Source organism: Mesoplodon densirostris, chromosome 5, assembly GCF_025265405.1.
Source record: "Mesoplodon densirostris isolate mMesDen1 chromosome 5, mMesDen1 primary haplotype, whole genome shotgun sequence".
NCBI classification, from domain to species: domain Eukaryota; kingdom Metazoa; phylum Chordata; class Mammalia; order Artiodactyla; family Ziphiidae; genus Mesoplodon; species Mesoplodon densirostris.
This window is the reverse complement of record NC_082665.1, coordinates 101,921,021-102,151,791: the sequence shown is the minus strand read 5'-3', so window position 1 is coordinate 102,151,791 and position 230,771 is coordinate 101,921,021. Positions and strand designations below refer to the sequence as shown.

The following is a 230,771-nucleotide window of genomic DNA, read 5'->3' as shown; positions in this document are numbered from 1 at the left end:
CTTAAGAACAATTGAATAAAACCCCATCAGTCTCAGTGCCAGCAGCGCAGCAGAAAGTGATAGAAGGGTGGGGAACAAGGCTAGTGAGAAAACCCTTTCCTGTTCACTTAGCAGTATAATCTCAGTATCCCTGATCATTTAGAAATTCCGTTTACCCAATGAGATAATGCAGAAGTCAGCAAACTATGGCCCCAGAGCCAAATCCAGCCTGCTTTTGTGTGTGTGTGGTTTGTTGTTGTTTTTAATTTTAATTTTTTACAAAAAAATTTTATTGAAATATAGTTGATTTACAATGTTGTGTTAGTTTCAGGTGTACAGCAAAGTGATTAAGTTACACATGTATATACAAGTATATATATATTCTTTTTTTACATTCTCTTCCATTGTAAGTTATTACAAGATATTGACTATAGGTAGTTCCCTGCTTTGTTTTTGTATGGCCAGTGAGCTAAGAATGATTATTGCGTTAAAATATTTTTAAAAATATTTTTAAGAAAAACATTTTGTGATATATGAAATTCACATTTCTGTAATAAACTAAGTTTTACTGGAACACATTTATGGCTGCTTTTGCTCTGTAAGGGCAGAGTTGAGTTTTACTACAGAGGCCATGTGGCACACTAAGCTGGAGGATGTATTTACTATTGGATCCCTTATAGAAAGAGTTTACTGACCCCAGAGACAGTGCATGTAACACATCTACCACAGTGCACCACGTACTCTATGTTAACTGTGGGCCCCATGATTACAGCTCTCACTGTGGATACAGAGCAAATCCCCCAAATAATTCTATTTCCACTCTATGTTTTTATGTTGTGTTAGACTAATAAAGTTGATGAGTTGCAAAATGAATAAAATATAAAAACTATTACTTTGGTAATAGTTAAATATTGAAGAGGTACTATTTTTGTTTATAATACACAATAATCCATTTTTATCAATTTACCATTTAAACACATAGTAATGCATACATAGCAATTTAAATAGATTATATATATTGATATCTCTCATCATTACTATCTCTAGCATCTCCCATGGAAATAAGATACCATCTGGGTTGAAAAAGTGAAATATTTGTCCCACTAGTTCAGAGTGCATCAGAAAACAAAACAGTTCTGCAGGGTTAATAAGGACCACACCCCTAGCCTCCAGGGAGGCCTGAGATTCTGTGACTGTCCCCTCCCACAGAGAACACACTGGAGTGCTGGGGACTCTTCAGCCTGACAGCACAAAGAGACAGCTTGAGAAAATACTGAAAAGTCATGGTTAGATGTTTTTACTTAAAGTGTTTTGCTTCATTTGATAATTTGGAAAAATATTAGAAAACAGAGCAGCACAATAAATGTAGCCAACATTTTATAGTAACTTTAAATGGACTACAGTCTATAAAAAATTTTTGAATCACTATTTTGAACACCTGAAACTAATATATCGATAATACTGTAAATCAACTATACCTCACTTAAAAAAAAAAGAAAACAGATCATTCGTAATTTCAGGTCAGCTTTTTCTCTCGATGTATCAGTGGACACATTGCTTTATAAACCACTTGAAATATACTTCAAATGAAATGAACTTCAGAGTACATTTGATGTCAGGATTAATCGCGTTAGTGCAGATAAAAGGGCACACGTAAGCCTTTCATAAATTTTAATCAGCAAAAAATGTAATAGGGCAATAAAATTATTGGCCCTAATGCACTAAATTGCTGGAGGAAGGGACTTTTGAGAAAGGAAACCTATTCAGCATCCTAAGGGAACTGTGCTTCCTCAGATGTCAGTAATAATGACATTGTTTCCTCTGAGGCAAGACTTATACCATGGCAGCTTGTTTTCTTCCATAATTAGAAAACTGGTGGAATATACATTAAAAGAAAAATACTGACCCAGCAGAATCTATTTTACAAAGTATAAAATATCTGAGAGCTTTTTTTACATTAATATTTCTCCTCTATAGCCTATATTTTCTCTAAAGTCTTGACTCAGCCTACGTTATTGTTACTGATATCTAGTCAGATCAAACAACAACAACTCAAGGTTATTGTCTGTATGTCAGTTCTCAAGGGCGTAATATACCAAAACAATCAATGCTTGCAATTTTCCCGTCTGAGCCAGCATATCCTGTATGTAAACCTAAAAATAAAAGATATTGAAGTAACACATATGTAAACACCTACCCACAGTAGATGCTCAGTGGTTGACTCTGAATCCAGATCTATAGAAATAAGTGCCCTTTCAGAAATCCTTTGTAATCTCTGAGCATCATGGACATATATACACTACCAAACGTAAAATAGATAGCTAGTGGGAAGCAGCTGCATAGCACAGGGAGATCAGCTCGGTGCTTTGTGACCACTTAGAGGGGTGGGATAGGGAGGGTGGGAGGGAGGGAGACGCAAGAGGGAAGAGATATGGGAACATATGTATATGTATAACTGATTCACTTTGTTATAAAGCAGAAACTAACACACCATTGTAAAGCAATTATACGCTAATAAAGATGTAAAATAAATTAAAAAATAAATAAATTAAAAAAATAATTTCCTGTATACTCGGTGCAACCCTCGGTTTTGCCTCACTGGGTCGCTGGTCTTCTATTATTGTAACACTGCACCAGAAAGCTTCTGATGCTTCATCCTTGCTCCTTCTTTTTACCAGCTCTGTCAGAATTCAGATCAGAGCAGTCATTACAAAATGTTACTGCTCTTGTCCTCTGTCTTAGCCTTTAACAAGTTTAGAGTTGAAAAAGAGAATTGCAGCTGTTATTAATGCAAGTTAGGAAACACATTCAAGGGATTATCATCTGTTAAGAATAACACAAAAATTTATGTACATTTAGAATTATTTCATGCTGCAGAATACATGACATTAGCAATTATGAAAAAGAACTTTCAATGTAAACATTTTTGTGTAGATATGTGTATATTTAAAGAGTCATCGTAAGTACCCTCCTCTTTTTATAGAAAGTCCAAAAATAAAACACTCATGCAAGCACTACTGAGATAAAGAATGAATATCTGGAGTCCAGAATTTTTTACCAGTAGACATATGATCAGTCAGATTCATCTGTTTGCCATTAGAACAGTAAGAGGTCTGCTAACCATTTCAAATAATATGACCTAGATATACAAAGAAGCAAATGAAATTATATTTGATCATAGCTGGTACCTTTATAACACAACAACTGGTTTATTATAGTATTAACAATGTGATCCTGAAAAGACAAAGAAGTAAAGTAGATGAAGTGCTAGATGCTCTCTGGATTTTATGTCTTTACTATTTCATTATCACTTTAAAATCTCTTTGTTCATTTGATATAGCTCTTGTGAGATATCACAACGAGTAAACGATGTCAGCATTTAATCGATTGGTGCCATAAAGGGGTACTATGCTGCCTTGGGTTGCTTTGGGGCAACTCATGGGCATCCCGCTGATCTAGGACAGTGCCAACACCATGTTATGGGACTGCTACACAGCCCAAGGAGCAACGGTGAATGGAGTCCAAAGTTCATGCTCCTGTATTGCTTCATTAGAACAATTGAAACCATTTTGGAATCAGAAGAATTTCATCTGCCATATGATAATAATGACTATAAATTACTGACCTCCTAATACATGCTATCATAGGAAACGTGCTTTATATATAATATTTTCCATGTAATCCACACAACATCCTCATGAGGGTTTTGCATAAGAGGCCCAGAGTGTCAACAAGTTGCCCAATATCACACAGCTATTGAAAGAGTCAGGATTTGAAACTACCAAACATGCTGTTCCTACTTCCTAAGATACGTTTTTCTTTCTACTTCCTCTACACTTTCAGTAAAGTTTTATTACATATATATTTTTTTTAAATCAAAATGTACAAAAAGAGATATCTCTCTCCTACCTGTGTCCCTAGCTGCCAATTTTCCTCTTCAGAGATGTTCTATGCTTCTACAAGTAATTATGTAAATATATCCCCCCCATTTTTCTGATATAAATGGTAATTCACATTACGCTAGTGGGTTTTAATAAGCATTCTCCTCGGAAACTAATTTTAAGATGTTTACTTTTTAACATTTTTATTTTTAAAAATTTAGTGGATAGTCTATACACTTGGCTAGAAACTGAAACAATACCATTAAGTCCCCTACATACGAACCCTCAACTTGCGAACTTTAAAAGATTCAAACATGCATTCGCATGTCCAATCATGTCCAATAGTTAGTTCACGTGTCTGGCATACACTGTCATGTGCGTGCATCTTCTAAAAGTGGTTGTGTTATTGTGTACTTTACTATACAGTACTGTATAGAGTACAGTAGTGCAGTATATTTAGTTCAAGCCCAGGGTGTCCGGAAGCAAGGGTGAAAGCACCAGTGAAGTAGCTGGTACTGCTAAGAAGCGCCAGGAATTGGACACGCAGAGAAAGGACAAAGAGAGGCAATAGGAAAAAGAAATAACTGAAGAACTGAAGGATTCATGATGCAGGAAATGGCAAAGGGATTTTCTTTATTTGAGGAGGCACTGTTAGTTTTTTTGTTGTTGTTGTTGTTGTTGTTGTTTTTTTTTTTGCGGTATGTGGGCCTCTCACTGTTGTGGCCTCTCCCGTTGCGGAGCACAGGCTCCGGATGCGCAGGCCCAGCGGCCATGGCTCACGGGCCCAGCCGCTCCGCGGCATATGGGATCCTCCCAGACCGGGGCACGAACCCGTATCCCCTGCATCGGCAGGCGGACTCTTAACCACTGCGCCACCAGGGAGGCCCTGCACTGTTAGTTTTTGAGGCACGGGACCCGAACGTAGAATGGTACACGAAGGTTGCAGCAGCTGCTCAGAATGCGATCCAGTGATACCGTGTCATCTATGACGAGAAAAAAAGAGCTACTACCCAGACTTCACTGGATCGTTTTTTCAAGAGGGTAGATGGAATTGAATCCAGCAAGGAACCAGAACCTGTGTCATCAACGTCAGGCGTGAATGAAACTGCAGCTTGCCCTCCGTCTCCTATTGCTGACGATCCTTCAGCTCTACCATCTCCCACCTCCTCTCCCTCCTTCAGTCAGTAACTCTTCTTGCCTGTTCACTCGATGCCAGTCCCTGTATGCCAGCTGTTGTGCTGTACTACTGTACTTTTCAAAGTACTGTACTGTAAGATTAAAAATGCTTTCTTTATTTTTTGTGTTTGTTTTTTACATATTATTTGTGTGCAAAGTATTATAAACCTATTACAGTGCAGTGCTATATAGCTGACTGTGTTAGTTGGGTACCTAGGCTAACTTTGTTGGACTTAACGAACAAACTGGACTTATGAATGTGCTCTCAGAACAGAACTCATTCGTATGTAGGCGAGTTACTGTACAAAAGAGTGAAAAGCAAGTCTCTCTCCCTCCAGTCCTTGAAATTCTTCATTCTTCCCACCAGACTGAACCACTTTCACCAGTTTTTTTATTTGATTAATTTTGGCTGCGTTGGGTCTTCGATGCTGTGCGCGGGCTTCTCTAGTTGCGGTGAGCAGGGGCTACTCTTCCTTGTGCTGCGAGGGCTTCTCATTGCGGTGGCTTCTCGTTGCGGAGCATGGGCTCTAGGCGCGCAGGCTTCAGTAGTTATGGCACGAGGGCTCAGTAGTTGTGTCTTGCGGGCTCTAGAGCACAGGCATAGTAGTTGTGGCACACGGGCTCAGTTGCTCCGCGGCATGTGGGATCTTCCCGGACCAGGGCTCGAACCCGTGTCCCCTGCGTTGGCAGGCGGATTCTTAACCACTGCGCCACCAGGGAAGCCCACCAGTTCCTTTTGTAAGCTTCTAGAGATCATCTTTTCAAATAAAAGCATATATTTGTATCCTTCCCCCTACTATATTTTGTTTATTTAGATAAGCAGTAGCATATTAAACACATTGTCTTGCACCTGACTTCTTTCACTAAACCATAATATCTTGAAGATCATTCCGTGTTCGTTTGTATAATTCTATCTTTTAAATTTAAACATCAGACAGAATTCCATTACATGTATACACCATAATTTATTTCACCAGTTCTCTATTACATGGACATTTACATTATTTCTAATCTTTTGCTAGTGTGAAGAATACTGCAATGACTATCCTCTTCTGTGTGCATATGTGAGAGAGCTTTTATGCAGGATGAATTCTCAGAAGTGGAATTGTTGAGTCACAAGATATATGCATTTATTTCAATGGTCATTGCCAAATTACAGAGGTTGTACAATTTACATTCCCTCACTAACATGTTCGGAAGTACACTTTTTCATCCAAACCTCACCAACACAGAACTTTATCAAATTTCTGTCAAGATGGAGTTTTTATAAAAGATGTTTCATTCATTCACTAGCTGTTTAGGTAGAGCTCCTGATTTTACTTATTGAATCTACTGATTCATGGTATACCAGACCCAGGAGTAGATTCAGGGGACTCCAGACTGTGGATGACAAAAGAAAGGTGAACCTTTGATCAGCTAATTTACTGTACCTACTTTAAGCCAGGCACCGGGAATACAGGGAGAAGTGAGCCTGGGCTCTACTCAGGGACTATAACTGTTCCCACTTTTGGTGAAAATGGCTGCAAACACATTCCAGTTGCTACTTGGAGAATGGATCCCTGAAGTTCATTCAGGCTTAGGCCTCCAAATCTTGAGAAGTGGTGGGTGGTGGTTCTGCAATTTTTTCATTTGAAGTCTTTTGTCTTCCCTCTGGCATATGAATAAGACAGTTGCAAACAAAAGAGAAGGCATTTGGCACACCTAATCGGTGGTACTCATATTTTAATTGCAGGGTGCTCTGTATCTACAGCCAGGGAACAGTCTATAAGGTTTGTTTTATTTTGTTGGTAGGTGGGGAGAGGGTATTTCTTTTGTTCTATTTTTGGGTGGTAGAGGAAGGATATTAATGTTTTTTTTAAAAAATATGAGAAACAGAGGAATTATTAATTATAAAATCATCAGCATTTGCAGATGATTCTAATAAATGCCATCTTCCAGCTCTAAACTGACTACACAAAAGGCTTTATTTTGTGGAAAATTATTTTAATCATTAGATATGTAAAATAATAAGCAGAATGTTTAGTTTTTAACAGATATCTGGTCAAAATGGATATCCTTCCCTGTGAGGGTATACTTGAGAATGAAACAGTTATAAGTGCACCATATATTTATAATCTTTTTTTAAATTGAAGTATAGTTGATTTACAATGTTGTGTTAGTTTCAGGTGTACAGCAAAGTGATTCATATATACATCTATCCATTCTTTTTCAGATTCTTTTCCTATATAGGTTATTGCAAAATACTGGGTATAGTTCCCTGTGCCATACAGTAGCTCCTTGTTGGTTATCTGTTTTATATATAGTCGTGTGTATATATTAATCCCAACCTCCTAATTATTCCCCTCCCCGCCCGCCCTTTCCCCTTTGGTAAGCATAAGTTTGTTTTCTATGTCTACAGGTCTATTTCTGTTTTGTAAATAAGTTCATTTGTATCTTTTTTTTTTGATTTCACATATAAATGATATCATATGATATTTGTCTTTCTCTGACTGGCTTACTCACTTAGTATGATAATTTCTAGGTCCATCCATGTTGCTGCAAATGAGGAAAGCCTATATTTAAACTTACCATTATGTTTGTTGAGTTCTGATAAAAAAAAAATCAAAAAGCACCCATAATCCAGATGGAAACACCCAATCGTTGAAGAATTTGAACATAAAATTAGGTCATAATTAGCCTATTATGCATAATCAATACTATAAAAAATACTATGATTTTTGAGTCCAGCCTTTCTTTCCCACCCCTCCTGTTACCTCATATAGCTTCTACAGAATCACATTACACTACTCTTGAGAGTAGTGAGATTACTCACCTTGGTTACCAACTGTCAGACTTTGATAAACTTACACAGGGATTAAAAAGCTGCTGATTTTACTGTTTGTAGCATCAGTGCTGCACCAAATCCAGGAGTATTTTTATTTTGGGGGGACTCTAGACTCTGGGCAACAAAAGCAAGCAGAATAACTTACAAGCTGAACCTTTGATTATTTCATGTTGTTCTGTCAGCTGTTAGGAGGATCCATGTCATTCCCACTGTGCCAGCTGGGCTATAGTAAGAAACAGAGACAGCAGTGCTCCCAGAACGTTTTTGGTGTCTATCCCCCGGGACATGTGAACAAGGAGATTCTGAAGGATCCAACACGATATCCCTTCTGGAAGATTCTTGCGTAACACTTGACAGTAACAGTTCTAATTGTAATTGCTAGTTTGAAGCCTTATTTTAAAAACTTGACCTAAACTTGCTCTACTTCACCTAGCTATCACTATGATCATATTCACAACTATTAACTAATATTTATTGAGCTGTGTTTATTGCAAACTGCTGACCTTGAAGTTACAATAGGAATAAGGCAAAGAAAACCAGGAAAACAAACATATAGTGCAGATAAGTGCTGAAAGGGAACACAGAGAAACAAAAATAGCTGTACGTGACTAGCAGAGTTATGTGTACGTTTTTAAATGTTTTGTTTGGTGTCATAAATTTGTTTTAAACATTATTGGCTTTAACAACGCATTTAAAATTTTACACTAGGAAAGTAGTTTTACGATCCTAAATTGGGGTTTTAATTTCCAGGGTAACATTTTGGTACGTATTATTTCAGGGTTTTTTCCTTTGCTTATACTATCTCTTTATCTCTATAAAGATATAGATATAATTTATAAATAATTACAATATTTTAATATATAATTATATATAGTTACACATAATTTTATTTATATACTTTGACATATATAATATTTAATAAAGTAACGACATACTATGTAAGTTCATATTCTGTTCTGAAACATGCTTTTTTTAAAAAAATAATTAATTAACTTATTTTTGGCTGTGTTGGGTGTTCGTTTTTGCGCGAGGGCTTTCTCTAGTTGCGGCGAGCGGGGTCCACTCTTCATCGCAGTGTGCGGGCCTCTCACTATCGCGGCCTCTCTTATTGCAGAGTACAGGCTCCAGACGCGCAGGCTCAGCAGTTGTGGCCCATGGGCCCAGTTGCTCCGCGGCACGTGGGATCCTCCCAGACCAGGGCTCGAACCCGTGTCCCCTGCACTGGCAGGTGGACTCTCAACCACTGCGCCACCAGGGAAGCCCTGAAACATGCTTTTTTCACTTAATATATTTGGACAGGTTTCCACAATATTATATATAGATTTACATAATTTAAAAAAATGATTGTTTTGGACTTCCCTGGTGGCGCAGTGGTTAAGAAGCCGCCTGCCAATGCAGGGGACAGAAGTTCGAGCCCTGGTCTGGGAAGATCCTGCATGATCCTGCATGCCCCGGAGCAACTAAGCCCATGCACCACAACTACTGAGCCCACGTGTGCCTGGAGCCCGTGCTCGGCAACAAGAGAAGCCGCCGCAGTGAGAAGCCCGCGCACTGCTGGAGTAGCCCCCACTCGCCGCAACTAGACAGAGCCCGCGTGCAGCAACGAAGACCCAACGCAGCCAAAAATAAATTAATTACTTAATTTAAAAAAAATATTTCACTGTAGGGATAGTTCATTATTTATTTAAGCAACTGCCTAATGATCAACATTTCTATTATTTCTAATGTTCTGCTGTTATAAATATTCATATAGATTAAATGATAGTTTTATCTCCTGTTATAGATACCTTGGATGTCTGTGTCATTGCATATTTGTGAATACTGATTGATGTATACAAGTTTAAAATTTTTTACGTTGACATTCATATTAATACATCAATCATTTTCTTTATCATTTTTGTACTTAATATCATGCATAGAAGGGTGGATAAGGACTTCCCTGGCAGTCCAGTGGTTAAGAAGCTGCACTTCCAATGCAGGGGGCATGGGCTCAATCCCTGGTTGGGGATCTCAGATCCCGTATGCTGCATGGTGTGGCCAAAGATAAACAAATAAATTAATTAATTAAAAGATTTATTTAAAAAAAAAAGTGTATAGCTGCCAGGAACTGGGGTATTTTGTTGTCGTTTTATTTGCTTTTCAGAAAATCTAGCCCTCTGCTGAATTCTCCAATATGTACTTGGATGGCCCTGCTCATCATTTTTTCATTTATATCAGGAAAACTGCTCAAAATCAAAGCAGGAAGGGGTAGCTGCTGCCCAGGACTCAGCCACCCTGCCCTGACTGTGCTCCGGCTGCTGGCAGCTGAGTTGATCTTCCGAGGCTCTGGCTGAACTCTATCTCCCGGCTAAATCCAAAATCTGACTGGCACACTGAGGCACACTGCTTGGGGTCCTGCCTGGCCTGACTCTCCCCACTCCGGCTTCCCTTGATTCTGCCTGTGCCCCTGGCTAGCCAGGCACAGCTGAACTCCCAGGGTGCCAACCTCACTGGTCTTCCTGAACTCTATACTTACTTGCTCACGCCTTCCAAACTAGTCTCACACCCTTGGCTGCAACTTTTTAACTCTTGACCTGCCTTGTTTGTTGTGTGGTCCCCAGCTCTGAAAGGCTAACAGAACAAATGCCAAATGAAACGCCTCTTCAAATAGTTCACAGTGTATAGAGTTTGCAATGATGCATATTTGTTACTCAAGGAAAAAAAATCCATTAAGTAAGAAAAATCCAATTAACCCTCTGAAGACAATGCCTCACACACACTTTCAGATATCTAAATTAAATCACAGCATACTCCTAATACCATCCAGAAAGAGATCTGGGGTGGGAGGGGGGATGCCAAGGGAGAGAGGTGAGGAGGACATATTTATATGAAGGAAGTTAACTCTTACGATTAGCTATATTCTAATGAAAATAAAATGATTTGGAAGACCTACAAGATGACTCTACAGCATAATAATTTATAAAACAGTGTGGAATTTTCAGTAAACTTAAAAAAATACTCTTTCTTGAAGTTTATGAGAATTTATTGTCACAAGTTGTTTTCTTGCTCTAAGAATTCATTTTCTCATAAACTGTACAGAATATCTTGTAAAAAAAATAAACCCATGGAATAGTATTTCTAAAATGCAGTAATCCTTTTATCTTCTCTTTTGTCATTTATAACTCTTTCTTTGAATCTTTCAAAGAATTTCCAATTTTCTTTGTAGACTGACAAAAATAACTTCAAATCACCCTGGAATCTGTGTATAAGCATAGAATCATGGAATTTCTTTCTGAGAGAATTTGCCTATTACTTCTATTACATTTTAAAGATGAGGAATAGCAAATGATAATCCCTCATTTTTTTGCCACCTAACTCCAGCCCTTGTTTTCTTGCCTTTTCCTGACATTGGAATGTCATAGCCTGGATTTCCCTTAATCATGCCTTTAGATTAGTTTTCTATTACTGCTGTAACAAGGTATCACAAAATTAATGGTGTAAAACAACACAAACTTATTCTCCTACACTTTTAAAGGTCAGAAGTCCAAAACTGAATCTTAGGGAGAATTAATCAAGGTATTCACAGAGCTGTGTTTCTTCTGGAGGCTCAGGGGGAGAACACATGCCTTGTCCTTCTCTTTAGAGGTTTAGAGGTTTCCTGCAACCCTTGGCTCATGGTCACACATCACTCTGTCTTCTGCTTCTGTCAACACATCCCCTTCTCTGAGTCTGACCCTCCTACCTCTGTTTTATGAGGACTCTTGTGATTATGTTGTGCTCACCCAGATAACCCAGGATAATCTCCCAGTATTGAGGTCCTGACCTTAATCACATCTGCAAAGTCTCTTTTGCATGCACAGGGTCCAGGGATTAGAATGTGGAAATTTTTTTTTTTTTTTTTTTTTTTTTGCGGTATGCGGGCCTCTCACTGTTGTGGCCTCCCCCGTTGCGGAGCACAGGCTCCGGACGCGCAGGCTCAGCGGCCATGGCTCACGGGCCCAGCCGCTCCGCGGCATATGGGATCCTCCCAGACCGGGGCACGAACCCGTATCCCCTGCATCGGCAGGCGGACTCTCAACCACTTGCGCCACCAGGGAGGCCCCTAGAATGTGGACATTTTTGGGGAGACCATTATTCCATCCTAATCCAGTCACATACTTGAATCTACTTTATAATTTTGCCTGGATAACTCACTAATGGGAAAACACCATTAATATTTTTTGCTTTTAAAACTAAAGTATAAAGACAATAGCTATGTCCATGAAGAGAGCAGAAGAAGATATTAGGGCAAATGCAGTTCTATAATGATCTATTGATCATATAGATCTAATGATCTATCTATTTCTATAATTACACAACCACATGTTCTCTCTGCCAGTTCCCTCCTTTCATACCTTGGTTCCATCCATTCTCATATCTCCCATGCCTGGTCTTTAACTAGGATCTTCTTTTGCGCATTAGGAACTCCCCATTCCAAGATCAAGAAGCTCCCCTACATCCTTGAACACAGTTTCTCTTAAATTATAGTTCATGACTAACTATGGTTAAAGTTTGGCTTTCCACCAATACCACTGTCATCTCTAATGTAGGCCACTTCCCATTGTGTTTCCCCAGTGCTCACAAGGTAAGGAGGCATTGGTATATTTTATTTAATTGCTACTTCACTACTTTTTCTCCACCACTGCTCTCAATACCGTATGTGTTTTGGAAGGAAGCCCAAGCCATTCACTTACATGTCCCTTCCCCTACCTTCTCTAATTATCTATGGAAATTCAGGATACTCTTAACTTTCCTTGATCATTTCAGGATTTCAATCCTTCTCTCTACCCTATCTATTGCCATCTACCTCAACAGCTGCATACAAACTTTCCAACATTCTGACCTCACAATTCTTACTAGGATCAACATAATTCCATAGTCTTCACATGCCTCCTCTCCTTGCCAGCTGGGTCCAGTAACACTCACTCATTGATTCTGCCCTGACCTTCCATGGTCAAAGGCTTTGGGAAGCTCTGCATCGCCATTTGGAAAGCTCAAAAGCAAATAGACCTTCTTGCAGTTGAACTCTGACTTTATTTTTCATTTCTAGAAACTGGGCTTCGACTTGATGTCAAGAAGTTACCAAGGAATAAAATTGGTTTTCATCTTGCTCCCTTTTGTTTAAGGCCTGTGACAGTCTCTTCTCCCCATAGGCCTCCAGGGGTCCTGACCTCTCTCCTCCCCCCAGTTCAAGGCTGTGGCAAACTTTCCTGGCACTTGAAACCTGCGTCTCTTTGTCATCTCAACTCTGAACATTACCTGCATCTAGAATCCAGCAGCCACATCCATCCTGAGGCTGAGCATTCACTTGGACCCTGACTTTGATATATTCACATATTTCTTGACTACTGTGTTCTGCCTGCTTGGCTGGACATTCTTCCAGTACCAACAGCTGGGTCTTTATCCTCGGCACCTGTTCACCCAAGTAGACTGGTCCAGCTTCAATTCAGTCTACCCCACCAAGCTGCAATGAACTTTTCTGTGACCAGCTAATCAATGAGATATAATAGCCCCATGCTCTCTACCACTCTCTCACTGCTATCCAGTTGGGTTTTCCTTCTCCCTTTGTTCTCCAGTAGCTCACCCCACAGGCTCTCTACTTTTTTCTTGCATTATTTCCTTCCCTCACCGCTCCAGGACATTCCAAACATTTTATATCCTCTCACGTCTTGGTTTCTCTGCCACCTTCTCTCTGCCAATATTCCAAACTTGGTTAGTCCCTGGGGTCATCATTAGCACCATCTACAAAACTTCCAGTTCTCTTCCCTCTAGGTAACTGGTAGGGTCTTACTTCTCCAACCCCTCTGCTCTGGCCAATGAAATGTAATTGTGAAAAGTCTCGTTTCCAAGCAGAAGCTTTACGAGAGAACGCTTCCTTTACCACATTCTCTTTCCCTTCGCCTCCATGATCTACAGCACACTCTGAGTGAGGAGAGTGGCCCCAGTCGACTGACAGTAGCAACAGAAGAAATAGATCTTTGTCGTTTTAAGCATTTGAGATTAGGAGGTTGTTATCGTACATAACCTAACCTATCCTGACAGATACTGATCCTCCCATCTGTTTTCTCCTCTCATATTCCTGGTCTGTAGTGGACCTGGTTGTTTCACCTGACAGCATTCCTTTGAAAACTACCCCTTCCTCAATGTGGGTTTATGTAATTCATGACTTCAGGGGTAAGTGTATGACTCAGATCCAGGCAGTCAAACTATCCCATCCCCTAGGCCCCAGTGATTAGTCCAGTGGTGGTCACATTACCCAAGTTGGGCCAACTGTAGTCTGTATTAGGGTTTGGCTGGAAAATTGGGAGAGAAATGCTCTTTTTGTGGGGGCTTGTTAAAGCAGGTAGACTGCATTCTGGAGCTGGCAGTGGCTACTTAGGAAAGCAGGGCTAAACAATGGAGAAAAACATAGTTTTTGTTTGTTTGTTTGTTTTTGCCATACGCGGGCCTCTCACTGTTGTGGTCTCTCCCGTTGCGGACACAGGCTCCGGACGCGCAGGCTCAGCGGCCATGGCTCACGGGCCCAGCCGCTCCGCGGCATGTGGGATCTTCCCGGGCCAGGGCATGAACCCGTGTCCCCTGCATTGGCAGGCGGATGCTCAACTACTGCGCCACCAGGGAAGCCCAAAACATAGTCTTGATGACATTTTTTGAGGCTCTGGATTTAGCCATGTCATAAATCTTTATGCTCTTTAGACGTTCTTGTTATGTAAGCCAATAAATTTCCTTTTTTCCTTTAATCTATTTTGAATTGAGATTTTTGTCACTTGCAACTGAAAAAGTGCTGATTAAAACAGCTGCAAAGCATTAAGGGAAACATCAGGAAACCGTACAATTTTCCTTTATACTTTTATCCTATGGAATATCAACTGAATTCTCACTGGGATCAGCAATCCTTTTGCTCAGCTTTATTTACCTCCTAGTGTATTCCTCATGGTGCATATTCCAAACATTCTCTATTCTCCTTAATTCCTTTCCCACTCCCTAAGAGGAGCTAGCCTTTCACTTCTCTGAAATGAAATTCATCTCTCTTGAGTGTCCTCCACTTTAACCCTATTCCTATGTATTTTCATCTATCCATCTCTTTCCAAACTTAACCGTATCACTTGTTCCTCTGCTGGTGGATTTTGTGTCCTGGTTTTCCTCTTATATCTCTGATCACTCCTGTGTCTCCACTTCTTTCCACTGCAGCCTGGGAACAACTGTTCACAGCCTCTACCTGTCTTTTCTTCCACTGCAGATTCCTGGTATCTATTCCTTTGGCTTTATCTGTCACCCACAGGCAAATAGCTCTCAAGTCTATACATTCCAGGCTTGGCCTGCTAGACTTTTGCACTCACATGCCCCAGTTGGAAATGCACCTCAAACTCAACATGTCCAAAAGTGAAATTATTCTACTCAATTCAAACTCTGAGTTATTCTGGGCAATCTCAGCTTCTCTCCTCTGTATCTCAGATCCAATTAGTTACTATGTCTTATCAATACCACCCTATGATACCTCTCCAAACTATACCCTCCTTACTACAAACACAGCTACTAGTTCTGGCTTTTATTATCTGCTTTGCAGACTCATGCAATCATTGCCACAGTTTCCCTAGGATGATCAAACTCCAGCAGGCCAAAAACAAAATGAAGTAAAAAGATACAAAATGAAGTAAGTTTTCAGTTGCTACCTCTTGTCCAGGCACATACATCAGCTCAGGACTCTCTGTTGAATGTTTGCTAGAGACCTGTTATTTTCACAAGCCAGATCTCAATATTTCATATCCACAGTGACATCCTCAGCACACTTGGGAATAGTACATCTTATGCTCAGGGGTCATTGCTGCAAAATTCTTTTGTAGTCCTCATGGCCCCACTGAAAATTTCAAACATGCTATTGCAAAAGTTTCCAGAACCCATGCAATATCATTGTTTTGTTAGAGAGTGTTCACCCGGCCTTGTCCCAGACTCTTTGACCTTTTTGTTCCACTACTATCCTGAACAGCCTTTTATAACAGGGCCTTACAATACACTGTTTTATAAAAGTCTCAACTATACAGGTGTATAAACCTGTAAGAATCGCTCTAACAGCGATAACCTACCCAGCCTCCTGCCTCTCTCCTTTTTAGCTCATTCTCTTCAGAAAATGGTTCCAGTTCCTTTCTTGAAGCACAGCATGGATCACTCTTTAAAAAATTCAGTTGCTCACACTAACTACAGAATCCAACCCCAATTCCTTTGCCTGGTGTCTTAGTCCACTTGGGCTGTTATAACAAAATACCGTCAACTGAGTAGCTTATACAGTTGACCCTTGAGCAATGCAGGGATTAGGGGCACCCACCCTCTGTGCATTTGAAAATCCGAGTATAATTCATAGTTGGTCCTCCCTATACACAGTTCATCCATATATGTGGTTCTGCACCCGGGATTCAACCAACCGGGGATGGTGTAACACTGCAGTATTTACTATTGAAAAAAATACACATGTAGGTGGATCCATGCAGTTCAAACCCGTATTGTTCAAGGGTCAACTGTAAACAACAGAAATGTATTTCTCATAGTTTTGGAGGCAGATAAATCCAAGATCAAGGTGTCAGCCTCTCTCCTTGGTTTGTAGATGACTACCTTCTATCTCTGTCTTCACATGGTCCTTCCTCTGTGTGCACCCATGTCTGTGTCCAAATTTTCTCTTCTTATAAGGACATCAATCATATTGGATTATGACCAATGAGTCTTAAACACTTCGTTTTAACTTAATTACCCCCTTAATGAGCACTTGTCAATATTCTCATTTTTGAAAAGCAGATTTGACTTAGATATGCAGAGATAGGGGATGCTATAAGGACACAGTATTATGAACAAAGTCCAGAAACCTGGCAAGGAAACCTCAGGGAATGACAAGTGGACAGTTTGGCTGGCTAGAGAATCAGGTGTGGGAAATGAGGATGGATAGGTGGTGTCATGGGCTGAATTGGGTCCCCCAAAATTTGTATGTTGAAGTCCTAATCCCCAGGATCTCAGAATGTAACTGTATCTGGAGATATATTCTTTAAAGAGGTAATTAAGTTAAAATGAGGTCTTTAAGGGGCACCCTAATCCTAATTCTAACTATCTTTTATAAACTCTGTGCAAACACTGAATTAGCCAACATACTGAACCATTTCTTCTAAGGGAAGTACAGGATTAGGTTCCTGCGAGCTCTGATCACAACATTTTTGTCAATGAACCAGGGAACACATAACTTTGTTTTATGTGTGTTTCTGTTTAAAGACACCTTATTTAACATAAATTGTTGATTCATTAACATTAAACTAACAGCCAACTGCACCATAACTCATGCCTGAACAAAACCTATCTAATGTCTGTATTTTTTCTGTAAGGCACATCACAGCCTTCCTGTACTTAGGAACACTGGGACAGCACTTCAGCACTATGTTTGGGAGTCATTTTAAATAGCAAAACCACCAAGAAAAAGCACATAGATGCAAAAACATGGCACTAAATAGATCATAAAAAGGTTACTGGTTTACAGTATGAACTCAGCTGGGAACGCGCGTCTTGAGCAACTCAAATTTTTTGTTGCACTGCATGTGTTTGTGAATGACTGCACAAGTGCTGCAAGTATTGATTTTGGAGTTAGAGATAAATTCTAACAAGTAGATGAATTCGCAAACACAGAATCTGTAAGTAATGAGGATCAACTGTACTATTAATCCCATTTTACAGATAAGGAAACTAAGACTCAAAGCAGTTAAGATCTTTCACAAGGTTACTGCTTGTGAAGTTGGCACAGCCAGGATTCAAACTCCAGTTTGTAAAAAAGGGAGATTTTTTTTTCACCTGTACTGAGTCAGAGTTGAGGAAATCAGTCAAGAACTCTAATACAGAGGCTGCAAATAGCGAACAGCCTTTGCAAAAACTTGCCAATTACATGAAGCATGATTTCTGGGAATGGCATCAAGATATTAATGAATAGCAGTCTCACACTTTAAACAAAGAAAATTGTTCTTAGAAGTACAGTAGTAATATATTTATCTGAGGGCCCTAGAGCCCAAATGACCAAAACCCACAGCCTTTGTTTCTGCAGAGTTCATGTTGTCATCTTCTCAATACAATTCTGTTTAGGGAAAAAAAAGAAAAAAAAAAAGCGCATTCACACCCAGGCATTACATAGCATACAAAAGCATAATCAGGGACATATTATAACACGGCAATTCAAGGAATTAGTTGTCAAGTCTGTAAAGGGGCCTTCATGCACCAAAAGCATAGTATATCACAATAAGCCATGTTTTAAAAAAGCATTAATTCATCCAAAACAATGTACTGAGCTGCCACTGTGTACTGGGTGTTATGTTCAGTGCTCAACATCAGAGTGAACAACATCAGTTCCTGCCCTGGCCATAGTCACAGAATAGTGCCTGAGGCAGGTGTCACTGGGTGTGCCTGTGTGTGCATTCCTTGGCGGTTTCACTCTGTTTCCCCCCCTCCCTACTTAATGCAACTGTACATTTGCACAGCTGCTGAGAGCCTCCGAGGAGGACTCAAACCTTAGGATTGAGATACGTATAACATATCAGCTGACCTGGGAATGTTGGAAGCCAAATTACAAAGAAATTTCAAGACCCATGAGAGAGAATTCACCTGAGGCAAGGAGTCAGGAGTGATAGGAGGGCAGCAAGAGGCTCCGGGAGTCCCGGAGCAATGGTGGCCTGGGGCACTGTAGGAGAGCTTTTTCCTGCACCTGTCTTCACTGAGCCACCACCCGGACACCACCACGTGTTCCTGTTTTTCTTCCCATCCCTCTGACCTCTGCTTTGTGGAACCCACCTCCTCTTTCCAGCTTCTAAATAAGACTGTCCTAGGAGTCCATCCTCAAATCTCTTTTCTCTTGTATCTCTTCTCACTCCGTAAGTGATCTTATCCAATCTCAGGGTTTTTGTTGTTGTTGTTTTTTGTTTTTTTGTGGCACACGGGCCTCTCACTGTTGTGGTCTCTCCTGTTGCGGAGCACAGGTTCTGGACACGCAGGCTCAGCGGCCGTGGCTCACGGGCCCAGCCGCTCCGCGGCATGTGGGATCTTCCCGGACTGGGGCATGAACCCGTGTCCCCTGCATTGGCAGGCGGACTCCCAACAACTGCGCCACCAGGGAAGCCCCAATCTCAGGTTTTTAAATTCAGTCAAGGACCCAACAAGAAACAGATGGCACAGTCAAATGACAGTAATTCAAGCAGGGCTCACTAAAGGGACTATTTGTAAAAGTGTAAGGACAGCAGTACTCTCAGGCTAGTAAGGGGAGGAGCTGTTTCCACCCAAGGACCAGAAGGGGTGGTGGAGGGACAGAGCAGTTACTGCATCTGGAGAGACAGCTGTGTGGAAGCCTGCCTGACAGGGGCTGCAAATTTTCACAGAGAGGCTCAGGCAGCAGGGACGGAGTTGGAGGATAAGCCATCCCACCTTGCTCTCCTCTCTTCGGATCTGCTGCCAGCGGGCTGAATCTGCTGGAAACCAGAAGATTGGAGTCCACTGACTTAATCCCTATGGATTAGTCTATACGGAGGCAGGGAGCAGGGTGGAGAGAGAATCCGGAAGGCCTGCAGAGATATCCAGCATGCTTTCATAAGTGGAAGAGTCACATGTATAGCTCCAATGCTAACTTTTCAAGTTGAATCACAATGGCCTGCTCGAACATCTCTATCCGAATTGTCACTTGAGTGTCCCATGCCCAGGTCTGGTCCTTGCCTATCCTGTTCCTTCCCCACTCCCCCGCCAGTTTTACCACCATTCACTTGATGGCTTAGACCCAAACCTAGCTTTCATCCCTGAATCATTTACTTCTCTTACACCCAATCCATGAGCAAGTATGTCAATTCCACTTTTTTATTTTTTTCAACAGAGACATCAATGGTTTAATGGATAGGGTTCAGCTCCACTTTTAACTAGTGTCCAGGGAATTCCCTGGAAGTCCAGTGGTTAGGACTCAGAGCTCTCACTGCCAAGGGCCCAGGTTCAATCCCTGGTCGGGGAACTAAGATCCCATATCCCACAAGACATGTAGTGCAGCCAAAAAAAAAAAACTAGTGTCCAGAATCTGGATACTTCTCATCACCTCCACAACTTCCACCCTAATCCATACCCACATATCTCTTGCTTGTATGACTGCAATAGACTACCACCTGGTGTCCCCACCCCTGCTCTTTTTCCCACTATGGTTGATTCTACTTTGGGCCACGTTAGGTCTACACAGCAGCCAGAGTGATCTTTCTCTAGTCACTCTCTAACTCTTTCTCCCCAACCATGTCTACTTAAATGCCTGTCATATGTTTATTCATTTATTTGTTTATTGTCATTTTCTCCATTAAAGTGTAGGTGTTATGAAGGCAGGGATCTTCTTGTCTACTGAGTAGTCCCCTCAGTTGAATAGACTTTCTTGAATGAAAAAATAAATAATACCTCTGCAAAAGACACTGTTAAGAGACTGAGAAAACAAGCCACAGATGGGGAGACAATGTTTGCAAAAGACATCTCTGATAAAAGACTGTTATCCAAAATATACAAAGAACCTTTAGAATTCAACAATAAAAAAAAACTTGATTAAGGAACGGGCAAAAGTCCTGAACAGACACCTCACCAAAGAAGATACGCAGATACTCTTCCCATTCTCCACCAAGGCTCAGGATCAGAGTGAAAAGGAGAGCTTATGCGGGAACTTCGCATCTGTAAGCTCTGCCTCAACATCTGTGTGGGACAGAGTGGAGACTGACTGAGCAGGGCAGCCTCAGGGCTGGAGCAGCTCACCAGTCAGACCTCTGTGTTCTCCAAAGCTAGACACACCATCAGGTCCTTTGGCATCAGGAGAAATGAAAAGATTGCCATCCATTGTAAGGCCAAGGCAGAAGAAATCCTGGAGAGAAGTCTAAAGGCATGAAGTATGAGTTAAGAAAAAAATAATTGCTCAGATACTGGAAACTTTGGTTTTGGGATCCAGGAACACATCGATCTGGGGATCAAATGTGACCCAAGCACTGGTATCTATGGTCTGGACTTCTGTGTGGTGTTCGGTAGGCCAAGTTTCAGCATCACAGAAGTGAAGAACAGGTTGCATTGGGGCCAAACACAGAATCAGCAAATAGGAGGCCATGCGCTGGTTCCAGCAGAAGTATGATGGGATCATCCTTCCTGGCAAATAAATTCCCGTTTCTATCCAAAGGCCAATAAAGTACACCTGAAACTAATTTAATATAAAATGTCAAATATATATCAATGAAAACAATTTAATTAAAACAGAAGCCAATAAAAATTTTCAGTAAAAAAGAAGGGATATGCAGATGGCAAATAAGCATAGGAAAAGATGGATGTTCAACATCATAGATCGTTAGGGAACTGGGAATTAAAATGAGATATAACGGGCTTCCCTGGTGGCGCAGTGGTTGAGAGTCCGCCTGCCGATGCAGAGGACACGGGTTCGTGCCCCGGTCTGGGAGGATCCCACATGCCGCGGAGCGGCTGGGCCCGTGAGCCATGGCTGCTGAGCCTGCACGTCTGGAGCCTGTGCTCCGCAACGGGAGAGGCCACAACAGTGAGAGGACCGCGTACTGCAAAAAAAAAAAAAAAAAAGGAGATATCACTACACATCCATTAGAATGGACAAAATCCAAAACACTGACAATGCCAAGTACTAGCAGGGATGTGGAGTAACAGGCACTCTCATTCATTGCTGGTGGGAATGCAAAATCTACAGCCAACTTCCAGAGATGGTTTGGCAGTTTTTCGTAAAATTAAACATAGTCTTACCATATGATGCAGCAATTGTACTCCTTAGTATTTACCCAGATGAGTTGAAATTTATGTCCATGCAAAACTTGCACACAGGTGTTCATTGCAGCTTTATTCATAATTGCCAAAACTTGGACGCAACTAAGATGTCCTTCATAGGTAAATGGGTAAATACACTGTGGCTCATCTGGACAATGGAATATTCTTCAGCACTAAAAAAAAAAAAAGAGCTATAAGCCATGAAAAGATGTAGAAGAACCTTAAACGCATATCACTAAGTGAAAGAACCCCATCTGAAGTGACAATATCCTATATGATTGCAACTATATTACATTTTAGAAAAGGCTGAACTATGGAGATAATGAAAGGATCGGTGGTTGCCAGGGAAGAACGGAGAGGGAGAGATGAATAGGTAGAACATGGAGGATTTTTAGGGCAGTGAAACCGTTCTGTATTATACTATAATAGTGGACACATGCCATTACACATTTGTCATGGAATATAAAATACCAAGAGTGAACTCTAATACAAGCCATGGCCTTTGGTGACAAGTAGGTTCATTGATGATAACAAATTTACCACTCTTGTTCATGATGTTGATAATGGGGGAAACCATGCATGTTGGGAGGGGGGAAGGGGGTATATGGGAACTCTCTGTACTTTCTTCTCAATTTTGCTATGAAACTAAAACTGCTCTAAAAGTAAAGTCTATTAAAAATAATATGTGTGGAGACCCTGGAGAAAAATGGACCATAAATCTAGAAAACCTGTCCCACTAAACTCTGAAAGTAATCAGAACCCTGAAAAACCCTAGTTTGGTTCTCTTATAAAAAATGCAGTATGTGTATGGTGGAGGAGGCTGGAGGTGGGGAGGTACTGCCTCTGCAGCTCCAAATACAAAAACCATAGGGAAAATCTCCAGTTAGTCTACCTTGGGTTACAAGACTGTTTCATGAGTTAGGGACAGTGGGCTATTAAGAAAGAATGAACCAGATTCACTTGCCAGGGACTTCTTCAGCTGGAGGACATCAGAAGGGCCATCCCCAAGGCTGAAATCCTGATACATCCATATATATTGTTATATAACCACTGCTGGAATCCCCCAAGTACCTCTCTGCTGCCAACTACCTTGGCCCTTTGCCATGTCCCCTGGACCTCCCCTCACCATCCAGCTACTAAAAGAATAGCTCCACAACCCAACTCGGCTGCTATGGTTGAACTACAATTTGATCAGTTGGGCCACACCATAGTAGTTGTTCAATACTTTGACCGGGGCCAGCTTCATGAGTGTGTAACCTGTGTAGTTGGAAAGTCTCTGCATCTAGAAGGGCCCTGTATTTAGTTTATTCCTTGGCTGTCACCATCTTGAAATTCTTAATTAATTTTGAACAAGGGCCTTGTATTTTCATTTTGCACTGAGCCTCGAAAATTACACAGCCTGTTCTGATTTTCCCTTTCATCCCTGGAGGGTGGGTATTGTGATTACATGGTTGAAGTGGAGGAAAAGCTATAACAGAGGAAAAGTAAATGCTGACCACATTAATTTATATGTCACTGAACATGTACACTTGTAATCTGAAGGATGAATGCAATCTTTGGGGCCTTTCAGGGAGGAAGCTCTTAGATGTAATGAGCCCTAATACAAGGTTCTTAAAAATACTTTCAGAAATTAGAAGTGTGGTTGCCTATGGAGGGTGGGTGGGGGCAGGGATTGAATGGGAAGAGGCATGTGGGAACTGTCTGTGGTGATAGTAATGTTTTATAGCTTGATAGGACTTTGTATGCATTTTTCAAACCTCAGCAAAAGTACATCTAAGATTTGTGCATTTCATTGTTTGCAAATGTTATATCAAAAGAAAACCTATAAACAAATATTTAACTCTAGTCAATGATATGCATGCTGAAGTATTTAGGGGGAACTACACTAATGTCTACAATTTCAATGCTGGAAATGCATCAAAAATTAGATGGATTAAAGTATGAATATGGGGATGGATGTATGGACGGATGGCTAGATAGATAGATAGATAGATAGATAGATAGACAGATAGATGATAGATAGGCAGACAGGTATGTGATAAGGCCAGTAGAGTTAAATGGTAATGGAAGACTCTGGGTGATGAGTATATGGGGATTCACTGTAAAATTCTTTCAACTTCCTATGTCTGAACTCTTTTATAATGAAATTTGGGGAAAAATACTTTCAAAAGAAAAGGGCAACTTCCATTTGCTTTTAAGATTTACTAGTGACAAACACTTTAATGGACTTGGCAGTTATTGTGAGACAGAACACCTAAGCTAATAGTTGAAATGTATTTTGCTTAAATTAAAGACTCGAAGTTGCTCTTTTCAGATCTCCGAGTCCTTAAAAAGTTTATGAAGAGTGTTTGTAAAAGGGAAGATTGCTTGTGCTCATCTTAAAGCCATTTAGTGCCTGTATGAGCCTGAGAATTCTAAGTCCTCGGGATGATCTATAATGCATGGAGTGTATGCTCTCAGCAGTGTTTTTCCTCTTTTCTTGACGTCAGTTGCCATTTGTAAGGGTTGCCAGGGTAATGACATCTAAAGACAGGCCTACAAGAAAGGACAGCATACTTATTTTTTCTCTTTTAGCATCAAATATATTTAAAATTCATAACACATTCAGTTTGATGAAATTCTACTTCACAGAGAACCAAATTTCAAAGTACAGAAAAGAACTCTTCCACTCCCCCCACTACCGCCCACCAACCTACCCTTGTCTTTACAGCTCTGCTCTTAATGACTGGAGTTGTTCGAAACATACTTTTATATATGCCACAGGTTTTTTTCTGGGGAAAAAAATGTGAGGAGGTGCTGGCTGTATTTTATAAAATAATTTTTGGTAAGGTCAACAGAAAGACCTAGTTTACCTCAAAGGCAGGCATGGGAAAAATTGGAATCTGTTTAAAAAGGGAATATTTCAGGTTCCTTGGAAAGTATGTGGCTTTTGAAAATTAATTAAGAAATAATACTTGGGGTTATCAGTCAACATGGTTAATTGATATATTTCTAATGGGATAGGTTTGTCACATCACACTAACTCCAAGTTTTATATCAGCAAAAGGGTAAGTTTTACAATTTTACACATTGACAAATATATTTTTATTTTGGCAGCAATAAATAAAGCATCGCGTGTTGAGGAGGAACTCATCACAGTTAAGCTGAATTTCATTCTGTTTTGAAATGAAGTCAACCTAATATTAGAAAATTGCATTCTGGCATGAACCTCAATATTCTATTTCTGTTGGTGGCCCATTCATTTCAAAATAAGTACTTACTGTTGTAAACTCTTAAGTGTGTATTTTTGGCATTATTGAAATTCATTTATTTACCTTTCAAATGAAGTCCAAACCATTAAACAAAAGTCGTTTTCTAAGGAAATACTTTGCAAGATACAGAAATCTTTTTATGCTTGAACAGACATGTTTAAATGTTTTATATGAGATACAGGGACTTCTTGTTCTTGAGCACGCTCGCCCTCTAGGATGCCAACTGTAGAGAGTCAGAAACACATCTGCCCTCAAACACCCTTATATTCTCTTAATAACCCATTGTGAATTTGATGATCGAATATATTTACCTCTTTTTGAGACAATTTCTATTTTCAGCCTGAACCACTCCTTGGCAAAAGATTCCATAAACTTAGTACCAAGTGTGTAAGATTGTATTTAATAATATATCTCTCTTTATGCATCTTAGAATTGTAAGATTCAAGCTTCAAATCATGTGCCCTTTTGCTATGAAGTTTGATGGAAAATTCTGTGTCCACTCCTTTCCTCATTTCATGGGATGGGATCATACCACTTTCCTGAGTCTCCACTAGAGGCCCAGCACTCAAAGTCTAAAATCCTGGAGGTCATTCTCTCTCCTTGGGTTATTTTGGAACTTCCCCAGCTCCATGATGCCTTCCTTGAGAGTGATCAGCATTTCACGTGAATGTGCAAATGGATTTTAGTTTGATCCTTAAAACAAATGAACAGATTAATAGATGCTGAATGGTAACATCTTCATGGGGTGAAGAAATTGCTGGTGCAGGAAACGGGTGGGGAGGGGAAAATTACGATTCAAAATACCCACTGGGTTGTGTTGGCTTTCTCAAATTTTCTGAGCCTCTGTTTTGCTTGAATTTTAAGGGTAAGAGACATCTATTAGTGAATCTCTTATAAGCAACCTTATGACAGTTCATCAGTCATTGAGTCCCTGCTTTGGTGTCTGGCACTGCTCTGGAATGTTACAGAATTTGTGCCTTCCTGTGACCTTCCCAAGTATCAACCTTCAGAGACTATGTAAAGAAAACCAGTATGACCCTCTGATGCAGGCACAATCTGTTCTTCCCTAAGCTCCTATTCCTCACAGATTCTCTGGCTCTGGGTTCTTTTTTCTGGCTCTCCTTCTTGCAGTGACATTCTTAGGCCTCCTACCGGTCTTCACCAACACCAGCTCTGTACTGCCTGGTTTGCTTAATTCTGGCAGACTGCACCCACTGAGACAGCCTCGCCCCACTAGCTCCGCCTCAGGGACCCACCCTGGCTCACCTTCCTCCTCCACTCACAGACTTCCCACAAAAGGAAAGGGATTAGACATGTTAACTTTTTCCAGACAGATTTAAAATGCACAGGGGGAGTCACTGAGCAGAGCTCACAGAGCGTTCGTACTGGGAAGCAACAGAGTTGAGAGCTGTGTGACCCTGGGCAAATTACCTAATGATTCTGAATCTGTTTTCTCTTCAGTAAAATAGAGATGACAATGTTTACTTCACTGTGTTATTGGAGGGAATTAAATAAGATAATGTACAGAAAGAGCCTTATGCATAGCAGTCTTTTTAAAAGATGGTAGCAAAAAAAAATTAAAAAAATAAAAAGATGGTAGCCATTATTACTTTGAGATTATTTCTGAATTATTGTGTGTAATATTTGTGTGGAAGTCTGAACCTAGGCTTAAAAACAACAGCAACAACAACAACACAACAAGTTTGGCCATAGATTTTTAAAGTGAAAATGAAGAAATGGCCCATAACTGCTGTATTTATTTAAGCTTCTAATTTTTTTTTTTTTTTTTTTTTTTGCGGTACGTGGGCCTCTCACTGTTGTGGCCTCTCCCGTTGTGGAGCACAGGCTCTGGACGCGCAGGCTCAGCAGCCATGGCTCACGGGCCCAGCCGCTCCGCGGCATGTGGGATCTTCCCGGACCGGGGCACAAACCCGTGTCCCCTGCATCGGCAGGCGGACTCTCAACCACTGCGCCACCAGGGGAGCCCAAGCTTCTAATTTTTATGCATGCTTGTTCAACTAGCATGTATTAAATGCTTTCTATTTGCCAGGTGTTATGCGGGCAATAGTTAGCTGAGTAGATGTTCCTCTCCTCCAGGGACTTGCAATCTAGCTGAGAAGGCAAACATGTAAATAAACATCTAGTGACATGTGACAAATATTGAAAGGGTCATTGCTGTGAGAAGCCCTTGACTCTGCCTGGAAAGGACTGGGAAGACCAAATCCACGTTCTCAGTTCCCTGTAGAAGCAGCCGGGCAAAGAGGAAAGCTTTCCCACTGTTGTGCTAGCCAGGGTTGAAAACTGATGGCCTAAAATAAAATTAAAAAAAAAAAAAAAAAAAAAAAAGAACGAGAAAACTGATGGCCCGCGGACTGTATCAGGGCTGCAAATTTGTTTTGTTTGGTCCATACAGGGTCTTAAAACCAAGAATATATTACATAAGAGTCCAGAATTACAGATTTTCCTGAAAAAATTACAAGATGTGACCTGGCAATTCTGGACTGTAATCAACCAGATCCAGACTAGCTGCTTTATTTTATAACCAAAGCTCTTGACTCATCTGTCTGCCCTACCTGGCCTCTGTAGGCATTTGTGACTTCAACCTTCCAACAGACACACCTGGGTCCAAATTCCAGCTTTACCACTAATTGTATTGCCTTCAACAGCTGACCATCTGTTACCTGTCTGTTAAATGGGATGGATAATACCACCTTTGCTTTTTTTAGAAAGTGGATCCTAGAAGAGTATGGATTGGAGCAGAGGTTTTGAAAGCACAAAACAACAAACACTCTGCTGGACGCCTGAAACTAACAGAATACGGTAAATCAACTCTACTCCAATGAAAACATAGACAACTTTTGTCAGCATCACCCAAGAAAGTGCCTTTTAATATTTACTGTGCATCTGGAACCCTCTGCATATTCTGCAGACTGTGCTTTTTCAACTCAAAGAGCCATGTCATCTAACACAATCCAATCCAGCAATCACTAGTCAGGTGTGACTATTTAAATTTAAATCAAATCAAATCAAATTCAGTTCCTCAATCACAGTAATCACATTTCAAGTGCTCACTAGCCATAGGTGGCCTGTGGCTACCTTACTGGACAGTACAGTTGCAGAGCAGTTCCATCATCATGGAAAGTTTCATTGGGTAGTGCTGTAAACAACATTGCCCAATAAATCCACCTGAGGTTATCCAATTGTCTGGGGGATCAATTTTGTTTGACCTACTGTGTTTGACAGAATAGGGTTCCAAGTCTTTGGAAGTAGATGTTAACGTCTAGAAGATTGTTAAGTTGCAAATTATTTTTGTCCTACAGAGATAAACAAATAATTTATGTCCAGTGGAAAAGAACCCTAAATGTTTTGGTTTTATTGCTCTGTAAGACATTAGTCAGTCTTCTCTATCTTTCTTTGCAATCTTATCTAGGATTCTTGTCTTCCAATGGTGAGACACACACACACACACACACACACACACACACATACACACACACGCAAGCACGCGTCCACACACACAATCTCTTATCCTCCCCTCTGAACCATCTGTTTCCCTCATAAATGAGGTAAGCAAATCTTGGACATTATATATTTGTATGGAGATCATGTTTCTAACTTTTAAAAATTTGTACTATTTAAATTTACACTTTGGGCAAACTATGTAGCCTGCAAAGCCTCACTGAGGAATACTTTCTAAAACAGAGACTTTCCTCATAGTGTTCTTAAGAATTAAATGGGATAATGAATATAAAACATTTAATGCAGCTCTTGGCATGTAAAAATCGCTAAATAAATGTTAGGTGTTATGATTATTATTTAAGAACTCTTTATCTTAAAGCGTTCTTAAACAGTAATCAGTGTGTTTCTAGATGTCTAAGCATCTCAATTCCTACTTTCAGGTAGTTCCATTCAAATGCTGGAAGTCCCAAATACATTCTGGGCACAAGGCCTGTATCTCCCAACTTTGGCATCACTCTATCTGCACTCAGTACCTTTTAATCCTTTCTGCAGCAATGGGAGAAATTTCCCGGCCAACATCTGGCTTCAAATTGTGAGAGAAAGTCTTCCAGGCTGAGAACCACTAAAAACCCTCCCCTCCAGGCACCGTGCTCTCTTCTGCCTCCCCCCTCCTCTACCCTTTCCTGCCAGCCCAAGTCCTGGACTCCACCCTTCCTGCCTGGCACCATAAATGCTCCCTCCTGCTGCTGCCTGCCGCCACTCAGGCTTAACTCTTTAACTGCTAAAGACCCTTTTCCCAGAACGATGTACAAACTTACAACATTCTTATCTTCTGGGATGGAGAATTGTTCACAGAATTCCCCTTTCCTTTCCCCAAAGTCTTCTTACCCATTCTACAGTATCCATTTGTACCAATCGTATATAAAATTAAATTTTTTGGGGCTCCCTTGGTGGTGCAGTGGTTGAGAGTCCGCCTGCCGATGCACGGGATGCGGGTTCATGCCCCAGTCTGGGAGGATCCCACATGCCACGGAGCAGCTGGGCCCGTGAGCCATGGCCGCTGAGCCTGTGCGTCTGGAGCCTGTGCTCCGCGAAGGGAGGGGCCACAGTGGTGGGAGGCCCGCGTACCGCAAAATAAATAAATAAATAAATGAAATGAAATGAAATTTTTGTTGGCAATGGCACCAAAGATCTTTTTTTTTTTTATAGCTCAGAGTGTTTATTGAAGATCTTCTATATATGCAACACTGTAATGTCTCTATCATCTAAGGAACTACTCAACATAGAAAAGAGAGAGGAAGATTTTGTTCTCTGTTTTTCAAAATTTATATACCCAGGCTATGAAAACTCAGTCTAGAGCATAACTTGACAGGGTCTCAGCACAGAGGCACAGTTCGGATTTTTGCAACAAACATAGTAGAAACAGTGCTGAGTTAGAATGAAATCGAGATGTCTGGAGAGAGATCAGCAGGTCACTCAGAGGTTTAGAGAAAGGCCCTCCAGTCTCCAAAGGGTAGCCCTCAGTATTACGGGCCCAGTTTTGGTTTAGATATTAGAATCTTGTGAGGAACGTTTGGTTAGAAAGCTGCAAATTGGATTGTAATATGTTTTCTCTTCAGTGATACTTGGGTGGAGAGAGGCAAAGAAAGCTTGAATTCAGTTTGAGGCTAAATACTCATACCCTGCCTTTGACACACAACATCACACGCAGCAGTTAGTTTCATCGCAGAACTCATGTTCTATTTAATTAATTAATTAATTAATCAATTAATTATTTGGCTGTGTCGGGGCTTAGTTGCAGCATGCGGGCTCTTTGCTGTGGTGCCCGGGCTTCTCTCTAGTCGTGGTGCACGTGCTCTAGAGCACGCGGGCTTCGTTGCCCTGCTGCATCTGGGATCTTAGTTCCCTGACCAGGGATAGAACCTGTGTCACCTGCACTGGAAGGCAGATTCTTAACCACTGGACCACCAGGGAAGTCCCTATATTCTATTTAAATTTTCAGTTGCATCTGAAAATAAACAAATCATCCTCAACACATTGTCAAATGGTAATACTTCCTATTAGGATGCTAATTACATGGACAATTATCTAGGTAAATTAGGTCAGTTCCAGCTGTATCAATCTCAGTTTGCAATTCCTACCTGTAAAACCTGGGATGAGTTAGTTAACCTCCTGTGCCTGATTTCCTCATCTGGGAAATGGGGATAATATTAGTAAATGCCTGACAGGATTGTTGTGAGTATTAAATGAATCAATACACAAAGAGCACTTAGAAGGGTGTCTGCTACATTGTAAGCACTGTGTTAACCGCTATGTTAATTTTATTTTTTTTATTATTAAGCCATTTTACCTAAAATTACTCAGTGTGCTAAGATCATGACCTTTGAATATTTGTATAGAACTTAGCATCCTGTAAATAGGAATGGGTATTCAATATCTGGCTGTCATACTAAATAACAAACTGCAATGGTGTCAGTCTTAGTTGTTTAAATGGAGAAGCAAAGCACAAAGCAGTAAGAACAATTCCATCATTTTAAGATGTGACCATTCTAAAGTCAATTTTGTGTTTTTTTTGCGGTACGCAGCCTCTCACTGTTGTGGCCTCTCCCTTTGCGGAGCACAGGCTCTGGACGTGCAGGCTCAGAGGCCATGGCTCACAGGCCCAGCCGCTCCATGGCATGTGGGACCTTCCCGGACCGGGGCACGAACCCATGTCCCCTGCATCGGCAGGCGAACTCTCAACCACTGCGCCACCAGGGAAGCCCAAAAGTCAATTGTTTTTTTTTTTTGGCTGCTCTGAGCAGCATGTGGGATCTTAGTTCCCTGATCAGGGATCTTGCCCATCCTACTCCTGGACTGGGGCATGACTCCTGGATTGGGGCATTGTTAATGTTTTATCAGTCAGGTGTGTAAGGGAAAAACCAAGGTAGATAACCACTAATTTAACCAAGTAGCCTAATCATTGGTTCTCAAAAGGTGGGGACCCGTAGCATCAGCATCAATGAGGAACTTGTTAGAAATGCAAACTTTTAGGCCCTTTGCCAGGCCTAAAGAACCAGAGACTCTGAAGGTGAAGTCCAGCAATCTGTGTGGTTTTTTGGTTTTGTTTTTGTTTTTGGCCGTACTGTGCAGCATGTGGAATGTTAATTCACCAACCAGGGATCGGATCCTCGCCCCCTGCAGTGGAAGTGCAGAGTCCTAACCACTGGATTGCCAGGGAATTCCCTAAAGTCAGTTCTTTAGTAAGGACCAAGAAATGTTCTAAACCAAATGCTAAACTCTGTGTTTTAGTCTGTTAGGGCTTCCTCAACAGGATACCACAGAGTGGCTTAAACAACAGAAATTCTGTTTTTTTCACAGTTCTGGAGGCTGGAATTCCAAGCTCAAGGTGCCAGCAGGGGTGGTTTCTGGTGAGCCCTTCTTGGCTCGCAGACAGCCATCTCCTTGCTGTGTCTTCACCTGGCCTTTTTCCCTGTGCACGCACACTCCTAGTGTCTTTCTTATAAGGACACCAGTCTTACTGGATTACAGTTCATTCATGTGACCTCATTTAACCTTAATTAGTTTCTTAAAGGTCATATTGGGGATTGGAGCTTCCACATATGAATTTGATGGGGGGAGAGGGATGGGGACACAATTCAGTCCATAAAACTCTGCCTCATTCCCTTGCCTTAAAATTCTTATTCTCCTCCCTGGCTTGAGAGCAGGTCCAACCTAAGTCATGATGACTAAGAGGGTTACCTCTCACCACACTTCTAGGCTTTTTCTATGTCTTGAGCAAAATTCATTGTGTGTTGTTTTGCTTGAGGTATGTTCTTTTTTGTATTCATTCTGTTCCCTGCTCTTAGAATGCCTTTCCCAACCTCTACATGTCCACATCATATCTATATCTCAGAATCCAGCCTAGCTGCTGCTTCCTCCAGGAAGTGTGTCTCAATCCTCCCTGATGGAAATCCTCCCTTCTCGGCTGAACTCCCAAAGTATGGTGTCTCCCTTTCAGAACTTTTCATTTTCTCCATTTTTCTTCAGCTCCTCTCTGAGTTCTTTGGGTACCAACCAGTTCTGATTCATCCACCATAATCCTTCCCCAGCGTAGAGTCTTATTCTACACAGATGTTCCAAAAAATGAGTTGAATGAAATGTCAGTTGCATGCCAGTGACAACCAGGTAGGAGCAGACAGAGTAGGAGGGATCTGGAAGGACAAACACCAAAGCATAACTGTGGTTATCCTTAGAGGAGTGAGATTTCAGAGATCTTTCATTTTATATTTTGTATATTTTTGAATTCTTTGAATTTTTTGATCTATATGCCTTACTTTTTTTTAATAAGAAAAAGTATTGAAAGTTTCAAACATCTTTAAAAAGAGGTAGGTGGGAGGAAGAAGATTGATGTCAGGAAGCATGGTTATTAGACCTAAAATGCATTGTCTTTGTGGCCAAGATAGTGAAGGAGGAGGGCTTTGGAGGCACCTGGCCGAGGTGTGTGCACATGCAGAGGTGCTCATCCCCAAAAGTAATTTACAAGGTTTTTAGAATTACTTGATTATTTAAGATATGTGCATGAATTACTGACAAAAATGAAAATTTGAAAAAAAATGCTGTGCATGATAAATGCCTTATCCTTAATTTCTGTGGTATTGAAAAAACTTTAAGTATATGTAATGAAATCCATTTTGAAATATAATTTTTATCACATATCGAATCTGCAACTTATCATTTAATTTTTCTCTTCTGGTCTTCACCACTACAGGGAAAGCTATCCCAGAGTTCCAGAGACAAAACAGAGATTGTTTTTGAAATTAAAAAGCACAGGAACTTCCCTGGACATCCAGTGGTTAAGACTCTGTGCTTCCACTGCCGGGGGCGCAGGTTTGATCCCTGGTCAGGGAACTAAGATCCCACGTGAGGCACAGCCAAAAAAAAAAAAGCAGTCTTTCAGTGATAATTAGGAGAAGATAGATTTTAGTACAGTAAATGATAACATGGTTGGGGGAAAAAAAGGTAAAATCTATTTCAGAATGTTCCTTCAGTTTTTTATGTATACCTTTAGGATTATCGACACAAAGCTGAATTCACACACACACACACACACACACACACACACACACACAACTACTAAGAGAAGCTAGAGATATTTATGCTCATTACACTTAACAACACATAGTGTAGAACCTAAAACTATGGTGAGTTACTTTCACTCTGCTTTGAACACGAAGTAGAAATGAGTCCAGAGAAAACACGAAGTGTGCTTTTTCCAAAGTCCAATCCTGCCATAGAACACACTGAATGTTGTCCTCTGGGAGAGAGGCAAGCCATTTAAATTCAGAGAACACATTCTCAACACTGGCAAGCTATTTTTAGCTCAAGCCGTAGCTTAATTTGGAATCCAACCAGTTGAGGTCTTGCCTTTTCCTTGGATTGATTTTTTTTAAATGGCAGTAGATAGCTATACACTTGGAAAAGGAGCTTTAAGCATTTTAAATGTTCTTGAAGAATATATATCCTAAAACCCGTTGAAAAAAAGGTTCAAGTTAGAGCTTTGAAACTTTTTGTTTATCTGTAGACTGTTGTTTTAAAATTCACAATGTATGGCCCTTAAAAAAGGAAAGATGCTTTTAATTAGTTTATTCAACCACAGTTCTGCAGGGAAGCCAACCTGCACAGCTACCTGATAGAATAGCAACTCTGCCTTGATGCCAGGTGCCTGGCCTGGGAGGCCTGACCAAAATACAGATGTGGGGAATTTCTTGGTTTCCAGGAGACTGAGCTTCTCATGCTCAAAAGGATCTCCCAGGGTAGCCAGACACTTATTCCATCAGCCATGATGACTCGGCTGCTGCAAGGAACCTGCTCCTGACTGTCCCTCATTGAGTCTAAATTCAAATTCTAATGAATTAAAATAAAATTAAATATTGATTTTCTTTGTCACACTAGCCACATTTCAAGTACTTGGTAGACACATGTGGCTAGTGGCTACCATATTGGGCAATGTAGAGCATTTCCATCGTGACAGAAAACTCGATTGGACAGCACTGGTCTACACCAATGACAAAATAACATCAGGCCATTTTGTAAAAAGCACTAGATAGGGAGTTGAGAGACCCAGAATTTGGTCTTATTCCAGCTTTTTTTTTTTTTTTTTTTTTTTTGACAAGCCCTTATGTAGTGCTTACTATGTACCAAGTGTAATTCTGAGTACTCTATAAAATCATTTAATCCTCACAACTATCCCCATTTTCCAGATGAGGAGACTGAGGCACAAAGACATTAACTTAGTGAGCCAGTAAGTGGTAGAGCCTGGCTAGGAACCAGGAATTCTGCCTTAAGAGTCTGTGGTCTTAACCACTACTTAATGCTGCCTTTCTGAAAATCCATGTGACCTGGGGAAATTTCTTCACCTCACTCATCAAACGAGGAAAGCAGACCGAATGCCCCCTGAGGTCCTTTCCGCTGCCAATGGCCTAGGATTCATTCACTTACGCAGTGGTTGTTGAGTGTCTGCTCTGGATGGGGGTATATTAGATTCTGGGTATACATCGACAAACAAAGCCTACACGGTCCCTCATAGTGAGAGAAGCAGACATTATTCAAACGTAAATACATGGACAATTGCTGTGGGGAGCAGTGTGCCAAAGGATTGGCCTTCAGTACTGAGAATGTTTAATGAGATTTGACCCAGTCAGAGAGGCCAGGCGTGACTCCTGTGAGCAGGTGAAACTTGAACAGTGCAAGCAACACCCAGAGGAGGGACGATCAGGGGGCCTGCACTGTCCTGGCTGCTGCCACCCAGTGAGGGTCAGCTGTGCCCCCTGCAGTGATGTGTTTACCACCGGTCTCTGTGGGAGGGGGCGGTGGGGGGGAAAGGGTGAGGCTGAAGGCTTGGGTGAGCAGGACCACACAGAAACCAAATTTGCCCTCCCTTAGGGCACTCTTCTCCCTGGTTTGCCCAGATTCGTGTCTCCTGGGCAACCAGTGCACGTGCCTACGTCAGAGTTAAAAATGGAACGCAGGCTAACATCTGTAATGGGGACGGAAAATAATTTGGGTTTCAGCCTGTGCACAACTTAAACACAGGGGCTACCTGAACACATGCCTGTGTCAGTCATGTCCGTGGGTGACACAGCAAGCATGTGCAAAACTCAGCTAGGAAACTTTGAATTAGAGATTTGCGTCAGGGCTTCTGACTCCAGAGACTTTGCTCCAGAAAGAGCACTGATTCTTAACTCTGTAAGTGAGAAATTTTGTTAAAGAGAAAAAAAAAAATTAAAAAGCAGGAAAAGAGCAAACAGGAACCTTGTTCTGAAGAGGCTTCTTCTCCTCTCACTTTTCTGCTGTGGGTTTTCCCCAAGACTCAGACCTCAGTTTCTTCCTCTTCAGCAAAGTCACTCTATTTCATGACTTTAACCAGGATATAGATATCCTGCTCTAGCCTTGAACCTGGACACTAGGAAGAAAGCCTGCCTTCTTAGACTTAACTACTGAACAAGGGCAGTGGCTCAGAAGAGTGACTGATTCTACAGAGGCACCTTAAAATGACAGCTGCAAACTCAGTGCCTACAGTGGCAAGACAGGTGACAGAAACGAGTGATGTGGGCTGGGTGGAGTTCATGGTGATCTAGGGATTGTGTGCTGCTCCTATGACTCCAGCTAATTGTTGCCCAGTTCCTTTTTGCTTTTTTTTTAAAAAAAAGAGAAGTCAGAAATCTGTATTTTCATGTGCTATGTGGGCAATTAATGCTGTACTTTAAGTGACACAATCCACATCTGCAGGACAGATGTGGTCTTTTGCTCCTAAGACTTGATAATCTCACCATATCTAATGAAAAATGCTGCCTATGGGGAGAGGGGTGGTCAGAAAAAAAGAATAATGAAGGGAAGATGAGTAGAGAGTGAACAGAGACCAAGGCTCTGTAATACTGCAATACCAGGTAAGCAGAGCACAAGAATCCGCTCCACGTAACAGGTGTGTATTGAATCATCTGGGTGGAGATGACTGCCTCAGATGGTTATGGCTTGGTAACAACAGCTTCTAGAATTATGCAGCTAACTCTAGTCACTTGGGTTTGGTACTCCCCATGCTACTTCTGCTTATAATTTGGTTTCCCAAGATCTGTCTACAGACAGAGAATGCAAATATGAATATCCAGTTTATTTGGTAGTTTCACTTCACCTCTTAAAATAATAAATAGGCATTCTGATTTTATAAATTCATCTCTTTTGGTTAAACCCAGGACCTCATAATCTAAGACATGCTTGATAATTAAATTTCTTTGTGATGAGATATATATATGTATGTATGTATATATATATATATATATATATATATATATATATATATATGTATATAATGACATATATATACCAGGTCTTAGATTTGGAATCAGTCATTCCTTCAAGGAGCCTTGTCTTCATGAGTGGGAAATGGTATTTAAAGGCCACAATCTGTGCTGTCATTACATCTAGGCCTTTTCTGTGGTCAGAGTTAGGAAATACATATTTCTGTAAACTTTAAAAAAAAATCACAGGCACATACTGATATTTCCAATTCAAATTTAACATTACAGGGATATATATATAATATTACTGTGGAAAATCTTGATTCCTAACAACATTAACATAGTTATTTGCTTTATCCTGCAATATAAAAAATAGTTACAAAATAATATTACTGTTAACAATAAAACTAATGCACGAAGTTTATGATTTCTTTGCAGCTCTATTTGTCCCTAGAATATATCCCACTGATATATTAATCCAGTCAAAATGCTGGATTAATAACTTGAAGTAATTATTTTCTCTGTGTAGTTATATCACCAACTTGATACACAGTTTAAAACAAGGAAACGTTCTTTTTAATTCTTTTTCAATTTTTAGAGATTGCTTTTCTTTTTTGACTTATCTTGGAAATTTAAAATATTAACAAGATGCTAAAACTGTAAAATAAAGTATACTCTGGGAAGGATTACTTCCATCTACATTTTTATTAGTTTTGGTTTATGTTTGCAACATTTTGTTTTGCAAATATAAGCATATAGGTATCTATTTTAACCATATCCTCTTCATAATCAATACTGAGAGGAGTGACCAGGGGACACTCACACTGCCCTGGCTGCCACTCCAGTGAGGGGTCAGCCATGCCCACATGTCCCCCATGGTGGTATGTTTGCCATGGATCTGTGTGGGTAAGAGCATTGTGGTTACGTAAGAAAATGTCCATATTTGTCTTTCCCATTTGGATACTGTCAGTTAAAATTCATTATGTATAAAGCCAAAGCATCTCTCTTCTTCTCGAACTAACTCTGCCTCCAAACTTCCCTCTATGTGTTCTCAGCACCTCAATTCTCTTAATCACCCAGTATCAAAACTTTGGTCAACGTGGACTTCTCTGTTCTGTTTAGTCTCATACTCTATCAATCACTAAGACATCTGACATCAATATTTTTTGAGCATCAACTATATGCCAAGCACGTGATAAATAAGACATAATTGGTGACTCCAAGGGGGAGCTTACATTTCAGTGGAGAAGTCAAAGAAAAAATAAATGATCCCAGTATGGTGTAAGGTGCTGTAATCGAAGTAGGCAGGGGATGGTTTGGGAGAACAAAGGGAGTACAAAAAACTCTAATGAAGGAGAACTTCATAAAGGGAGTGATGCCTGAGTTGAGTTTTGTGGGGGAACTGGGAGTAGGATTTACTCATGAGAAGAAGAGGATGAAGATGAGAGAAAGAGCATTCCAGGGGGAGCTCAGAGGTAAAAGAGAGAAGGATGTGTTTCAAGAACTACATATTTTTCACTATTCTTGGAGTGTCACAGTTGGGCGGAAGAAGAAAGAGAATCAGAGATCTGATGGTGAAGAATTTTGTTCCCTTACCATGTTACAAATTTTGGTTTCTTACCTGAACTCTCGGGGAAGCCCTTGAAGGATTTTAAATTGTGTAGTGATATAATCAGAACTGCTCTTTAAAAAAAATCGCCCAAAGGTTGGTCAGAGAATAAGAATGAAATGAAAGAGGAAAAATCTGAAGGCAAGACTAATGCCATAATTCAGGGGAGAAATGCTGAGTGCCTGAACCAAGGGCAGTGGCAGAAAAGATGGTGGGAAGAAAACTGACTTGAGAGAATTGTAGGAGACAGAACCAATAGGACTGGTAAATGGATGGTGACTCTAGGACACTCCCAGACTTCTGGTTTTGACATCTAAGTGGGTGGTGGCACCATTCACTTAGAATATGAGCACAAAAGGATAAGCAACAGGCTGGAGGGTGGGGAAAAATGATGACGGTACCAATTGGAATAACAGTATGAACAAAGTATTCCTTCAACAAATATCTGTTGAACTTCTACTCTGTGAAAGGCACAATGTTTTCTTGGGAGTTTGCAACAGATTATGATATTCAGGAGTTTATTTACAATAGAGAGAGGATTAGAGAGGGTGACTTAGGAAAAATGAGAGGGAAAAGAGCAGAAGGATGAGTATTAATGGGGATGAGAGTATGGAACTTGCATTTGAGAATCATGAAGAAAGTAACTGATCTCAAGGATACGAACAATATGTTGACCTAAAATTGCTTCAGTATGAATGGATTCTGAAGCCACGGAGAATTTCAGAGGCTGGAGAACCTTCTTTTATCTTCTTGTAGTTTCCTTTTCATTGTCATTGTTATCACCAGAGCTCAGACACTTTCTTCCTGTTCCTTTAATCTGTGTATTTCTCCTTCTTTTTGTTTGTATTTTTTATTTTAAAATATTTTCCTTAAAAATATTTTCCTATAAGCAAAAAGAAGAAAATTTAAATACAGTTTATAATCCTGTCACTCAAAGATAAATACTGTTAATGTTTTAGGATAATTTTCCATTTTTTTCCTAATGAAGGGCGGAGAGGAGAGAAAACATATTTTTTTATTTACAAAAAGAGGATCATATTGTATATTTTGGTTTTTAACATGCTTTTTTCAAACCCAAACAGTATAACAAGGATCTCTTCCTCTGCCCTTATAGGTTCCTCTATAGCATAATGTTTAATGACCTAATAGCACTATGTTGTATTTTATTGTCATTTCCAATTTTCAGGATTAAGAACAACTCTGACCATTCCAACATTATGCCATCTTTCCCTTCTCCAAATTCAAAATGTTTATTGTCAGTGGCACTTATTTTACCTCTTATCACAATCTACTTTATGGTATTTTTATATTGTTTTTTAACTTTTTATAAGCTTGTGTTTTGGTTTTACCAAATATTGTGTGTATCAGCTTAGGTTGTTATGCTGCAGTAGCCAACAACCCCCAAATCTCAGTGGCTTACAACAACAAAAATATATATTTTTAAAATAAATTTATTTATTTTATTTTTGGCTGCATTGGGTCTTCGTTGCTGCACGCTGGCTTTCTCTAGTTGTGTTGAGCAGGGGCTACTCTTCGTTGTGGTGCACAGGCTTCTCATTGCGGTGGCTTCTCTTGTTGCAGAGCATGGGCTCTAGGCACGCGGGCTTCAGTAGTTGTGGTGCGTGGGCTTCAGTAGTTGTGGCTCGCAGGCTCTAGAGCGAAGGCTCCGTAGTTGAGGCTCACAGGCTTAGTTGCTCTGCGACATGTAGGATCTTCCTGGACCGGGGCTCGAACCCGTGTCCCCTGCATTGGCAGGCAGATTCTTAACCACTGCACCACCACGGAAGTCTCAACAACAAAAATATTTATTTCTCACTCATATTTCATGCTCTTCACCTTGGGATGTGGGCTGAAGCAACCTCTATCTGGGACATGCCATTCTGTGGCAGGGGGAAAAAAATGTTGGGGGAGTCATGAAATGACCCTTAAAGCTTTTGCTTGAAAGTTTTGTACATCACTCCCACTCATACTTTATTGGTCAAAGCAAGTAACATGGTGAAGCCTGATGTCAGTGGGTGGGGAAGTAGAATCCTCTCACATGGAGAGACAGTGAGTCATTGAAACAATAATAAAATCCATCTCAGTTCTAAATTCCTATGGATACATGTGTTTTGCTTATTCTTTGTGTATCATCTTTATGAACTAGGTGGATTTTGTGGGAAAATTATTAAATAGCTTTATTTTTCTTACTGTCTTTCAAATATGACTGAGTGGCATCCCCTTTCCCAACTATGGACGTTATCTTGGGCAGAACTGAAAGGTTTTCTTACAACTTTGAGGTTTTGATCACACAGTCTTGTCTTTATGACTTAAAAAGTTCAATTTGATCAAAATTAAAACTTTAATCCCTCATTCAGTTAACGCTTCTCTCTTCAACAGCTGCTCTTAATCAGACCTAGGTTTGGACACTTGCAGTGAGTCTGTTTTTCTCCACTTGTTCTACCTCTTCCCCTAATCATTTTGCTTCACTGGTGCCACATTGGTTTAGGCCCTCTGTCTAACAGATGCAGAGTTTCTGGCTCTTTCTCTTTGTGGGTTGTTTAAAGACTCTTTGCTAGAGGTCCCCACTGCACTGTTCCCTGATGTGGGCAAGCATCTTCCAGTTGACCCCACCACTATTCCCATAGCTCTTGCTTCTCGCTTTACACCCCAGGACCACTCTTCCTCTCAGGGCCATCTTGTCAGGTAGACAGACCTCTAGAATGAAGATGCTTTGAGACACTCATGCTGATCACCTACTGTGATGTCCAGTCTGGTTCACTGGAAATGCTCATATTTTTGCTCCACCAAATTCTGAAAGTCCTGGCTATTCCCACTACAGCCCTCACTCCTCACTCTGTCATCAGCAGCAGCTCTAGTGAGCCCTTGCCTTTAGACTTCCAGGTGTAAGTCAGTTTTGGGGTTCTCCAGACACCTGAAGACCCATGGCAAGTTCTCTGAGATGTTCTCTTATTGTTTTTTTTTTGTTTTTGTTTTTGTTTTTTTGCACCTTGCTGGATCTTAGTTTCCCAATCAGGGATGGAACCCAGGCCCTTGGCAGTGAAAGTGCCAAGTCCTAACCACTGGACCATCAGGGAATTCCCTCTTACAGCTCTTATCTCACTTAAGGTGGGGGTGGGATGGGAAGATTTCAAAGCATAGCTCCCCAATAACTGTTTCCAAAAGTGACTCTCACCTCCAACAGTCCTCATCTCATCTACAGGCTGGAGGCGGGAGTTGGTCTTAGAGTCACAAAGTAAGTTTTATAACCTCTTACCAGTTCCTTAAAGCTCCTTTTGTTTACTACTTTGGGGCAATAACCATTACAAAGACAAAAGAATATCATGCCATATATATTCAGAATTTATATTTTCTGTGACATGTTTTACACCTAAACTGGTTAACGTCAGGCATGAGAGAGATGGGAGAGGGTGACATCTAGTTACTTTTATAAAAAGTTACCTCTTTCTTATATCTAAGATAGCTGCATAGAAGACTTTCACCACTGGAGGGGTGGGATGGGGAGGGTGGGAGGGAGGGAGATGCATGAGGGAAGGGATGTGGGAACGGATGTACATGTATGACTGATTCACTTTGTTATAAAGCAGAAACTAATAAAAAAAATTAAAAAAAAAGACTTTCACCACTATTTTTTTTAAAAGCACAGACTTGTGAAATAGCAAACAAGATTAGAAAGTTCAGAATTCTGATTGATATAAATGAAAAGGATTATAATACCAAAGGAAAGCAGTTATGAAAACTTACATGTCCCATCCATCCCTGGAAACTCTGATCAACTGGTAAAAGGGTTAGAAAGATCTGGGAATTCAGAGCTCAGTCATACCCCAGTTTACTTCAACTTAGCTTTATCTGTTATTAATCTTATAAGCAAAAGAAAGCAATGCAGAGACCCGGGAGTAATATTTCATTTCTCGGCTGCTAGCAAATGAAAAACAGATTGAACAAGTTTGGCTTATGATTCATTCTACAGTTGAAAGCCATTGCCCTTTAAGTTAGCCTTTTGAATGCAACTATAGTAGGTTTGCAACCTCGTATCTGGATAATGAGCCAACACACCATGAAAGCTGATGGCTGTGTCTGGGCTGCTTGCTGGCACTACCTAGCACTGAGTGCAATGACATTATGCTCCCAACGGTGTTAATTATAAGGGTCTTAGAATAGAAACATGGAACAGAAAATCAAAGATGTTCTTAGTTCACCACTAGCAAGCAAATGGCAAGTCACAAATGGCAGAAATTCCCTCTGTTGGAGGTAAAACCACTGAGATATTGACCAGCTACTGAAGCCCAGGATACTTTAACAAACTATGTAGTTGATAAGAGGAATTTTTTTCTGAAATTTTATTATGAAAAATTTCAAACATACCAGAGTTGATAAAATTGTAGTAACCTCACACGTATTCACCACCTAGATTTTATAATTGACATTTTGCTATATTTGCCTTCTTATATAGATAGCTACCTATCTATTCATCTTTCTATCTATACACCAATCCATCTTATTTTTTTATACACTTCAAAGTAAACTGCAAACATCAGTACACTTCACCTGTAAACACTTAAGCCTGCCTATTAGCTAGAGTTCAACATTTGTTTAGGGATTTTGTGTGTGGGGGGCAAAATTTACACACAGTGAAATGCACAAATCTTAAATGTACCGCTTAACAAGTTTTAACAAATGCATACACCTGGAACATAGATTTTTTATCTAAATGACTATATTTTACTTTTAGGGTTGCGTATTCCATCTCATCAAGTTTTGCTGAAGTTCAGTTTATTTTTTTTTTTCAAAAGCTTGAACTTCAAAGTCCACCAAAAGGATAAACTACAGGCTACCACCACCTACTCAATTATTCCCTCCACTCATTAAACAACTATACCAGCAATAGCAGACTAGAAAATATTATAAGAATGGTGCTGTTCACAAATGCATCTAAAATATGAAATACCTCAGAACAAGTTTACAAGAGAAATGTGTGACATAAATAAAGGAAACCATGAATCAACTGAAAGATAAAAGAAGGCTTTAATAATATGAAAAAAAAGCCATATTCCTAAGTGGAGAAATTAAACAGTATAAAGATGTTGATTCTCCCCAACTTAATTTATAGGCTTAAGACCCTTGAAATGGAAATATCAGTGGGACTTTCCATCTATACTATAGCGAAATAATTATAAAATTTATGACAGAAAAGTCTAAAACAGAAGAATAAGAGGGCATATTACCCTATTAAATAAATGCATGTATAATACTCACAAGCAGGAGATGGTGGCACTTGGAATAAAGAGGTAATACTGGAAGTGGTGAGAGGTGGTCAGATTCTGGACATTTCAAAGGTAGAGAAAATAGACTGTGATGGTGAATCAGACATGCGGCATGAGAAAAAGAAAGAACTCAAGGGTGACCCCAGGTTTTTACCTGAGTTACTCACTGAGAATTGGAAGATGGGGATAAAATATTAGGAGGGAGAAGAAGGGGATCAGGAGTTCAGTTATAAGTTTCCCATGTTAAGTTTTAGATGGTCATTACACAGGCAGGAGGAAATATGAAGTAGGCAATTGTATATTTGGGTCTGGAGTTCAGGGGAGTGAAAAGTCCATGTCCAGGCTAGAGTTATAAACACCAGAAAAAATCTAGGGAGTAGCTATAAAGAAAGAGGAATCAAGGTCTGGAAACTGAGAGCTAGGTAGACAAAGAGAGGTGTTGCCCAGATTCCGCTTCAAGGAAAGACTTTCACCCTACCTGCCAGCAGAAGCTTCCGCAGTCAACATGGGCACCTTGCCCAAAGCCCCACCTTCTCCCAGGGCTGGAGTATAGAAGCTTGGCCATTTTTGTCCAATGACAGGACAGCGCTGACCAGTAACACATGTTCAGGCGCCCCACTGGGCTGACCACTGTTTTGCTGTGCCTCTATCGCAAGTGACTTCTCTCTCCATCCATTCTGGCTCTCTCCTCCTTCCTTTCATAGGTGTTGATTCCTAAGACACATCTCATACACCAAACTGTCTCATCATCTGCTCCCAGAGAACTAAACCTATAACCTAAAAACAAGGAGAAACCAGTTAGGAGAGAAAGAGAGGCCTTTGAAGCAGGAGAGTAACTAAGAAAAAGGGGAGACTTAGAAGCCCAGAGAAGTTCGAATGATTACTCCATGAAACCTGCTGTATCAAACATCCTGGGGTGCCCCCCGATATCTCCTCTTGTCTTCTTCCTGAGTTTTAGAACTCCCAGATTTCAGGTGGACACCTGGCCAATCAAAATAAAGACAAAGTTTCACAGTTTCCCTTAAAGTTTTTGTGGTGATGTGATAAATTCTGGCCAATAATACGTCAGTGGCTGCTTCAGGGAATCTTCCTTCAAAACAAAACAAAACAAAAACAGCAGGGCAAGATCTTTGCCCTTTCCTGTCCCTTCCTTCCTGCTGCTTAGAACGTGTCTGGGATGGCTAAAACTCCATCCTGGCCAGGGTTGACACCTTACCTTAGGGATTGTGGAGTAGAAAGAGGCAGTCAGTCTGGGATCCAGTCAGTCTGGAATGGTAGACTCTCTATATGAGCTCTGGAGTGCTTTCATCCAGACTTTTATAAGAGCAAAAAATAGTGATTTTTTGGGAGTTTCTGTCGCTCTTAGGCTAATCTAATCCTAAATAGTACATGTACCCTAATCTTTTTCTACCCCAGGGTTGACCACTCCCTCCATCTGGCCCTTCTGCTCTTTGTGCATGCCTCTGTCACAGCACTTTCCATAATGGATTGTCATGATTTACATGTCTTAGTAGGTGCTCTGAGTTTGTTGAAATCTGTGAATAGACATCAATCCATTAATTTGGATCTTTGTAACTTAAACATTTCTTATCCTTCCAGTTAGATCACAAGCGCTTTGAGCACAGGGACCTTTTCTTATTCTCTCTGTAAAATTTCCATTTGGTTCTTTATATTTTCTGTTTCTTTGCTGAGAATTTTTTTCATATGTCAGAGTATAATTTTCAAAAAGTTAAATATATAACTTTCATATGAACATAAAGTGAGCACATGTCAAATATTTAATTCACTAATGAATGATAGAACTTGCATGATGCTGAGGATGGTTCAAAAAGAATTAGAAAGAAGGAAGTATTCAGAGTTTTGCTGAGAATTTTTACCTTTCTATATGTTTCAAGATTGTTCACCCTTACTTCTTAGAGAGTTTTTATAATAGTTGCTTCAAATACTTTGTCATATAATTCTAACGTATGTGTCATTTTGGTGTTGGCATCTATTGATTGTCTTTTCCAATGTGAGTCAAGACTTTACTGGTTCTTTCGATGCTGAGTAATTTTGGATTGTACTCTGGATATTTTGAATATTATAGGGTTCTGGGTCTTATTGAAATCCTATGGAGAATGCTGATATTTTTGTTTTAGTGGGTAATTGACTTGGTTGGGTTCAGGCTACAAATTTTGATCACACTTCTGGGTTTGGGGCTGCCTTCAGTTCAGGTTAGGGAATATTAGAGGGATAAAAATTGGAAAGTTACCGCCAGTTCAGTGATACTTCAATTCTGATCTTCTTTTCCAATCTATCTGCTATGATTTACTTTTCAAGAGTCCTAAAATAGCTGTTCCATGCATTCCGTCTAGATTTCATAGTGGTATTCAGTGGATGAAAGAGAGTGAATTGTGCTATCTTACCCAGAACAGAACCTTACTAAGTCATTTTAAAAATGTATGTCCTGGGCTTCCCTGGTGGAGCAGTGGTTGAGAGTCTGCTTGCCGATGCAGGGGACACGGGTTCGTGTCCCGGTCCGGGAAGATCTCACATGCCGCGGAGCAGCTGGGTCCGTGAGCCATGGCCGCTAAGCCTGCACGTCTGGAGCCGCTGCTCCACGAGGGGAGAGGCCACAACAGTGAGAGGCCCGCGTACTGCAAAAAAAAAAAAAAAAAAAAAAAAAACCCAAAAAACTGTATGCCCTTCATTTCTATAGAGGTTAAATAAAAGAAATGACCATATGAAGAATGGTTCTGAGTTGCTAGGAAAGTCCTTAAGATGTATCCTGATCCACTGCAGGGTTTAAAGTGCTCTGTGCAAAGAATTTGGGAGATGTGCAAAAAAGCATAAAACTTGAAATTAAGCAGTCCTATATTTGAACCTACATTTCATAGAATGGAAAATAGATTATTGTGATGTTCACTGAGAGGATAAAAATCATATGATGTTTGTAAATTCCCCAGCATATATAAGATAGAAAATAAATGTTAATTCCACTTCCTTTTAGAATTTAGTATCAGGAAAAGATTGCCTGAAGAAATAGTATGCTTCTTTTGATCATATGGTAAGAATTATGTAACTTGTATTTTTCTTCATGCTTTGGCTGACAGGAGGCTCAGAGCTAAGTGTGATGAGCAATCAATATGTTCATTTGTGTAACTGGTATATTTGCCTCTGTAGAATAACATGCCATTTTATTTTCCATTTTTTAAATTGCAGTAGTCAAATAGTATAATGTGACCTTTATGGTAAAATATTTTAAGCTTTTTGGATGTAGATAGAACATAATATAAAAAAGCTACTATAGGGCCTCCCTGGTGGCGCAGTGGTTGAGAGTCCGGCTGCCGATGCAAGGGACACGGGTTCGTGCCCTGGTCCAGGAAGATCCCACATGCCGTGGAGAGGCTGGGCCCATGAGCCATGGCCGCTGAGCCTGCGCGTCCGGAGCCTGTGCTCCGCAATGGGAGAGGCCACTACAGTGAGAGGCCCGCATACCGCAAAAAAAAAACAAAAAAAAAAACTAAAAATAGAACTACCATATGACCCAGCAATCCCACTCCTGGGCATATACCCTGAGAAAACCATAATTCAAAAGGGCACATGTACCTCAATGTTCATTGCAGCACTATTTACAATAGCCAGGATGTGGAAACAACCTAAATGTCCAACGACAGATGAATGATAAGGAAGATGTGGTACATATTACAATCGAATACTACTCAGCCATAAAAAGGAATGAAATTGGGTCATTTGTAGAGATATGGGTGGACCTAGAGGCTGTCATACAGTGTGAAGTAAGCCAGAAAGAGAAAAACAAATACTGTATGCTAACACATATATGTGGAATCTAGAAAAATGGTACAGATGAACCTATTTTCAGGGCAGGAATAGAGATGTAGACGTTGAGAACAGACATGTAGACCCGGCGGGGAAGGGGAGGGTGGGATGAATTGAGAGATTAGGATTGACATATATACACTACCATGTGTAAAATAGATAGCTAGTTGGAGCATGCTATAAAGCACAGGAAGCTCAGCTCGGTGCTCTGTGATGACCTAGATGGGAGGGATGGGGGGCAGTGGGAGGGAGGTCCAATAGAGAGGGGATATAAGTATACATATAGCTGATTCACTTCATTGTACAGCAGAAACTAACACAACATTGTAAAGCAATTATACTCCAATAAATATATATATATATAAAATTAAAAAAAAAAACAAAACAAAAAGAGTAGGAATAGCAGAAAGGGATTTAAGAGTCAGTGAATAACAGCTTAAATATGAATTTAAAGTGATGATGTTTAAAGCACAGGAGACTGCATTTTATATGTTGGAAGACAATGCATTTCTGGAGTTAGAAGGGGGAAAAGGCACTCCACATGGTACTCATCAAAATGTTAGTGGAGAAGTATGTCCTGCTTTGTGTTTCACAGTTTCAGAAAAGAGCAGAGAACTCTAGTCGTGTCAAGGCATTTTACAAAGCTAATTAAATATTACTAGAAATATTATCTGAAATTTGGAAATAAGGGAAAGAGTTATCACATGTTCTTGCCATCCAGTGCTGGTTTGACTTTCTATTTCCAGGCCTATTTTATAATTCTGCAGAGATTTACTTATAGATACAGTTGAGTCTCAGTACTCCCGGTAGTGTTCTATAAAGTCGCCATGAACACTGAATTAGCAAATACTACTGCTTCTATGGGAAATACAACGTTAAGTTCCTGAGAGCTTCGGGTCACATTTTCATTAACTGAGCAATATAGAATCGTGTTTTACGTGTGTTTCTGTTTGAAATACCTTATTTAATATATACATATATAGTGTTTATTCATTAGCATTGAACTCATGGCCGATAGCACTATAACTCATGCCTGAACAAAGCTTATCTAATACACACCACACGCAAGGCACACCACTGCCTGCTTGCACTAGGAACACTAGACAGCACTTCAGCACTATGCCATTTTAAACAGTGAAATCACCAACAGAAAACCACAAAAATGTAAAAAACATGGCACTCAATAGACCACAAAAAAAGACACTTGTTTACAATGTGAGAGCTTCAAGAAGAAGGCAGAGTATCATTTTGTTTGACCTCAGCTGGGAACACGCACATCAGGCAACTCAAATTTTTCGCTGCTCTGTGCATGTTCTCGAATGACCACAAAAACGTAGTGAGTATTAATCTGGGGGTTACAAATAAGTTTTAATGAGCAGAATTTCACAGATAAGGACTCCGCAAATAATGAAGATTGAATTTCTTCATCCTGCAGAGATGCGAATAATTTCTAACCAGTGAAAAGAACCCTATAGTTCGTGATGTATGGCTCTGCTGGAGGGCTACCCAATTTTATACCTAAGACAGAAATCAATTAGTCTGCCTTTGTCAGTCCAGTTTCGCATTTGCTCTTTGAACTGATTTTAGTATCTTCTGGTTCCTTTTTTTTTTTTGGCCGCGCTGTGCTGCTTGTGGCATCTCAGTTGCCGGCCCATGGATTGAACCCAAGCAATGACAGCAAAAGCGCAAGTCCTAATGAGTCCTAACCACTGGACTGCCAGGGAATTCCCTGGTTCCTTTATTAATTAACAAGTTGAATAAAATCTTTGACACGTGTTCATTTTTTATTTACCCAAGAGTCACTTTTTTTTACAATTTGGAAATTGTACTTTATACATTTTCAGAGACTAAGACACTGAGAAAATATGCCCATAAGTGCTGAATGAGGAGACAGAACAAGAGAAGTTCTAACATCCTTTCTTTGGGGCCTGAATTCCGCAATTTTGAGAGACTGAAGAGGCTTAAGAAGGAACGGGTGAGGGATAATTCAAAATTACTTAAACTATATTGATTGTAATAAAACTCGTTAAATATTTTTTACTTTAGTTAACATTTTCTAACCCTAATCTTTATTAGGACACTCTCAGAAAAGAAAAGAATTCTCTTAAAGTGAAAATGGAAATAAGCTATCTAAATAATGTACAGAGAATATCAAAAGATTATTTAAACCATTATCTGGTAAAAGGTGACAATTTTTTTAGTCTTAATAATAGAGGTTATATTTAGTATCATGAGAAACCATGGTCTGTTTGTCACAGGTTTTCTGCCATTTGTGATGTCAATAATTGCTTTATCATATAAATCTACTATAGAGTCCCCCACTGAATTAACGAAGGAAAATGAAATTATGCTGATTATTTCTTTCTTTTAGCTTTAATTGCCAGGCAGCTTAGAGTGAAATTTGAAGCTCCACAATAACAACTATATAGTTTTTCAAGACTTGTGCCTTTATGAGCCTTTTCTTCTTCCTAATCCTATTTGTAACTTATACTACTTACTTATAAATTGACTAAAAATATGTTTATAATATAGTATATATATGTTAATTAATTACAAATGTATTACTTTTTATTTATAATTTTCTCAATCCTTGACTTTTTAACTCCTATTTCTATTTTACTCTTTCATTTTACGGGTCTTCTGTTGTCAGCCATACAACTCTGGCATTAGAAGGGAAAAAGTATTCTCTGTTGTGGAAAGAGACAGAGCATACACAGGACAACAGACAAATAAAGGAAATAAATAAATAAAAGAAAACATTAAATTGTCTTTGGGATAGAAAGAGGGTGAGCCCTTGTTTTCCAGCCGGCAGAACTATGTCTATGGCTTCTTATATATGTGGGCATCATGGTTTTATGATCATGAACCAGGGTTGGCCTTAACAGACCACTGGCCCATTAGCTGATTGTTGCTAGAAGAAGGGCTTCAGGGTAAGGACTTCCTACACTTGACATGATAAAGGGTAAAAATCATAAAAGGCTCATTATCTTTTAGGGGGAGGAAGATAAGATACTTTATTTCTCAGGACTAACTTTACATCCCAAAGCCAGAAAAGTCAGACAAAAAATGAAGAGATTTCCACCTGTCAGACGTTACCTATACCACCTCCCTTGCTTGAAAAAGGAGGGTCATGAAAAGCTTTAGAATAATTGCAAACTTACTCAGAAATATAGATTATTTTAAGTTTGAATGGCAAAACTGAAGATTAACTGCATCGATGACAGGCAGTAGAAGTGGTTCTACCCTTGAAAACAGCAGGAATAATTAGTGTCTTAGTAGAAAGAAGAACTGCAGCCTCAATGCTTCAGATTCTTGGTGGGAGTGGGGGCTTATGAGGAGATGGAGTGGAAAGAGAATTCAGTCTTTTTAAAAGTAAGTATTTTCATATTTCAAGAGCAGGGTGTGTTTATTTTTTAGAAAATTTTGAAAAATTTAGAAAAAGTCACAGAAGAACACAAAAAGCACTTGCCACACTACCACTCCAGAGATGACCTATTTTGTACTAAGATTTTACTCTGTCTTTCTAGTCTTCTAATCTTTGTTTATGTATGCATACATTCCCTCTCTGAGGAGCTATGGCGTTACAAAAAGATCACTTAAAGAAGGGGACCATACTTTTACAGCAGGTGATAAATAAATATTTGATTGAAACTTGATATTTAAAAGGAGCAAATTATGAAAATAAATTCAATTTATCTTATATTGAACAAAATTTAGGTTGGAGTTGAGACTATGCCCAAAGTCTTAGAATGAATCAAGTCTTAACTTTGTTTTGGAGCAATTGATTGAACAAAATATATTTGATACTTGTAGCATAATTTAAAAGATGGTTCATTGATTTTTAAATTAAATCATTCTTTTAAAAAATGCCTATTGTGGTATGATTCTTGTCTACTTCTTTTGTTTAATTAACAAGTTTAATCTTCTTAAACTGTGTCAGATCATCACTATCAATGACATTAGCTGTCTTTGAAAAATTAGAAGGAGAGAAGTAAGAAACTCTGTTTCTTAGGACTGATTTTACAGCTACACACCTCATGGAATTCTGGCAACTTTAACAAGATTTACAACTTCAGTTTTCAGTCAGTTTGCACTGTATTCCCATTCTTTTAGCAGATGTTGACCATATCTAAAAATCAGATAGAGATGACTGACTGACCAAGTTGTAGATGTCATGGACAAGAAGAGACCAGTGTTAAAGTTGTTGGAATTTGATCAGTGATTTCATTAGTGAGTATTTTCATGTAATAGTAAATTCTGCTTCTTTACACTATATCTCATCCGTATGGACTTGGATAATAAACACAAACCCCTCTGTACTTAATGACAGTATCAAGTAGTGGGTGGGATTGTGCATGGTATGAGAAAAGGGCTGTGAAGGAGACAAGCTGTTTACCAGGCTTCTCCTAGAGGATACCAGGACCTTGGGAATGACAGGCTGGCTTATGATGGAGAGAAGGAAAAATAAAGACAGTGAGAGTTAAAGAGACATAGCATAAGGAAAGGTGTTCAGAGCTGTGCACCAGAAAATTGTTACTGCTGTCATTACAGGGGGTCAGAATATTTGGGTTCAGCTACTAGTTGTATCCAATGCACTTAAGCAAGTCAATTCCACTGGGGCACTTGTTATCCTTTGTAAAATGAAGGGTTGGGCTGCACCATCCTTAGGATTTCTCATGTTTCTAAAATTCTGTTATTCTATGACCTGAGAACAATATTTCTAAGGGATGCTGGAGCACTTAAGAAGACTTGAAGACTGTAATAATCTGATACTTGCTACTTAAGAAGAGTTTGTAGCTATTTGAGTATTTTTTCTAACATGCGCTCTTATACATTGTGCACTTCAATGTTTCTTCTACTTTTTTTTTTTTTTGCGGTATGCGGGCCTCTCACTATTGTGGCCTCTCTCGTTGCGGAGCACAGGCTCCGGACGCGCAGGCTCAGTGGCCATGGCTCATGGGCCCAGCCTCTCCACGGCATGTGGGATCTTCCTGGACCAGGGCACGAACCCGTGTCCCCTGCATTGGCAGCCGGACTCTCAACCACTGTGCCACCAGGGAAGCCCTCTTCTACTTTTAATTGAACTAATTAATTAGCTCATAGGATGCCTTTATGTGGATTAGGGAAATACTCCTCCATTAGCTTCGCAAAATGACAGGGATTTTTTATTTGTTTTTCAATTTTGGTACTCCTTCACTGGATAGACAAAGCCAAATTATCCCTGTCCTGGTCTCTTGGCCTGAAAAGTGGTGGCTTTCTGGTTAATAATCTCATTTGATTTTCTCACAAATAATTTTTCAATTTCTACATAAAATGAACATAAAAATGTTAGGATGCCTGAATGTTTATGGGAGACAAACACAATTGTAGACAGGAAATTTGTTCAACTGGGCACCTGGAGATGTGTGTTGAGAGAAAAGAATTCCAGCCATTTAAAAACAAGTGGGTGGGGGGCTTCCCTGGTGGCACAGTGGTTAAGAATCTGCCTGCCAATGCAGGGGACACGGGTTTGAGCCCTGGTCCGGGAAGATCCCAAATGCCACGGAGCAACTAAGCCCACGTGCCACAGCGACTGAGCCTGCACTCTAGAGCCCGCAAGCCACAACTACTGAGCCCGCACTCCACAACTACTGAGCCTGCGCTCTAGAGTCCGTGCTCTGCAACAAGAGAAGCCACTGCAATGAGCCCGCGCACCACAACAAAGAGTAACCCCCACTCACCGCAACTAGAGAAAGCCCGTGCACAGCATCAAAGACCCAACACAGCCCCCCCCCCAAAAAAAACCAAACAAGTGGGGGAACTTCTATGGTGGCGCAGTGGTTAAGAATCCACAGGGGACATGGGTTTGATCCCTGTTCCGGGAAGATCCTACATCCCGCAGATCAACTAAGCCCGTGTGTCACAACTACAGAGCCTGCACCCTAGAGCCTGTGAGCAACAACTGTTGAGCCCGAGCACCACAACTACTGAAGCCTGCATGCCCTAGAGCCCGTGTGCCACATCTACTAAGATGAGTGTTGCAAGTACTGAAGCCTGCGTGGCCAGAGCCAGTGCTCTGCAACAAGAGAAGCCTCTGCAAATGAGAAGCCCTTGCACCACAACGAAGAGTAGCCCCTGCTCACCACAACTAGAGAGAAAGCCCATGCACAGCAAGGAAGACCCAGTGCAGCCAAAATAGCAATAATAAAATAAATAAATAAATAAATAAATAAATAAATAAATAAATAAATAAAACAAGTGGGGACTTCCCTGGCTGTCCAGTGGTTAAGACTCTGCGTTTCCAATGAGGGGGGCATGCAGGTTCGATCCCTGGTCGGGGAACCAGTATCCCACATGCCACACAGTGTGGCCAAAAAATTAAAAAATAAATTAAATTAAAAACAAGTAGACACGTGATATTATATAGAATCACTTGCTAAAGGCTAAAATTGAATTGTGTCTTAGTGTCCTGTAAATCAACATTATTGCAGTACATATGCAACTTTATACTGGTTTTAAAGATTTCTTGATTCCTAGAAACATACAACCTACTAAGACTGAATCATGAAGAAATAGAATATCTGAACAGACTGATTCTTAGTAAGGAGATTGAGTCAGTAATCAGAAACCTCCCAACAAATAAAAGTCCAGGACCAGATGGTTTCACTGGTGAAATTTATCAAACTTTTAAAGAAGAATTAATACCAATCCTACTCAAACTCTAAAAAAAAAAGAGAAAGATTTCTTGAATAATGTGAGTAAAGTGGGGTTGGTAATCCCAAAGAATGTGAATTCACTATTTATAATTTCTACAACAGGAATGATAGCTAATACTTCTTGAGTGCCTACTATGGGCCAGGAAGATAAAGAAATTGAGGAATAAGAAATTGCCCAGGGCCACGCAGCTCATAAGCGGCAGAGCCACAATTTAAATCTGGGCAAAGTGACTCCAGAGTGCCCACTTAACCATTGACTCCTGCCATCTCTGAGCCTCCGTGATTTTACCATTAACAATGGTTAAGAAAAGTAGTCAGGTTTTGTCACTTTGTTTGGTTTGGTTTGGTTTTAATCTCATCATCAAGCAGATGTCTTTTAATAGGGTACTATTTTTTTCAATCCTCAATTTTTAAAAATTTATTTAATTAATTTTTTGGCTGCGTTGCATCTTCATTGCTGCACGTGGGCTTTCTCTAGTTGCTGCAAGTGGGGGCTACTCTTCTTTGCGGTGTGACGGCTTCTCATTGCGATGGCTTCTTTTGTGGAGCACGGGCTCTAGGCACGTGGGTTTCAGTAGTTGTGGCATGCGGGCTTCAGTAGTTGTGCCTCATGGGCTTCAGTAGTTGTGACTCGCGGGTTTTAGAGCGCAGGCTCAGTAGTTGTGGCGCACAGGCTTAGTTGTTCTGTGGCATGTGGGATCTCACCAGACCAGGGCTCGAACCGGTGTCCCCTGTGTTAGCAGGCAGATTCTTAACCACTGCACCACCACCACCACCAGGGAAGCTCAATCCTCAATGTTTTAAGTTTCAGTTATGTTGAAGCCTCAACACATTAAAAACAATAGAGAAGTTTATATCAGTCAAGACTATTTTTTCCATTCTCTTTCTCTGCATCCATTACATCAATTTAGCCGAACAGAGTACCAGCAGTACCTGGTAATTCCCTATAAAGAGAGAAGCTCAGCGCAAATGCACTCTTGAACTGAAACTGCAACTAAGAGGTTACATTTACACATGGATTTGGCAGAAGAAATGATACAATATAACAGGCTGAGATTTCTTTGTAAACATCTATGACTCAGAGTCACCGTGGGAAGTTAAGAAAAAAGTTATTTCCCCGTTTTCAAAATAAAGAAACTGAAAGGACTGGACTTGCCTTTAGAACTGACGACACAGCTGCTCAGCACTAGTCTCCTGCTATAAGGATAAAGAAATGAAATCCAGCAAATAATTCATGTTTAAACGTTGCTTCAAGAGGGAATTGGGTGAAGGGCACAACACACCTCTCTGTATTATCCTTACTACTTCCTGTGCATCTATAGTTATTCCAAAGTAAAACTTTTTTTAAAGTTCCTTCACTATGAGTAATGGACTTTTAACCTTGGATAAAATTACTGCTATATTCTTGAATTTAGTAGAAGAATAAAGGAAGGGATGTCTGTAGTCAGACCTTTGTCATTTTCACAGGGTATATTTATTGTCTGTGGAGGGTCATTTTCCAAATATATGGGCAGTAAGTAGAAAAATGATAGAATATTCCTTCAAAAATACACTTTCTTTTCCAACTCAAGACTTGAAATCCGAAGCACTAATCAAGGAGTACCGACTATACATTTTGTTGTTATTTAATTTTTTTCCTAATGATAGAAATAACACACTGTAAAATTTTTGGTAAATATTACAAATAATAAATAAATAAATAAAATATTCCCACAATTTAAAACTGAGCAATAACTACTGTTGATATTTTGATATATTTCTTTTCTACGTGTAAGTACTTTGTATAAAATTTGGATCATACTCCATTTTTATTTGGTGAGCTTACCTTTACATTTAAAATATTGTGAGCTTTTCCCAAATCAAAAATAAAATTTTATTAGCTGCATATTAATTCATCATGTGGCTACATCATCATCTAATTAATCATTCCATTATTGGGTTGAATATCTTAGTGACATAACTTTCACTAACATAAATAATGGCACATACAAAATTTTCAATCATTAATCGTTGTGTGCATCTTTTTTTTTTTTTTTTTTTTCTTTTTGCGGTATGCGGGCCTCTCACTGTTGTGGCCTCTCCCGTTGCGGAGCACAGGCTCCGGATGCGCAGGCCCAGCGGCCATGGCTCACGGGCCCAGCCGCTCCGCGGCATATGGGATCCTCCCAGACCGGGGCACGAACCCGTATCCCCTGCATCGGCAGGCGGACTCTCAACCACTGCGCCACCAGGGAGGCCCCCGTTGTGTGCATCTTTGATTATGTATTTTAGCTAAATTCTTAGAAGTGGTATCACTGGGTCAAAGAGATTTAGTTTTCTTAATACCTATTGGCAAATTGTCCTACAGAAAGGGTATACTGACAATTATCCACCTGAATCTGAAATTCTGCTACAAGTGGTCTCTCCATTTGATTTCCTCAAAGTCTATTTTCACCTGTTCAACCCACAGCTCTTTTATGTGAGACTAATACTAACTCTCCTGAAAAGGTCAGGTATAGATGACTAGAAAAGAATTTCTGATTATTGACTGCATTTCCCTGGCCTCAGTATAGTCAAGGTGGAAAAGATGCCATCACTTTCAGAACCTTCTTGCAGCCATATTAACATTAGTATGTTTTTGCATTTTTCAAACCCATATTAGTCCAAATCATAGTGGACACTAAAGAACCTCAAGTGACTAAGACTGAGGTGGAAAGAGAGAGGAAAAAACTGTTTCGTAATGTTAAGGATCTTAGAATCCTCATGGAAAGGACTTTATCGGTGCTTCACAAACTGTAGTGTACTTATGAGTTACCTGGGGATATTTTAAGGTATAATTGACATTCAACATTACATTAGTTTCAGATGTACAACGTAATGATTCAATATTTGTATGTATTACAAAATGATCGCCACAATAAGTCTAGTTAATGACCATCACCATAAGTAGCTAGAGAATTTTTTCCTTGTGATGAGAGCTTTTAAGATCTACTCTCTTAGCAACTTTCAAATATGCAATACAGTATTAACTATAGTTGTCATGCTGTACATACATCCCAATGACTTATTTACCTTAGAACTAGGAGCTTGTTCCTTTTGACTCCCTTTACCCATTTCACCACCACCACCACACCTCTGGCAACCACTAATCTGTTCTCTGTATCTATGAGGTTGGTTTTTTGGTTTTTTTTTTTTTTTTTTTTTCCTTTGCGGTATGCGGACCTCTCACTGTTGTGGCCTCTCCTGTTGCGGAGCACAGGCTCCGGATGCGCAGGCTCAGCGGCCATGGCTCACGGGCCCAGCCGCTCCGCGGCATGTGGGATCTTTCCAGACCAGGGCACAAACCCCTGTCCCCTGCATCGGCAGGCAGACTCTCAACCACTGTGCCACCAGGGAATCCCTGGTTTTTGTTTTTTTTAAGATTCCACATATAAGTAAGATCATACAGTATTTGTCTTTCTCTGTATGACTTATTTCACTTTAGCATAATGCTCTCAAGTTCCATCTATGTTGTAGTAAATAGCAAGATTTCATTCTTTTTTATGGCTGAATAATATTTTATTATATATACATACCACAACTATATGTATATATATACCACAACTTCTTTATCTGTTCATCCACTAATGGACACTTAGGTTGTTTCCATATCTTGGCTAATGTAGATAGTGCTGCAATAAACATGGTGGTGCATATATCTTTTCCAGTTAGTGTTTTAATTTTCTTTGAATAAATATCCAGAAGTGGACTTGTTGGATCACGTTGTAGCTCTATTTTTAATTTTTTGAGGAACCTCCACACTGTGTTTCACAGTGGCTATACCAATTTACATTCCCAGTAACAGTGCACAAGTGTTCCTTTTCTCCACATCCTTGCCAACACTCGTTAATTCTTGTCTTTTTGATGACAGTCGTTCTGACAGACGTGAAGTAATATCTCATTATGATTCGTGATGTTTAGCATCTTTTTTTGTGCTTGTTGGCCATCTGCATATCTTCTTTGGAAAAATGCCCATTTTTAAACCACAATTTTTTTTTTTTGCTGTTGAGTTGTATGAGTTCTTTATGTATTTTGGTTATTACCCCTTATCAGTATATGATTTGCAAATATTTTCTCCCACTCAGTAGGTTGTCTTTTTATTCTGTTGGTGGTTTCTTGGGAATATTTTTAAAATGTAGATTCTATTCTATAGGTTGAATATGAGGAGCAGGACCTGTAATTTTGCATTTGTTACAAGCTCCATGGACCACTCTTTGAGTAGCAAAATTATTGGACTATTAAGCAAGACAACAGTTTTGGATACCAATTACTTAATGGGCTCATAATAAACACCTGACAAATGTTTAGGGTTATTATTTTTACTATTATTATTAATGTGTATATTAATTCTTTTCCTCTCCTGCAGAAACAATGGCAAATTTATTTCAGGAAATTGTCCTTTATAATATGATAAATTTCTTCTGTTTTGTGAGACAAAGTATCTGATCTCCCAATATATGCCAGATGGCACTGTTTCTTTTCAATGTCTTGTTTCTGAAAGACATAGTAGAGGAATGACAGATTCAGAGAGAAATGAGTTTGACTTCTTTTTGATTTCCAGGGGCTTCTTTGCTTTGAGTGACTGCAGGTATTGCTCCCTGACTCAGTGAATGTAAAGACCGCTAATAAAATTTCTCAAAGAAATTGAAAAATACAGTCTGTCCTTCTGTTCTTTCTTTTCTCAGCTAAACACCCTTAATTATTTTTTTCAAACCTCCTTAGACTTTCTGTACAAGCTTTCTGTCTCTTTTTATTCATTAGCCTGTTTACTCCCTTTTATCTTTATCACTTTTTATTTTGGTACTGACAAATGGGGTTGGGTAAGGTGGAAAGAATCTTCTTTTTACTCACAATAATTTTGTGATAACTCAGAGCATGAGAAGGCAAGTGATTCAATGACTTTTCTATAAGTGAAAAAAAAAAAAGCTCAGAAGTGATAGAGGCACTATATGAATTTAGATTTTTCCAACGTCATAGCTCATGTTCTCTGCAGCATGCCATGCCTAATCTCAAATCTGGGAGATAAAACAAGCACACAGATGATTATAATTTAAGCCAAAGTGGGCAGTAGTGACAGAAGTACACAAGAGTAGTACAAACCAAGTGCTGCCGAGATCAGAAACAAGGAGAGATGTGTTCAGTTGGGAGGATCGGATGTGGCTTTGTGGATAGGTTCCTATATGAAGCCCTCTAGTTAGTGAGAATAGCACAAGAAATGTGGGCAATCCCAGGACCTCTTCTCAGAAGTAGGAAGAGCCAAGTTTCAATGGAAAATACCATAGAGAAAAAGCTGGAAAGGACAGGTTAGGGCTAGGTAATGGCAGGCTATGAGTGCCAGGTGTGACAGGGGCATTTAATTCAGTAAACAACATGAAAATGTTGTAGATTCTTATCCAAAAAGTTACTTAAGCAAAGCTCAACTTCAGGAAAATGAATTTAACAGTAGTATATTGGATGGATTGGGGCCCAGAAAGTCAGAAAACTCTGTTTGGTGCCATAAGGGATACAAAGGTGGTTCAGACTTGATTTATATCTCTAAGACTCTTATTACACAATCACTTTTTACACAGTTATACAAATAACTTCAATAAAAGGCAGATTTTAATAAATGTTACTGGAATGTGTAAAATACCATCATAGTTGTAGGTTCAGGAAGAAAAAGATCTGGAAAGTTGTCATGTTTTAGTTGGCCTAGGTTAGACTTATTAGGCAATCATTGTCAATGTGGAAAAAAAAAAACTATGTCTGATTTCATGGAAAATAATTAAATTGGGGACATTTAAACTTTCTTGAAATTTGTATTTCAGCTCACATGTGGACCCAAGCAATTAGCACGCCATCTCCAAACCAAGAAATTACTTCCAACTACTAATTCTTGGAGTCATTTTGTTAAATTATATATTCGTTAGGTATGACAAAGGGCAAAGTTAAGAGTTTAGTTTTTAAAAGAGAGAAAAAAGAACAAATGTACAGAAAGTTTTATTTTTAGAGCTGCTGCTTTATCAACTAAACCAAGATGAAACAGTTACTCATTAGATGACAAAGTTTCTTTTTTTTTCTCCTTAAGTTCATTTTTGAGTTAATACAAATCTGACTCATTGTCACCAAAGAAGAGGAACCTTCTTGCAGAGACTTGTGCAGCTGCCCTAGGGTTGATCTCTACAGAAACTATACTTAAATTTGGACATTGCTAATAATGTAAACACTAGTTAATTAAATTCTGGGTTTGGGTGTAACTAAATCAGATTTTGAAAAAAATGATAAATTGGACTAGAATTTTCTTTAAAAAATGAGATTTAAAAAATGAGGCAGCCTACTTGTTACTTGGGAAGATGCAAATTCCAAATCACTGACTCATTTGCAATGAGAAAGTCCATGAAATTCTCAGAAAGTAAGAAGGAGCAGTACAAGTATCTGTAATGAACAAAAATGCCACATGGCAGGAAAAGTAGGATTAATGTCATTCTGATTCAGAGTTTTTAAGCAGGAAATCCAAACAGCAGAAGGGATAAGAGCTCAAATTCATTTCAGTTAAAGCAAAACGGGAAGAGCAGTAAGTAGCTATCCTGATAAAGGGGCAGGGGTGGGGGGCAAACAAGAGCAAAGAAGTTGATGTTCTCTGACTGAAAGAATTTGTGAAGTCTCTTAGATTTGGGTAAGTGTTGGGGCAAGTCAAACTGGATGAGGGTGGAGTGGTTAAATTCTCTACCTGCCTGATTTTTATTTATGTAATACAACTGAAGAGATAGAAAAACTTCTGAGGCATTCATTAACCAGAGGTTTTGACCTAATTTATTTAGAAGGAAATACAATATCCAAAATGAAACCTAAGTGAGGGCAGTTGTGTTACTGCTGGTGAGTAGACTTCAAAGAGCAGGGACGGGAACACACCCAAGCATTGGGTCAGAAAGTTCTGGCTCCATTTGAAAGCTCTATCATGTATTAGGTGTTTGATTCGGTACAGGAGAGGCTCAAGGGGTAGGGAACTGCTGAGGGAGGGGCAGGTTTTGCATAAAATTTGCATAACCCTTTCCTTAGGTAGTATAGTTATTGGGGTAGCCAGGAGGGCTGTTGGAGATGGAGGTTAGAGAGAGATAAGAAGGATGGGAGCCTGAACCCTTCCTACTCATCCCCTGGCACTACCTCAGGACATTGAGCAAGAGTTTACTGTCTCTGAGCCTAAATCTCCTCCTTTGCACAATAAGAATAATAATATCTCCTTTTAAGTCTGTTGTAGATAGTAAATGAGGTAAATAATGTGAAGTGCTGATTCCTAAATATTCAATAAATGTATATAAACCTAAAAGATACCAAAGGGGAAATACTAACTTAGGATATCTGTTCCAAAGAAGATTGTTTCTGTTTTGAAAAAACCTTAACTCTGCCGTGTTTCTAGAGCATTTTAAATATTTATTTTCAGACATTTAGTCCTATTTGTTGATTTTTTTCCTCTAAAGGTACTTTAAAGAAGAGAAAAGCAGTCCTGTTTAAATGATTATTACCCCCACTAATAGTCTGTCTCAAATGCAAAGGAGCTGGGCTTTCCCATAGAGCACTTAAAAACAGGTGATGATATCACACCCATTAGTGCACTCAGCACACCCTATGAGAACAGAAGCTGGCTTCTGCCCAGTAGTTTTCTCCCATCCTTGGTCCCTGAGGAGAGTGAATTGCTCCAGAAACCCTTATTAGCTGCTGTCCTTTGGATGACAAAAGTGTGAGAGCAGTCCCTGCCCCTCCCCACATCACATTAAGAACTTAAAATGACAATAAGAGGGCTGAGTGAAGGAAAAGTGTAAAACTGTCCCAAGCCTTAGACCTTGTGTTCTGCTTCCACCTCAGCTTGACCACCCATCTGCCAGGGGAAGACTCCACTCCTAGAAGCATTAATGTTGAATCAAGCATTTTGTTAGTCTGATTCTATTCGTTCCTAAATAGCTATGAAGATACATTTTTGTGTGAGAACTTATTAAATGCTTGCAAATGAATGAATAAATGAGTGGATGTATGTATGAATGAATGAATGAAACTCCCAGCAACCTCTCCTTAGAGCTCTGTATTGTTTCATTCATTGAGCAAACATGAGAGATCCCTGCTATATGCAGGTACTGTGCTAAGACTAAGGATACAGTGATAAGATGTGAGTCCCAGGAGTGAGATTGTGGCATGGAATAGTCATATAATTGTAAACCTCTAGCTCATGCAAAATAATATATTATGCTCTAGACACTATAATTATGGGCATAATTATAGAAGAGGGGAGTTATGTAGAATGTAACTTGAATACATCATACTCTTGACCTGAACTGAATTTGCTACCATTAACAATTTCACTTAACTTTCTTAGAATTTATATAGGCTTTTGAAAACATGATTTAGATGTCCTGGTCCACTTAGAAAATATGGCGAAGGGAGTCTCAACACATAACTCTTTTTCTCTTAAATAATCCTTGGAGCAAGCAAAGGCTTTCAAAATCATTCCTTTAATCTTAGAGGTTTGTTCGAAAGAGCAGGTTCATTAATATTTGTTGTTACTGAGAATGGTGTCTCTTCAACATTCAAATAAAAATGTTTAGCGCAATAGTTGATTTATATATCATCTTTTCACTTTTTTTTTTTAACTTCCTAGGTAGAGTTTGAAGTCCAGGCTAAGTGACTTGGTATCAGACCAAAGCAATTGTTTCTATCAGGAAACAATTAATGTTATTAAATTATTCTTTCTCAGCTTTCATTGCTGAAGGGAAGTGATATATTGTTGACAGCTATCAGAGCTCTTCATGCTTTATGGCAAAGTCAGTTGAAAAATTACCATATCATTAATCTCAAATCTCAAAAATGGTTCAAAAACCTCTCAGAGAACTGGTAAGATAGGCATGAGATAATATCATTATTTCCAAGTAGAATCACTTGGAAAATAGTTGGTCTGTATCAACAAAGGAGACTCATTCCCCAGCTGGTTACCTGCCCAGTCCTGGATTTTCTGACCTGCCCAGGAGGGTGCTTGAAGAGCCTGGGAAGAGTGTCTGGGTTAGATTGCATGGTATTACATGGTGGTATTCCAGGCACAGAGGGGCAAGGACAGTCTCAAGTTCTTGGTTCTTGAGAGATACAGAGAGAAGGACAGAGGAGACAGTTTGGGGAACAACACTGACAAAGATGAGAAGGCTACTCTCAGAAGAGCAAAAAGGCTAGGTGGAGAGAAAAATAAAGGAGTAAAAGATGAACCTGGAAATGTAGGTTGGAGTCAGATTATGTAAGGCCTTGAAAGCCAGTGCAAGACAGATATATTCAATTCAGTAAGTAATTGGAAATTGTTGCAGGTTCTCTGAGCCAAAAGTGAATCTAATCACTATTGTGTTTTAGGAAAATTAATTTGACAGAAATGCATAGACTGGATCAGGGTAGGGGAAGGCAGGAGATAACATGTATATGTGATGCTGAAGAAGATACAATAATAAACCACCATTGTGAGATACCACTACACATCTATCTGAAAGGCAAAAATTAACAAACAAACACTGACAATATCAAGTGCTGACAAGGACTCAGAGCAACTGGAACTCCCATACATTGCTGGTGAGAATGAAAAATGGAGTAGCCAGTCCAGAAAATGATTTGGCAGTTTCTCATAAGGTTAAACATACACTAACCATATAACACTACAATCCCACTCATGGTTACCTGCCCTAGAAAAATGAGAACATACATTAACATAAAAATCTGTACATGAGTGTTTATAGAAACTATGTTCATAATTGCTCCAAACTGGAAAACATCCCAAATGTCATTGAGTGGGAGAACGGGTAAACAAATTGTGGTACCTCCATACCATGGAATACTACTCGGTGATAAGAAGGAACAAGGTACAATGTTGACTGAAAGAAGCCAGTCTCAAAATGTTTCATATGATATGATTCCATTTATATAATATTCTCGAAAAGACAAAGCTGTAGGGATGGAGGACAGATCAATGATTGCTAGGGCATAGGGAGGGAGGTGAGATAATAATAATAATAATAATAATAATAATAGGATAGCATGAGAAATTTTGGGGGGATGATAGGACTGTTCTGTATCCTGATTGTAGTGATGGTTACATGGATCTGTACATGTGTTTAAAATCATAGAACCATACACCAAAAGAAAAATATCAATTTCACAGTATGACAATTTTAAAAATGAAAAAAAGCCAAAAAAAAACAAATTAGCAAGGAAAGCAAGATATTTTCCATTGTTTGAAATATCTGTTAGACAGAGCACATTAGCATAAACAAATAAAACAATGCTAAATGGGAAAAAGGAATGGAAAAACAGAATCTTAGATCATTAGACTCATAGATTAACCCAGGGTCAGCAAATATGCTTGTGGCAGCTTGTATTTCCAAAAATGGCTGCAGAAATAGGTGTCAGCCTACATGCTCTTCTAGAACGTTGCTACTCCTCCATCAAGAGTTTTATGTCCCTATGATTTGAATTTGTGACTGTCTAGACCAAGAGAGGATGCTGGAAGCTACAGTATGTGCTTCCCCAAGTTAAGTGATGAAAATGCTATGCACCTCCTCCCTGTTCTCTTCGAACACTTGCTCTTGGAACTCAGCCACCGTAGTGTGAGGAATTCCAAGTAGCCCATGGAAAGGCCAAGTGAAGAGGAACAGAGGTCTCTGTCCACAGCCCTGGCTGGTCTTCCAACAAATAGCCAGCACCACCTTGCCAGCCATATGACAGAGCCATCTTAAAAGTAGAATCAAACTAGCTGACACGGCCCAGAGCAGAGCAGAGCGTGTTAGCCAAGCCCTGCCTAAGTAGGTTATAATGAGCAACATAAACGATTGCTGTTGTGCTAATCCATTAAGTTTGGGGGAGGCTTGTCCCACAGCAACAGATAGCCAACAACAATGTTTTTACTCACTTATCAAACCAATAGATCAGAATGCCTTCCTGGAGTGTGGTATAGGTTTCCCCTGCTATCCAAAAGTAGAACCTTCCTAGGAAACAATTTGTAAGCTGAAATGGCCTAAAGTGAAGAAGTAATTACCTTAGGACCCATCTTCCTAATGGAAGCACAAAATAAATCGAGATAAAGCCCAGATGCTCACAGACATAGTTCAAAGATATGGCGTCTGGATGCTGAGATGCTGAGTGCATTTCCCAGGGAAGGAGCTGGGTAGTGCTGCTCTCCTTGCTGCTCTGGGTGTGCAATGCCTCTGTAAAGGCTGTTAAAAAACAAATGCTGAATGCTATTCTCGCTTTTGGTCTTTTTGCTTTTCCATAAAAGCAAAATCCTCTTTAGATTTCTTTCAGTTAGTAAAAACAGGTTCTAATGTAGGTCCTTCATAAATGTGAAGTGGTGTAAAGTGAACTGCTGAAGCGGGGGGAGGATACCTGTGTTCAGAAGAATTTGGGGGATGGTAATGAGGCTTAGAGGGGAAGAGTGCATTTCTGATTAGTGAAGTTATACATTGGGCATAGTACTGAGGGATGACATCAGTGCTATTTGCCAATCCTGTTACGATCCAGCACTCCAATTGTATATATTGAACAAGACAGAATGTAGGCAGGTTGTGATCTGCTCACACAGATATTTAGTACCAGAGCCAAAGCTCTAAATCACGTCTTCTGATGTGCAGTTTAGTATTCTTTCCACTTTGCCTGTCCCTTCCCAATAACAGATTCCAGAGAAATGAACCACAGGACCTAGAGAGGCAAATATATATTCCCCTCCTATGCCTGAGACAGACATCATTAGTCAAGTACAGTGCTCTCCTAAGGTCACTGATGTGCATGTAGGTGACGGACCCAAATTGCCATTAGAGAACCTGAGCAGAAAGGCGTAAGAGCTATAACTGATATGTATTAGGAGTGTCACAAGAACACAGCAAAGGCGGGCTCAAAATATAAGCTGTAGAAAAAGCTTGTATCTAAATGCAATGTGCATAAGCAAGAGGGAAGTGTTTGGACATGACTTCTTGGGATTAAGGATGTCTGAAACAACACATAAACTCAATTCTTAGAGTCTACTAAGGAATCGTTTCCCACATCCTTGAGGAACTCTGCTGCATATCCGATTAGAAAATTTCCGTTTAATATTTTTGAACTATTTTGTTGTAGTTGGAAGAAAACCTGTTACTTTAGTTCTATAAAGTATATTCCATGTATGTAATTTGGTCTCATCCTGAATACAATAGAATTGGAATGTATACAACTTATTCTATATGTATAGTTCTATAAAGTATATTCCATGTATGTTCTATAAAGTATATTCCATGTATGTAATTTGGTCTCATCCTGAATACAATAGAATTGGAATGTATACAACATATACAACAAGGTAGTACTGGAATACTGTACACTTTGACGGTTCTGTTCTTCATAACGCACTTGGTGTTGTCTGACAGCAAAGCAGGCTCAGAAAAAAAAGACTATTTCTAGGGTATGAGTTATTTATTTTATTTTATTTTTAATTTATTTTTGGCTGCTTTGGGTCTTTGTTGCTGCGCGTGGGCTTTCTCTAGTTGTGGCGAGTGGGGGCTTCTCTTCGTTGTGGTGCACGGGCTTCTCATTGCGGTGGCTTCTCTTGTTGTGAAGCATGGGCTCTAGGTGCACAGGGTTCAGTAGTTGTGGCTCCCGGGCTATAGAGCACAGGCTCCGTAGTTGTGGCGCACTGGCTTAGTTGCTCCACGGCATGTGGGATCTTCCCAGACCAGGGCTCGAACCTGTGCCCCCGCATTGGCAGGTGGATTCTTAATCACTGTGCCACCAGGGAAGCCCTGGGGTATGATTTAAAAGCAGAGGTTATGAACCTGTGGCACTGTGGATTTTAGGGTAGCTTGCTGAGAACAGGATTCAGATTCATCCAATAGAGGACCGAGAGCAGAGCTTCTCTGAACTTGGTCATAAGAGAGCAAAACACCTTGTAGAAGCAACTACAACTGAGTCCCAGAAAAATAATGATCACTCTTCTCCTTTCTATGATTCTGAGTAGGGCCTGAGGGTGGTTGGTATGAAGGTTATTTGAGTAAAACAAGTAGCCAGGTACCTTTATTCATTCATCTGCTCACTGAATAATTAGTAGGTGCAAGGTATTCTGTTAAACACCACAAAGAACACAAGGATGAAACAGACAGGGATTTTGTCTTCAAAGGTTCTCTAGCAGGGACCCCACCATCCTCTTTTTTTTTTTTTTTTTTTGCAGTACGCGGGCCTCTCACTGTTGTGGCCTCTCCCGTTGCGGAGCACAGGCTCCGGATGCGCAGGCTCAGCGGCCATGGCTCACGGGCCTAGCCACTCCGCGGCATGTGGGATCTTCCCGGACCAGGACACGAACCCATGTCCCCTGCATCGGCAGGCGGACTCTCAACCACTGTGCCACCAGGGAAGCCCCCCATCCTCTTTTAATAGAATAGGATTTGACAACATGGGTGTAATGAGTTAGAAATCTAAATATCAGCCAGTGGCATCCAAACACATGAACACTGGGTTTAAATATTAGAAGCAGGCAGGATACATCATTACAATTGTCTACACAAATCTATGGGCTTCGAGAATATTAATAACACTTTCTTTCTTTCTCTTTCTTTTCTTTTTCTTCCTTCCTTTCTTCCTTCCCTCCCTCCTTCCTTCCTTCCTTCCTCTCTTTCTTTTTCTTTCTTTCTTTCCTTCTCTCTTTTTCTTTCTCCATGGATTATGCTATCACTTGAAAAATTACTAATTGCTGGGTCACTTATATGCATCACTGTGCTTTTAGGAAATTATTCCTGCTAATGAAATTCTTTTCATCAGCTCTACTTTCAGATTTACAACACAGGCTTGTCCTTTAACAAGTAAGTGTTCCTTCCAGAAAAATGTGCAGCAGATGTGGCAAAACAGAAATATAATATTCTTGGAAGTGAACTAGTTTGGATAATAAACTTTCCTTTCTTGTACTTTGACTTTATTCTTCTAGTCCACATCAAATTTTCAGGAAGGTTGAAGTGATCATTTTGTGTAATTTATTCTCAAGTCTTCAAATAATGGTCAGTAAAATTCTTGTAAACTATTTTCAGGTTTTTGTGTTTAGAAGCTGTTGATTTATATTTCCCCGAATCCTCTGTGGAATAGAATAACACAGTACTTTCCACTGGGTTTTCCTAAATACCAGCAACTTGTTTTTCAGCTAATAATCTTAACCCAACCACCTCTCAAAGACCTGTACAAGTGCCAGTGCACAAGAACAAGACAGAAAAGAATCTAAAAGAAAGTGGGCTTTGGAGTCAATCCAATCTAGATTCCATGTAAGGCTGAGACACTTACTGTGTATTCTATGTAAATTACTTAATCTCACTGAGCCTCAGTTTCTTTATCTGTAAAATGGAGGTAGAATGCACACTGTAAAGTTAGGATGAGAATTAAGTACAATATAAGAAAGCAGGGAGCCTGGTACGTAATAGGAGTTCCTTAAATAATAATTTCCCTTTGCTTCCTCCTAAAAATGACAATGATAAAGTTCAGGCTTTAATCATTAAAACATATAAATAGTTACAGCTGCAAACTATTCAGGTCCCAATCAACTTTTCAGACACTGATATGTAGAAGATTTGGCATTTCTCCTCTTTCTTCTTAATGGAAACAAGCACCCCACATTAAGGAAAATGAAAATTTTGGGGAAAAAAACACCTATAATTTCATCACCCTAGCACCACAGCTGTTTCCATCTTTGTCATGGTCTGGCTTTTAAACAAAACGGTCACATTTTTCCACAGCTGCAGTCAGGGTGTGCTCATCATGAAGGTACTAAAAGATTTATTCCAGGTGATGGTGGGACGCTGCTGAAGAAGAAATGGAAGGCTGCGGAGGTGTTAAAGTTCTCTTAAGATATTGTTCAAACGTTTCTCCAGCACAAAAACTCCACAAAGAACTCCTCTGCAGTTGTCGTTACCCAGGGCTGTTTCTTTAAATTGTTTGACGTCAGAGCAGGAATGCTATAGCAACAGTCTGTCAAACTGGAATTAACTCAGAAGAAAGATGGGGGTGGGGAGAGGAAAATTGCTCCCGGGCGGTACTGACTTCAGAGGAAGCAAATTGGGTAGATGCATTCATTTTATGACATTTTAAACATAAAACACCCCTAGAAATCTAGAAAAATTCGGTTGCATGTGATGTTTAACTCATGCAGAGATGAGCAACTTGACAGGGTTATCTGGAAGGCCCGGTTTCATCAGTGACAACAGTAACGATAACTTCCAAGCATTGATCATTTATTTAGAGGCAGGCTCTGTGCAAATGTTACCGCAGCTAAAATTTTCGCACCTTTTTGAGGCAGGTACAGTATCCTTATTTTGCCCATGATGAAACTGAGGCCCTGAGATGGTACACGGTCATACAACTAGGGACGGTAGAGCTGGGATTGCAATGCAGTTTTGTAAGACTCTGGGCTTCAGATTACTCTCTTACATTTAGAATTCCAGAATGTTAAACCTAAATGGGACCTTGAGGTCTTCTAAATCAGCCCCTCTATCCTGCCCACGAGCAAGCTGAGGCCTGTGCGGTGGCAGGAAGGAAACCGGCCACACCACTTGGGCGCTACTCAGAAGTGTGCTCCGGCGTCCAGGCGCCGAACCAAGAAAACGAAACTGCCCGGGAATAAATGTTTTTCTTCTTCTAGCAGGAAACGAGAGAGAAAATAGGAAGCAGACGCTCCGCTCCGCGCCAGCTGCTTTCGCCCCCCGCCCGGGCCGCGCACGCTCCAGGGTCTGCGCGCGTCCACGGCGCGTCCCCGCGGGCTCGCGCGCCTCGTGCCTCGCGCCTCGCGCCTCGCGCCTCGAGCCACGTCCCCGCCCCGGCCCCGCGCCCGGCGGAGTTGGCTGCTGGGAGGCGCGGGCCTGGGTGTGGTCGGCGGATCTCGGCGGCGCTGGTCTCGGCGGTACTCTGCGCTCTGCAAGCCGGCTCCGTGCGCCAGGGGCTGCTGAGCGCCCAGCTGACCTCCGCACGCCAGTCCACGCGGGCCCAAGCTCCCTCCAGGTAGGCGGCGGCCGAGCTAGCTGCGGCTTGTCGGTGCGCCCCGCGGGGGCATCCCGGGCTTCCCGCAGGGGGCGTGAGGCGCGGCCGGCGGGGTCCTCCTGACTTGGGGACTGGGGACTCCGGGAGACGGACCCTGCCCGGGAGGGACGGGGCGGGCGCTCCTCGGTGGCGCTCCGCTCCGGTGCGGGGACCAGCCGCTCGGCCGCCGCTTCGGGCACTTCCTGGGCAGCGAGGGGGCGGTCTATGGTCCTTAGCCTCCAGACCCCCAGGTTCCTCTCCGCGCCCCGAGGCGCCTCCGGGGCACTGGAACGCGAGCTTGCGTTTGTCCCGAGAATAGCGGTTATTCAGGGCTTCCCAGAAGGGTTATTGGGTGGTGAGCGCTGGGAGAGATAAAAGTTCTCCATTGAGTGCTAAAAATGAGTCCAGTGGTTTCGTGTTAAATTTATTTTGTAAAGGATATGATGCCCAATATTTGGCGGGGGGAAGGAATTAAGGATTTTGAATACTTGTAAGTTCAGTACATGATAAAATGTTTTCCTTTTCTCTCCGCATTCTTTTTCTGCTTCAAAACACAAATGATTGCCTTGTATTGTATTTTGATATTTATTGCTCTTCGGCAGAGGAAGAATTTCCCAAAGTTTAAAAACAGACTTTCATTTGGTTATAGAAGCAGTGTTGTTATTTTGCATCTCTCTCTCTTCCCTTTTCTCCCACTCCTTCCTTTTCTCTTTTAGTAAAGGGTGTGGATGCATCTTTCCCCTTCCACAAGCAAAATAGCTCGGTCTGTGGATTAGCACCCTACTGGAAAGTTTTCTTAAGACGTTCGGCATTGAATTGTTGATGAATTCTAATCGTCTTGGTATTGCATACTGAGATTGTGACCTCTAAGTGCGTCTTCTAGAACAGAGGTAGAGCACACACTGCTTATTTAAGATGAAAGAGAAGTCATTTCTAGTCGGCGAGGAAAACGACGGGTAAAATTGTATGCTTTGTGTCTCATTGCCATTGCGCATTTTAAGGCTCTTCAGTGTGGGGCTTTGGCGTTATTACTGATTCTAGGCTCTGAAAGTTTATTGTATATTTCAGTATTTAGTTAAAGATCATTTTAAGACTTTCCATGTTGCATTTTGGTTTGTAGATTAATTTGAAAGTGAAATAGAAACTTTTAAAACATTGCTTTATTGAACGTCCTTAATTCTCTTGTGTATACACATTTATAAAATTATAAAGTTGGTTAATATGGCTTTTGATACATTTATGTTCATCTCTTTGTGAGCCATAGGCATTACTTAGGAGGTTATTCAGAGTCGTTGGTATTGCTTCTTTTATTATTTTCTCCAGTTTTATTGAGACATAATTGGCATATAACATTGTGTAAGTTTAAGGTGTACAACGTGATGATTTGATAGATATATAAATTGCAAAATGATTACCACAGTTAAAGTTAGTTAATACATCCATCGCCTTTGTGTGTATGTGTGTGTGTGACATTTAAGATTATTCTTTTAGCAACTTTCAAGTGTGCAGTACAGTATTGTTAACTGTAGTCACCATGTTGTACATTAAACCCCCAGAATTTATTCATCTTATAAATTAATTAATTAATTTTTGGCTGCTTTGGGTCTTCGTTGCGGTGGCTTCTCTTGTTTCGGAGCATGGGCTCTAGGCGTGCGGGCTTCAGTAGTTGTAGCACACGGGCTCAGTAGTTGTGACGCACAGGCTTAGTTGCTCTGCAGCATGTGGAATCTTCCCAGACCAGGGCTCGAACCCATGTCCCCTGCATTGGCAGGAGGATTCTTAACCACTGCACCACCAGGGAAGTCCCTAACTGGAAGTTTTTAACATTTGATCAACATCTCAGAATTGTTTCTTTTAAATCATTGGCACATTAGTATGTCAGCACGTATTTTTACACTTTAAAAATAGACTCTGGGACATTTTGAAAATTGAGAATTGGAACTACATGTTGGACATTATTTTTGCCCTTACCAAATACTGCCTGAGATGGTGTGATTTCACTTATTTCTTTTAGGCATGTTATTGAAACACACTGTATAATTTCTTTACCTTGTTAATCTGCATTTATTATAGGAACTACTTATTAAGCATATGTTCTGGGCTAGGGGCAATTCTATACATTATTCTGTTTATATTCTACATTAACTTGGCAAAAGAGACATATCCAGTTCTACAGGTAAGAAAATTGTGGCTCTGAGATGTTAAGTAACTTGCCAGTGGTTATGTAGCTGTTAGGTAACTCAGTTGGGATTTAAGGCCAGACCGCTTTGTCTCTAAAGTTCATGTTCTTCCCTCTGCCACACTGACTTAGTGCCAGGACATGAGGAATAAACCTCAGTTACTCAATAGCATATTTGTAAATTTTCCAAGACGTGCCAGAGATGTGGGTTTGATTTTCTAACACGATCATTACTATCCATCTGTGTTACTACACAGATCCTCGTGTCAGCCATTCTCTTCTCACGTCTCTATTCCTGCTTAAATGTCTAGCTCAAAGTTCAAAACCTCCCTCTTGCCAGGGCAGAATTTCTTCTACTAATATTAATATGTAGTGATAGCTTAATTATCCTTCCAAAATAATAACCCCGTTTTATGTGGGTTCTCTAGAGCCATAGGTATAACTAATTTGGAAGGTTACAAACAGGATGGCAGTCTATTTTGGAATATGGGAACCTTTTGATATCCCTCAAATTTAAACCAGAAGTTATTTTGATAGATATTTCTTTCTGCAGGTATCCCATCCCTTCTCCACCTTCAATTTCAGTTTCTGTGGAATCATTTACATTATAATACAAACATTCTGTTATGTCTTCCATCTTAAAATTCTTTCTTGATCCAGTATGCGGTCCCATTTCTCTGTTCCACATTGAGAAAGCATAATCTTTTGATAGAACAAAAATAGAGAAGAGGTAACCAGAAACTAATTAGCTACCTGTAGGGGGTGGGTAGGAACTGAGTAAAAGGGATGGTGGAGGGAATGGCATTGCTCTGATTATACCTTTTTGTGTAGTTATGAGCTTTGGAAACTTGGTAATGTTTTATATGTTCAAAAATGAAATTAACAGAGTTGGGAGAAAAAAGCCTCCAAAATTGAATACAAACAGCAACAGATGAACTAACTGTATTTTAGTGAATAACGTAAACTCTCAGAAGAAAAAAAATGAATCCAAGTAAGTTTTTAACACAGGACTTTGACCTAAAGGTGAAAGGACTGCCAACAACAAAAACAAAAAACCTTGAATCATGTGTAGTAGGCTGTTATCTATAGTGTAGAGATATAGCAGTTCTGAAACTATTTTGTGTGTATTGTAGGATTGAGCAAATGAGTAAATTCATTGCTATTTTGAGAGCTAGGGTTTTCACTGTGGGAGAAGGGAAATAAAAAATATGAAACAGAAGAAGGCAATGAAGACCTCTATGGTGTTGGATTGGAATTAGAGTTATACATATGAACTCATGATTAAAATGTACCTACATTCATACAGACATGCATATAATTCCTAGCTCTGTCTGATGAAAGGGCTAGAAGTAATGACACCCTAGTAGCAGTGAACACAACCAGTGCACAGACCTAAATGGCTGGTTTGAGAGCTGGGGAAGGGAAAGTATAAGATGAGCCTAGAACACAAAGTAAGGAAGGGTTCAAAAAAATAAGGGGGGCATGTCAAAGGGATGTAGGAACTAGCTTGAACAGCCAAATCTGGGAAAATTTGAGCATCAAAATGAATAATAATAGTAGTGTCTTATAACCCATTGAATGAAATCAGAATCCACAAGTCCATAATAAATAAATAAAATAAGAAAAAGGGAAAAACTGTTCCTGGTAGACCACCAATAAAAACTGTAGAAGGAACAATAGAGTTAGAAAAGTCACTAGTTTGCAACCATCATGATAATACTGATTCAGGCAAGTGTTACTAATAGAGAAAGGTCGATGAGGAAAAGGGTATTACTACCATTTCCAGTGACCTCTCTGGAGATTAACAACCAAGGGGAAGACAGTAACTTCACAGTGGAGAAATCTGGCAGATACCACTTCAGTCAAGTGATCAAAATTAATATCACCAGTAGTGGGATAAACATGTTCCTTTTAACCCTCTTGCCTTGTTGGTGGGAATGTACATTGATACAGCTACTATGGAGAACAGTATGGAGGTTCCTTAAAAAACTAAAAATAGAATTACCATATGATCCAGCAATCCAACTACTGGGCATATACCCTGAGAAAACCATAATTCAAAAAGAGTCATGTACCACAGTGTTCACTGCAGCTCTGTTTACAGTAGCCAGGACATGGAAGCAACCTAAGTGTCCATCGACAGGTGAATGGATAAAGATGTGGCACATATATACAATGGAATATTACTCAGCCATAAAAAGAAACAAAACTGAGTTATTTGTAGTGAGGTAGATGGACCTAGAGTCTGTCATACAGAGTGAAGTAAGTCAGAAAGAGAAAAACAAATACCGTATGCTAACACATATATATGGATTCTAAAAAAAAAATCGTTCTGAAGAACCTAGGGGCAGGACAGGAATAAAGATGCAGACATAGAGAATGCACTTGAGGACGCGGGGAGGGGGAAGGGTAAGCTGGGACAAAGTGAGAGAGTGGCATGGACATATATACACTACCAAACGTAAAATACATAGCTAGTGGGCACCAGCCGCATAGCACAGGGAGATCAGCTTGGTGCTTTGTGACCACCTAGAGGGGTGGGATAGGGAGGGTGGGAGGGAGACACAAGAGGGAGGAGATATGAGGGTATATGTATATGTATATGTATAGCTGATTCATTCTGTTATCAAGCAGAAACTAACACACTATTGTAAAGCAATTATACTCCAATAAAGATGTTAGAAAAAAAATGTTCCTTTTGACATGCTTGAAATAGGGATGTCATTACTTTTCTGTGGTATTTCTAAAATGTGTAACCAAAATCTAATCACAAGGAAACAGTTGAGGGACCTTAACTGAGGATTGTTCTACCAAGTAACTGGCTTGTACTCTTCCAACATGTTACTGTCATGAAAGACAAAGAAAGGCAAAGGAACTGTTCCAGATTAAAGGAAGTTCAGGAGACCTGTCAGTTAAATGCAGTGCATAATCCTGGATTGGATCTTGGGTTTTGGGAAATCCAGTTACTTTAAGAACATTATGGGGACGTTGGCAAAACTTGAATATTAAATATTAAACTTGAATATGTACTGAATATTAAATAATATTGTATCAAATTTAACATGTTAAATTTCCTGAATTTGATAATTGTACTGTAGTTATGTAGGAAAATGCCCTTGTTCTTAGAAGATACACAGTGAATTATTTAGGAGTAAAGGGTCAAAATATCTTCAATTTACTCTCAAATGGATAAGCAATAATAATTATTACATACAGAGAGAGCAATAAAGCAAATGTGGCAAATGTTAACAACTGGTGAATCTAGGTGAAGGGAATAAGAGTATTCACTATATTAAAATTTTCAACTTTAAGTTTGAAATTCCAAAAACATGGGAAGTTAAAACTTCAAAAACTAATAAAGCTACTTAGTGTCCAAAAATCTTGGAAAGATTCCATGTAGGCTGTATCTACTTCTCAACTCCTCCTCTCCCTCTTCTTCTGAACCTACTCCAGGGACTTTATCCTTCCTATGCCACAAAACCATTCAAGGTCACCAGGGATGTCAGTCTTGCCAAGTTAGATCTCTCAGCCACGTTTGACACAAGTGATAGATAACTCCTTCCTTATTGAAGACATTTTTTCCCTTGACTTCCAGGACACTAACTCTGATTTTCATCCTGCCTCACTGGCTGTGGCTTCTTATTCTTTTCCAACTCAGTAAATGGTATCACTATCCACCCAGTTGCTCAGTTTAAAACTCCTTACAGTTATCCTGATTGACTCATCCTATATCTGTTCCTCCATTGGCAAGTATTAGGGCCTCTAACTTAAGAATGATTCCAAATTTGTCTGTTTTTCATCACCTCCACTGCCACTACCCTTGTGTCAAACCACCATCTTTCCTGGTCCAGACTACTGTAGTAGTGCCTAGCTGGTCTTTCAGCTTTCAGTGTCTGTGTCCCCTAGCAGCCAGCATGAACTTTAAAAGGTATGAATCAAATCAGATTTTATCTCCCAGTCATCAGAACACATTACTGTTAGATGAAAACTGAAGTTTTTATTATGGTCAGGAGGTCTACATGATCACATGGTTGGGCTCTTGCCCACCTCTATTATATCTTCTGCTTTGCTTACTCCCCTCCAGCCTTACTCTACTCTCTCCCGTTGATTCAGTTTGCCAGGTTAATTTCTGCCTCAGGGCCTTTGCATTTATCAATACTATTTCTTGTACCTGGAATGCTCTTCTCCATTTAAGGCATGGCTCATTCCCTCATTTCATTCAGGTCTTTACTTAGATTAATTTATTTAAAAATAGCCTTCCTGGTCACCCTCTAACTTCTTGCAGGGTTTTTTTCCCCCTGCATAGTACTTATCTGTACTTGAAATTGTTATTTATTCACGAGCTTTATAATCTCCTCCTAGACAAATATAGAATAAAGCTCCATGACCACGGGAAACTCTGTTTTGTTTACTGCTGAAACCCTGGAGCCTGGAATGTGCCAGGCATGTGGTTGGAATTCAGATATTTGTTGAATGAATGAATAAATGCATGAATTAATATTTGTCAACTTTCCGGCTGTATTTTATTTAACGCTATTGCAATTGGAGAAGACTGTCTCAGAGAATCCCATAACATCGGTGCTGTTTTTTGGTGACACTGCTCCAGGTTTTCTGGAAGCTAACAAGCCAGCTTTGTGTTTCACGACTTCATCTTTCTTTTGTCTGCCCTCTGGTGGAGGGAGTACTACTAAGCAGGAGATAGTAGAGTAGGTCAGTAGGAAGAAATAAAAGTGGATGAGTCTTGATCACAAACTGGATAATTAACTTTTAAATTACAAAGATTTGAAAATTTAAATTTTAGGTAAGCCTCAAAATTAACCATAATAAGGTTGGAAAGAATGAAAAGAAAACTGGCAGTAATTAGATTTAAAGAACTCTCTGGCTTAGGATGAAAAATAAAACTAGCTCCAAAATGTTTTGATTACTTAAAATAATTTCTGCTTAAATATAATTCTTCTCTTAAAATATTTTTAACATTTTTCCATCTTTAGTTCAAAGACATCTTTTTCTCAACTGTACTAATAATTTCAGCTAACCTTTGTTGACTTTTCCAGTTGTCAGTTAACATATGCCAGGGGAAAAGCCAGTATTCAAACCCCAACAGTTGGGTACTAGAGGCAGCACTCTTAACTACTGTGCTTCACTACAGCCTTCCTACTAATGTCCTGTGAATGGTACAGGCACCAAAGAATTTCCTTTGGTGTAATAGTTATGAATAACGACAACAAAAATGCTTGATAAGGGGAATTCTCTGGCAGTCCAGTGGTTAGGACTCCCGTGCTTCCACTGCAGGGGGCACGGGTTCAATCCCTGGTCGGGCAGCACAGCCAAAAAAAGAAAAAAAAAAAGCTTGATAAGTTCACAGCACGTGTTCCTCAATACCACTTTCCTAGTGTGCATTATGGAGAGCTTTTTCCTACAGAATTTCTGACAACTATATCTTATTTAATCTGTTTTGAAGTAGAAATCACATTAAATGATTTCAACACTTGTGTACTATTGACTTGCTAAAATAATATAAAGTTTCTCTTAATGTCCATATTTAACATTTAAGGCAATATACAGTTTTAAAATTTATTCCCCAGTTTTGCCTTTAGCTCTCCAGTTGATTTATTTATTTATTAAAAAAATTTTTTTTATTAGTTTCTGCTTTATAACAAAGTGAATCAGTCATACATATACATCCGTTCCCACATCCCTTCCCTCATGCATCTCCCTCCCTCCCACCCTCCCCATCCCTCCCCTCCAGGCGGTCACAAAGCACCGAGCTGATCTCCCCGTGCTCTGCGGCTGCTTCCCACTATCTATCTACCTCACGTTTGGTAGTGTATACATGTCCATGCCTCTCTTTCGCTTTGTCACAGCTTACACTTCCCCCTCCCCATATCCTCAAGTCCATTCTCAAGTAGGTCTGTGTCTTTATTCCCGTTTTACCCCTAGGTTCTTCATGACATTTTTTTTTTTAATTCCATATATATGTGTTCTCTAGTTGTGGAGAGCAGGGGCTATTCGTTGCGGTGCGCAGGCTTCTCATTGCTGTGGCTTCTCTTGTTGTGGAGCACAGGTCCTAGGCACGCAGGCTTCAGTAGTTGCGGCACGTGGTCTCAGTAGTTGGTGGCTCACAGGCTCTAGAGCACAGGCTCAGTAGTTATGGCACACAGGCTTAGTTGCTCCGTGGCATGTGGGATCTTCCCAGACCAGGGCTTGAACCCAGGTCCTCTGCATTGGCAGGCGGATTCTTAACCACTGTGCCACCAGGGAAGCCCCAGTTGATTTATTTTTATAATTTTTGGTTATATAAACAATTGGGTAATGACTGTCTTTAAACATTCATTCTTACCTCTTCAAAAATACCATGTTTTTATTATTTATTTATTTATTTATTAAATTTATTTTTGGCTGTGTTGGGTCTTCGTTGCTGCACGCGGGCTTTCTCTAGCTGCATCGAGCGGGGGCTACTCTTCGTTGTGGTGCGCGTGCTTCTCATTGTGGTGGCTCCTCTTGTTGTGGAGCACAGGCTCTAGGCGCATGGGCTTCAGTAGTTGTGGCAGGTGGGCTCAGTAGTTGTGGTTCGCGGGCTCTAGAGCTCAGGCTCAGTAGTTGTGGCGTACGGGCTTAGTTGCTCCGTGGCAGGTGAGATCTTCCCGGACCAGGGCTCGAACCCGTGTCCCCTGCATTGGCAGATGGATTCTTAACCACTGCGTCACCAGGGAAGTCCTACCATGTTTTTAGAAGCCTTACTTTCTCTTCTTCATCATCTAATTTGTAATACATTTCTAGCTATAGAGAAATTTATAGAATCTGTATCATAAAGTGAGAACACTACTTTGGTAGGGACAAAGATGAGGACAGTGGTTCCTGTGCTCAAAGTGCTAATAACCTCTGGGCTCTTACATAGGAAGTTTTGGTATTTTTGTTATGATGACATTTACCAATGGCTTGACTCCATTTTTTTCCCCTTCAATTTTTATGAGTTCCCCACCTAAACACCGTTACTCAGGAATTGTTTAAAATATGAAAATTGGACGTTAACTCTTCAGTTTGTGAAATTAAAACCCCAGTAATGCAACTTAAGCTGAGTGAGGCTCTGTTGTACAACTGGCATGTGACATAGATTATATTGATACATTGTATTTAGGATAATTAACAAGGCTTATAATGACCAGTTTTATAAGGAAATAATTTGAAACATTTTTTACTTTCTAGGCTTCTGTAAATTAAATTATGTATTTAAATGGGAAAATGGTAGACAGCTAATTACTTAAGGAAATTGAAATTTGTCAACAAGGGATCTTCATTATGTGAATTGCTTACTAAATGTGCCCCTAGGGAAGTGGTTGGGCGAGAATAAACTTTTTGAAAAATGTGGTCTCCTTGTCATTTGGTGTAAAAAAGCAAAAGCAGTTGGTATTTTTAAAGTTTTAATAGATATTAGTTTTCATGGTTATATTAACCTTTACTTTTGGGAATTAAACTTTATCAACAAGGGATTTTATTATGTTTATTAATTATTAATGTGCCACTAAGGAAGATTTTGGGGGAAAATGAATTTAAAAACACACACAGGGCTTCCCTGGTGGCGCAGTGGTTGAGAGTCTGTCTCCCTGCCGACGCAGGGGACACGGGTTCGTGCCCCGGTCCGGGAAGATCCCACATGCCGCGGAGCGGCTGGGCCCGTGAGCCATGGCCGCTGAGCCTGCGTGTCCGGAGCCCGTGCTCCGCAACGGGAGAGGCCACAACAGTGAGAGCCAGCGTACCGCAAAAAAAACCCAAAAAACAAACACGCACACAAAGACTCCTCCATGCCTTAAGATATAAAAAAGGAGAGAAATGTTTGCATGTAAATTTCCCCCATAGTTATAACTAATCTTTCCATGAGGGAACATCTGTGTATAGTTTCTAGAGATGATAGAGAGACAGGTTATGAAGGGATTGTGAAGCGTCAGGAGCAGTGTGTGTTTCCTTAAGGCTGCTGAAGGGCAGTATTGGTGTATGTGATAGTGAGTGTGGCAGGATGAAAACATCAATAGGACAGTCTGAGCAGTAGACTAAAACTGTATGCAACTACAATGTAAATGTAACTAAAAGTGAGGACACTGTTCAAGCCACCTGGTGGAGATAAACTCTCTGTTGATTGATGGATTTTGAGGATATTATTTGTAGGAGTAGGGAGCTGGGGATGGAGTGGAGTTGCAAATAGTTAGTGTAGGTTATTAATTAGCTGTTAGTCTAAACCCAAGAGAGCAATCAGATGACATTTTGGTAAAGAAAGTGTGATTCTGAAGTAGCGTTGGTGGATATCTGTTCATCTCAGATCAACATCATATAAGTACACTTGCTTCTTAATTAGTAAAACTTCCAAAGTTTTACCTCATGCATAGGCAGTATAGCTTTATGTTAGAAAGAATGAAATCTGCCCTGGGAGAAGGGCACTGAGTGCTATACTCTATTTCGACTTATTATTGGTAATTTTAAGATATTTTACTTTTATTAAAACTGAACATACGGAATTGTAGCTACCTTTCTATGAATATGTTAATTACACAAGTCACATTTTGTGCTATCAAGCCAACTCAGCAAATGAGTTAGATCATGATTGATGCCTGCTAGGCACTCATAAAAATTTGTTGGATGAAATTCTGATGTATCCAACATTCATATTTTTATCCTTTAGCAGTGGGATTAATTTAAAAAAATTTTTAGATATAATCAAGAGTAATATGTCGTCAGGTCTGGTGAGTTTGTGTTGTTTCTGGTAAAACAAAAGCAAATTATGTGACTTTAAAGGGTATAAGACTTTGTGACTTAGTGGTACAGAGATGAACCATACATGGTCCTATCAAAAAAATCCAAGAGGTGATAACATTTGAGTGAAGTCATATGAGAAAAGACAGGCTGACAAGGATATGATCTGTGATGTACATAATCATAATTCATTTTCCTAATGTTTAGTTCACAAAGCTTTGGAAATACTAAAACTGGAGGCGTTGCAACTTAGAGAAAGTAGTTTGAGGACTAAGTAAAAGGAAATACCCTCCTATTTTACATCTCTGACAGCGAATTTATAGAACTGGTTACTTTAAGAGGTTGTACAGCTAAAAATACAAGCATACTGAAAGTGGTTTCAGTGGATTCACACAGTGGTTTTGGAATGTATTGCATTTAGTTTAAGGGAAATCCTTAGTATGTTGAGTTCAGTCACATTCTCATGAAACATTTGGTTTTGGTGACATAACACTCTAAATATGTGCAGTATTGTGGCACTTACATCCTAATGTAATTATTGTCTTTCTTGTGAGAAGATGAATTTTTCTGATTGGGATGGGTCAGTTCTTGTGTCTGGTGCAGGGTAGGTGTTAAATACATGTTTGTTGAGTGGAAGAATAAATCACATGATGATTTGAATTGACAGCAGTTGGAATAGTGCTCATTTATTATGTACTTCGGACTAGAGATAAAAATAATAGGAAATGCAGGAAGAAAACTCTTTTTTTGAAAGCCTTCCCAAAATATTAAATGGAAAAAAGCTAAACCTATTCACTTAAATTTTCCATTGTATCTCTCTCTATATATATGTATGTGGGAATTTAAAAGGGATACACTAAAAAGAACAGAAGCATATCCACTTTATATTTAAAACATGTACTCTGCATCAGGTTTTCATGTAGTACTTGATATTACAGTAGTTTTAGTTTTTGTTAGCTTTGCCTCAAGACTTCTTCCCCTTCTTTTCCCTTTCCTTGATTAAGGATAATTTTTTAATTAAAAATTTAACTTAATTTTAATTTAAAAATCAAACTCAAAGAACTTAGGGTTAAACACAGCTTTTTTAAATGGCAAATAGTCTTAAGACATTGCAGATGTCTCACATTTAATTTATAACACAAATGAAAAAAATGTGTAGGAATGAAACAACAAAATCCATTTGCTTTTAATTTCATGAATTTCTATTCTTTAAAAAAAATTTTATGCATGATACTTTTTGGGGTCATGGAATTTACCATCTCAGTTTAGATTTCTGCAACAATGACATGGCCTGTTCAATGATAGTGCCTCAAATTATTATCCAAGGTGTTCACCACAAGTGGATCTGTTTATGACACTTAGATAAAGAACTTGGTTTCTTGTTGATTGATTTATAACTATGTGTAGACTGATCCTGTTATGCCTTGTTAAGAAAACTTAATCACAAGTGGGTTTTTTTTTGTTTTAAAGAAAAATATATAAAAGTCAGTTTTGGCATTTCATAATCCAAGTCCCTTTTTTAGTTAATTCCAAGGATACACGAAACACTGTTTTCTTCGGGGTATTTTCTCATATACTTTGCTACTTTAACAAAGATTAATACATTTAAGACTTGAATTAAAAAAAAATGTTTTCAAGTATCTGTCTTTTCAGGTGACATGGGTATTTCAACATAGAAGATAGCTTGGTTCTTAAGTTGTCCTTTTCAATCCTGGTGTTTATTTCATTCTTATATTTCTTAAAGAGTAAAGCAAGACCAAATACAAGTAGATTATTTTAAAGGAGGCAATGGCTGCCAAAAAAAAAAAAAAGAAAGAAAATAAAGATTTTACCAGATGCATTGTTTCCCTTGAGGAAAGGGAAGATAACACCTGAAATACGTCAAGGAATTGTTAATGATTTCTTTGTAAAAAAATATTTTAAGGTGTGAGTGTTGAAATAGGAAATGTATATGTAAACTTCTGTTTTTTTCCTGTTGCGTCTTTTCTCATTCCCAAGCTATCCTTCAGAAAAATAAACCAAAAAATTTCATAATTCAGATATGGGAAATAGTTTTGCTCTATTATTTATTTATTTATTTATTTTTGTCTGTGTTGGGTCTTCTTTGAGGTGCGCGGGCTTCTCATTGTGGTGGCTTCTCCCGTTGCGGAGCACAGGCTCTAGGCATACAGGCTCAGCAGCTGTGGCACGTGGGCTCAGCAGCCGTGGCTCGCAGGCTCAGCAGCTGTGGTGCACGGGCTTAGTTGCTCTGCGGCATGTGGGATCTTCCCGGACCAAGGCTCCAACCCATGTCCCCTACATTGGCAGGCGGATTCTTAACCACTGCGCCACCAGGGAAGTCCAGTTTTGCTCTATTTTTAAAACTAATTGGAATGGGAATGATTTCTTTCTGTAATTATGTATTCCATCTATTATCCTAATTTTTTTTAAGTATCTAGGTGTTGTGTTTGACCAGGAAGATAATATAAATGCCATTTAGTTTTTTAGGAACTTCTTAATAAATGAACACACACCCTTGAGGTTTCCTCCAATCCAGTGGTTTTAGACAAGAGTTTAGACCTGTGGTTCTCAAACTCCAGGAGGCATCAGAATCACCTGGAGTGCTTGTTAACCACAGATTGCTGGACTCCACCTTCAGAGTCTCTGGTTCTTTAGGCCTGACAAAGGGCCTAAAAGTTTGCATTTCCAGCAAGGTCCTCAGTGATGCTGATGCTAGTGGTCCCCACCTTCTGAGAACTAATGATTAGGCTATTTGGTTAAATTAGTGGTTATCAACCATGTTTCTTCCCTTACACACCTGATTGATATAACATTAATAATGCCCCAATCCAGGAGTCACGGCATTGGAGTGGGATGGGCAAGGTGCTGTTGGGAGAGTCAGGTATTGAGATCTTCAGGAGGTGGGTGTGGTTTGAGATAGCCCCCTTTTTAAAAAATTAATTTATTAATTAATTTATTTTTGGCTGCGTTGGTTCTTCATAGCTGCACACAGGCTTTCTCTAGTTGCAGCAAGCAGGAGCTACTCTTCGTTGCGGTGCGCGGGCTTCTCATTGTGGTGGCTTCTCTTGTTGCGGAGCATGGGCTCTAGGTGCATGGGCTTCAGTAGTTGCGGCACGTGGGCCCTAGAGCACATGGGCTTCAGTAGTTGTGGAGTGTGGGCTCAGTAGTTGTGGCTCGTGGGCTCTAGAGCACAGGCTCAGTAGTTGTGGTGCACGGGCTTAGTTGCCCTGTGGCATGTGGGATCTTCCTGGACCAGGGCTCGAACCCGTGTCCCCTGCATTGACGGGCAGATTCTTAACCACTGAGCCACCAGGGAAGTCCCTGAGATAGCCCTTTAAATGATTGGATGTTTTCTGTCCTATCCTCTCCCCCTCTGAATCTTCCTCCTCCACGCTCGTTAGAGAGTCCTAGTCTATAAGTAAGGGTGCAAACAGGGTAGAGGTAGTTTAGGTCCTCTCCCAGCAAACTTATACCTTCTAGAGTCAGGGAGGAAGCTTCAGTGCTTCTCAAGGAGCTGAGGAGAGAAAGAAGAGGTTACATTGCAGGAGAATTGGGATGCTGAGGCCATGAACAGAATTCTTTGTGGTAATAATTTTATTTTCCTTTTTTGTTTAAAGTATTATTGTGTTATATCTATTGATCCATCAACAGATACAAATATTGGCCTGAGTCATGTTTATGATTATACCTTCTTCTATTTACCTTGTTGGGCCAAATTAGCTCTGACTTAAAGTTCCAAGGACGTTTTGTTAATGTGTGTTATTTAATCCCTAAAACAATCACTTGGGTGTAGACATTAGTGTCTCCACTGTACAGATGAGGGAATTGAGACTCAGAAGTTAAACAGTTTCTGGAATCACACAGTAAGTATATAGTCATACTCCAACTCTCATTAGGTTGTGTGAACTTGGGTGAGGTTCATAACCTCCAAAACATGTAGTTTCCTCATCTGTAAAATGAGGATGATATTAGTACTTAACTTTTGAGGTTAATTTGAGGTCGTTAAATGAGTTACTGTGAAGAGTTGTGAACAGTGCGTGACACATAGTAAGTGCTTAATAAATGTCATCTCTTGGTTGGCTAAATACTAAGTATCTTTTAACATCAGGGGTCATCCAGGTAATCCTCCTCTTATATATTATAGGTCAAGAATCTCATACCAGCTTACGTGGTTCTGTGTGCCACAAGGGTTGAGAATCATGGACCAAGCTAAGTTTGTTTGGCTTTTGCAATGAGAAGGTGGAGGCTCAGAATCAGGATTGGCCGCTTATACTTGAGAAGTTGATTTGTGTTGCCAGCCACATCTCTTGTAGCCATCAATTTTGTAGGAAATCATTTGTTATACCCTAGGAGATTTGCTTTAACTGTATAATGAGACAGTGATTAATCACTACATAATAGATTGTGTTTACTGGAAAAGTATTCATTTCTTGGGAATGCCTCAAACATCTTTTAGATAAACTGCTATTTGCTTAAAAAAAAGAAAAAGAATCTCTTATTCATAATTTGGAGATCCAGAATGCTTTGAAACTGCAATTTTTTTCATATATCATTTAGTGGCAAAACCTATGTGATTTGAACTCGTTTGGTGGCACAACCTAACTTGAACTAACGTGAAACTGTTGCTAGTCTACTTTTTCCCCACCTAGTTGTGACGACACTTACATTTTGCTGCAGAAATACTCCTTCTGGATTATGTGGATGCTGCCCCAGAGTCCAGTTGGTGTGGAATGAAATATGTGATAAATACACCTTTTAAAATCTGAAAACTTGGGAATTCCCCAGTGGTCCAGTGGTTAAGACTCTACGCTTTCATTGCCAAGGGTGCGGGTTTGATGCCTGGTTGGGGAACTAAGATCCCACAAACCACGCGGTGCGACCAAAAATAAAAATCTGAAAAGCTTTTAAAAAATCTTTTTAAAATCTGTAGACTCCCAAATTCTGAAATGCATTTGGCCCTTAGGGCTTAGGGTAATGGATTATATGGACTTCTGTGAATATGCCCTTAAACCTCTGTTTTCCTTCTTAGACTGTAAACTCCTCGAGAGCTGGGCCTATATCTAATTCATATGTAGCCCCGGTTCTTGGCACATAATAGGCATCCGGTAAATGTTTGGTGAGAGAATGAACTGTGCCAGAACAAACCAGTTAGGTGAAGGGAAACAAACTTGAGAGCAGCACCTTGTTTTTTCCTGGAACACAGACAAAACAGACTGCCTTCAGTTCACAAGAGGCTGAATCATGTTACTTTTGGGGCACTTAAAAATGTTCAGTGTGGGCTTCCCTGGTGGCGCAGTGGATGAGAGTCTGCCTGCCGATGCAGGGGACACGGGTTCGTGCCCCGGTCTGGGAAGATCCCACGTGCCGCGGAGTGGCTGGGCCCGTGAGCCATGGCCGCTGGGCCTGCGCGTCCGGAGCCTGTGCTCCGCAACGGGAGAGGCCACAGCAGTGAGAGGCCCACGTACCACAAAAAAAAAAAAAAAAAAAAATGTTCAGTGTAATGAGAAATTTGGTAGCAAAATACAAAAGCAAAACTTAATGCCTATACTACAATGTCAGCATCTCTTCTCTTTTCCTCTCTTATCCACTCACTCCATACAGCTTTAGATTTTTGGCCAACTTCTTGAGAAAGAAAGCCACATGGGAATATCTGTAATTGGAAGACTACTTGGGGTGGGTAAGCAAGTGTGTTTTTACATTCTTCTGAGAATGATCATAAAAGCTTTAAATACCTTAACTAATTCATTAAGGGTTTAGGGTTTTTTTTAATAAATAAAGTATAGAAATTATGAATCAGGATTGCAGAGAGAAAAACAGAACATTAGAGAATTTAATTATAATAATAGCAAACTTTTCTGATAGACTACTAGTAGGTAAAAGTAGTTTACATTTAAAATTTTAAAGTACAGTTTAAAATATTCTTTCATGCCTTACATGAGCTTTTCATGATCCATATGAAAATTATTAAAGGTTAAGAAATACTTGTATGTCTTTGTCTTACATGGATTAAAATAACTGTTCACTAACACAGCAATATAATTGTACAGGCTACATAATGCCTTGCTTTAGTAAAAATTCTGTGGACATTTTAAGAAGTGTAGAGAGAAGTCTATTTGAATTATGCAATTGTATTTTTTTCCATTTTATTTAATAAGTTGGCTTGGATACAATGACCCATTGATATTTTTTGATATTTGTAACTGGTACAGCTGAACTTTTTAAAGGATAATTGATATGCTGCCTTCTGCTCAACTAACAGTGCTTTCACTATATGATCAAGTTATTTAAAATGTGTTAAATGAATCAAATATTCATGTTGAGAAAGAACCTAGTCAAGAAGTTATAGTAATTAAAAGAGCACTATGCTTATATCAAACTAATTTCTGTTAAATTATTAGTTTAAAATTGCCTTAGTTAGTAATTTCAGTACAACTGCAGAGATTGTGATAAACAGCTCCAGTTGGATCTTGAGTAAAAATCACTGTTGGTGAAATTCCTTGACTGTATCCTTCTGATGATTTTTTTGTGTTTTTTCGTAAAGGAAGGTAGAGATGGCTCATATCTCATACACGTCTGTATCTTTCCTTCCTCCCAGGAGGGAAGTTTCTTAACTAGCTGATCGAAGATAGATCTGGAAAAACATAAATATTTAAGAAATGAATTGGGGGTGGGAAGGGGCGGGGGGAGGAGCCCACAATGGTGCGGATAAGGAATAGTCAGTGAAGTACAAGGAGGATCTAGGAAGTGAGGGGTCTGGAAAGCTACTGGAGTAAAGCTTGAATAAGAGGGAGGATCATTAGATTCAGTGGAGAGATCTAACAAAATGCCCTTCCAAGGAGGTGAAGTGGAGTGATTGAGAGACTGGGTTACAGAGTCATACACGCTTTGATTCAATTCCCAACTCTGCTTCTAATCTTAGGCAAGTTGTTTAACCTAACCTCAGTTTATTTTTAAATTTCATTCCATTACATTTATTTTATGGTTCCCAGTGGACTTAAGGTGTGTTAAAAGGTAAACTGAGGGACTTCCCTGGTGGCGCAGTGGTTGAGAATCTGCTCGCCAATGTTCGACCCCTGGTCTGGGAAGATCCCACATGCCACGGAGCAACTAAGCCCGTGCGCCACAACTCCTGAGCCTGCGAGCCACAACCACTGAGCCCACACACCACAACCACTGAAGCCTGCATGCCCTAGAGCCCGCATGCAGCAACTACTAAGCCCACGTGCCACAACTACTAAAGCCCGTGCTCTCTAGGGCCTGCATATTGCAACTACTGAAGCCCACGTGCCTAGAGCCCGTGCTCCATAACAAGAGAAGCCACCGCAATGACAAGCCCACACGCCACAACTAGAGAGAGCCCGTGCGCAGCAACAAAGGCCCAACGCAGCCAAAAATAAAATGAAAACAAAGGTAAACTGAGACGTATTGGATTGGCCAAAAAGTTCCTTCGGTTTTAAAGTAAAAATAAAAGACACATTTTTCATTTTCACCAAGAACTTCATTGAACAACGTATTCATAGTTTTGTTCCACTACCTTCTGTTATTTTTCAGGCAACTTCATAATTGCATCTTCCCAAAACTTTTTCTTTTTGAGCAAAGAACTGTTCCAGGTGCCTTTTACAGTCTTCCAGGGAATTGAAATTTTTTCCATTAAGAGAATTTTGTAAAGACCAAAATAAATGGAAATCTGAAGGTTCAGTGTCTGGTAATGCAGTGGATGAATCAGAACTTCCCAGACAAGCTGTAACAGTTTTTGCCTGGTCATCAAAGAAATATGCGGTTTTGAGTTATCCTGATGGAAGAGTATGCGTTTTCTGTTGACTAATTCTGGACGCTTTTCTTCGAGTGCTGCTTTCAGTTGGTCTAATTGGGAGCAGAACTTGTTGGAATTAATCATTTGATTTTCCTGAAGGAACTCATAATAGAAGACTCCCTTCCAATCCCACCATATACACAGCATCACCTTATTTGGATGAAGACCGGCCTTTGGTGTGGTTGTTGGTGGTTCATTTCGCTTGCCCCACAATCTCTTCTGTTGCATGTTATTGTACAGTATCCACTTTTCGTCACCCGTCACAATTTGTTTTAAAAACAGAACGTTTTTGTTACATTTCAGTAGAGAATCGCACGCAGAAATACGGTCAAGAAGGTTTTTCCCTTAACTTATGTGGAACCTAAACATCAAAGCGATAAACGTAACCAAGCTTGTGCAAATGATTTTCATCTCTTGATTTGGATATGTTGAGCATGTCAGCTATCTCCCACGTGGTATAACATTGATCGTTCTCAATTAATGTCTCGATTTGATCGCTATCAACTTCACTTGGTCTACCCGACCGTGGAGCATCGATTTCCAGCAAGAAATCTCCAGCATGAAACTTCACAAACCACTTTTCACGTTCGATCAGTCACAGCACCTTCTCCAATACACTGCACAAATCTTTTTTTTGCGTTTCACTTGGTTTTTACCTTTCTTGAAATAATAACGCATAATATGTGGAAAATGTTGCTTTTTTCTCCCATCCTCAGTATTAAATGGCTACACAAAAATTCACCAATTTTGATAAGTTTTTTTTTAATGTGCACTAATATGACAGCTGTCACAATACAGTGTAACAAAATTGTTTTGAATGAAGTTAAAGACAATTAAGCGCTACTAGAGCCATCTTATGGAAAAAACCGAATGAACCTTTTGGCCAACCCAATATTAAAAAGCTATAAGTTTTCTGAGCAAAACTCGATTTGGATTGGGCACTGCCAAACCAGAGTGGTTAGGAGTGTTCCACCAGCCACCTCTGGAGGTAGGGGTAGGACTTTTATAGAGAAGAGGAGGAAGTGAAGCAAGGGAATTATTTGATTGGCTGTAGTTTATGTGATTGCCTTATTGGTTTTGTTTGTTTTGGCCGTGCTGTGAGGCATGTGGGATCTTAGTTCCCCCATCCCTAGCCCCCTGCAGTGGAAGCGCAGAGTCATAACCACTGGACCACCAGGGAAGTCCCCATTGGTTGTCCTTAGGTTTTGACTTAACCTTGAGGCATTTACAGGCTTAGGTTTTGATTTGCTTACACAGGCTGCTAAGGTATTAGAATCACCTCAGTCTAATGGCCTCCTTGTTTAACTGAACATGTGCAAGAATTGGATTAATTGTAAATATAGTGTTCATGGATCCATGTATGACTCACTGTTATATATTTATATTTGCTTGCTTATTGATAATATATAAACACCTGTAAAGCAAATATCCAACTCAGGAATTTGGAAATTAACAATTACTTGCAACTCCTTGTGTGTTCCTTCCTTCTCTTTTATCATTCTCTTGCTTCAAAAAAGTCTTATTGCATATATATGCATTCCTAAACAATATATTATTTAGTTTTAGTTGGTTTTGAGTTTTGTAAAGAGTATTATGCTGGTATGTGTCTTCTGGAACTTGCTTTTTTCCTCTTAGCAGTATTTTTCAGATTCATCTATGTTGTATACATCTGTAGCTCATTCGTTTTCACTGCGATGTAATCATTTGCTGTGAAAACACTGTAATTATCCATTTTCCTATTGGCGGGTGTTATTTTATTGCTATTACAGGTGGTGCTGTATGAATCCAGCCCTTGAGCACAAGTACTTAAGTTTCTTTTAGGGCTCATCTACCCAGAAGTGGAATTAAATTGTCAGATTGAAGATACACATATCATCACCCTTGTTAGATATTGCCAGATTGCTTCCCAAAGAACTGTCCTACCAGAATATGTTACCATTTCCCCACATCTTTGCCAGCTCCTGGATGAGAAAAAAAAAATCTGTTAATCTGATAGGTATGAAATTGTTTATTTGCATTTCCCTGATTACTGAGGTTGAGTATCTTCTCATTTGTATATTGGCCTCTTCTGGTTTTCCTGCTGTGACCTGCTATTCGTGCTATAATTTGCACATTTTTCTTTTGGGTCATCAGCCTTTTTCATTATTAGCTTGTATTTTATTATTAGCTTGTAGGAATTTTAAATTCTAGATTCTGTAGACCTAAAACAGATAGACTGCCAGATATTTCTCCAGCAAAGGTGGGTTTATTTGGGTTTATTGCAGAGAAGTGCAATTCAGGGTCTGCAACCAGGGCAAACCAGCTGCAAGTCTCGCAGGGCAAGGGAATGAGAACTCTTTTATAGAGATGAAAATGAAGTTGGGAGGGCTCTAGTAAGCAGAGTCCATGGCTTTTCATTGGCTGAGTCCTTGCCAGGAAAGAAGAGGCATCTTTCTTTTGGGCTGTATTATGTCACAGGGTGTGAGAGCTCCCTCTTCTGACCTCCCAACTCTATTTAATTTTCTGTTCATTAATTTTTTATAAGGCTAATCCTTTCTTTGAATTTTAGCTTGCAGCTGTCTTTTTCCGATCTGTGCCTTCGTTTTTTTTTGTTTTTTTTCTTTCTTGCTCTTCTCATCATGCATACACTGTACTTCCACAGCTGAAGATACTAGCTCTTATAGCTGACCTTTCCTCCTCCCCTCCGTCTTCTTGTACATAGGGATAATTGTGAAAATCATCATCAACTGTGTGTGTGTGTGTGTGCGGTGGTGTGCAACAGACTGCTGGGCTGTTTAGTAAGCCTGGAGAGTGATTCTGCTCCCACATGTTGGAAGCTTTTTAAAAAAGTAGTGTGTTTGTTGCCTCTTTGTTTTCAGTTTTGGGCCAGTTACCAGGTCTGAGTCCTTAGGAGAAGTTATACTCAATTTTCTGTTATGCACATAACCAGTGTACATGGTATACTTTTATTTCTGTCTATAATCACTTCCTTTTTTGGTCAATAACTTAGGGAAAGTCTGATCAGAGACTGTTTTTTGGTTTACTCCCTTCTTAGGTTGGGATCTAGATTATTTTAAAATTTAGATAAGACTCTTCCTTATCTAAGAAGTTAATTTATACTGCACTTAGTCTGCCTGGCTACACCCACTGAGGATTTTTTCATTCGTTGGTGACTGTCTTACTGGTGTTCTCCTGTCATTATTTTCCATATTTTTCTTTTCCCCACATAGAATTTACAATGCTTTATAAAATATTTCGCCACTTCCCTGATTTCTGTCCTTTATTAACTGTGGATGCAAAGGAACTGCAGGAGGGCAAGTAGTCAGATGACTTTGTTTTCTACAAGTCAAAAGAAATGCCCATAGAGACTTCACTTCTCTGATTTGGAGCATGCTCTTAGGTGTATCGTTTGAGGGAGCTACTTTAATAAACTATACCTCAAGCAACAATATTTTTCTCAAGAATTCAAAGCTGTATTATATACACACAGACCATGGCAAACACACAGATGGGCTACTTCTTTAAATCCTCCCCTTCAAAGCATAATTTATTAGGATTTATCATATTAGGCTTCATCTGGGGGTATCCTGTTGCTTCTTTTTACCCTAATCAGCCTCTGGGCTTGTCTGGAAGTAGTTTATAATCTACTAGTCTGTGCTGCATGTACTTTTTTTTTTTTTGGTATTCTTGGGAATACAACAATTGTCAGGTGAGAAGAAACCATCAACAGAAAGTCTGTATAATCAAAATGTTCTTCCTCCATAGTGACAGGACTAATGTAAGCAGATCAGGTAGTGGGTCCCCAAGAAAGAGCATCAAGAATGGCTTTCTTGACAGAGGAGAATCCATTTTGGCCTAAGCCATTTTGTGCTCTAAACCTGGCGGCAACACTTGCCCTTGAACGGGTCTTAGTAATTAATGATCTTAAGGGAAGAAAGAACGACAGGCAAGAGATGTAACAACAGCAAAGATAATATATCAGTCATAAAGACTCCCAGTTTTATTTCTGTGGTAAAAGATTAGCCTGAAGGGCTCAACCACCAGATCAACTGGAACCTAAGCGATGATGATGTTTGTTGACCTTTTCTGACCCTGGTAACTTCAATCAACTGCAGTTTAGCCTCTGTAGACTGGCCAAGCCCCTTCTTGAGTCTGCATGTATCTTTAGCTTAAAATTTCCTAAGTTTTGCTGCTGGGAGGCACTGTTTTGGGAAAGATCTCCAGTGTTCTCCTTACTTGGTGCAAGTAATAAATCCTTCCTTCTCCCAATCTTTAGCTTGGTTGTGTTTTTTGGCTTGACACCCACCAAGAGGTGAACCCAGTTTTCGGGTAACACTAATAAGTTTTCAAATAAAGAGTGAAAAGTTAGTTCCTGTTTTTAGCAACAAATATGATAGGCGGGGAAGGCTGCTTTGACATTTTTCAGACATCCAGAGAAAGTTTGTGGTATTCAGTAGCGGAAGAAAAGTAATTTTCACGCTACCCTTCTGAGTTCTTGGGTGAGACCCCATGTAATAAAAGATTAACAAGAGAAAAACACACAGAAGTTTATTAATATGTATACCTCCAGTATACATGTGAAATACCCAGGGAAAAATGAGTAACTCCCTGAGGTAACCCAAGCCACCAGCTTAAATATTGGGTTGGCCAATAACTTTGTTCAGGTTTTCCCGTAACAGCTTAAGGAAAAGCCCGAACGAACTTTCTGGCCAACCCAATACCATCTTCAGCTAAAGACAAAAGAAAGGTTGGGAGGTTAGGGGTGGAGACTAGCCTTGGGAGAATCCTAAGAAAAGCAAGGGTAGGGTTTGATATGCAGATTTGAATCCCAAGACTCTTTGTCATTTATAGTCATCCTTCACTGCTGGTACCGAGAGGGAGACACCCTTACAAATGGAGATTTGCTTTGTAAATGTCACTCTCCATTGCAAAGGGGTAATTTCTACTCTTGTTTTCAGAGTTTCTCTTGTATCTGTTGTTTCTCAAGATAATCCTCCTGCCTAAGAGGCATATTTTGGGTAGGCATATTTTGCTACCCTTCATTGGGCACAAGCATCACAAGGGTTCTGATTTTGCTGCTTGGAAACGTTTCTCAGACAATCCGTTGCCTTATAATTACCCGCTTCTTTTCCATTATGCCTGCTTAAACTTAGCTGAAGTCATTGGGCATGAGACTTGAGGATTCAGAATTCCATATGAGGAAATAGGGTCATGTAAAGGCAACTGTCTTTGAAAGTTCTTAAACATAGAAAAAGGACTGTAAGTGATGGTGAAATATAGAATCAAGGAGTTTTTTTTTTTTTTTTTCTTAAAGGGAGAGACTTGAGTGTGTAACCCCTAATGGAAAGGATACAGTCGAAAGTGAAATGCTCCCCAGAGGTTGTTTGCTGAATGAAACTGAATTACAACTTTACAGTAGATGTGAATACACTGATCAATCTTAGCTTCGCTAATAGCGGCATAAACATTAAGTTCATTCTGATGTATTGTAATATGAAGTCTAGTCTCACCTAGAAGTATTCTTGCCAAATACATTGAACTTGAATATCATGTAGCCTGTAGATCTAACTTCCTTCCAGTTCATAGGCAGTATAAAGTATAGAGAAACAAGTTAAACAATACCATGGGAAGTAAACAGAATGTGGGACATTCTGCAGGACAGCTGTCTCCAATAAGTAAATTAGCATAGAGAAGAAAGCAGGAGATGGATTCTTCTGGATGGAGAGATTTAAGAGATAAAACCAAATATATTATATAGTCCTTTAATTGGATCCTAATTTGAACAAATCTGATGTAGAAGACGTTGGTGGAATAATTGGGGAAATTTGAAAATGGACTGGGTATTCGCTACTAAATAGTTGGTGTTAATTTGGGAGGTTTGTTAATGGTATTATGGTTTAGTAGGAAAATGTCTTGATATTTTTGGAGATGTGTACCTGAAGTGTTTAGGGGTAAAGTTATCTTTTTTCTTTTATAAATTTATTCATTTATTGGCTGTGTTGGGGTCCTTGTTGCTGTTCACGGGCTTTCTCTAGTTGTGGTGAGCGGGGGCTACTCTTCGTTGTGGTGCGTGGGCTTCTCATTGCGGTGGCCTCTCTTGTTGTGGAGCACAGGCTCTAGGCACGTGGGCTTCAGTAGTTGCGGTGCACGGGCTCAGTAGTTGTGGTTTGCGGGCTCTAGAGCACAGGCTCAGTAGTTGCTCCGCGGCATGTGGGATCTTCCCAGACCAGGGCTGGAACCCGTGTCCCCTGCAATGGCAGGCAGATTCTTAACCCCTGCGCCACCAGGGAAGCCCTAGGGGTAAAGTATCTTGATATCTGTGATTTTTTAAAAACTTGTTTTATTGAAGTATAGTTGATTTATAATGTGTTAGTTTCTGCTCTACAGCACAATGATTGTTATACACACACACACATATATGTATACACATTGTTTTTCATATGCTTTTCCATTATAGTTTGTCACAGGATATTGAATATAGTTTCCTATGCCACACAGTAGGACCTTGTTGTTTATCCATTCTATATATAATAGTTTGCATCTGCTAATCCCAAACTCCCAGTACATCCCACTCCACCCCTCTCTCCTTGGCAACCACAAGTCTGTTCTCTATGTCTGTAATTCTGTTTCTGTTTTGTAGATAAGTTCATTTGTGTCATATTTTAGATTCTACATATAAGCGATATCATATAATACTGGTCTTTCTCTGTCTGACTTCACTTAGTATGATAATCTCTAGGTCCATCCATGTTGCTGCAGATGGCATTATTTAATTATTTTTTATGGCTGAGAAATATTCCATTGTGTGTGTGTGTGTACCTTTATCCATTGATGTCTGTGATTGACTTTAAAATACTTCAGCAAAAACAAAAGATGGAACAAATACAGTAACAGTATTAACAATTTGTAAACCTTCACGGTGGACATTATGGATGTCTGTTATATTAATTTCTCTGCCTTTCTCTGTGTTTGACATTTTTCTTAATAAAAAGACTAAAACAATCGAGAAAGAGTGAGAGGTTGAATGTACTAGATGAAAAGGGATAGTCAGAAGTGTAAGATTACTGAAAAGATAGGGAGAGATAGGATTTAAATCTCAGGAGGAGGAATTGACCCTCAGCTTCTCTATTCTAACAGAAGGGAAGGAGGAGCATATGATGCGTCAGTCCTGTATGTATCATTTTGTAAAACGAATAGTGGGAAATTGCAAGAGTTCATGTCTGGTGGCTTCTATTTTCTCTGTGATACAGAAGGTAAGCTCACTTGCTGCAAAGAGGGGTTGTGAGAAGATCAGAGGCTGGCGAAGGATGCAAAGGAGCTGAAATCGTTGATACTGAGTGGACATGATGGGTAAAAGGCTGCATATGGTAGCCAGGTGGTTTTGAGGGCCCAGCTAGATTGCTTATATGAACTTGTAGTAGAACTAACTTGCCCCGCTGTTTGACTTTTCAATCTGTGTTTGATAGATTGAGTGCTGGCTGAAAGAAAGTACAGAGTTGGGTTCATCGAAGTTGTGATTTTTGTCGGTTGAATGTGACCAAATAGAAGGGCAGGGGAAACTAGGGTACTGGCAGAGTTGTTGATGAAGTGCTGGACCTGAAATTCAGCCTGTATGAGAAGGGAGTGCAGCTTGCAACTAGAAGATGAATAAGTTCTGGAGATCTAATGCACAGTGAGTGTAGTCAGCCACGCTGTGTTATATACTTCAAAGCTGCTAAGAGACTAGATCTTAAATGTTCTCTCCACAAAAAAGAAATCGTAATTATGTGATGTGATAGAGGTGTTAGTTAACGCTTTGGTGGTAATCATGTAGATATATAAATATCAAATCAACATGTATGTCTTAAACTTACACAATATTATATGCCAATTGTACATACCTCAATTTTAAAAAAGGGGGAATTGCCACAAACTCACTATATTTCACGTTGGACCCCTTATCTTTCATATAAACCTTCTCCCTGTTATGGACTGTAAAGGGTCTGGGATTTTACCTACTTATAAGCTAATAAATTAGCCTGTTAGTGTTTTGTGGATGCTGGCAGAAGACATAAGACTCTTGGGTCAGAGACCAAGGACTTTATTACTCGCAGCACCCCATGTAGCATGGCCTGACGTTGGTTTTTGCCCCTTCCCCATGCTCCTCAGTCCCATGGAGGTGACCCAGGTGTGCCTAGATGGATGCCACATATGCATTGGGTTTGCATCGCAGTCTAGAAACACTGAGCTTAGGGAATTTACCACTTTTACAGTAAGAAGCAGCAAGGTCTCTCTTTGTCTTGGGGCAGACGTTGTCTCATCCCTCAAGGTTGCTCACTCCAAATGCAGCTTTGAGAAATGGCTTAGGTAAAAGTAACTAGGGTCTTGTATTTTTGGCATATGCAGCAAGAATGTGCAGGGATGCTCAGGGCCCCATGGCCTCTCCTAGTATTCCCCCTCCACAGAGTAGTGCTGGTGATGAGGGAACTGCTTCCTCTTTGTCATTTCTATTCGCGGTACCTCCATCCTTTTGGCACCCAAGCTGGAAAATTTCATTCACTTGGAACAACTCATAGTCTTTCCTGAATAACTCTTGTTAGCTGCAGATAGCTCTTCTTTAGAGGGTCCCTTGTGTGTGTGTGGCTTTGGGGGTGGAAAAGCAGAAGAGTTGGGTAAGAGGTGGTTTTGAATGCCCTTAAAAGTTATATGAGACTTCTTTGAGCCCCTTGATATACCTACAGAAAGTCATTCTGTAGAAAGAGAAAAACAAAGCAGGTATGAAGAGAGAAGCAGGACAGGTAGAGAAAGAATACTGCCAGTTTCCAGTCTCTGTTTTCTTCTTGAGGTCATAACATCCTTGCCTTTTACTTCTAGGATTCATGCTAAATCCTTAGAATGCATTTTCCTTTAGTTCTTAGATTATTTTCAGGTTGGTTAATTTACTGGAGAATGAAGTGTCTCAGGTGCTAGAGATGTAGCAAAGAGTGAAGTGAGCAAAGTCCCTGCCTTAAGGAGCTTACACTCTACTAGGAGGAAGCAGACAACCAATAAGCAAATACATGTTAGATGGCATTGAGTATTACAGTGAAAAATAAGACAGGGTAAGGGGCCTAGTTGGGTACATATGTGCTATCAGTGAAGGTTGCTCTGAGAAGGTAACATTTGAACCGAGGTAAGGGTGCAAGCAGTGAAGATATCAGGGGCAAGAGGGTTCCGGGCAGAGGTAAGAGCAAGTGCAAAGACTGAAGCTGGAGCCTGCTTAGGGTGTTCAAGGAACATCAAGAAAGCTTTTGAGTGGCTGGAGCAGAGAGGGGTAGGGGGAGGAGAGATACGAGGTCAGAGCGGGTGTGTGTAAGAGACTGTGTAGGGCTGTGTGGGTCAAGATAAAGAGTTAGATTTTGCTCTGAGTGGAGTGAAAAGCCATTGTAGGATTTAAAGCAGAAGAGTGACTTGTGTTTTAAAAGCATCTCTGGTTACTATATTTAGAATAGACTGGAGAGTGGGCAAGGGCAGTAGAAAGGAGACCAGGTGGATGATGGTGGCTTGGACCAAGGTAGTCAAAGTGGAGGTAATCAGAGTTGGTCAAATCCTGGATGTGTTTTGAAGGAATGCCTGACATGATTTGCTGATGGATTAGATGTAGGGTATGAAAGAAACAGAACAGAGCCGTTAAGGATGACTCTCAGGTTTTTGCCTTAAACAGTTGGAAGGATGGAATTGCCATTTACAGAGATGGGGAAGACTTAAGGGTGGTGTGGGGTTCAATTTTGAAATAAGTTGAGGTGTCTGTTAGGCATCCAAGTGTGGATGTCTACTGGTGCCCTTGAAACTGTTGTAAAGTATTTCTCCCTGGACTCCATTTTAGTACTGATTCTCTGTAATTAAGTCTTGAATACTACAACTCAAGCTGTCTCTTCCTTCCTCTGATCCCATTCCTCCATAAAGTCCTTTAGTAAATAATCTAGGTCTATATTTACTAAGCAGTTTTAAGTTCCAGTAATAATTATCTCACTTGAGTTTCAGAGGGACCAAAAGGAAGTTACATGTCAGTATTTAAAAAGCAGATTAATATGTAAATGGGGAACTGAGTCAGTCTGTCTCTCTTTCTTTTTGAATAGTGACTTTCATTTGTTAGTTTCTGAGGTAAACAAATTCAAGGATGAGTGAGCTGGAACAGTTGAGGCAAGAAGCCGAGCAGCTGCGGAATCAGATCCAGGTAAGAGCAAACTTTTTCATTTTGAAATTTTAACATTTTTATGTAATACCAGCGATGAACAAAATTTGTGCATTAGTTTATCAGTCTACATATATTAAATAATTTGTAAGGTGAGAAATGGTCGATTTGTTTTTATCATGCCTCTGAAGAACTCTCCAAAAATCATTCCTAACAAATACCTATGTGGACCAATGGCCCCTGTGTCCCTAAGAAGTTAATAGTGTACATGTAATCTCTGCTGACATGATAATTCTCTTCTACTCACACACCTGGAATCGTAGTTTGATTTTTGGTATGATGAGGCATAGTGTAATATCATAATGTTACATAATATCACATAATGTAATCTATTAGAAAATTAATCTCTAAACCATTAGATTGCAGAAAAACATTAAAAATTATTGGTGGCCTCATGAAGATGTCTGTCATCTTTACTCTTGGAAATCAATTCAAAACAGTAAAGAGCATAAGGAACAAATTACAAGCTTCATCTTTAACAAAATTAAAGACACTTAGAACTTTAACAAAATTAAAGACACTTAGAACTTCAAAACCTAATAGAGTGGGGAAAAGTTGTCAAATGTTAGGGTGTGGAAAGGCTCTGAGAGAGGGTTTCTGTGGCTGTAAATCTCATATTCCCTCAGGGACAACATCATTCCTTTCTTTTGGAACAGTGAAAACAGATGCTTCCCTGGACTGAGAAATATCAAGGAGGGCAGAAATAAACATGAAAGGATATAGACATGCTGTCTTTTAGGAAGACTCTTGGTGAGAAGGTAGAGGAGAGACTGAATTGTGTATAGCCTGCTGCTGTCTACTTCTTTTCACAGGGAAAATTAAGAGCTAAACAACTTACAAATATAAATGAAAAACTTCATAACGAAGCATGGAGAATCCAAGTTATTAGTAACTTGGAACACTGCTGTGATCTCTCCAGTATGAATCTTTTGCAGTAGCGATTTCAGAATTACTTATCTAATTTAAAAGTGAAGAATAAGAAAAAAGGAACAATCATAGGATCTATGCAAAGATATTACAGGAAAGAGAGGAAAGGAACAGGAAAATCGAGGGATGGGGGAAGAACACTCAGCAGAAAAATGTTGGTTCTGAGCGGATTAAAATCATAATCATTCTGATCACCAGGAATTCAAGGAAGTTAGTGATTTAAATGTGAATGAGAACTCTGAGTGGATACCTTAGGTGTCTGAACAAACCTGTCAAAACAAAGGAGGGATTTATTTTTTCTGGGATGATTAGAGGAGGCTTCATAGGCTAATCTCTGAGTTAGATGTTGCTACCACCACCAGAATGGATTCTCCACCATCTCTACTTTGTGTCACTTGCTCCAGATGCTGAGCAGGAATGACTGATTGGCCAAGCACATTGGTCACATGGCCGTCTCATTTAAAAAAATCTTTTCTCTGTATCTGTAAGCTTGGTTTTTTGTTTTTTGTCTTTCTTTTTTTTTTTCTTTTTTTTTTTTTCTTTTTGCGGTATGTGGGCCTCTCACTGTTGTGGCCTCTCCCGTTGCGGAGCACAGGCTCCGGATGCGCAGGCCCAGCGGCCATGGCTCACGGGCCCAGCCGCTCCGCGGCATATGGGATCCTCCCAGACCGGGGCACGAACCCGTACCCCCTGCATCGGCAGGCGGACTCTTAACCACTGCACCACCAGGGAGGCCCTGTTTTTTGTCTTTCTTTAGCTTGCACATATAAGTGAGATTATGTGGTATTTGTCTTTCCCTGTCTGACATATTTCTCTTAGTGTAATGCCCTCAAGGTCCATCCATGTTGTCACCACAAATGGCAAGGTAGTCTTTTTTATGGCTGAATAATATTCCATTGTGTGTATGTATGTGTGTGTGTGTGTGTGTGTGTGTATCTCACATTTTCTTATCCTTTCATCTGTCAACAGATACTTAGGTTGTTTCCATATCTTGATTATTATAAATAATGCTGCAGTGAACATGGGGGTGCATATATCTTTTTGAGTTAGGATTTTTGTTTTCTTTAGATAAATACCCAGAAGTGGAACTGTTGGATCATACGGTGGTTCTTCTTTTAATTTTTGAGGAACCTACATACTGTTTTCCATAATGGCCGCACCAATTTGCAGTCCCACCATCAGTGCCCAGTGTTCCCTTTTCTCCACATCCTCGTCAACACTTGCTATTTCTTCTCTGTCTCTCTCTTTTTTTTTTTTTTTGCTGTACGTGGGCCTCTCACCGTTGTGGCCTCTCCCGTTGTGGAGCACAGGCTCCAGACGCACAGGCTCAGTGGCCATGGCTCACAGGCCCAGCCGCTCCGCAGCATGTGGGATCCTCCCGGACCGGGGCACGAACCCGTGTCCCCTGCATCGGCAGGCAGACTCTCAACCACTGCGTCACCAGGGAAGCCCCCTATGTCTTCTCTTTTTGATGATAGCCATTCTGACAGATGTGAGTTGCTCTCTCATTGTGGTTTTTATTTGCATTTCCTTGATGATTAGTGATGTTGAACACATTTTCATGTACCTGTTGGCCATCTGTATGTCTCCTTTGGAAAAATGCCAGTCAGACCCTCTGCCCATTTTATTTATTTTTATTATTTTATTTTTTGGCTACATTGGGTCTTCATTGCTGTGTGCAGGCTTTCTCTAGTTGTGGAGAGTGGGGGCTGCTCTGTTGCGGTGTGCGGGCCTCTCACTGCAGTGGCTTCTCTTTGTTGCGGAGTACAGGCTCTAGGCATGCGGGCTGCAGTAGTTGTGGCTCACGGGCTCTAGAGCACAGGCTCAGTAGTTGTGGCACACAGGCTTAGTTGCTCCGTGGCATGTGGGATCTTCCTGGACCAGGGCTCAAACCCGTGTCCCCTGCATTGGCAGGCAGATTCTTGACCACTGTGCCACCAGGGAAGTCCTCTTCTGCCCATTTTAAAAATCAGATTATTTGTTTTATTTTTCTGTTGAGCTCTATGAGTTCTTTATATGTTGTGGATATTAATCCCTTATCAGATATACGATTTGCAAATATTTCTCCCATTCAGTAGGTTGACTTTTCATTTTATTGATGGTTTTCTTTGCTGTCAGAAGCTTTTTAGTTTAATGTAGTCCCACTTGTTTATTTTTGCTTTTGTTATCTTTGCTTTTGTGGTCAAATCCAAAAAATCATCACGAAGACTGATGTCAGTGAGCTTACTGAATATGTTTTCTTCCAGGAGTTTTATGATTTCAGATCTTGCATTCATGTCTTTGATCCATTTTGAGTTAATTTTTGTGTATTATGTAAGATAGTGGTCCAGTTTCATTCTTTTGCACATAGCTGTTCAGTTTTCCCAACACCACTTATTGAAGAGACTGTCTTTTCCCCGTTTTGTATTCTTGGCTCCTTTGTTGTAAATTAATTGATCATATATGTGTGGATGTATTTCTCTGCTATCTGTTCTGTTCCATTGATCTATGTATCCGTTTTTGTGCCAATATCATACTGTCTTAATTACTATAGCTTTGTAATATAGCTTGAAATCAGGGCATGTGATGCCTCCAACTTTGTTCTTCTTTCGCAAGCTTGATTTGGCTATTTGGGGTCTTTTCTGGTTTTATACAAATTTTAGTATTGTTTGTTTTATTTCTATGGAAAATGTTATTTGGATTTTGATAGAGATTGCATCGAATCTGTAGATTGTTTGGGGTAGTAGGGACACTTTAACAGTACTCTTCCAGTCTGTAAGCACAGAATATCTTTTCATTTATTTGTGTCATCTTCAGTTTCTTTCATCAGTGTCTTAGTTTTCAGTGTACAGGTCTTTCACCTTTTTGGTTAAATTTATTTCTAGGTAATTTATCCTTTTTGATGTAATTGTAAATGGGATTGTTTTCTTAATTTCTCCTTGTGATAGTTCTTTATTAGTGTATAGAAATGCAGTTGATTTCTGTATATTTATTTTGTATCCTGCAACTTTACCAAATTCACTTACTACTTCTCAGTTTTGATGGAGTCCTTAGTGTTTTTTGTATATAATATCATGTCATCTGCAAGTAGCAATAGTTTTACTTCTTCCTATCATATTTGGATGCCCTTTATTTATTTTATTTCTTTTCTTTGCCTAATCACTCTGGCTAGGACTTCCAATACTATGCTGAATCAAAGTGGCAAGCATGGGCATCCTTGCCTTGCTCCTGATCATAGAGGGAAGGCTTTCAGCTTTTCACCATTGAGTATGTTATATATGTCATATATGGCCTTTATCATGTTGAGGTACATTCCCTCTATATCCACTTTGTTGAGAGTTTTTATCATAAATCGATATTGGATATTGAATTTTGTCAAAAGCTTTTTCTGCATCTGTTGAGGTGATTTTATGATATTCATCCTTCATTTTGTTAATGTGGTGTATCACATTGATTCATTTGTGGGTGTTGAACCATACTTGCATCCCTTGAATAAATCCCACTTGATCATGGTGTATGATCCTTTTGATGTGTTGAATTCTGTTTGTTAATATTTTCTTGAGGATTTTTGAATCTATGTTCATCAGGGATATTGGCCTGCAATTTTCATTTTTTGTGGTGTTCTTGTCTGGAGTGACTGGCCAATCACTTGGTCATGTGCTGATCTCATTTAATGCTTGTAGCCACCCTATGAGGTAGATGGTGTTACTTCGTAGCTGAGGAGACTGAGCCTCAGTGAGATTAAGTAACTGGCGAAGGTAACGTAACTATGAAGTGGTAGATCAGGACTCAAGCCAGGTGTATTTTGGTTCCAGAGCCTGTGCCATAGGTACCCCTGTGGCCCTGCCTCCCCATCATGTCTGCTAAGATCTGGCTCTGTAGCCTGTGCTATAGCCACATGAATCTGGTTGTCATTCCCTGAACATGCATTGCTCTTTTCCACTTTGTTGCCTTTTTTCAAATCGTTTCCTTCGCGTGGAATTATACTACCTCTGCTCTAATTTTGTTCCTGGGACTTCTATTCATTGAGTCCTAGTCTTCCTCTAAAAAGCCTCCCAGAGTCCTGCACTTGGATTTCTTATTCTTTTGTTGGAAGGCAGCATTGCCTGGTGGAAGGGACATGGATTCCATCTTTTAATTATTTTGTGGCCAGGACATGTTTACAACTTTTTTTGAATGCTTAATGTCTTTGCCCACTATATAGGTTTGCGGAGAGGAGTAAACAAAATGACATGTAAAGGATTTAGATCAATGCCAGTAAGTGGCAGTTCCTTACTTGTACAGCCCTTTGGATTTGTGTTACAAGGCTGATTACAGCCCACCTGATATTATAGTTCCTTGTGCACATTTGTCTTTACTACCTGTACTTGGCTGGGAAATTCTGTGTTTTAATTATCTTTGTATCTCACCAGCACCCAAGCAGAATGTCATGGGCATAGTTGCTCACTGAATCATCTTCCGTGATTTCAAGTAACCACATGTATGTAAAATACCATGTACTTATCAGTTTCATCATGTCATGCTATATTTAAAGACCATTTCTTCCTTCTTTCATTTTTTCCCCCTTAATTCCAGAAATATAATTTAACTATATATTTAACTATGGTATAACATATGACATAATAGAAATGTATGCTATTTGGTGCAATACATGTTTCCTTTAAAAAGTTTATTTTATTTTATATTGGAGTAGCATTGATTATAATTCATTTTAAATTAAAAAAACAGAAATAGAGAAAATGTAGATTGTCTTTTGTAATTGTTACTTGTTTGATTTGGAGTGAGAAACACCACTTTTATTTTGCACAAAGATATTAATATCAGAGCTTTATTTCTTAAGGTGGGCAATAAAGAATTCAGCTGTTAATTGGGACTGATTCTCTTATATTCAGTTTTATAATGGATAAAGGTGTTCATAAGTTCAGTAATTTTAACTTGCAGTGTTTTAATTGTGTTGTTAATATTAAGGTAAGCTCTATGAGGGCAGGGATTTTGGGTTTGTCTACTGCTCTATCCATGGTGCCTAGCATAGTACCTGACACAGTGTGCAACAGACTTTTTTTATTATTTATTTATTTATTTATTTTTTTTTTTCTTTTTGCTGTATGCGGGCCTCTCACTGTTGTGGCCTCTCCCGTTGCGGAGCACAGGCTCCGGATGCGCAGGCCCAGCGGCCATGGCTCACGGGCCCAGCCGCTCCGCGGCATATGGGATCCTCCCAGACCGGGGCACGAACCCGTATCCCCTGCATCGGCAGGCGGACTCTTAACCACTGCGCCACCAGGGAGGCCCGACTTTTTTTATTGAATGACTGAATTAAGAAAGATGATCTAAACAGTGATAGTTCATTTTCATAAAGCTTAAAATCAGCTCTTTTTATAGAATTGTCTTCTACTCCAGCATTTTTGGACATGGCTCAGGCTGTCACTGTCGTTTCTGGAAATTCTTTTCATTGTAGGAAAGTGGGCTAAATTATTCCTTGCCAAATGAGGTTTCTAAACCCACAATCTGAGAATGAGAGAATCAAATCATATGTTTGTGTAACTACTTATGAACACCCTTACATAGAAATATTCTAAGTGCTTATAAATAGGTTGAAAAGGCCGCCAAAAAGATTGCATACTTATCCAGTCTTTGTTGCAGACGGTGGCAGGCATCCCCTGGCTGAATGGAACAGGTTGTCCTTTGGGGACAGTAATTCAACATATCGTGTGTGTCTCTCTGCACAGAAGCGTGCACAGCACACTGGGGAAGAACAGAGTTGAAGACAACACTACCCTAACCTTTGGGGGGAAAAATTGGAACAAATCTAGTAGGAAGAATTAATTGTGCTTCCCATGTATATGAATCCTCTAAATTTATCATTAACTGATAAACTTGATTTAAAACATTTTGTTGCTTATTAAACATGTTCTTTGCTTGCCCTTACTTATTTTGTTACATTAATTTTTGTTTCACTATCTTCCGTTTAATAATTCTCTTCAGTTTGTGTAAAAATTTAAGGTCTTTTTGAAAGGCTACCCTATAATACTTAGGCAAAAACACCTGATTACATGTAGGGAATTTGCTTTTAATATAAAAATATAACTCATTATATAAAAAATTATTTTCCTGACATACTGTATCTTTTTATCATGTTAGATCAAAAGTATTTTATTTCTAATAGCACCTGTATGCAGTATACTTGCAAAGTATTTTAAAGAAATGTTATTTTTAAATTAAATTTTAATTGAGGTATAGTTGTACAATATTATATAAGTTTCAGATGTACAACATAGTGATTCATAATTTTTAAAGGTTATATTCCATTTATAGGTATTATAAAATATTGGCTATATTCCCTGTGTTGTGCAGTATGTCCTTATAGCTTATTTATTTTATACATAGTAGTTTATACCTCTTAATTTCCTAAGCCTATCTTGCCCCTCCCTCTTCCCTCTTTCCACTGGTAACCAGTAGTTTGCTCTCTATATCTGTAAGTCTTTTTCTTTTTTGTTGTATTCACTAGTTTGTTTTATTCTTTAGATTCCACATCTAAGTGATATCATACAATATTTGTCTCAACTAAAAGCTGCTTCTTTGAAAACATAAACAAAATTGATAAAGCTTTAGCCAGAGTCATCAAGAAAAAAGGGAGAGGGCTCAAATCAATAAAATTAGAAATGAAAAAGGAGAAGTTACAATGGACACCACAGAAATACAAAGGATCATAAGACACTACTATAAGCAACTATATGACAATAACTTGGACACCTTAGAAGAAATGGACTAATTTTTAGAAAGGTACAACCTTCCAAGACTGAACCAGGAAGAAATAGAAAATATGAACAGCAGAATCACAAGTACTGAAATTGAAACTGTGATTAAAAAACCTCCAACAAACAAAAGTCCAGGACCAGATGGCTTCGCAGGCAAATTCTATCAAACATTTAGAGAAGAGTTAACACTTATCCTTCTGAAACTATTCCAAAAAATTTCAGAGGAAGGAACACTCCCAATCTCTTTCTATGTGGCCACCATCACCCTGATACCAAAACCAGACAAAGATACCACAAAAAAAAGAAAATTACAGGCCAGTATCACTGATGAACATAAATGCAAAAATCCTCAACAAAATACTAGCAAGCCAGATCCAATATACATTAAAAGGATCATACACCATGATCAAGTGGGATTTATTCCAAGGATGCAAGGATTTTTCAATATCCACAAATCAATCAGTGTGATACACCACATTAAGAAATTGAAGAATAAACACCATATGATCATCTCAGTAGATGCAGAAAAAGCTTTTGATGCAATTCAACACCCATTTATGATAAAAAAAAAACTCTCCAGAAAGTGGGCATAGAGGGAACCTACCAACATAATAAAGACCATATATGACAAACCCACAGCAAACATCATACTTAATGGTGAAAAGCTGAAAGCATTTTCTCTAACATCAGAAACAAGAATGTCCACTCTCACCACTTTTATTCAACATAGTTTTGGAAGTCCTAGCCATGGCAATCAGAGAAGAAAGAAAATATAAGGAGGACTTCCCTGGTGGTCCAGTGGTTAAGACTCTGCCCTTCCACTGCAGGGTCTTAGTTGCGGCATGTGGGATCTTTTGTTGTGGTCCACAGGCTCTTCGTTGCAGCGTGCAGGCTTCTCTCTAGTTGTGGTGCACAGGCTCCAGAACACATGGGCTCAGTAGTTGCAGTGCGTGGGCTCTCTAGTTGTGGCACACAGGCAAAGTAAGTCAGAAAGAGAAAGACAAATACCATATGATATCACTTATATGTGGAATCTAAAATATGGCACAAATGAACCTATTTGCGAAACGGAACCAGATTCGCAGAGATAGAGATCAGACTTGTGACACAGAGATCAGACTTGTGGTTGCCAAGGGGGAGGGGGGAGAGAGAGGGATGGACTGGGAATTTGGAGTTGGTAGGTGCAAACTATTACATTTAGAATGGTTAAACAACAAGGTCCTATTGTATAGCACAGGGAACTATATCCAATCTCCTGGGATAAACCAAAATGGAAAAGAATATTTTTAAAAAAGTATATATGTGTAAAACTGAGTCAACTTGACTGTACAGCAAAGATTGGCACAACATTGTAAATCAACTCTACTTTGATTTTTAAAAAAAGTCTAATTTGTTTGATATGAGTATTGGTACTCCGGCTTTCTTTTGATTTCTATTTGCATGGAATACCTTTTTACATCCCCTCACTTTCAGTCTGTATGTGTCCCTAGATCTGAAGTGGGTCTCTTGTAGACAGCATATGTACAGGTCTTGTTTTTGCATCCGTTCAGCCAGTCTGTGTCTTTTGGTTGGAGCATTTAATCCATTTACATTTAAGGTAATTATCAATATGCTTGTTCTTATTGACATTTTGTTAATTGTTCAGGATTTGTTTTGGTAGGTCTTTTTTCTTCCCCTTTGGTTCTCCTGTGATTTGATGACTATCTTTAGTCTTGTGTTTGGATTGCTTTTTCTTTTCTTTTTTTTTTTTTTTTTTCTGTATGCGGGCCTCTCACTGCTGTGGCCTCTCCCGTTGCGGAGCACAGGCTCCGGACACACAGGCTCCGCGGCCATGGCTCGCGGGCCCAGCCGCTCCGCGGCACGTGGGATCTTCCGGGATCGGGGCACGAACCCGTGTCCCCTGCATCGGCAGGCGGACTCTCAACCACTGCGCCACCAGGGAAGCCCCGCTTTTTCTTTTTTTGTGTGTGTATCTATTGTAGACTTTCACTTTGCAGTTCTCATGAGGTTTTGATATAGCAGTCTATATATATACAAGATTGTTTTGATTTGCTGGTCTTTTCATTTCAAATATATTTCAAATATCCTGCATTTGCATTCTCCTCATGATTGCTGGTTTTGATATCATATTTGTTTGGGGATGATTTTCTACCTTTACTCTATGTTTGCCTTTACTGGTGAGCATTCCTTTTTGTAATTCTCTTGTTTCTAGTTGTGGCCTTTTCTTTTCTGTCTAGAGATGTTCCTTTAACATTTGTTGTAAAGCTGGTTTGGTGGTGTTGAATTCTCTTAGCTTTTGGTTATCTGTAAAGCTTTTGATTTCTCTGCCAAATCTGAACGAGAGCCTTGCTGGGTAGAGTCTTCTTGCTTGTAGGTTTTTCCCTTTCATCACTTTAAATATATTGTGCCACTTCCTTCTGGCCTGTGGAGCTTCTGCTGAAAAATCAGCTGACAACCATATGGGGATTCCTTTGTTTGTTGTCTGTTGCTTTTCCCTTGTTGCTTTTAATATTTTCTCTTTGTCTTTAATTTTTATCAGTTTGATTAATATGTATCTTGGCGTGTTCCTCCTTGGGTTTATCCTGTATGGGACTCTCTGTTCCTTTCACTCTCTTCTCCTTCTGGGACCCCTATAATGCAAATGTTGGTGCATTTAATGTTGTCCCAGAGGTCTCTTGGACTGTCCTCATTTCTTTTCATTCTTTTTTTCCTTTGTTCTGTTTTGCAGCAGTGATTTCCACCAGTCTGTCTTCCAGCTCACTTATTCGTTCTTCTGCTTCATTTATTCTGCTATTGATTCCTTTTAGTGTATTGTTCACTTCAGTTATTATATTGTTCATCTCTTTGTTCTTTAAATCTTCTAGCTCTTTTTAAACATTTCTTATATCTTCTCAGTCTGTGCCTCTATTATTTTTCCAAGATCTTGGATCATCTTTACTATCATTTCTCTGAATTCTTTTTCAAGCAGATTGCCCATCTCCACTTCACTTAGTTGTTCTTCCCGGGTTTTATCTTGTTCCTTTGTCTGGAACATAGTTCTCTGCTGTCTTATTTTGTCTAACTTTTTTTTCATTTTGTTGATGGTTTCCTTTGCTGTGCAAAGATTTTAAGTTTAATTAGATTCCATTTGTTTATTTTTGCTTTTATTTCCTTTGCTTTAGGAGACATAGCCAAAAAAATATTGGTACAGTTTATGTAAAAGAGTGTCTGCCTATGTTTTCTTCTAGGAGTTTTATGGTTTCTGGCCTTACATTTAGGTCTTTAATCCATTTTGAGTTTATTTTTGTATATGGTATTAGACAATGTTCTGATTTCATTCTCTTACATGTAGCTGTCCAGTATTCAAATACTATGTATTTTTAAAAATATTTCTGAAATGACTTGGGTTATACTGTAAATATTCTTCCCATCACCTCAATTTCTAGTTGCCAGAACAAATAGAAGGGAACTCAGAACTCTTGCTTTTTGGTGAAGCTTATTAACAAATATAACTCTGAATATGATGGGCTTATTAAATCAGTCTAGTTCAGTTTATTTGGGGAATGCAATTAAAAATCTTTTAACCATAAACCAAAAGTATATTTGTGCAATAGAATAGAATTGTGTGTCTATATATAAAGCCATATATCTATGGCCAATTGATTTTTTAGCAGGGGTAACAAGACAATTCAATAGGGAAAGAATAGTCTTTTCAACAAATATTGCTGGGACAGCTAGATATCCACATATAAAAGAATGAGTTTGGACTCCTACCTCATACCATATATAAAAATTAACTCAAAATGGCACCTAAATATAACAGCTAAAAGTGTAGAATTTTTAGAAGTAAGCCTATTTGTTAATCTCTGTGACCTTGAATTAGGCAACAGTTTAATATGACACTAAAGCACAAGCAAGAAAGAAAAAAATAGATAAATAGACAAATTGGTCTTCATCAAAACTATAAAAACTTGTGTGTCAGAGGAAACTATCAAGAAAGTGAAAACTCAACCTACAGAATGGGAGAAAATATTTGCAAATCATAATCTGATAAGGGTCTAGTATCCAGAATATATAAAGAACTCCTATAACTCAACAATAAACACATAACCCAATTTAAAAATGAGCAAAGAAGTTGATAGACATTTCTCCAAAGAAGATAAACAAATGGCTAATAAGCACATGTAAAGACACTCCACATGAAAAGATGCTTAGCATCACTAATCATTAGGGAAATGCAAATAAAAACCACACTAAGATGCCACTTGACATCCACTAAGATAGCTGTAATAATTTTTTTAAAAAAGAAGAAGAAGAAAAAGACAAGAACAGTGTTGGTGAGGACATGAAGAAATTGGAACCCTCATACATTCCTTGTGGGTATGTAAAGTGGTGCACCTACTGTGAAAAACCATTTGACAGTTTCTTAAAATGTTAAACATAGTTGCCATATCACCCACCAATTCCACTTTTAGGTATATACCCAGGAGAATTGAAAATGTATGTTCAAAGCATCATTAATCATAAAACCAAAAAGTAGAAACAGCATAAATGTCCATCATATTAATTAATGGATAAACCAAATGTTATATTTTTATACAGTGGAATATTACTCAGCCATAAAAAGAAATGAAATACTGACACATGCTACAACTGAATGAACCTTGAAAACATTACTCTAAGTGAAAGAAGCCAGACACAAAAAGGTCATATATTGTATGATTCCATTTGTATGCAATGTCCAGAATGAGCGATCCATTGGAAAGTAAATTAGTGATCACCTGGGGATGGGGGAAGAGGGAATTGGAAGGTATAGGGTTTCTTTATGGAGTGATGGAAATGTTCTGGAATTAGGTAATGGTGATGGTTGCACAGCATTGTAAATATGCTAACTAACCCAACTACACACCTTAAAATGATTTAAATGGTTAATTTTATGTTATGTGAATTTTATCTCATTAAACCTTTAAAAATAAAGATTGTGTGGTACAGTAAGAAGTATATTTCAAATCTATATTTCCAATGAAAATATTGTTTTAAATCATATCTAGGGATTTCCATATCTAAATGTATAATTATGTTTCTTTACTTCAGGATGCTAGAAAAGCATGTAATGATGCCACGCTTGTTCAGGTAAAGTTTTTATTTTCCCTCAATTCATTTTATTAATTCCCATGAAACTGCTTGATACTGATGCAAATAACGTTCAGATTCTCTTTATTAGTGTTTAATTGAAAGAAATGAGATCTCTATTTAAAAACACTTTGTAATTTGTCAGATGCTGGTAGAAGTGCTTTTTAAAGCATACCTGTTAAAATGGAAGTCTGCGAAAAAATACAATAAAAATATGTACATTCATATAGTATGTGTTTCTTTTTAGGTAGCTTCTGATTCTTTTGATATGCCCTGGTTAAGATCTTTTTTCTTATGTAAACTATTAGGAAGGTTTCATTAGTTTAATTAATATTGATAATTTTTATTAAGGAGATATTTTATGTGTTGTTTAAATATAAAATTGGCTTTCTTTAGATAGTTAAAATTAGAAATGTTTTACTATTTGATCATCTGCTATTAGATTTTTATTTGTGGCTGTTTTTTTACTAAGGTTGGAAGGTATGTCTGTTCTTTTTACTTAATAGTCTACAGAAGATGTTCTCACTGGAAGGTGTGCAAATAAATCATACTTTTTCTTGAACAACATATTAATCCTATAATGACTCTAGGAATTATTTGTATTAAAATACCTTCAATAGCTATAAATTTGTTTTATGTCTGCTTTTTTGCCTATTAATTGTTTCTACTTTATTTTCTGAGCTATGTCTAAGGTAAAGAATGACATTCTCGTCACTTCCTATAGATCACGTCAAATATGGATTCCGTGGGTCGAATACAAATGCGAACAAGACGTACACTGAGGGGTCACCTAGCTAAAATCTATGCTATGCACTGGGGATATGATTCGAGGTTTGTACCTGCCATTTTCAGACTGTGTGCAGAATTATTTTTGTTGAGTCATCATTTGCATTTTCTTTTTAGAAACAACCTGTATCTATGAAGTATTTGCAGAAAATGCATCTAATGTGAACGCTTTGCTTTTAATAAAAATACTCATTGATACTTTAAAAGTTTAGAAACCTTTAATATGGAAAACAGATTTACCTCTCAGAAATATCCTTTATCAAATGATTTAGGCAAAGCGTTTAGGATTTCTTTTCTTTGCAGTGGGGTATTATACTTTGTTTTTTTTTTTTTTAACATGCCAAGGCAGCTTTATTGTGTATTAACATTGAAATTTCAGTTAATAAGGAAATATTTGTTGAATATTGCTATGTACAAGTTACCAGATATTGCCGTAATTATTTATTACCTAAATTCACAAAGGATGGAATTACATAAAACAATGACATTTTTGTTGAATACATCTTTTATTCCCCTAACCCCATCATACAAGTGTGTGTGTATTGAACACACACACACACACACACACACACACAGAGCCACCATCTGGTTGCAGTTGTGTGGTTGGTCATGATGATTTACTTTGTTCATAGGGTTACAGTGTGGCCTGTGCTTTTTTCAGAGTATCTGGCACTGCTTCTATAGTGGTTGACTTGTTCCTTTGATTTGGTTCACCTAATTGGGAAAAAGTCTTAACTAAAAAATTACTTTTTAATAGAAGTTGCATATTTTTTCTCTTCTTCCAGGAGAACCTAAAAATGTTGTTACCTGTTGCTAATGCCTGGCACATCTTGATTTAAATAAGATACTTGAATACAGTAATATAGAACTTGTGCCTCTTAAGAGGGAATAAATAAAATTATATAACTGGCAACTGACATAAAACTAGGCCAAATGTTTTATTCTTTTTCTTAAAGAAGTTTAAGAAGTAATCTACCCATTGAGATAGCAAATGTGTAACTCGAAATACAATCACTTGAAACAATGTTAATGGTTCTTACTTTCTTATAGTTTTCTCAAGACTATTAATCTTAATAGAGAACCAAAAGTGTCAACAGAACCTATCTCACATTGTCTTTCTACCCATTCTGATTATCAACTTGTAACTTAATGTCCTTCTCAACTCAATGCTGATGATGCCAACTGATTTTTGAAGAACTTTAGGTTCCATCCCATACCCTGTGGTTAGATCTTCCCTTTCATAAAACTTACAGTAATTGCTATGTAAGAACCTGATGTTATTTACCTACAGTGAAGGGTGATAGGGACAGGAAGGTGATTCTTTTCACTGTATATCTATCCTTTTGTAGTTTTTGAATTTTATACCATAGTGAAAAATAAAATTCCAAAACGAAACAAAAAATTCAGTGGCAGGTAACTTAGTCAAGATTTCATATTTAGCCTGGCAAACAGAGCTTTCTGTAGTTTAAGCCCAGTCCCCTTTTCTAAACTGTTTTTCCCATTTCTTACAAACTCTGTGTAACTGGGCAATTCACAATTCACAATTCACAATTCACCTGTTGTATTTTTCCACCTCTTGCCATGGAACATACCCTCCTCATAGAACACAGACTTCTCTATCTTTAGCTTTCGAAATTCCATTTTTTCAAGACTTGTTTTCTTTTGCAAGACTACTTGAGTAACCCAGTTAGCACTTATTTGTCCCTCATTTGTTTTCCTATGGCCTTTATTTTATACCACTCCTCTGACTATTTTCATTTACCTAATTTATTTTATTAAATGTCTTATCCCCACCAGATGATGGAGGGCCCCAGGGTAGGCGGTATAGCCTGTATTATATCCATAACACTGCCTTGCATTCACAGGCTCTCAATTGATATTTTTAGATTGAATGAAACGTGGTTCGTAGGCTTATATGTACTCTACTGTCATTATATTTAAGTCAGTACATACTAAACCAGTCAGCAGAATCTTGAATAAGAACTAGAATGTTGTTACCATGAAAAAGTTGTTATAACCAGAGACATTTTTAGTAAAATGTCTAAAAAAATTTAATGTTGAAATTTTTTTGGCATGCAGAATATATATTTTTTAAGTTGTGAGAATATTTTCTGGTATCAAGTTTTTAATTCAAAAAATTATTTTTGTCTTTTCTGAACTGTTCTACATTAATGCAATGCATAACTAACTTAAACTACTTTTTTCCTCTAAGTGTCACATTATTTCTGTGTTTGTTCCTCTAGGCTACTAGTCAGTGCTTCCCAAGATGGAAAATTAATTATTTGGGATAGCTATACAACAAATAAGGTAGAGTTTCTTAATCATCCTCTTATATAACCTTTTATTTGGTTTGATGTCCACCAATTTTTTCCTTTATTCTATTACTTCAAGCTTTAATTTCTTTCCGGGATAAAATTACTCCGTTAATTTTAACTTAGATCCTTTCTTTAGACCTAGTGTTTGCTTTTAATATTTAACCTTTTTTTTTATTCCCAAGGACAACTACAGGAATATATAGTTCAGTGTGTCTTATTTGAGTCCCATATTTCATACTTGAATATTAGAAGACAGTGTGCATCAGTTTTACGTATAAATGATTTTTTTAAAAGGTCCCATTGCCTAATGTGACAGCGAACCTGCAATTTTTATTTTTAGTTGTGGATAAGCTAGAATGTTTTCTTTGGTCCACACTAGGCATTGATTTGTGTTTCTGGACTGCTCAGAAGATACAGTAGATTGGAGGCAAATTACAACTTGTTTAGATCCCTTGGTGGTAAAAGCCAGTGGGTCCTCTTAATATGTCCACTGGAAGGAACCCCTCACATAGAGGTGTTGAGTGATCATGAAGAAGCTCCAGGAAAATGCTCACAAGTCAAATACTTCTAGATTCTGTGTGCACTTATACCACTGTTTCTAGTAAAGATTTAGAAGTACTATTTTGTGGAATAAACAGTAACTTCAGCCTGGTTGAGAATTTAAAGCTAGCTAAGACACATTTGTAATATAATAGTTTTTCTGTATCAATCAGAATTGAGTGTGTCTTTCAACTATATTTTCCTAAAACAGAAAAATATTCTTTTAGGTTATGTGAGAGCACAGTAATCCCACAATGTGTTGATTCTGTGTATGGGCCACTTAGCCTTTATGTTCCCATTCACATTAAACTTTGCTACCTGACCTGCAAATGCTTGGTGTTGGGTAATAAGGCATCATACAATGGTATGAGTGGATCAGTGCAAACTATTACCATTGTTTGAATTCGAGCCCAGAATATGTGTTATTAGAAGGTCATAGTTCTTTGTGGAAGAACCATTCTGTTCAACTCCAGTACTTGTATTATTCAGTGTTATGTTAGAGGAAATTCATCTTTTGAGCACTAATGCAAAAACAAAAAATTTTATTAAGGTCTTTAACATTTACACTTAATATTTCAAATGGCTCTGTTAGTGTTGAAATGTCCTATGTCCTTGTTCTTCTTAAAAGAATACTTTCTGAAAAGAGCACTTAAATCCAAATGATTTGATAATAATACAGAAAATATAACAGGCATTTCAGTGTGCATTAGTATTTTATTTTATTATTATTATTATTTTTTGTGGTACGCGGGCATCTCACTGTTGTGGCCTCTCCCGTTGCGGAGCACAGGCTCCGAACGCGCAGGCTCTGTGGCCATGGCTCACGGGTCCAGCCGCTCCGCGGCATGTGGGATCTTCCTGGACTGGGGCACAAGCCTGTGTTCCCTGCATCGGCAGGCGGACTCTCAACCACTGCGCCACCAGGGAAGCCCTGGCCTATTTTTAAAGTACATTTAAATTGCAGTAATATTTGCTTCATTGTAAATAGGTTTGAAAAATTAATGACTGTTTTTGTACTCTTGATTTAGTTTTTGTACTTAGTTTTTGTGTTGTATTTGTCCTATAGATGCATGCTATTCCTTTGAGGTCCTCCTGGGTGATGACCTGTGCTTATGCTCCCTCTGGTAATTATGTTGCTTGTGGAGGACTGGACAACATCTGCTCTATATATAACTTGAAAACCAGAGAGGGAAATGTGAGAGTGAGCCGAGAGTTACCGGGTCACACGGGTGAGCATCACTACATATTGTCCTTTTCTCCTAAACCTGATTCCTCCTGAAGAATGAGCTGATCAAGGAGAAGGAGTGACAAAGTGAGATCAGCTGGCCAAAGGATGCATATTAATCAAGTGAGAGTAGAAATTACCATGAATCTGGGAAACACTGACTTTTTATAATTATACAAATGATGACCATACTTCTATTTTTCTTTCAAAAATAGTATTGTTTTTAATATTGTACATCAATGAAAAAGAAAGAAAATAAATAACTCCAAAAATAGTATTGTTTTCATAAAAATTATAAATTTATTGCAAAAAATTCAAATAATGAAAAATACAAAAAGAAAACAAATATAATTTTCTGTATTCTCTGCAAACCTATAACAATTATGGGATTTTGGTGCTTAATTATGTAATTGAAAGTGTGTATCAAGATACATTTATGAAGTATTTTTCACTATGTGATAGTGCATTCAATGTGCACGCCGTAGTTCAATAATATAGTATTTGGTTAGCAGTGTTAATTAGGAATTTATCACCACTCACCAGGTTTCAGCCTCTCTGGATTCTTGGAAGTACTGTTTGACTGTGCTTTTTACACAATCGCAATAATGGTATTTTTCCTGAAATTTCCATATTTTGAAGCACAGGTGAATTCTGAGCATTTGAGTGCCACCTTTCCTTCCCTGAGGTTTTTAAAGTATTTCTCCAAGGTACTTAACCTAGTCTGCTATAGATTATAATAGATATTTGTATTAAGGAGTATGTTTCTCTTAGGTAATTGTAGTAGGTGGAAAGGACTGTATCTTTTACTCAAGTTTGTAACTTTCAGAGTCATCAACACAGTAAATACCTAAGAGAGTTTGTTGATAAAATTCAGTTGCAGGCAGCATAGAGTTGGAAGTAATTAAAAGTAGAACTATAGATTATACTAACAAACTTGCCCAGGTATTATATTTTTTAAAATATGTATTACTGTTTCATACGGTAATTGAATTAATCAGTGATAACCTAACATTTGTTACTCTCTGTGCTGTAGGCTACTTGTCCTGCTGTCGTTTTTTAGATGACAGCCAAATTGTTACAAGTTCAGGAGATACAACTTGGTAAGTTTATTCCAGAAGATTACTGATTTTGAGGTTGAGGATGGTAGTAGGAACTAATGTAAGAAGAGAGAACAGTCATTAATTATTTCTATCTTTAATTATAGTGCTTTATGGGACATCGAAACTGCCCAGCAGACCACTACATTCACTGGGCATTCTGGAGATGTGATGAGTCTTTCTCTGAGTCCTGACATGAGGACTTTTGTTTCTGGTGCTTGTGATGCCTCTTCAAAATTATGGGATATTCGAGATGGAATGTGTAGACAGTCTTTTACTGGCCATGTGTCGGATATTAATGCTGTCAGTGTAAGTGAAGAGCATTTCTAAGGAAAATTTATTGTGCATATAAAGTGTTGAACTCTATAGTATGATTTTAACAACAGATTCCCTTCAAGGATTCTTATAAATAGTATGCTTTTATAACATTTAACCCCCAAATAACAAGGGTTTAATTTTTTTAAAATGGAAAGGTTTTAATCCATAGGCCTAGGTCCTTATTTGCAGGTAAACAGGAATAAGTTTTTTTTTTCCAGATTTAGAGGGATAGATCATCTTGAGCAAACAAGCAGATCATGAGTATCAACAGTGTGTTCAGAGGAGAACAAAGTCCCATATCTCTGGGGTCAAGGGAACAACCCAAAGAGAGACAGTCAGGAAGACAGAGGCAGCTGTTTAGTATAGAGAGTATACCTTTTGAAGTCAGCAAACTCTGGATCTTAGTTCTGCTGGGAACCAGCTGTGTGAGATCAGGTGGGCTACTTAACCTCTGTGAGCTACACATTCCTCAGTAGGAATAATGCTACCTACATTAAAGAATAATGTGAAGACTAAATGAAACTATAGATTGGATGCTCAATAAATGGTATAAATTATTTATAATCTCCTTCATATTGAAAAAAAAACCCTCAAACAGATATCCACAAATAGATTAAGCCAGACAATAAGTACTTAGTATATACGAGAATGAACTAGTCATATGTCTTTATAAATTAAAACTAAAATGGCATTTTGAATGACAATCAAAATGATTTATCAAACAGTCAGAATTGAGGAGAGGGATATTAAGAGGAGGTGGGATACCACTTGACTTGGGTAAATTGTCCTATGCGGATCAGATGCCAAAATGTATAGATATGACTAGAATTTCCTAAAGTACTGTAATTGCAAGTGTTTATGGGTATAAGATACACTCTAATTTTGCAAGAAGATCTTTTTTGGGAAAAATTGGTTTTTATTTATCATGTGCATATTGAAAGTCAATTTTATATAATCTTTAGAGAATATCAGAGAAAGTAAAGGCTTTGTTACCCCCACCCCCTATTAGGCCAACCTGGTTTGAAGAGTGGAATTTTGGAATAGGCAAAAGCAATCCTCTCCATCTCTCATCCCACCACCTTTATCAAGTTGATGAGCTTCTCTTCTGTTCCTAGTTTGCTACAGATTTATTAGGAATGAGTGTTGAAGTTTATCAAATGTCTTTTCTTCATCTATTGAGATGATCATGTGGTTTTTCTTTTTCAGTCTGTTAAATGGTGAATTTATGTGGATTAATTTTCAAATATTAACCCAACCCTACATTTCCAGGACAAACCTCACTTGGTTATAATGCATAATCCTTTTTAGTTACTAGTGGGTTTGATTTGTTAAAATTTTAAATTTTGCATCCATATTGATAAGTTATTATATGATTTTTCATTTCTTGAAATGTTTTTTTCTGATTTTGAAAGGGTTCCCTTTTCTCCACATCTTCTTCAGCATTTATTGTTTGTAGATTTTTTGATGATGGCCATTCTGACCAGTGTGAGATGATACCTCATTGTAGTTTTGATTTGCATTTCTCTGATAATTAGTGATGTTGAGCCATCTGTATGTCTTCTTTAGAGAAATGTCTATTTAGATCTTCTGCTCATTTTTTGAGTGGGTTGTTGTTTTGATATTGAGCTGCATGAGCTGTTTGTGTGTTTTGGAGATTAATCCCATGTCAGTCGCATCATTTGCAGATATTTTATGCCATTCTGTAGGTTGTCTTTTTGTTTTGTTAATATTTATTTATTTAATTTATTTATTTTCTTTGTTTTTTTGGCTGCGTTGGGTCTTAGTTGAGGCATGCAGGATCTTTCATTGCTGCACAGGCTGTTTGTTGTGGTGCATGGGCTTCTCTCTAGTTGTGGCATGTGGATTTTCTCTCTCTGGTTGTGGCATGTGGGCTCCAGGGCACATGGGCTCTGTAGTTGCGGTACATGGGCTCTCTCCTCGAGGCGCATGAGATCAGTAGTTGTGGTGCGCAGGCTTAGTTGCCCTGCGGCATGTGGAATCTTACTTCCCTGGATTCTTTACCACTGGACCGCCAGGGAAGTCCTTGTCTTTTTGTTTTGTTTATGGTTTCCTTTTCTGTGCAAAAGCTTTTAAATTTTATTAGGTCTCATTTGTTTATTTTTGTTTTTATTTCCATTACTCCAGGAAAGGATCCAAAAAGATATTGCTGCAATTTATGTCAAAGGGTGTTCTGCCTATGTTTTCCTCTAAGAGTTTTACAGTATCCAGTCTTACGCTTAGGTCTTTAATCCATTTTGAGTTTATTTTTGTGTGTGGTGTTAGAGAATGTTCTACTTTCATTCTTTTCCATGTAGCTGTCCAGTTTTCCCAGCACCACTTATTGAAGAGACTGTCTTTTCTCCATTGTATATTCTTGCTTCCTTTGTTGTAGATTAATTGACCATAAGTGTGTGGGTTTATTTCTGGGCTTTCTATCCTGTTCCATTGATCTGTGGATCAATGGAATCAAGTGTGTGTTTGTTTTTGTGCCAGTAACATACTGTTTTGATTACTGTAGCTTTGTAGTATACTCTGAAGTCAGGGAGCCTGATTCCTCCAGCTTTGTTTTTCTTTCTCAAGATTGCTTTGGCTATTCAGGGTCTTTTGTGTTTCCATAGAAATTTAAAAATTTTTTGTTCTGGTTCTGTGAAAAAATGCCATTGCTAGTTTGATAGGGATTGCATTGAATCTGTAGATTGCCTTGGGTAGTATACTCACTTTGACAGTATTGATTCTTCCAATTCAAGAACATGGTATAAGATTTCCTTTTTTATGGCTGAGTAATATTCCATTGTGTGTATGTATATGTGTGTGTATGTGTATATCTCATATCTTCTTTATCCATTCTTCTATCGATGGGCACTGAGGTTGCTTCCAGATCTTGGCTATTCTAAACAATGCTGCATTGAACAGGGTGCATGTATATCTTCTCCAGTTAGTGTTTTTGTTTTCTTGAGGTAAATACACAGAAGTGAAATTGCTGGATCATATGGTAGTTCTATTTTTAATTTTTTGAGGAATCTACATACTGTTTTCCATAGCGGCTACACCAGTTTACATTCCCACCAACAACACATGAGGGATATTTTCTCCACATCCTTGCCAACACTTGTTTTTTGTTGTCTTTTTGATAATAACCATTTTGACAGGTGTGAGGTGCTGTCTTGTTGTGGTTTTTATTTTCATTTCCTTGATGATTAGTGATGTTGAGCATCTTTTCGTGTGTCTATTTGCCATTTGTATGTCTTCTTTGGAAAAATGTCTATTCAGTTCCTCTGCTCATATTTTAATTGGGTTGTTTGTTTCTTTGATATTGACTTTTGTGAATTCTTTGTATGTTTTGGATATATTGTTTGCAAATATCTTCTCCCATTCAGTAGGCTGCCTTTTCCTTTTGTCAGTAGTTTTCTTCACTGTGCAAAAGCTTTTCCTAGTTTGATGTAGTCCCATTTGTTTGTTTTTGCTTTTCCTTGCCTGAGGAGACAGATCCAAAAAAAAATACTACTAAGACCAATGTCAAAGAGTGTACTGCCTGGGAACTCCCCGGTGGTCTGATGGTTAGGACTTTGCACTTTCACTGCTGAGGGAGGCCTGGGTTTTGATCCCTGGTCAGGGAACTAAGATCCCACAAGCTGCGCAACGTGGCCCAAAAAAAAAGAAAAGAAAAAAGCATACTGCCTGTGTTTTCTTCTAGGAGTTTTATGATTTCAGGTCTTACGTGTAAGTATTTAATCCATTTTGAGTTTATTTTTATATATGGTGTGAGAAAGTCATCCAGTTTGATGCTTTTGCATCTAGCTGACCAGTTTTCCTGACACCATTTATTGAAGAGGCTGTCTTTTCCTCATTTTATATTCTTGCCTCCTTTGTTGTTGACTGTGTGTGCATGGGTTTATTTCTGGGCTTTCTATTCTGTTCCATTGATCTATGTGTCTGTTTTAGTGTCAGTAACATACTGTTTTGATTACTATAGCTTTGTAGTAGTTTGAAATCAGGGAGAGTGATACCTCCAAAAAATTGCTTTATACTTTTAAAAACGTAAACAATATTAGAAGGCAAATGACAAACTATAAAATATTTGCCACAAAGAAAACAAATTTATATTCTTCATTTTATTCCTACACATCAGCAGGTACTAACAGAGTAATACAGATGACCAATAGATATATGAAGTGATTTCCTCTTTGTAAAGTGTTGAGTAGTGCCACAGTATCTGAGAAAGGGGATTCACAAACTAATGACGCATAGTTTTCTTTACTACTAGCTTAACTTTATAACCTAGCCTAACTAGATGATTTTTGTTCTCTTTTATAAAATGTTTCCTATTTATTTCTCATAATGAGATTATTGGAACATTTAAGAGTATACATACATATATAAATTCTATAAATAGTAATATTTGATTTAAACATTTTAGTAAGACATATGGAGGACCAGAGCCAGGGTGTTTTGAGAACTTGCTTTGTGCTGAACAGTGGGTTATGGGTACTTTGCATGTTATTTCATTCAGCCCTAACCAACACACTAAATTCTGAAACTAAGACTCAAGTGTTTAAGAATCTTTAGTGCCTAACATCATTCATCTGGTAAGAAACCAAGTTGGAATTTGAATCTAGGTCTGTCTTACCCCAGAGTCTATTATTACACTGCCTCACATAATTTTTGTGTACTTTCATGGAATAAATGTTTGTTGCTTTTCTTTCTAGTTTTTCCCAAATGGATATGCCTTTGCCACTGGCTCTGATGATGCTACTTGCCGACTCTTTGACCTTCGAGCAGACCAAGAGTTATTATTGTATTCTCATGACAATATCATCTGTGGGATCACTTCCGTAGCCTTCTCAAAAAGTGGGCGTCTCCTGTTAGCTGGGTATGATGACTTCAATTGTAACGTATGGGACACACTAAAAGGAGATCGTGCAGGTTAGTAAATAGTACACATTAGGTTTTGATTTTGTCAGGAAATGTGAAAAGGTTCCCATCGATTGTTTCTGGGGCCCCCATGGACACCCTGGGGAATGGCAACATGGCAGTTCTCATTCATGGTCATTGTTGATCTTTGAGTGCAGTTACAGTCCATAAACCATATTTATGTTTCTGTTTTCTGAAGAGTAATATCTGATTCTATATTTTCTTGTTTGGTAAGTTTTGACATAAAGATGAATATATTTGACATAAAGATGCATATAATTTAGTATATAATTTAGTATAATTTAGTATGGTCTTTTCCAAATTACAGTTCTCTTATAACCTGACAGGAAACATGGATCTTCTTTTTGGCTCAGATCTTGTATGGGACAGGACATGGAACCACTGTCTCCCCTTAACCCCATACTCTGTGTTCTCCCCTGCAGCTTCCAGAATATTAGCATCCAGTTGTACTGGGGACTGTCATTAATAACAAATTACACAGAGTGACTTAAAATTTTTTTAGAATCAAAATTATACTCAAGGAATCAAATAGGTCTACATGGCTTGTTACCAAAACACAGCAGTCCTCTGACCCCAGCCCATGTTCTCTGCTCCCAGCGGTAGCTACTTTTAAGTATTTACTTTTATATCTTTAAAGAACATCCTGTATTGATTTTTTTTTTTTTTTTTTTACTTTTAGGCATTATCTGTTGAGGGTTTGGTTTCAACATCCCTCCTCCCACCACAGCTTCCATCTTCCCGTTTTTCCCATGTAGTGAATTTGGTTTAGAACATCAGTCAGTGTTTATTACACAATTATGAATTTTTAAACAGTACTTACTGCCAAGCAGTGAGGTATATGTGGTGACTTCTTTTGCTGTGCTGCTTTTGAATATTCTCTAGGGTCAAATTAATTTTTTGGCGTACATTCTTAGTTTTGATGTACTTCTCACTAATTAATCTTCAAACTTTCTGCAAGTTTTGATATGTTTGGGAGTAGATCCATTTTCATCCCTCATTTGGGGCATTCAGTGGACCTTTTCAACCTGGAAACGTATACCCTGTAGTACTGGGAAGTTTAAGAGGCTTATTTGTTTGCACTTTTTTCTCCATTATCATTCTGTTTTTAGAACTCCCATTATTCATTCATTCATTCATTCATTCATTTATTTATTTTTGGCTGCACTGGGTCTTTGTTACTGCACACAGGCTTTCTCTAGTTGTGGTGAGCGGGGGCTACTCTTCGTTGCGGTGCGCAGGCTTCTCATTGCGGTATCTTTTCTTGTTGTGGAGCACAGGCTCTAGGCATGCGGGCTTCAGTAGTTGCAGCATGCAGGCTCAGTAGTTGTGGCTCACGGGCTCTAGAGTGCAGGCTCAGTAGTTGTGGCGCAAGGGCTTAGTTGCTCTGCGGCATGTGGGATCTTCCCAGACCAGGACTTGAACCTGTGTCCCCTGCATTGGCAGGTGGATTCTTAACCACTGCGCCACCAGGGAAGCCCAGAACTCCCATTATTCTGATGTTGGACTTCTTGGACTTTATTAGTTTCTCTCATATTTTCCATCTGTCTTTTTTTGCTCCATGTTCTGGGAGAAATCCTTGCCTTTTCTTTCCATGAACCTCCTGTTAAGCTTTGGTTTTCCATTTTTGCTACCGTCTTTTTGAGAGTTTTTTTTAGGGCCCCCATTCTTTTTTTCATGAATAAAAGTCTTTTGTGTTTCTGGGGTCATTAATGAAGGCCTTTTTTGAAGTTTTCTTCTGTAAGCATAATCTTTTGTTTTCCAAGTTGCCTTTTCCCCCCCTTCTTTCTTATTTTTTCAGTGTCCTATCTATTATATTTCCTTAAAACTCTGATGATTCTTAGCCTCTTATTTATCCTTAAGAGTGAGGCACTAAAATTGTTTGAAAGCCCTCTGCACATGGTTGGGGTGTACTGACTGTAGGCCTCACTGAACAGTGATCTGGCCAGGCTTTCATTGGGGAACCTCTGATATATCTTATGGCCTTTTTTCCCTTGGGCCAGCTGTCTTCTCTGAGGTGGATTGTTCCACTTTTCTACCTGAAGTAGCAAGCTGACTGACAGTTTGGGGGCTGATTTCTGGGAAGAAGCTGGGGTGCAAGACAATTAGCAAGTAAACTTACTTATTCCCCATTTTCAGCAGTTTCACCAATCTCAACTGTGCCTATTTTCTTCTAGTTGAGACCCTCTTTTACTCTCTCTAGCAAATAAGTCTCTAGTCTTATGTTCTGGTGCAGGATGATAAATCATCTGACTCTGCAGAGTGAAGGAAGAGACCTGGGGAGTCTGTTTCCTGGACACTTTCTAATGCAGCCCCAGTTTACCCCGTCTTTGCCCGTGTCTGGCTCCAGAGGTACCTGCTTCCACTAGTATCTGACCCTTTTGGAGGTTCTGCAGTTTGCTTTTGTTTCTTGGCTTATCAGACCATTTGCTTTGAACTTAGCATTTTGGGGTCCACTAACACACTTACCACCATACAGCTCACAAAATTTTGTTGCCACTGCTTGCTCTCATATCCTTGCTGTCCTTGTGGGTTTATGTCCTTGCCCTTTTAAACACCTATACAGTTGTTGAGGTTTCTGAGGCAGTGGAGGCAATGTCAACATTACCAGGAATAATTTTCTATAACCTCTCTTGAGACTGCAGAAGGGTTAGCATTTTGCAAGTAAATTTTTGGAGATACTCTGTCGTCCAAAGCCAATTACTTTTTTGAGGTATTAGGTATTTTGCTTGGATCAAATGAATTAATATCCATAACAAAATAAAAGCGTGTTTGTTTTCCATATTTTTTTAAACATATGCTTGAGTTTTAGTTTTGCTTTGCTTACAGCTATTTGGTTTCAAGTTGACTCAACTGGATACTTTCACCTTAAAATTGAAATGTGACTCATGAATTGCTAATTCATTCTTCTTTCCAACATGACTTGGAGTATTTAGTCACAATGGTCATTTTTTGTTATTTCAACCCATAATGGTAAATTTGCCTGTTGCCAAACATTGCCATACTGAAGGTACTGCACAGAATATTAATGAGTTAGACAAGATGAACTTCTGTTCCTAAGATTGGGTGAAAATGATATGCTTAATTACATATGGAGATAATGAAAACTCAAACAGTATATTAAAGAAAAAATTCTTTTTGAGAATTTGATATATTCTAATTTTTCTTTTAAATCTTTACTTTTCTCATTTTCCTCCCAAATATTTGGGAATATTTAATTTTATCCTGTGTAGTGGTCAGAAGATCAAATAGGTTAAATATACACAAGAAAACTAAGACTAGATGAGTTTGATGGTTTCAGAAAGTTATGACCAAAACATTCCAGGGTTTGGTGGTTAAAGGAATAAAGTAAATAAATTATGTTGTTATTTTTGGAAGTGGTAGTATAAGTCAGCTTCATTCTTGTGTTTTTGTTGTTCTGGTGGTAAAAATTCATTGAACTTCATTTAAAATTCTGTTTTTGTTGAAAATAGTGTAGCTTATTGGCAAAATTTAGAAGTATTGTGAACTTATTAGAGATGTAAAAGTCTACATGTTGTCGAACAGATGATTTTGAACATAAGCATAATTATAAATAATTTTTCAAAAATGAAAAACACAGTTTGATGCACATGTCAGAAGTTCATGGAATACAAAGAATTTTATTTTACCTACATGCCCAGCTTACCCCTGGCACTCAGTCTCTCAACTCAGGGGAACCTGTTAGCTTTTAAGTACCCTCCCAAATCTTTTATGCATACACTTGTTTAATTCTAAAACTTGCCCATTGCTAACTTTTTACTGAACTTTTGTTTTTCAGGTGTTCTTGCTGGTCATGACAACCGTGTCAGCTGTTTAGGTGTAACTGATGATGGCATGGCTGTGGCAACAGGGTCTTGGGACAGTTTTCTTAGAATCTGGAATTAACAGCACAAATTTTCTGTTCTCCACTGATACCTGGAGAAATCAGTACTACAGCCTATAGCTGTGAAAAAGAATTTACCTTATATTTGCAGGTGAAGATTTTTCTATTAAGATTATTATATACAAAAAGAAGCTTTCAGTAAACTACAAAACAAAAAAAGGTGAAAACAAGGTAAAGGTGCTTGCTGAGATCAGGACCAGTGTATTAATTTGAGGAGTGGAGCTAATTTAACCGTGATGAATTTTTGCTTGTACTGTCTAATTCTTTTTCTTTGTGTAGAACAGAATGTACACATTATAGCAGCCTATCATGTTTGAGAGTATGTGTTTGCATTTTTTAAGAACTACATTTTTAACCTTGTATACCTTAAAAAGTGTCATAGTTTTGAGTTTTGTAGTGGAGGAACCAGGCACAGTAATAGATGGAAGTGATACCATTGATGTGTGTACTGATATTTGAAGCAAGTCTCCTTGTATTCCGACCATTTTGATCTAAAAGAGATCCTGGTTGCTTACTGTTTAAGAATGCTGACAGGCCTAGGTACCACTGAGGGGAGTCCTTGTGAATATCATTAGTTTCTGCAATATCCTCTGCCATCTTATCAACTTAAATTAGTGCTCATGTTTAGTCTTTTGAAGGGGACATAATCTGATGGCCAGGGAATAGAGATCTCACTCTGAAATTTTAGACATACATAAGAAACTCATATTATATTAATTGGTAGATAGCAGTAATCACATGAGAATGGTTCTTGTTATTTTAAAAAGCTGGTTATGATCAAATGACACTTAGGTAGCATTCGAAATAGCTGGGCTTTCCTATTGATTTCATATCCTAGAACTGAGTTTGTAAGGTGCACTCATTTCAGAAGATTGATGAACATTTGGACTGTCCTTGCATCTGAAGGGTTTTTCCCAGTGTTCTCCATCAATGTGTATCTAGGTAGGAAAAATAATGTGATGGCATTGTTTTTCAAAGAAGTATAAAATCTAACCAATCACCAGGTCTGACTAGTTATAATCATTAAGGTTGCTTTATGAATTTGTTCACATAATATAAAATCTGAATTGATGTTAACTCCCCGTGCCTTAAAAAATTAAAAAGCAGACATTCAAGCTTTTTGATCTTCTATAATATTTCCTCCCATTAGCACAAAATATTGGTTTCTAAGTGGTTTTGCTTCAAAGGATACCAAGATCAAAGTGACCCCCACTTTAAAGCCAAAAGAAGATTCTAAGAGCAGTTCTTGAAGGAGTCAGAGGAAAATACTAAGCAATTCCTCTGCTTGTCAGTGATATAATAATGTGTGTATTACTAGAACAGGCCCCCTTGAACTTAAACAGAGATCCTTGCCCCTTGGATTTCTCTTAAAAATAATCTAAATGATTGACAGTAGAAGATTGTTAGTCTTCTTTGATGGTAAAGTCGTGGGGTTTTTCTGATGTAGAAGTGCATTGTGTTTTGTAACAGTAAACTGTGTCTGTCAGTAACTGTTGAGATAGGTCTGTTAACTTTTGATCACCTGTAACCCTAACCTAAATACTCCCAAATTTTACTTGTAAATTTTCATTTTTATATTGTGGATGTGCTAGTAAGTGCATCAACCATAATGAAATCAGTAAATGTTTTAAGATACTAAAAAGAATAAAATGGGAAAAGGAAGATTAAGATATAGGACCAAAAAAACAGACTTGTAGATGGCAGGCATGAATGTATATTTATATACACATTCAAGATTTCTATGAACTTTAGCTGTTAATGTTTGTGGACTATTTATATCACTTCATAAAGAGAAGCTCTTTGAGATAAGGCAAGAATACTTCAAAGGGACATATTCATTTCCAAAAACAGAGAGGGGTGAGGGTGTACCATGTAGTTCAGCAATTTATTCCAAAATCCTCTTCAAGAAAGCACTTCTACCATGTGCAAAATATAGCCTTATATATATAAAAAGAAAGTATCTCCTCTACTTTGAAAGTGGTTCTAGTAACAAGATACTTTAGTCAGAGGCACACAGACTATAAGAAGTCTGTGGTCTTCAAAATATTAATAAAAGTGATTTAATGTTATTAAAGTTTTTGTAGATAGTTAAAAAGCAATTCCCATAATTAAATATGTATTAGGCAACTGAAAATTAACCACTGCTATGGCTATTATTACCGTATTATACATATGACCGAATGGTGACCTCATTACCACATTAACTTACTACGTAAACCTTTGTTTAGTGATATGGGTTCCAGTTGCTAAATATTTGTTTCCTTGCAGTTTGAGTTCATCTGCTCGTCTAATTCTTTTGTGCATAAGAACTTCCTAAAGTCAGTATAATTTGTAGAAGCACAGTACAGTTTGAATCTGTTTTTCAAAACTTAAAAAAAATATGGCCAAAAGTAGTTTTAAGGAATTTTATCAATATTGCAGTTCTGGTGCCTGATTTCTTTTTACCTAAGAAACATTTAAACGTCATGCGCCTCAGTTAGGTGTATTTGTAGAGTCTTTAATCACTTCATAAAGAACAGTTTTTTTTAAGATGTGGCAAGAGTATTTTAAAGGCACATATTCTTTTCTAAAACAAAGTGGAGTGATTGCCATGTGCTTCAGCAAATCATCCCATAAACCTGCTCAAGAAAGCACTTTGTGCTATCAGCAAGAACATCACCTCCACTTTGATGGACAGGCCTCATTTTTGGCAGCTATGCTATCAGAGATTTAGACTAAATATCCAAGATCCCTCCCTAGCTCAGATTTTTATAGTTGAGTCTGTGGTTACAACAGCATATTGAATTCCATCTTCAGAGAGGCAAAGATTTAGGCTTAATATTTCATGAGATACTTAAGTATCAAGAGATACTTAATTCTTCAAGAGAGCCTAGTAAGCAATCTCCTTATTTTAATTTAGACTCAGTTGAACTGATTAATATTGCATGATGATAGTAAACTAGTTTCCTAGACATAACTGAGGTAGCTGCTTCTGGAATATGTTAAGTAATTTTAAAGTTAACATATTGAAAGAGAAATGGATCTTGGCTACTCTAGGTGACAAAGTGAAATTTTTATTGTTGCTAAGACAAAAAATACTGTGCCAATATTATATAATTAACCTTCTCCAACACTTTTGATGTCTTAGATTTAGTAATATTATTAAGACTTTTAAAAATGAAGACATTCAGGGAAATTTATGCTTGATCATTGGTGAATGTCTCAGTTTAAAGTATAACAGTTGAATACTTGCGGCTTACCTGTTGATGTGTTTAAACGTTAATGGAAAGTGATTAAACAATCTCCCAAATGGACCTATGATTTTAGTAATAAAGATGTTCCTTCTAAAATCTTCACAGTGTGAGTCAGACTTAAAAACATTTTTAAATTAAGTACTATGTTCAGTTTCTAATTTCCCTTTTGCCACTGTGGAAAGCAAAATTTTAAAGTGTTTCCTACCTCCTGTTAGAATTTTTAAAACACCCACCAGTCAGACTATCTTGTGAGAAATGGTAGCACAGTGAATAAAATTGGTATTTTAAATTAGGTTAAGTAGAATGTGAAGTACCCTTCATATTTACTAGTTTTTCTCCCATTGTTCATTGTAAGTTGCCTTAAATTCAGTGCTGTATTTAAAAGTATTGGTTATAATAGGTACTCAGTAAAGTGGTCTGTAGTTGAATGTCTAAGCTAGCATTGTTTTAAAAGTAATTTATTAATCAGAATGATGGTACACCTTGTGTTTAGCAAATTTGTTTGCATGTTGATAAAATTTCCTAAGTCTTTTTTCTTAAATCCAATTGATCCTACAAAATAGTTGATTAATGCAGCATATGAAAAAGCTGGTTATATGTTTCAACTGGTGTTAAATGTGCCTGACAAAATCTTACATCATACAGTATTTTTTAATTAATAGAACTTCAGTGATATACTTGGTAGATATTTCAAGCCTTTTCTGTGTCTTACACAATGGTGCTCTATCCTATTGTTTTCTCTTTTCAAAGAAGCATCTGAACACTTGCATTTGCATATTTTTATCCAAAGGCATTCACATCTAAGTGGGTTTTTTAAGTTGATTAAAATGTTTTTCTTCACCTAGAATGGTTTCTACAACAGCTGTGGCCAACTGAATCTGAATATCAGTAGTTTGTGGGAAAGGTGAATGTATTAGATTAAAGCTCTTAGAAAAAAGCTTTAAACCAAACTATGGACTTGTATCATGATTTAACAGTATTCTTGAATCCTTCTTGCAGTAATTCGTTCCTTTAGTTGTACAGTAGCTCTGTGAAATAATGTTGCTGTGAATTGATACTGTAATCAATAAAGTGCTTTTAACAGATTTCATGTAGCATGTTTTGATTTTTAGTAGAATTACTTTTAAGTCCCAGAACTAAACTCCAAGCCCAATAATTCATGTTCAGTTCTAATTCCTTTATCTAAACATTGGTAATTATTTTCTTCATGAAAAATCAATGGGCTGCTGGAAGCAAGGAAGAGATTGGAGTGCCACTGACCTATTCTGTAGTACTGTGAATGTTAGCCTACTGTTAAAAGGCCACAGATTTTCATCAAAAAGCAAAATTGTCATTATTTCCCTTAAAGCTCCCTTAGGAACAAGATGAGCCGGTCTCCCCAAGATAGCCATAAAAATCATTAAAAGATTAAAACTCACTAAATGCCAGTATAAATGCTACATTTATCAACTATCAGGCAAACAAATTTTATTTTCACCTTGCATACTTATAAAAAATCTAGTTTTGTAAAAAGTTGAAGGTTACACAAAGTTTATAAATAATCCTGCAAACATACATAGTAGACAGTCAAGTAAATGTGCAATAACTTTGAACGATAACAGCTACAATTCTTTATAATTCATGGGCTTGGTCATAGGTGCACTTATTATCCCTAAGCATAAAGGCTGGGCTTCATTATTTTAGTGTCCCATTTCCAACACTCATATTTTCAAGCTTGATCAGGCGGAACTGGATTCAAACTAGTGATGAAAAACTTAGTATAAACTTACTATACGAGAACCACTATTCTGTAGTTCCCAAACTTCAGCATGCATCAGATCACCTTGAGGGCTTGTTAAACCAGAGATTCCTGGTCCCCAAACCTAGTATTTGATTCAGTAGGTCTAGGATGAGACCCAAGAATGTAGTTCTTACAACCTCCCTAGTGTAGTGCTACTGTTGACTGAGGGACTAAACTGTGAGAACCACTGTACTATACTAATGAGGTGATACCAAACCACTATGCTATTTCGAAAGTTCAAGTACTTGCGTATAAAGATTAAGGCAAAAAAAAAAAAAAAAAGATTAAGGCCTTGAAATTGTAAACTTAATTAGCAGTACCCAGTCTTAGACATGTTTTTCATGTTGCAATTGTTACCTAATCCCACTTCTTGGTGGCTTGTATCATTTTTTGGTTATAAAGCAACAATATTAGCCATAAATGAATATTTATTTGGATTTGAATATTGCATTCTAATATCTGATTTGCATAAAAAATATTTTTGAAAGGCTTCTGTGGCCTAAATGTTATTTTCTCCTTAAAATATCCTGGAAAACAGTGTTGCACCTGTTGTGAAAAGACTGAATAGCATCCAGGAGCCTTAAAGGCACAGAAAAAGAAGTACTGAGTATTAAAAGAAAAAAGCGTGAAATGTTATCCCTCCCATGGAAAAGCAGCATAAACTATACTGGGCAAATGTGCTGTGTCTTCTGGGATTGTTCCTTTCTAACAAGCATCTAGGTGATGCTGATTTGGTGGTCCTCAAAACTACTTTTTGTGTAGCAAAGCCTTAGACTGTCAGTTTTTTAATGTTTCCATATAAGTTTTCTATTAGTTTTTAACAGAAACAAACAATACTTGAACTCATAAACATTTCATTAAGGTAAAAAAACGTAATAATTTTTAACCGTGACCTGTCAAATTCATACAATTAAATGTTTAAAAGCCACTCCGGGGGACAACCCAGCAGTATCCTTGGCAAATACTTTCTAAAGAACAGCATTTGTACATGACTGTAGCCACCCAAAATTCAGATCTCCCATATCGCTGGCTATTTTTTAATCACTCAAACTTAACTCTTAAAACTGAGAAAGCTTTCCTTACTGGAATCAGAGTTGAAGCTGGAAGTGTTTCTTGAGAAACATGAGAAAACTATTTAGACCCAAATACCTTTATAAGGACTCTATAATAACAAACCTATGTACTGTTTTACATCAATTTTAATGGGAATAAAAGAGGGAGTAGTAAAAAGCATTATTAGTGGTTTACATACCTGCTAGGATGGCAAAAGTGATTGTAACCTGCATAAATAATACACTCAAGAACATTCCACACTCCTTTGTGGTTAGAGCAATGCAGTTTATAAAACAAAAATGTGACTATTCCCATTGAAATAGGCATCAAAAATTCGTTTTGAGAAAGAAGATGAAAGGAGCACTCTCTAACTCCTGGATGCCAGGAAGCAGAGTTTTTCAGAATCAAAAACAAAGAGAGCCCTAATTAAGAGCAAGGCCCCACCCCTCAGGGGTCAGAGAGTTGGTTCTTTAAACTAATTCATCATTTTCACATATCAAAGGATTTTTCTTTACCCAAAATTAAAACTAAAGAGACATCACAACACTTTTCAGAAATGCACACACCCTGAGATAGATCAATACCAGGATCTACTCGAGGATTTGCTATTTAGGTATAGTTAGTATAATTCATATTTAAAGTCACTTCATAAAAATAACTGTCCCAATCTTCCAAGTTCCATCTTCTCCTATCATGATCACCAAAGCAATCTCTATTGTTAAGATTCTTCTTCATTGCTTGAATGTAGAAACTGCTTAGTAAAATTCTCCAGCTCGTTTTCAAGTTGAACAGCTTTATTTCTAATTTAAAAAAATGAATAAAACACCAATCTAATTATCATAAAGGTCAATGAGAAAAAATGCATCCCATGCAAATCTTAAAAAAAAATCACTAGCCAGCTGTTGCTACATTTGTCTGAACTCAGATCATCAACTCTTTTTAAAGCATTTATTATATGTGCTACTGTAACTTTGCAATAAACACAGAATCTAATGGCCAGAAGAAAGGTATACTGAGATAAAATCTTTAATAAGAATGAAAAGCCTAAGAGACAGTGGAGTCATATCACCTTACATGGGAGTTACATCCTAAGTCACATAAAGACATAATTGTTCTTGAATTCCATTAAGCATAAAGTGTAGAATAAGTGGCTTTATGTATACACAAAGTAGCTGGCAGATGTCAAAGGACCATAGTTACCAAAAATATTTTTTTTAAATATTAAAATTGTACTTGATGCAGCCAAATGCCCATAACAAGAGGGAAAACAGAATGTAAATTGACAGGGGAATGCAGGTTTGAATCTCCCATTCTCATACTCTGCCAGGGCACAAACACATACTTAAATGAGTTTCTCTCTTTTCTTGGTCCTGTTTTGTTTGTTGCTAAGTGCATATGGTCAAGGTCATAAGTTAAATGTTCATGTGAACTCCACTGTATATTTCTTCAGGTAATGCTCCTGAAGCCTTAGTTAAGTTAAATTATATCTGAATGGCTAAGCCCAATTTAGTAACAAGGGAGATTCCAAATATTATGTTAATAATATTCTAAACTTATAATATTATGTTAATATTATTCTAAACTTTCCTATTAGAAGAATTAGCAGATCAAAAATATTGATACTTATTCAAGTCAGTCCTGCCAAAATTTGAAAGCTACGTAAGTACCAATAATCTATTTTTTTTTTTTTTTTTTGTGGTATGCGGGCCTCTCACTGTTGTGGCCTCTCCCGTTGCAGAGCACAGGCTCCGGATGCTCAGGCTCAGCGGCCATGGCTCACGGGCCCAGCCGCTCCGCGGCATGTGGGATCTTCCCAGACCGGGGCACGAACCCGTGTCCCCTGCCTCGGCAGGCGGACTCCCAACCACTGCGCCACCAGGGAAGCCCCCAATAATCTATTTTATCAGTTACGGCTTTTTACTATAGCAAGATGAAAAAATATTAAAAAACCTACCTAGGTTAAAGAAAAATTTCTATTGGATATAGTTTCACCAAATTTGAAAAGCTGTATTTGGGATGAACTTAAAATAGGAGCAATGGATATGTGAAATTCATTTGGGTGTATTTGTGTGTGTGAAGTGATACCGGGGTTTAAGTGGTAGGCAGTCACCTTTTTCAGAGACCCTGAAATGGAGATGCAATGAGAATGTGACTGCTTAATCTTTTCAGATTAAGATACCAGGGATGGACACTATCACAGGTGTTTTAAGTATAATGTCCCAAAATCCATGTCATAAGGACAGCCTCTCCAATTTGCAGAAGTTGCAAACTGTTTTTATACAGGCAACTGTATGTAGCATGTGCCCTGGTAAGTAGCAGCAGGAAGTAAATGACGCTTAATGATTCTACCAGACTTGTAGGTGAGCCAGCTAATGAGTAATAAGCTGAAAGTTAAGAACTGCCAAGAAGTATAGATCTCGTGGTGACACTTCTGGTCTTGACCCCCAAAGCACAATTTATTTAGACTCCAAAGCATCCATGGCAGATCATATTAAACCAGAATTCCACATTATATTAGGATATCTTGTTTACTTCCGTTGCTTCAAATTTAAGTATACCTAACAGTCCCCAATGAGAAGAAAAGCTATGGGTCTTGGATATGTAGGACTGAAAATTCATACTTTTAATTACAAAACTTCTGCTCTGAAAAAGGACTAGTATAGCTTAACATAGAGCTATAAGCTTAGATCTAAAAAATTCCTTTAAATTCAGATTTGTTTTTTTGTTGTTCAAATTAGCTTTCATTGAAATTGCAAAATTACAATTAAGCCAATGCAGAAAGCCAAAAATTTTAACATAAATTTGCTAGTGATTTTACATAATTATATTTTGGTAATGAAACCAATAAATGTTCGTATTATCGAGGAAAAAAGGTTCAAATACCTTAAGCGCTTTGAATTGTTCTGTATTTTCTCCAGTTGATCTATCTCTTTGGATAATCTGGCAATTTCCTCTTCTAGATGTCTTTGTGTAATATCAACTTGTTGGCACAGGCGAGCAAAAGTGGTTGCCATCTCCCTTCAAATGAAAAATAATTTTATCAGCAGTCATGAATGTCTTTTAAAATGAATAAGCTTTAATTTGAAGCTTATATAAGAAAAGAGATCACAAGTTTAAAAAATTCCCCAAAATATAAGGTATCAAAGAACACGGCTAAGAATGGTATGAGGGAGGGTATGGCACTTGTAAGCTTAATATGACTGTGGGCTTAATTTCATCTGGCCTCAAGACAAATGCTCAGTGGGTAATAATATTACTCTGCCATATTGCTGTGAATATGAATAAGCTATAAAAAGGCGAAGGATGGGTATATTTCTTCAGAAGCATAATAAGCCTTACTCTTGTCCCCTGCCTATAAATATAAATTACTGAGAACAGGAAAGAAAATTTCATGAACTTCTGTGACAGTCAAAAATACTTTAAACTATAGCAACATTTAACCACATTTCTAGAACAAAAGGGCTGTATTTAATTTGTGTGCTAGTTAATATGTTAACTTTGGCAAATATTATATTTATATTTTTGCAACTGGGAGCATGCCTACTAGGTGTGTACTGCTGGAATTTGATGAAGTGACTTGTTTTTCTCTGCAACTATTCTCCTGCGCATCTTCATCTTTCCCAGGGTCCTTTCCCCCTCCATTCTCTCCCTATCTGACCAAATACCAATATCAGACAAATGAAGCATCTTTTTATTTTAATATTTTATTACATTAATATTTAGCTAGTATTATTTTAACTGGAGTAATTATTTGAGGTTGCCTCCATTAGAGTGTAAAGTCCTCTAAGGAAGAATACAAGTTATCTTTAACTTTTAATTTCCCATAACTTCTAGCATAGTTATTGTCACACGGTAGGCAATTAATAAATGTTTGATGATGAAATGAATAGTAAGCTTCATTAATTCTCTTTTTATGAATGTGAACCTCAGCTGATTTTGTTTGGAGGTCCAGGTTATCCTCATTAAAGATCTTAATATAAATAAATCAAAATTAACAGTTATATAAAATAGGAGCTCAATAAATATTTGGTAAATGAGTGAACTAATTCAGTGGTCTCAATTCTGTGCCCTCATTGTTTCCATTCCCTACAGCTCTAACATAACTACGTTAGTACAGGCTCTGATCTTGTGTCTGAAACAGTTTAATCTCCCTGCCATTCTTGTCTCCTGAGTCTAAACCACTTTACACACCACACCACTGCAAAGTTACCTGTTCTAGAGCTAAATGTTAATTATACCACTCCCAGCGTTCCTAATTATCCAAACCTCAGTCCTAGTGTTAGGCTTATACTTGAATGGACCCCTTCTTATGTACACATCTGCCACACTGAAATTATCTCACGTTTCTGAACACATTTCTTTTCCCCCAACGTTCTTGCCTTTGGTTTGATCTGTTTTCTCTGTCTCACTCTTTCTATTCTGATGTTCAAGTCTCATCAGGCTACCTCTCCTCTAGGAAACCTTTGCTGATCCACTATCCTTCGTGATTTCAGATTCTAGGAACTTCCCTGGTAGCAGAGTGGTTAAGAATCCGCCTGCCAATGCAGGGGACACGGGTTCGAGCCCTGGTTCGGGAAGATCCCACATGTCACGGAGCAACTAAGCCCATGTGCTACAACTACTGTGCCTGCGCTCTAGAGCCTGTGAGCCACAGCTACTGAAGCCCGCGCACCTAAGAGAAGCCACCACAGTGAGGAGCCCACGCACCGCAACAAAGGGTAGCCCCCGACTCGCCGCAACTAGAGAAAGCCCACACAAAGCAACGAAGACCCAATGCAGCCAATAAATAAATACATAAATACATACTCAATGTGATTAAAAAAGAAAAAAAGATTCTAGAGCCTCACATTATGAAGCTCTCATTACTTTTTACTTTTCACCTTTTATTATAATTATATACATGTTGTTTCTTCTATTAAATTGCAATCATCTTTAGCTCAGAAAACTTTCTAATTCAGCTCTCAGGGGCACTCTAATACAGAATATTATGCATTGATTTGACTGGAGTTCTATATATTTTTACTAAATCAATGAAACATATTAAAGATACGTAAACTCGGTGGACATAGGTATTTATTATTATAATAAAATTCTCTTGAGTTTTAAAAAGTCATGCCTTTAAACCTACAAATCGGGGCTATAATAGTAAAAATAAATTACGTTTACCACCATGCATTTTGAGCCCACTTGTTTGGTATCATTCTACGTTTTCCACTTTGGTGGCAATTATAAAATGTGTTCATGTTGTGATAATTCTTTGAGCTGTACTCTTATTTATGCATTTCTGCATGTATGTCCTACTTCAGTAAAGCTTTAAAACAAAAATAGATGAATCTTTCAACTTACTGTTGTACTTGATGGCTGCAGTTGGCGCTTGTGAAGCTAACAATCAGTTGCAGTTTTTCAGTTGCATAATTCACAAATTGCTGTTTAAAGGCTCTCTCCTTGGCACGGGTGGTCCAAGTCAGCCTTTCATAAAGATACAAAGCTCCGTACATACTTAATGAAACAGATATGAGTTTCCAGCCTACAGTTTTCCAAATCTGTAAGATAAATTCACAGCTTACTTTGAGAAAGAAAAATACCACTAGGGAGATTGTACTAAAAGGCATTTTAGAAAACTCATTGGCTCCCTACAGATCTTTTGAGTCAGATCCATTTTTTAAACATGTATATTCCTTCTCTATGAGAAAATATGAAATTACCAGAAATCAAGCCAAAAAAAGGAGCAGCACATAAATACCAGGCAAGAACTTTTATAACCTGCCAGGCATTTGGTAAGTTGATTTAATGTATCTCAAAAAGGGATGTTAATTTTTTCAGGTCAAAGGTTTAAAAAACCAAAATGAACTATATATAAAATAGTTAACTGGGAGTTCCCTGGCGGTCCAGTGGTTAAGACTGCATGCTTCCACTGCAGGGGGCACAGGTTCGATCCCTCGTTGGGGAACTAAGATCCCACATGCCGTGTGGTGCAGCCAAAAGAGAAAAAAGAAGAAAAAAATAGATAACCAACAAGGACCTACTGTATAGCACAGAAAACTATACTCAATATTTTGTAATAAACTATAAGGGGAAAGAATCTGAAAAAGAATAGAGATATATATAGTTGTGTAACTGAATCATTTGCTGTACACCTGAAACACAACATCGTAAATCAACTATACGTCAATAAAAACAAAACAAAAACCCAAAATAAACCTATGCTGTTAATGATATGAAAAAAACTTTTAGCATATAAGAACTACTACAAAAAATAATATTTAATACTTTAAGGCAGATCCCTTTGGTATTTGGAGAAGGCTAGATAAGGGACCTGGATCATTCCTGTTACTCCAATGCACAAATATTGTTTCTTCGTGTGCTATGATGTAAAAGTAGGAAGTATTATTTATGTTGTGGTAATCATTTCACAATATATACATATATTAAATCATGTCATACACCTAAAACTAATACTATTTTATATGTCAATTATATTTCAATTAAAATTTTTTTAAAATATTTATTTTTAAGATTAGACTTGTGAAAGCCAATTCACTAATTTTAACTTACAACTTTTCATGTCATCTTATAGATCCTGGAAACTGAAGTAAATATATCTTTCTTTTCCTGATCTAGCAGGTAGCTTTGCAATAATTTCAAATTCAATTACACTAAAAAATACTGTTTCAAAAAAAAAGGTATTATTTCTTACCACTCCTCCAACAACAATGATGCCCATAGAAGTTCTAGACGTAAGAGAAGCTAATGCTGTTATTAAGGTAACCATGAGTTCTTCCTGTGACGCATTATCTGGTGTTGCTGGATTGGCAGGAGCAGTGGGAGTAGAAGCTAAAGATCTGGGGAGCTAATAAGGTTGGGGAGGGAGGATTAATTCAATTAAACCACTACAAATGGAATAGTTACATTTACAAAATTCGATTGTATTCTCTTTTAAAATTACAGTAGTAAATCTACAAAAAGAATGACTCCAATTAATGAGTTTACCATAAATACATGAAGAAAATAAAAATGGTCTGAAAATTATCTCCTGTGACATGTACCAATGATATCATGAAGAATGAATTTTCATAACGTACAATGAGTCTACCTAAAACAACAGGCCTTCAACTCTCAAATGAAATTAAAACTGTATATAAAAAAAATTTTTTTTACACCAAAAACACAATCCTTTAAAAAAAACTGGACTTCAAATTTAAAACCTTGGGAATTCCCTGGCGGTCTATATGCTTTCACTGCCGAGGGCCCGGGTTCAATCTCTGGTTGGGGAACTAAGATCCTGCAAGCTGCGTGGCCAAAACAAATAAAATAAAAAATAAAAATAATAATAAAAGCAAAATTAAAATCTTTTACACTTCAAAATACACCATAAGCAAATGAAAAGGCAAGCTACAGACTAGAAAAACATACATATTTGGAAATCATGTATCTGATAAAGACTTGTATCTGGAATATATATATATATAAAGAACTCCCACAAGTTGATAAGAAGCCAAATAACCTAATTTAAAAATGGACAAATGATTTGAATAGACATGTTACAAAATAAGATACACAAATAAGCACATGAAAAGATGTTCAAAATCATCAGTCATTAAGGAAATACAAATCAAAACTACAATTAGGTACAACTTCACATCTGCCATAATAAAAAAGACGATAACCAGTCTTGATGAGCATGTGGAGAAAGAGAACCTTAATACACTGCTGGTGGGAATGTAAAATGGTGCAGCTGCGTTGGAAAACAGTTTAGCAGTTCCTCAGAAAGTTAAACATGGAGTTACCATGTGGTCCAGCAATTTCACTCCTAGACATACTCAAGAGGAATGAAAACAGATGTCCACATAAAAACAGTCTATGAGTATTTAAAACAACATTATTCATAATAGCCAAAAAGTACAAACAACTCAAATGTCCATCAATTGGTGAATGGATAAATAAAATGTGTGATATCCATAATGGGATATTATTCATCCAAAAAAAGAAATGGAGTATTGATACATGCTACAACATTCATATACCATGATGACAAACCTTGAGAACATTACGCTAAGTGAAAGTAGCCAGTCACAAAACGCCACATTTTGTGTGATTCCATTGATATGAAATGTCCAGAAGGGTAAAAATGATAGCTAGAGAAACCTGAATAGCAGTAGGGCTGGAGATGGAAATGACAACTGACTGCAAATGGGCACAAGGGTAGCCTTTGGGGTGACAGACATGTTCTAAAACTGGATTGTGGTGATGGTTTTACAACTCTGTAAGTTTTCTGAAAGCTTATTGAATTGAGGGACTTCCCTGGTGGCGTAAATGGTTAAGAATCCGCCTGACAATGCAGGGGACACAGGTTCGAGCCCTGGTCCGGGAAGATCCCACATGCCGCGGAGCAGCTAAGCTCATGCACCCCAACTACTGAGCCTGTGCCCTAAAGCCCATGAGCCACACTACTGAGCCCGCGTGCCTAGGGCCCGTGCTCCGCAACAAGAGAAGCCACCACAATGAGAAGCCCACGCACCACAACGAAGAGTAGCCCCCGCTCACTGCAACTAGAGAAAGCCAGCACGCAGCAATGAAGACCCAACGCAGCCAAAAAAAAAAAAAAAAAAGAAAAAAAAATTAATTTTAAAAATTATTGAATTGATAAATTCAACAAAGTTTTTAAAAAGAGACTCTAAACTGGCAGAATCAGATACATACCTGTATAGTACAGCAATAACCACCTAATAAAAAGCCTACTCAAAAAAAATATATATATATATACCTGAAAGATAGGTTCCGATAATCCTAGAAGCACCCGCTGAGCATTTGTAGGACCCAAGAAACGATGGACAAGGGAGGACCAGCCCAAGGAAAAATGAAATACAATATCCTCTTGAAAATCTGAACATAACTTATGGCAATTTAGGTCATAGCTGAGATCAAATTTCTTGCAAGGAATCAGTGTATGTAGTTTATTCTGTATACCAGCTGGAAGTAATGGCTTCAAATTTTCTAGAAAGAACCGAATTATGATATTTTAGTTAACAACAGTAAATAATATTTTATAAAATATCTAAAGGATTTTATAATAAATCTTTTAACAAAGACATAAAGAAAAAACTACACACGAACTTGCAGACATAAATATTACCAATAATTTCTTGCTGGGATTGAAGCATTGAAGCATTGACTTCATTGGTGCACCGATCAGCCAAATTTCTTCCCATTCCATCTTCTATGTGCTTATTTAACTCCTGTTAACAATGGTAAATGTCCACATTATTTTTTCTCTAGAATATATGCAGATTTTATTAAAATGTCAAAAAAGTAGTAAACACTAAAATGATCTTATTCTTTTCTAAGATGATAATTCTTCTGTGTACTTTATAGTTTAGATTTATTACAAGAGTGCACAGGAGATGTAATAGTTTAATCATGTACTGATTGCCATGAAGACACTAAAATGGCCAAACCACTAAAGAGTGGAATAAGAGTCAGAATAAAATAAGGAAACTGTATCTGAATAACATTTAACTACAATTTAACTTACATTTTTATATACTTTCAATACACTTGGAGTAGGATGAAACTCAGAACAAAATTCATCAACCAAAACAGAGAGTCGACAAATTTCATCTGTCATTGCACATGAAACCTAAAAATATTAAAATATTTAAACAAGATTACCAACTATTCAAAAAAATTAAATTGAAAAAAAACTTAAATATTCCTTTAAGGTAACAGATAACATTTTTAGCATTATCAAAAGTATTTCCATTCCCAGATATTATAATCACAAAGACAAAGCTAATGTTACCCACCTTATTTGCAACCTCCTCTGTAACCTCCCTGATTTTTTTCTTAACATCTAGTGTTAAAAGGTTCATCTGGTTTCGGATAAAGTCCAGTCTATCAATTTGGTCTTCCCTCTCTTCTATTGAATAAACCCTATTATAGTATGAAAAGGAATTAATATTCAGGGTATATTAAAGTCCCAAAGAAATTAAGTACAAACACTCACTTATATATTGAACCATCTGTTAGCATGATAGAAGAAAAAAAATCTTGTATTTCAACATCTAAAAGGATTCAAATAATATTTCACTTATAAAATGTTTTACAGATGATTGGATATAAACTGTCTCTCTGCTCATGTGGTACCTGAATCCCACAAAGGATTAATAAGGATGCTAAATCTCCACCCATTTCATAGATATGAACAGTCAAAACAGAATTAACTCAATATTAAGTCTACTTAATAAACAGGGGCCAGTAAACAGCACTCTGCAAGCCCAATCCAGCCATCCGCTAGTTTCTGTTAAAGTTTTCTTGGAATACAGCCACAAGCATTCATGAACCTATTGTGTATATGGCTGCTTTTGCTCTAAAACCACAGAACTGAGTAGTTGCCAAAGAGACAGTATGGCCTACAAAGCCTAGAATATTTACTATCTGCTAAAATTTGTCAACCCCTGGATGATATAGGAAAATAAAAGCCTGAGATCCTTTTAAGATCATTTTTCCCAAGACATCTGTTCCCAAGGCAAGATTATACAAACCACCCTCAAATCACATCTTTTTTGTGCTACGTTTATTTCAATGTCCTATATTTTTATAAAAATTAAGGTCAATCCAGTGGACGAATACTTACTTTGGCTACCATAATAAAGCAACTGAGCTCACTATACAGAAACAGTGTGCACAGGGCCAGAGATCAGAATCTGGGTTCTGATCCTTGAGTTTTATATGCTGCAAATTCTCTAATGTTGTACATAATGCATTCCTGCTAAAGTGTCAAAATTAGGCAACAGACCTAGATATGAGTGGAGTTTTGTTCTCAGCAAGATCAAATACATTTAAAATCCCCAATTTTATATCTTGGATTTAATCTTAGATGCTTTATATATTCCCATTGATTGACTTAAACCCACTTAAAGGTCCAATTGAGGCTTAACATCATTATGCTTATAACATCTAATAACATCTTAATCTCTGTTTCAAGTATACCAAGTTTGTGAGAACTACCCTTTTCTTCGACTAGTGTTGGCACTTTCGTGTATTCATTTTCATCATTACAAGGTAATAAATGGAATAAAATACTGCAGTATAGTATGACATATAGAGTAATGCTTACCAAATTCACTTTCTGGCTGGCAGGTAGTATCACCTTGTTTGTTTACCAGCTGATATAAAACCACAACTGGCATAAAGAAGTGATTTCAAGGTTTCAATGTATGAACATATGAAAGATGAGTGATAGGTTGAATGTAAAAAGAGGATCACCTGTTTTGGACTTCTTCGAGAAATTCTGCTGGAAGAAATGGTTCTTTCACTGCTTTAAAGACATTTAAAGCCACTGAACATTTTAAAATCACAGCTCACACACGAGAATACTGAGATCCAGGGGATGTAAATGATGTATTTGTTCAAGGTTGTAAAAAAAATATTTACAGTTTCAAATATTCATTAAAAAACATGCCAGTAGGCATCAGCTAAACCTACAGGGTTGATGTTAGTGTGAAAGGTATTTAATAATATAAAAATTTTAAACCTTAGTCTAAAGAATTCATATTGACACAAAAATAATTTTTATTTTGCAATAAAATGAATTCATACCTTTTCTCTGCTGCTGCCACGTTTATTGAATCCATTATGTTTTTCACAGTTTCTAGTATCTGTTTAGCTCTGATAGTGTGCTGTTCAAACTTTGTTTTCACTGCTGACTGCGAGATACACTCCTGCGAGGGGCCCAAGCCATAACACATTACTGTAATTCCATCCCAACATTTTCAGGAATTTAAACACAAAAACTTGCTGTTTGGAATGTTAACCAAAACAGACATAAGGATAGAAAATAAATGGATGACAAACACAACTTAAAATTATAAAGGTAAAAAAAAATGTCAAAAATTTAAAAGTTAAAGGCTTTAACAGCAAGTTCATAGCTTTGTGTAATTTTACACAGTAATGTGCAATGGTTCTTTGACTATATTATTTTTTAAAATAAATTAAAAAGGGTGCTATTTTCAATGTTAAACAAGGCTTCCTATTAGGATTACTAATTTTATTTGGGTCACCTTTAATCTACTTCTAGTCCATCTATCTTGATTTTTCTCATATTTGCAATGAAAACCTCATGAAGTTCTTAAGCCATGAAATAGAATTCTACATTGAAAAAAATGAATGATATGATTCACATAAAGTTAGTAAAAAGGACTTCTACAGATTAAAGCTTGAACAAACTGAAAAATACTATTTAACAGCAAACAACCTAAGTAATATTTTAAATTGTTCATAGAAAAATATCTAAAGCTATTTCTAAGATAATCTCATTATTGTCATTGGACTACAGTGTGTGCATACAGGTCAGAATGATGCCTTATCTCATGCTTCACTTTCAAGCTAACTGTAGCTCACAACTTACTAACAGTTGTACAAATCAATTAGTGTTTCATGACCAGTGTTTTTTACACAGAGAATACATCAGAATGCACCACATATGATCATGGATGTTTCTTTTGTGAAATTTTATTTCAGTTTCAATATATGTGCATATTACTTGCTATTTAAAACATTTACTGTGATTCATCATTTAAGTGCTAGCAAAATTATTAAATTAAAATTGGCCTTTCAGTTTTACATCATAGAAAAGTCAAATTCTGTACTGACATAACATTTGAAAACAACTGCAAGTGTAGAGAAATACTATCTGGTCTTTGAACAACCAAGAACACTCATCTGGGTCACGACATCAAATTAGGGATATACCCCCCAACTCTCCAATATTTCCATGAATTCATCTTCTTGAACTTAATATAAAACCAGTACAAATTGTGGTAATTACTTCTGAAAGTAATTACTATCCTTTATCAAAATAAATAGCTTTTAAGCTTTAAAAGGTAGTCACTTAATACTCTAGCACTATATTTGTTATGGTGAAATCATTAGTATATTATATATTCATTCAGTGTTCTATTTATAATCTATGCTGAGCCTTCACATCTCTAAAATGATTATTTCACTAAGACAGAAGAGACTTTTAAATTCTCTCTTTGGTATTTTTTTGAGGTACAGAAAACAAAGCAGATTCATTTCTTTAGCTATAGGGCACATGAGGGTAATTCATGTAGTTAACAGTTTATGTCTTAACTCAGAGCCCATTACTTTTTTTCAGTGCATAGTCTTACTTTTGCACATTGTCAAGCTCATTTATACATCACTCAATTAACACTAATCCTGAAGAGATTAGTAATAAGAAGTTACAGTATTCCTGTTCTGTATATGCCAAAGCAGAAGCCACCAATATCTACACAATATTAAACATTTAAAGTGCAAACTGCTTATTTTTTAATGACCAAAACAAAGTTTTAATTTTACTTTAAATAACTATCTCATAAATTGCCAAATTAACCGTCACAAAAACAATAATAAAAGAATAAAAATATTTTTAAAAGAAAAAAAAGTTAAAAGAAATTCTGTTCCTCGATGAAGCAGATCTAGATATCAGCAATGAAGACCCCAAATTTGTAGATAACAGCACAGTATTAGAGCTAGACTAGAGAAAAAGAAAAGAACTCCAAAAGTTATTAGGCAATATACAAGTTACTCCTTGATTCAAAAATATACATTGGTGAATAAGTATAAAGAAGAAAACAGGCAATCTTTTTCTAATTAAAAAGTATCCCACACTGACGTTCCCGCTGATCAGAAAAATATCAGAAGTCAACTGCAAAAGGAATACTCTATTCCAAACTAAGTACAGGGAATGCTAATTTATTTATTTTTTTAATATTTATTTATTTGGCTGTACCAGGTCTTAGTTGCAGCATGTGGGATCTAATTCCCTGACCAGGGATTGACCCCGGGCCCCCTGCATTGGGAGCACTGAGTCTTAGCCACTGGACCACTGGGGAAGTCCCAGGGAATGCTAATTTAAATAAAGGTTCTTTACTGAACCATTTCTCAGAGCCCTTTATACACTAATATACTTAAGAATCTCCATGGGAGAAATATATAGCATGCAGCAGTTCCCAGACTTATTTTATCAGGAACTCTAATTTTCCAAGGAGAAGTTTAAAATACTACACCAGACAATTTAAATTCCATCTTGTCAGAGTATCCTGTAGGCTGTAAGATTTAGAACCAAAGCAATAATCACATCTCAATTATCACCATCTTCTGATTTTCTAATAACATCTACAGCAAACAGCTGATGATTTAGTCATACGTAGTTACAAATTTGTAAATATTAATATTTATGTGTAATTAAGACATACAGGGCTTCCCTGGTGGCGCAGTGGTTGAGAGTCTGCCTGCCGATGCAAGGGACACGGGTTCGTGCCCCGGTCCGGGAAGATCCCATATGCTGCGGAGCGGCTGGGCCCGTGAGCCATGGCCGCTGAGCCTGTGTGTCCGGAGCCTGTGCTCCGCAACGGGAGAGGCCACAACAGTGAGAGGCCCGCGTACCACACACACACACACACAAAGACATACAACCAGCTTGACAAGTCCCCTTGATTAAAGACCCTAAATACCCAATAACATGCTATTTACCACTCCCAACGTATTATTTGAAATATCTTAAACTGCAAGAAAGAACACCAAGATACAATATACCTTTCAAGTAAATATACCAAATGTTAACATTCAGCTTTGTTTACCTTTCCTTCTCTCTCTCCATGCAGATTTATATAGATAAGTCTATATAGATATTCATCTTTATACATACCTGTATATATTTCTTCCTGCTGAACAATTTGACAGTTCATTGTAACCACCACAGCCTTACTACTAAATATATTAACATGTGTCTCCTAAGAACGGGGACATTTTCCTATACAACCACAAAACAATTACTGTATTCAGAACTTATATCACCGGGACAATCCTGAGCCTGCGCTTCCGGAACCTGTGCTCCGCAATGGGAGAGGCCACAGCAGTGAGAGGCCCGCGTACTGCACAAAAACAAAAACAAAAACAAAAACAAAAACCCCCAAAATACTATGTATCAACTGATAAATTAACCAAAGTCTTTGGAGGAAAAGCAAAGCAATCAGATAATTGGTAAATCCAATTAAGGTTTAAAATACACAGATATTTCTTGTATCCTTTATCCATCTATATCTACATATAAGTATATATATAGATATAGAAAAGGAATACAAAAATTTTTTAAATAAACAATTTTATACTAAACATAAATTCTCAGAAATGCACCAATTTATAGGAAATCATAAATTACCAAAATTAGTTTTAAAAGTAACATATTTTAGCTTTGGCAAAAAGTTGAAAAGAGTTGTCAGTGCAGTTACCAAAAAAAGGTTTGGCCATCCAGACAAAATTTTTTGCCATCTGATTATTTCTTTAGGTAAATTCAAATAATTTCTAGCTGATTCTCATTTTATATCATAGTTTTAAACAAAAATTTCAAACTCTAAAGCCTAACATTCTCCATGCTCTTGCTCATATACAGTTTTTTCCATATATAATTTTTAGATGCTCAAATGAACTTTTACAATAAAAAAGTGAAATGCCAAGTTTCTTCTAAAAACATTAAAAAGAATAGTTCCTAAGTCTGCCTGATTATTGCAATCACTCAGGGAGCTTTAAATATATAACAGATTCCTAGGTCCATCCTAGCCCTACTGGATTAGTCTCTGAGATGAGTCAGGAGTCTGCAGTTCTCTAAAGTACCTCATCATCAGCCGGGTTTGAAAACCAGTGCTCTACAGCACATCTTTTATTCTTCTCATTCCCACCTCTTCAAGGAGATATTCTGGGAAATCAAATGCTGTACCAGGAACCAATATGAAAGAGGTATAAATGTATAACTGAACAGTATATGATTTGGTAGGAGAAATCAATGACAAACACACATGCACACAAACACACAGGAAGAAAGAAAAGCTCAGTAAATAAGAAAAGACAAGGGAAACAATGATACGCTCCCCAATTATTTTCTCCATGGATGAAATGACTACAACTGCTAAGAGTGAGGAGAGCATTGAATCTCTTGTGAAAGCAAAAGGGAAAGAAGATAAACAATGGTCTTTGAGTAACTGGGATATCATATATCCTATAGCTTAGCTTGACAAGACACCTACTGATATCCCAGGGGCCTCTGAACAATCAGAAACATCTTACCAAGATAGCAGAGAGTGAGTTTTCTTAAACACCTTGTCTTTATCTACCTAATGGTCTTTCTCTCTCTCACCAAATTAAAAATAGGGGATAGTGAGCAAATGGTTAATTTTTAAAAATTCTGCCAAGTACATTCAACATTTATGTCCTTACTATTAAGACAGTTACTACTTATAAGGAAGAATAATTACTGATGGAAGTTTTTGTTCAGTTCTGAAGTATTTGTGTTCATCTGCAGGTGAGGAGATATGCAATCTAATAAGCACAACTAAGAGATAAATTAGAGTCAAGAAGATTAACAGCTAAAGAATTTTTCAGTCAATGTAGAAACTTTTAATGTTTCTGAATAAAACACCTACACCAAAACATAAGAGTATCTTCCCTCCCCAGTGCTGCACGCACATTATCTATTCATGCACCTCAGCAGTTTAGATTCCTAAAATACAGGACCTATACCTTAATTATTTTTGTATTCGTTTGTTCAGGACATTTGGCATAAAACACAGAGAATTAACAGGTGACAATACAGTTTAGAAATGTAATTAACTTTTGTCCAATGACATTAACTATGTTCTATCAAAAGAAAAAAAATCTTCATTTTGCTCTATTATCCATTCCAACAGCAATTACATTTCTTTAATCTTGTGCCTGACTATTGAATATAGAATATTTTACCCACTAAGCAACAAAATATTAGAAACTAGTGTCTCATTTAAATACAAATACATTAAAGAAAAAGAATAGGAAGAAATTACAATCTTTAATTTTCCATTCTTATGGATCATCCATTTTGCAGGGACTTTCTTTCTTCCAACTTTCCTCGTTTTACTTGCTGTGTCAGAAACTACACTAAATAACACCAAAGATTATTGACAAAGGTAAGTAGTGAAAACAGAAGATTATGATCACTCTCCAAACAATGCTATGGTTTTACATTAGTCAGTACATTCACAAAATTCCTACCTCAAAGATTTGTTCAAAATTCTGAAACTCCTGCAATCTTGCCTGAAATCCTTCTCCAAGTGCCCCACCTGTAATATAGGTGAAGATTTTAAAACCTAGTATATAGCAAGATAAGATTTCTAGCATGCTATTTTTATAATCTATTTGTATTTCAAAAGGATGAAATGATGAATACATACCACCTTCTGGCATCCCCTGGACTTTGTGCTTTCTAGCACTAAGAACTTCCTTTGCAGAAACAAAAAAGATACGACTCCGTGCTTCTAAAGGATCCACAACTTTGAGCTCCTCCACCAAGAAATGTAGGCATCTTTCCATGTGCTGTCTGCGTACCTAGAAAAAAACAGGGTATTAAAAGAATTCGAATAATTAAACAAATATAACAGTTACCGGCCTATACTAAACTTCACTTATAGTGATATTATTATTATATGATATAGTAACAGTTGCCTTATACGTAACAAATCCAAAAATTCTAATAAATGAAGTTTGGTACTTGCTGACAGGAAATCTTCCTCTTAACTTAATGATTCTTCCTTGAACATTTAAAATTCTGATGGACCATCAAATACTACACAACCATTAAGAAACATACTGTAGACAAACATTAGTGTTTAATGGCATGGGGAAAGGTTCCTAATTCTGTATTAAGGATATATGATGTGTACATGTATTTATGTAAATTAATAGGTGGCATGCAGGCAATACCCACAAAACTAGGTGGCATTTTAATTTCTTCCTTAAGCTTTTATTTTCCAAATTTTCTACAGTGAAGCTATTAATACCTTTAAAATCAGAAATTAAGTGCTACAATAAATTTGCTATAATGAAGTTATTTTTATTTTGAAATCAGAACACAGATGGTATATTTTTCTTCTAAAAAACACTGGGGGGACTTCCCTGGTGGTCCACTGGGTAAGACTTCACACTCCCTATGCACGGGGCCCGGGTTCAATCCCTGATTGGGGAACTAGATCCCACATGCATGCTGCAACTAAAGTTAGCAGGCCACAACTAAGAAGCCTGCATGTTGCAACTAAAAGCTCCCACATGCTGGAACGAAGATCCCACACGCTGCAAATAAGACCCAGCGCAGCCTAAATAAATAAATAAAAATAAATATTAAAAAAAAAAACTACCTGGAATTAAAATTGGGGAGAATGCATTAGCTAGGGATTGGAGCTCTAACATTAGGTTTAACAATAGCACTTGGGTATCTAAATTAGGAAGAAGGATTAGACGTTAGTTAGGGTTTAGTACCAGCCTTTAGCATTATGGCTATGATAAGAGATCTCCATGTTAAGACTTAATAAAATTAAGCTAAATAGGAACGGAGAAGAACAATTTGTGGGTGATATTTCCTAATTCTCTGATGGTTAAATGAGACCCCAATTTGAAAGAGTATGATTATAAAGCAAGAGTTAATAACAACAGGATATAAATCGTCATATTAAGCAAAATTTCAATTTGGGGGGTGAGGGGAAGAATGAAAGCAAATAATCTAACATGTGAATAGTGATGGGATAGTGTAAATTTTATTTTTTAATGTATTTTCTAAGTTTTTTAAAATAATAAACACATACTACTATTAAAATCAGAAAAGTAGTATCAAGCAAATTAAATATTATTTGTAGACCAAATATCAGATTCTCTACCCTTTTTAAAACGAAGTTTCTAAAACCACCAGCATGACTAAAATGAAAAACAAAAACAAAAAATACTAAGTGTTGGCAAGGATATAAATCACGTGGAACTCTCAGTCTGGTGGTAGGAATATAAACTGGTATGAGCACTTCAGAAAACACTTGGGCTGTATTTATTAAAACAGCATATTCTTGGGAATTCCCTGATAGTTCAGTGGTTAGGACTCTTTTGTTTTCACTGCCAAGGGGGCGAGTTCAATCCCTGGTCAGGGAACTAAGATCCTGGTAAGCCACGTGGTGAGGCCAAAAGACAAACAATAAACCCCCAGCATATTCTTAATCTGTAATCCAGCAATTCTACTCCTAGATTATACCCATGGATTACTGATTCCTGTGTTATTGACATTTTGAGTCAGATAAATCTTTGGTTTGGGGGCAGGAGCTGTTCTGTGTTATAGGATGCTTAACAGCATCACTAGCCTCTACCAACTAGATGCCAGTAGCACACACCCTCAATTGTGGCAACCAAAATATTCCCTGGGGGCCAAAATCGCGCAGCCACTTACACTGAGAACCACTGATATATACTCAGCAGAAATATACACCAATGTGCACCAAAAAGACATATACAAGAATATGCACAGGGACCCCTCTGGTGGCCCAGTGGTTAAGAATCTGTCTTGCAACACAGGGGATGCTGGTTCAATCCCTGGTCAGGGAACTAGGAACTCACATGCCACAGGGCAACTAAGCCCACGTGCCACAACTACAGACCTCGCACACCACAACTAGAGAGAAGTCCATGCACCACAACAAGACCCAACACAGCCAAAAAATAAATAAATAAAAAAGAATATGCACAGCAGCATTATTCATGATAGCTAAAAACAGGAAATTTATCCAAATGCCCATAACTATCAGAATGAACAGATCAATTGTTATTCATAGGATGAAATACCACACAGCAATGCACTTCAGCTATGCACAACAGTATGCATACATACCACAAATGTAATGTTGAGCAAAAAACCTGACATAGAAGTAGATACTATGTAATCCCATTACATAAAGTTGAACAACCAGAAAAATTAATCTAGGGTATCAGAAAACATGGTAAGTGGTTATTTGTGGGTTGGAGGACAGAGGCTGGAAATGGGGGATACTGGGGTGCTGGAATGTTCTGCTTCTTGATCCGGATCCTTCTTGATCTGGATCCTTACACAGGTGTCAAATTTGTAAATTAACTGAGCTGGACACTTATGATTTGTACACTTTTCTGTCATGTTATACTTAAATAGAGAATTAAAAAAAACAGGGGACTTCCCTGGTGGTGCAGTGGTTAAGACTTCGCCCTCCCAATGCAGGGGGCCTGGGTTCGATCCCTGGTCAGGAAACTAGATCGGCGAGCTGCAACTAAGGAGCCTGCCTGCCAGCGACTAAGACCCAGCACAACCAAATAAATAAATAAATATTAAAAAAACAACAACAAAGAAACAGAGGGACATTTCAAGATCTAAAATGACTAGATAGTACTTTTATAACATAGCTTTCCTTCAAAGTAGCTTAATACTCTGTCTCTATCACATATCCACTTCAGGTTTTCTGTAACTATATTCTTCTCAAGAGAATAGCTGCTTATGATGTTCTATTCTATGAGGTGTATTGTTTCTTCAGATAGCAATGTACATGACTGTATTTCAAAACTTAAAGAAAAAAATAACTTACATCTTCCATATATTCTGGCTCTGATGCAGAGGCATCCCAACGATTATTCAGAATAAAAATATTAGGCTTGGAAAGTCGCTCATTTACCTTGTGAAAAAACTGTTTTTCCTGAAAAACATGAAATATCCAACAGTATGTTTACTTTTTAAAGCTCCTTTATTTTTACTTTTTTTTTTTTTTTTTTTTTTTGCGGTACGCGGGCCTCTCACTGTTGTGGCCTCCCCCGTTGCAGAGCACAGGCTCCGGACGCGCAGGCTCAGCGGCCATGGCTCACGGGCCCAGCCGCTCCGCGGCACATGGGATCCTCCCAGACCGGGGCACGAACCCGTATCCCCTGCATCGGCAGGCGGACTCTCAACCACTTGCGCCACCAGGGAGGCCCTATTTTTACCTTTATACTTGAAACTTTATTTGAATCTCAAAGTTTGAACCATTTAAGAACAGTGATGAACACCCACTGATAAAGGATCCCAAAGCACTCTGAGTATTAAACTTTCAAAGATGACAAAACGAAGATATAAGAAAGCAAAAGTTAAGATGTTCCTACTCCTCCCATCAGTCTTTTTTTGAAATTCAATTTAACCAATATTTATCTGTTTCTACTATACGCATGACATAAAAGATACTGCTAGATATGACAGTCCATATTTTCAAAAAGCTACCTCAAATCTTTTTGAAGATTTAGACTAAGTAAGTAATAATGTAAGACACATGTACAACACATCATAATAAACAATAAAGGTATATGCCATAAATAGTATAAACATCCAATTGAAATTAGGAAATGCCCCATAAAGAAGGAAGTGGTGACAAAGAAGGGCTTGAAAAGTACTGACAACAGGGCTTTTTGAAGGATGAAAAACTGGGAGGGGGAAGAACTGTGCACAAAGAATAACATAAACAAAGGTACCAAAGTCAGGATGTGTATCAAAGTTTGTTTATCCAACACCTAAATAATGTAGTTACTCTAAAACAGACTTTAAACATTTCCCTATTTTTTGTACCATCAGGTTGTAAACAACTGTCAGTGTTGTCACAGCAACACGGTTTATGGGATACAGACTGGGCCATATAAACACTAATAACACAGTGACAAAACAGGTCTTGCTGGTAACACCTCGGTTTCAATGGTGTTTGGCCATTTATATGCTTCTGATGAATAACATTTTTTTAAGATTATACAATAGTTTTAGATATTAGATATTGAAACTCTGGAAAGTTATTTGAAATAAGTCTGGCTCTAGACATTCTGGATAAATAATCTTCTATGTTTGACAGCAGCTTACAGTGTACACAGGTAAGCTGAAACCTACAGTGCACACAGATAAAGCCGGAAAAGGCTGACAAAACTCAAAGTATGAAAAGCCTTGCCTGCCAGATAGGGAGGTGAGGTGGGAGTGTTATACTTTATTCAAAAGACTTAAGCCAACAGCCTAACAATTCTGATGCCTATTCCTTCAGAAACTTGTAAATAACCACAGTGAATGTCAACAACACACATGTATCACACTGTGAACTCCAATATTCACTAGAAGCTAGAGCCATCAAACCAGAATCAGCCCTTCCAATCCCACAGAAACACAAACCCCTTCGTTCACCTCTGATATTAGAGATTCTTTCTAATCCATGACTTGAACTTCCTTCACTTTTCAGAATTAAAACAGACATCATTTCATTTCCTATCATTCAAACAAAATAATCATTAGACCCTACCGTATTCATTAGAGTTGATTCAGAGTTTGCAACCAAAACGAAGACATCAGCATCTAAGCAAAACTTATCAATCCAGCTATCCAGCTCTGTAGTGACATCTGTACCTGGACTAATGGGAATAAAATAAGAATTGTATTATATATTCTTTAAAAAGAAAATTTAGATTACAGAGAGATAATTTTTTTAAACTTTTAAGAATTAGTTGAAGTCTAAAGGATAGGATTTCTACCAGTTATCAGTCTGAAGCCTAGGAGATTTAAATTACTTTCTCAGCTATAAGACAGCAGTTGTGGAAAGCTGAGAATCTGTGCTTTATATACTTCTATTCTGCTGACAACCCCCAGAGCCTGTCCAATCAACAACTTAACAAATGCTAAAAAAAAGTTTATTTACTAAAGAGAGAAAATTTCGTGATTTTTGACAAAGCAAGTAACATGTTCACTATTTTAATCTTTTAAATCTTTATGCTTTGGAAGACTGAAAATAAGCAATGGAAAAAAAGAAAATAAAACCTAGGCTAATATACAATCTATACTATAAAACGTATAGTCCAACTGTCTATACATTGACTTGATATGTCCTGTGACAAATTGGCAAGTTAAGACGTTGGGGTCATGGATACAATCTGGCCATGAAATAAAGAAAAATTAATTAGTTAATATTATATTTAAACCAAATATTTAAATTTCCCAAGCACCTTCTCTCATCTGAACTATTTCTGTTGATTACTTGAAACTCGCTTTCAATCAAAAGGGAAGACCCTCAACCAAAAAAATAAAGATTTCCATAGAACACTGAAATTTTAACTGAAGAAAACAAAAGAGCACACCACAATTTAAAAAAATCATTTAACTACTTTTTTTGGTTAAGGACTATGCTAAAGAGATATGCATTACCATTTTATTAAGCACCAGTGTAGTAGGATGATTTTTGAAAAAACATATTAAATGCAGGTTAATCAGAAGAGCCCGAATAAATTACAAAAGCATTCGATTAATTCTTGAACAATGAAAAGCTGTATGAACTGTCCAGTGGTGATTTTGGTAAACTAAGTCTCAAGAATAATTACTGATTAAAAATAATACCTATTTAGAGTTATCTATCTAGGTATCTAGAATGAGACAATCTCTAAGGCCCAACCAATTATCCAAACTACAAAGTCAGTCTAGAGAAAAAAGTGGCAATTCTTGAAATTTCCTGTAATAGAATTAAACTGATAAATTGGCACTTTTATGAAACCATTAAAAAACAAAAAAATAATAACTTATCTATTCCATTACAATCTAGCAAATGAGAACAAAGCAGCAATTGAACATTTTTTAAGCAATTGAACATTTAAAATTTTTACATACTACATGCTAAAAGCAAGCAGCATTTCTAAAAAAAAAATACAAATACGTATGTAGAAAACAATTCGTATATAATTTTACCTATCCACCAAAACCAGGTCATCTCTCAAGAGGGCACATTTTGCCTTTGGCCAAAACACATGTACAAGACAGCCAGCTTTCAAGTCTTTGTCCATATGAAGGGCATGGGCCAGCTGATTAACTGTCTAAAGTGGGAAGGAAAGAAAAAATAAAACTCTACTTGTAACAAAATTCAATAAAAATTTAAAATATTATGATTTGGTACATTTATTTTTGCAAAACATGTAGAAAAAGCAGAACTTTAAATCTTTTGAAATAAAACCATCTGAGCAATCCTGAGAAACCTGAGGTTTAAAATTACCAAGTAAGAAAAAAAATAAGGCCTTGAAACAGTTTACTCATACCATTCTATAACGATAATCTGGGCTGGAAACATTCTAAATGTCCAAAAAATGGAACTCTGGCAATGAATCCCATGCAACCCCTGAAACTGATATTGTATGTATGAAAAGAAATTCACAATATATTAAGAGAAAAAAAGCAAATCAGAAAATAGCATATATGGGACTTCCCTGGTGGTGCAGTGGTTAAGAATCCACCTGCCAATGCAGGGCACATGGGTTCAATCCCTGGTCCGGGAAGATCCCACATGCTGCGGAGCAACTAAGCCCGTGCACCACAACTATTGAGTCTGCGCTCTAGAGCCCATGAGCCACAACTACTGAGCCTGCATACCACAACTATTGGCCCGCCTGTGCGCCTAGAGCCCGTGCTCCACAACAAGAGAAGCCATCGCAATGAGAAGCCCGCACACTGCAACGAAGAGTAGCCCCTGCTCGTTGCAACTAAAGAAAGGGCACGTGTAGCAATGAAGACCCAGTGCAGCAAAATAAATAATAAATAAATAAAATTATTAAAAAAGAAAGAAAATAGCATATATGATATAAAACAATTTTGTTTTAAAAATACAGAGAAACACCAATTTAACTCTATACCAAAGAATTTTGGAAGTGTAAGAGTTTTGGAGTTTCTTCTCTTTTTGTCTAATTGTATTTTCTGACTCTTCTAAAATGAGTTTATTGCTTAGTAATAACGGGGGAAAAATAAAGGAACATCACTAGGCAGTTATTTATTCACACAAGCCTGCTTTAAATCAATGACTGTGTCTTCTCTTTCCATTTAAATTTCCTAAAATATTTCTATTTCTCAAGATGACTTCTGACATACATTAGTTCATTACCTTTCATGTATGTGTTAAACATACAATTAAGTACAAAGGGCTTAAGACAAAATTAATAATCAAGGAAAGGGCATCAGTACACATACCTCGATGGTTCTTTTGTGACTTGTATGAAATTTTAAAGGGAAACATCTATTTTCAAATGGGCACAATAGTCCTGATCAGGCTTGAAGTGAATCTCCACAGTGACAATGTTAGGTAGGGGTTTTTCTGCTTGCTTTCATAAACTTTTTGATAGAATTATAAACTTGTATTAAAATCATGATACCTGGGCTTCCCTGGTGGCACAGTGGTTAGGAATCCACCTGTCAATGCAGGGGACGCGGGTTCAAGCCCTGGTCCGGGAGGATCCCACATGACGCAGAGCAGCTGGGCCCGTGTGCCACAACTACTGAAGCCCACATGCCTAGAGCCTGTGCTCCATAACAAGAGAAGCTACCGCAATGAGAAACCAGCGCGCTGCAACGAAGGGTAACACCCGCTTGCCGCAAGTAGAGGAAGCCCGTGCGTAGCAACGAAGACCCAATGCAGTCAAAAATAAATAAATAAATTTAATTTAAAAAAAAATCCTAATACCTTACCTATAAAATTAAAATAATAAAAGCACCCACCTGATAGAGTTGTGGTGAGGTTTGAGTTATTACAAGTATTTAGAATAGTGTCTGCCACTTATCTTGATTACAAAATAAGTGATTCCTTCATTTGTATGGCTTAAAAATATTTTCATAACTATCATCTTATTTATTGTTTGTAAGTAATCTGAAGGGTATTAGACAGATTGAGTTACTTTCTCTGATCAAACAGCAAACTCACAGAAGGAGGACTAGACCTATGAATTCACCTACAGTTTAGCCAAAACTAAAATAGCATGGATCTTCACACACTGAACTTTTGCATTTGTGGGAGAAATCTTACAACTTAAGAGAAAGTGAGTATAGCGAGAAGCAGTGTCTTTTACCAATTGCTTTCATTCCAGAGTAAACATCTTGCATCCTAATTGCTTTTTATTTTTGTTTGGCTGAAAAAAATCTAGTGCCCCTGAATTCCTTAAGAAATTTATGAAAGGTAGGGAACTACCACTGGCCTTTATCTGGTAAAGCTATAACATTTACTAATGAATATGCTTACCAAATATTCCAAAGGCAAAAATGATTTCTAAAGGCACAGATGTGTCAAAAACAGATTCCAGAGTCCAATTTTTTAAACAAAGTTTTCTTTAGAAAGACAAGATTTGAGATTAAACAGCAACAACACACTTCAATAATGTTCTTTTCACCAGGAACACTATTTTAAAAATTTTATAAACTTTTAATTCTAATTTACTTTCATTTAGGTGAGGACAGGTTTTATTCTTCCAGTAACTTAGCTCTGAAGCAAAAGAATTTTAGAAAATTCAAAATATTAGTGATGGTTTTAAAAGCTATGAATAGAAATACTAATGGTTCTTCCATCTCTAGCAATGCAGATATCTTGTAAACAATTTTTTAAAAGAACAAGTTAAGGACATTATTTCAGGTACATTATGTTGCTAAAGATCAAACACTATACCTTCACATTCTTTTTTTCATCTGACCCTTCTGTCATGAGATAGGCTTTATCTCCATCCGTTCCTTCAACACTCAGGAAGCAATTGGTTGTATGGCCAATTCCACTAGGGAGGACTTTATCCCACAACATGGCATTGATAACAGAGCTCTTCCCACTGCTTGTCCTGAAGAATGAATACACAAAATCATGACAAAACATAACAGTAAAAACTTTGTTCTTTCACTGGGTCAAAGGCCAACTTTTTTAGAATGCAAATTTTGTAAAAAAAATTTCACCAGATTACAATCTGAAATCACAGCCCACTCTTCCCATCACAAGATGTGCTCTAACATCCCATCTTAAATCTGGGCTGGACCTTTTTCACATGCAAAGCTCATTCCTATTTCTTCTTCTCAAGCAGGACAACTGAGTCATCACTTCTCCAGGAGGTCTCTTCCCTCCCACTCCTATACCACCCTAACCTGGGGTAGGGCCTCTTTCATGGACCTACTTCATACTAGACTGTTTAAGGCCTTGAGAATATGGTCAAGTGGAAGAAGCAGATAACAACATAAAACAAAAAACAAACAAATACAGAGCTTTGAGAAAAGTTTTCAAGGACATAAACAGGGTGCTTTAGCAGAGAATAACTGAGAAGGAATAACTTAGAGTGGTCCGGAAAGGTTTCTGCTGTAGTAACATTTAGGATGAGATTTGAAGAGTGAGAAGGAGTCAGACATACAACAAGGCAAAGAGAATTCTAGGCATAGGAAATTCCAAGTGCTAAAGCCCAAAGATGGGAAATAGCTTAGAAGGCCTACGAGGTTAGTGAGTAAATAAATGTTTCTATTGGTGAACAGCACATGATATCTGAACAACCAAGTGGGGGCCTCGTCATTTCTCTTTGTATCTCTAGTACCTAACAGAGTGACTGGTTCATAGGTAGTTAACAAATGGTCCTTAAATTAATGTATGAGCTGTGGCAGAAATCATTCTACCACTCCAGAAGTTTCATTAAGGAACGGCACTTCTTATTCTCCCTCTGGGAATCACGGAGCTGAAAATCCTTTTGGAAGGCACACCTGATAATCAATAGAAACTTAAAAAGAGTAAGTCACAAATTATACTTATCTGTTTTTCTATTCTTATAGCTGGCTAAGAAGCCAATTCTTAGAGATGAGCATCCTTAAAAAATAAAAATATGATTGACCTTCATAAAGCTTTATTTTATACCAGGAGCTAAAATGAACAAGTTCCTTTACATGCTAATAGCTTTTAACATTTAATACAGGCAGAAACTGTTGTGAAGAAAAGGGCGAAGAATATCACTTGCTGCAACATCAGCAACAAAGCTGCGGATAAGAAAAGCTAGTATCTGGAAACTACCCTTGAGAAGAAATAATAAAGGATTACCTGCCAAAAAATGCCACTTTCATGTGTCTCCGAGACAGCACCTCACCAATGATGGAAAGCTTATTTTTATACCTCTGTATTTCTATCAGATCATCCTCAGTAGCTACTCGGTCAAGTTCTGGATTCTTGTATGTTGCTGTAAAATTGAAATGGTATTAGAGAAAGTAATATAGGTGAATATTAAGTTAATTATAAAACAATACTTAAGATATGCATATATTTGGGGTTTGTTCTATATTAACATGATATTTGAAAATAAAAATAACATGGTATCTGAATATTTGGTAAAAGGTGAGTGCCTCGTTGCAATGGGTCATAAGAATACTGCCCAAAAGAATTTCAAAATTATTAAAAATTACAGGGGTCCAGTCAAAAGGGTACTTATTATTCATCTAGGTCTCAAAGATACAAAATACCCACCTAAGACAAAAAAGCATTTCTGAACAGCAAAACTAGAACCTAATATCCACCTATTATTATTCCATCCTCACAGGAGCTTCAAATCTTGAACTGAGAAGAGGGATTCACATGCTAAGAGTGAGGTGTGAATGGGTAGTCCCCCCAAAATAAAGATATGGTTCAAGGAGGTCTTCAAGCTAGGTAATACCTTGCTATCTTACTACTTCTTGTCTGCTTCCCACAGGGGTGGAGCAAGACAGCTCCTTGAACATGAATGAAAAGAGAACTGCAGACTGTAACCCACTCCTGTCAGGTTTGGGAGTAACTGCCTACCCCAGTCCCAATCTCTCTTCGTCCAGAGATGGCGGTAGCTGGGAAAGCAACGATTTGAAAAGTAGGAAAGTATCTCAGTTTTGTTTATATTTCAGGAATATATATTTTTACATTTTTATCATCTCATTTTGAAGGTGAAAACATGAAGATTCATTTGGCTATCTGAATGGTCCTAATTAGAGACAAATACTGACACAACTTACTGAGTGACCATCTAATTAAACTTAAGCTTCACATCTCACCATACTTTTCAAGTACATTGATAAAATATGTGCAATTTGGTGAATAAAGGCAAGACTGGCTTAAATACCATTACATTCATCTTTGTTTTTCATTTCATTCTTGCCTTCTATGTGCTTCCTGATTTACTTGCTTTGCCTCTTTTTTTTTTTTTTTTTTTTTTTTTTTTTTACGGTACGCGGGCCTCTCACTGTTGTGGCCTCCCCCGTTGCGGAGCACAGGCTCCGGACGCGCAGGCTCCGGACGCGCAGGCTCAGCGGCCATGGCCCACGGGCCCAGCCGCTCCGCGGCATATGGGATCCTCCCAGACCGGGGCACGAACCCGTATCCCCTGCATCGGCAGGCGGACTCTCAACCACTTGCGCCACCAGGGAGGCCCGCTTTGCCTCTTTTTTGCAACATTTTTTTCTGAGGTTTTAGAACCAGTAATGTAAGCAGATAGGTTATGGGGTCCCCGGAGAAAGAGAAAGAGAATCCATTCTGGCCTAAGCCATTTTGTGATCTAAGCCTGGCCACAATACTCGCCCTTGAACAGGTCTCAGTAATCGACGATCTTAAGGGAACAAAGGAATGCAGCAAAAGAGAAAAGGCAGTCAAACAATAGTGAGTGATAAAGGAGAGTCCCAGTTCCTCCTCAAGAAACATACATATATATGTGTGTGTGTGTGCGCACGCGTGTGTATATCTATCTATCTATCTATCTATCTATCTATCTATCTATCTATCTATCTATCTTTGAGTTCTGCAGGAACTAAAGTCCCCACCCAAGTGGAGAACTGAATGATGATGTTGACCCTCCTGACTTCAGTCAACTAAGAACCTGGACTCTGTTGATCTTTGCTCCAATTCTATGCTGAATTCTCCTCTGCTCAAGCCCCTTCATGAATACACATGTACCCTTAGCTTAAAACTTCCCCAATTTTGCTGTTTGGGGACACACTGCTTTGGGAAAGATCCCGTGTTCTCCTTACCTGCTGCAAGTAATAAATCCTTCCTTCTCCTGATCTGTGGTTTGGTTGTCTACTGGCTCGATACCCACCAATAACAGTTAACAATGAATTCAGATTCTAAAGCTGAATTCACTAGCTCCTAGAGTTTATAGCTCCTAGCATCTATTACATGCTCAATACACAGAAGATGTTACATTTAACTTCATTTTCACTTCCCATCAACTTTTTTAGAATAAAATATTATTCAAAAGTCACCATGCCAGCTCAAATTCTTTCCACATTGAAAACTAAGATTCTGAACCAGTATTTTTTTCCTCATTCAACAGCAAGACTTGTGTCAGATCTGGTAATACGGACAAAATAATAAGGCAGGATCCCTACTCTCAAGAAACTCAAAATCTGGTGAAAGAGAATTAGGAGGGACAAGGAAAAAAGTTTGATGCTACCAACCTACCAAATGTTTTCCCACTGTCACAGGAGTTTACAGAATCCCTCCCTTTTCACTGTACGCTTGAAGGTCGGTCAACAATTATCTCTAAAGTAGTATTTCCCAGTATGACATTCTCACCACCTTTGTTTGAACAGTTACACTGTTTAAGAAAACTCTTTTTTCCCTTTTCCCACTGCATCCCAGCCTCATTTGAGAAGATAAGATAGGTCTCAGATCTTGGCTTAACTGCTGAGTTGATGGGGGTGATAAGTATAAATGGCTAAATGTGGGCTGCCTGACTTTCAGTCTGGGCATTTACTAGCTGCGTGATCTTTGGTAAGTTGCTTACCTTTTCTGTGCCTTAGTTCCTTCATTTTTAAAATGAGTGTGATTAATATCCGCCTCAGTGTTGATGTGAGGATTAAATGAGTTATTAATAAAATAAAGTGCTTAGAATAGGACCTCACATATGCACTTCTTAGTTGCTATTAATATAATTCAATCTTCCTCCTTTGGAGGGCAGAAATGGGTTTTATTTTTTATGGTATCTCTCATAGAGCACAATCCCCTGTATGTGTTCAGTAACCAAGACTGAAAGAATAAAGCACCTTTATATATTTTCAAAAGTAATTATTTATAAAACTTAGAGGAGCTAACCTTCAACAAAATGTGATCCTTCAGTAACAAACTCCAGTAACTGGTCAAAGATTGCTGTAATTGTCTTCTTAGCCAGCACAAAGTGCTTCAGTGGAGAAGCAGTTTCTGCCATTATGCTGAAAATAAAAAGTTAGAAAAGTACAAATTAAACTGGATGATAAAGACATGTGAGTTAACAACACTTCCAGCAACATTAACTCCCCAACGAAACAAACTTCCAAACTTTTAGATATATTTCTGGGGGGAAGAAGTGTTTTATTTATATATTCACTTTTTGGCTGCGTCAGGTGCGGCGCGGGGTGGGGTCCAGAGTGCGTGGGCTCTATAGTTGGGGCACACGGGCTCTCTAGTTGTGGAGCGCGGGCTTAGTTACCCCATGGCATGTGGGATCTTAGTTCCCCAGCCAGGGATAGATTGAACCCGCGTCACCCCGCATTGCAGGACGGATTCCTAACCACTGGACCACAAGGGAAGTCCCTGGGGGAGAAGTGTTTTAGTCAGACAATTAAAGACTACTTTTGGGTGATATTCCACTGAATTCTATTGGCCAAAATCTTGATTGCAATTTCTACTTTAGTTCCTTTTGCTGATGATGAAACTGGCCAAATTATGATTGCATGTGACTCTTTTTTTTTTTTTTTTTTTTTTTGCGGTACGCGGGCCTCTCACTGCTGTGGCCTCTCCCGTTGCGGAGCACAGGCTCCGGACGCACAGGCTCGGCGGCCATGGCTCACCGGGCCCAGCTGCTCCGCGGCATGTGGGATCTTCCCAGACCGGGGCACGAACCTGTGTCCCCTGCATCGGCAGGCGAACTCTCAACCACTGCGCCACCAGGGAAGCCCTGCATGTGACTCTTAACTACATGAGGGAACACGGCAGCGAGTGACATGAAGCCAAGTTCACGAACCGTAACTAAGTTATTAAGTTTTTCAACCTGGACCTCTAGGTGGGTGGAGGTGGATATGCAGAATGAGGAAATAAAATTCCAAGATCATAATACAATACTAACGTTTAGAAAGAAGTAGTTCTCATCGCAACAAATAAGGAGGCAAGTCTTAAAGCGAGTATTAACGTTTCCAGCCAAAGTACCAAGAACTTCAAGGTGTGTAAGTTAAGAAAAATAAGTTTTGGTGGCAGCTTCTCCTGAAAAGACACCAAACAAAAACGATCACACACCAGCCTAATCCTGGTATGCATGTGTGTCAAATGCAGCAGAGGGACCATAAAGAAGGCTGAGCCTTCCAAAGCGTCAGGAAATGACAGACCAAAGGGGACAAGCGGGAAAGCACGGTGGGGGTAACAACTCGGTTCAGCTGGTGGTGAACGCCGACCTTGGAGAAAGGCCTTCCCCGTCCTCCACACCAGGCGCTGGCGCCCCGCCCGCAGGGCTCGGAGCCAGACCCCACCCCCGGCCCGCTTGCGCCGGCCGCGGCTACCGGTACCCCGGGCTCGCGGGCCTAACCCGGCCGCCAGCCCTACTAGCAACCGCAGCAGCTCCCTTCTTTTCCGCAGGACCGCGGCGGCGCCTCGTCACAGAGCGCCCCACTCACGACTCCCCGCCCCCTGCCCCCGGCAGGACGAAGGTCACCCGAGCAAAGTGAACCGGCCCGCGGCCGAGGCTGCGGGCACTCACCCTGTCCTGGCTCCGACTTGTCACCCAGCAACCGCACCTCAGCCACAGCCCTCAAGCCGCCTCATTCTCCCAAGAGAGGCTGGGAGACTGAGAGGCGGTGGGAGGAGAAGCAAGAAGGCGGTCACTTCCGGTCTCTTGCCCTTCCCGATTTGGTTTGCCTCCGTAAACGGAAGTGATCTACTCCGAGCGCCATTTTTCTTAAGGGCAGAAGGCAAGGAATTGTTGTGAGCAGGCAGTGCAACCAGAAGAATGCTTTTCCTTTCACCCCCAACTTCTGCATCGCCTCCCTCTCCCTTCAAAGTTTCCAAAGCTCTGCCCAGCCTAGGCGTAGCTAGCTGTCAGTGGCTCGTTTAGTGAGGGAGAGCTAAAAGGAGGAGGGGTGAGATGAGATGAGGTGGAGTTAGGGTGTCAGACAAGGATTCCTGCTTACTCGGCCAGCAGCAATAAAGGAAAACCTTTTGGCCCCTACCCTCTGTTCTTGTGTGATTCACTTCCTGAGCTTGGAGTACAGCGGTGTGTGTGTGTGTTGAATTAGAAGTGAGACTTAGAAAATTGATGTATCCTTGGCAACTGCTTCTCAAATTTTGTACTTGGGAATTGTGGACTTAAGGATCTTGTTAAACTGCAGATTCTGATTCTTTAGGTCAGAGTGTGCATTTCTAACATCCGTGGATTGCTGCTGCTGCTGGTCTGCACATGGGTCAGAGGAAACTCCTGGGATTTCTTTCTAGAGTTGGCAAGTGAGATACAGTTTTGCAAGTGATGCCACTTCATCTTTCTGGCCTCATCTACAAAATCAGAGTACTAATAATACCTACTTTGTGGGTAGGCTCTAGTACCCAGTTATTCAACCAAACACTAATCTAGGTATTACTGGGAAAGTATTTGTGATTAATATCTATAATCAGTTGACTCTATGTAGAAGAGATTAGTTTGGGTAATCTGGGTGTGCTTGATCCAATCAGTTAAAAGACTTTAAGAGCAGAACCGAGGTTTCCCTAATAAAGGAATTCTGCCTGTGGACTGCAGTGTCAGTTCCTGGGCAAGAATGTCCATTCTGCCCTTACTGATGGCTTGCCCTAATGTTTGTTTGTTTTTTAACAACAAAAAATTTATTCTCTCACAGTTACAGAGGCCAGGTGTCTACAATCTAAGTGTCAGCAGGGCTGAGCTCTCTCTGGAGTCTCTAGGGGGAGGTTCCTTCCCTTGCCTCTTCCAGTTTCTGGTGGCTAGAGGCATTCCCTGGCTTGAGGCTACATGGCACCAACCTCTGCCTCTATCTTCTCGTGCATCTTCACATGGGCTTCTCCCCTGTGTCTCTTTGTCTTGACTCTCTCTCTCTTTCCTTTTATATGGACACTGGTCACTAGATCCAGCATGGGGATTTGGATCCTGGATCCTAAATCCAGGATGATCTCATCTCAAAATCCTTAACTTAATTACATCTTCAAAGGCCCTATTTCCAAGTAAGATCATATTCACCAGGTATCAAGAGTTAGGACTTGGAGACATATTTTTGGGAGATACTATTAAACCTAACACATGTATTATAAATACTTTCTTTAGTCCATGGTTTGCCTTTTCACCCTTAAAAATTTTTTTTTAATCTGATGATGAGAATCGTAAATATTCTGTGGCAGGACAATCAAACTAAGATAGAAAGAAGGAAAAAAAAGACAAATGACATGCCCCCTTTGTGGCAGGCCTTTCGCAATGTGCAATGTCAATCTACATTATGCACTTGAACCAGACCTCCTCAAAGCAGGAGGATGAAATCAACCTATGAGAAAAAGTCCGCTCCTTTCTTCAGGCTCCAGCATGATAACATTGTAATTCTCTGATTAATATATTTATTTTTCATCTCATAAAAAGGTAAAAGGGGTTACATTGACCAAAGGCTTGTCTGTACATGCGTAATTGAAAAAAAAAAGGAAAAAAAACCTTTGTTGATTGAACTATAGATACAATGTTAACCTGTCAATATGATACATAATTTCTTTCTCTCAAAAATCTATAAAACTGCACCTCTAATTCCTGATCAATGGAGCAGTTCTCAGAGGTTCAGAGAATCTGTTTCCTGGGTTATAATCCTCAGTTTGGCTCACATGAAATTCTCTTTTCTTTCTTCTTAGCTTGATTGGTATTTGATTTTTCATAGACAAATTGAAGTTTAGTTGATTTACAAAGTTTTGTTAGTTTCTGGTGTACAGCAAAGTGATTCAGTTATAGATAAATATACATACATTCTTCTACATATTTTTTCATTATAGTTTATTACAAGATATTGAATATAGTTCCCTGTGCTATACATTAGGACCTTGTTGTTTACCTACTTTGTATACAGTAGTTTGTATCTGCTAAACCCAAACTCCTAATTTATTCCTCCCTCCTCCCACCCCCACTTCCCCTTTTGGTAATCGTAAGTTTGTTTTCTATGTCTGTGAGTCTGTTTCTGTTTTGTATATAAGTTCATTTGTATCATTTTTTAGATTCCACATATAAGTGATATCATATGATTTTTTTTTTTTTTTTTTTTGCGGTACGTGGGCCTCTCACTGTTGTGTACTCTCCCATTGCGGAGCACAGGCTCCGGATGCGCAGGCCCAGCGGCCATGGCTCACGGGCCCAGCCGCTCCGCAGCATGTGGGATCCTCCCGGACTGGGGCATGAACCCACGTCCCCTGCATCGGCAGGTGGACTCTCAACCACTGCGCCACCAGGGAAGCCCTCATATGATATTTGTCCTTCTCTGTCTGACTTACCTCACTTAGTATTCAATATAATAATCTCTAGGTGCACCTATGTTGCTGCAAATGGCATGACAGTACTTCACTCTTTTTTATGACTGAGTAATATTCCATTGTGTGTGTGTGTGTGTGTATATATATATATATATCTCACATCTTCTTTATCCCTATATATTTTGGATTTGCCTAGCCAGCCCTTAATTCCTTGTAATATTCCTTGCAATAAATTTCTTACCCTCTGAACCCTAACTGACACACACTCTAACCCTCCTGCCAGCAAAGTAAGAGACTATACTTGGTCATTTGCATCATAATATGAAATTTTTTAAATAAATAAAGATCTTCATTGTAAAACACATTTTGATAGAAGTACAATTCTAAGGATTCCTAGCAGAAATAATTAACATACTGTTTCTGTATGTGTTTTTGTTTATGGTGTGGAGAGGGAGGGTGGGGAGAAGAGATAAGGCATTAAAAAGCACAAAACACTTTGAAATCAAAAGATTTCCTTTGTACTTGCCTGACCAACAAACACTATAATTTACAATAATGTTAAGGCATTAAGCAAAAAGTAATGAAATTTTAAGGATGAATTTCAAGCATCAGCCAGCATGTGAAGGGTGAAGGCAGTCACTACACTTGAGATCATTCATATGTTCATTAAACAAATATGTACTGAAGAAGAAATCTTTTAATGAAAGAGCATGGAACTTGATCTGAAGACCTCAGTTCAAATCTAGACTATGCCAGTTGATAGCTATATGAAACCCTTAACCACTCAGTTAGTTTTTAGCATAGGGAATTTCAAAGGAAACTTTTGCTTTATTTATATTGTTTGAATTTTTAAAGTCATAATGGTATCCCTTTATTAGTTTTATAAATAATTATATCTTTAATATAATTATTGTATATCAAAGTAAAAGTGACATTGCATGTTATAAATTATAAAAATCATAAATGTTTTTGTATAATAAGTAATTTAATCCATTGTTTTTCTTTTTATGGAACAGACTCATAGGCAAAAACCAGCAGAGTAAACATAAAGAAGAAAGAAGAAAAAAATTAAAATATAAGGGCTAAAACAAATAGAGATTAACAAAAAGTAAAATTTAATTATTTAAAAAACTTATAAATTTGACATACCACTGCCAAATCTGTTTAAGAATGTCCAAAGTGAGGAAAGACACAAACCAAAGGGGAAATAACTCTAGATACAAAATACCATAAATGCCAATAAACTTGAAAACTCAGATAAGTGTAAAATTTCTGGGAAACTATCAAATACCAAAATTAGCCTGAGAAAAAATAGAAAACTTGAATAAGCTAATAAGCATTCAAAAAATTAAAATGGCAATTTCCCATATATACAAAAAAAGAGAGCCTAGATGATTTTAGAGGTAACATTTTACCAAATCTTTAAAGAAAAGATTAATATTATCTCATACAGGTTTTTGCAGAGCATAGAAAAAGAGAAAAAACACTCCAACTCACTCATAAGCCTAGAATAACCTTGATACCACACTGGATAGGAGGTGTAAGTAAAGAAAATCACATGTATGAATAAGGCAAACATTCTATGTGAAATATTACCTAACTGAATCCGACACTGTATTAGAAAAAAAGTTTTGTACAGGTAGAGTTTTCCTAAAAATACAAAGATAATTCAACATTAGAAAATCAACCAATGGAATTCATATTCACAGACTTAAAGGAGAAAACCCACATGTTTATCTCAATAGCTATAGAAAAAGTCATTGCTAAAGTTTAATACCTACTTACAATAAAACGTCTTAAAAAACTAAGAAAACTGCTAAAGGCTACTTATCAAAACCTACAGAAAATATACTTAATGGGGAAACTTTTGGAGTCTTACATCTAAGGCTAGGAACAATTAAAAAATGCCTGCTAATGCTATTTCTACTCCTTATATTAGTGGAAGTGCTGACAAAGTTGATGATAAGAAAAAAGAGCCATTTGGACTCACAGACTGGAAGTAAAGAGACAAATATATAATTTATGGCAGATTATATGGTTATTTACATGAGAAATTAAGCAAAGACAGCTATTAGAACTAAAAAGATTAAAACCCAAACAACATTATTTCTGTATACAAAAATCCATGTTTCAAAACTCAGACATTTTCCTATACATGAAGTAGCCAATTAGAAAATAAGATAGCATATCAAAGCAACCAAAACTGTAAAGAATCTAGGAATTGACTTAACAAAAGATGCACACAACCTTTATGGAAAAAATTTTAAAAAACATTAAAAGAGACCTAAGTAACTGGAGAAATATACAATGTTTACAAAAGAAAAGATTTAACATTGTAAAGATGTTGATTCCCTCAAAAATGATCATAACTATAATGCAATTCCAACAAGACTTAAATGGAATTTGAACTAATTCTAAATTTACATGGAAGAAGAAAAAGTCTACCAATAACTAAAACTGTTCTCAAAAGAAGAGCAGAGGACTTGCCTGGTGGTGCAGTGATTAAGAATCCACCTGCCAATGCAGGGAACACAGGTTCGAGCCTTGGTCCGGGAAGATCCCACATGCTGTGGAGCAAGTAAGACCGTGAGCCACAACTACTGAGACTGCATGCCACAACTACTGAAGCTCATGCGCCTAGAGCCCCTGCTCTGCAACAAGAGAAGCTACCACAATGAGAAGCCCGTGCACCGCAATGAAGAGTAGTCCCCGCTCGCAGCAACTAGAGAAAGCCCATGCACAGCAACAAAGACCCAACGCAGCCAAAAATTAATTAATTAATTAATTAATTAAAAAAAAAGAAGAGCAGGGAGAATAAATTCACACTACCTCATATTAAGACATACTGGAAAGCTATAATGTTTAAAGCAACTGTTAAAACATGTGATACTATTGCAGGAACAAACAGGAATATAATGAGTACAGACATACGTACAGATCCATATGCCAATTATGCCCATGGGGAGTGGATATGTGATCAAATTGGTATCATGAATCACTGGGGGAAGATGCATTATTTAACAAATAGTATTGACGAAGTCAGCTCACTTGAATGAACAAAAATAAAACTTGAATCATACTTACACACAAAGAAACTCAGGCCTAAACACAAAAGGTACAACCAGGACATTACTAGGAGAGAATGTAGGAAAACAGTTTGTGAACAAGATGTAGAAAGCACAGCCTGTGAGGTAAAATGTGATGGATCTATCTACATTAGATCTTTCCCCCCTCCTTTCCTCCCTCCCTCCCTCCTCTCTCTCTCTCTCTCTCTTCCCTTTCTTTCTCTCTTTTTCTTTCCTTCCTTCCTTCCTCACCATGCAGCATGTGGGATCTTAGTTCCCTGACCAGGGATTGAACCTGTGCCCCCTGCATTGAGAGCATAGAGTCTTAACCATTGGACTGCCAGAGAAGTCCCAATGTAGACATTTCTGTTCAACAAAAGACATAAGTAACAGATGGATGGCAATCTGGGAATCTAGTTTTTGCTGTGTATATCATCAACTAAGAACCAATATCTAAAATTTTTAAAGAACTTCTGAAAATTAACCAGAAAACCCAATAGAAATGTGAACACAGGGGAATTCCTTGGCGGTCCAGCCGTTAGGACTCAGCACTTTCACTGCCGTGGGCCCGGTCCAATCCCTGCCCTGCAAACCAAGATCCTGCAAGCTATGGAGAGGCACTTCACAAAATGAGAAACCAAAATGTCTCATAAGCATATTAAGATATTTTCAATCTTGTTAGTAATCAAATAATGCAAATTCAAACAATAGTAACAGACTACTTTATGCCCCTCAGATTTACCAAAATCAAAAAGTTGTATAAAACTTTTGATAAGGATGTAGGGAAACATGATCAGCTGATGGGTGTGTAAACTTGAGCCATTCTGGATAATATTTTGGAGGTATTTAATCATAAGCATACAAAAATATATATATACACAAAGTCCACCCCCCTCAGAAAAAAGAGAACAAAACCCCCAAATACCTTAATACAAGAATGTTTATGGTAGCATTATCTACAAAGTGAATACTTAGAAACACAGAAGGCACTCAACTTCATATTTAACTGAATTCGAGTTCAGAAAGGTGACAGAGAAGAGTTTCCTGCCCTATATGGTAAATTTCTTTGAGGACAAGAACCATAGTTTATCTTTGTATCCCTGTGCATATGGCTTGATAGGAGATATTCCATAGCTGTTTGTTAAACTGACTAGTAGTGACATAGAAGTTTTTAAGGAGCTGCAAGAAAAATTTGGTAACAATCACATCCATTGTCCTTGGTTAGTCACACAATTTATGGTTAGCAAACAGGGACTAGAAAACAAAGTCACATGCCATGGTCCAGTACTCTCTATTACATTATTTTCTCTCTTCAATTGTCTGGTATGACATTCCATGGAAAAAACAGGGCACATTTTCACTTTTTCTATAGAAAATTCTTTGAAGAGTGGTAGAGAGTAATAAAGTCCTGTTTATTCTAGCTTAAAAAGAATTTGTCTAATGATGTTAGAGAACCATTTTTCTAAGCTATAAACAAGAAATTTAGATCAGAATTTTGTATTCTCAAACTTCAGTCATTCATGTTTCACATGCTCAATTTTTTCCATGTCCATGTATCATTATTTATTTCACGCTTTTTCCTTAACTGCTTGCTTAAAAAAAAAAAAAAGTTCTGTCGTAAGTAAAAATATTCATGAATCAGATTTGATGTTACATTTTACAACATATAATTTACAACCATGAAAATAAAACTATGTACTATATATAATTATTTTTATATGTTGTGCGCTTTATGAGTCTGTATTAGATGATTTCTGAGGTTCCTCCTAAACTAACATTCTGTCATTTTGTGTTAGTTTCTCTACTTCAGCAATTTAGTTGTTCACTAAAGAACACTGGATCAGTGCCACAAGGCACTTAACCATAATCTTGTAACCATAAAGAAAGAAGTGCCATGAGGGAATTTCCTGGCGGTCCAGTGGTTAGGACTTGGTGCTTTTACTCCGTGGCCTGTGCTCAATCCCTGGTTGGGGAACTAAGATTCCGCAAGAGCTGTGCAGCCTCCTCCCTGCCCCGTCCCCCCAAAAAGTGCCATGATATTCTGCTTTTTAAAACTCCAAAATAGACGCATTAAAATTTCTAAATTCAGCACTGCTGTTAGACAGAAATTTATAAATGATTTACAGGGTGTAGAAGCGAGTGATATGGTGGGTATATGGTATGAAAGGATTAAGTTATTTTAAACAGTTTGGAGAATACAGAGAAGGAAGAATTAAAACAAATCCACTCTCACCTTGCTAATTGGGAAAATTTTAATCTTTTGAGACTTTCTGAAAGTCCAAATGAGGTGAGGAAGAGTTGCACAGAGGAGGGTAATCAGTCATAGAATATAGTTAGAGCAATATGTTTTTTAAAAAAAAACATAATTCTATAGCAGAGAAGTGGTAACCCTAAATAAAACGTGCAGGGTAGGCAAGAAGAGAATTCAATAGTCTCAGATTTCAGCCAACTAAAACCCAAAACATCATGGTAAGTGGTCTTTAGGCAGAGGATCAAAAAACAAAAGACAAAAACAAAAAAACCACTACCCACCAGAAATTACATTTCTGTGTTATGATTCCAACTCCTAATCTCAGCTTATTCTGAAGAATAAGGGCAAAAGTATCAATGATTTCAACTGTAATGTTTTTCAGTAGTGGACACTCTCTGGATAAGATATTTAAAAACTAGAAAACATTTTTCATTCAAAACATACTTTTCATTAAATTTTTCAATGTGTAATTCATTCAGCTCAATATTTTTAGCAAGAAAAAAATTATCCAGGTCATATTTGTTTGCCTATTTAAAACTCAAAATAAACAACAAACTTAAAGGTTGTAACAACAAAAATTCCCCTAAAAAAGTATCGAGTCATCCCTTTTAAAGTATGGGATTAAGACTAGTAGATGACACAATATTCCTATTTAGCAATGTGAGAAAATTGTTTTTACAATGAAGAAATTACTTTTCATAAATGTGATTTATTTTGGGTTCAGGTAGTTACCAGTTTAATACCAAGGTTACTAAGGAGAATGAACTTAACAAGGAAGTTGTGGTGATGCTTTAATATGGAAAAATCTTTATACAGAAAATTATTATTTTTTATTTTTTATTTTTTTATTTTTATTTTTTTTTTGCGGTACGCGGGCCTCTCACTGTTGTGGCCTCTCCCGTTGCGGAGCACAGGCTCCGGACACGCAGGCTCAGCGGCCATGGCTCACGGGCCCAGCCGCTCCGCGGCATATGGGATCCTCCCAGACCGGGGCACGAACCCGTATCCCCTGCATCGGCAGGCGGACTCTCAACCACTGCGCCACCAGGGAGGCCCCAGAAAATTATTTTTCAAATCACTAGTACGAAGCAGACTCCAAGCAACTAATAAACTATTAATATTTTTAGTGTTTTAAACTTACAAATTGAGCATATAACTTCATGTAATAAACATGTAAATTACATGTAACAACTTTTAGCTTTGTGAATTTACACTTTACACCATAAATGTACATACACATTTTTTCTCTTAGATTTGACTGTTGTCTTAAGAGCTTAATTTATGGAAAGCTAAACCAATATAAGATATATTTGTAAATCCATAAACTAAATACCATGAATAATTCTTGTACTCTATCTTCAGTCATCAGAACTTGAGTTACAAAGGAATATATATTCAAAAGTTCATTTTTAATTTATAGGGATGAGACTGTTAATCATAGGGTAAAACTGACTAGCCAGATTTGCTTCTCTGTTAAACTATTTATTTTCAATTAAAAAGTATTGATTCTTTTAAGTCAATCTGCTTCTCAAGAGGATTGTGGCTATTTGATATGTATTTTTTTCTTTTGGCTGTGCTGCACGTCTTGGGGCATCTTTGTTCCCCGACCAGGGATCTCACTCGTGTCCCCTGCCATGGACGCATGGAGTCCTCACCATTGGACCGCAAGGGAATTCCCATGGCTATTTGATTTTTATTAGCTTTTTCAAATTTATGTCACTTATAGTGATTTTAAGTCATGAAAATTCCATCAAAAATTAATCACAGTAGTTTGGGGAGTATATTAACATGCTTGTAAAAGGTAAGACTGGGAGAACAAGCTGAGTAAGATTAACTGTAAATTGCCAGGAATTAAGTAATTCAATGCTTTGAAAATCAGATTTAAAAACTAGGAATAGTGTTAGTTTATTGGGGGAAAACAAAACACTACTGGCTACACCTGCCAATAATTCAGCTATCACCTAACAGGCTACAGACCCTGTGAAACAGAGAAACTGGTTAATACGTGATGACACACACTCAGAGGAATAAGAAAGGTGATTTAAAATGGTAAAATTGGCAAATCCACAAGCAGGAAATTTACAAGCTTTTGAGTACCACACAATCATTTTCAAATAACATGAACTGCAAAGTGAAGATGAAAAAAAAAGATCCATCACTACTGTTCACAACTGCCAAGAATTCTATTGTAGTGCTAATAAACATCACCATCTGTTTTCTCGAGTCACAAAAGAGTACAGTGGAAATGTCTGTTTTTGCGCAGAAAAAATCTAGAAGCAATTAGAAAATTTTTTTAGGTAGGTTTGTTTTTCCAAAGAAGTTCATTTAGCTAAAAATATAGACTTGCTACCGCAGCAATTTATCGTCAGTCATAGGCTTATTTGAAAGCTGAGTCAAAGCAAAAAGGTTTTATTGGACAAACTGTCAGTGAGATGTGGCCTCAAGCTGCAGATTCAGCAAAAAAGCACTAAATTGTATGGTTCTAAAACTTGGATTTAATACCTCTGGAGTAGTTGCATTACAATCTCTAATTTGATTACTAACACCTGATCAAAAGTAAAGCTGTAAAATACACAATTAAAAAAAACCCCAGGCATTGTTTAAGGTTTGTTTCCTAAAAATCAAATTCCTGAAGCTGGATGTATATTAAAAAAGTATAGACAGAATTACCAAGAAGGTAGTTGAATGGCTAGGTTACGTAGTTATGAAAAACATCCCAAGGACAAACCTTAGATTTTTATGTAACATGGTGTAATGGAAACATAACTACACTGGAAGCCAAATAACTTGGATTCCACTCCTGTCTGCTATAACTGGTTTTGGGACCCTGGCCTAATAATAACCCTAAGTTTCTGTTTCTATAAGAAACTTAGAAAACTAGAGGGTGTAGACGAGATGGTTTCTAATGTTTTCTTCCTATTTCATTATAATTTTAAATCTTCTAAGAAACATTTACATCAGACAGCTCTACCTGGAATGTGATAATCAGATAGAATGGTAGTTTCTAGCAATACAGGTATGCATATATAACAAAATGGTGGAAATAAAAATGATTGGTTTTGAAAAACTTGTTGCTGCCACCATTCTCAAAACAGACTCAATTCCCATGGGTCTTGAAGTAAAAAAAAAAACACTGTGGGTCATAAATCAGTCTTTTCAACTACATCAATATTTCTGAATGACAATATAGTTAGTGCCAGCGTTTATTGTATTTGAGGTCAATAATGCACAAAATGCGATCTCCTTGATACTATAAAAAGCTGTTACTGATTTGTAGTTGTTGTGCCTCTCCCTCACTCCACTCAGTTCATATGTTGAAGTCCTGGGCACCAGTACATCAAAATATGAACTTATTTGGGTATAGTGTCTTTATCAAGTTAAAATGATGTTATCAGGGTGGGCCCTAATCCAATGACTGGCTGGTTCCTTGTAAAAGGGGCAAAGTTGGAAACAGACTTGCACTCAGGGAGAAGACCATGTGAACATGAAGACAGCCACGTACAAGCCAAGGAGAGCAGCGGGGAACAGATCCTTCTCTCACAGCTCTCAGAAGGAATCAACTATGCTAATATTTCAATTTTGAATTTCTAGCCTCTACAACTGTGAGGCAATAAATTTCTATTGTTTAAGCCACTCAGTTTGTGATAATTTGTTATGGTAGCCACAGGAAACTAATATAGAAGATTGATTTACCATTATCAAAAGTAATCTATACATTTTCATACAGCAACCCCTATCTCCCACATCTTCCTATTTCCATTTTAATACTTCAGTGGGTTTTCTCAGAAAATGATTTGGTATCAGAAGTTTGGGTATGACTTTGCAGTTGCATAACTGAAAATGAAATGTGAACAGATTATAAATAACCTGTTTATTCATTTATAAATGAGTTATGAAATGTTACTTTATTGTTAAACCCCTTACCAATTTCTCCCCATTTAAAATTATTTAGCACATAGATGGGGTTAAAATAGAGTCAGAATTAAAAAAAGACTGCCAAGAAAACCAGATCTCTCCTTCTTACCATAACGCTGGCCTCCTAGTGTCACTGAAACAATCACACAGATGGGGAGTTCACTGATTGCCTTGGGGATAATAATTGTTGGGGAATGCAAAAGGAGGGTCTGGATGTTATTAATGGGACTATCAGTGGACTTAAGTGCGTATTATGTTGCACTTTAGTTCTGGTAGTACAGTACTTTAACGACTTCATACATGAAAAACTGATCTTGTTTTGAGTTTAAAGAAAAAGTTTACAGCACCTATGTTTACGGAAGGAAAACTATAGTCTAATTTCTTCAGTACATCTGTTTCTTATCGATTTATGAAATCAGAGAACATGCAAGCAATATGACGATAGTCACCAAAAGCGGTTAAAAATACCAACTACAATACACTGAAAATACCACATTTAGGATACAATTATATACTGAAAAAGGTAGCAATGCCAAGAAAAAAAATTTTAAAAGATCTTGTTAAAGACAGTTCTCATAAGTTGTGTTTAAAATCATCCATTTTAACATCTGCAAAAAAGTCAAATTTATTATTTTACATCAACATTATGGAAGTTTAAGAGAACAATCAAGTTGTCTCATGGACTGGAAGGTGACTTATTAATTCCCTTTCATTTACAAACCTCATTAAGCAGTCACTACATTTATGAGGTAAATCAGCCGAATGCTTGAAATCTAGATGAATTTTAAGATCTTCAATCTGTCCTGTTGAATATTCACAATATTGGCATAAATAAATCCCTTCAGATAAATGTGAATTTAAATGTTTGCAATATTCTAGCATACTTGAAAAGCCTTTCCCACAGTCATCACAAACATGAGGAAAAATTTTAGTATGTTCAATAGCAACATGCCTGTTAACATTTGTATGAAGTCTACTCCGAAACCCACATACTTGACATACAAAGAAGTTTTTACATTTGTCAAATGTAATTTTGCTTAAGAGGCTGTACTGTCCATGTTCTCCATTGTTATACTTATCACTTAACTCTATTAATTTACATGCATGCTCATTTACCACATGGCTATGCAAGTCTTCTGGATCATTCGTTTCATGTTCACAGAACTGACACAAGTACTGTTCATCACAGCTGTGCTCCTGGAAATGTAGGTAGAGTTCACTGCTTGAGGAGAACTGTACATCACACTGCTCACACCAATAAAGGTGATCACTAAAATGGGTGTCTGCAATGTGCTGGCTGAGGTTCTCAAAAATTACTGTCTTATAATCACAGTATTTACAAATGTAGGGATCCTCTTCATGCAGTTTGGCATGTTCGATCAGGAGCATGTTGGTAGAGAAACTTTCTTTGCATACTCTACAGACATTTGAATCAGTACGCTTATGCTTCAAGATCATATGCTGCTTTAAATCAGAAAAATATTTGCTGTTGAACTCACAAAGTTCACATTTATAGAGGCCACTGCTATTAGCTCTCAGTAAAGGCCATTTCTGCTGGGCAGTCACATTAAAAGCTTGGCTCTTGTCAAGAATTTTGCAAAGTTTAGCTGGTGGCTCTTCATCAGTTTGGTCTTGGAGACTCTCAGAGGAATTGTTTTCTGTCTCTATATCATAATCTTCAGAAATTGCATGCACTTCCGCAGCAATTGGAACATCTTCAGCAGTGTGAACTTCTATAGGGCTCTCCTCTTGAGTTTGCTGGTTGACTGATTCAGGGGAGTCGCACTCTTCATCACAAATTTCAATATCAGCAGATTTTTCTAAGAAATAAAACAAGGCTATTATTATTATTATTACTAAATAAGACCTACTAAATAAGTCACTGACAAAAAGAAATTTATTTTACTTATTATTTTTTCACTGATCTATACAAAATGTGCAAATTCTATTAATTACTTTCCCTTACCTGTAGAAAAGGCAGTGTGATCTAGAATTCTAAGTACAGGACTGGGAACCAGGTAGTTTTGATTTCTGTTTCTGGCCTTGATTCCATCTGTAAATTTTGGCAAGTCATTTGACGTCTCTGTATCAGAATCATCATCTGTGAAAAGGGATTTGGAAAAATATTTATTATTTATATCAAAGCATTAAACATTATTCTAAAACAAAGCACAAATGTTTTTAAATATAATTTAGAATTCCAACAGAACTAAGGACTTAAATTTAGCTATGAAAAGCTTTGTTATCTGCATACCACAGATACACAGAAAATCTGTCCAAACAAGCAACTACTTTTGTTTCCATGCCCTATTTGGACTAGAATACACTTTTTAAAGTTACTTGGGAATTTTAACTTGAAATTACTGAGTTTGAGTAAGTCTTTATTCCCTCAGCTCAGCCCCAATGTTTATTTATTTTTTAACACTTTTATTGGAGTATAATTGCTTTACAATGGTTAGTCTCTGCTGTGTAACAGTGAATTAGCTATACATATACATATGTTCCCATCTCTCTTCCCTCTTGCGTCACCCTCCCTCCCACCCTCCCTACCCACCCCTCTAGGTGGTCACAAAGCACCGAGCTGATCTCCCTGTGCTATGCGGCTGCTTCCCACTAGCTATCTATTTTACATTTGGTAGTGTATATATGTCCATGCCACTCTCTCACTTTGTCACAGCTTACCCCTCCCCCTCCCCATGTCCTCACGTCCCTTCTCTAGTAGGTCTGTGTCTTTATTCCCATCTTGCCCCTAGGTTCTTCATGACCATTTTTTTTTCTTTTTAGAGTCCATATATATGTGTTAGCATATGGTATTTTTCTCTTTCTGACTTACTTCACTCTGTATGACAGACTCTAGGTCCATCCACCTCACTACAAATAACTCTATTTCATTTCTTTTTATGGCTGAGTAATATTCCATTGTATATATGTGCCACATCTTCTTTATCAATTCATCTGTCCATGGACACTTAGGTTGCTTCCATGTCCTGGCTATTGTAAATAGCGCTGCAATGAACATTGGGGTTCACGTGCCTATCTATTTATGGCTGCATTGGGTCTTCGTTGCTGTGCGCGGGTTCTCATTGCAGTGGCTTCTGTTGTTGCAGAGCACGGGCTCTAGGCACGCGGGCTTCAGCAGATGTGGCTTGAAGCCTCTAGGGCACAGGCTCAGTAGTCGTGGTGCACGGGCTTAGTTGCTCCGCGGCATGTGGGATCTTCCCGGACCAGGGCTCGAACCCGTGTCTCCTGCATTGGCAGGTGGATTCTTAACCACTGCGCCACCAGGGATGCCCATGTACCCTTTTGAATTATGGTTTTCTCAGGGTATATGCCCAGTAATGGGACTGCTGGGTTGTATGGTAGTTCTGTTTTTAGTTTTTTAAGGAACCTCCATACTGTTCTCCATAGTGACTGTATCAATTTACATTCCCACCAACAGTACAAGAGGGTTCCCTTTTCTCCACACCCTCTCCAGCATTTATTGTTTGTACATTTTTTGATGATGGCCATTCTGACTGGTATGAGATGATATCGCATTGTAGATTTGATTTGCATTTCTCTAATGATTAATGATGTCGAGTATTCTTTCATGTGTTTGTTGGCAATCTGTATATCTTTGGAGAAATGTCTATTTAGGTCTTCTGCCCATTTTTGGATTGGGTTGTTTTTTTGATATTGAGCTGCTTTTAAATTTTGGAGATTAATCCTTTGTCAGTTGCTTCATTTGCAAATATTTTCTCCCATTCTGAGGGTTGTCTTTTCATCTTGTTTATGGTTTTCTTTGCTGTGCAAAAGCTTTTAAGTTTCACTAGGTCCCATTTGTTTTTATTTCCCTTTCTCTAGGAGGTGGGTCAAAAAGGATCATGCTGCGATTTATGTCAGTGTTCTGCCTATGTTTTCCTCTAAGAGTTTGATAGTGTCTGGCCTTACATTTAGGTCTTTAATCCATTTTCAGTTTATTTTTGTGTATGGTGTGAGTGTTCTAATTTCATTCTTTTACATGTAGCTGTCCAGTTTTCCCAGCACCACTTATTGAAGAGGCTGTCTTTTCTCCATTGTATATTCTTGCCTCCTTTATCCAAGATAAGGTGACCATATGTGCGTGGGTTTATCTCTGGGCTTTCTATCCTGTTCCATTGATCTATATTTCTGTTTTTGTGTCAGTACCATACTGTCTTGATTACTGTAGCTTTGTAGTATAGTCTGAAGTCAGGGAGCCTGATTCCTCCAGCTCCATTTTTCTTTCTCAAGATTGCTTTGGCTATTCGGGGTCTTTTGTGTTTTCATGCAAATTGTGAACTTTTTGTTCTAGTTCTGTGAAAAATGCCATTGGTAGTTTGATAGGGATTACATTGAATCTGTAGATTGCTTTGGGTAGTAGAGTCATTTTCACAATGTTGATTCTTCCAATCCAAGATCATGGTATATCTCTCCATCTATTTGTATCATCTTTAATTTCTTTCAGCTGTGTCTTATAATTTTCTGCATACAGGTCTTTTGTCTCCTTAGGTAGGTTTATTTCTAGGTATTTTATTCTATTTGTTGCAATGGTAAATGGGAGTGTTTTCTTAATTTCACTTTCAGATTTTTCATCATTAGTGTATAGGAATGCAAGATATTTCTGTGTATTAATTTTGTATCCTGCTACTTTACCAAATTCATTGATTAGCTCTAGTAGTTTTCTGATAGCATCTTTAGGATTCTCTAGGTATAGTATGTCATCGGCAAACAGTGACAGCTTTACTTGTTCTTTTCCAATTTGGATTCCTTTTATTTCTTTTTCTTCTCTGATTGCTGTGGCTAAAACTTCCAAAACTATGTTGAATAATAGTGGTGAGAGTGGGCAACCTTGTCTTGTTCCTGATCTTGGTGGAAATGGTTTCAGTTTTTCACCATTGAGGATGATGTTAGCTGTGGGTTTGTCATATATGGCCTTTATTATGTTGAGGTAAGTTCCCTCTATGCTTACTTTCTGGAGGGTTTTTATCATAAATGGGTGTTGAATTTTGTCAAAAGCTTTCTCTGCATCTATTGAGATGATCATATGATTTTTCTCTTTCAATTTGTTAAAGCCCCAGTGTTTTAAAGTTAACATGGACAAGCTGAAATGCCAGTCGGTAGAGAAAACTGCACTTCAACATCAGGTCTTTCTTAAACAGACTTTATGTTTTAGAAGTTTCAGATTTACAGAAAAAAAAAAAAAGACAGTACAGAGAATTCCCATATATCCTCCATTCAGTTTCTCCACTCTTAACATCTTACATTAATATTTGTTACAATTAATGACCAATACTGGTAAGTTGTTATTAACTAAAGTCCATACTTCATCCAGATATTTTTACGTAATATTCTTTTTCTGTTCTAGGATCCCAACCAGGATACATACCATTTAGTTGTCATGTCTCTAGGCTACTGTTAACTGTGGTAGTTTCTCAGACTTCCCTTGTTTTCAAAGACCATGACAATTTTGAGGAGACTGGTAAGGTATTTTGCAGGATGTCCCACTAATGAACTTTGGTTTTTTTTTCATGATTAGACTGGGATTATGGATGATTGGGAGGGAAACACAGAGGCAAACTGTCATTTTTATCATATCATATCAAGAGTACATACTATTAACTTGGTTTATCACTGTTGACGTTGAACTTGATAACCGGGGTATTTATTAGGTTTCTCCAATGTAAAGTCACTCTTTTACTTTCCATATTCTATGCTTGGAATTAAGTCACTAAGTGCAGTCCACACTTAAGGAGTGGAAAGTTATGCTCCACCTCCTTGAGTGAGGATATCTACATAAATAATTTGGAATTCTTCTGTACAGATTTGTTTCCTGTCCCTTAAATCAGCCATTTCTCCAAGAAGCCCTTGTTTCTTTTATTGGAAAATGGTATTAGAAACCAAGGTCTGGGCACTAGATGTGCTCATTGCTACTGGGTTGTCATTTCTGCTAGGCCCCCTCAGCTAACACAGCAAAAAATATGTGCATGTACACTACCATGTATATATAGATATACCCATAAATGTTTCTGTATGTAACCATTTGTGTCTATATTAAGCCAAACATGAGTTAATACTGATGTCTCTGACTCTGCATGTTCTTTTCTTAAAATTTATTTATTTTTATTATTTTAAAAAATATTTACTTATTTATTTATTTGGCTGCACTGGGTCTTAGTTGTGGTACGTGGGATCTTTCAGTTGCAGCATGCAGTCTCTTAGTTGCAGCGTGTGGGATCTAGGATCCTGACCAGGGATTGAACCCGGGCCCCCTGCACTGGGAGCACGGAGTCTTAACCACTAGTGCCCCAGGGAAATCCCTGCATGTTCTTTAAATAATTTATGTATCTGTACCTATAATAGGAGCTCACGGGAACTGGGAGTTTTGATTATTGCAGAGGAAGAAGAGAACAAATGCAAGTTACTATTCATCTTATGCTCCAGAAAAGAGGAGTCAGTAGAAGATACAAGATTGAAAATGATCAAGTCCTTCACCCTCTGTTCTTTCCTTCCATTAGCCCTCCAGACTGAAAGGTATAGCTGAGTGGAAGAACTGTGTGTAACAGTATTCTTCACCTTTCATCATAAATGGTCCAAACTCTGGGTCATTCCTGCTTTGCCACTGATTCCTAGCTGATTAAAATTGATTTAGGAGGATGTGTTTTTGATTTATGTCTCTGAAATAATGTTAAAAATTAAAATTCACTTTCTTACACAAAACTCTTTTGTTTTCTTAAGTTTAAACACTTGCCCATTTTGAAATCATCACTTTCACCCACATTTTCAAAAAAGAAATGAAAAATTATAAAAGCAACTTAAAGAAAAATATTTTGGAAAATTTAGATATACCTTTGTTGTCAAAATATTTTAAGTCTGGTTGTCTCATAGAACAAACACTGTAACAATGATCAGAAAAAATGCCATTGAATCCATCTGCAATTCTGCTTATTCCAGAGGAATCTGAAAACAAAATTATAAAAATTTCAAGCATACTGAACATATATACATTTAATGACAGCAATCTCTTTATCCAACTGATATAAAATTTCATAGTATTTGTAATAAAGTATTAATATTTCCCTCAATTCTCAAGGGTTTTATAATTCAGATCTGACATTGACTTTGAGCTTTGAAAGAACCATAAATTATACAATTTAAAATATAATACTCTGAAGCACACAAAGATACATTTGCCTTGGTCAGAATCCCACAAAATATAAATATGCAATATACATGTTAATTGCAAAACAAAACAAAACAAGACAAAAACCCAAAAATAACAAACCAAAAGAAACATTGAATTAACTACCAAGAAGATCTGCCATGTACAGTAGGAAAAGCATAACACATAGGGGAAAGTCTGAGGACCAGTTAGGGCTCTGAATATAGCCATTTCAACTCTTGCCTGGGAAGTGCCAGTAAGCAGTAAACCAGGCTTAATTTCCTCAGATATGAAAAATGTGTAGGTTGGGTTGGTTAACAGGTATACCTGAGACTGCCCCAAGTATATGCATGTGGGTTGCATTTGTTACAGATGGCCAAAGACATCTTATTTGCCAAGACAGCAGAGCCAACCTCAAAGGATCTAAAATTACACAATCAAAAAGAAATTCATATTTCTGAAAATAATGTACAAGATAAAGTATTTTCCCAATGATGCAAAACATCTTCCACCAAGGTTATTGCTGTGCCTTAAGCACAAACTTGGGAATCACACAGGCAAATATCCATTATGCTGTACAAGTATGTAACTTTGGATATCTAATTTTAAATATCTATAAACCACGAAGCTGTGAGGAATAAACAATGTCTGTAAAGTTCTGATGTGTGCCTAGCACATGGCAGACATTGAGAAATATATATTCAGATAATTTATTTAAAGTTTACTCTCACCTAAAAGTTGACCCAGATATTTAACTCTTATCAGATCATTTATGAGAAAATCATGGAAACACAATAGCATGGGAATACATGGCCTAACTTTTAAATAATTTAATCACACACTGACCTGAATAACGAGAAGGGTGTAAAGTCTTCCTTTTTCTTTTTTTAGGATATTCATTCATATCTCTTTAATCTAAAAATGGAAAAATTTAACAAATATATCACAACTGTTAATATTGTTATAAAATTTTCTTCTAACCAAGTAATTTATTGGCAATAGGAAGTATGTGTGCCACATGAAAATCCACCTCATAAGAGAAATGTTAAACAACCCTTCTGCTTACATTTTGGATTTATTTTTCTGATCAAGTTTAAAGGCAGGACACCAAGTTCTGTTTTCTTTCTTACTGAAGTCGAGAACTCCTTTTCAAATGTGGATGTAATTGTGAAAACTGGATAATAACATAAGCCTTATGCTTAAATTATTTTCTATAGAAGACAAATTGTGCATATGGCACCAAATTAAGAGTTTTACAGGTACATTTCTTACAGTTAGGAATATTTTGATGCAGTTTTGAAGCCACAGGTAGATACATTCCCTCAAAAAAATACTGTCACAAATCTGTATTGATGCCCTGGCTTCAGGGGGAAAAAAAAAAACAACTCATTGTATAGAAGCTCAGAATATAATTTTCAAGAAAAAAATCCTTTTCTGACTTATGAGGTCACATTCAACATTCTGTCGAGAACAAAAGAGTATGGCAGCCACTGAATGATTAAATTCTGACAGACTGTTATAGAATTGACTAATTAGTTTTACTACATCCCACTTACTTGGTATAATTCTTAATACTGGAGTGAGGAAAAATGAATTACAGTAAGTTTTCACAGATGGTAAAAAAAATGCCTGTAGAGAAAAACATGACAAAAGTCATATGAGCAAATATATAGTTCATTTCTGAGACTCAAGAATACAATGGTGGGCTTCCCTGGTGGTACGATGGTTAAGAATCTGCCTGCCAATGCAGGGGACATGGGTTCGAGCCCTGGTCTGGGAAGATACCACATGCTGTGGAGAGACTAAACCCATGTGCCACAACTACTGAGCCTGTGCTTAGAGCCCTTGAGCCATAACTACTGAACCCGCGTGCCACAACTGCTGAAGCCTGTGAGCCTAGAGCCTATGCTCCGCAACAAGAAGCCACTGCAGTGAGAAGCCCACACACTGCAACAAAGAGTAGCCCCCACTCGCTGCAACTAGAAAAAGCCTGTGTGCAACAACAAAGACCAAACGCAGCCCAAATAAATACATAATTAAAGTTAAAAAAATATATATAATGGTACCAGATCTTAGTCAACTAGAAAGCTATATAGAATTATTAACTCAAGTACAATATTCTTTTGAACATACTGTATTAAGTACTAAAACTTGTATAAATCTATAAATATGTGACTATATGTAAATGTGTCACGTTTCGTTGAAATGAATTTACCTTCTAAAGCTATAGTTGTATCTTAACACCAAAATAGGAATATAAATCTCATTAATTTATTTAGCCACAGTGAAAGCCAATATAATGCAAGCCAACTCCAAATTAGACTTTAAACTGTTTAAATCCTTATAGATTATTTAATACAGTATAATAATGATCATTTGAGCACCAATTACGTACCATGCTGTGTACATTATTTTATTTAACCCTACGATTTGCAAAATCCACAACACTCTCAAAATCGCTATTCTTTACCCTTTGTTACTGATGAGGAAACTGAGGCATAAATTTAAGTCAGGGGAATACTTAATAAGTGACAGGGCTGGGATTTGAACAAAGATCTGATTTTGAAGACCATGCTTTCAATCCCTTTATTTTAGTTGTGGAAACAAATAGGGAGATTAAGTGATCACCCCAATTCAAGTAATAGATCAGTGTCAGAATCAGAACTGCCTACTCCATTTCAGATTAGTGTTCTTCCCACTGTAGCACTGGGAAAGTAAGGAACGTCAGGAAAAAAAAAATGCATTGTGAAGTCTTCTCTACCAGCTTATAAACTGCTTTTCTTATCACCACGGTGATATACTATATAGCAGGGAGAACTTGGCATCATTACTAAGACCATCTCATTTCTAGTGGTAAGGAACTTGAGGTGAACATACTATTTTTGCTGCTTCACTAAGTTCTGGGTATATCAGCACTACACATGCTGTTATACTATACTTATAGTGCTGCTGAGTTTATTGCAAATTTTCCTTCTTTTATTTGATCTTCACAACAATCCTGTGAAGTACATAGAAGGGCTACTATCAAATCCACTCCAATTTTACTGATGAGGAAACAAACTCAGGGAAAGTCAAGTCAACAAAGTAGCAGAACCAGAGATGAAAAAGCATGTCTTCTGACTTCTGGGTTTTGAACAACTGTGTGAGTAAATCTTCATTTCTAATCACTGCTACCAGAAAGTTATGTCTTGCTTCCAGTTCTTACTCAGCCACCAACTGGGAGGAGGGGAAGGGAATCACCCAAAGAAATTGACAACCATGATTTACAGAAATGGTATCAATATATATAATGCCTCACCTAACAACACAAATAGCATTCCTTGAGCCCACCCCCATCAAGTGCATTAAAAAATAAAAAAGAAAAGCTGTTTTCATATTTATGTAATAAACTAAAATCTCAAGACTTATTCCTAATACCTTTTGTACACTTCCAGAATTTACACAGCTAAAACCTTTATATTTCATGTTCTAAATGTTCTACAAGTATCAGATAGAACACTGAAAACTGTCAGCCGAGCATGATAAACACTTCAAATTCTTTTAAAAAACGAAGAAAAGGAAACCAAGCATGGCATCAGAATTAATGTTGCAAGCTGGCCTGGATTTAGACTGTCAGGTGGAAGGAATAGGATCACCTTGATCAGGAATTGTTTTGACTCCTACTTAGGGCTAAACAATATCCAAATGCTCACCAGACCTCCTTGAAGCCAAGATGGTACAATGCCCACTCAAGACCAAAAATGCTAACCATCCTTCATTTCAGCAAATGTTTTTAAGTGCCTTTTGTATGTATAACGGCCCTGATGAAGAAGTTTGGCTTTTTTACTTAGGTATGTCACATACACATTTGCTAACTAGTCCTCCTTTCATTGGGAAGATTCTGAACATGCACCTTTTAACTCAACTAACTCCCCTTCCTCCCTTAAAAACAAACTACAGATGTAATATATGTCACTGCAGTAAAATTAGAAAAAAATTAAAATGAATTGAATCACTTAGAATCTATTCATCCAGAAAAACCAGTGTTAACATTTTGGTGCATACACATCTAGACATTTTTCTCATGCTAAGGTATTCACAAATATTTTACCTTTACAAAAAGAAAATCATGCCATCCAAAACATTTTTTAAAAGCAACTTACAAGACACTCATCAGCATTTTTCCACCTGTCATTTTTTCAACAATAAAAACGTCTAAGTACAAAACACACTACAGATAATAGGCAGTCAGCACTTACATCAAAGAGTTCAACCTTTCTAAGGCCTTTCTTGCAATGTAAATATTCTCTTTCTAATTGGTATAAACATAAGACAAGCATTTACAATAAAAAGCTACAGTTTTCTTCTAAAGAGTTTTAAAAGCACGTTCTTTTCCACCTTCATTTTGAAACAAGTATATATTTTCCAGATTTTAAAAGAAATGAAACACAAAAATGCCACAGGAAAACTTGAACTAGAACCGACATTGTATGTCCAATTTAGTGTCAGTCTTTGCTTTATCTCTTTGCTAAGAGATAAACTGCCTCAAATCACTCGTGTCCCTTGGTTGTACTGAAAAACAAGACCAAGAGGAGTTATAAGCAGCCTAACAAGTGGCTTACACTATACTGGCTGGAGACTTACAGCCGGGACCGAGGCCTGAAGGTTGAGGCTAGAGGCGCGGTCAAGGGACGCGCCGCCGGAGGGTGAAGATGCCACCCGGCAGGGCCTGAGAGCCAGCGTGGCACCGACGGGCGTCCCGGGCCCAGACGCCCGGAGGGGCCCCTCAGGAGCCACCGGGACCCAGCCGCCTCCACCCCAGCGCCACGCACCGGCCCCACCCGGGCCCGGCGACTAGCGGAAACTCCCAAGCCCCGACCCCAGAGGCACCTTTCGGAAAAAAACAGCGGGAGGCCGAGGCGAGCCGGGGTGGAGGCATCCTCCACAGGGGATGGAACTGCTTTCGGGATGGGGGAGGGGAGCGCCATCCCGCCTGAAAACGAAGGCAGGGTTTCCATTTAAAAGACGCCATCCGGTCTTCCCTGCCCTCTCCCGCAGGAAGCTGCGCCCGCACGCCCGCGGCCCCTGCAGCAGTGCAGCGCCCGACCCACTCCGCCCTCACACTCACCAGTCCTCGGGCCCCGCCCGGCCAGCCCAGGCGCAGCTCCGAGGCGGCGGACAAGGCGCCCGAGCACGGTTGGAGGGGCCGCGCAGCCCTGCCCTCGGGCGCACGGCGGCGGGCGGCGCCGCTCTAGCCCTCACGCTCCCGGGCGCTCCGCCGGGCCAGCCCCACTCCCTCCCCGCGCGCCCTATGCCCTGCCTGCCAGGGCCCCGGCCGAGGCTCGGCAGCCGCACTCACCGCCTCGCTCCGCGCCTGCGCCGCACGCCTCAGGGGCCCGCCGAGAGGGCGGGGAGGTGACTAGGTGAGAGTGGGGGCAGGGGAACGGGTGGCTTGGCCTCTCCGCACACACGGCCTGGGAGGGACCACCGGCCTCAAGCGCCGGGGGTGGCCCGGCGGCCCGCCCCCACCCCCGGCAGGCACCTCGGCGCCGCGGCTGGTCCCTTCCGGGCGGGGGACCGCCCCTCCCGAAACAAGCGGGCGATTCCACCCTCTAGAATTGCTCCCGGCGAGGCTGCCGAAGGAACTTTCCCCCGCCCGCCCCCGGCCCTCCCTCCCGCACGGAAGAAGTGGGAGAAGCGACGCGCGCCAGGCGCCTTTTTCCCATTAAGCTCCTCCTGGGGACGTGCGAGAATGGTCTTGCTCGGGGTAGGCAAGGCATGTGGCGTTTCAAACCCCAAAGAGGGGCCGCAGCCTATTGGGGACGAAAAGGGCAGCTGTCTACAGGGCAGGAGGGTTAAGCTCTTAAAAGGTCGTGAATCATTGTTAGGCTTTAGCCGGATTCCCTGACTCAAAAAATCTTGGTGGAATGAGTGTGGAATTATAGCAGATTGCATTAGATGATTTAACTCCTTTTCCGACCTTGAGTTTCTAGGAGCAGAGGTAGAGAGGATTAAATTAAGGAAGCGTAAATAAACTTGTGAACAGGGTGTGGTCACATGTTTAATCTTTTTGACAAAGAGTTAAGGTTGTTAGTCCCAATTTACAAATTAGTAAAGTGAGCTTGTGAGGGTCTAGAGACTAAGTTTTATTCATTTTTGTAGCCTCAGCACCCGGTTCAAATAATTGTTAAATGGATGATTAAGCCCATATGGATTATCATGTGCCCAAGGTCACTCTAATAGTCAGGACTGCAATCTGTGTCTTTTTATCCATATGTCTACTGTGCTTTTCTTGCTTACCACATACTAACCAACAAACCAACCACCGGATAGTTATCATAGACTTTACTCCGACCCCTTCAACTATCTCCCAGGAGATAAAAGTCATATTTGAAAGAGACACTAGTGTGTGTCTCGATTTTTACGATTTCATAACTTTTATGTGTGTGTTAAGCCCAAATAAACGAATATTTACGAATGCTGGCATGGCCTGAATAAAGTATGAAGAGATTTAGAGGCACCTTTTAATCCTAGTATAGTAAGTTATGGCACGGAATAGGGAATTGACACAGGTTTCTGGAATTTGTAAAGGACAGTATGTTTCGTTCCCTCCTCTTGAGTAGTTGGGCTGTTTCTTGATCTGATACGGTGGAAGCCACTAGGGGGTGTTATGGAACCATTTTGAAGGCTTCTCTTTGCCCGCAGTGGTGAAACCATGACGCGGTCCTGGGAAGGAGATCATTTTGCCCGCCAGCGCCGGCGCCTTCATTCCACTAGCGTTGTGCCCTGGCAGCGAGGAACTTTTGATTTGCGCTGGCAGCTGGACATCAGCTCTCTGTTGACTAAGACGACTCTTCTGAGAACCAACTTATAGAAAAGGTACACCTCAACTAAATTTGGACTTTATTTCTCACACCTCCCGTCTGCCTGGAACGGTAGTGTAATTAATCTATCTTTGGTTTGGAGTATGTTATTTCTTTATTGGCTTGTTAAGCATCAGGTGATGCTGATGCTGCTCCCAGGATCACACTTTGAGAACCACTAGCCTAAGGCTTTCCCCACCCAACCTGACATTGGGTAAATAGTACAGTGCTTCTCTCACTATTCCACAGATAGGCTCCAGCTCTTTCTCATCTGTGTGTTTCGGTATGTTTCTTCCACCTGCAATTCCTTTCCTTTGTTTCTGTCTGTAAGATCAAGCTCACAGTTTATCTCTTCTGTGAAGTCTTTGATTTTCCCTAGCAGAGATCTCTGATCACTCTTCAGAGATTTTATAGCATTTGGTGCATTAGTCCACTTATCATCAAAGATGCATTACTGTGGAGATAATGAAGCCTTAAGCTTCAAGTCCCCGCAAGTGCATGAACCTCTTCTAGGATTAGGTACTTAATTTTGCATTTATAATTTTATTTTTCTTAAATTGGTGCCCTCAGTTGGCATAAGCTTCTGTTCTCACAAAATTTGGCTCCACCCCTGTTTATCATATTGTGTGTCCACAGACTTTGAATTCTAGTTTTATTATATTCCAGTCTGTTCCATCTCCCTGCTTAGCACAGGCATAGAGCCTCAATAAAATAGTCATTGCATATCTATCTTATGTCCAGCACTGTATTAGGTACTGGGGATACAGTATGAGCAAGATGGACGTGTTCCTTGCCATGCTGGTCCTAATAGTAGAGAAGATAGGCAATGAAACGGCATTGGAATGTAATGACTAAACATATATAAGGTAAGTAAAGAGTGTATGGGAGCTCATGACAGGTGCCTAGCTTGGTCTAAGGAGGATGGGGCAGGTAAAGAGTCTAGGGATTCAGCTTGTTGAATGAATTGATAAACTCTATCCAGGTTACCTAGCCTGATGACACTAGTGTAGACCTAACTGGGCGCCATAGTCCTGACTCAAACATGAGGCAATGGCATGCCATAGTCTTGCATCAGGGACCTCACGTTCCCAACAGAGAAAACTGGACTCCGAAATTCTGAGCCACCTACACGGCAGAGGTCTTCCAAGCAGCCAGCCCAGTGCTTTCAAAACCAGCAAGCCCAGATCTAGCCAGCCAGTCAGTCCACTCACTTTGCTTCCTTAAAATAGGACAGAGATAGTCTTTTGGCTTTAAAAGTCTTACTCCATTTCTTCTTCTCTGAACCTCATCTCTGGGAGTCTACCTAGACTCTGTACTAGGTCAAGTTCTCTTCTTGGCTATAAAACTTTTTCACTCAGTGCTCAATTTTCAATTGCTATTAGTCTTTATTGTTTCTTTAACTGAATGAATCAATGAATGGATACATAAAATCAGACTATATTTCTTTATTAGAATATTAATTATACCTTCTACAGTGTTTGTGTGGTACTTTTCATTTTCTAGAGTATTGACTTTATTTATAGCATCTGGGAAGGAAGGTCAAGTGTTGTATCCATTTGATAAACTTGAACTCAGACACTCATACCTGTGAGGGTCTGAAGGCTAAACCATGTCAAGGGAAACAGGTTAATAGATGATGAAAAGAAGTAAATAGGTATATTTGATATCCCTAGGAAGTAAATAGGTATATTTGATATCCCTAGGAAGTAAATAGGTATATTTGATATCCCTAGGAAGTAAATAGGTATATTTGATATCCCTAGGAAATAAATACATATATTTGATATCCCTAGGAAGTAAATACATATGTTTGATATCCCTAGGAAGAAAACTCATTAACTGGTTAGGTCTGTGGTAGGCATTACTACTGTTCAACAGTATCAAATTTCTGGTGCTCTCTACTCTCAGCCATACAGGTGATTTTACTCCCTGTCCTGTTTGAAGTTGGGTAGAGCCACATGACTTGCTTTGGTCATTGAAATGTCAGTAGAAGTGCTATGTGTCACTCTTAGGTGGAGGCAATTCATTCTGGTGCTTGCTTCTCTAGCCCTCCCTTCCTCTGTCTGGAGAGCTATCAGGACACAAACAGACATGACATGAGCAAGAAACACTTTTGTTGTGTTAAATTGATAAGCTTTGGGGATTGTTTGTTATTGAAGAATCACTTTCAGGGAGTTCCCTGGTGGCCTGGTGGTTAGGATTCGGTGCTTTCACCTGCGGAGGACCAGGCTGGGGGAACCATCTCACGTGCCACTCGGTGCAGCCAAAATAAAATAAAATAAATAAATAAATGAAACATTTAAAAAAAAAACCCACTATGATTAAAAAAAAATCACTTTCCATCACTGACTGAGACAAAGGCTAAATTTATACATTCCTTCATCCAGGGTATGAGGCTAAAGAACAGAGTCTATTAAAATCTGTATTCCTTTAGTGTTTCTTTGGATTTTAAATTCAATTATTTATTCATTTAATGAGCGTTTATTAAAGCTTACTAGTTGCAAGATAACTGTGGTAGCCACTATGGAGGGGACAATACAAAAATATGTTTTTAGTTACTTGTATAGCAGCCTTATCAGGCCACACTGAAAATCTATGTAAATCTCTTAGAACTGGAATTTTCTTAGAGTATTTTCATGTAGCAATTCTCATGTCTTACACCAAGTGGTGCCCCGTAGTAAATGGTAACAATGGGAGCTGCTTTTGATGATCAGGAATATCCAGAGTTTACCTATTCTGACCTTTGACTAGTCTAAACTGAGTAGCATTGCTTTTCCTTTTGGCAGTCAAAAACCGGAAAGACATAATTATTTATGATGATCACTAATCACAGTGAAAGTGGATGGGGACTCTTGGGGTCTCCCAAGTAGGCCGTCTGCTTTGAGAAGGTAAGAAATCAGTCTGTCTTGCTGACTGCTAATCCCCAAAGCTTACCTAGCACAGTGCTGACAGAGTGACCACCTAATATTTATTGTATGAATGAAGCACAGAGTGAAAGGATGCATGAAATCCTTAACACAGTGTAAATATTTGTACAGGTTTAGTCCGTTTTGTGTGTTCAAAGTATGTTTAATGGCAAAGATTTACATAGTAGGCATTCCTCTCATATTCAATTTTCCCCCCAAATATGTTTTGAAATATTAAATCTGTTTTGAAATAGGAAAATTGATATGGAGTCTTAAGGGGAAGGGTAACATCAGAACAGGCTTAGCTTGGGACTTCCCTGGTTGTCTGGTGGTTAAGACTCTGAGCTCCCAGTGCAGGGGGCAGGGGTTCGATCCCTGGTTAGGGCACTAGATCCCACATGCCGCAGCTAAAAGATCCCGCATGCTTCAACCAAAGATCCCGCATGCTGCAACTAAGACCCAATGCAGCCAAATAAATAAATTAATAAATATCAAAACAAAACAAAAAAACCGAAAAAACAAGCTTAGCTTAGTTACCCTTAAAAAGCTACAAGATTTTCAGGTACTTTGAAGCCATTAAGAAAAGAAAAAAGATTTGAGGAGGAACATCAAAAAGAATGTGGGTCATGATTTTATTGCCCTTCACCGGTGTAAAATCCCTTTAAGAATTTTAAAATGGATTATGTATCATTGATTTATTCATAAAAATGATGAGGTTCGGCATATTCAAAGGGTAGTTTACTTGGACAATAATCTCACTAAATTTATTGTTTTCATTTTTAACCTGCGTGCATTTTGGATATTTTCATGACTTTTATAAACTTTCCAAATGTATATAAGAATAGAGAGAATAATAAATGTACCCTCATATACCCATCATCCCATTTTCAATAATTACCAAACCATACTTGCCTTTTGTTCTTTTCCCTTTGCTCTCCCGCCTTCCCTCCCTCCTTCCTTTTCTTCTTTTTTCTCTTTTTCAAGCATTTTGAGAAAATCCCAGGTCATTTCACTCTTACACAATTCTCTATAAAATATGGATATTTTCTTACATAAACACACATACTTTTCACACCTAACAAAAAGAACATTAATTCCTTAATATCATCAAAGACACACATTTCTCTGTCTTACACATGTCCTTTTTTCAGTTGGTTTGTTTAAAAACAAGATCCAAGCAAGGTCTATAGTCAAACCTACTTGTCATGTTTCTTTAGTTGCAATTAAGCTGGAAAAACTCCTTCCCACTTTTTTCATGTCATTGATTGTGGAAGATGAATTTACATTTTTTTTACTTTCAGTGTTTTAAATTTTATTACAAACAGAACTCTGAAGATTTGCACTTTAAGTAATTTTGCTTCTCTTAGTCTTTGCTAGCTTACAAAAAGAAGGCAGAAGTACAAAACAAAATGGCCAGGCTTCTGGGGTGGGGGAGAGAAATTACTGTTTTTGTTAATTTATTTGGCTTTGTTAATATTAAACAGATTCAGAGGTCTCATTTTCTGAGGAGAAACAAAACATTATTGAGTACAACTAAATAATTCAGTCACATTTTCCAAGCTTATAACACTTCTTGCTTCTTTGGCTGTTTCATTTTTATTTCTGTAAGGACCTCTGAAAATTACAGGTTAAAATCAAAATCATTGAGAATAAGACTTACAGTTCTCTATCTCTATATATCTTACCTTCTTCCTTATGAACAAAATCCTTACTTGAGACTGAAATGTGTCCAACTTAAAAACTGTGTTTTCCAGCTTCCCTTGAAGATAGAGATGTTATTAAGATACAGGTCTAGCCAATGAGATGTAGGCAGAGGTAGTTGTGAGGGAATATGAGGAAAGCTTCTTTTTAAAAATGGAGACAAAACTGTTCACAGAGAAAGGAATAGAAGTGGCCCTTAAACATATGAAAAAAATACTCAAATTAATTCTTATTAATATAAATACAAATTAAAACTACCCTGGGACTTCTCTGGTGCTCCAGTGGTTAAGACTTCATGCTTCCACTGCAAAGGGTGCGTGTTCTATCCTTGGTCAGGGAACTAAGCTTCCACACGCCACGCAGCCCTGAGCTATCATTTCTAACTATCTGATTGGTGTAAATCCCAAAATTTGGCAACAAACTCTTGGAGAAGTTGCAGGGAAACCAACGATTTCATGAATGCAAAATGGTATAACCCCTGAGGAAGATTTTGACAATATTAGCAAAATTACAGGTAAATTTACCATTCAATTGATAAATCCCACTTCTAGAAATTTATGCTTAAAATACACCAGCACAAATATGAAGTCACATATGCACAAGCTTTGTGTGTATGTTTTAGCCTTTTCCTGAGTTTCTTTTTTTTTAAAATAAATTTATTTATTTTATTTAATTTATTTTTGGCTTCATTGGGTCTTCGTTGCTGCACACGGGTTTTCTCTAGTTGCGGCGAGCGGGGGCTACTCTTTGTTGTGGTGCGCAGGCCTCTCATTGCGGTGGCTTCCCTTGTTGCAGAGCACGGGCTCTAGGCGCGCAGGCTTCAGTAGTTGTGGTACACGGGCTTAGTTGCTGCGCGGCATATGGGATCCTCCCAGACCAGGGCTCGAACCCATGTCCCCTGCATTGGCAGGTGGATTCCCAACCACTGCGCCACCAGGGAAGCCCTCCTGAGTTTCTTAAATCATATTTGATTGTTGAAGCAAAAATTATAACATTATATAATGTGCTCATTGTATACAGAGGAAATGCATGAGATTATTGTGCTTAAAAAGTGGAGGGGGCAAAGGGACCTAAGTAGAGTTAAGCTTCTACATTTCCCTTGAAGTGGTAAAACATTCATACCAGTAGGCTATGGTAAATTGCATATGTGTATTCTAATAAGTAGAGCAAATACTAGGAAAACTATACAATGCAATGTACTAAAAAACACTTCAAATAAATAAAAATGGAATGCTAAGTGTCCAAAAATCCACAGGAAGGTAAGAAAAGAGAAGCATAGGAATGAGAAACAGAGGAAACAAACAGAAAACAAATAACAAAATGACCTACTTAAGCCCTAACTTATCAATACTTACTTTAAATGTAAGTGGTCTAAATACATCATTAAAAGATGGAGATTGGCAGTGTTGATTAAAAAATATTTGACCCAATGATAGCTGCTTACAAGAAACTTCAAATTCAATGGCATAGGTAGGTTGAAAGTGAAAGAAAAAGTAAAATAGCCAAAATTGATATCTATTTGATTTCTTTGTAAGCTTTTACTAACATTTTTTATTTTTTTTTTTTTTTTTTTTTTTTTTTTTTTTTTTTTTTTTTTTTTGTGGTATGCGGGCCTCTCACTGTTGTGGCCTCCCCCGTCGCGGAGCACAGGCTCCGGACGCGCAGGCTCCGGACGCGCAGGCTCAGCGGCCATGGCTCACGGGCCCAGCCGCTCCGCGGCATATGGGATCCTCCCAGACCGGGGCACGAACCCGCATCCCCTGCATCGGCAGGCGGACTCTCAACCACTTGCGCCACCAGGGAGGCCCTAACATTTTTTATAGTGAGCAACATTTCTTACCAAATTTCTATGGAGAGTGTAATTTCAAAATTATTTTTATTTTCTGCCAAAGCTCTTGATCCACTTTAAAAAGCTTTTATTTATTTATTTATGTCAGCTTTATTGAGATATAATTGACATATAATATTGTGTAAGCTTAAGGTGTACAATGTGGTGATTTGACATACACATATATCACAAAATGATTACCACAATAAGGTTAGTTAACACATATTGTTAACTATAGTCACCATGCTGTACATTAGATCCCCAGATTTATTCATCTTATAAATGGTAGTTTGTACCCTTTGACCACCTTCACCCATTTCCCTTACCAGTTCCCCACTGGCTCCTGGAAACCGTCAATCTATTCTCTGTTTCTGTGAGTTCATTTTTTTTTAGATTCCACGTATAAGTGATATCATACAGTACTTGTATTTCTCTGACTTAATTTCACTTAGCATAACACACTCAAAATTCATCCATGATATTGCAAATTGCAGGATTTCTTTCTTTTTTAATGACTGAAATATATGCATATATATATCACAAATATAAATATATATATATATATATTTATCACAATTTCTTTATCCATTTATCCATGGATGGACATTTAAGTTGTTTCCATGTCTTGACTATTGCAAATAATGCTACAGTAAACATAGAGGTGCAGATATCTTCGATATAGTGATTTTACTTCTTTTGGATATATACCTAGAAGTGGAATTACTGGATCATATGGTAGTTTTATTTTTAATTTTTTTGAGGACCCTCCATACTGTTATCCAGAATGGTTGTACCAATTTACATTCTCACCAACTTTTCTCCACATCCTGGCCAGCACTGTTATCTCTTATCTATTTGATAATAACCATTCTAACAGATGTGAGGTGATACCTCATTGTAGTTTTGATTTACATTTCCCTAGTGATTAGTGATGTTGAGCACGTTTTCATGTACCTGTTAGCCATCTGTGTATCTTATTTGGAAAAATACCTATTCAGGTCCTTTGCCCATTTAAAATTAGATTATTTGTTTCTTGCCATGAGATGTAGGAGTTCCTTATATATTTTGGATATTAACTGCTTTTTAGATAGATGGTTTGCACATATTTTCTCCCATTCCATAGACTGCCTTTTCACTTTGTTGATCATTTCTTTTGCTGCACAGAAGCTTTTTAGTTTGATGTAGCCCCACTTGTTTATTTAAGCTTTTCTTGATTGTGCTTTTGGTGTCAGAGCTAAAAAAATCATTGCCAAGATCAATATCAAGGAGCTTTCCCTGTTTTCTTCTAGGGGTTTTATGACTTCAGGCCTTACGTTTAAGTTTCAATCCATTTTGAGGTAGTTTGTCCAACTGTTGTAAGATAGGGGTCCAGTTTCATTCTTTTGAATGTAAATATCCAGTTTTCCCAACACCATTTAATGAAGAGACTATCTCTTCCCTAGTGAGTATTCTTCACTACCTGGTCAAATATAGGTTGGCTGTAAATGCATTGGTTTATTTCTGGGCTCTCAATTATGTTCCATTGGTCTGTGTCTGTTTTTTGTTTGTTTGTTTATACTAGGTACTAAAAAATCTTTATTTAGTATTCAGAGCAAGTCCATAGGTGATTTTGCTTTCCTCATACTACAGATTAGTAAACTATGTGTCTGTTTTTATGCTGATACCATACTGTTTTGATTACTATAGCTTTGTAATATACTTTGAAATAAGGAAGTGTAATGCCTCCAGCTTTGTTCTTCTCTCTGAAGATTGCTTTGGCTATTCTTTTGTGGTTCCATACAAATTTTAGGATTTTTTTTCTATTTCTGTAAAAAAAAATGCCATTGGAAGTTTGATAGGGATTGCATCAAATCTATAGATGGCTTTGGGCAGAATAGACATTTAACAGTATTAATTCTTCTGATCCATGAACATGGAGTATCTTTCCATTTATTTGTGTCTTCTTCAATTCCTTTAATCAATGCCTTAGCGTTTTCAGTGTACAGATCTTTCAAATTGGTTAAATTTATTCCTAAGTAGTTTATTATTTTTGATGCTATTGTAAATGGGATTGTTTTCTTTCTTTCTTTTTTTTTAGGTAGTTCATTGTTAGTATGTAGTCTAGTTAAAGGTTTGTCAATTTTGTTAATCTTTTCAAAGAATCAGCTGTTAGTTTTGTTCATCTTTTCCATTGCTTTCCTATTCTCTATTTCATTTATTTCTCTCTAATGTTTATTATTTCCTTCTGCTAAATTTAGGCTTAGTTTGTTCTTCTTTTTCAAGTTCCATGAGGTGTACTGTTCAGTTGTTCATTTGAGATCTTTCTTTTTTTCTTAAGGTAGGCATTAATAGCTATAAACGTTCCTCTTAGAACTGCTTTTGTTACATCCCATAAGTTTTGATACAATGTGTTTCTATTTTGTTTGACTCATGATTTTTTTAAATTTCTCATTTGATTTCTTCTTTAATCCATTGGTTGTTCAGGAATGTGTTGTTTAATTTCCATGTATTTGTGAATTTTTCAGATTTCCTGTGTTATTGATTTCTAGTTTCATACCATTATGGTTGGAAAAGAAACTTGATATAATTTCTATCTTGAATTTGTTGATACTTGTGTTGTAGCTTAACATATGATCTTATCCTAGAAAATGTTCCATGTATACTTGGGAAGAATGTGTACTCTGCTGTTGTATGGAAAGTTCTGTATCTGTATATATTTTCTCTACAGTGTTGTTCAAACCTGCTGTTTCTTTATTGATTCTCTGTCAGGATTATCCACTGCTGAGAGTTAGGTATTAAAGTCCCCAACTATTACTGTATTGCTGTTTATTTCTATTTTAGTTCAGTTAGTATTTGCTTTATACATTTAGGTGCTCTGATGTTGGGTGCATAAATATTTAATATCGCTGTATCTCCTTGATGAATTGACCCTTTTATCTTTATATAATAACCATCTTTGTCTCTTTTGACCATTTTTAGCTTACAGCCTATTTTATGTAAAGCCTGTCCCTGTTTTTTTTTTGGTTACCATTTGTTTAGACTATCTTTTTCTATCTCTTCACTCTTAGCCTATGTGTGTCCTTAAAGCTAAAGTGAAACTCTTGTGGCTCATGGGATCTCAGTTCCCCTACCAGGGATTGAACCTGGGCCACAGCAGTGAAAGCCTGGAATCCTAACCACTAGGCCACAAGGGAACTCCCATTCCATGTCTTTTGATTGGAGAATTTAATCCACTTATGTTGAAAGTAATTACTGATAGGTAAGAACTTACTATTTCCATTTTGTTAATTGTTTTCCAACTCTTTTGTAGATCCTTTGTTCCTTGAGCCCTCTCTTGCTGTCTTACATTGTGATTTGATAAATATTTATGGCAGTATGCTTTGACTCCTTTATCATAATCTTCTGTGTATCTACTACAGGTTTGTCCTTTCTGGTTACCATGAGGCTTATATAAAATATCATAATAGTTATAACATCCTATTTTAAGTGATAACAATTATCTATAGGATGCATATTATGTGCCTGTGTTTATGCTACTCACTGGGAAATACAAAGTAGAATAAAAGAAAGCCCTTACCCATGAGAACCTGATAGTCTCCTGGGTTAAACAAATGTTACCTTAGCTGGGGAGTGCAGGGTAGGCAGGGCTTCTTGGAAGATAAGTAGGAATCAGCCATGTGACAAAGAAGGAGAAGTTTGTTGGCCAGAGGGAATGCATGTACAAAGGAGATGAGAAACAACACGTTTGGTATTTCTGGAATAAAGCGTTAAATTTGAAGTTGACTGTGTTTTTAGACTAGAAAAATGGACAGGGACCAGATCTGGGAGGGTTTTGTTTGTCTTGATAAGGAGCTTAGACTTTATCCTGCAGCCAGTAGGAAGCCATTGATAAGTGGTAGCATAAACATCAGATTTGCATTTTAATGGTGACTTCTAGCAACAACAGTATGGAATAAGGGTTGCTTCTCAGGAGGTAGAGAAAAGAGTTAGAAGCTGTATTATTCTAGGTGGCAGATGATAAAGACTTTGAAACAGGACAGTAGTGTTAAGGACAGAGGAACTGGACAAATTCAAGAAGTATTCAGGAGGGAAATTTGTCAGAACCTGGTGATAATAGGATATTTGGAGATGAAGAAGAGGAAATATTATAATATAATATAGAATGAATTTCTAGTGTCTGATTAAATGGTAGATTAACTGGCATAGGGAATGCAGGAGGGGAAGCAAGTGTGGTGGCAAAGGAGGATGAATTAGGTTTTGATATTGCTGAATTTGACAATACAGATGGAGTTTGGTAGGCAGATCTAATGCTTTGTAGAAGGACTTGGTCTGGAGATACACTTATATGCTCAGGACTCAGTGTCATGGCTTATATGCGTAGGGTAGGAGATGCTATCTTAGATTTATTAATTTGAGGATTTTCTGCCATTAACACTCTCAGGAACTTGCTGCAACTGATAGAAATCTAATTTAAACAATTTTAGGCACTAGAGTGTTGGCTCACAGCTAGTGGAAAAGGGGGATCCAACTTATGGCCACCTCAGAGAGAGAGCTCAACAACATTTAGAACCTGGAAATTAGATACACAAGACTTAACTAACTTAGAAGACCACAGAAAGCTGAATTCTGTCAATGTTCACCCACCAGAGATCATCAGGAACACACCTGGAGTTAAAGTTATGTTTGTTTAGTTTTCTGCAGCAAGGGAAAACACACCCCAGAGGAATCTTGGAGGCATCTCAGGAAGGAAGAATTGGGAAGGAATTCTTATAGGGTAGGGTTTTTGCTGCATGATTCTAAAGAGGGATTAGGGAAGTGAGGTGCCATCTTTGGATGGGATATGGTTGAGAAATGGGGGTCTTTCAGCAATTGGATATCTCCAATCTTTTTTCAGGAAACTGAAAGAAAAAAGCCAGACCAGGGATGTCATTGGTAACAATGCAGCAATCACTTAGAAGAAAAGATTGTTAGTCATTTTTGCAGCTGTGGTATCGCATTGTATAGAAATGCTGTTTATGTGACCTTCTTCATGTCCCTTGGAAACATAGTTTATGTTCTGGAGGAATATCACTGTCTGATTGCCAGCAGGGCTGTTTTTCATTTTCTCAAATCTAACTGCCTATAACAGGGTAATTCCAAGGAACAAGCCAATTTTCACAGCAGTATCCTGGAAAGGCTCAAAATATACACAACAGGTATGGGTATGAGTGGGACTTAAAATATGAGAAAGTCTATATGAACATGAAAGTCTACATAAGAAAGCAGTTAAGGCCTTGTTATGAACTGAACATTTGTGTCCCCCCAAAATTCATATGTTAAAATCCGAACCCCCAATATGATATTATGAGGAGGTGGGGGCTTGGGGAAGTGATTCGGTCATGAGGGTGGAGACTTCATGTTTGGGGTTAGTGCCCAAAGGGAGCTCCCTTGTCTCTTCCAACATGTGAGGACACAGTGTGAGAAGATATAATCTATGAACCAGGAAGTAGGCTCTCACCAGACACCAAATCTGATGGCATCTTTTCTTTCTTTTTTTTTTTTTTAAGGAGAACCACTTTATTTTGAGTAGTAAACAAAACTTCATTTATAACATAATAAACAAACCTTCCATCAGTTTTTTAACAGTTAGTCCAAAGAACAAAACCTCTGACTTAGTTAGAATTTACACTTAACCTTAAATATTCTAAAATGCATCCATGTCAACGTTGGTATTTTAATTTTGCCTGATACTGTGAAATAGGGCAAACCTTGATCATGGTCAAATTCCTAATTTTTGCTGTTCAGCCACTTTTCTTAATCTTGCTCTCTGATTCCATACATTCCAGAGTGTTCAGTGGATTTGTAATAAACTTCCAAGATGAAGGGGAATTTCTTCCTCATTGTTTGCCTGAAATCTTGGCTTGTGTTTATCTTTTTAAACAAAATATATGCTCCAAAAATGTCCACAGGTTCAGCTACTAAACCTCCTTTAAAGATCTTCTTTGCCAGTGGATCCATAGTGCCTCCATCCTGAGGTGTGTACTTGCAAGGGTCTGTTGGCATCTTGATCTTAGACTTCCCAGCCTCCAGAAATGTGAGAAATAGGGACTTCCCTGGTGGCACAGTGGTTAAGAATATGCCTGCCAATGCAAGGGACATGGGATCAAGCCCTGGTCTGGGATAGATCCCACATGCCGTGGAGCAACTAAGTCCGTGTGCCACAACTACTGAGCCTGAGCTCTAGAGCCCACGAGCCACAACTACTGAGCCCACGTGCCACAACTACTGAAGCCCACCTGCCTAGAGTCCGTGCTCCTCAACAAAGACCAGCCACTCCAATGAGAAGCCTGCCTACCGCAACAAGGAGTAGCCCCCACTCGCCACAACTAGAGAAAGCCTGTGTGCATCAACGAGGACCCAATGCAGCCAAAAATAAATAAATAAATAAATAAAAGAAATGTGAGAAATAAATGTTTGTTGTTTAAAGTTCAGTTTAGGGTATCTTTGTTATAGCAGGCTGAGTGGAACAAGGCAAGCCTCTAGGATTGAAAGTTTACTCTTTAGAGAGGTTGACTCAGAGACTGGATTTGGAAATATAAGAAACAGCAAAGGGAAGGGAGGTCCAACTGAACTGAGAGTGGGAGCTGAGGGAAAGTTTGCAGAGTTAATGGTTAGACTCTAGCCTCTTACCCTCACACAGCTGTCAGGAGACTGATTTTCAGGCTTAGAAATGGGATGGTTCTTCTCTTGGGAAACCAGTTAATCCAAGGAAAAAAACTTACAGATATTGGCAGTAGGGAAGGTGGGCACTGAGGGAAAAACCTGTGTCCCAGCCTGATCACAAGCCCACACTTAGCTTCCAACTATCTTTTTCATGCCTTACACTTAAATATGGACAGCACCCAAGGACCATGAGAGATTTGGGAAAAGCATTTAACATGAAAGAGAAAATAAAACAAACATAAAAAAAATTTGCAAGAAAAGAGATAATCCAAGGAGCAAAAGATGATATTGAATCTATGAAATGAGAAAAAAATGCTCTAAAAATAAATATTCAGCAGTCAAGGAAGAGTTTTTGGAAATTAAAAAGGTATTAGTTAAACTAAAAATTAAATTTCTAATTGAAGTATAGTTGATTTACAATATTATTTTTAGGAGTACAACATAGTGATTCAATATTTTTATGACTCTTTTTTTTTTTTTTGGGGCTGTGCCATGCGGCATGTAGGATCTTAGTTCCCCAACCAGGGATCGAACCTGTGCCCCCCTGCATTGGAATCTTAACCACTGGACTGCCAGGGAAGTCCCCAATATTTTTATAGATTATGCTCCATTTAAAGTTATTATAAAATAATGACTATATTTCCCTGTGCTGTACAAAAAAATAAATTGCTTTGGGAGATAAAGTTGAAGACATCGTCAAAATAGAAAAAAGGAGAACTGAATAAGAAGAGAAAACATAGAATCATTTGAGCAGGTCCAATATTCAAATAAAGGAGGTCCAAAAAGAACAGAAAAGAGAGGAAATAATCAAGGGGAAAAAAATAAAGATTTCTCAGAAGAGAAGTTCATGTCTCCAGATTGAAATGGTTCATTGAGTGCCTAGTGAAATGAATGAAACAAACAAACAAAAAGCATTGTGAGGTTTTAGAATATTATCGTTAAAGAGAAGATTCTAAAACTCTAGGGTTGGGGAGGGGGAACAGATCACATTCAAAGGAGAGGAAAGCTGGAAATTTTGAAAGCAACGCCTTCAGAATTCCAAGGAAAACTGAAATCCAATCTAGAATTCTATAACTCAGAGAACATAGGTATGTATTATGTCATAGACTTTGCAGTAAAATGAGCATTAGAATGTTTAGGCTGCACAATAATAGAATTAATTCTTTCTTTTATTCTGCTAAGCTCTCTTTCTTTCTGCTTTCCTCTAAATGTATAGGAAATCTATTAGATAAAAATCACCTCTAAAGTTCTTATTTCTTGTCAAAGACAGCACTCCCCAGATAAGAAATGGTATTCTAAGTAATAAACATCAAAATAAACCATCCGAGTGGGAGGCTGAGGGAGACGATCAGTGGTGTTATTTAGCTTACCACTCCTCCCAACCTTTTAAAACAGTTTTATTTTACTTTATTTTTTTATAAATTTATTTATTTTGGGCTCCATTGGGTCTTCATTGCTGTGCGCGGGCTTTCTCTAGTTACGGCGAGGGGGGGCTACTCTTTGTTGAGGTGCGCAGGCTTCTCATTTCGGTGGCTTCTCTTGCAGAGCATGGACTCTAGGTGCACAGTCTTCAGTAGTTGTGGCTTGTGGGCTCTAGAGCTCAGGCTCAGTAGTTGCGGCACACGGACTTAGTTGCTCCACGGTATGTGGGATCTTCCCGGACCAGGGCTTGGACCCGTGTCTCCTGCATTGGCGGATGGATTCTTAACCACTGCACCACCAGGGAAGTCCCTAAAACAGTATTATTGTAAAAGATTGCACATTTTTTCAGAAATATGCATCAACTTATTGGCACAGTTTAACAAATATTTACTGTAAAGCAAATACCCATGTAACTGATACTAAGGTTAAGAAATTAAACGTCATGAGCACTTCATCCCAATCCATGTATCAATTTCTGATCCCAACTTCTCTCCTCTCCCAAAAGGTAACTGTTACCTTTCTTTTACTTTCTTTTTGTTTTCTTGCTTTTCTTTATAGCTATACCATATATGTGTGCAGTATCTTTAAACAATGTTGTGTTGTGTTTGCCTGTTTTAGAACTTTATATAAATCAGACTGTATATATTCTTTTGTATCTTGCTTTTTTCTTTTTTACTCACCATTACATTGTAAGTCACTCATATTATTGCATGCAGTTGAAATTCATTAATTTTGTTGTTGAGTGATATTCCTGTATGAATATACTCTATATTTTTATCCATTCTATTGAAAATAGATTGCTTCTTATGGACATTTTCATATACATATTCTGATTTGTATGTATACACATTTCTCTAGGATATATGCCCAGAAATATAATTGCTACATCACTGGGTATGTATATCTTCAACTTTACTAGATACTATCAAGTTGTTTTCCAAAGTGGTTATACTGATTTACAACCTCACGAGCAGTGTATGAACATTCCAGTTGTTCTACATCTCTATCAACATTTGGTATTGTCTTTCTCCTTTTTTTTCTTTTCTTTTCCTTTCCTTTCCTTTACTTCCTCCTCCCTCCTTCCCTCCCTCCCTCCCTTCCTTCTTTCCTTTCTGTTCCAGTACCAGTATAGTATATATCCTTGTGGTTGAAATTTGCACTTTCATGATGACTAAAGAGATTTAGTACTTTTTCATTGGCAGTTAGGATTTCCTGTTTTGTGAACAACTACTTACGTCTTTTTTTCTTTTTTAAATGAATTGTGTGCCTTTTTCTCAATAGATTTGGTTTGTCTTTCCTTTCATGAGTAATATAGGTGGATGTTGATAGAGAGTGGAGTTATATGGTCATATCCCACCTTTTAGAAAACTGCCAAATGGAGTTTAAGTTATTGTATGTGTGTGTGTGTGTGTGTGTGTGTGTGTGTGTGTGTGCGCGCACGCACACGTGCATACGCAGGAGGATTATTGAGTCAGTTCTTCTTTTCAGATGTTACCTCCAGGCAGTTCATGAGTTTTCTGCCCTGGAGTCTGGGCAAGAGATGCTTGGTGAGATTTGAGTAAGCACCATCAAGGGAAGGCACAGGAATACGCCCTACCCCCCACCCCAATCAGGAGATCACTTAATGGAGGACATCAAAGGATGTCCATTGCTTGGGGAAGGTCTCCAGTTAATCATTACCTAGAAGTAGAGAGCAGAACATGGTCTGGTCAATCCCCTGAACGGGTCAGTCCCCTTTAATCAGTGCTTTGAAGACCTTTAAATTCCTGTTAGACCCATTAGTTCTTCTGGAAACTAATGTTTACTTGGAAATGAGACAAATAAGAAGGGGATTCTCTGAAACAATCCTCTAGAGGAATGTGTCTTCACCACCCTTAAATTTAGATAAAGTGAAGAAAGTAGGAGAAAGTTACTTGCAACTTCTGATAAATAAGCTGCTGGAGCATTTCTGAACGTCTTTAAACATAATTTTTTTAAATTAAATTTTATTTTTTTATACAGCCGGTTCTTATTAGTCATCTTTTTTTTTTTTTTCTTTTGCGGTACGTGGGCCTCTCACCGTTGTGGCCTCTCCCATTGCGGAGCACAGGCTCCAGATGTGCAGGCTCAGCGGCCATGGCTCATGGGCCCAGCCGCTCCGCGGCATGTGGGATCTTCCCGGACCCGGGGCACGAACCCGTGTCCCCTGCATCGGCAGGTGGACTCTCAACCACTGCACCACCAGGGAAGCCCCAGTCATCCATTTTATACACATCAGTATATACATGTCAATCCTAATCTCCCAATTCATCACACCACCACCACCACCTGCTGCTGCTTTCCCCCTTGGTGTCCATACATTTGTTCTCTACATCTGTGTCTCAATTCTGCTCTGCAAATCGGTTCATCTGTACCACTTTTCTAGGTTCCACATATGTGTTAATATGCGATATTTGTTTTTCTCTTTCTGACTTAACTTCACTCTGTATGACGATCTCTAGATACATCCACGTCTCTACAAATGACCCAGTTTTGTTACTTGTTATGGCTGAGTAATATTCCATTGTATGTATGTACCACATCTTCTTTATCCATTCGTCTGTTGATAGGCATTTAGGTTGCTTCCATGACCTGGCTATTGAAAATAGTGCTGCAGTGAACATTGGGGTGCATGTGTCTTTTTGAATTATGGTTTTCTCTGGTTATATGCCAAGTAGTGGGATTGCTGGGTCATATGGTGATTCTATTTTTAGTTTTTTAAGGAACCTCCATACTGTTCTCCATAGTGGCTGTATCAATTTACATTCCCACCAACGGTGCAAGAGGATTCCCTTTTCTCCACACCCTCTCCAGCATTTGTTGTTTGTAGATTTTCTGATGATGCCCATTCTAACTGGTGTGAGGTGATACCTCATTGTAGTTTTGATTTGCAGTTCTCTAATAATTAGTGATGTTAAACAGGTTTTCATGTGCTTCTTGGCCATCTGTATGTCTGCTTTGGAGAAATGTCTGTTTAGGTCTTCTGCCCATTTTTTGATTGGGTTGTTTGTTTTTTTAATATTGAGCCGCATGAGCTGTTTATGTATTTTGGAGATTAATCCTTTGCCTGTTGATTCATTTGCAAATATTTTTCCCATTCTGAAGGTTGTCTTTTCATCTTCTTTGTAGTTTCCTTTGCTTTTCAAAAGCTTTTAAGCTTCATTAGGTCCCATTTGTTTATTTTTGTTTTTATTTCCATTATTCTAGGAGGTGGATCAAAAAAGATCTTGCTGTGATTTATGTCAAAGAGTGTTCTTCCTGTGTTTTCCTCTAAGAGTTTTATGGTGTCTGGTCTTACACTTAGGTCTCTAATCCATTTTGAGTTTATTTTTGTGTATGGGGTTAGGGAGTGTTCTAATTTCATTCTTTTCCATGTAGCTGTCCAGTTTTCCCAGCACCACTTAGTGAAGAGACTGTCTTTTCTCCATTGTATATCCTTGCCTCCTTTGTATATCCTTGCTTCCTTTGTCATGGATTAGTTGACCATAGGTGCGTGGGTTTATCTCTGGGCTTTCTACCCTGTTTTATTGACCTATATTTCTGTTTTTGTGCCAGTACCATATTGTCTTGATTACTGTAGCTTTGTAGTATAGTCTGAAGTCAGGGAGTCTGATTCCTCCAGCTCCATTTTTTTCCTCAAGGCTGCTTTGGCTATTCGGGGTCTTTTGTGTCTCTACACAAATTTTAAGATTTTTTTGTTCTAGTTCTGTAAAAAATGCCATTGGTAACTTGATAGGGATTACATTGAATCTGTAGATTGCTTTGGGTAGTATAGTCATTTTCACAGTATTGATTCTTCCAATCCAAGATCATAGTATATCTCTCCATCTGTTTGTATCATCTTTAATTTCTTTCAACAGTGTCTTATAGTTTTCTGCATACAGGTCTGTTGTCTCCCTAGGTAGGTTTATCCCTAGGTATTTCATTCTTTTTGTTGCAATGGTAAATGAGAGTGTTTCCTTAATTTCTCTTTCAGATTTTTCAGCATTAGTGTATAGGAATGCAAGAGATTTCTGTGCATTAATTTTGTATCCTGCTACTTTACCAAATTCTTTGATTAGCTCTAGTAGTTTTCTGGTGGCAACTTTAGGATTCTCTGTTTATAGTATCATGTCATCTGCAAACAGTGACAGTTTTAACTTCTTCTTTTCCAATTTGTATTCCTTTTATTTCTTTTTCTTCTCTGATTGCCATGGCTAGGACTTCCAAAACTATGTTGAATAATATTGGTGAGAGTGGACATGCTTGTCTTGTTCCTGATCTTAGAGGAAATGCTTTCAGTTTTTCACCATTGAGAATGATGTTTGCTGTGGGTTTGTCATATATGGCCTTTATTATGTTGATGTAGGTTCCCTCTATGCCCACATTCTGGAGAGTTTTTATCATAAATGGGTGTTCAATTGTGTCAAAAGCTTTTTCTGCATCTATTGAGATGATCATATGGTTTTTATTCTTCAGTTTGTTAATATGGTGTATCACATTGATTGATTTGCATATACTGAATGATCCTTGCATCCCTGGAATAAATCACACTTGATCATGGTGTATGATCCTTTTAATGTGTTGTTGGATTCTGCTTGCTAGTATTTTGTTGAGGATTTTTGCATCTATATTCATCAGTGATATTGGTCTGTAATTTTCTTTTTTTGTAGTATCTTTGTCTGGTTTTGGTGTCAGGGTTATGGTGGCCTCATAGAATGAGTTTGGGAGTGTTCCTTCCTCTGCGATTTTTTGGAAGAGTTTGAGAAGGATGGGTGTTAGTTCTTCTCTAAATGTCTGATAGAATTCATCTGTGAAGCCATCTGGTCCTGGGCTTTTGTTTGTTGGAAGATTTTTAATCACAGGTTCAATATCATTACTTGTGATTGGTCTGTTCATATTTTCTATTTCTACCTGGTTCAGTCTTGGAAGTTTATACCTTTCTATGAATTTGTCCATTTCTTCCAGGTTGTCAATTTTATTGGCGTAGAGTTGCTTGTAGTAGTCTCTTAGGATGCTTTGTATTTCTGCAGTGTCTGTTGTAACTTCTTTTTCGTTTCTAATTTTATTGATTTGAGTCCTCTCCCTCTTTTTCTTGATGAGTCTGGCTAAAGGTTTATCAATTTTGTTTATCTTCTCAAAGAACCAGCTTTTAGTTTTATTGATCTTTGTTATTGTTTTCTTTGTTTCTATTTCATTTATTTCTGCTCTGATCTTTATGATTTCTTTCCTTCTGCTAACTTTGGGTTTTGCTTGTTCTTCTTTCTCTAGTTCCTTTAAGTGTAAGGTTAGATTGTTTATTTGACATTTTTCTTGTTTCTTGAGGTAGGCTTTTATAGCTATAAACTTCCCTCTTAGAACTGCTTTTGCTGCATCCCATAGATTTGGATCATCGTGTTTTCTTTATCATTTGTCTCTAGGTATTGTTTGATTTCCTCAGTGATCTCTTGGTTATTTAGTAACGTATTGTTTAGCCTCCGTGTGTTTGTGTTATTTTACATTTTTTTCCCTGTAATTGATTTCTAATCTTATAGCATTGTGGTCAGAAAAGATGCTTGTTATGATTTCAGTTTTCTTAAATTTACTGAAGCTTGATTTGTGACACAAGATGTGAGCTATCCTGAAGAATGTTGCATGTGCACTTGAGAAGAAAGTGTAATCTGCTGTTTTGGGATGGAATGCCCTATAAATATCAATTAAGTCTATCTGGGCTATTGTGTCATTTAAAGCGTGTGCTTCCGTATTAATTTTCTGTTTGGATGATCTGTCCATTGGTGTAAGGGAAGTGTTAAAGTCCCCCACTATTATTGTGTTACTGTCGGTTTCCTCTTTTATAGCTGTTAGCAGTTGCCTTATGTATTGAGGTGCTCCTATGTTGGGTGCATATATATTTTTAATTGTTATATCTTCTTCTTGGAATGATCCCTTGATCATTATGTAGTGTCCTTCCTTGTCTCTTGTAACATTGTTTATTTTAAAGTCTACTTTATCTGATATGAGTATTGCTACTCCAGCTTTCTTTAGATTTCCATTTGCATGGAGTATGTTTTTCCATCCCCTCACTTTGAGTCTGAATGTGTCCCTAGGTCTGAAGTGGGTCTCTTGTAGACAGCATATATATGTTTCTTGTTTTTGTGTCCATTCAGTGAGCCTGTGTCTTTTGGTGGGAGCATTTAATCCATTCATGTTTGAGGTAATTATCGGTATGTATGTTCCTGTTACCATTTTCTTAATTGTTTTGGGTTTGTTTTTGTAGGTCCTTTTCCTCTCTTGTGTTTCCCACTTAGAGAAGTTCCTTTACCATTTGTTGTAGAACTAGTTTGGTGGAGCTGAATTCTCTTAACTTTTGCTTGTCTGTAAAGCTTTTGATTTCTCCATCGAATCTGAATGAGATCCTTCCCAGGTAGAGTAATCTTGGCTGTAGAGTCTTCCCTTTCATCACTGTAGGTATATCATGCCACTCCCTTCTGGCTTGTAGAGTTTCTGCTGAGAAATCAGCTGTTAACCTTATGGGAGTTCCCTTGTATGTTTTCATTTTTCCCTTGCTCCTTTCAATAATTTTTCTTTGTCTTTAAGTTTTGCCAATTTGATTACTATGTGTCTCAGCATGTTTCCCCTGTGTTTATCCTGTATGGGACTCTCTGCACTGCCTGGACTTGGGTGGCTATTTCCTTTCCCATGTTAGGGAAGTTTTCGACTATAATCTCTTCAAATATTTTCTCAGGTTCTTTCTCCCTCTCTTCTCCTTTGGGAACCCCTATAATGTGAATGTTGTTGTGTTTAATGTTGTCCCAGAGGTCTCTTAGGCTGTCCTCATTTCTTTTCATTCTGTTTTTGTTTATTCTGTTCGCAGCAGTGAATTACACCTTTCTGTCTTCCAGGTCACTTATCCGTTCTTCTGCCTCAGTTATTCTGCTATTGATTACTTCTAGTGTATTTTTCATTTCACTTATTGTGTTGTTCATCTCTGTTTGTTTGTTCTTTAATTCTTCTAGATCTTTGTTAGACATTTCTTGCATCTTCTCAATCTTTGCCTCCATTCTTTTTCCGAGGTCCTGGATCATCTTCACTATCATTATTCTGAATTCTTTTTCTGGAAGGTTTCCTAACTCCACTTCATTTAGTTGTTTTTCTGGGGTTTTATCTTGTTCCTTCATCTGGTACATAGCCCTCTGCCTTTTCATCTTGTCTATCTTTCTGTGAATATGGTTTTTGTTCCACAGGCTGCAGGATTGTAGTTCTTCTTGCTTCTGCTGTCTGTCCTCTAAACATAATTTTAAGAGAGCTGATGAACTGTCTCTGCAATATAATGACTGATAATTTCTACATTTGAACATTTTTTCTACCCAGAGGATTAACTTATTGAGAATTTTTTAAAAATAATACTTGAGCTGGTTGTAATTTTGCAAGGCATCATTTCTTAAATAAAAAATGTAATTGTAACTTTTGCTAAGCTCCACAGGGGCAGAGATTTGGGTCTCTTGTATTCACCACTGTTTTTTCCAGAGGCTAGAGCAGTGCCTGTTACATGGCAGGCCCTCAAATATTCATTGAATAAATGGATGAATACGTGATGGATGTTGAAAGCTGATAGCCTAATAACAGAAGGAAACAAAGATGATGCTTATTATTATGTGAACACATGCAAGCATACACACTCACTACTTTAGTTTGACTATATTTATGACTTTACAGGGAAAAAGATGCAAAATTTCTGCCTTTAGGAAGATAATGCATATAAATAACTAACGAGCATGAGAATAGTCATAAAACACAACCAATAAACTTAAAGGTAAGGTCTTACTTTTTGAGGGCAAAAACTGTTTTTCTCCTCTTTTATTTCTTAAGGATCTTCTGACTTAGAAATGCCTAATATAGGCTCTGTACACAGAAGGTTCTCAAATAAGTATGCAAAGGGTAAATGTTGTTTCTTTTTTTTTTTTTTTTTTGTGGTATGCGGGCCTCTCACTGTTGTGGCCTCCCCCGTTGCGGAGCACAGGCTCCGGACGCGCAGGCTCCGGACGCGCAGGCTCAGCGGCCATGGCTCACGGGCCCAGCCGCTCCGCGGCATATGGGATCCTCCCAGACCGGGGCACGAACCCGTATCCCCTGCATCGGCAGGCGGACTCCCAACCACTTGCGCCACCAGGGAGGCCCTAAATGTTGTTTCAACACAGTTTACCTGGAATTAGAATTTAATTCACTGCAAATCAACACATTCTTTGCAGCATTTTTGCTTGTTGGAAATAAGCTCTGAATCAGGAAGTGTATGGGTTGGGCAGCAGCATATTTGTCTTGGTGCTCTCAGTGCATGTCACCTGGGATAGGACTTGGTCATGTTGCATGAATAAATCCTGTGAAGAAGAGTTAAGGGCATTAAGGATGACTAACTTGGAGAAGGAGAAGTCTTTGGGGAGCTGGCAAGATTGCTGTCTTTGGATATTGGAAGGCCTAACCTGTAGCAGAAGGAGAGCCAAATGAATACACTATGTGGGTGCTTCCAATAGGCAGATTTTTATTTGTCACATGTCAGCAGAGGAACAACACCATCTTAAAACCAAAACCTGGAAGAGAGAAAAGTTGCATTCCTTTTCTGGTTTTATTTTTTTCCAGGGTATCTTTATGGTATACCTCCTTCCCCCCTATTATTTATTCCTTTATTTTCTCCAAGGTTCACTGTATGAATTCCCTGATTCAGCAGGATCAGAAGACTCCAGCTTTCTATCAGCATATCAACTTTCTGGGGAATGATGATTCTCTCTGGGCCATTACATGCATAATTCAAGGCTTAGGATTCCATGGCTACAGTCAGTTAAGAGCGATATATGGTTTACCTTTGCCCATAAAAATGAGATCTAAGACCTGAGGTAAAACATAAATCAATTTTGGGACTACCTAAACCTCCACAGCATTGCTCCTGATGAGTGTCATATTGCTAAGGACTCCTCATAAATCAGCATGAAAAATTAGTCTCTATAGACAGTGCTGTGTCTGTTGTCCTTGGTATTATTTGTGTATTACCTTATTGTTAAATGCATGGTATCCTGGATTAAATATATTAGTTTTACCTCGATTTTTGTTTGGATGATAAAATCTCAGTTATTGGGCTATTACACATCAATCTTTTCTCTTTTAAATTCAGACCTCATCCCTTGTTTGGAAAGTGCAAGTAGTTTAAGAGGAGTGTTATGACTTAGAGAGATAGACCCAGAACAGGAATAGAAAGTGTCCCAACCTGAAGTCTGCTTCAGAATCCTTATATAATCTTAGGTAAATTGCCCAACTTCTTAGTATCTCATTTTTCTACCCATAAAAAAAAATATTAACAAGGGAAATTTACCATATTCTTCCTGTTGAAGAATGAGGTATGCTTAAAGATTCTTGGCAATTAAATATTAAATTGTCCCTGAAAAGAAATAGTGTAAAGATGACTAACTTTGAGTCACTGTCATATTGTTTTTTGGTTTTGTTTTAAATCTTTATTCATACTTCTAGCCTTCTTACAAATAGGGCTGTGTGGGACCTGGCTTTGGGGCACTCAGTGGCTGATGTTTACAGAGTGAATCATGGTGAGGAAGCAGGAGTCACCATGGTGAACTTGTCCAAGAAGGGAGGGAGCTGGGATGGACATGTGTTAGTTTGAGGGATGACCCCCAAAATGCCAGCAAATCAACTACAGCAGCCCATCAGTTCAACAGTGCCTCACTACCTTGGTGTGGTAGAAAGGTCAGTGTTGAGAAGCTTGGGTTCATTCTGGCTCAACTACTAACTGGCAATAACCCTGAACAAGTCACTTACCCTTTCTGAGCTTTAGTTTCTTTGTCTGTAAGTCTAGGGGGATTGGGCTAGATCTATACTGTCCAAAAACAGTAGCTGCCAGCCACATGGGGCTATTGAGCACTTGAAATGTGGCTAATGCAATTGATGAGGAGCCAACATTTTAATTTAATTTAAATGAATTTGAATTTAAATTTAAAAACGGGAGCAGTGTAAAATATTTTTCTCTTAAACACAACGTTATAACTTTGGTAGGACTACATTTCACTTAAATGGTTGAAAATGTAGCGTCCTTATTGGGATATGTTGTAAATGTAAACTACACCATATATCAAAGGCAATATGAAAAAGTGTAAAATATCTCATGAATAGTTTTCTGTATTGGTTACATGCTGAAATGATAATGTTTTGAATATATTAGGTTAAATAAAATATCTTACTTTAAAAATTTCACCTGTCTCCTTTTTACTTTTTATAATGTGACTACTAGAAAAATTTGAATTACATATAAAGCTCACTTTTAGATAGTTCTTGGCTAGATGATCTTAATTACATCTTCCAACAATAAATCCTATTGTTCTAGGTAGCTATTGTGAAAGTTCAGCTCTGAGGGGCTTTTAATACCTATGAGGACCAAAAGAGGAAACTGGGACATGAGGGTTTTAGCACAAGCACCAGCCTTATTAAGAGCCAAAGTGAGCAGAGGTCTAGATGGTCATGGGAAACATGTAGCTTTGTAACCATGAATCAGCCATGTTCAGGTCTGATCCTTGATGTGATCCACTGGCCCACTTTCTAGCCAGACATGCTCGTGTCTCATTTTTCTCTTCCCCTTCTGCCCTCACAGTCTTTTAAATTAGTTATATTCCAGGCTTTTGAAGCTTCCTGCTCTCAGGAAGTAGATATGTTGGAAGACATAATTCAGACTGTTTGGGAAAGAAGACATGTCCCCCTCCCTTCCTGGGTATTACTGTGGGCCATGGATGTTTCTAGGACACAGGTGAGAAAAAACACTTTGTAGCAGGTGTCAGTGTGGTCTTACTTGGTATGGGCTCCTCATATCTACTCCATCACCCTAACTCCCAAGAAAGGTCCCCAGACAGTATGATGAAACATAAAAAGGGCAAGTTCTATAGAAAACTTGCTTGAGGAAATGAGGCAATCCCAAGTGTCAAGGATAACAGATGTATGGCATACAGTAGTTTTATTTGATCAATATTTATTCATCACAAGTTTTAGTTTGATTATTGATTATTCATAGTGATGAGGAGAATAAGCTCTGGGGTTGGAAAAAACCTGGATTTGAATGTTAGTCCTGATACCACTGTGTATTATTGGAAATTTTTCTAACTTCTCTGAGTCAATTTCCTGGTTTCCTTTTTTGGTCCTCATGGGTATTAAAAATTACAATCAAAGAGACAAGAAGATCGGAGAGAATTTATTTCAACATGGTCACAGGCTCTTTGCCTGGCACCTTGCATAGACTATTTCATTTAACACTTTCATCAACTCTGTGAGGTAGATGTGTTTATCTCTGTTCCTCAGATGAGGAAACTGAGGCCCAATGATGTTAAATAACTTATCCAAAATCACACAGCTATCAAGTGGCCTTATAATTCACACTCTCTACTTTAAAATTTGTGCTCAAAGCCCCTCAGAGCTGAAATTTCACAATAGCTACCTAGAACAATAGGATTTATTGTTAGAAGATGTAATTGAGATCATCTAGCCAAGCACTATCCAAAAGTGAGCTTTATATGTAATCCAAATTTTTCTAGTAGTCACATTATAAAAAGTAAAAAAGAGATAGGTGAAATTTTTTAAGTAAGATATTTTATTTAACCTAATATATTAAAAATATTATCATTTCAGCATGTAACCAATACAGAAAACTATTCATGAGATATTTTACACTCTTTTCATGTTGTCTTTGAAATATGATGTAATTTACATTTGCAAAATATCTCAATAAGGATGCTACATTTTCAACCATTCAAGTGAAATGTAGTCCTACCAAAGTTAGGTGGATAGAGCCACCTTATTACTTGACCAGGTTCCCATGGCCCCTCGCCCCTACCTTTATTCCTGCACCTGTCACACATAGTTATTCCTTTATAGCTCTGTCACTGATGGGAATATGAATGCCTCTGGCAGAGTGGTCAACTCCCAGGGACCCCATTCACACAATAGCTGGTATGAATGGCACTGCCTAGAGGTGTGCCACATCTAGCCTGAGCAGCCCCTCTGTAGCGCAGGGGCTCTGCCTGGGGATGGGGTGGAGTGGGTAGTTAGCAAATTTTTTTCCTGGCATCTGGTACATGGTAGGTACTCAACAAATATTTTTTGAATGAATGACACTGGTCTACAATTTATTTTAAGTTGATTTGATCCATTTTCCTAATATGTGGATCTTTTCATCTAGACAATTATCTTATTATTATGAGATTCCTGCCACCTCCATCTAGGAAAATGCTTCAGTTTTAAAGGATTAATGTTGTTGATGTTTCTTGTGCATCCAGCAGAACTTCTAGAGAGGTGAGCTCACTGTGGAGGAGCTGGGTGTGTTTAGGCTGCTTGGTGCCGCTGGGGTCTTGACTGCTGGGGTGACTGAGCCTGCAGGGCCCATTTGGTCCATGCTCCACCCACTTTCAATGCTGAGAAACAACTCAGTGACCTTCTGGCTTCATTTTCAATGTCATAGATATGGCTCTGGAAAAGAAACTGAGTTTATATTTTCAGCATATAATAGCACTGAGTTTGGGTCACAGCTGCAGCAAAATCAACCAGAAACAGATAAACAATATTCAAACAAAGTGGGGATGAATTTGATCCATTTTCCTAATATGGAGTGTGGAGCTGGTTGGCTGGGGGGAGATTGTGGGTGGATTATCTGTCTTGGATTCTTCTGATTGCTTGAATTCATACTTCAGCGAGGAGAAATTTAGCCCAGAATGCTAACGGTACCAGGATGGAAAAGCCTCTCCAGTTCAGGTGGATAAACAGTCATGGGGCACTCAGTCAGGCCTGGGGTGGCCGGGACAGTTACTTCCCCCCAGGTCCTTTCATTGCACACTGCCAGCTTCATGTTCTAGGGGAGAAGAAAACATATCCTTTTTATGGTTTTGAAGAAACTGAGCTGCCCAGAGACTTCACCTGATTTACTTCTTTTTTAAAAAAAATACATTTATTTATTTATTTTTGGCGGCATTGGGTCTTCGTTGCTGCCCACCATCTTTCTCTAGTTGCGGCGAGTAGGGGCTACTCTTCGTTGCAGTGCACAGGCTCCTCATTGTGGTGGCTTCTTTTGTTGCAGAGCACAGGCTCTAGGCACACGGGCTTCAGTAGTTGTGGCATGCGGGTTCAGTAGTTGTGGCTCACGGGCTCTAGAGAGCAGGCTCAGTAGTTATGGTACACAAGCTTAGTTGCTCTGCGGCATGTGGGATCTTCCCGGACCAGGGCTGGAACCCGTGTCTCCTGCATTGGCCGGCAGATTCTTAACCACTGCACCACCAGGGAAGTCCCTGATCTGCTTCTTGGTTGTTAAAAAGGAACATAAAGACATGTAGGAAACCCTTTTTTCCTGACCAAGCCTGCTTTTCAAAATCTGTTGTGCTGCTGCAGACCCCAAAGTCACATATTTGGGTGTCAGGAACTGAATATGGAGTCTTCTTCTCTTGACATTCCTGCTGGGAAAATCCTATCCCCTTCTATCTGCCCAGGTACCCCAGAAAGTTGTATGTCTCTGCCTGACTAGAGAGAAGATCACACACATGGAGATGCAAAACAGGAAAATCCATTAATATATTTTAAAAATGCTTCCTGTGATAACAGAATTCATGTTGAGACAAGAAGCTTCACAAATCCTCAGCTTCCGAGAGGACGGAAAATATTTCATGGGGAAAATGGAAAGAAACCCAGTACCAAGTGTTAGGACATGAGGATATGGTTTTCTCTCAAATTTCCCAGGCAGTTTGTGCTGTTGTCTTACATGTGACCCCTCACTCTACCCATTTCACTTACTTCCCCGACAATGGAAGCATAGCAGGGCACATACCAGGTTTGTGAAATCAAGCTTCTATAATTCTGTTTGTGAGGAGCAAATGGAAATAAATTGAGCTAATTAATATAAGGGTTTGTAAGAACTGAAAGGCCATGCTATAAAACACAATTTGGAAAAGGGGAAACAAATCTTTGCATTTGGTGCTTAGGATCCAGTCCAGGATTGTGACATGGGGTTTCCTTTTCAGCTTTCTTCTTTTTTCTTTTTAACTTGGCAGGGAAATGTGGCCTAGATATTTCAGCTTGGATGAACCAGATGGGTGATCCATGGAGTTGCTGATCGGTTTTGCTCCATGTGGCTGCAAAGCCAGGCACCTAATTGTGTGCTCTGGAAATAATCATGGTGTAACACATCCTTTAAAAGGGGAGGCTGGTTTCCTTGCTGCCAAAATGACCGATGTCTGGTAATTTAACTTTGCCAATATTGGTAGATAGTTATTGGCTTTAATTTATGACTAATAATTGGCACAAAGAGAAAATTTGATTTTCTAGCCTATTTGCTCCTTCATAGATCCTTAGGCATTTAAAGTGGGTGAGTTGATGTGTACTGCTCTCTTCATCACCTTTCCATGTTTCCACGTGACTGGGTCAGGTTTTCTATCAAGGAGAGCAGAAAATAGGAATACTTACTTTAATATTCTGGTGAAACTTTTTCCTTTCACTGAATGGCTTATAAATTGACTCTTTTTTTCAGAGACAGATGACAGAAACTCAACTCCATCTACCTTGAGCAAAAAAGTGAATTTATTGACTCATATAACAGGAAAATGCAGCCAGCAGTGGATTAGCTTCAGGCATAGCTAGATCTAGGGGTTCAAACATGATCATCCAGGCCATTTCCCTCTCTCTACTTTTTTGTCTGTCCTTGTCTGTTCTAAAGGCAGGTTCTCTTCATGTGGTAGGCAAGATGGGTGACAGTAGCCCTAGGCCCATACTCTCCCGCTTAGCAGCCCTGAGTGAAAATAGAACGTTTCTCTTCCATCATCCTGACATCGCCCTCAGAGAAAGTGCTCATTTGCTGTGCTTGGGCCATGAGTTCATCTTTGAACTAGTCCTTGTGACCGGGGGTAGGTACATGTGAACTGGAGAGTCTGTCCAAGTGCTCATCCCTGTGGTGGAAGTGGCAGGTCCTAACCCCAGAAAAAGTTCCTTTATGTCTAATGGGCTGTAATTCAGTCCCATGGCCAACCCTGAATCACACACCTGACCAAGGGGATGTGGTGCTCTAATTGGCCAGGCCTGAGTCACCTGTGTCAGCTCTGGAGACAGAGACATAGGACAAGAGCTGAGAGTGAAGGGGGGCGGGGGTGCCCCAAGGAAATTGGAGCACTGGCAGAGGGAGAGCATAAGTTGGCTAGCTGAAACAAAAACTGTGAAGAGACTTCAATAACAGCTTGCACTTACTGTCTAAACCTTTGGAGGCTGGATTTGTTTTTTCTGTGACACTATATTGAAACCTAAGGAAATATAAGTTTACCCTGCTTACAAATCCCTATATTTAGAGAGTGTTTTTGATTTTGCAGAGTTCTTCCCCCAATTCTAATAACAACCCTATGGAGTTTGTAACTATTCCCATTCTACAGGTGAGGAAACTAAGGTACAGAGAAGTTAACTAACCCCACACTACATAACTAGCAACCAGAGGAGCCAGTGCTCAAATCCAGGCTGACCCTGTAGCCCTTGCATTTTCTACCCTGCCCTGTGAGAGAGAAAGACGGCTCATAGAAAGCCGTTCCAGTGTGAATAGGAGCGGGGCACAGATTCAACAGACAGTTCAGAGGAGCTGTTAGCAGTAGACTCTGTTGACTCACTGATGGTAGGTGGAGGCGGAGGTGGAGGTGAAGGAGAGAAGGTGACTCAGCCTTCAGCTTGGGTGACGGGTGGGGTGATGCTGCTGCCATTAATTTAGATAGAGCTCACAGGCTGAGATGATTCCCAGCTTCTCAGGTACATCCCCCCTCCCCACTTCAGTTCTTGAACCATTCCTGATGACACCCAAGAGATGACCACCTCCCTTTTCCCTGTGCCCTCCCCTATCTTGTGGGGCTCCTTCTTCTAGGCCTGGGATACAGTGGTCTGGCTAGATTTGGCTTTTACGGTGTTCTAGTGGTCTGGCCTGTATGTCTTCTCTCAGAGTTCTCCAGGACTCAGGCTCTTTTGCTGCCAAAGGAACGCTGAGAGTGAATCCTGGTGATTGGGTGTCCTGAGTTTCAGCACACAATAGGCTATCTCAGTTTCCCCTCCTTAGTCTTAGCACTCCAGTGCTGCTTGAGGACCTGTCCAGTGGCTGAGCCTGGGTGTCCTACTCAACCCTTGCAATCCCCTTCTGTCTGATTTTCTGGCATGTTGGTTATGGCCATACCTCACATGGACAAAATATCCCTCAGTGATGATCTATCATCCTGACTCCTGAATATTGGCCACAGTCTGGATGTCCCAGAGCATTGCTCTGCTGGACTGTCTACCTGGCCGGGGGCCACTGGACTTACCTCTTCCAAGAGTCTTAGATGCTGCTTCCCCATGCTGGTGTCCCTGCCAGAGGTATTAGGTCTATTCTTGTTCCCTTTGCTGATCAGACTCTTCCCACCTTGGAGCTTTTGCCCTGTGGCTGCCACACCATCGGCAGTGATCTGCTCCCTAGTCTGGTTGTCTTTCCCTTGCCATTCAGGTTGAGCTTAAACGTCATGTTCCTAGTCAGTGTTGCCTGCCCTCTTCCCATCTCTTTCTAGATCCTCAACCCATTTCATGTTCCTCATCACACTATATATTTGGAATCCTTTTATTTGGGTCTTTGCTTCTTATCTGTCTCCTCATTAGAATCAAAGCTCCTGGAAGGCAGGGATCTCCCCTCTTATGCTCACTGTTATACTGGAAGACCTGGAACAGGCCCTGTGATACAGGAGGTGCTTAAGGAACTACTTATGGAATGTTACTGAATGATTCTTGATTGCTGAGCTCATATCATGTCTGGTCTATACCAGTGGGAGAAGATGCGATGGATTTTGTGCAGGCCAAATTTGAGGACTGTCCACTTGGAGCTGTCTAACGCTCTCTGCTGGGAACTGTCCACCTGGTCTGTCAGGCAGACTCCTAGATTCAGCTTGGAATTGCCCTCTCAAAAACCTTCCCTTGGGCTTCCCTGGTGGCACAGTGGTTGAGAGTCCGCCTGCCGATGCAGGGGACGCAGGTTCGTGCCCCGGTCTGGGAGGATCCCACATGCCGCGGAGCGGCTGGGCCCATGAGCCATGGCCGCTGAGCCTGCGCGACCAGAGCCTGTGCTCCGCAACGGGAGAGGCCACAACAGTGAGAGGTCTGCGTACCGCAAAAAAAAAAAACCCAAAAAAAAAAACCTTCCCTTGCCCTGACTCCCAAAGCAGTACTAGGCACCTCTTCTTCCTTGCTCTGGGAGCACCTCTTTCCAACCTTTAATTATCCACCTGTCGCACAGCATTGTATACTTGTTTGCTTACCTGTATTCCTCCCCAGTTAGACTGTGACCTTTTTGCCAGCAGGAATTCTGTGGGGTTTGTCTTTGGACCTGGTGTCTCATATAGAGTTACAATTCAATTCCACAGTTATTTGTGTGGGAATATATAAGTTGGTGAGTGTGTTAATAAACTGGATGTATGAATCTGCTATGCAAGAGATAAGTCAGGGTTAGTGATGCAATAATAAAATCAAGTAATTTAGAGCCATTTATCCAAAAACAATGTCACTGAAAAACCTTTGAAACTTTGGCCAGTCATGTGCAGAAGAGCTCAAGTCATCATTATTGTGTCAAATTAAGTCCATCTGAGCCATTCTCCAATCACATGCTCCTATTCATAAGCCTAGAATAGAAATTCAGAATTGTGTCCTGACCCACTGGAGGTAACTCCAGAGTCATGGTTGTGACATTCTCAGCTCTTGAACAACTCTATTTTCATCTAACCTGAGTTATAGTCACTAGCTCTTGAGAGTCTCAGTCTCATTAATCATAAGAGCGTCTGTGCAGGGGAGGCGCCTACCTCATCCTGCCCACGTGTAGATTAATGACGCACAACATGAGGGTTAGCTCAGGCTCATTCTTTTCACTTTTGATTCATTGATGGGTTTATTCTGTACTTGGCTCACTGTGTTATCACAGATTTAAGACCTAAAGACATAATTCATTTGGTAATTTTATGTAATGTCACCCCTGAGATGAAATTTTCATTGTGAAAGAAAATTAGTTGTTTATTCACCAACCATTTTTAAGTTGTGTATTGCATTGCAGGCATTGTGCTAGGGTTTGAGGACAAGGATGAGTATGATGCGTCCTGGTCTTTGAGGAGCAGATAGTCTAAAGGGTGATGCAAGACAAGAGGGGAGATGCTTTCAGTCTCATTTGGTGAGGGCCATGGTAGGGTAAAGTCTTGGGGGATGAATACAAGCAGGTCAGATAAAGGATAGAGAGTAGGGAGGGAACAGCAAGAACAAAAAACAGGAAAGCATGGACTGGGAGTGGCATGAGACCAAACCAGAGCCGTCTCTGGACCCCGTAAGGCACTTGAATTTTAGCCTGTAGACCAGTGTTTTTCAAAACATATTTGAAGGAATACTTGTTCTGTGTGATGATAATTGCTCTTGCATGGTAAAAGGGTTTCCTGGTTAACCAAATTTGGGGAACACTGATTTAAACGACAGTATTAATACTGTTCAGTTGGTTCCTGTTTTTCTCGAGTGCTGTGCACCATCCTGTGACAGGCGAGGGGGACAGAGGGGAACAATACATACGGTCCCGTGCTCATGGGGCTTGTAGGCCAACGAGGAAGACAGGAATTAGCAAATGGCTACAAATGATTTCTTAAGTCTATACAAGTAGGAACATCCCAGAAAGGAGTTTGTGTTATAGGATATAAGAACAAGAATTAACATTCTTTTTTTTTTTTTTTTTGGCGGTACGCGGGCCTCTCACTGTTGTGGCCTCTCCCGTTGTGGAGCACAGGCTCTGGATGCACAGGCTCAGTGGCCATGGCTCACGGGCCCAGCCGCTCCATGGCATGCGGGATCTTCCTGGACCGGGGCACGAACCCGTGTCCCCTGCATCGGCAGGCGGACTCTCAACCACTGCGCCACCAGGGAAGCCCAAGAATTAACATTCTTTTAGCCCATGCTATTAGCCAGACATTGGGCCAAGGGCTTCACAATCATTATTACATTTAAACAAAGCTAATTGGGGCAGTATGCTGGGTGCTTTTTGCATTTCCTGATGTTGGACATAGTCATAGGGCATTTCCTAAATGGGTTTGACCACAGGACCGTTTTTTCACAGATCACTCATTCACTCGTTTTAGCGTGGGGAACCATTGAAGGCTTCTCAACTGAGGAGAGATATGGTCAAGTTTAATTTTCCAAATGGCAGGAAACGTACTTTGTCATCCTGGTGACTCAAAAATGGTCAGAAGCTTTAGAAAGAATTTAGGGATCTTCAACCTTGCCAGCGCATAAGACTTACCTGGGCTTCCCCGGTGGCGCAGTGGTTAAGAATCTGCCTGCCAATGCAGGGGACACAGGTTCGAGCCCTGGTCCGGAAAGATCCCACATGCCACAGAGCAACTAAGCCCGTGCGCCACAACTACTGAGCCTGTGCTCTAGAGCCCTCAAGCCACAACTACTGAGCCCGTGAGCCACAACTACTGAAGTCTGCGTGCCTAGAGCCCGTGCTTCGCAGCAAGAGAAGCCATTGCAATGAGGAGGCCACGTACCGCAACAAAGAGTAGCCCCCACTCGCCGCAACTAGAGAAAGCCCATGCACAGCAATGAAGACCCAGTGCAGCCAAAAAAAAAAAAAAAAAAAAAACTTACCTTTGTTTTCCAAAATACTGACCTATTAAATCTGAGTTTCCTGGAGGGCAGTCTGTAGCTCTTGGATACATAGGAAACTGGTAATATTGTCTGCCTCTGAGGCGAGGTCCTGGGTGGCTCTGTGACAGAGACAGGAGGAAGGCTCTTCACTGTAAAGTGGTGAACCGTGGTTACACATTACCTATTACAAAATAAATGTGGAAATTTAAAAAATCTCCATGGATGATCCAGATGTAACAAGGATTGAGAACCACTAGTAGAGTTAATTAGTGAATTAAAAACAAAATAGTGTGAAACAAGTAATTAAGATTTTCTATTATAAATAAGATGTGCTAGAACAGATGTGAGCATTAGGACGATATTAGCCATAAAGAAAGCAACTTTCTAGTGATGACACAGAGAAGTCAGACTGTGAAGGGTTAAGAAGACAGAAAAATGGGGAGTGGAGGCCAAAGACTAGAAGCTGTTTTCTGGGAGAACCCTGACCCCTCTACTCGGTAGCTGATTAACTGTGGGACTTGGGAACGTTTCTGAGTCCCCTGGATTCCTAACTGTAAGGCGAGAATAATATTAGCCTTAGAGGTTGGTTAGGAAAATCAAATGAAACAATGAGTGAAAGTTTTACACATACACACGCATGCACACGCACACAGCACTTAGCATAGTGCCTCGTGCAATGTGAGCAGATAGGGTAGATCTGGACATTTTGGTTGGGAGAGCAGAAGGCTGAAATTACAAAAGTGGAGATAGATCAAGACCCTGTCGAAAATAGAAGGGGAGGGGAGCAAAAGCATCAGCTGAAAGTGTTTCTTGGAAAGGAGGAGGACCCCTTTCCTCTGGTGGGGAGGGGAAGGAAGGAGAGGCTGAGCCAGTATAGAGGTGATTTGGCAACAGAGGCATTTGGAGAGGGAGGAGGGAAGCTGAAGGAGACAAGGGTAAGAACCCTCACTGCTCTTCTCTGCAAAGAAAGAGGCAAGGTGAGAATTGCCTAAAATGTTTCAAGTGCCAACAACATTTGATGCACAAAAGCCACATTTTTGGTTAAAATAAATTGGTGCCAGTCATCATATCTGCTGCACCAGCAAAAACTACTCATACCAGGATGATTGTTCAGTTAGAGGTTTATTTATTCTCCTACAAATAACAGAGACAGACAAAGAACATAAGCTGTTGTATACTTTTTAGGTTGTTGTATATGATTTATACATCTCCAAATTTGAAGAGAGATACAGTTCTCATGAACATGGAGAACTTCAGCTACCAAAGAATTCATAGCTGTAATAAGTAGTATGTAATTGAGAGAATATGAAATTGAGTGAGGAAGTGGTTTCTCTAGCCTGGTGAAAGGGAGATGGTTCTTTTTTCCCTTGAGTAAAGCACCTGTTCAGTGCAAAAGAAAACGTGGAGCCAAGAATCCATGACGCCAGCATTTGGCGGTAACATCCCCTTTCATCTTCAGATCTCACAACAGTTTTTGGGCACTAATTAAGTTACATCACACTCACACAACTCACACTGAATTTTATTTACTTTCTTTTTACTAAGGAAAACCAGGGCAGAGAATGTATAAAGTGTTACCTGAAGTTACAAAACTGGGATTTGAACCTAGTACCCAAATCCTCTGGCCCAGAGAGGGAGGGGGCCCAAATGGTGGGCTTGATGGTTGACTCATGGCTTTTGTGGAGTAGGAAGTGATCTCCAGCAACTCTGAGAGGAAAGAGTAAGCTGGGGACTCAGGGACGGTCTGAGGGACCAAGGGTGGGGATCAGAGATCCTGATGTACAGTGAAGGTTCGTGCACCTGGCATCTCTTACCACCACACTCCTTCTGGCTTAGCTTGTGTGTTCCTGAATGGATGCATTGGGATTGCAATTCATAGCAACCACTCTAGGTTCTTGAGAGGTAGGCTGTGAGCCTTGAGTGGAGTGTGTGTGTGTCGGGCACTTGTTGTAAGGGTGAGAGGGGAGTGGTCTGCTGTTGGTGGACAGAGAGGCCAGTCAGTTACCAAGGGAAGGGGCACCAGGAAGAAAATCAAAGGGTAACAGGTTAAGTTACTCCTTCCCATTTACCATCATAACCCTATGTAAAAAGGAAGAAAAAAACAAGCATAGGCTGGGTCTGAGGTCAATTTCAGATGGCCGACTGTGCCAGCTACTTCTAAGACATACCAGACCCAGACTTGTCCAGGACCCAAAATAAATATGTCTGGATCTATCAGAACTTTTGAATTGGGACTAAAGTTAATTTAAAATAACTCACTTTTTTTGTTCACACCCTCTTAAAATGAATTTTTAAAGATTCTGCATGAGTATTTTCACTTAGGTGGAACTAGAATTATAAAATGGGAAGCCCCAGTAAAGGCAAGTGCAAATTCAAGTAGGGGGTCTTAGGGGCTCAGAAAGTGTCCTATTTCTGAGGTTGAATCAAATACATAAAAATAGCAGAAAACCAATCATTTCTTCAAAGAGAGTTACATACCAAATTGTAGGGGAATTTATTAGCACATCTAAATCTGAAAAAGATTTATTATATATTTATAAGGCTGTTTCAAGTAGGAAGCAGAAGGAAAAAATTCTAGTTGGTATCAGTTTTTATTCCAAATTGCATCAGTTCATTAAAAACAAATAATTTACAAAGGAACTAGTCCATAACTCTAATAGAAAATTAATACAAATCATAAGTATATAAATATTTTTTCATTAAGTGATACTAGTACAGCTGCAAGTAACAGTTAATAAATATGGCTGTATATATATGATGTTTATAGATAAGATTATGCTTACCTTCTTGCTAACACCAATGTTTTGGAAAATGTTAAGATAATACTACCTTTACTAAAAAACTTGCAGCAAAAGTAGTCTATCTAACATTCTATCATCATTTCGGTAAGCTACAATATATAGTAATTTATGTTCATGATTTAGTGGTATCGAAAGATCCCCCCAAATGTCTTTTAGTTATCAAAGAAAGATAAAATATCATTTGATACAGTTTTTTAAAACTTTGGTATAGTTTTAATGGTGAGTTATTTTATGACCCTTTGAGTCTTGAAAATTTGGGAAATCACATATGGTATAGAAATGAATTCTCTTAATCAGAACATACAATTAACCAGAAAAAATCCATTCTCTGAGCTTGCAGTCTAACAGAAAATTTATGAAAAAGGAAACGTGGCCAGGGCAAAACATTTCCTCTTTTTATAAACCTTGAACTGCGTATGTCCTTCGCAAATTATACAGGGTCCCTTAGGCCTCAGAACTTTCCACAAGCGTTTAGGTCTCTATGGTGATGCACCGGCTGCTGAAGCAGAACCCAGGTGATAAGGCAGCGGCAGGCATTGGGCGACCATGGGGAGAAGGTATGGCTGCAGAAAACCACTTAGGGCCTTGAGCCTTTTGGATGGACCGCCCTGCCTTGCCGGGAATCTGCAGAACCCCCAGACAGGCCGGCCCTAACCCCCCACCTCCCCGGGAGAGCGGGCACCGCACACCACCAGGTGGCAGCTCTGGAGGCGCAGGGGCTTCCAGTGGCTGCCTGCGCCGAGGACTGGTGGCTCCCCGGGGACCCCACTTCTGTTGATGTTTAAACTTCACCCTTCTGGTGCCCTCAGAGGCTATGGCTCAGGTGGAAGGAGTCCCTCTTGCCCAGCCCCCTGGTCTCATGCAGCTGTTCAGCATCCCCGTGCACCTTACACTCCAGGGCGGCTGGAGACACCAGGGGAGGTAAGTCACCACCAGAATCTCTCAGCTTTCATGGGCATCTCGCTGAACAAGTGGCTAGAAGAAGAGCGGCCATAAGGAGTTTGGAGGTTGAGTTTGGTCTTCATCCTCTGAGGCTGTCCACTTGTCATGCCTCCCACGGGACCTTGGAGGCTTCCCCAGCAGCACTGCTATCCAGAGGTTGCATCCTTTCTTGTTGGCTTCCTCATCTAGGCTGCAAGTTTTGGGAGGCTAGGGATCTTCTTAAACTCCTCTCTGGCTCCCCAGCAGTAGAACATGGCCCAGCACATAGTTGGTGCTCAACAAATGTCTGTTGGTTAAATGAAATTACTACCAGCATTTGTCACATTGGTGCAATCTGCTTGGGTCTTGGAGTCACAACCTGGGTTCAAATCCAGCTCCATCACTTAAATAGCTGTATGACTGTGGGCAAGTCACTTAGCCTCTCTCTGCCCCATCCTCTTGTCTGCTGATAGAGATAGTAATGGTCTCTGCATGCCTTAGCATACTCTCTAGGTACTACTTTCTATACTATTCCATTTCACGTTTTAGCTGTGGTTATTGATCACCAGGCTCTACTATTTAAGGGGGAAGTGAGACAGGTTATCTTGAGGAGCAGGGGAATGCAAAGCAGAGGGGCTGTACTTTGCCTGTCCTCAGGCGTGGGGCAGTGGGGCATTGAGAAGTGGGCACCAACATGGAGAGAAGAGCAATGCCTGAGGGTGTTTGAGGAATGAGGTATTAAAACTTGCCAGCTTACTCGTGGGAGGGTACATTTCACAACTAAGTTCACTCACTCTATCTGGAAACCTGGATGGTTTGTTAGTGGCCCAAGTGGAGCTGGGAGCTGAGAATGTGGAAACAGTAAAGATCATAATGGTCATCACATTGCCCACTCCCATTGTTCTTTAACTACACTCATGGGTCTTTATGTATTTGGGAGAAAGTATGCAGGAGAGTGAGAGGTAGGGGTTTGGATGGAGGTTGGGGCTGGAGGAGGAAGGAACAAACCGAAGAAAGAGATAGAGGCAAAAACGTTTCTCTCCTACAAGTGAACTAATGCTTTTGTGAGAAGACAATCAAAGTGAGTCATTGTATGGCAGAAGATCAAATGACAAACATGCAAGGGAACAATTTTTAATGCCCCATTCGTAACATAATTAACTAGCTATCAGAGCAGTTGTGTTCTCCCCAAAGCAATACAGCATCCCATTTTCACTTCTGAAATGCACAGTTGGATCACCCATCTTGCCTCTTGCTGAATTTCATGAACCATGTTGACTTTTCTCAACCTCCTTTGCTGTTTCAAAAGAAGTTGTTAAACAATTTTGTAATTAAAAAATAGAAGAGTAAAAATAATTACCCAAATCCCTGCAACACAAACAAATTACAGGGAAATATTTAACATACGCAGCGCTTAGAAATTACATACACATGTGAAATGAATGTCAGCTGAATTATCAAGCTTTGATCAACCGCATCATCCTTCTAAGGAACACTCTGCCCAAGTTACAGTGTTGGAGGAAGATGCTGCGGGCTTCCTCAGGGATCACACCCAGATG

At 38.6% G+C, this 230,771-nt stretch overlaps 3 protein-coding genes and 2 pseudogenes across 17 annotated transcripts; 2 read left to right on the top strand and 3 right to left on the bottom strand.

Moving 5' to 3' along the window:
* Positions 1 to 20,557: 20,557 nt before the first annotated feature.
* LOC132491197 (large ribosomal subunit protein uL5-like) lies at positions 20,558 to 21,047 on the top strand (annotated as a pseudogene).
* A 39,462-nt stretch (positions 21,048 to 60,509) lies between these two features.
* On the top strand, positions 60,510 to 131,214 carry GNB4 (G protein subunit beta 4). 8 transcript variants are annotated; one of them, XM_060099167.1, is made up of 11 exons: positions 60,510 to 60,616; positions 69,704 to 70,059; positions 98,891 to 98,988; positions 111,744 to 111,782; positions 112,507 to 112,613; positions 114,812 to 114,875; positions 116,490 to 116,652; positions 117,682 to 117,748; positions 117,853 to 118,054; positions 122,770 to 122,986; positions 126,792 to 131,214. In XM_060099167.1, the coding sequence occupies exons 3-11, from the start codon at positions 98,932 to 98,934 to the stop codon at positions 126,896 to 126,898; spliced, it is 1,023 nt and encodes a 340-aa protein (XP_059955150.1). In that variant the 5' UTR covers positions 60,510 to 60,616; positions 69,704 to 70,059; positions 98,891 to 98,931; the 3' UTR covers positions 126,899 to 131,214. The 8 variants fall into 8 exon arrangements, with proteins under 8 accessions (XP_059955150.1, XP_059955149.1, XP_059955151.1 ...); XM_060099166.1 differs by having other exon boundaries at positions 60,511 to 60,718; positions 69,707 to 70,059; XM_060099168.1 differs by having other exon boundaries at positions 60,511 to 60,718; positions 98,908 to 98,988.
* A 379-nt stretch (positions 131,215 to 131,593) lies between these two features.
* Positions 131,594 to 165,414, bottom strand: MFN1 (mitofusin 1). Of its 2 annotated transcripts, XM_060099162.1 has the most exons (19): positions 165,321 to 165,414; positions 164,697 to 164,830; positions 163,688 to 163,803; positions 160,679 to 160,814; positions 159,287 to 159,449; positions 156,559 to 156,683; positions 155,129 to 155,237; positions 153,416 to 153,523; positions 150,227 to 150,380; positions 150,048 to 150,115; positions 144,561 to 144,682; positions 142,766 to 142,892; positions 142,495 to 142,599; positions 142,096 to 142,198; positions 141,727 to 141,956; positions 139,660 to 139,812; positions 138,309 to 138,505; positions 135,846 to 135,980; positions 131,594 to 133,762 (listed from the first exon to the last, which is right to left on the bottom strand). In XM_060099162.1, exons 3-19 carry the CDS (start codon positions 163,797 to 163,799, stop codon positions 133,681 to 133,683), a joined length of 2,229 nt encoding a protein of 742 aa, XP_059955145.1. In that variant the 5' UTR covers positions 163,800 to 163,803; positions 164,697 to 164,830; positions 165,321 to 165,414; the 3' UTR covers positions 131,594 to 133,680. The 2 variants fall into 2 exon arrangements, with proteins under 2 accessions (XP_059955145.1, XP_059955147.1); XM_060099164.1 differs by lacking the exon at positions 164,697 to 164,830.
* Positions 165,415 to 175,257: 9,843 nt separating this feature from the next.
* ZNF639 (zinc finger protein 639) lies at positions 175,258 to 189,991 on the bottom strand. 7 transcript variants are annotated; one of them, XM_060099157.1, is made up of 7 exons: positions 189,559 to 189,777; positions 189,321 to 189,423; positions 186,008 to 186,080; positions 185,298 to 185,366; positions 184,139 to 184,249; positions 179,259 to 179,393; positions 175,258 to 179,112 (listed from the first exon to the last, which is right to left on the bottom strand). In XM_060099157.1, the coding sequence occupies exons 4-7, from the start codon at positions 185,353 to 185,355 to the stop codon at positions 177,959 to 177,961; spliced, it is 1,458 nt and encodes a 485-aa protein (XP_059955140.1). In that variant the 5' UTR covers positions 185,356 to 185,366; positions 186,008 to 186,080; positions 189,321 to 189,423; positions 189,559 to 189,777; the 3' UTR covers positions 175,258 to 177,958. The 7 variants fall into 7 exon arrangements, with proteins under 7 accessions (XP_059955140.1, XP_059955141.1, XP_059955138.1 ...); XM_060099158.1 differs by lacking the exons at positions 189,321 to 189,423; positions 189,559 to 189,777 and adding an exon at positions 189,790 to 189,991; XM_060099155.1 differs by lacking the exon at positions 189,321 to 189,423.
* A 13,482-nt stretch (positions 189,992 to 203,473) lies between these two features.
* LOC132490501 (protein CEBPZOS-like) lies at positions 203,474 to 203,749 on the bottom strand (annotated as a pseudogene).
* Positions 203,750 to 230,771: the final 27,022 nt, after the last annotated feature.

Excerpts from the sequence above, each read along its gene's own strand:
- MFN1 (XM_060099162.1), bottom strand. The coding sequence starts at position 163,799 with ATGGCAGAAACTGCTTCTCCACTGAAGCACTTTGTGCTGGCTAAGAAG. Across the intron at positions 155,238-156,558 it reads GACCTGGTTTTGGTGGATAG|TCCAGGTACAGATGTCACTA; the intron begins GTAAAATTATAT and ends TATTCCCATTAG. Across the intron at positions 142,199-142,494 it reads TATTGAAAGTATATAAAAAT|GAGTTAAATAAGCACATAGA; the intron begins GTAAGTTAAATT and ends CATTGTTAACAG.
- ZNF639 (XM_060099158.1), bottom strand. The coding sequence starts at position 185,355 with ATGAATGAATATCCTAAAAAAAGAAAAAGGAAGACTTTACACCCTTCT. Across the intron at positions 184,250-185,297 it reads ACACCCTTCTCGTTATTCAG|ATTCCTCTGGAATAAGCAGA; the intron begins GTCAGTGTGTGA and ends TTTTGTTTTCAG. Across the intron at positions 179,394-184,138 it reads AAAATATTTTGACAACAAAG|ATGATGATTCTGATACAGAG; the intron begins GTATATCTAAAT and ends CCCTTTTCACAG.
- GNB4 (XM_060099167.1), top strand. The coding sequence starts at position 98,932 with ATGAGTGAGCTGGAACAGTTGAGGCAAGAAGCCGAGCAGCTGCGGAAT. Across the intron at positions 112,614-114,811 it reads CACTGGGGATATGATTCGAG|GCTACTAGTCAGTGCTTCCC; the intron begins GTTTGTACCTGC and ends TTGTTCCTCTAG. Across the intron at positions 118,055-122,769 it reads CGGATATTAATGCTGTCAGT|TTTTTCCCAAATGGATATGC; the intron begins GTAAGTGAAGAG and ends TTTTCTTTCTAG.